A 232920-nucleotide genomic window follows, 5' to 3' on the forward strand; every position below is an offset into this window, starting at 1 on the left:
ACTCACACTCACCTAGAGCCGGACATCCTGGAATGTGAAGTCAGGTGGGCCTTAGGAAGCATCACTATGAACAAAGCTAGTGGAGGTGACGGAATTCCAGTTGAGCTATTTCAAATCCTAAAAGATGGTGCTGTGTAAGTGCTGAACTCAATATGCCAGCAAATTTGGAAAACTCAGCAGTGGCCACAGGACTGGAAAAGGTCAGTTTTCATTCCTAGTCCCAAAGAAAGGCAATGCCAAAGAATGCTCAAACTACCACACAATTGCACTCATCTCACACGCTAGTAAAGTAATGCTCAAAATTCTTCAAGCCAGGCTTCAGCAATTCGTGAACCGTGAGCTTCCAAATGTTCAAGTTGGTTTTAGAAAAGGCAGAGGAACCAGAGATCAAATTGCCAACATCCGCTGGATCATCAAAAAATCAAGAGTGTTCTAGAAAAACATCTATTTCTGCTTTACTGACTATGCCAAAGCCTTTGACTGTGTGGATCACAATAAAGGACTGTGGAAGATTCTGAAAGAGATGGGAATACCAGACCACCTGACCTGCCTCTTGAGAAACCTATATGCAGGTCAGGAAACAACAGTTAGAACTGGACATGGAACAATACACTGGTTCCAAATCAGGAAAGGAGTATGTCAAGGCTGTATATTGTCACACTGCTTATTTACCTTATATGCACAGTACATCATGAGAAATGCTGGGCTGGTGAAACACAAGCTGGAATCAAGATTGCTGGGAGAAATATCAATAACCTCAGATATGCAGATGACACCACCCTTATGGCAGAAAGTAAAGAACTAAAGAGCCTCTTGATGGAAGTGAAAGAGGAGAGTGAAAAAGTTGGCTTAAAACTCAACAATCAGAAAACAAAAATCATGGCATCTGGTCCCATCACTTCATGGCAAATAGATGAGGAAACAGTGTCAGACTTTATTTTTTGGGGCTCCAAAATCACTGCAGGTGGTGACTGCAGCCATGAAATTAAAAGACGCTTGCTCCTTGGAAGAAAATTTAGGACCAACCTAGACAGCATATTAAAAAGCAGAGACATTACTTTGCCAGCAAATGTCTGTCTAGTCAAGGCTGTGGTTTTTCCAGTAGTCATGTATGGATGTGAGAGTTGGACTATAAAGAAAGCTGAGCACTGAAGAATTGATGCTTTTGAACTGTGGTGTTGGAGAAGACTCTTGAGAGTCCCTTGGCCTGCAAGGAGATCCAGCCAGTCCATCCTAAAGGAGATCAGGCGTGGGTGTTCATTGAAAGGACTGATGTTGAAGCTGAAACTCCAATACTTTGGCCACCTGGTGCAAAAAGCTGACTCATTTGAAAAGACCCTGATGATGGAAAAGATTGAGGGCAGGAGGAGAAGGGGACGACCGAGGATGAGATGGTTCGATGGCATCACTGGCTCAATGGGCATGGGTCTGGGTGGACTCCAGGAGTTGGTGATGGACAGGGAGGCCTGGCGTGCTGTGGTTCATAGGGTTGCAAAGAGTCGGACATGACTGAGTGACTGAACTAAACTGATGACCACAGCTGCTCTGAGAAAAGTATGAGTCAATCGGCAGAATTAGGTCACTTCAGCAACTATATCCCATGTACCTATTTTTAATTACCATACAGGTTCCTATGTTTCTCTCATCTACTCTCTGCATTCATAGTTTTTCCCAGGAAACTTCTAGCCTGTTGCCTCTCACCTTATCCCTACTGTGCCTCTTGGAGAGGGCACCAAAGTACAATTGTTGCTTCTTAATTATGGATCTCACATGTCTTTCAGTTTTGAGCAGCTGAAGTCCTTCATAAGAGCCTTTGGAAGTACACAGTATTTAGAAGCCTGCATAGTGCATTTTAGGATCATGATTTGGCCTGAGGTTGGAAGCACAGATTAAGGGCAATCAGAGAGACTATCAATGGGTTCATTAGAAAAAGTAGTGAGAGCCATCACAGATATCAACGGAGAGTGATCAGATCAGGATGGTGGAACACAAGGACAGGGAGCCCACCTCCTCCCACAAATACATCAAAAATACATCTCCATGTAGAACAATTCTCACAGAATACTTGCTGAATGCTGGTAGATCTCATAAAGCCAAAATTATAAGCGAGATCACCATGTAACCAGGTAGTACAAAAGAGAAAAGAAATCAGGATGGGACCTGTACCCTTGGGAAGGAGCTGTAAAAGAGGAGGAGATCCACTAGAACAGAAAGGGAGCATCTAAGGCTGATGGTTGCTGGGAAAGATTGAAAGTGGGAGGAGAAGGAGATGACAGAGGATGAGATGGTTGGAGCATCACCAACTCAATGGACATGATTTTGAGTAACTCCAGGAGTTGGTGATGGACAGGGAGGCCTGGCATGCTGCAGTCCATGGGGTCACAAAGAGTCGGACACGACTGAGTGACTGAACTGAACTGAAGGCTGATGGAGAGCATAGCAGCTGGTTTGCAGCAGGCAGAACAGAGAGAGACCAGCACAGAGGGTGCTCACCACATCTCTGCACACCTCAGGCCAACGCATCTGCTGGTGCACTTTGGGACTGGGTGCTGGAACTTAGGTTTCAGAAGACAGGCTAGGGAGAGGACTGGGATTGGCTTGTGTGGAGACATCCTGAAAGGACTGGAGTGTGCTCTGGCCACAATGGGAGCTTTGTGCAGAAAGGAGCCTGGGTTTGCCATTCAAGCCCCACTGTCAACCTGTGGGCTTAAGAAGAGAGAGGTGGAGCCTGCTATGGCAGCTTCACTCTTGGTGTGCTCACAGTGGGCACAGCTCCACCTCTATGAGTTCTGATAGCACTCAAGTGCTGCAGGTTACCCACCTCAGAGGTGGGGATGAAATCCGAACTGATCCTCAGGGGCCACAGGGATTTACTCACTACAGGTGGTTTGTAAACTCAGTTCCTGAGGAACATCTGAAGGAACACTGATGCTCCTGTGACTGAGATGGGCGTTTGATAAAATTCAACATTGATTCATTATCAAAACTCTTACAAAAGTGGGAACACATCTCAACATGATAAACGCTGCTTATGACAAACCCACAGCTGACATATTCAACAGTGAAAAGCTGAAAGTCTTCTTGCTAAAATCTGGAACAGGACAAGGATTCCTACTCTCACCACTTCTAGTTAAATTGTGTTGGAAGTCCTAGCCACAGCAAGAAGACAATTAAAAAAAATAAATAAATAAAAGATAATCCAAATTGGAAGGGAAGAGGTAAAATTGTCATAATATACAGGTGACACAATACTCTATATAGACAATCCTAAAGACTCCACACAAAAACTAGAACCAATCAATGAATTCATCGGGATACAAAATTAACATTCAGAAATTGGTTGCATTTCTTTATACTAAAAATATCAAAAAGGGAAAGTTTAAAAAAAGTCCTTTTAAAATCACATCAAAAAATAAAATACTTGGGAAGAAACCCAACCAAGGAGGTGAAAGACTTATATGCTCAGAACTACAAAATGTTGATAAAGAAAACTGAAGATGATTCAAAAAAATGGGACGATATCCCATGCTCTTGGACTGGACAAATTAGTATTATTAAAATGGCCATACTACCCAAAGCAATCTTCAGATTTAATGTGATCCCTATCAAATTACCCATGATATTTTTCATGGAACTAGAAAAATAATCCTAAAATTCATATGGAACTATAAAAGACCCAGAATTGCCAAAGCAATCCTGAAGAAAAGAACCAAGCTGGAGGCATAACCCTCCCAGATTTCAGATTAATGCTACAAAGCTACAATAATCAAAACAGTGTGATATGAGCACAAAAAGAGACATATGGATCACTGGAACATAACAGAAAGCCCAGAAATAAACCCACACACTTACAATCAATTAATCTTCAAAAAAGGAAGCAAGAATATACAATGGAAAAAAGACAGTCTCTTCAGCAGGTGCTATTGGGAAAGTTGGACAGTAGTATGTAAATCAATGAAGTTAGAACAACACCCTCACACTAGACACAAAAATAAAATGGCTTAAAGACTTGATACAGGACATGACACCACAAAACTCCTAGGAGAGAATACAGGCAAAACAAACCCTGACATAAATTATATCAATGTTTTCTTAGGTCAGTTTTCCAAAGAAACAGAAATCAAAGCAAAAATAAACAGATGGAATCTAATCAAACTTATAACCTTTTGCACAGCAACCATTAATGAAACAAAAAGACCATACAGACTGGGAGAAAATATTTGCAAATAATGTGATGAACAAGAGTTTAATTTTCAAATGGCTCATACAACTCTCAATAATAAAAAACCCAATCAAAAAAAAAAAAAAAATGGGCAGAAGACCTAAATTGACATTTTTTCCAAAGAAGACATAAAGATGGCCAATAGGCAAATGAAAAAATACTAAACATTACTAATTATTAGAGAAATGCAAATCAAAACCAAAATAAAATACCATCTCTTATCAGTCAGAATAGCCGTCATTAACAAATGCTGGAGAAGGTGTGAAGACAAGGAAATGCTGTCACTGTTGGTGGGAATGTAAACTGGTGCAGCCACTACAGAAAACAGCATGGCGGTTCCGTAAAACCTAGAATTACCATATGATACTGCAGTCCTATTCCTGGGTATATATCCAGAGAAAACTGTAATTTGAAATGATACATTCACCCCAATGTTCACAGCAGCACTATTTACAATAGCCAAGACATGGAAACAACCTAAATGTTCATTGACAGATGAATGGATAAAGATCTATGCACAATGGAATACTATTTTGATACAAAAAGTAAAACAATGCCATTTGCAGCAACATAGATGGACCTAGAGGTTATCATACTAACTGAAGTAAATCAGACAGAGAAAGACAAATATCATATGATATCACTTACATGTGGAATCTAAAATATGACACAAATGAACTTATTTACAAAGCATAAATAGACTCACAGACATAGCAGATTTATGGTTACCAAAGGTGAAAGGCGTATCCTTCCTTAAGGAAAGAAAAATCAGGAGTTTGGGATTAGATACAAACTACTATATATAATGTGAACAATAAGATCCTACTATATAACACAGGGAACTATATTCCATACCCTGTAATAAAATTATAATAGAAAAGAAAAAAATAAAAAAAAATTTTTTTTTCAATTAAATAAAAGATATCACTGGAACATCTGAAGTCCAAAGGTTAAGTCTACTTGGCATCCAGGTGAGCTAGTCACATAAAGGAAGAAAGAGCAGACCCATATTTAGAGCATCAATCTAGGCTGTAATACTGAGCAATTGAGAAGTACAGATACAAACACTGGGATTCGGACCTTGGGAAATGCTAATGAATTGCTCTTGTTGCTATCTCCCTGTCATTTAAGTCCACTCTGCCTTGGAGATAATACACTAACACCATGAAACATTTGATGTTAGCCTACCTTCATCATAGAATAGCCTCTTATAAGTAGATAGAAAATGATCAAAGAACAATTTCTGCAGTCCGCTTCAAAAAAGCAATAAAACAGAGAAGAATACTATGATAGACACAAACTCTTTTGTAAAAAAGACATACATTTACTTGTTTTCTTTAACTGTAAACACAAAAAGAAAGCCATGAATGTATTTGCACATATTTATATATGGACTTGGGCTTCCCTCATGGCTCAGTCAGTAAAGAATCCGCCTACATTGGCAGGAGACATGGATTTGATCCCTGGGTTAGGAGGATCCCCTGGAGAAGGACACAGCAACCCATTCCAGCTTTCTTGTCTGGAGAATTCCACAGACAGAGGAGCCTGGCGGGCTGAAGTTCATGGTGTCACAAAAAGTCAGACACAACTGAGTATGTGCACATGCGCGCGTGCACACACACACACACACACATATATATTATATATATATATAAACTTTACAATATAGTGTCCCCACTTTCCAGACAGCTTTCCCCAAGATAGCTGCTACTCTGTTTGGTTTATATGTACATGAAATACCTGTTCATATAGAGGTGTGTAATTTTGTCTTTTTTAGGTTAACAGTGCCTTTATTTTTCTAAAAGTTGCCTTTATGCATAATAATGTATATTGGATGTAAAACGTCAACACATACAGGGTCATCTCTGGCGGTTCAGCCAGTAAAGAATCTGGCTGCAATGCGGGACACCTGGGTTCAATCCCTTGCATGGTGACCCCCTGGAGGAGGACATGGCAACCCACTCCAGTATTCTTGCCTGGAGAATCCCCATTAACAGGGGAGGCTGGCAGTCTACAGCTCATGGGGTCACAAAGAGTTGTACACAACTGAGCACCTAAGCACATATATCTATCTGACTTTTTTGAACTACTATATACATGATGTTCTATGAATTCAAGTACCACAATTTATTTAACTTATTATCAATTTATGGGCTTTGCTTTTTACTAATAATGCTATGATATACATCCTTCTACTTACTATGTCCACATCTCAATAGTTCTCTAAGATAATTAAAAGTGGAATTGCTGTCTTGAATATTATGTATATTATACGTAAGTCTTTATAAACTGTGTATATGCTCAGTCAGTCACATCCAACCCTTTGAGGCCCCATGGACTATAGCCCAACAGGTTCCTCTGCCCGTGGAATTTTCTAGGCAAGAATACTGCAGTGGATTGCCATGCCCTTCTCAGGGGATCTTCCCGACCCAGGGATCAGACCCACATTCCTTGCATCTCCTATACTGGCAGGCAGGTTCCTTATCACTAGTGCCTGGTGGGAAGCCAAGTCTTTATAAGATGCTGCCAAATTGCCATCCAAAAAGGGATATACTAATGTAATCCAGCAGCAGAGCATAAATGGGGCCTCCCACAACTTTGATTATCATGATTAAAATTTTGCCAATGTGTTGGGTGAAAAATATTTTATTGTTTTTGTTAGCATTTTCCTAATTATTGGTAAGGTTGAGCATCTTTTCATATGCTAATGGACAATTTACATTTCTTCTTCTGAGCCACTTTACTTTTTACTATAAATCCTCTGTTAGAATTGCTTTTCTCCTGCAAGAACCAGGCTTTGAGGTGAAGGATGGTACTTCAATCGGGAAATGAGAAACATTACACACAAATGTATTGCAACTGATTGTAAACCAGAACCCACTTTTTTATTGTATCCCACTTGAGGATTAAAAAATCAATACTCTCAGTGATTGAGTAGGCAACATCCTAACATAAGATAGTTAGAACACTGTTTTAACTTTCATTTAGTGGTGTTACAGGTAAGCTTTGATGAACTACTTAATTTCTCTGCAGCTCAGTTTTCTCATCTGTAAAATGGAGATAATATTACCTGGAGAAGGAAATGGCAACCCACTCCAGTATCCTTGCCTGGAAAATCCCATGGATGGGAGAGCCTGGTAGGCTACCAGTCCACAGGGTTGCAAAGAGTTGGACACAACTGAGCGACTTCACTTCACTTCACCCAACAGAGTTGTTTGAAGATTAAATGAGTTTGATGTGTATAAAGTGCTTGGAATAGTACCGGGTATACAACAACTAATAATAAACATCAGTTATAATTTCCAGAAAGATAAGTATGCAAATAACTCAGTGCATATATGTGCAGGTTAGCAGAGTTTATGTAAGAAATGACAGTGTAACAAAGCAATTCCAGAATTATATATATATATATATATATACACACATACATGTACACACACATATATATACACACATGTGAATTTATCACGTGAGTTGGGGAATGAGGTAGTGATCATTATGAAACCCCCTGAGAAGACCAGGTTTCTGAAGAAGTCTGCCTAGTGCTGCCAACCAGCTGTTTGGGATGCATTAACTTCCTAGAGTGTGAGTAGGTGAGTGAGCTGGGAGCAGGAAATCAAACTAGGACAGGGTATCCTAACAAAAGACACTCAAAGCAGTAAAGTATACAGGTCACAACCTCTGAGCGTGACATGAACGTTAGGAGGTCCTCAGACACAACGTAAAGAGTCAGAGAGACTCAGACCAGTACCAGGAATTGAACAGGAACTGAATCAGAATGAGAACAGCAACAGTGGAAGAGGAAGTGGGACAACTATGTCAGTCTTGAAACTACACAGTTAGCGGATGTGTAGGCAGGCTTAAATGCAAAGGATAAAGGATTCAAAACCCAAGCCAAGTGGCGAAATCACTGTAATCCAGACTGACTAGACTACAATCAACATGGCTTTGAATTTGTACATTGCTCCCTTATGCCACGGACATGATATGCAGCAGGCACCTAATGCCTCTGAATATAATGCTAGGGACCTGCTCCTCATACTAGAGTCCAGGGTTCAAAGACATGGATCAGTTTTATTAGGTATTGAACCAGTGGACATCCAACATTAACTTGTTTCTTCTACTGAGTGTTTTCATTCCACTCCCAGTTGATAAATGTAAAGACTAAAATGGATTCCAAAGATGTAAATATAAAGAGGCTTCTGTAACTAGTAAAAAAAAAAAAAAAAAGGGTTGGGGGATGGGGGGACTTTAATGAGGCAATAAGAGATTGTATTTGATTTTCTAATCCACAAAGTGCAATTATCATGAATCCTTCCTAAACTGAAGCAGCCATGATGAAAAATTTACTTCCATGCTCTTCTGCCACTTCTGGTCTCTGCCTTGTATTTACAGAAAGTTATCCTTATTTTTCTTTTTAAAATTCTGTCTGAACATTTAAGCTTGACATATCCTCTGAATTGTTTCTGGAGATTCACTCAGGTATTATGGGCTTCCACAGATTGACACAGTTGTATGCTATTGAACCTTGCTTGGATAGTCCCCGAGTTTAATTTTAGCTTCAGGATTCATTTGCATATCAGGTCTGTGAAATTATACAATTACATCAGAAGTATAAACTGTAACAGGATCTTACCCATGTTTTATTGGGGAGGGTAGGACAAGGGGTGGGGTAAGGGGAAAAGAGTATGAGGAGATTGTAGAAAAGGCCCTGAACTTGGAGTCAAAGGCTCCATTATTGATACAAATATCACCCTTACCAGCTAGAGAAATCATTGAACTTCTCTTCTTGTATTTGTAAAAAGTTAAAAAGGCATTTTGCATGAAATTTTCCTATAATAATAGCTAACACCTTTGAGTGCATACTATGTGCCAGAACTAAGCTAAGTGCCTCACATGGATCATTTCATTTTATTCTCACAACAACCCTATGAGTTTGGAATTATAAATTGCATCATTTTACAGATGAGCAGCTTAGAGAAGTCAAATAACTTGCCCAAAGTTACAAAGCTTGTAAGTGTAGTAAGTGGGGTTTCAAGTTCAGCACTAACTCCAAAATTAATCACTGTTTTATACACTGCCTTCTTCCATGTTTATTACCTCCTAATACACATACCAGCACAAAATACCTTTTAGCTACTGTGTCAACTCTGACTCTCTAGAGTTCTATGTTTCACAAGGATTTTTTTTTTAATAGGCCACTTATTGTTCAGTAAACTGTGCTAAGTGTTTTATATATATGCTCATTTAATTCTCCTAACAATCTTATGTTTTAGGATTATCCCCATTTTACGGAGGAGGGAAATGAAAAGTGAGAAGTTAACTGAATTCCCCAGTGTCACAAATGGTATGTGGGTACCATGATCTGAACCTAAGTTTACCTGGTTGTAGGATCCATTTACTTAAAGACAATACTATATGAAGTCACATTATATTAAATGGTTAAGTTCTAAAGTTGGCATGTAAGACAAAAAAAAATTCCATATAATCAAAACTACCACTAAAAATCCCTGTAATCACAGATCAACTACCATACATGAACATATTTTATACTACATTGGAGACCAATACGTTCAACACCAGAAATTTTTCCTTCAGGATTGGAACAGATTGCTGTTTCTTCAATTCAGCACAGATGAAATAGTTAGTTTATGTTTAGAGGCTATGTTTTTGAAAAGTAAGTGTCTTTAACATAAGAATCATGCCCAGCTCAATAAAGTGCTCATATTACAGAAAATAAATGGAAACTGAAGTCAACTGACTGAATAGCAAAGTAATGTTTCCCATTTCATGCTCTCTCCAGGGCATACAGCCATTGAATGAAATGGCTCACCTGTACTGCTAAAATTTCACTTTTTTATTTTCTTTTTGAGCACACATAATGTGCTTCTACTGCATGCTGTGAGGCCCCATCAAGGGTCAGGGGGAAATAGGGTAATTATTATTGATTCATGTAGGTTATGAGTATGAGAATGGCAGTTTTAGCCATAAATGAAGTCCTTAAGTAGGAACTAAACCTGAGGCTCTCTCTTCCTCTCATATCCACATTAACTTATACTTACCTTGTATAAAATTAGCATACTTCTTATTTTATCATTAGTCTTCAAGAGGAAGAAGAATGACATTCTTGCTAACCACTTTAACCACAGAGTCCAGCAGAATAGCTGTAATACAATGGCCCAACTCAAAAAAAAAAAAAAAAAAAAAAAATCTGTTGAATAATGAATAAATAAACAAATAAAAGATTATTTTCTCTTTAAAGTTATACTCTTGCTGCAACATCACAAAAACCCATATTATTTTATGCAGTTAATCTTCACACAGTTTGACCCTCTATCCAAAAGGCATGGAAACATTTTATTTGATTTCCTGGACCTATCACATATACTTACTACTTTATTACAGAAAAATTTGCAATAAAGGTTAAGAGAATGGACTCAGTAGGTCAAGCTGCCTGAGTTCATGTGCCTTAGCAGTTATCTCACCTTTCCAAGCCTCAGTTTCCTCATCTGTAAAATGGATATTATCACTAACATTTCTTGGGTATAAAATATATGATGGTGCTATTCTAAATGTTTTATACAATTAAGTTCTTTTAATATTTCAAGGTGCTCTGGGAGATACCATCTAAAAGTTTATCTTGTTCTGGGTTGCATAGGTAAAAAAGTGGAAAGCCAAGCTGGTATTTTGCCCAAACCCTTTGACTTCAAAGCTTGTGTTTGTAACTACTGCTCTGTATTGCCCCACAGCAAGGTCATGGTTAAAGTGATCAGCCTCACAAAGCACTGGCACAGTGCCCAGCATGAAGAGGTCTCAGTAAATGCTAGTTTGGATCATTAATAATAACAGCAGTAATATAATCATTGCATGCTCTACATCCAGCAGGGCCTGGTAATCACAAAGAATGCTGTGGTCAGGTCACCATTATCCCCCTTCAGAACAGAGACCTCATGAGCCCAGCTACCAGGAGTATTGATAGCTGGTAACTCACAGCCAAGAGAGTCTTTGGCAAATGCCCAGTAATAAGGGAAGCAACCTCACCCAAGATTCGTACACTCTTGAGGCAGCCCTTTCCCAATGTCTGGATGATAACAGAAGATTGGAATAGACAGAACAAAGGCCTTGTCCCCTTGCCTCAACTTGAGACAGCTCTGAGAGGTCAGCTCTGCTCTACGCCACCCTGTGGGTCTACATCACCTTCTCTCTCTGCCCAATTCTTCACTCCTCCCTTTCTCAGGTGCTGTTGCCAAGCACATTCTCCAATAAACTTCCTACATGCAACTCTTCATGTTTCTGGAGAACCTAGCCTAAGATCTCAAGAGAAGATGCCACAATGCCTCACAGATACCTGAAGCCACAAGATGCTCTACAAGTGCTTCAGAGAACTCAATACAGTTCTCACAGTTCCACAGAGAACTGTATTCTAGATCTCTAACAGACCATGAAGTGTGGGACTTACCCATCATGGGCCCGCTCAAATTCTGACATCATTTTTCTTGACTGTTACATTCCTACTCAAACACCTTTTTTTTTTTTAATATATTCTTTTTTGTGTTGGGTTTTAGCCAATTAATAATCAATGTTGTGATAGTTTCAAGTGAACTGGAAAGATACTCAGCTATACATAGACAAGTATTCACTCTCCCTCAAACTCCCCTCTCGTCCAGGCTGCCGCATAATGCTGAACAGAGTTCCATGTGCTATACAGTAGGCCCTTGTTGGTTATCCATTTTAGATGTAACAGTCCTAACACCTTTCTTAATACATCGCTTCCTCTCTCAGAGTTTGTTTCCATATTATATTTGTCATAGCTTTTTCATTGAAAAAGTGAAAGTAAAGTCGCTCAGTCATGTCTGACTCTTTGCAACCCCATGGACTGTAGCCTACCAGGCTCCTCCATCCATGGGATTTTCCAGGCAAGACTACTGGAGTGGGTTGCCATTTCCTTCTCCAGGAGATCTTCCCAACCCAGGGATTGAACCTGGGTCTCCTGCATTGTAGGCAAACGCTTTACCCTCTGAGCCACCAGAGAAGTCATTTTTTCATTGAAAAACCAATGATAAAAAATATATAAAATTACTTAACAAGTATGGGGTTGATTCCTCAAGCACAATGCAAGTAAATAAAAACCTTAAGTAATACCAAAATTGGAGTTTCCCAGGAGACCTAAAATTGTATCCAATTTAATAGGTCCTGACATCTGTTTCTTAATTTTGGTGCCTAAACTGAAGCATCACCCTCAATGTAATCTTGATTTGACTTATGTACAAACATCAGCTGTCACATTTGTAACTTAAAAATTCAAGTCATTAACAGAAAATTGGTAATAATCTTACAACTTCCCTAAATTTTACCATAAAAACAAAATCTCCATTTCAGATTACTCCTTGATGGAACCTAAGTGAGCTGCACTTTTATATATCCTCATTGCCTGAAGTGAGCTTTTCTGACCAGAGTTTCTCCATGTTAAGAATTATGTATAGGTTAACAGAATTAATCAGGAAGCAAAAAAAAGAAAAACAGATGTTCATGAATGTTCAAAAACATCATTGATCCACACTTAATTCTAGCAGAAGAATTTTGTGGGTCACTTTCATGCTCCGGCACATGGTACCATCTCACTTGACAATTGATCAAGTCTGGTTGGAATATTAATACTTGAGTGACCATTTTATTGCCATTATTTTGAAAATAAAGTCTATGTGTTTTTATCTATATCCAAACACTTTAACATATATGGCAATAATTTTACAGTAATTGGCTAACCGAACATGAGATATAGTGAAGAGATACTAACAAAGCACAAACATCAAAGAAAGAAAAGGGCCAACACAAGCTGTCATCCCAAGACTGCAATCCTCAAAGGAAATGTGGAATTTGCCCATAAAGAAATGCCCAGGGTCTTCCATTTGGAAAGGCCTCAGCCTATTTTTGGTACTGGTATAAAGTTAAACCAAAGGAAACAAGGTTCCTTTTCCATTTTGCAAAAGGTTTGCTATGTTCTGAATGTGTCCCCACCCCAAAGTTCATATGCTGAAATCCTAAGCCCCAAAAGTCATGGTATCACTAGGAAGGACCTTGGGGAAATTATTAGGTCATGAAGGTGAAACCCCCATAAATGGGATTCATGCTTTTATGAAAGAGACCCCACAGAGCTCCCTAGCCCCTGCTGCCATGTGAGGAGACAAGGAAAAGTATGCAACCCAGAGGACCAAGCTGGCACCCTGAAATCACACGTCCAGTGTGAAACTGTGAGAAACAAATTTCTGTCACTCGTAAGCTACCGAGCCGGTGGTATTTTGTTATGAGCAACCTGAACACACTAAATGGGATTCTCACATCTAAAGGTATCTTCTCTAGGCACCCAAATCAACCCAAGTAAATGAGGAAAGCTTTTCTACTTTTCCTTTTCAGAGAAAGGGAATGTCTCAACTGTTTGCACATGACTCAAGATTTTTAGAAGGAAATATTTCCACAAAACAAAGCATCTGAAGAGGCTCACTTGATCAGGAAAGTGGATGAAGCTATGGGTAGGATGCTATCGCAACAACTAGTGGGAGCCTCTTCTCTCAACACAGCCCAGCAACCCCAGCTGTGAAGACTGTCCTCTCCTACACAGAACCAACCATAGCAGCAGTTTTATTTTTGTTGGCAGCTACTTTTATGATTCAGATGTCCCCAGTTCCTCAGTTAGATGTTCCAGGGCCCCTAAACAATCTTTCCATATTATCTGCAACTTGACAGAGTGTTGGGTGAGGTGGGATGTAGGTTACTGACTGAAACTATAATTCACTTTTCTTATCCTTTACAGATAAGGGTATGCAGGCCTCTGTGTTTGCAATTAACTCTTTACTAAGTTTTTAAAACAATACATTTTGAGCTCACGTCCAAATTTAAATAATAATGAAATAAATTGCTTTTTTTCAAGCTTAGAAAAGTTTAAAAAGGCACAAATTAGATGTTATTTTTAGATATAAGGTAACTCTTACCTACTAGCATTTAGATGAGTGTAAATAACTCAGAAACAAGTGGTTTGAATGAGACTTAGGATTTTATAAATGTGCAAATTATGAGAAAAATTAAAGGGATCAAAATACTTTCACTTTTAGTTAAAATTATTTGATATGTTGTGATATACATTATTATTGAGCAAACCTACCTTAATTTAAATGACTATTTTTTAAAAGCTTGTCACCAGATTTTTAAATGGAAGAATTGTACACCAAACTTTACAAAATTTTCAGAAAATGATGTCAGTGGGAATGCAAAATCTAAGACATTGAAGATTTTCTTAGTGACCACCAAAGTCCTTTCAGTCATAAGGGTCTAACATCTAGAAGCTCTTTGTTTGCATTTTGGTTGAATAGTTCCCTTGTCAAGTTTAATAAATTTAAATAAATGCATAATGTGTCATTTTAAAATGTGTCATTTACACACTTCTCTCTTAATTCAAACAAAATACACAAAGCTTGGTGGAACCAATCGATTTCATAGTTAAATTTTGATCTGTTATTTTTCACAAAGGATTTGAGGCAACAGATAACAAAAAAAAGAGCATGAAATGTAACAGTGGGAGGGGGGATCAGGATGGGGAATACATGTAAATCCATGGCTGATTCATGTCAATGTATGACAGGAACCACTGCAATATTGTGGAGTGGTTGGCGTCCAACTAGTAAAAATGAATGAAAAAAAAAAATTTTTTTTAAAGAAAGAAAGAAATATAACAGTAAAATATAAATGTATGAAACACAAAACATTAAAAAAGCCAAAAAATGTCAATATATTCGCTTTACCTAAATTTCTAAGTTGGTACTACAGAGGTTCCTGGTAAACACAGTGAAAAAGGTAATTAGAACATATCATATTTCTCATTTCTAGAAAGGAAGGAGTATCACAGTTCTTAGAGAGGAAACAAACTTTATCTATAGATTATTTATAAAAGAATTAGAGAATTTTATATAAACACAACTAAGTTAGGTAGTAGAGAAAATCTTCAACCTTATTTCCCAAAAACATGCTTTAGGAAATCTTATCATATAGCAATTGAAAGACAAGCACATAATATTAAATTCATTATGTGCAGTTCTTCAAAGGAATAAACTAATGCAAACCAAGTATACAGGTTTGTGATGATTCAGTCTAGTTAAAACTGCTATCTACTGCACTCTACTGAAATGCAGAGATGCTCTCAAAAACTAAGTAATACAACTTGTCCATACGCTAAAACTCTATGCTTTTCAAAGTTGTTTTTGTTAGGTTTTTTATGGTATGTCAAGTTTGGTTTCAGTCAGTAATAATTAGTTAATATTGAGTGAACATTATGTGCCAATGTGACAATTCGAAGTTTAGGAAGCTTTCTCCTTAAAAATCTGAGCCTTTTCACTAGCTATTTTACACGTGGTAATACATATTTCAGTACCCCTCTCTCAATTTGTCCCACCCTCACCTTTCCCCTCTGTGTCCACAAGTCCATTCTCTACTTCTGCATCTCTATTTCTGCCCAACAAATAGGTTCATGAGTACAATTTTTCTAGATCCCATATATATGCATTAATATACAATACAGCTAGCTAGTGGGAAGTTGTTGTATCACACAAGGAACTCAGCCTGGTGCTCCGTGATGACCTAGAGGGGTGAGTGGGAGGGAGGCTCGAGAAGGGGAAGACATAGGAATACTTACGGCCTATTCCCATTGTTGTAAGGCAGAAACCAACACAGTATTATAATGCAATTATCCTCCAATTAAAAAAAAAATCTGAGCCTTCTTTCCTATTCAGATGCTAGGTCCTCTTGTTGATATTCAATCCATTCCTTTCCCTCTAGATCCCACTTGGTTAACTTTCTCTTTATGAAAATATTCCAAAATCACCAGTAATACTCCCCATCGCTTTTCACCTAAACAAAAAGAAACATGTACTAGAACATTTCAGTCTAAGATTAGGTCCCAGCTGTGGCTTAGTCTACTTGGCCACAGTCATAAACTCCAATGTATCATAAATAGAAAAACACAGACAGGCATTTTGGAAAGATTATCTCCATCTGTAGGCCCTAATCCTAGTAGCTTCTACCAGGTGCTTCTCTGTCTTGTTTGCTTCTGAATGAAGATTTTTGTTCTGTTGTCGTTCTATTGTTGTTTTCTTTTTCAAATGTGTTCATGAATCACTTTTATATTCTTGCAGACCACAGGTGGAGGGTGGGAAGGAGGGCCAGAGCTGAAACCTCCAGCGGCCCCCTGCCGCTTAATCATTCATCAGTCCAAGTGTGTGTTATATCTATTCTTCTGATGGCTAGGAGGCAAGTATGAATAAAGTATGGTTAATTCAGCTAGTACCTGGTCTGCTGGAGTTACTGCACATCTATTTGATCCTGTAAGCAAGTTTGGAGAGGTACCAAGGAGTTAAGTGGATATATATCATCCAAGAAAGAGTGGATCCCATTATCTTTTTATACACACAATTGGGCTTGTTTCCCTGGGTCCAAAGGTTTACCTATTAAAACAAAGACATGACAGAAATTCAATGCAGTGCATTCAAGACAGTCAAGGTCAAGGATGTGTGGTGGGTGTACGCATGTGCTTGTGTGTATGTTTGAAAAAATTACCAGCACCAAAACTATTTTCAAGATTGGCCCTCTTATGGGTACAAGGTAATCTAGAAAATACCAAATAATTTGGTCAGAAGGACTTTAAAAAATATTAAGTACTTCATGAAGCCAAAAGACAGCATGAGAATGAATAACATGATGCCTCAAGCTCATTTCAAAAGAGTACCATTGGCTCAGGTTTCTATAGATCACAGAAATCTTTTCTCACTATGGAAGCTTTTGATGTTCATTTTTTCAGGATCTTGTCTTCCTTCTAAAATTCCACAATCTTAAAGCAGCATCAAGTATAATTCTACATATTTCCAGTCATTAAGAGGTTCTAGGATGAAAATTGTCACCTGCATTTAAAAAAGCACAGTGTTCCTAACTTTTCTATTTCATGATTAGAGTGAAAACCATGGAAGCTAGGAGAACTGTGAAAATTCAGAGTGACAAGGATATTCTAAAGAAAAGAAACCAACATCTACACAAACGTGGCCAATGAAGGAAGCTATTTTGACTTAAAAGAATATCAAATTCCAAAGTGAATAAACAGCAATCTGTCTTTCAAGTTTATTTCAAGTTCTGTTTTAACTTGAAGACATGTTTACAGGCATTCAAAACTTTCCATATTATTAGCAAGACTCTATGCCAAGCACTTTACATGCATATTCTCATTTAATTATGAAAACATCCCTATCAATGTTTCCCTCATTGAGGCTGAGAATTGTCACAAAGCTGAAGCCAGGAGGTGAAAACAAATCTGACTGATCTGGAACACATTATACTGAAAAGGTGAAAGACAGGTACCATGTTTCACCATCTTGAGCAAACACCCTTAATTACTTAAGTCTCAATGTCATCTTCCATAAAATGGACACATTCTAAAAATAATATCTCAAAAGTTTTGTATGAATCAAATAAAATAATGGATGCATTTTATAAACAGTGTAAGATACTGTGGATTTCATTATTCCATTATTATCATTAATTTTCTATCATTAATTTTTTGTTTCCTGGCTTCTGATTATCTCTTCAAATTTGCTACGACATGAGACTCAGGCTGTTTGAATGCTTTAACAGCTGAAATTGTTTTTCTATTAATAAAATGTGTGAACTTCAGAGCATCAGCACTCTAATTTTTTTTTTTTTTTTTGGCTCCTTAGTATATGTTTTTGCTTCTTTTCAGATTCCCAAAAACATTTCAAGTATCAGCGGTAACTGGGTAATCACTTGCTAGATTAGTTATAATTTTAATTTGCCTGTTACTTTTTCACTTTAAAATGTGTTACTGAGGCACTACTAATTTTAAAGAAATAATAACCACTATTTTATATTACCTGCCTCCTGAGAAACCTGTATGAAGGTCAAGAAGCAACAGTTAGAACTGGACATGAAACAATAGACTGGTTCCAAATCAGGAAAGGAGTACGTCAAGGCTGTATATTGTCACGCTGCTTATTTGTTATATGAAGAGTACATCATGAGAAACATCGGGCTGGATGAAGCGCAGCTGGAATCAAGATTGCTGGGAGAAATATCAATAACCTCAGACACACAGATGACACCACCCTTATGGCAGAAAGCGAAGAATTAAAGAGCCTCTTGATGAAAGTGAAAGAGGAGAGTGAAAATGTTAGCTTAAAACTCAACATTCAGAAAACTAAGATCGTGGCATCTGGTCCCATGACTTCATGGCAAATAGATGGGGAAACAGTGGAAATAGTAGCTGACTTTATTTTGGGGGGCTCCAAAATCACTGCAGCTGGTGATTGCAGCCATGAAATTAAAAGACACTTACTCCTTGGAAGGAAAGTTATGACCAACCTAGACAGCATATTAAAAAGCAGAGACATTACTTTGCCAACAAATGTCCATCTAGTCAAAGCTATGTTTTTTCCAGTGATCATGTATGGATGTCAGAGTTGGACTATAAAGAAAGCTTAATGCCAAAGAATTGATGTTTTGAATGGTGGTGTTGGAGAAGATTCTTGACAGTCCCCTGGACTGCAAGGAGATCCAACCAGTCCATCCTAAAGGAGATCAGTCCTGGGTGTTCATTGGAAGGACTGATGCTAAAGCTGATACTCCAATACTTCAGCCACCTGATGCGAAGAACTGACCCATTGGAAAAGACACTGATGCTGGGAAAGATTGAAGGCAGGAGGAGAAGGGGATGACAGGAAGAGATGGTTGGATGGCATCACTGACTCAATGGACATGAGTTTTAGTGAACTCTGAGAGCTGGTGATGGACAGGGAGGCCTGGCATGCTGTAATCCATGGGGTTGCAAAGAGTCGGACGCGACTGAACTGAACTAAACTGATATGAAATGGAACAGAACCCTGTGGTGTCCTCCCTGGCACAATTCATTTCCATGTTCCCTGTTTCTTGTTTGTAGAAAATAGTCTTCTTTCAACCTCCTTGACCTGCCCTGAGTTCCAAAGGACAGATTCAAACAGCTGCTAATCAGGGAAGGGAGGAAAGGCAGAAGCCAATGGAGAAGCAGTCAAGAAACAATAGTGAAGTAATTAGCCTCCAACTAATAAAAATAAATGAAAAAAAAAAAAAAAATAGTGTAGCTGTAGGCAGGGTCCTGGTGCCTCCTCAAGGAATATACCTAACAGTATCTTTAGTTCTTCTGCAGAACTAAGGCTCCCACCCAGGTGGAGGATTGCGACTTTCAGCTCAGCACAAAATGCCCAGGACACCACACTGTTATCTCACCACCAGCCAATCAGAAAAAAGTCACATGCCTTGCAACCACAAATTTTGCCTATAAAAACTTCTCCCTGAAAAACCATTGGGGAGTTCAGTTTTTCTAAGCATGAGCCATCTGTTCTTGCTTGGCCCGGCAATAAACATTTCTCTGCTCCAATACCAAAGATTTGGTTTGTTTGGCCTCACTGTCTATTGGGCAAAGGAACTTTTGTCTGATAGCATGTAAATATTATATATGCATATTTGTAAACAAAATATGTGCAATACATACCAGAGTTATTTTCTCATAAGTCATTTAACAAAAGTTAAAATTTTCACGTTCATAATTTTTACTGACTGAATAACACAAAATTAATAAACCATAAAAACTTCATCATTCTTCTATTGCTAAATATTTATTTTGCTTTTCATGTTTCTACAATATTTCATTGTACTGCAAATTTTCTTTCTATTTACATGATTTTAGCTTTTCTTCCTTTCTTGTTCCCTCCTTATTTTTCTTCTTTGTATTTTGCTATTAATTTCCATGTAACAGATCATTTTATCAAAAATCTGTGAGACCCTCCATATATGTTAATAGCTTGATTTTATAATAATCATAGGAATATTCCTGTTTCTTCAAAGCATTGACAACGTTGCCTTAAGTACTTTGATCTATGTACTTTAACTTTTCTATGTGATTTTGAAAGTCAAAGTGTTAATTGCTCAGTCAAGTCTGACTCTTTGCAACCCCATGAACTGTAGACCACCAGGCTCCTCTGTCCATGGAATTCTCCAGGTAAGAATATTGGAGTGGATTGCCATTTCCTTCTCTAGGGGATCTTCCCAACCCAGGGATCGATCCCAGGTCCCCTGCATTACAAGTAGATTCTTTACTGTCCAAGCTACCACTTAGTTCTTTAATCCAATTGAATTACATTAGGAAAATGTGAGGTTTTTTGGTGTTAAAATGCAAGCTTTTAAGAAGTAGTCATTTAATAACAGCATTCCCCACTGTTTTATGTCTATTGAAAAGAATTGTATTTTGAAATGTCAAAAAAATAAAAAAATTTTAAAAAAGAAATATCACCAGATCTATTTTTCCTTCTTTATAATTTTTTTTAAAATTTTGCATCTATTTCATCATTAAAGCTAGACAGGGAAAACAGGTTTACTGTATAATTTAAGGGAGAAAGAGAAAAGATAGAATCATATTTTGGCTTTACAGCTCCTGAGTAGATGCAAAATAAAACAGAGGATCATTCTTAAAGCCTACATTTTCAAGATCCAGACTTCAGAAAATTTGTCTTTGTTTTGGAATTCTAAAAACTTTAAAGCTATAGAGACCAAACTTCAGTCATAAATTTTATACACAGATTGTATACATAGATTTATACACAGATTGGTTGGAAAAGTGTACATGATGATGTAAGAGTTGAGAAAATACACATGCTACCAGCTGATAGGAAAAGAAGAAGTAGAGGAGATGTAACTAGTTTTTTGGCAGTGGGCCTCTGATGATGCCCAGTTCTCTCCTCATTTTGAGGTCTCTGATGAACAGACCTCATAGTGGCACCTGTAATCCCCACCACCTTGTGTCCATATCCTTAAACAATCTCTACCCTAGAGTAAATAAAGGACTGTGACTTGATTCTAACCAAGAGAATATGGCAAGTTAACAGGATGTTAACTTATGACTATACGGTGGAGGTGACAAATAAATTCAAGGAATTATATTTGGTAGACAGCATGCCTGGAGAATTATGGATGGAAGCTCATAACATTGTACAGGAGGTGGTGACCAAAACCATCCCCAAGAAAAAGAAATGCGAAAAGGCAAAGTGGTTGTCTGAGGGGGCCTTACAAAAAGCAGAGAAAAGAAGAGAAGTGAAAAGCAAAGGAGAAAGAGAAAGATATACCCATTTGAATGCAGAGAATGCATTCCAGAGAATGGCAAGGAGAGATAAGAAAACCTTCTTAAGTGAACAATACAAATAGTGGAAAATAGAATAGGAAAGACTAGAGATCTCTTCAAGAAAATTGGAGATACAAAGGAACATTTCACGCAGAGATGGGCACAATAAAGGACGGAAATGGTATGGATCTAACAGAAGCAGAAGATACTAAGAAAAGGTGGCAAGAATACGCAGAAGAACTGTACAAAAAAAGATCTTCATGACCCAGATAACCAAGATGGTGTGATCACTCACCTAGAGCCAGACACCCTGGAGGGAGAAGTCAAGTGGGCCTTAGGAAGCATCACTATGAACAAAGTTAGTGGAGGTGATGGAATTTCAGTTGAGCTATTTTAAATCCTAAAAGATGATGCAGTGAGAGTGCTGCCCTCAGTATGCCAGCAAATATGGAAAACTCAGCAGTTACCACAGGACTGGAAAAGACCAGTTTCACTCCAATTCCAAAAAAGGCAATGCCAAATAATGTACAAATTACCATACAATTGGACTCATTTCACATGCTAGCAAGATTATGCTCAAAATCCTTCAAGCTAGGCTTCAGTAGTATGTAAACTGAGAACTTCCAGATGTACAAGCTGGAGTTGGCAAAGGCAGAGGAATCAGAAAAACTGCCAACATTTGTAGGCTCAAAGAAAAGGCAGAGGAATTCCAAAAATAATAATAATAATAATCTATGCTTGTTGACTATACCAAAGCCTTTATTATGTGGATCACAACTGTAGAAAATTCTTAAAGAGATGGAAATACCAAACAACCTTACCTTTCTCCTGAGAAATCTGTATGCAAGACAAGAGCCAACAGTAAGAACCGGACATGTAACAACAGACTGGTTCAAAATTGGGGAAGACAAGGCTGTATGTTGTCACCCTGCTTCTTTCACTTATATACAGAGTACATTATGCGAAAAGGTGGGCTGGATGAAGCACAGCTGGAATCAAGACTGCTGGGAGAAATATCAATAACCTCAGATAAACAGATGACACCACCCTTATGGCACAAAGCGAAGAACTAAAGAGCCTCTTGATGAAAGTGAAAGACGAGAGTGAAAAAGTTAGATTAAAACTCAACATTCAGAAAGCTAAGATCATGGCATCTGATCCCATCACTTCATGGCAAATAGATGGTAAAAAATGGAAACAGTGACAGATTTTATTTTCTCGGGCTCCAAAATCACTGCAGATGATAACTGCAGCCGTGAAATGAAAAGTCGCTTGCTCCTTGGAAGAAAAGTTATGCCAAACACAGACAGCATGTTAAAAAGCACAGACATTACTTTGCCGACAAAGGTCCATATAGTCAAGCTTTGATTCTTCCAGTAGTCATGTATGAATGTGAGAACTGAACCATAAAGAAAGCTGAGCACCAAAGAATTGATGCTTTTGAACTGTGGTGTTGGAAAAGACTCTTGAGAGTCCCCTGGGCTGCAAAGAGATCCAACTAGTCAATCCTACAGGCAATAAACCCTGAATATTCATTGGAAGGACTGATGCTGAAGCTGAACTCCAATACTTTGGCCACCTGATGTGAAGAGCTGACTCATTGAAAAAGACCCTGATGCTGGGAAAGATTGAAGGCAGGAGGAGAAGAGGACAACCGATTACAAGATGGTTGGATGGCATCTCCGATTCAATGGACAGGAGTTTGAGTAAGCTCTGGGAGATGGCGAAGGACAGGGAAGCCTGGCATGCTGCCATCCAAGGTGTTGCAAAGCATCAGATATGACTGAGCAATTGAACAACAACCACCAAGAAAAGCTATGACAAGCCTAGACAGCATATTAAAAAGCAAAGACATCACTTTTCCCACAAATGACTGTATAGTTAAAGCTATGGTTTTTCTTATAGTCTGGTGTGGATGTGAGAGTTGGACCATAAAGAAGGCTGAGCGCCAAAGAATTGATGCTTTCAAACTGTGGTGCTGAAGAATACCCTTGAGAGTCCCTTGGACTGCAAGGAGAACAAATCAGTCAATCCTAAAGGCAATAACCCTGTATATTCACTGGAAGGACTGATGCTGAAATCTCCAATACTTTGGCCACCTGATGAGAAGAGCCGACTCATTGGAAAAGACCCTGATGCTTGGACAGATTGAAAACAGGAGGATAAGGGGGTAACAGAGGATGAGATGGTTGGATAGCATCACTGATTCAATGCACATGAGTTTTAGCAAATTGAACAAGATAGTGAAGGACAGGGAAGCCTGGCATGCTGCAGATCATGGGGTTGCAAAGAGTCAGACATGACTTAGCAACTGAACAACAATAGGATGTCACTCCCATGGTTAGGTTGCGTTTTATGGTAAAGGTACTGGAATGTCACTCCTTTGATTATGTTTATATAAGATTATCTTAGCAGAGTCTCTTCTTCAGGGCTTGATGAAATAAGCTGACAAGTTGGTGAAGCCCAAATAGAAAGAAACTGCAAGCAGCTTCTAGGAATTATTTTGGTCCCTAGGATGAGTGCAGCCAATAGCCAGTCAAATGCCAGGACTCTCAGTCCTACAACTCCAAGGAACTGAATTCTACCAACAAACTGAATGAATTGGAAGTAAAGTATTCCCCAGTTGAAACTTCAGATGAGAACTCAGCATGGCCAACACCTTGCTTGCAGCCTGGAGCAACCATAGGAGAACCCAGCTAAGCTGTGCCTAGATTCCTGATCCACAAAAACTGTGATATAATATGTGAGTTAAGCAGCTAAATATGTGGTGATCTGTTATTACCATCAAGAGAAAATCAATACAGGGTTTAAATCCTTAAGGGGGAAAAGATGGATTATATTAGACTCCAAATAGGTTAAGAGAATCCCACAAAGAAGGATTCTCTCTCGAGGAAGTCAGAGCATAATTTATGACGTTGGAAGCCTTGTAGAGAAGCCCTTAAGTATTTGAACAATAACTGAGAGGGAGTGCCTAGATACAGGCCTAAGGGCAGCCTTCCCACATTCCACACTCCTCAGTGTTGTATGGACAAATATGAGAAAATTCTCTAGTGGCTCAAGAGAGGTGCAAAGTGACTGGAAAGTCAATGGCTTGAAGAATCCTAGAGTTAGAACATGAGGACTCACAAGGCATGCTGCTTAAGGCTTCAAAAGAAGATGCAGTCCCCATCAGGAGATGCCAGTGGAAGCCAGCACAGAGACAGAGGTGTCCACAAAACTAACTCCCCTCATCTAACACCAGGACAATTCATAAGCCCACTTTCACCCCAGGAAAGGGAATAGGGAGAATGGAAGAGAAAGAACCCTAAGGGATTGTGTTAAATCCAAATAGACGCAATTTTCTTAAATTGGCCCATTTTGTTTTTCATCATCAGGAGAAATGGATATTTGAAAGCTATATTAAATTTTAACTATAGAAAGCAAAGTGGCATTTTTACAACCCACAATGCCACTGATTTGGAGACCATAAAATTTGGAAACCCCTATTTTTACTAAGTCAAATTTTTAAACATTATATGTATATACATATGTTAATAATATATTTAGCTTGTATTTTATCCTATTAGTCCCACAATCTGATTTCTGGAATATATTTTCTGTTGTCTAACATTTTTCTGTTCATTCCTTTATGCTTGATATCCTTAAAAAGAACTCAATTGCAATTCAGAAAGTAGTATCCATTTCAAGCTTTATTTCTCAAATCTTTTAAATGCTTTTTTGGAATAACAAAATTCTCTAACACCAAAGCAGGGAACTTTTCATCTTGTCTGCATTCTACACCAAACATCTATCATGTCCCTAACACAGAGCTGATTTCATTTCCACAAGTGATGTGTCAACAGTTATTAAATTATGAGTGTTCCCAACATTTATCCTAATTCTGGCCACTACAGAAGAGTCTGGCTTGAAATCCTCAGTCTCCTGACAGCTGGATTGGGCTCAGTTCTCTCAGGGTTTGTTACACAGAACCAGGAAGAAAGCTAGAGGCAGAGAAACACTGGGAGAGAAAAGGCTATGGCTGAGAAAAATCTTTAAACAAAGGATTTTTTTTTTTCCCCTCCTCCCGAACCTCCCTCAGAGCAGCAGATTTTAAGAACAATTTAGAATGAAAGAAATATGGAAGAGTTGCAATGAGTAAAGGAAATGAATGGGAAAGTTTAAAAAATTTTAAAATATTACTACAATGTATGTATCTCTTTTCAGGCTATTTGAAAAGCACAAATAAATTTTGTTATTTTAAGACTGTTTTGTGGCTGGATGTATTCATTTTAACCTTGATACCAGTTATTCTAGGCAATATATGAATTTATATAATTGTTTTTCATATACATGCTGAATAAGTTTAATTTCATGATGGTTTAATACCTTCATTGTGCTGGGTCCTGACAAGAGTCTGAAAACTCACTGTGTGCGATTATAGAAGTAAATGTAAGAGCTTGGACTGAATGTGGGCTAATCCCAGGATATACCATGAGATGTTTGAGAGTTTTTCCTTAACCCAAAGAAAAAATTGGCTTATCTTTGGCATGAGTGAGTGAAGTCACTCAGTCATTTCTGACTCTGCGACCCTAATGGGCTATAGTCTGCCAAGCTCCTCTGTCCATGGGATTTTCCAGGCAAGAATACTGAAGTGGGTTGCCATTTCCTTCTCCAGGGGATCTTCCAGACCCAGGGATCAAACTCAGATCTCCCGCATTGCAGGCAGACTCTTTACCACCTGAGCTACCAGGGAATCCCTATCTTTGGCATGCTTCTCCTGAAAGTGAACAAGATGCTTCTAACTAATTTTTCCCACAGATTTTTACATGTGTATCAGTCACTTTGCTGCTTAATAGATTATAAAAAAAAACCTTAGCAGTGTAAAGCATAGCATTTATTTCTCATTCACCAGCCTGTTGTTCACTGGAATTCATCTGATCCAGGCTGATGTCATTTGGACTTGACTCTAAGGGGAAGCTGGATCCAGGTTTGTTTTACATGCCTCCATGGTCATTGGACCAGCAGCTATCCAAAGAATGCTGGAGAGGGTGTGGAGAAAAGGGAACCCTCTTACACTGTTGGTGGGAATGCAAACTAGTACAGCCACTATGGAAAACAGTGTGGAGATTTCTTAAAAAACTGGAAATAGAACTGCCATATGACCCAGCAATCCCACTCTTGGGCATGCACACTGAGGAAACCAGATCTGAAAGAGACACGTGCACCCCAATGTTCATCGCAGCACTGTTTATAATAGCCAGGACATGGAAGCAACCTAGATGCCCATCAGCAGATGAATGGATAAGGAAGCTGTGGTACATATACACCATGGAATATTACTCAGCCATTAAAAAGAATTCATTTGAATCAGTTCTAATGAGATGGATGAAACTGGAGCCCATTATACAGAGTGAAGTAAGTCAGAAAGATAAAGAACATTACAGCATACTAACACATATATATGGAATTTAGAAAGATGGTAATGATAACCCTGTATGCAAAACAGAAAAAGAGACACAGATGTACAGAACAGACTTTTGGACTCTGTGGGAGAAGGCGAGGGTGGGATGTTTCGAGAGAACAGCATGTATATTATCTATGGCGAAACAGACCACCGGCCCAGGTGGGATGCATCAGACAGGTGCTTGGGCCAGGTGCACTGGGAGGACCCAGAGGGATCGGGTGGAGAGGGAGGTGGGAGGGGGGGGTCGGGATGGGGAATACATGTAACTCCATGGCTGATTCATGTCAATGTATGACAAAACCCACTGCAATGTTGCGAAGTAATTAGCCTCCAACTAATAAAAATAATTGAAAAAAAAAAAAGAATGTTCTTCTTTGGGTGAAAAGTGGGAGCTCAAGTAAATAAGTCCAATTGTGCAAGCACATGTCAAGCCTTTATTTGCATCATGTCCACTAAAATCCCACTGGTCAAAGCAATCTGTTCCCCAAGCCCCAGATCAAGGACTAGGGTCATATACTCTACCTGGCATGAAGCCAGGTTACTAACACAGGGGGATAGAGAACTGAGATTAATAACTCAACTTATACCTACTGCTAAATTTTTTATGATATACATATCAATTTTATATTAAACTACATATACATATTTGCTTCTCTGGGGGCTCAGATGGTAAAGAATCTGCCTTCAATGAGGGAAATGAGGGTTCGATCCCTGGATCAAGAAGATCTCGTGGAAAAGGGAATATTCTTGCCTGGAGAATCCCATGAACAGGGGAGACTGGCAGGCTACAGTCCACAGGGTCTCAAAGAGTCAGACACGACTGAGCAACTAACACATCCATTTTCACTTTTCATACATATGTTATTAAAGCCTTTCCTAAAATACTCATAGGATTCAGTGTAATTTCATTATCATATTTTCTGATCTTGTGAAAAATATAGTCAAAGATGGCACTGGCTTGTTTCATTTCTTTAAACCATAACCCCTATGTAGACAAAGACTTGCTGGCATAACAGACTCAGGACAAAGTAATATCCAGGCAACCAACAGACACTGTAGTTACTTGAAAATCATGGATGCAGAAGCAAAAAAGCTATAGACAATCACCCCTACCCATTCCATACTCATGCGGATGTATGTATCACTAACTGTGGACTCTGCCAGGCCACCTTCTGAAGTGAAGATGATGCATTTGGGCACTGGAGAAGATACTATTAAAAAAAATCTGTAATAGCAAATTTAAACCCCATGATGGAGAGGCTGATAAACCAGGAAAATCACAGCTTGATTTAGAAAGCAGCAGGGAGCTAGTAGGGAGTCTTAAAGAGGAAGATTGAATAGCTGGTACAATAGCAAAGGAAGATTGCTTTTGCTGAAGACCATTTTCGAAACCCCACAGAAACATGACTGTGCCGCCAACCAGATGAGGGACTTCAGGAAGAAGCCAGACTAAGGCTGGAGGAAATTGCAAATCTCTCCAGTTAAAAGACATAAATGAAGATTAAGGTAGATATGGCCATTATAAACAAATGGGCTACAAATGTTTTCATTATCAGAAAAGTCCAGCCTTCACTTTAATGGCATCAAATATCAGAACCAAATAGAGGCCTCTTTGCTTGACAGCAGATCAGAGAAGAAACACCAGCCCGCACAGCACTAGCTCCCCCATCTGTGGTCACAGGAGTAAATGCTGCCTCCCACTTTCACTACTATAAAAGAAATGGGATTTTAATTCTGCTGTGGAACCTTGGGCTATTCATTTATTGACTCTCTGCTGCAGGCATCAGCAATTTATAATTGATTTAAAGCTATATAAATATATTAATATGTCTACCCTCTTTAGGATTTTTTTTTTTTTAATTTTGCAAAAATGCATTAAGCTTTTCAAAAAAAAAAAAAAAAAGAGGTGTCATCCCATTTCGGAATACAGTAGTTATTATTTTCATCCTGCCTCACCCTAATCAGTCTTATTATACCGGCATTTTTAATGGATGAGATTTTCCCACTGAGCGCTTGGGAGAACTCCATGTGATCATAAGCTAATCACTGCTGCTACTGTCTCAGTGCTTTCCATAGTGCATACTGCAATGAGAGAACTGTTGGGAAGGGGAGTAATTGATTTTTTAACCCAATGATGACATCCCAAAATAAAAAGGTACAGTTTTTAAGGGGATTTCAAATTCATAAAGAGGTCATTGCTCTTTCACTAACAATTTATAGATGACTAACTCTCATTCTCAGAGAAGGCAATGGCACCCCACTCCTGTGTTCTTGCCTGGAAAATCCCATGGGCAGAGGAGCCTGGTAGGCTGCAGTCCATGGGGTCACTAAGAGTCGGACTCGACTGAGTGACTTCACTTTCACTTTTCACTTTCATGCATTGGAGAAGGAAATGGCAACCCACTCCAGTATTCTTACCTGGAGAATCCCAGGGACGGGGGAGATTGGTGGGCTGCCGTCTATGGGGTCGCACAGAGTCAGACACAACTGAAGTGACTTAGCAGCAGCAGCAACTGTCATTTCAAAGATAGGCTCAGTTCCCAGAAGGTTATCCTTCAGCATAATCATGAGAATTTTGTTTTCCTTTCTGCCTGCTTCAATTGTAGCACTTGGAAATGGCACAGAGGATACCTCTGCTCAGCCAAAACTCACATCACATTATAAAGTATATCCAAACTCATTTTAGAGTGAGCTAGCTTATACCATGCAAACTCTTCAATCTTTAGATCAAGATAGAAGTCTTGCCAATTACTGTATACGAAGAGAAGACTCTGGACTTCCTTAGGGAGAATAAAGGTTCCCCTTGAACTGAACTTTTTCCATCAAGAATATTCCAGAAGCATCATCCCAAAATCAGCTAAATTTTTGCATATTAAAATTGTTCTTGATATCCTGAGTATGTGATTGCTGAACAGAGATCCTAAGGAGGATAAGATATTTCCAATGATATTCCAACTGTAGCCAAGGTAGGAGTCATTTCACAACTGAAATAGATAAGATATAAGATATCTGCTGGATATCTTGTGGCTTAATATGAGAATAGGAAATTATGATTCATGCCTATTTATGTGCATTATTAAACTGTAAGAAAACCAGTCATTTATATACTCTGACAAGTGATTGCCAAATAACTGTGTTTATGTTTAACTTTGTGTTTATGTTCATCCCTGTACATTAGTTCAATAAACAGCCAGGCATGAAGTGGAAATTAAAAGAGCATGAACTTTGGAGTCAGAGAATCAACTGTGGGTTTACCTCCCAGTTCTTAACAAATGACTTAACCTCACCAAGCATCAGTTTAATCACCTATAAAATATTAGGAGATCATGTACACAAAGTGCCTGACACACAAAAGTCACTCAAGATAATAAGCTCTAGAAAAATGAGGATTTAATAATGCTTGTGCATGCTCTGAAAACCTCCCTTAAATTCTCTTTCTAAAGAAACAAAAACTTAAAAAAAAAATGCTTTTACAGATATAAGGCATGGGATCTATGATGGCCAGTAGCCTTTAGACAATTCCGAAATTCTTTTGGCTACAGTTAACAAAATTCATTCTACAAATTGGGCATGGAAAAGTTCTTTTAAAATGTTGCAGTCTGTGATGGGCCAAGCTTTATTCTATAACTCATTTGGATAAATACTAAATTGGAATGATTAGAATAAGAGAGAGATGGACAGAGACTGCCATATTGGCCTTTCCACGTCCTATTTGCATTCCCTGTGGTGCGTGGTTTAGAACAAGATTCAGGAGATCCAACCACTCAGCTAATAATCCTGGTGGATGTTGAAAAGGCCACGCACTTGTCACAACTGATAACTTACTCCCCTGACAACAACTAGTCTGAGGACACCACGGTGTTCTTTTTCATAGCTGAAAGACAAATGACTATTGGCAGATCCTAATGTATAGATCAGTAATAGCCTTGTGCTGAATTTGGTTTCCTGGGTGTAGGTGATCACGTGATACAAAAGAGAAGCCATTTCTCTTTATGTTTCCAGCATAAGGGCAAAGCTTAAGCACTGAAATAGTCAAGACAGACTAATAATTCTTTGTTTTCTTTTCATTACCCCATTTTCTTAGTTTCTAATACTCATTTTCTTCTGTTTCCAGTCCCTAGATTTCCCAAAACTTCTTTAGTGAAATCCCACTGGTTATTTTCTATATCCGAATTCCCTTATAATATAAAATGAATTCCTTCCCCCCCCAAAAAAAAAATTACCAGTAGTATATTAATTTTACAACAATCAGGGTAAAATAACTTATACTAATGTGTGATGGACAATCCCATAATCATGAAAGTTATACATATTTTTACAAGAAGATGACTATGCCAAAATTAATGCCTAATTAGTAAAACATAGGACAATGTTAGGGACTTCCCAAGCAGTGCTAGCGGTAAAGAACCCACCAGCCAAGGCAGGAGACATAAAAGACCCAGGTTCGATCCCTGGGTCTGGAAGGTCCCCTGGAGGAGGGCGCGGCAACCCATTCTAGCGTTCTTGCCTGGAGAATCCCATGGACAGAGGAGTCTGATGGGCTACAGTCCAAAGGGTCACAAAGAGTTGTACACAACTGAAGCAACTTACCATGCATCGCAGGACAATGCTACAAGTCAACATAGGACTTTTTTTTTTAATTGGGGGAACAAGAAAAGAATAATTAAGTTTTATATAGATAAACTCTCAGGGTCTGCTTCTGTAAACTGACTTGATTTTTTTCCCCAGATGTTCTAGATTTTTTTTCCCTCCACAGTTTCTCTACCAACTCCACATATTTTTTTTATTCATTTTTACCCAGAAAGCTTCTTATAACAGTAGGGTCTCCAGCAATAGAGACGAAGAAGTTGCTGTGGGAGAGGGCATAGTTGGGCTCCTGGGTGTTATTAATTAAAGGTGAGCAAACTTTTCATCTGAATATTGATTTAAAATACCTACATTGCTACTACTGCATAAAATACTGACCCAGAGATAGAAATATGCCATTTAATATTGTTGTCATCTACAAAACAAAGCTAGACTTGTATAAAACTTGAAATATCTCAGGGTATAGGCAAAAAAGGAAGATAGTTTTGTAAACCTTAATATGTATATGACAGAACTGATAACCTACGAGAAGCTTCCCATGGGACTAGAAAGGGTTCACGGGGTCCATGCCCTGCCATGCAGGCAACTGCCAAGAGCTGTCTCCATAATCCCAGTACAAAGGTTAAAGTTTGAGCTCCAGGGAGTTAAATGGCACATCACATCCAGAGGGAAACAGAGGTAAGAATAGCATCCAAGTTCCTGACTCACACAGTTATCTTCAGTCCAGTCTTTCTTGGGCTACCTCCAGAAAATCTCAACTTTCAGCCTACCCATTCCTGGTACCAGAAAACAGATGTACACAAAAGCACATTTTAAATTGTGAGAATTTGGATTTGTTTTTATTTGACTCTCCAACGTGGGTTTTTAGATTAGTAGTTCTCATTTCAAATCTGGTAATAAAGAGAGCTTCATCTTCTCTGAGTGAGCCAATTTTGAAATTTGGCTGATTCTTGCTACCAACAATGCAGCTGGGATGAACTTAAAATTTTGAATCCACTCTGCCACTCACTATGTGATGACTTTGTGCAAGTAACTTCACTTTCCTCAGATACAATTTTCTATTCTATAGAATGGGAATAATGACACTAATGTGATAAAGGTGCCTTATGATATCACAGCAATGGTATCTCTCATGGATTACTGCAACAGCATAACACCTGATCTCCTGACTTCCATCCCAGCCCACCTTTCTCCTTCCATCAGCAGAGCAGCTAGAGTGGTAAAACACAAGTTCACAAGTCATTCTTCTACTCAGCTCTCCCCTCCCCAGTGCCTTCTTATCCCTTTCGGAGTAGAAGTCAAAGTTAATGATTGGCTTACATTATCTGTACCTCCTCATTGCTGCTCTGACCTCACCAGCCACCACTCTCATACTGGATCAGTTGTGCCAGCAACGTGACCTCTTTACTACTCTTCAGACATAGTGGAAACACTCCTACCTCAGGGCCTTTGCACTTGCTGTTTCTCTGCTTGGAAATTCTTCATGTACTCATATGAATCACTCCCTCACCTCCCTTTAGATCTTTATTCAAAAGTAATCTTCTCAGAGGGTTTACCCCAGTTCCCCCATCTAAAATTACTAACCAATCTCCTCCATAATACTTCTTTTCTTGTTTTATTTTTCTCTTTAGTAGCAACTAACATATTCTACATTTACTTACTTGTATGTTTTATTGTCTGTCTCTCTCACTAAAATATAAGCTCAACGTTAGCATTTTGTTCACACATTAGCTATGTGACTTTGTTGGCGGGAAATATATTCTCAACTCCTCTGAACCAGAGTTTATTCATCTATTCCCCAGTACAGTCCTACAGCAATGCCTGCACTTAGTAAGAGTTTAATTAATGGGCACTGAACTGATGATTGACTCTTTTAAAAACTTTCAAAATTATGACCACTGAAGCATGCACAAGAAGTGATGGGAGGGGAGGAAAACGTGGGGAAAGGAACGAAGAGAAGCATGTCAGACATACTTACAGTACAGTGATACGGAAAAAGAGAACCAAGCAGCGTGAGAAAACAGAAAGGAATCAGGGTCACATAATTGAAAAACCCAGGAAAAGAAAGAAAAGGAAGCATAAGAAGGAAGGGTTGTTCTTCACCATTCAAACAATATTCACAAGATTTAGTTACAGTTTTATCATAAGCCAGGGCAGCACTTTCCTCAAAACCATTGGAATCATGGTTTATACTCTGAATAAGCAAGTTCAGCCATTTCCCCAAGCGGTCCTTGACTTGTGAGAGACAGAACGAACACACCGCTACCACCGGGAAAGCCTGTTAACAGTTCCTAGGAAGTAAATATAGAACCTGGGTAATAAAAATAAAGTCTAACCTTTTTTTCCCACGTGCTTACTTCAGTTTCACTTGTTATTAGGGGCCGCAGGCAGAGGTCTCACACCAGGCACCTCAGTCTCGAAATCCTAGTGAGAAATGGCTGACGCCTCAGCTTAGGGCCACGACCGGAAGCAGCACGCAACGCTCGATTCAAGATGGCAGCTGACGGGCGGCGTGCTGAGACGCCACGTGCAACCTGCAGTATATGCTTTCCGGTGTGAGTTGCACAGCTGTGCCTGCCTTCCCAGGGACTCTGCCCCTCCCCACCTATGAGATTCCTATAAAGCAGCCCCATCTGCGGCCTGTCGGAGAAAGCCTGTTCCCTAGGGTGCAAGCTTGCCCCTCTCCATTATCTGATGAAAGAAAAAAAAAAAAAAACAAACTTTACTTTTCTTGATAAACTGAACTTGGTCTGTTCTACTGGCTCCAAGGACACTGGGCAGTGGACCTTTGTTAGGGCACAATTGGAAAGGGTCAGTAACACAGTGGCTCTTGGATGCCATTAACAGATTAGATCCAACTGTTCTTCATCACCATTTTCTTGGGAACCTGGTTTGAACACATATGTGATGCCAAGCAGCAAGATAATCAAAGCATGGTCATAATCTGGAATGCCATACTCCTCCACACACACAAATTCACACACAGACAAGCACGCCTCCTTACTACACAATCGATTCCCAGTCTTCTTGGAATGCAAGGACCACAAAATTCTATAATTTTCTTTTTCAGATCCTAATCAGTGGAATCATCTGGAGCAAAAGGAAAGTTCCAACATCCATGCACCAGAGCCTCCCTAGGGCTCTAGGAAGAATCTTTCCTTTCTGGTTCAGACTCTAGTATGATTGCCACTTTGGCCTCATGGGAGTCTTTTCTCTAGCACCCCAGTCTTGCAAGAGCTAATTAGAATGTCAGGTAAGGTTAGCGCTGAGATGGCTTTCAAGATCTGTGCTGAGGAAAACAGCATTCACTTTGCAAGCTTCTTGAGAATTTTATTTAGCTAGAGCCTCTTCATCCCAAGGATTTAAAGCAAGATGGAAACCGTAGCTCATGAATCAAAACAACTCTCCAGAGCTAAAAGCTAGCTGTATTTGCATAACAATTTACCAGATCCAAATAGCAGGGCAAGGTTAGGTAAAATAAATGGCCAAGGTCATGGTTCTCTGGAACTGTTATTGAAATTCAGAATTTCTGATTCCAGGTGCTTGTTCTGCCCCATGGATATCTCACCTACTCTCCTCATAAATGATGAATACATGCTAAGTCGCTTCAGTTGTGTCTCTTTGCGACCCCATGGACTGTAGCCCATCAGGCTCCTCTATGAGATTCCCCAGGCAAGAATACTGAAGTGGGTTGCTATGCCCTCCTCCAGGGGATCTGCCCCACTCAGGGCCTGAACCCAGGTCTCCTGCATTGCAATAGATTCTTTACCATCTGAGCAACCTGGGACGCCCCCTCATAAATGATACAGTGGCATGAAATAAAATAAATTTACTGTGTGTGTGGAAATCAGGGTGCTACCTTTAACCTGCTCCTTCCAACTCCAGATTGGTCAGGTCATGGAGCAAAAGGTCAAATTGTAACCCACTGACCTCATTGTATTCAATACCACACAAAAATGAGAGTTCAGTTGCTCAGTCATGTCCGGCTCTTTGCGACCCCATGAACCGCAGCAATCAAGGCCTTCCTGTCCATCACCAGCTCCTGGAGTTCACCCAATCTCAGGCAATAATCTGGAGGGAGGACTGTTGGTCTAAACCAGAATCTGCTGTTGAGTGTGCTTGCAAGTATACTTTCAAAGCATTGATATTTTAAATTTCTTGGTCACATAATTGTTTCAAATTTTGTTATAAGTCTGAGAACCCCAAAACATTGGGATCCTCAAAAAAAAAGGGGGGGGGTCAAACGTCCACGTGCCAAAAAGCAGGAATGAGGATATTAAACGTATATATAGTTCTTGCTTTAATACCTTTAGCTAGAAAAACCGTTAAAAAAGACATCGAAGAGGAGCTTCTTAAAGTCACTGTTTCTTTCAGCCTATCCCAGGAAACCACTGGATTTCAGATTCCTCAGGCGCAACTCCGAATTCAGAATTCGTCTTAGGGCGCAAGGAATATCGCCAACTACGACTGCTGGCCTTGGAGGGGCGAGAACTTGCCAGGGGCGCGGGAAGCGCCACCCGCGACTCTCAACCATCAGCGGGCGTTTAGCGCAGCCAAGCGACAGGCTGGCGCCTGGCTCGGCAACAGGGAGGCGCCGGCTGAGGCGGGGAGAACTTTGCGCTCCGAGCAGAACCACCCTTTGCTGGCCAGTCGCGTCGCTCCTCTGAGGAAGCCGGCGGCGGCGGCGGCGACTGGGCGGAAAGAGGACGAAAGAAAGAAAGGGAGGAAGTAGCGAGGGAAGAAGAAAAATGAAGCCTGCGCTGGGGGAGCCCGCGAGAGGGCGGCCGACGGCGGAGCTAGGAGGATTTGGCTGCTTTCTCGCACCCCAGGTGTGAACCCCCTGCTGCGCGAGGCCACGGAAATAAGTGGGTCTCGTCTGGGCGGAAAAAGAAGAGTCAAGAATCCAAGTGAGCTCCTTGCCTCCTCGCTCACCGTTGCCCCCTAGAAATCCCCTCGGCTTCTCAGCGCAGCCTCCCCACGGGACCGGACACAGTGCCCGAGCCGCCCTGCGGATGGGGCGGGCAGGGAACGGGCGCCCAAGCCGCGGGTGACCAGCGCCGCCCGCCCCGCTCCGCGCAGGGACCGGGCGGGCAGAGGATGCGAGGCGGAGGGACTTGGGAGCGGGTTCTGAGACCGCCGAGGGCGCGCTAGCCTCCCGCTTGGATGGCCCAGAGTCCGCTCCAGCTCCCGGGACCGCTTCGCCAAGCCGAGTGAGCGGCGCGCGGGACCTGGGGGCGGAGACCTTAGGCGGCGGCGGCTGCAGCGGGGTGAGGCGGGCGCAGGAGGGGGCGCGCTTTCTCCCTGCGGGTCTCAGTAATGAGGAGACCGAGTTTGTGGTGGCTGCTGAGCAGGGTCTGTCTGCTGCTGCCGCCGCCCTGCGCTCTGGTGCTGGCCGGGGTGCCTGGCTCCTCCTCGCACCCGCAGCCCTGCCAGATTCTCAAGCGCATCGGCCACGCGGTGAGGGTGGGCGCGGTGCACCTGCAGCCCTGGACCGCGGCCCCCCGCGCGGCCAGCCGCGCCCCGGACGGCAGCCGGACAGGCGCCCAGCGAGATGAACCTGAGCCAGGGACGTGGCTGCCCCCGGCGCCCTCGCCAGGCGCACGCTGGTTGGGGAGCGCCCTGCATGGCCGGGGGCCGCCGGGCGCGCGGAAGCCGGCGGAGGGCGCCAGGGCCGAGACCCTTTGGCCTCGGGACGCCCTCCTCTTCGCCGTGGACAACCTGAACCGGGTGGAAGGACTGCTGCCCTACAACCTGTCTTTGGAAGTAGTGATGGCCATCGAGGCGGGCCTGGGCGATCTGCCGCTCCTGCCCTTCTCCTCCCCTAGCTCGCCGTGGAGCAGTGACCCTTTCTCCTTCCTGCAGAGCGTGTGCCACACCGTGGTGGTGCAAGGGGTATCGGCGCTGCTCGCCTTCCCTCAGAGCCTGGGGGAGATGATGGAGCTCGACTTGGTCAGCTCCGTCCTGCACATTCCAGTTATCAGCATCGTGCGCTACGAGTTTCCACGGGAGAGTCAGGTGAGCGGAGTCTGACGCTTGGAGTGGGGATGGACGCCGCTAGGGGCCGGGGCGGTAGCGGGGGCGGGGGTGGGGGGGATGGGTGGAGGGCGGGGAGGGAGAACCCGGGTGAAGACCTTAGGGACGTGGGGCTTTACAACTTTGATATTGTTTGAGGATCGGACCATATCTGTAGGTTATAGGTAGAAGGATCTCAGTAGAAGGAAAATAAAACATATTAAAACTCAGATGGAAATAAATGAGAGGTAGCCTGCTGGGCTACCGTCTATGGGGTCACACAGAGTCAGACACGACTGAAGTGACTTAGCAGCAGCAGAGGTAGCAAGATGGAAGGAAGAAAGTGGGAGAATAAGCAAAAAAGTCTTCACGTTTTGACCAGCTGGGAGAAACCTAGTGGTTACCCGATGGAAGTTGAAGTCCCAAGTTCAGCAGCATAGAGAGCTATCGAGGTTCTAATGACTAGCGCGGGGGATGGGCATAGAAGAGCCCAGATTGCCAGTCTTTCAGTCCCTGGAGGAACTCTGAAAGAAACTGTCATAAAGAGCACCTGCCCTCTCTGACTTTGGACGACGTCCCTGAGCTTTAGGCGATGGTGTAAAGAAAATACCTCCCTCTGAATTCCTGTGCGTAAACATGAAATCTGCAATTAGTACAGAAGCAATAGGTAGTCTGGTAATTAGTTTTGTATATTGAAAGGCATTAAAAACATAATCTGATACCGGAAAAATGGGTGGGAGGACTCATTTGGGATTGTGTCTTTGTCCCTACCCTCTCTCTATGTGATGTGGCTTCAGAAACTGGCTATATTTAGTTGTGTTCTCAGCCCATTTCTGCACCAATTGTCTAGAAATAAAGAAGACTAATGATTTCATTTCCTATGGGTTAAATGTGTGTGTGTGTGGTTTCAATAGAGGAAGCTATTTGTGAACTTAACTGTTGACAATTAATAATAAGATAAATATTTCTTTTTAAAGTCAGGGTCCTCTTAGCAGTGGGAGCTTTCTGCATTTTGTGCATTATTTTTTAGTAAGATATCAAGCATTATTAAGCATTGCACAAAGTATTTATGAAACAAATAGGTAATTGTCTTTGGTCCCATTTTAAAGACTGAGAAACTGAGGAAAGTTCAGAGGCTTGATCCACATTGGTTGGTATATTAGTAAAAGAGTCCAGACTTAGAAGAATTTCTCTCTATAACATTTTCACTCTGTCACTGTAGCTGGAAAAAATATTTCTAATCTTTCTTCTTTCACTTTGATATATATACAGAGATAAGAAATAAAATGAGTAAGAGCAAATACGTATGAAAAGTTTTATCAAATCTATGCATAATATACGAAGACAGTACTGAAGGTTTCTTTTTCTAGAAAAACAAATCTTAACATTTTTAATCTTAGGAAGGGTGGGTTCAGGCTACTGCAGTTGCCCAGAAGATTCCTATTTAATGTTGAACTGTAGAGATTTGATTTGCAGAGTGCAGACTAGTTAACTTTAATCTAAAATATTTCTGTCACCTGAATCTGAATGACTACAGGCAGCAGATGGGAAGGCTTGGAAAACACAGATGCACAATGCTGCCAATAGCCAGAGTGTTATAAATGTGAAATTGCATCCATAGGGGTGTATCATTATTAATATATATGCAGAATCAGACATAACAAATGCAAGAGTCAGCATAACTTGCTTCTCATCATTGCTTCCTTGTTACCTAATACTTCATACATGCTAACAGTGTTCACAGTCTCCAGACTTCTTTCCATTTGTAGATTGTTTGCCAAGAGTCTTAAATAGCAAGAATTTCCCCCCAAATTAGTGTTCCTTAGTTAGAAGTGAAATTGTCTCTACTCTTTGATGAATTTTTGTGGTATGCAGCACACTTCAATAAGGAGACCAGAGAAATTGTGAAGTAGCGTCTAGAATCAGTAAATTTCAAAGCTTTAGGACCATTGGAGGGCAGAGAGTCCTCCAGGGACAACCCTTACAAGCTGACAATAAAATAAATACTGTGTCAAGCACATTTGCTTCTGTACTTCAATTCAGAAGTGTATTTAAAATCACTATTGTCATTGTTACTTTCATGGCACACATCTTGAAAGGGGGGAATTATTGTTTTTAACTTAAATCTAGTTTGGCCAACTGAGGACATTTTCTTTCATTTATCTTTGTATTTTAAATTCAAACATATCTAACCTGTCTTAGTATATAATTTAAATGTCTTTCTATAATTTTCTATATTAAAAATGTCCAGCTCAATGCCAAGTCACTGTAATATGTCATTTTAGGATATGACCATCATCTGCTTTCAGCAAAAATAAAAACTGATCTTTCCCTGGCTTCTCCTGAAAAGTGGAATTTTCTCTAATACAATGATGGGATTTTTTTTAAAACTTTCTAAATATAAAAGCATGATGAAGTCATTTTACACATTAAATAAAATTGGCTTAAATTAGCCACTGTCCTTATTAGAGTCTCCTGCCCAGTGACCTAGTTTGTTGACTGTGCCAGTGCCTAAATAAAGGATTCTAGAAGAGGGTGGACTTGTCCACACAATCATACACATCAAAATTGCTTTCAGAGCAGGAGCAGCAACAGTGTTTTCTCCCACTTTCTTTTGGTCTACTGATATTTTTATATGAAACCTAATGAAATAATGGTTTGGATCACATCCTGCCACAACTCCTGAATGGAGATATCACTGACATGATCAACCCCCTGAGAAGAGCATAGTCATTTTATTTCAATATACTATTCATTCAGAACATAAACACATAGGTCCATCAGCTTGGATGGAACAAACTTCCTTCAAGCATGGAAATCCCTTAAAAATAAGATTGTTAGCTATCCCCCGCCTTGGAAATCATATGTGTATTATCAGTACATAGTAAAAGCTTAATACAATACTACACATAGGATAAGGTCAAAGCATTCTTCCATCCCCAAAATTCTGACTTTATTACACCCAAATCTCCACTTGAGGCTAACCGAATTGTGTTCCTATGACCTTCAAATAATGATGCTCCACATGGATCCAGTTACATTTAAGTTACTTGAAGTTTGTTACTGTAAGCTCCTATAGTTCTTTCTTTCTCTCACACCCCCTACTACTTTTTCTTCGGAGAGTTTTGTATAGTTTCTCCAAAGATAACACCTCAAAATTTACTTGCTGAGGTAGTGACAGATATACATTTCTTTCTAAAATGTATCTCATGTTAATTCCATATTGGTTTCATTAGGCAAAATTAATGGAGTAATGTAATTGGCTTAGATTCAAACCCATGCAATTAAGAAGAGACTACACTGCTATTTTCATCTCTCATTGAATGTACCATCCACAATGTATATCATGAACTATATATGCCAACTAATTAATATATGTTTATTCCCATGGGAATGTAAGTATTTTAGATGGTCTATTTTTATAATACAGGGATAAGTACTGAATTCTGTTTATTAGAATTTGACTAGCATGGTGCCACTTTTGTATGGTACAGGGGGAAAAGCAATGATGTCACAACATAACTTACCTGCCTCATGAAGGGACAAGTGAAGGACATTTCTTTTTAAAACATCTGCTCTCAATTGTGGTAGTTTTCCTTGACTTTCTGCACATAGGCACTGTCCTCTCTCTGGAAGAAACATATTCTTCTACAATTCATGATGAATGGCTGATAGTAGCACCTAATTATTGCTAACTTGAAGATAAATGATTTCAAATTCAACGTCAAGTGATGCAAAACTTTTCTTAGCAGTATAGGCTCCTCTTGAAAAACAAACCTAGGACTAATTTGGAAGTTTTTATTTTTAATCTGGCAAATTTTTATAGCACTTATTTTTCTAGATAAATAGAGCAGAAGACACTAGCAAACACCATTCTTTGGGCAATTAATCTGTCTCACCGCCTTTTCTTTGTGACTGCCAGAGAAGAGTCCATAGAGAATCTTGGGTCTTGATCTCCTTGGCTGTTACATCTTGGGGTTAACTTATGATTGAATCAACTGAAGACCAATTTTGGTGTCTAATTCCTTCCTGTTTTATCTTCTGCTGTGGCAGAAGTCACCTTGGATTTTGTGCCATTAGATTGTATTTCATGAATAGCAGGTAGCAAGTCTTAGTCGCTCAGTCATGTCCTACTCTTTCCAACTCCATGGACTGTAGCCCGCCAGGCTCCTCTGTCCATGGAATTCTCCAGGCAAGAATATTGGAGTGGGTAGCCATTCCCTTCTCCAGCGGATCTTTCCAATCCAGGGATCAAACCCAGGTCTTCTGCATCGCAGGCAGATTCTTTACCATCTGAGCCACCAGTCATTAACCAATCATTTTGGTTAAATGAGCACAGTCATTGGAAGGTCTATTAAATCGTACTCAGAAGACTCAGTCTACCCCTGCCTCTTACTGGCCAAGGAATTTTAGGGAGGTGCCTCTGGTCTCTGAGCATCTAGGCTTGTCAGTCAAAAGAAGGTTGATTTTACCAATCTCACAGAGTTGTTTTGTGAATCAAATAAAGAAAGTGATGCACTGTGAAAAAATTTATAGTGTTAGCTAAATAACCAGTAGAGAGGTGTTAGTTTTGATCTGATAAGAATCATCCCAGTCCTAATTCACCACTAATTCTGCATTACTTGTTATTAATCAAAATAAGATTTGATTCACACTGTAATGTGTCTTCATCTTCCATCTTACTCTCTACCCGCTCCCTCATTTTATTTCTCTTAAAAGTGGGTTTAGCACCCACCTCCTGCCAAACAACTGTGTTCCTGAATAGTTTACCCCCTTGCCTAGGATTAGAAGACATGCCAAAGGTACCGTTTCTATACCAATGGCAAATTTTTGTAAATACACATCATCAATGCAGTTTCTAGAGCCTTAGTTATTACCATAGAAGCTTCAATAAGATGCCCAATAACATTTTTCAGAAATGTTGGTCTCTCATACATCTTCTATAGGAGAACTTATAGTAGTTTGCTTGCAAGACTATGGCCACAGGTCTAACCTCTCTACCCCAACTTCTCCTGCCACACCTCTAAGTACACAATTTGGCTCATCTGAAATTATTTCCCTGGAAAGTCTTTCTTGACAAAGCAGTGTTGCTTCACAAGCTCCTTATGTCATCTTGAATAGGCAACAGTTGGCAGACTAGCTGCTTTGAGTATCATTGCCCTAAGCAGCACTGTGGAGCTCAATAGCAAGATATTGCACACTTTAGTGGCACCACACAATATAGAGATGACTTCTTTCTCTTTCTTCCTGCCTAGTCCAGCTGCTGCTACTCACATCCACAAAAGAGTAAAGAAACAGTCCAGCACTAAAAATGGGATGCAAAATCTCTAAAACTAGGCAGGAAAGAAGAAAGAACATCTCAGCATCTCTCACATTGCTTCTTGAGTAAATACATGAATAACAAACTAATGAAAATCTTTAAGCCACTATTTCTTTCTCAGATCTTTCCTATGGGGGATGGTGGGAAAAGAAAGTATTAGAAAAAAGATAAACAAGGAGTAAGCCAGCCACCTTCCCCTAACCTGTTACATCAGCTAGACTTGCAGCTCTCCTGAATATAAAAGGGGAGCCTGTGTATCTCCTCCATTGAGGGAACAGGTTGATCTTACTGACCTGGGCTGGTATTATGTCAGTTGGAGAAAACTGACCATGAAAAGCTAGTATCTGGTTGGCCAGGGATGGTCTGTCTGTAGAGATAAAACTTCAAGGATTCAAGCGGTAAAGAATTAAGCAGGATGACTTTTCTTTTAGTGAAGGTGAATTATGCCTCATTGTTATTCATTTGAGACATAGATTTAGGAAAAAGTCCCAAAAAATTTTACATTTACATAAAATTTGTGCTTTTCAAGGCTCGTTCACAAATGTACTCATAACATCCCTTTAACAGTCTTGTGAGGAAAATAACAATGTATAGACAACGTAAAAGGATAGAAAGAGCTATGCATTATAGAAAGTGAGAGGTCACTGAGAGGAAAAAATACTAAAACCTCCCTATTGATTTAGTATATTTGTCAGCCTATAATCTGAGAATCCATCACTGCTTTTGAATTATTGCAGGAAAAAAAGATAGTTAAAAACATATTTTACACTAACTATCCAATATAGTTTAATTAATTAAATCATAATATAACTTTACTATGTACCCTTTCAAAAGGAAGATATATTTATTGACACAGAATAAAAAATGTATATGTTTTGTGTAAAGTGTGACCTCTAAAATATAAAGTCTAGAACTTTGTTAAAAAAGTTAAATGTGATTGTAAGTGATTGGTGGAAGTCCAGATTTTCCCCTATGCATGCTTCTTTTTTTCTAAAACTAAGTATGTATTACCTACACAATTAAAAATAATAAGAGAGGGACATCCCCAGTGGTCCATGCTCCCAATGCAGTGGGCATGGGTTCAATCCCTGGTCAGAGAACTAAGATCCCACATGATGGTGCGGCCAAATAAATAAATAAAATTTTATTTAAAAAGTTCTTATGCCACAACTAAAGATCCCATGTACCACAACTGAGACCTGGTGCAGCCAAATTAATAAATATTTTAAAAAATAATAATAATACTAATAAGAGAAAAAAGACAAGTCATCTTCACATTTCCTCACCACTGCTTTCAATACTTCAGTATGAAAATATAGATTTCAGTAATAAATTAATCGTAGAATATGTTTAAATTTATCTTTTACATCCATATTTTCAATTTTATCCTCACAATTATTTTGAGACATGAGCAGTACAGTTAGTGTTTATTTTACAAATCAGACAATAATAACATATAAATGGAAGAAATGCAAGCTAGAGGTGAAAAGAATAGGTTTTTGAGAAGCACAGACCTATGTTTGAATCTTAGCTCTACAGCTTTCTAGACATCATACAATGAGAAACATGCCTGATGTCTCTATGCCTCAATTTTTGATCCACAAAATATGACTGTCATAAAGTTACAATGAAGATTGCATATGGTAAAGTTTTCATATCATGTATGCAAAGTTCTAAGCACACCACAGTGTATTCTAATGATCATTCTTTTAGCACATAGTGTTGGCATAACTTAATAGAAAACTAAAATAATCAGAATTAGAGCTCAAATATTCTAGCTTGCTCTCTCTGGAGTACTTCTAAATGCATTTTCAGTATGCAGGTGATATTTAAACTTAAGAGATCTGATTCCAGTGGGCCAAGCTTAAGAAACAAACAGATGCTGCTGTTTTGAAACCCCATTTAGAGTTCCAACTCACTGAGGTTCACCCTCAGGTTGCTGCTGCTAAGTCACTTCAGTCGTGTCCGACTCTGTACGACCCCATAGACGGCAGCCCACCAGGCTCCCGTCCCTGGGATTCTCCAGCCAGGAACACTGGAGTGGGTTGCCATTTCCTTCTCCAGTGCATGAAAGTGAAAAGTGAAAGTGAAGTTGATCAGTCATGTCCGACTCTTCACGACCCCATGGACTGTAGCCTACCAGGCTCCTTGGTACATGGGATTTTCCAGGCAAGAGTACTGGAGTGGGCTGCCATTGCCTTCTCTGACTATCAGGTTAGGTATGTGTAAATTTGGTCATCAATGAGGTGAATGATGACCAGTTGCTTTTTATGTGTGGGTTCTGAATGATTGGATCTTTGGAGCAGTTACAGAGGTGAAAAATAGCATTCTATTTCTATTTGTTGATATTAGTGAGAAATTCACAAGTCTTGCCTTACCGACTACCCTAATTTCTCACAGGCTCCCAGGAACTAAACCTAAGAAACAGCAGAAACAAGACACAGTTGACAGTTTTGGCTTCTTGGGGGAGATGGGGAGAAGGGGGTTTTTAGAAAGGGGAGAGTCTCAACTTGATGTGGATTTAAGGTTCACAAGTTTCCCTTTTTTCATGCAGACTCTACCCATACTAATGGATCTAACTTGTGGCATTTATTAGATCCAAGTTTAGGGACAGTAGCATTGTTACATGGGCTTTCCAGGTGGTGCTAATGATAAAAAACCCACCTACCAATGCAGAAGACATAATAGAAGAAGATATAATCCCTGATCAGGAAGATTCCCTGGAGGAGGGCATGTAAACCCATTCCAGTATTCTTATCTGCAGAATCCCATGGACAGAGGAGCCTAGTGGGCTATAGTCCATGGGGTCGCACAGAGTCAGACACGACTGAGTGACTAACACACACAAACACACACACACACAGCTGTGTTATATACTAAGGATTACAAAAGATATCCATAAAACAAACTCTGTGTTTGATTGAATCCTGGCTGTATCAAAATTGTTTGATGCATTTACAGCTTTCAGGGACTTTTAAAATGTGAGTCACTTTTCTGATTATGAAAGTAATGCATATGTGCTACTGCCCCAAGGGTGTCCTGACATATCCTTGAGTAACATTTTTTAATGTATCTTATTCTTTCAAGGATAATACTTTAGAATTTTTTAGAAACACTTGGATACAAGTAAAGAAAGCCTTATTGTCACTCCAACTGTACGTTGGAATCAAAGAACAGAAAAAAAGAATTCAGCTTTTTTAAAAAGAATTTCTGAAAAGTCAGAGTTGACATGGCTTTTGAAGCATGGACATTCTGAGTTGGTGGTTTTTCTGTATTAAAGGCTGGTATTTTCCTTTATATTTGAGCCTAGCTTTGTATTTTCAAGGCTCTGCAAGTGCTGAGCCTGTACAGTTCCAAACAATGGCTCTGTCTGGATCTTTCAGTAGCATTCTTAGGAATGACTTAGACATGGGTTGTCACTACTTTCCCCTCACTTAGGGGTGGTCATTAGCTGAACTTTCAGTACGGAGGCTTTGGCTGCATAGAATCTGTTGGTGTTTTTTTCCTATTGAAAGCCTCAACTCAAGCCAAACAAAAGTTGGATGAATACTCTCCAGGTAAAAAATAAAAATTTTTATTTCCATAAACGAAGTTGGATGCTCAGCATGTCTTTATCTAATAGAATTACTCTCTGGCTCAGTTGTGGAATTCTATTTGTTCAGTCCCAGCCAGAGGTACTTAAACAAGGATTCCATTTAACAAAGAATTTGCTTCTATGTGTTGTGAATTTAATAAGTTCAGATAGAGAGCTGTTATTGTTTTGATGCTATACGAGGAATTAATTTGAGTCATGTCATACAGTGTGTTATACACAGAAGGAAATGCTTCGGTGTACACCTGAAAACGACTGGTAAATCCAAGCCTAAATTAAGCCAATGTACCTTCGCCTGGTTGCAAGTACAGGGCGCCATCTAGTGGTCCTTAAAGTATAGCTTTAAGTTAAAGCAAAAGACCCCAACCTCTCAAGGCAAGAAAAGGACTCCAAGAAGCTGTTAGTCCTTTTCCTGGTCTTTTGTCCGTGGGACATCTAGGTTAGTCTATCTAAGAAAAGATCTTCTTTTGCCTTCTAAGAATTCCCAACAATCTCTGCTGTTCTGCCACCATAATTGCAGTCATATACCTTAAAGAATACACACCTCAGAGTGTGTATCTAGAGAAGTTGGGAGAAGAATGTGAATAACTTTAGAAATGTAGGATGGTTAATTATTTTTAGTAGCTGTATTTACTATCGCTTTGTTTTATAATGCAGCTTGAAAAGATGTAGCCATTTTATTGTGTTAAGCATATAATTTGTTCCTTTATTCTGATTATAAAAAATTATGTTCTTTGTGGATAATTCTGAAAGTTAATAAAATGCCAAAGAATAAAATAAAAATTGCTCATAAACCCACAGCCCAGAGTTCTAGACATATGTATGTGTTATAAAATTGGGATCATGTCATTTTATGAAATTGTTGAACATATAAACATCTTCCCATATCATTAATGTTTTTTCTATTTTTTAATGGCTTGATAGTTTGCCTTTGAATGGGCTGTTTCATGATTGGTTTAACCAGCCCCTGTTGTTTGGACTAAGTTTTTGCCATGAAAGGATAAACGACACTGCTGCTAATGGGACTTTACTTTCATCCTCCTTAACATTCTTAAAGATTTGGTGCTGTGGAACACCCTCTGCTTGAGTTCTGTGACACCATCATAGTTTTCTTTATTTCATTTTTTCTTTTTTAGCCCCTTCCTTGCCCTTCAGCGATTGTGCTTCTTGTATTTGACCCCTTGTAGTAATAACCACGACTGCAGCGACTTAGCAGCAGCAGCAGTAATAACCACAGGGCTGTGCTGTTCAGTTTTTAAAATTGTTTTAATTGGTGGAACATTGCTTTACACTTTTGTGTTGCTTTCTGCTGTAGATGAGAGGCAGCCATAATTATATACATATCCCTTCCCTCCTGAGCCGCCCTCTCCTCCCCCTGCCATCCCGCCCCTCGAGGTCATCAGAGAGTGCCAGGCTGGGCTCCCTGTGTCATTTAGCAGCTTCCCACTAACCATCTGTTTTACATGTGATACTGTATATATGTCAGTGCTACTTTCTCAATCTGTCCCACCCTCACCTTCCCATCGGAGAAGGCAATGGCACCCCACTCCAGTCCTCTTGCCTGGAAAATCCCATGGACGGAGGAGCCTGGTGGGCTGCAGTCCATGGGGTCGCTGAGAGTCGGACACGACTGGGCGACTTCACTTTCACTCTTCACTTTGATGCATCAGAGAAGGACATGGCAACCCACTCCAGTGTTCTTGCCTGGAGAATCCAGGGACGGGGGAGCCTGGTGGGCTGCCGTCTATGGCGTCGCACAGAGCCGGACACGACTGAAGCGACTTAGCAGCAGCAGCAGCAGCACCTTCCCATGCTGCGTCCACAAATCCATCTCTACTAGTTTCATCAGTACCATTTTTCTAGATTCCATTTATATGCACTAATATATGATGCTTGTTTTTCTCTTTCTGACTTACTTCACTCTGTGTAAGAGGCTCCAAGTTCATCCACCTCACTGCAACTGACTTAAATCTGTTTCTTTTTATGGCCGAGTAATAGCCCATTGTGTGTTTGTGTAACTTCTTTGTCCATTCATCTGTTGATGGACATCTAGGTTGCTTCCATGTCTTGTCTATTGTAAATACTGCTTCAATGATCATTGGGGTTTATGTGTCTTTTAGAGTTGTGGTTTTCTCAGGGTACATGCCCAGTAGTGGAATTGCTGGGTCATATGGTAGATTTATTCCTAGTTTAAGGAATCTCTATACTGTTTTCCATAATGGCTGTATCCGTTTATATTCTTATCAATAGTGCAGGAGGATTCCCTTTTCTCCACATCCTCTCCAGCATTTATTGTTTGTAGATATTTTGATGATGGCCATTCTGACCGGTGTGAGGTGACACCTCATTGTAGTTTTGAATTGCATTTCTCCAATAATGAGCGATGTTGAGCATCTTTTCATGGGTTTATTGGCCATCTGTATGTCTTGAAATGTCTGTTTAGATCTGCCCATTTTTTGACTGGGTTGTTTGTTTTTCTGATATGGAGCTGTATGAACTGCTTCTATATTTTAGAGATTAATCCTTTGTCAGTTGCTTTGTTTGCAATTATTTTCTCCTGTTCTGAAGGTTGTCTTTTCAACTTGTTTATAGATTCCTTTGCTATGCAAAAGCTTTTAAGTTAATAGATCTCATTTGTGTATTTTTGTATTTATTTCAATTAATCTAGGAGGTGGGTCAGAGAGAATCTTGCTATGATTTATGTCAAAGAAGTAACTTGCTGTGTTTTCCTCTAAGAGCTTTGTAGTTTCTGGCCTTATATTTAAGTCTTTAATCCATTTTGAGTTTATTTTTGTGTATTGTGTTAGGAATTGTTCTAATTTCATTCTTTTATATGTATCTGTCCAGTTTTCCCAGCACTGCTTACTGAAGAGGCTGTCTTTTCTGCACTGTATTATCCTTGCCTCCTCTGTCAAAGATAAGGTGCTCATATGTGTGTGGGTTTATCTCTGGGCTCTCTGTTTTGTTCCATTGGTCTATATTTCTATTTTTATTGTGCTGTCCAATTGATAGCTACTAACCCTATATTAATTTAAGTTTAGTGAAAATAATACAAAATTTAAAAGTCAGTTTCTCAGGCACTCTAAACCCAAGTTCTCAGTGGCCACATGTGGATAATGGTTCCTGTATTTGGCAGCACAGATATACAACATTTTCCATCTTCACATAAGTTCTGTTGGACAAGTTCTGTTGGGCATTTCTACTGCTCTCTGCAGATGGTGATTGCAGCAATGAAATTAAAAGATGCTTACTCCTTGGAAGGAAAGTTACGACCAACCTAGACAGCATATTAAAAAGCAGAGACATTACTTTGAAAGCAAATGTCCATCTAGTCAAGGCTATGGTTTTTCCAGTGGTCATGTATGGATGTGAGAGTTGGACTATAAAGAAAGCTGAGTGCAGAAGAATTGCTGCTTTTGAACTGTGGTGTTGGAGAAGACTCTTGAGATTCCCTTGGACAGCAAGGAGATCCAGCCAGTCCATCCTAAAGGAGATCAGCCCTGGGTGTTCATTGCAAGGACTGATGTTGAAGCTGAAACTCCAATACTTTGGCCACCTGATGCGAAGAGCTGACTCATTTGAAAAGACCCTGATGCTGGGAAAGACTGAGGGCAGGAGGAGAAGGGGATGACAGAGGATGAGATGTTTGGATGGCATCATTGACTCGACGGACATGAGTTTGGGTGGACTCCGGGAATTGGTGATGGACAGGGAGGCCTGGCATGCTGCGGTTCATGGGGTCGCAAAGAGTCGGACACGACTGAACGACTGAACTAACTGCTCTCTAGGGCTTGGAGTTTTAAGCAACAGAAAACTCATTCCATGGGCTTGAAAATAATGGGTTTATGCTGAAAAACTACAGGAAGATGACAAGGAACAGAACTGCTTGAGGGGAGCTGGGCTGCGTCACTGGGAAGGTGCTGGGCAGCTACTCTCTTCTTCACTTTCTCTAGGGCCCAGAAGCTGCTCTTCTCAGGGCTCTCCCTTCACATCTGCTCCATCCTCCTCTCTGGAGAGCAGTGTCTTTCTCTGCCCTGCTGTAACTTCTGCCTGAACATGGTTCTGATTTCCCAAGACAGGACTTAGCCTGAACTCTCTGTGACTTTATCACTCTGATCAAATCATCTGACTGTGTTCCTTATACCCCCTTAGCCCACATTCTCCAGATATCTAGTTGTCTCAAGCCATATAGAATGGTTTCCCCTCCAACTTTCCTTACTCCAAAGAGCAGTGACCAGCCTCCCAAGTGAAGTTCTCAATATAACCTTAGAATACAGCAGGAAATAGAATAGCAAAGCCACTGTTTCAAAAGAACTTATATTCTAGTGAGGGAGGCAGACAATAAGACATATGAACAAATAAATATATAGTATTATTAAGTAAAGGCAAGTACAAAGGAGAAAAATAACTCAGGGTAAAAGACTAGAGAATGACAATGGTTAGTCACAAAGGCTTGCCTGAAGAGGTAACATTGTACCGCTGATAGAAGTAAAGAGTCAGCCATGCAAATTTCTGAGGGAAAGGCATTACAAGCAAAGAGAGCAAAAGTGCAAAGGCCTTGAGGTAGGAATGAGCATGGCAAAAATTATTTGCTGAATAAATGGATCATCCTTAGTACCATCTATAACACTACTTGCTAACAAGTTCACAGTTTCAAAGAAGAAAGTATAAATAGTGAGGCAATAACCAGGTTTACATTCTCAAGATTTAGACTCCTGAATTTTCCTTTTTGCATGTGGTGACACCAAGAATTTCTAACTGGAATTTCCAGTTATCTCTCTCTTTATATTCTTACCTTAAACTCAAAATATGTAAAGATATCCTCAAATGGTACTCTCTCCCACCTGTAACAATATTTCTCATAACATCTTTAGCTTCTCCCTTTTCTTGGCATCTCATTCTTTTGCCTTCCTCAGTATGCTTTGCTTGTCCTTACCTTATTCTTCCTTCTGATTTTCACAGGATACTAGCTGCTCCCACCAATACTCTTGAATAGCCCCCTAATATTTCTATTTCCTTTCCTCCAAACCATTCTGCACACTGCTTCTAGATAAAGCTTCTTAAAGCAAAGTAACTTTCATTCATTTATTCATTCTTTCATTCATTCGGCAAACATAAGGTACACTGCACTGAGTCTAATGCCTCAACACTGCTCAAAAGACACTTTATTATGGCAATTGTATCATTCTTTTTTCACTCCTCAACACTCCTGATGGTGAAACTCACAACTTAATAACAGTTACTACAGGATTGATTCACAAAATTGGAGCAGGATCTACCAGCCTTAAAGGAATATATCAGATTCTCTAGTTTTTGTGGATATCGTTCAAAAAGCATTCCATCCCCCACTCCCAAGATTCTGACATGCCTTCCCTAAAACCAGAAAAACACAGATCAATTACCATCAGCAATCTTACAAAACCTGGTCCTCAAGGGCTTCCACAAGCAGGTGAAGATAATTCTTTCTGGTCTGTGACATTCTGTTGAGATACACATGCCCAGAAAATATAAGATCTCTAGGAATTTAAATGTATTTTTTTAAATCGATAAATGTAAATCTTCATATTAAAAAGCACTTATCTATTAAATATCTATATAGAGAGACAGATATACACCAAGTTGTTGTGATTTGCAGATGAATTAATCTCCAATTCAGAATTGATTTTTCCATTGAAGCAATGTCATCTGTGGCTGTTAAGACCTCAGGTCAGACCACAAAACCCTATTTGATCATAATTGAGCAGAATTCTGATTTTAGTAGTTCTATAGGCACCAAACACTATCTGTAACAGGCTCTTTTGTTTGAGATGAAGGGGATGTGGAGTGAGGAGGAGAACCAGAAGACCTGTCTTCAAATTATAGCTCCAGAAGCATCTGAAAACAGCTTTGTAACCTCCCTGAACCTCAGTTTCTTCCATTATAAATTATCAATAGTACTCATTAAACAGGTATTTATGGAGGGCCTCCCATACTATTCCATACTATTTTAAAGAATTGATAGGGGTTTAGTGAGTTAATATACATAAAAATACTTTGTACATTCAAATTTTAAAAACAGATGAGAAGCATTTTTATTGAAACATCTTTTTCTTTGAGAAAATGATTCTAATCTAGTTTGAAAAAGCCAAGACATATCTTTCGGGTACTCTTGGCAATAGGAACAGCCTACGTATGTTCTGTCACCCGGCATTGAACTAGCCTGGTCGTTTGTGCATGCTAATTCACCTCAGTCGCGTCTGACTCTTTGCAACCCCATGGGTTGGAGCCTGTCAGGCTCCTCTATCCATTTGGTTTCTCCAGGCAAGAATACTGGAGTGGGTTGCCATGTCCTCCTCCAGGGGATCTTCCCAGTGTGGTCGTACTGTGACTCCTAAATGGTCAGCAGCAGCTGGAGAGGGAGGAAAGAAGAGGAGGGTTTCCCATCTTCCAAACAGAGACTAAAAACATCCTAACTGCTTGCATAGTTCTGCTGCCTATCTTAGACTTGAGGGGGAAGGAGAGAGTCTGAGGACCTAACAGGATAGGAGACCCACACCCAGGACACAGATTAGAATGAGACACTTTGGAAATCAAATATTAAAGCTAAGATTGCCTGCTTATATTCGTGAAAATCCATTAGTTAAAAGTTTTGAGATCGCATAGGTTTCCCAATAATATTCCATCATGGGTTAGAAAACTAGAAGATAATTAAATCTCATTCTGACCTTCATTTGAAGTCTGCCTTTAACACTTGCTGGGCAGCAGCCACTTGAAGATCTTCATCAAGAAATAGCTGCAGCTCAGGCCAGGAAATGCTTAGGATCCCCCTCCTGTGATGATGTAACCCTAGGAAAGATCAGGAGTAAACCAACAGGCTAACCTTGGCCTATGCCACCTGTGCCCACAGTAGTTCTGTGATCCCCATTCTTGACTTCTCTGCCTGCATTCTTGGCTTCTCCATTATATTCTCCAAGGTGCCCTCAGAAGAGAGGTGGTTCACTCACTGCTTGAACCCTTTTCCTACTTCCAAAAAATATCATTATTTCCAAACTTTATGCACTCATGTACTGCCCTTGTAGTCCCTGCTGTATCTGTGATCACCTATTGCTGTTTTGAAGATTAGCTGTTTTCTTTAAATTTATATTTAAAAATCTTTTATCAACACTAATGAAAAACCAGTATCCCTTGCCATAAAGAGAAGTTAATAGTGAAAATAAGTATACAATGAAAACAAAGCAATTCCAGCTAGGTAGAATTGCCTGAGCCTTTTTGTAAAAGGGAAATTTTCCAGGTGTTAGAGAAGTGTTAAACACATACTGCGCCAAACCGAGGCTTTCTCCTTGATTTAGCAGAAGGATTAAACATTTAATTGAAAAGGGATTAACTTTCTCACTATGCAATTCAGAGTTTTTTAATGTCAAGCCCCCAAAGCAACCTAAAATCTTCTCAGTAACCACCCACACAGCCAAGCTCTAACCTATAGGATGAATTCTAAGCAGCTTTCATGTGACATTCAAGACCTGTCATCATCCAAGCCTGGCTTATTCTCCTCATTTCTTCTAGATACTAAGCACCCCCTACCCCAAGCACTTTGCCCAGTGCTGTTCCAAACCTTGACATATACTGCTCCCACTGCTTGGAATCCCTTTCCCCTTGGGTCTGCCTAAAACTCCTATTTAGCCAAAAGTGAGTGTTGGTTGCTCAGTCGTGTTTGACTCTTTGCAACTCCCTGGACTGACTGTAGCCCTCCAGGCTCCTCTGTCCATAGAATTCTCCAGGCAAGAATACTGGAGTGGGTAGCCATTCCCTTCTCCAAGGGATCTTCTGCATTGCAGGCAGATTCTTTACCGTCTGAGACACCAGGGAAGCCCCTTTAGCCTTCAAAATGTTGCTTAAATATCACCTGTGCACTCTCCTCTCCCTACTGAAGTTTGTTTCTTTCACTTTTACGTCACTTTTCTACCTTGCACATTCTTCTTTTCTAGATCTGTTGCATAGCTTAATGATTATTTGTTGATATATGTGTCTCTCTCCTCCACTAAATTGAACCCTAAGCTCCTAGCACAGTGAGTGGCTCATAATAGATGCTCAGTGACTGTTGATCAAACTGAATCAATGGTCCATTTCCATCCTTTCCAGTGTAACATAACTAAGGGAACACTGGTGAAAAATCCCCCTGTCAAAGTGTGGGTGATGCGAACTAAGAAGCATCCCACTTTATGAAAAAGAATTCTCATTCACTAAGTAGATAGAGTTCATGACCACCTAGAATTTACTATGTTATGTAGAACAAAGCTGGAAGAGTAAGACCTTGAGGAAATTGATTTCATAAGAAATAGAAAAAGTATTTCTTCACCCTATTAAGCTTTTCATGTCCTTCATTTTCCCCAAATCAGTTTTAAGTTTTCTGGAGACCACAGAGGACAGAAAAGTGATGTTGCTCCTGTGGCTTTGGGTCACTGCTTTCTCAAATTCTCACCCCTGTTCCCCAGCCAATGTCTCTATATTGTGTAGCCAAAGATTTCTGACTTATCTGTAAAATTAGAAAAATTCAGAGTTAATGAAAAATAAAGCTACTTGAAATAATCATTAGTGAAAAAGAGAGAAAGCCTGGAATTGTATTTTATTCTGTTGTCTCTTATCAAGCAAAATATCAGGGAATCAGACAAAAGTTCAGATCTGGCTAAGGTCACTGCAGATGGTGACTGCAGCCGTGAAATTAAAAGACACTTGCTCCTTGGAAGGAAACCTATGAAAACCTAGACAGCATATTAAAAAGCAGAGACATCACTTTGCTGACAAATGTCCACATAGTTTGTCCAGTAGTCATGTATAGATGTGAGAGTTGGACCATAAAGAAGGCTGAGCACCTAAGAACTGATGCTTTCAAATTGTGGTGCTGGAGAAGACTCTTGAGAATCCCTTGGACTACAAGAAGATCAAACCAGTCAATCCTAAAGGAAATCAACCCTGAATATTTATTGGAAGGACTGATGCTGAAGCTGAAACTCCAATACTTTGGCCACCTGATTCTAAGAGCTGACTCATTGGAAAAGACCCTCATGCTGGGAAAGATTGAAGGCAAAAGGAAAAAGGGATGACAGAGGATGAAATGGTGGGATGGCACCACCATCTCAATGGACATGAATCTGAGCAAACTCCAGGAGAGAGTGAAGGACAGGGGAGCCTGGCATGCTGCAGTCCATGGGGTCACAAAGAGTCAGACAGGACTTAGTGACTGAACAACAACAAAATTCCTAGCTTCCCATTGTATTCACTGTTTTTTCTGTCGTTAAGTGTAATTCCCTAGACTTTCAGCCCCCAGAGTGGTGGCCACCTGTGTGTTAGCAATACCCCAATAGCATTTCAAAATATAGATTCTCAAGATTTATCAAATCAGAATCGCTGGCTTTGATACATACAAATTTGAGCATACAAATCTATCCAGAAACCAAACAATTTCACAGGTGATTGTGTCCACAGGTGATTCTGAGTATCATATTTGGGAACCACTTATCCTAAGAGTCTCCCCTAATGTGATTTTCAAACCTTGACTGGACGCTACCTGAAACAAAATCACACGTAGGTAGTAGTTTTAAAGTCTAGATTCTAGACTCATTGAATTCCACTAAATTGTGTGTTGTGGCCTGATACCAGCTCTTTTTTTCTTTTTTTGAAGAATTTCCCCCAGGTGAATTTTATATATGCATAGCACAGTTAGAGACTCAATGACCTGGGGAAGTGGTATCAAATTCAGATGTCATATAGGAGCCTGGAAGTTAACGGAAATGTGAAAAACAGTCTCAAATAATACGGTGCATGTGTGCTAAGTCGCTTGTTGTGTCTGACTCTGTGGGACCCTATGGATGGTAGTCCACCAGGCTCCTCTGTCCATGGGAGTGGGTGGCCATGCCCTCCTCCAGGGGATCTTCTCAACCCAGGGACTGAACCTAATCTCTTATGTCTCCTACTTTGGCACGCGGGTTCTTTACTACTAGCACCACCAAGGAAGCCCCCAAATAATATGATAGGGAGTAGTAAAAATTGTAGATAACTGAATAGAGCCTAACATTTCTGAGGGAGGTAGTCAGCCACCCCCCACCTCCAACAAGCTGTTACTCATGGGATGTTGCCAAACATTCTGTGTTTTCAAAGGAAGCCAGACTGTGGATTTTTTTAATGTAAAATTGTCTTTTGTGTGTGTTTCAGTTGCTCAGTCATGTCAAACTCTTTGCAACTCAGTAGATTATAGCCAGCCAGGCTCCTCTGTCCATAGAATTCTCCAGGCAAGAATACTGGAGTGGGTTGCCATTTCCTTCTCCAGGGATCTTCCTGACCCAGGAATCGAACCTGGGTCTCCTGCATTGCATGCAGATTCTTTACCATCTGAGCCACCAGGGAAGCCCAAAATTGTCCTTAAATGTTGATAACTAACTCATTTTTGTTTAACTTTACTGAGGTATGATTGATATAACATTGTAAGATAGTTAAAGCACAGAATGTGATGATCTGATATATATCTATATATCAAGTGTATTAAGTAGCTGATTTTTTTTGTTTAAACCAGCTTATTTAAAATAATAATAATAATAATAATCTGCAGGCTTGCTAGAGCTTCAGGACCATCCTTCTGGATTAGAAATGTTAATACATTTGAGTAGGCAAGTATTAACTAGAAATGCCTCAATGACTAGATAAGCATGAGGAGGTGACATAGGCCTGTAACCATAACAGGTACAGCAGCTTAAAGGTGCAGTTTGGAAAAACTAGAATATGCTTATTATACAGAAGAGGTGGCCACCCTCATCTGAAGCAAGAGAACAAGAGGGAAAATAGATATTAAAAGATAATGAATGTAATCCATTCCAGGTGTACCCATAAATGAATCTTAGAAACCTTACTCATAAAATAGAGATAATGAGATGATAATAACTACTCCTAGTGTTAGAGGTACTGATTAAGTAGAATAATTGCTCTCAAATAGATTAGCAATATCATATGACATATAGTAGGTACTCAATTTTTTTTAATATGCTAGTTCTATTATTTTCTATCTTCCTAGACCTCTGTTCCCTTACATAAAAATTTAACAAGCACTATAGAAAAGCAAGGTTATGGCAAAAATCTGACAAACTCCCTTGATTTTATGTGGGTTTTTTTTTTAAAGAAAACTGAAAACTTTTCTATAATGAGACAATTAATGAGATAGTGATGACAAAGTGTTGTAGCCACGCGTTCCAGGAAACAAACTCACTCAGAAGGACAATGCAGATAGTGGAGTGCAGTTTATTACACCGGCGGGCCCAAGGCAGAGTCTCCCCTTAGCCAAGGACCCCGACCAGTTTTTCTGAAAACCTTATATACCCAAAGTGCACGTGCCCAAACCCACCTCCCCAAATTCCCTAAAACTAGTCTGAACAAAGGAAAAGAAAGATACAATCAAAGTTAACCCGTGATCCATATGCCTTAAGCCTAGGTAGTTAACAGTGGACAATTATCAATAGGCCTGTGGTCATACCCCAATAAGCATAATAGAATTTATGATTCTATTTGGTTACACAAATAATTAGGGTATTGTTTTAGGCAACAGAGAGTCTAGGTACGAGCCCTGGGGCTCTTCCATCCAGGGGGCCTGGTTTTCCAGTTGGTATGTCGTTTCCATAGATAGTGGGCATAGAGCTCAAAGTCCACAGTCCAGCCCAAGATGGAGTCCTGCTTTCAAGATGGAGCCTGTTCTGTCTGTTTCCTCCTTCAAAAGTGACTGAAGTACCTTATAAGAGGGGCTCGTAAGAAATGTCATTTCAAAATACAAAAATGTCCTTGTATTTAATCACTGGCATTCTTTCCTCTACTGTGGGTTCAGTGATTCTAAATACTGTGAAAAGGAAGTTGTTAAGCAAATGGTCTGCAGAGTTCTTGTAGGTGATTCTCAAAAACCTGATAGAATTCTGGGCTAGAGTGATCTAGGAAAGTCGCTTTTACTTTATTTTATTATGTATACATATTTACTTATATTTAGGAAGTATTTATATAAATTCACATATATTTACATAATATATGTATGTAATATGTACATATTACTTATGTAGTTATATAATCGTGTATATATTCATACATATATATACATTTGTACATACATATGTACACATTTATTTACTTTATTAACTGCAGTTTGTTATTCATTGACTTTTATCATGTTTATATGAGAAACAATACAATGGTAATATTTAGAGCTTAGAAAAGAAATAATCTCACCATTTTAACATACTTTTCCTTTCAGTGTTTGTCCTCTTGTATACATGTTTCTGTCTCTATAAAGTTAGTGTTTTCTGTTTTACTTGCCATTATAATCCAAGGATCTATTATAGTGCTTTGTACATAGTGGTCACTCAGATATTTTTTAAGGGATGAACAAATGAATTTCTGAAATTGTAAATGTACAGTTTTGTATTCTGCTTTACTCCCTTGCATCATGTCATGAATCTTTTACAAGTCACCACAGACTTCAAGCAAATCTTATTTCTCTGTTTTATTTACCTCTAATTATAAAATAAGAAAATATGAGTGTAGAAAAAAGGTCTTAATTTCACTATCAGAAACAATCATTCTTGCTAGTTATCTCAAATATCTTGAGGTATTTCCCCTAGTGTTTGTTATATAGAACTTTTAATGTGGAGAATTTCTATTCAGATTCTTTTACTTTATGTGATATTGCTAGTGTTTTCTGAGTCACAGTAAACTCACTGTCATCATTATTTTATTAGTTGTGTATTATCCCAAGCCTAGAATGTTGGATATGCCTAGAATGTTGACATTTAAGTTTTTCTTACAATTTTTGTCAAAAAACCCCAACAATTATTGTGGAATAAAATGCTCTGCAATGAAAATCTTTCTTCACAGAATCTTTGTCCATTTTGTAGATTATTACCTTAGCATAGATTCTTGGAAAGGGAAAATAAGTGCTAGTTAGTTGGAGTCTTTCCAGGGATCTTTTTCACATGGGGTATATGAATGGCATATTTTTATTTTCTACACCCTTATATATCCCAGTATGGCTTTGTTTGTTTTTTAACAAATACAAGACAACTGACAAGGCATAAAATTATTTCCCAAACAAATTCAGTTAGGTATCACTCTATTTTCTTTGAGCATCTAACATAGCAGTAGTGAGAAATCTATTTCTTTCTCTTTTTTTCTTTCCTTTCTTCCTAAATGTTTGACAGTTTTATTAAAACATTTTTGCCAGATATGTCTAGGCACAGTTTGCTTTTTATTGATTTTGTAAAGAATGAAGTTGGGCCATAAAATAAAATTCAAAAAACAAAAACAAAAATTTTTCTGCAGATACGTCTTTGAATAATCTTTCTGTTCCTCCGTACATGTTCCTGTTCTATACATGTTCTGTTCCTATTCCTAAGGCTTCTTCTGTCTTAGGTACACCATATTTCTGAGTTTTGTCACTCATAGTGAGGGGACCAAATAGTTTATATTCAAACGAGGGCAGTTTTAAAGGTGAAAAAGGAGGGAGTGGTTAATAATTACATAGGACAATTGGCATAAAACAGGAACTGAATTAGTACAAACTGAGATTCACAGTCCTTCCACCTCCTTTCCCATTATTTACAGTTCTTATAATAATGGAAAAGGATTTCATTTGTTCTCTATCCTGAAAGTTTTTCTAAATTTTGTCTTCCATGTCAGTAATTCAAGGAACCCCCAGGAGGCACAGTGGTAAAGAAGCTGCCTGCCTGTGCAGGAGACACAAGAGATGTAGGTTTGATCCCTGGGTTGAGAAGATCCCCTGGAGTAGGAGATGGCAACCTACTCCAGTATTCTTGCCTGAAGAATCCCTTGGACAGGGGAGCCTGGCAGGCTACAGACCCTAGGGTCGCAGAGTTGGACACAAGTGAGCGAATGAACACAGACACATCAGTAATTCAAAGCTTTGAAATAGCTCTCATGCCTTTTAGGCTTCCAAAGCATATTTGAAATTTATTGTTAGATTTTTAATTCCCTGTTTCTTTCCATTTACACTATTCTTTTTCATCCCATTTATTGTTAATCTCAGTATTTCTCCTCTTGTGAATTACTCATTTTTCATAAAGTCATGTTATCCTTCTTAATGTTTAAATGTCAGGGTTTTGTGGGCTTTCTTCTTTTTTATAATTTTACTTTGGCTTCTAAAACAAAATATTTTCAAAATATGTTTTTCTGTTGTTCTGCAGCATCTTTATAGGGCCCTTGTTTATTGGGTGGGAGGAGGTATTGTTTTTCTAGAACAATAGGAAATCTATCTGTCTGCCAACAAACAGACTGCTAGTTGCCTTACTTTGAATTCACTTTTATTCTGATTGAATCCTCTTCTAATAAATAAAGCTAGACAGGAAGTTGCTGTGCCCCTTGCCTAAACCAAAGCTCAGTCTTTTAACAATTATCAAGTGTGTGGTGTGACTCTGCTGAACCAAGTGGAATCTACTTCTCTGAATTAGCCAATCTGCTGAGTCACTTTCTGATAATATGAACCAGTGACTCTTAATTAGTTCCTCAACCTAGGCAACCTTTTCAGAATACATCAGAATTTCAAAATACATACGTGGCTCCATTCTAGACCTCTTGGCTCAAAATCTTGAGGTATAGGCTTGTGTGTGTAAAAAATTTCCCAGGTGTTTCTGATGTGCCCTCTTGGTTGAGAATCATTGATCTGAACCAATGAAGTACATGAAATAAATAAATAAATAAAATAAAACCATAGCAGTAGGTTTGGCATGCCTGCTAGAGTATTGATCCTGCTAAGTTCTGTGGTACTTTGCTTGTGGGAATTAAACTCTCCCATATTCCTCTTGGAGATGCACTATCTCTTTTATTAAATTTAGGAATTAAAAACACTAATCCAAGGAGGGATGTAACTGGATGTCATTCTGACTAACTCAAAAAGCAGAACTCATGTAATACAGAGGCCATGGTGACTCTTCTAATGGAACTAAGTGATATAAAGAAAGAGATGATAATCATGATAGGAGCTAGAAGCCAGAGGACCCAGATCACCTGAGTTTTAATCCTATCCCTGCCATTGACTAGTGAAAGGTAACTAGGTAAATCATTTAACCTCTCTATGCTTTAATTTCTTCATTTATAAGATTGAGATAATAGGATCTATCTCACTGAGTTTTAAGGAAGATTAAATGAAATAATATATTAAAAGTATTAAGAAATGCATATATTAAGTATAAAGTATTCAAGAAATGGTAGCTATTATTATGTTCAGATACAATAGCAATTTCATATTCTTTTCTTCTGGTTCCCATAGTTTACAGTTTATGCAACATCTTTCCATTCTAGCAATAAGTTGATTGTTAATAAAAGTTTTCAAAGTTGTGAGCTTTCATATTTTTATCTTATTTAATATTTTTTTAATCGGAAGTTGAGGAATGTTACATCAGACTATTTCCTGAATTTTATTTGAATTTTATGGATAAATTCTAGAATGGTGATCCATCACTGTAGTTTTGGTTTGAACAATCAATCAATCATTTCATTTCTATCCATGCCTTCATGCTATTCTGGCTGCCTTGTCTGCGTCATAACTTCCACCTTCTTCTGTTACTCTGGAGCAGTAACTTTATTTTAAGCATGTCAATACTGGATAAGCTGGTGAAAATCAGAAAGTTGTTCTGTATGGTTCAAAAGGCCCCCCTCTCAAAACCAAGATCTTTCTAAACAGTCCAAATGATTAAATAAACCATCAGATATTAAGTGTATCAGTGAGGGCTACCCAGGAAATAGAAACCATACCACTTATTTGAAGAGAGGAAATTTACTATAATGAATAATCAACTACATACAGAGTTGTCTGTCTGGTGACTAGAAGGATAATGAGAGAACTCTATGGTGTGAAGATAGCGAATCCTTAAAGGAGCTACTATCCCTGGAGCTGAGGAAACAATAGGAAGAGGCTAGATATGCCAACACTTTGAAGTTTAGAGGGAGAGCACTATGAAGCTGAAACTCAGACATCTAAGAAAAAAAGGGTGCTGCCCAGCTGGTGAGTCTAAGCTCTAAGGAAGGCCCATCAGAGTTCAGATCCAGACCTTTAACTGTCTGGTTGATGTTGGCATGATGAGTGTGCAGGATAAAGTGGTTCTGCAACTGTTGTAAAAGCTACACCAGATTTAGGTTCTACCCTGGAAAGGAACTGTTGAAAGAATGAAGCAATGCTTAATGAGTAACAGGCAGAAAACCCACAGGAAGAAGCAACTCCCTTCATTTCCTCTAACCCTGCAGTCTCCCTCTAGTGGCCTCTATTGCTTAGCCTACCCTACCTGGACCTCCCAGCAAAGCAGAAATGTGATTTGTAGTGCCCAAGCTCCAGCGTGCCAAGGCAGAGAAGAGGAAGGTCGGTTTGGGGCTGAGAGACAATAGACATAGTGAGTCACTCAAATTTCAAAGTAGTAGTAATGGTTAGTAGCATTCAATGCACCATTACTGTGTACTGGGCATCATGCATTATCATATTTAATTCTCACCAAATCTTCTCACGTAGATAATGTTTTTCTCCTTGTATTACTGGCAAAGAGATTAGAGGGTACTTACTTAAGGTCACTTACTTAAGGACTTTACTTGCTATGGTCATTCATCTAATAAAAGACACAGTCAGGAATCATATTCATTCTTTGTAGCTCCAAAACCTCTACAGTGCTCTACCTAGGCCTATAGTGGATGCCATTGCTGCTATGATTTCTTCTGACTCTGAGATGTGTTTGTGAGTAATTAGTCTTCTTGCTCAACATTGTTTGATACTGTTTTATTCTCAATAAAATTATTATTTTACAACATTTATCATAGTATGTTAGGCATGTGTATCTAAGGGCTGAGAGCAGTGGAGATGGCAATTTTCCAATTCATTTGAACTAAACAGACAGTTGAATCAGACAGTACGAAGTTTAAGAAACAATACATTAATGTGAATTATTTGTCTTGGCCATCTACTTTGTCTTTCAGATTGCCTGGAACAAAGCCTTGGTGCCAGTTGACTTTATGCCACATAACGTCACTGTAATTGTTTGGCAAAATTCCTCCCTTGGGTACCTCATCACCAGAGGTTGCCTCTCTTTAGTAGCCTCTACATTAGGAAAGCAACTTGATTAAACCGACTATACAATTTTGCCATAAATAGAAATCTCTGAGTTACAATATGGATCTATGGAGCAAGGTAAACAGTGGAAGGGCTTCCCAGGTGCCACAGTGGGGAAGAATTCACCTGCCAATGGAGGAGACACAGGAGACATGGGTTCAATCCCCAGGTCAGGAAGATCCCCTGGAGTAGGAAATGGCAATTCACCCCAGTATTTTTCTCTGAAATATTTCATGGACAGAGGAGCCTGGGGTCACAAAGGGTCAGACACAAAGTGAATGAGCATCACACATGTAGACAGTGGAAAGTATCAGCCTACTGCAGATCTCTAGATCTTTCTAGATACTTCTTTTTATGTAATAAATTATTACTGTTGAGACTAGACTTGGGACATCACTCATCCATCAAGACTTAATATATCCACTGATATCTGCAAAAGATTACAAATATTTGCACATATTTTGGCTTTCTCCATACAACAGTAAATGAATTTTTGTCTTAATTTGTATTTATACTTGATGCTCAAAAAAATAAGAATTCTCTGACATAGACAATTTGATTCAATACAAAATCACTTTTATCTGTCATTTGAGAATTTTTATAGTTGAGATTTAGATCCTAAATTATCTTATCTCTCTAGTTTCCACTCACACACCCCTACTCTGCCCAGACTCTCACTGTCACTTACCTATAAATAATTCTCAACTGTTACTTTAGCTCCTTCTTCCAGCCTTCCAAATTAGAGGTTTACTCAAGAATTCTCCAGAACAAAAGATTTCCATGTAAAAAGAATTTAGAAGCATCATAGTAAATAAAAGAGGCAGGTTATACTATATAAGGTTTGCCATATCCAAACAACACTTTTTGAAAGGCCTATTACACCATCATATTAATAGATCATAAAAATACCATTACTGCATTCTTCAACAGACTTTTATAACTGAACAAGGAGTAAGTACAGTGTGAACTTATGAGAGAGTGTCTCATTCCCTTTAGGTCTTGGGTTTCAAGGCATGAGCTTTCATTTATATCTGTATAATAAAAACAGTCACTCTCATTTGATGAGGATTTTACAATTCACAAAATAATTTTACTTCACATAACCTCACGTAACACCCTACAATTCTAAGTGGAAGGTATTAATACATCAAACTTCAAATGCATTTGTAAAGAAACTGAGGCTCAGGTGGACTATTTTGCCAAGCAAGTATTAAAATGAATTTTTCTGATCTTAAATTCAGTCCTCATTTTCTAAATCTCTACAGATTCAGAGATTCTCCTTCTGATAACTTAGATAATATATGAGCCACTCTGGCACCAACTTTACAATACAAGGGTCCTGGCTCCTCTCTTGAGAATTTAATCACCAGGTTCTGCTGCCTCAAGAAACTGAGGCTATTCTACAAAAGATCTCATAAGCAGAACTGCACTCTATTTCAACAAATGGTATATTATTTAGAACTGCCTTTAGATGACCCCTCTGGCATCTGAAAATGTAATTTATTATCATTGGAAGCTGCTGAGATGGACAAATAATGACTCTTCTTTCTTTCTGGAAAAGATTGTTTGAATTTTCTGAGACCTATCTGACCTTAAATATGTATTAACATACTTACCATTAACTTTCTTTATTCATCTCCAGCCTCTAGAAATCTTAAGGAACCCATCTTCCTAGGAAAAAACCATTTCAAAAGAGAAAAAAGATTAAAGAATCATGATAGAGGTTATGGCTGGGAACATATGAATATGCTGTTAAAAAAGTTAGTCCATTGCCAAGGGTCACTGAAGCATTTTGAAATTGCCTATATGTTATGATAATTTTGAATCCTTTCAAAGCTTTTTGAGAACATAACAGCTAAAAAAGTTGATTCTGAACTTTCTTCTAGTATGTGAAGTTCATAAACTATGTCCTATGACATATGCATATGTTAAGGAATTTAGAGTTTGCAAAGTTGCTTTGAAGACTTTTAATAAACATCTGGGAGACTTTAGTGTAGACCTTGTAACTTTGCATCTGCATGCTCACTGCTCTGATATAAAAATGTCAGGCTAGGCATAGAAATGCATAAGACAAATCATTATCCTGCTATTTCTAAAGATTTATGCCTTGAACAGATGATAAGGTAAATTCTGGATCTCTAAAGCAAAATGACTCCTTCATTGTTAATTATAATTATAGCAATAGGATCCTAGAATTCCCAGGCCACATTAATACAGTACCCCATCTCTCCTTTCATATACAGCATTCTACTCCCAGTTTAGCTTAACAATACTACCACATTGTCCTCTAGGGCTACTGGAACACTAGAATGCTTTAATTGCTTCTATGTATAAAGCCATCACAAAAATCACATTATCTTGTTTGGAAAGGTATTTAAAAGGCATATGATGCTGGTTTTCCAACCACTAGACAACCCATTGCTCATAATAAATAATGCTAAATCCCTGAAAATCATTAAATCCAATTAACTAGTCAAGTCCTAAAATGGGATTGCATTAGTCACTTAGTGATCTTTCCACTACCATTAGCACTCAATCACTGACATGACTTCAGGACCCTTTAGAATGACAAACATTTTACTCTCACCGGCTAATTCATTTTAGGCTTTTCATCCAAATGTTAGAAAGATTCTCTTCCTGTCTGCACCTATTCACATTCATTCCCTCTGAGCACCGCCTAGACCCCAATCTTTTTCACTGACGGACTCCACCTTTTCTTCACCTAACAATCAGCAAGATGCAGTTGGTTAACATTAAGGGGAAATACTTGCCAAAGAACCATCAAAATCATAGTAAGTAACCTCTGACTTCATGCTCCTTTTTACTCTCCTTTTTGCCAGAAACATTAAGCCTAAAAGCAAGCAGACCATTACCCTAGCATTCCAAAAAGGGAGTCAAAATTCGTTAACTACTAATCCCAAATTCTTAGGATGGGTTGTCTGCCACACAGGGACTTCCCTGTGGGTCCAGTAGCTAAGACTGTATTCCCAATGCAGGAAGCCCAGGTTTGATCCCTGGTCAGGAAACTAGATCCCACTTGCTGCAACTAAAGATCCCACATGCCACAACTAATACCCAGAGCAGCCAAATAAATAAATAAAAATTTTTTAAAAAAGGATAACAATTGCCTTGATATTACCTGAAAACTATAGGCTTATTATATAGTGTTAGAAATATTTCTATTAGTATTGGGAGCAATTGTAAAAAGTTAAATCAAACAAAATCAATGATTATTAAAACCAGAGAATAAGTATATTAATAGCTTGTTTACTTTTTAAGTAATATGATTCCCATCTATATCTATTTCTAATTTCCCAGGAGCTGCCCATTTGGGATATTTTAAAAGACATAAGAGGACAGCATCACCAAGACATCCAAAGGGGAGTTTCTTGACTCTGCCTAGGAGAGACAGGATCACACAATAAACCAGCCATCAATAAGAGCAGCTCAAAGGGTGTATATAGGATATGGGTTTGAATTTCCTTGTTTAATCTTACTAGACATAAACAGTTATTGGTGATAATAAATTAAGCTAGCCAATGTGTCCCTAGTTGAGTTCACTAGTAACTACCATGCACAGAAAAGTAAAGAGGTTTCTGCTGATGTAGTCACAACCCGGGGGTACTTATGGACTATTGTGCATAAGGCTACCCTTCATATGACAAAATATAGTGCTGGAAAATTTTGTACTACATTTTTAACACAGTATTTCCACAGCTGACATTTCTACATCATGATTGTTTACTCTCCTGGGAGATACTGGCATCTTTTGCAAATTTCAGTGGCTGTTGAATAATTGCTGTTGGGATGTTTCCTGCTTCTCATTTGCTGATTTAGTCTCACCACCTCATTACGCATCTGTGATTTCTTTTTGGAAATCTGTACGTTTCATCTGCAAGTGAAAAAGAGAGAGAGAGAGAAATCAATCCTCTCGGATTTAGGAGACTATAAAACTTTGTCATTTGGCAACACATTCATTTTCATTCTTCCTCTTGGTCTCCCTTGTGTGCAGTATTCAACATTTTTAGCTAAGTGCTGGGGTGAAGAATAAAATCTGTATCCAAAGAACAAATTGAAATATCCTGGCCTATGTGGGAATTAAATGAGCTGTTGCTTAAAAAGAACCTACGATGACCTCCTCTGGCAGCACATTCTAGTGCTCTGTCCCATGGACAGTGAGGAATGTTTTCCTAATGACCTGCATTAAAAGGAAAGGTGCCATTTCCCTGAGTTGATTTACTATATCATGTATCATAAATTAAATGCAGTAGTGTCAGTCCTACCAAGACCTAATTGCATAATATGATTATGATTCTCTTAAATAATTCCTCTCCGAATTACAACTTTATCTACAAGTGGCTAGAATGGGTCACAAATGAATTGGAGTTAATGTCGTTCACTTGTGAGGGTTATCATTGAAGGTTATCATGTTCATCCTGAGATAGACCATGGCCACCCAGGGAGTTTTTACATGTATCTGACCTATGTTCATTTGTTCTGACTTTGCACTATGTTAAGCAACAGCAGAGACTGATTATAGTGCAGGAAGTGGAAAGGTCGGAGAATGAATTAACTGCCAAATTGTCAGTGAGCAGCTTCCTCTATTCCTGTGAAAAGAAGGTTCTCGTGGTATTAAGTAGAGCAGAACAGGGCTGGAGGGAATGAAGTATAAATTAATTAAACCCTTCCCATCTCTTCCACCTCTTCCATCAGAAAATCTTCCCTGATTCCCCACACTAGGTTACTCTGGACTGAATTCTCTTTAGAGTCCTCACTTCAAGTTCATACCATTATAATTATGAATTTACTTGGAATGATTCTTGCCTTTCATTTTTTTCAACGTCTCACCAGGCAGTAAAACGTAGTGAATAAAAGTATGGCTTCTAACTTATAAATGGCCAACAAATACATGTAAAGATGCTCATCATCACTCATTATTAGAGAAATGCACGTCAAAACTACAATGAGGTATCCCCTCACACCGGTCAGAATGGTCGTCAGAAAAAATCTACAAACAGTAAATGCTGGAGAGGGTGTGGAGAAAAGGGGACCCTCTTGCCTGTTGGTGGGAATGTAAACTAATACAGTCACTAGAGAAAGAGAGAAAGAGAAGTTGCTCAGTCATGTCCGACTCTTTGCAACCCTATGGACTGTAGCCTACCAGGCTCCTCCATCCATGGGATTTTCCAGGCAAGAACACTGGAGTGGGTTGCCATTTCCTTCTCCAGGGGATCTTGCCGACCCAGGGGTCGAACCCAGGTCTCCCACATTTCAGGCAGACTCTTTACCGTCTGAGCCATCAGGGTTTCCCAATACAGTCACTATGGAGAACAATATGGAGATTCCTTTAAAAACTAGACATAAAACTACCATATGACCCAGCAATCCCACTACTGTGCAGACAGCCTGAGAAAACCATAATTGAAAAAGACACATATGCCCCAATGTTCATAGCAGCACTATTAACCATAGCTAGGACATGGAAGCAACCTAGATATCCATCAGCAGATGCATGGATAAAGTTGTGGTGCGTATATACATCGGAATATTACTCAGTCATAAAAAGGTATGTATTTGAGTCAGTTCTAGTGAGGTGATGAACCTAGAGCCTATTACACAGAGTGAAGTAAGTCAGAAAGAGAAAAAGAATTTTTTGTATATTAACGTATATATACAGAATCTAGAAAAATGGTACTGATTAACCTAATTGCAGGGTAGGAATAGAGAGACAGACAGAGAACAGACTTTGGACACAGTGGGGGGAAGGAGAGGATGGAAGGAATTCAGAGAGTTGCATTGACGTATACGAACTACCATGTGTTAAACAGCCAGTGGGAGCTGCTATATGGACACAGGGAGCTCAACCCCATGCTCTGTACAACCCCATGGACTGTAGCTCACCAGGCTCCTCTGTTCATGGGATTCCACAGGTAAGAATACTGGAGTAAGTTGCCATTTCCTCCTCTAGGGGATCTTCTCGACCCAGGGATTGAACCCTCATCTCCTGCAATGCAGACGGATTCTTTACCACTGAGCCACCAGGTCTTAAAAGTCCATTACTGGTTGTAAGACATGTAAAACACTACACTCATCCAACAAGTACCTACTACTATTTTTTTATTTTATTAATATCTGCCTCCCCTTTAAGACTCTAAGCTCCATAAAGACAGATGACAGAACATTCATTCCCATCACATTTCCAATATATATTACAGTGCCTTGCATATAGTAGCAATTCAACAAATATTTTCTGAATAAAATATATCTAAAGTATATTTTCTAAACATGAGTTATTCTGAAAGTGAATTTGAATTCAAACACCAAAGAATTAAATTGAGCCTCTGTAACATTACATTAAGATATTGAATGAACTAGCCCTATTCTGTTGAGAAATACTGTATGAGGATATTTTAGGAAACATTATTTGATCCACAGATAACCAATTTTGCAGTAAAGAGCTGTTCCATAATGAGGTTTTTACATAATAGCTAAAATATCTCATCTTTTAAAGACAATAGCCAAAACAGCAAGCTGTTGAATATGATGATAATGGTTTCTAATGCTCAGTAAATACAGTCACTTGCCATTATTATGTTCCTTTAAAGAAAGCCCTTTGCCTTGTGTTTAAACAAGAGAGAAAGCTAGATACAAGGCCACAAAGGAAGCGTATATTTAAAGAAATTTAGAGACCAAGATAGAGATTAAGATCAAGACGGAGACAGAGACAGAAATAGAGGCAAAGAGCTGAACTTGGAAGTGTGGATGGAAACAGGTAGCAAAGAAGACAAATTTCTACAGGTCAACCACCCCAAAATGATTCTACCAGGACAATTTCTAGGATATGTCTTATTGCTCAAAAAATGAACTTTTGAAGTTTTTGGTAGAAAGTCCAGTTTTAACATGTGATAGAGAGGTATCCTGAGTCAGTCAGCCAATAAATACCATTCAACAATATTCTAGGCCCTGAGGAGGCAGTGAGAATCCAGTGTGTGAACCCTCTAGACACTTTCATTTTATTAGTGAGAATGTATTCAACAAGTTCACCACCAAATGAAAAAGATCATTTCTGTTACTGACCAGCACTCTGAAGATTATAAAACCATATTCTATGAAGAAAATGATGGGTGGGTGATGCAGTGGGGAGGCTGTTCCTGTAGAAAGCAAGCCTAAAAATTTGAGCTGTGGCCTGAATGTTGAGAAAGAATCATCCAAGTGGATGGAGAGTGTTCCCACTTTGCATAAAGAAAAAAAGGAACACTGAATACAAGGTTTGAGCATAAGGGCTTTGAGACCAAAAAGGCAAAGTGGGGAGTTTAGAGGAGTAGGCTGAGCCAGATCATTTAGGGAATGGATAAAGAGCTTACATTTTTCTTTAGGTACAGTGGGAAACTATTAAAATGTTTTAAGCAAAGGAATGTTGTGAATTTAGATATTTTTGGTGGCTCAGTGGTAAAGAAATCACCTGCAATGCAGTAGACACAGGAGACCCGAGTTTGATCCTTGAGTCATGAAGATCCGCTGAAGAAGGAAATGGCAACCCACTTCAGAATTCTTGGTGGGACAATCCCAAGGACAGAGAAGCCTGGAGGGCTACAGTCCTTGGGGTCAAAAAGAGTCAGACATGACTGAGCACACATCCAAAAGATCTCTTCACCTGCTATGATTGCTGCTAACTGATTACTGGACCAGCACTGATAGAGGCAGGGAGACTAACTGAGGAGGCTGTCACTTTAGCCTAGGAGACAGAGGGAGGCTTGCTCTAGAAACAGCGAGATGATGAAAGTGATTGAATGTGAGATATATTTTGGAGTGAATGAGGCTTGCTGATGAATTAATGAGTGATGTGAAGATTTCTTAGTTTTTGGTCTGAGCAGTTGGTGTTCGTGATGGTGCAATCCTGGTGACTCAGGGAAGTAGGTTTGGCAGGGGTGGGGGTGTAGTGGGGGTAAGAGGAAAGAATGCAATGAACCTCTTTGGATTTGTTAGGTTTTTTCAATGCCTAACAGGAATCCAAAAAGAGCTATCAAGAAGGCAGTCAAATACACAAGGCCCAGGTTAGCGAATAAAGTGTATACATGATACTTAAGGGCTTCCCAGGTAGCGCTAGTGGTAAAGAACTGGACTGCCAATACAGGAAACCTGTAAGAGATACAGGTTCAATCCCTGGATTGGGAAGATCCCCTGGAGGGGCCTCAGCAACCCACTCCAGTATTCTTGCCTGGAGAATCCTATGGACAGAGGAGCCTGGCGGGCTACAGTCCAAAGGGTTGCAAAGAGTCAGACATGACTGAAGCAACTTAGCACGCACATAGTACTTAAATTTTGTAGGCTAGAGTGTAGATGAGAAAACAAGAGGCAAGGACAGAACCAGGGGCATCGAATTTGGAGAAGTGGTAGACTAATAAACCAGTGAAATAAGAAAACAAGGCCTATCTATGGAATTGAGAAGCCTAAAGGATGAAGTGTTTCAAGAGGGAGTGAACAACTGTGTTGAATGGTATTTAGAGGTGAGTCACCTGGAGAATGAAAATCAACCTTTCACTTCAGCAGTACTTGTTCACTGTCTGCTTCAGCAACAGTTGTGGTTGGAACTTCTGTGATGGTCCAGTGGCTAAGATTCCACACTCCCAATGTAGGGGACCTGGGTTCAATTCCTGGTCAGGGAACTAGATCCCACATGCCACAACTAAAAGTTTGGATGCCACAACTAAAAAGACCCTGTTTGCCACAACTAAAAGGTCCCACATGTCCCAATTAAAGAACCTTCACACCACAACGAAGATCAAAGATTTCGCATGCTGCAACTGAGATCTGGTGCAGCCAAATAAATATATAAATACTTTTTTTAAAAAGTGTGGTGGTGAATTCAAAAGCCTTATTGGGTGAGAAAAATGGAAAATGAGGAAAGAGATATGAAACATTGATATGCCTTTACACTTGTGCTGCAGAAAAGGAGTAGAAGCTGAAATGGTAGCTGGAGGAGGAAAGTGGATGATACTAAGGACATTTGTAAGTTTATAGGAGACCCCAAGGGAGTGAGAAACTGCTGAAGCAAATTCCAAAGCAAGGTCATTAGGGAGGTGAGAGAGAGGAAAGAAGAAACTCCCTCATCTGTTCTCTAACTGGAAATTGCCAGACACTTCAGGTACAATTGCCAGGTACCAATTCTGAATCAACCTTACTTCAATTCATCGCAATCTGCACTTTATTTCCTTGAGGAAGGGTAAGCATTTTCATGCTCCCACCATCTACATTAAGAGGCAAACTAGACTAATGCAGGGCAAGGAGAGGGGAGAGTGTCCCTTGTTCAGAGTGTCAGATGTCAGTGTTCAGGGAGAGTGTCAGATGTCCTTGTTCCCCTCAAGCATCCTCCAAGCCAAGTTTTGTCTCTATACTAAAGTAAACAGAAACTTAGTTACTTTCTCTTTCATGCAAAATGCCAAGATACTTTCTGTTATGTGTAGTAATAATAGGTGTATTATTTTAAGGTTTAAAATCCTAGTGAGACTTCTGTCATCTTCCAATGTCCTCTTCTTTACCTTAACATAGTCTTTATTTATTGTCATTTCCAGTTACTTTGTTAGAATCCCATTTTAGGTTGGTCATGGCGATTTCAAAGTCATTTCTCCAGTTCTGTAATGGCACCACACTCTAGATAACGGAAAGGTTGCCTCAGTATTGATACTTTTGTATGTTGAGTCATGTTTTAAATGCATCACTGTTGAACATTTAAACAAATTCAATTATAAATAATTTATAAGGCACAATAAATATTTCCCCACAACCATCTTTAGTGTAAGGAAGTTGACTGACACACACCGAGTTTGCGCATATACAAATTCACTTGTATTTCTAAACATTGCCCGGGGCATATATGCACTTGAGCAATTCTGTCAATCCTCTTGGCATTCAGGTGCCACTTTTCTGATTGACATCAGGGAAGATTTGTGTCATCTGGAAGGATAAGATTTTATGGGAAAGCAGATAATAATCATTCTTGGCTTTAGAGAGACACCATATTAGTCAAACAGGAAGGAAAATGACTCATAAAAAATAGACACACATCTCAGGTAAAGGTCAGACCTCTCTGTCTAAATCTAAACCACACATCACCATTTATTCACTCAACCAACAGTTCTTCTCTGTGAGTCTCTTATTTTCTGGGCAACATTACTCAGGATTTCACTATAAAAGGGGACATCTCTAGCCCCCAAATAGTCCAGGGAAAGAGAGAGATGAGTAAATTAATGATTATGCCTTGTAATAAAGAGAGGCAGATGTACAGAGTATGGTGGGGCACAGATAAAAGAGGCAAGTACTGCAGCTTGAAGGTGAGGCAAATAAGAATGTTTAACTGGGTAAAAGAAACGTGAGCACAGTCTTGGAAGCTGATGGGGCGTTAGTGATGCAAAAAGAGAGGTAAAGGTTCTGGGCAAAGAAAATGACCCACGGATGTAGTGGCAAGAGAGGTGGAGCACTTAGGAAATTCCAAGGTTTTTGAGTTAGCTTCCAAGATCAAAGGAAACTGAGATATATTTAGACAATTGAATATACAGCACAAGATGACACCACTGTTGTGCCTCAAGGGAGATGAGGATGATGGCTAGAAAACAAAGAGGTAGCAGTCAGCTCTGATGGATCTTGCATAATTTGGAAAGGATGGCAAGAGACAGGATATCAGGACTTTCCAGGATCACCCAGGACACAGGCAGAGGGAGAGAGAAAATCATCAACATTGTGAATTTAGCACTTTGAGATGCTGGACTAGGTTATAAAGGCTGAGCTATCAATTCTCTTTTATTCTGGAAAAAATAAAGACCTCTCAAGGTCCCTGACCTCTTTCTGGGTCTATGCTTCCAGGACTGACTTAGAAAACAATGATGATCTTTGGTGGTTCTTCTCATTTTAAAGACTAAAGGCTTTTCGGGTGATATGCAAAAGTTTAAAAGAAAATAATGCCAACAGAGACTAACTAATGCTAACAGAATAAATATATGTGGACAGTAATTCCAGAAAGATATTCCTATACTATATAGTTAGTTGGATGGAAAACCAGAAAATCCATTTCATTTAATTCTGTTTAGCACTAGATGTGTTAGTAATTAATGTTTCTGTTTCAAGACATGATATGCTTGTATATGTTTGTCACAGTGGAGAAGAAAAATTAGTGAATTCATAAATCAGTGTACTCTTTACTCTCTCATAGAGGGCAATTATTTGTGACAGAGAGATATTAGAGTGTGCAAGTTTGGACTGACCCTGAATCATTCCTTTAAAATAAAATTAAACACAAGTAGATATTCATGAATATTAAAATCTAGTCATATTCACAAAAGACTCTAAGGAAGACAGACCACCTCAATTAAACAAATGATTAGCTTTACAAATAGAAAGAAAAGGACCTTTAACTCACTCTAGCCCCTTAATACATGGCATTCTGTAAACTGTACAGGAGTTTGAATTAAGTTAGCTTTAAGGTCCCTTACTAACCAAATGATAATATCATAAGTGCAATAATTGACTTTTGGTGGACATTCAAACTTAATGTTTCTGCCTTATTTGCTTATTACTGACTTTGAGTGGATGCAGGCAATGATGTGACAAGTGAGTTCACAACAGGACCAGATACTATCCAAATCTTAAATTTGAAAATTAACCAAATAGATCATTTTGCAATAAGTGACAATGCTCACACAGACCATCCTGAGTCAACATAGGCCTGTTCATTCAGAATTCATCATTTTGGACCTGAAATCACCAGAACTGCTTGTAAGAGTATGATTATTATTTATTCACGAGAAAGTACTCCCTCTGTGACCAGAGACTTTGAAACTAAATTCAATATTTCTAATGCCTTCTTACTTTGAAACAGGATTTGAAAGGTAAAAAGAATTAATTATGCTAATGTGTGCTTATTAATGCAAGTGAAATAAAATGTATTGCAACAAATCTTAGTTATAATGAATAAATCACAAGTTTTGAAATAATGTGCTAAAATGGAAATTTAATTAGATACTATTTAAGGCCTTGCTAATACTATTTCTGAGTTTCCCTGGTGGCTCAGTGGTACAGAATCTGCCTCCCAATGCAGGAGAGGGAGGTTCAATCCCTGTGTTGGGAAGATCCCCTAGAGAAGGAAATGGCAACCCACTCCAGTATTCTTACCTGGAGAATCCCATGGACAGAGGAGGCTGGCAGGGTACAGTCCTTGAGGTCAAAAAAGAGTCAGACATGACTTAGTGACTAAACAAGAATAATACTATTTCTAGTATTAAACTGGTCAGTGTCAGGTAGCAAGCAATAAATGTGAATCTATCTAATTTTTCAAAATTTTCAAATGAAATAAGAAGCCATTATGCCACTGAATTGATTTTATAAGTTTTATGATATTATGAAAATTAATCTGAAATATTAAACCAGAATATATGAAAGCTATGTTATATCACAATTATTTGAACCATAGTTTAAATGTACAAAACATGTACTTGTATCCATTTTAAAATGGCTTATGGAATTGAGAAAAAACGTTATGTCAACTGTAGTGTCAGTTCTGGAGGGTATTTTAAAATAGAAATAATCAACATTTAGCTGACTTTTCATTCTTAGGACAATAAGGCAAATTAGCATGTGACATAAGCCATCTCTTAATAATAGTTTCAAGCTACACTGACATAAAATAATCAAATTTCCATAGAAAATTTAACTTGCTTGCTAGACAGTTTAATTATGTGGCTCACATTTCAATAGTTCCCATTATAAGAAAATATGCTATAGTTTGTCACCAGAAGAGAGTGTCTATAACAGTAGCTTGAATACATTGATAAATTTTAACTATCATAAATTATCTGCCTCTGATATATATAAATGTGCAGGTTCATTCAAATACTGCTTAATTTGACTAAAACTTGAGTGTGGAAAACAAATCACTCTTAAACCAACATCTTTATTCCAAAAGTTCTTTAAATGTGACAAATAGCCTTATCCTCTGTAATATGAAGATGAAAAAGTTGGCATAAAATTTGAAAATGTTATTTCACTTGAATATTCCACTCCAGAAATGCCTCCTTTATTTCCATCCAGTTTATGGATCCTACCTGCTCCCTACTGTCTAGAAAACAGATATGCAAATACATCAAGTTCCCTATTGTTATAATACTTTCTACTTCATACATCACTTTCACATGCATATCATCATGTGATCTCCATGTTGTTCAGAGGTAGCTGGTTGACTATTAATTATTATCCTCTTATCACAGCTAAAGAAATGGAAGTCAAGTTCCCAAGAACAGTCCTCATAACAAATCCAGTTCACAGCCTCCTCAATATTTACTTATAAGATGGTCTTGGTAGTATTTTATTCTCATTTTAGACAAAATTGTGACATGAGAGTTATGTTGTCTTTCTAGCTCAAAAGTATATTTTAAAAAAGCTGCAAGGAGATCATGAAAGTAGGCACACTGACAGAACAAAAAGGGATAGTAGGTAACCTGACTCAGTGGCAGAGAAGAGAAAAAATACACTTTCTAGAGAAGCTCAAGAACTCCAGCCTATATGGTTCGGTCAACATGGAAGTCAGCTGGCTCTATGGCCCCTGATCACATCATGGTCCCCCAGTCAGGCACAGTCACTGGTGTTGCTACCAGAATGCTCAGAGTCATGAGAGAAGGATCAATTATGCCAGTAAAAGTAAGGGGGATAATTTTGCTAACAATACCAATGATAATAGGCTAACTTTTAACAAATAGTTACTACATGTTGAGTATGTAAGGAAGCCCCCCTAATTGTCAGATTCTGCCTTCTTCTAGCCTCCCCTCCCTTCTAAGTCATGCATAATCGTCACCTGTAAACTTGGTCTTGTCCCAATACCTCAAGCTGGTCTGAAATGCAGGAAAGAAGGATATGAAGATATTTGCCTCATGATCTAAAACTTCCCTCATAGCTCAGTTGATAAAAAAAATTTGCCTTCAATGCAGGAGATCTCAGTTTGATTCCTGGGTCAGGAAGATCTGCTGGAGAAGGCATAGGCTACTCACTAAAGAATCTGCCTGCAATATGGGAGACCTGGTTTCCACCCCTGGGTTGGGAAGATCCCCTGGAGAAGGGAACAGCTACCCATTCCAGTATTCTGGCCTGGAAAATTCCAGGACTGTATAGTCCTTAGGGTCACAAAGAGTCAGACACAACTGAGCGACTTTCATTTTCATTTTCACTAAAACTGAAAACCAAATCACCATTCCTTTTAGCCTGACTCAAACTTTGGGCCCTATTTCTTGTCACTGGTCTGCTGCTTTCTGTCTAAATTACTCCTCGACTTGTGTCTTGGTGCTGATAATAGTACCCTCTAGACTTTAAAGTCCATAAAAGAAAAGGTAACATTAGTCTTATTCACTTCTGTAGTTCCACTAGTCAGTACTCAATGACTGGCACAAAACATACTCAACTGTTCATTAAATAAACTGAATGTAACATCAGTCTAGCCCTTATACTTCATCTCTCTTAGTATAGTATTCCTAATCTCAGCAGCAGCAGCATTATAAGCTACCACTTACCATTTACTGCGTGCTGATGCTTTATGTATATTATGTTATTTTATACTCACAAACCTTGAAAGGTAGGTGGTGTCATTTTCATTGCACAGAAAAGTAAAATGAAGCTCCACAAAGATAAATCATTTTCAGAGTCTATCTCACAGAACAAGTAAATGGCAGAGCCTCACTTCAAACAAAGATCAGAGTTACTCCAGAGAGAGCCACTGTGTCCTCTCCTCTGGGCTCCCCAAGTAGTTGCAGTGACCTAAATCCCAGACCAAGGATCTTGTTGCCTGCTACTAGTCTTTCCCGATGTTAAATGCCCACATTTCTGATGACTATCTGTCCCTGGTCCACCTGGGCCAATATTCCTACACTGGGCTATTTTGCTGGAGCTGATTGCTCTCTCAAAGACCATATGACTACACATCTTCTGTAGCCACATTCTTTTATCCAAAGTCCTTCCTCCCCCAGGTATACCAGTGACAGTTTTAAGCCCCAAAAATTGCAGCTAGTTAGAGTACATCTGGAATGCACAGGCTGGGAGGACAGAGCGCAGAGAATGAGTGACACCCAAAGGCTTTTAAAATTACCAGGGGGTCAGGTGAAAGAAGCAAAGTATAACTATCCACAACGAAAGGTAGAAGTGGGTGGAACATAGATGGAAGAGTTGAGTATCAATGATTAGATGGACCTGAAATGGGAAAATGATCAAAAACCCAACAAGGGAAGCTTGAGTGATTGCCACAAGTTGACCTGCTATGCCGCAACATCTCTTTTTGGAAACTGGCCTAGGGTGAAGAGGATTGAGTTGATTCAACGAGTACCCACTGCATACATGTGTCCGCATTTTCCTCTGCCTAAAGACATGCATTTCTGTAACCCTGGCCTGACATATAATAACCTTTCAACACTTGCTTTGTTGGATGAATAAATCAGCCAGTTGTTTTTGAGGACAGTGTATTTGCGCCAACATTTCTTCCTAAAACTACCAGTGTCTTCTCTATTTCCAGGAGAGAAGACCAGCTTTCCTCAGACTGCTGCAGTGAAATAGACCACACCAAGCGTAACTGGCAGTATTATGCCACCTGAGTCATATATTGCCTTCTGAAGCATTTATTGTATTCTACTACTCTCTTACATATGGTTTCATATATCACCCCAAAATCCTGAGGGATATATCCTAAGATCTTTGTTGACACTCTCATACATAATAGTTGAACACCATTGTAGATTACGGGGCTTCACAGGTGGCACTATGGGTAAAGAATCCATCTGCCAATGCAGGAGATGCAAGAGACATGGGTTCAATCCCAGGGTCAGGAAGATCCTCTGGAGAAGGAAATGGCAACCCGCTCCAGTATCCTTGCCTGGGAAATCCCCTGGACAGAGGAGCTTGGTGGGCTATAGTCTGTGGGGTTGCAGAGTCAGACACGACTGAGTGACTGAGTACACACATTTTAGGTTATAGTTTTGTCCATGAAATTCAGTAGAATCTAAAAGAAAAATTTAAGCGACCTTTTTCCAAAATTTATTTTACTAAACACAAAACTGATGGCATTAATTATACCACTGGCTTTCATTGTTAAATTGTTGTTAATGAAGAAACACGAGTCTGGGGACTTCCCCAGTGGTCCAGTGGGGAAGACTCCACCTTCCAACGCGAGGGAAGTGAGTTTGACCCCTGGTTGGGAACATCCCACATGCCGTGGGGTGAGGCCAAAAATTTAAAAAATAAATAAATAAAAGTTTTATTTTACAAGAGTTGCTACAAAATGGGAGGATGAGTGAAGAAAATGTCTAAGTTGTGTGTACACTGGGCAACAGACTGGACACCCTTGCTGGCTTCCATGTGCCAGGTGCACAAGGTAGGTCATTCTAACTTGCACCGTGACACATCTTAAAAATACCTTCATTCCATGAGCCTTTAGGATTGCTTGCAAGTAAGTGAAGCTATAAAGTTTAAATATACAAACATTAGGGCTCTACTGCACAATTTGTTCTTACCAAGTGGAGGAAGCAGTAAGGCATCCTGGCCAAAAGCATGGGCTTTCAAGTCTTACAAACTTGTATTTTGTACCCAGGCTCTATTTTGTAGTAGCAGTGTACCCTGGGGAAAATTACTCACTCTTTTCTGAGCCTCAGTTTTGTCATCTGTTAAAGAAGGCTCATCATCATAATCACCTCATGAGGTCATTGTGAGGATAAAATAATATGCAAAAAGTACGAGGGCCACTGGTAGGTGTTTGCTTTTTATTTGTATTGTTATTATTAGATTACAATTTCTGGGCAGGGACTATGCCATTTGTTTGCCCAAATCCCTAAGGAAACCATAAAAAAACAATTTATTTAAAAGCCTGGGCTTCTAAAGGACTAAGATTTAATTTCCAGAAAGGAAAAGACTTCTATAAAATATAGGTCAAATGAGGTGTGAAGTAATGAGACACAGCAAGCCTCCTGCGACCTCTTTGAGGAGAAGCGATAGCAGTGAAGAAAGTGGTTCTGGGCCCCCTTGAACATCTTTAGCAATCAGCAGACTTAGGGATTGAAGGGCATTTCATCTCTCTTAAAAGTAGTGGGAATATTATGCTCATTTGAGCTTTCTCAGCTTTGTCCTAGAAGTCAAAATTGAATGGATTTGCTTACCCAGGAAAGAGTTGGGAGAATTTCTATCTTTTCTCCATTCTTAAGGCAAACCCAGCTTCATTACCTCTTCTGTCAGAGAATATCTCAAAGCGTCTGGCAAGCTCTTTGCTGCAGACAATCCTGCTTTTGAAACTTTTACTGATCTGCAAAATAGGTGAATCTGTGCTCTTGGGAAGAACAAAGATTGATAGAGGATCTGCAGCAACTGTTGCCACAGATTCCTTAACAGGTGAAGTGACACAGGAGCTAGTTACCAAAGAAAGATGTTTTTTGTTTTGGGTTGTTGTTTTGTTTTTTTTTTTCCCCTTGGCGGTGTGAGGAGTGTGCTCTGCTGTGAATATGTTGTCTTCCAAATAAATACCACTCCCATCCTGGAGTGGAGTTGCTCTTTTTCTACTGAGGAGTTGGTATAATTGGTATTTGTAAAAACCATCTAATGCAGGGGCTATTGGGTGAAAGTAGAAAAGTGAAAGGAAAAAGAGCAATAGCAAAGGAAAAAATTGTATTGCAGTCACTTTAGCAAGCATGTCCAACACAATGACTTAACTCTAAGAAAACTGTAATAACTGTCACTTACTGGGCCCTCACTCTGGGCCAGTTATCAGAATCCATGCATTATCAGATTCTCACATTTGATTCCCAAAATGAACCCACAAGGTAGGAGGTAATGTTTTCTTTGTTTTAGAGATGAGAAATTTATGACTCAGAGATACTAAGTGACTTGTAGAAGGACACACAAGCTGGTAAACAGTGAAGCCAGGTGTTAAGGGTAGGTTGTAGGGACTACTAAGCCCTAACCACTAGATTTACTGCCCCAGAGGAGAGAAAAGCTCAGCTGACTGAGGAAGACCTAGCAAGGATAGTTTCTATACAAGGATAGTTGAGGATCTGAGAAACAACACTGTAGATACTACAAATGAGGTGAGTGAAGAGTCAAGGGAATATAGAAGTAGGTAGTAGCTCCATCCATTTATCTGGGACTACATAGTACCTAGTAAAAGAAGAATGGATGGTCAAAATTGGACCACATTTTTCATTAAATGTGTATTTTTTTAAATCATTATATATGTTTACCTGTATATAGTGATAAATCATTTTTATATACATCCCTCATTTTTTCCTAAAGTCCCAGGTAGAGAGTGTGCATACAGTATGAACTTGGGGTACAAAGTGAAGCAGAACAAAGACTAACAGACTTTTGTCAAGCGAACACACTGGTCATAGCAAATACCCTCTTCCAAGAGCACATGGACAGAGATGACTGTCCACAAGGAGATGACTCTACACATGGACATAGCTAAATGGTCAATACCAAAATCAGATTGATTATGTTCTTTGCAACCAAAGATGGTGAACTGGCTGTGGCTCAGACCATCAGCTCCTTATTGCAAAATTCAGGCTTACATTGAATAAAGTGGGGAAAACCACTAGACATTTCAGTTATCACTTAAATCCCTATGATTATACATAAGGGATATACAGTGGAGGTGATGAATAGATTCAAGTAATTAGATCTGGTAGAGAGAGTGCCTGAAGAACTATGGACAGAGATCCCTAGCACTGTATAGGAATCTTTGACCAAAACCATCCCAAAGAAAAATTCAAGAAGGCAAAGTGGTTTTCTGAGAAGGCTTAACAAATTGAGGAAAGAAGAGAAGTGAAAAACAAGGGAGAAAGGGAAAGATATGCCCAACTGAATGCTGAGTTCCAGAGAACAGCAAGGAGAGATAAGAAGGCCTTCTTAAGTGAACAATGCAAAGAAATAAAGGAAAACAATATAATGGGAAAGACTAGAGATGTCTTCAAGAAAATTGGAGATATCAAGGGCAAATTTCATGTAAGGCTGGAACGATAAAGGACAGAAACGGTAAGGACCTATCAGAAGCAGAATAGGTGGCAAGAATATACAGAAGAACTATACAAAAAAAGGTCTTAATGACCCTTTTGGAATAACCACGATGGTGTGGTCACTCATCTAGAGCCAGCCATCCTGGAATGTGAAGTCAAGTGGGCCTTAGGAAGCATTACAACAAACAAAGTTAGTGGAAGACATGGAATTCCGGCTGAGCTATTTCAAATCCTAAAATACGATGCTGTGAAAGTGCTGCACTCAATAAGATCAGCAAATTTGAAAAACTCAGCAGTGGCCACAGGACTGGAAAAAGTCGGTTTTCATTCCAATCCCAAAGAAGGGAGGTGTCAAAGAATGTTCAAACTATCATACAATTGCACTCATTTCACATGCTAGTAAGGTTGTGCTCAAAATCCTTCAAGCTGGGCTCTGGCAATATGTGAACTGAGAACTTCCAGGTGGACAAGCTAGATTTAGAAAAGGCAGAGGAACCAGAAATCAAATTGCCAACATTCGTTGGCTCATAGAGAAAGCAAAGGAATTCCAGAAAAACATTTACTTCTGCTTCATGGTCTATGCTAAAGCCGTTGACTGTGTGGATCACAACAAACTGAAAAAATCTTGGAAAGTGATAGTGAAAGTTGTTCAGTCATGTCTGACTCTTTGTGACCCCATGGACTATATAGTCCATGGAATTCTCCAGGCCAGAATACTGGAGTGGGTAGCCTTTCCCTTCTCCAGGGGATCTTCCCAACCCAGGGATCAAACCCAGGTCTCTCACATTGCAGGTGATTCTTTACCAGCTGAGCCAAAGGGAAGCCCTTAAGAGATGCAAATAGCAGATCATCTTTCCTGTCTCCTGAGAAACCTGTATCCACGTCAAGAAGCAACAGAACTGGACATGGAACAACTGACTGGTTCGAAATTGGGAAACATGTATGACAAGGCTGTATATTGTCACCCTGCTTATTTAACTTATATGCAGAGTACATCATGGGAAATGCCTGGCTGAGTGAATCACAAGCTGGAATCAAGATTGTCAATATCAACAACCTCAGATATGCATATGATATCTCTTTAATGGCAGAAAGTAAAGAATAACTAAAGAGCCTCTTGATGAGGGTGAAAGTGTAGAGTGAAAAAGCTGGCTTAACACACAACATTAAAAAACTAAAATCATGGCATCCAGTCCCATTGCTTCATGGCAAATAGATGGGGGAAAAGTGGAAGCAGTGACCAATTTTATTTTCTTGGGCTCCAAAATTGCTGTGGATGGTGACTGTAATCATGAAAATAAAAGACACTTGCTCCTTAGAAGGAACGCTATTACAAACCTAGACAGCATACTAAAAAGCAAAGACACCATTTTGCCAACAAAGGTATGGTTTTTCCAGTAGTCATGTATGAATGTGAGAGTTAGACCATAAAGGAGGCTGAGCACAGGAGAACTGGTGCTTTTAAATTGTGGTGTTAGAGAAGACACTTGAGAGTCCCTTGGACTACAAGGCGATCAAGCTCATCAATCCTAATGGAAATCAACTCTGAATATTCATTGGAAGGACTGATGCTGAAGCTGAAGCTCCAGTACTTTGACCACCAGATGGAAAGAGACCACTCATTGTGAAAGCCCCTGATGCAGCAAAGAGTCTTCCCCAATGGCTCAAGTGGGTAAAGAATCTGCCTGCAATGCAGGAGACATGGGTTCGATCCCTGGGTCAGGAGAATCCCCTGAAAAGGAAATGGCAACCCCCACCAGTATTCTTGCCTGGAAAATCCCATGCATAGAGGAGCCTGGAAGGCTACAGTCCATAGGTAAGCAAAGAGTCAGACATGACTGAGCACATAAACTCATTACTCATACTCGATGCTGGGAAAAATTGAAGGCAAAAAGCAAAGAGGACGACAGAGGATGAGATGGTTAGACAGCATTACCAGCTCAGTGGACATAAATTTGAGCAAACTCTGAGAGATAGTGAAGGACAGAGAAGCCTGGCATGCTGAAATCCATGGGGTCACAAAGAGTTGGACATAACTGAAGAACAACAAATCTTTTACTAGTTGTAAATCCACTGAGACCCACAGCAGTTGAACCAATCTTCCCTTACACCACTGAATAAATCTCTGACATTTTTGCAATTCTCTGACACTGGCAACTGCATTACCATCTTGGCAACTCCTCTCTCCCTCCCGCTCTGCACTTGTCTTGGTGAGATTTCATTCCGTGAGTACATTTCAACATGGCCATTCCCCATCCACACTTCTTGTCCTATAATTTTAGGGATTTCAGCTTCCAAAATCATGTAGAAGCAGATTATGATGGGAATAAAAATCTAAAAATCAGTGGGGAAGAGTGGCATGTCATTTTCTTTAGTAATAAAGATTCAATCCAAAAAATAACAAAATCACATTTGAAAATGTCTTAAATTAGCCAAGATACAGAAACAATCTAAGGGCTTCCCAAGTGGCACATATGATAAAGAATCTGCCTGCCAATGCAGGAGACTAAGAGACACAGTTTCCATCATTGGGTTGGGAAGATCCCCTGAAGGATGGCATGGCAAACCATTCCAGTATTCTTGCCCAGAGAATCCCATGGACGGAGGAGCCTGGTGGGCTATGATCCATAGGGTTGAAGAAGTTGGACATGCCTGAAGCAACTTAGCGCACACACACGCAGAAACAACCTAAATGTCCATTGAAAGATGAATGGATATGTGTATATATACATACCATATCTTCTCTATCCATTTCTCTATCAATGAACATCTAGGTTGCTTCCATGTCTTGGCTATTGTAAATAGTACTGCAGTGAACTTTGAGATGTGTCTATCTTTTCGAAGTATGGCTTCACAAAGCCAACACAACATCAACTATACTCTGATATAAAATAAATTTTTTAAAAAATAAGTGGATAAAGCAGATATGTAATAAACACATATGCACACACACAATGAAATATTACCCAGCCACACACAAAAAAATGAAATCTTGCCATGTGTGACAACATAGATGGATCTAGAAGGTATTATGTTAAGTGAAATAAGTCAGACAGTGAAAAACAAATACCATATGATTTCACTTATATGTGGAATCCGAGAAACAAAACAAATCAACAAATAAAGCAGAAGCATACTTATAAAGAGAAAAAACTGGTGGTTACCAGAAGTGAAGAGTTTTGGATGAAAGATACAAACTACCAGTTATAAAATAAATAAGTTATGATAGCTTGAGAAATAAAGTAGTCAATAACATTGTAATAACTTTGAATGGTGATAGATGGTTGTTGGACTTATCATGGTGATCATTTCATAATAAATTTGCATATCTGAAATTAATATAACATACATAAACCATACTTCAGTTTTTTAAATTACCTATTAAATTTGAGATGTGTGATTTTATATATACAACTATGTATAATAAATTTATTACAGTATATAATAATACATGTATATAGTAGTCATATATAATAATGACTATACTCGCTTAGGATAATTAGAATTATCAATACTATTTAATTTCATTTTTTCTCTCCCCCTAACATTCTACTGAGCCTGTATATTTTAATTTATATAAATTTAATGTACTTACAAGGCAGTTTTCTATAACTATCAACATGGTTGGGAGAGGCTTCCTGATTCTTGGGTTGTTTTGTTATTGGATCTCTGATTTAGGAAATAAACAATGTGGACTTTTTTTTATTTAATTTTTTTTTATTATACCTTCTTTCATGCCATGGGTTATTCTTTTGCAAAATAGCAAACTATATGTAAGACATAGATTTTGAGTCTCAGTTTCATTTGATAGGTCTTGTTTAATTTTTGTCCCAGAGTTTGCTAAAAGTTTTCCTGTTAGGTTTGAATTTTTTGTTATAAGTTTTCATATTTGTGTCATGTGTGTACTCACACACACATATGCCTTTCTCTTTATTATTCTATGGAAAGAAGTTAGGAGATGATGCATCTGAGGCTGCTGAATAAATACAATATTACTAGATGTTTCTATATTATTTAATAAGTCTTTATTTGAAGAGTTGTGTTCCTGAAGTTTGTGTAAGGATTAACTTCCACATCTGTACTTTCTTAATAGAATTCTTAGTAGGGATAACTGTGACTATATGGATTAATCATTATCCATGGGGGAGGGTGTCTTCATTTTATTCCTCTGTCACTCTCTCCTGCCAAATGCATATTTTCCCTGGCACATTGAATGCTCAATGTGATTAGCTAATGTTACTTTCCTATTTAGCAAGAGGAGAACATTTTCAATTTTGCCTCCATTAGAACCTGATCCTCATATACCAATTTAATGAATCCTTCTGTAGGAAGTGTATGGATGGGCCTTTGTTCCAGCCGGGGGCAAAATACTGGGTTTTGAAGCTCTGCTGGAAATGGTCTTCTTCTCAGTCTTCCAGTGACAAAATTATGATCATAGCTCAGTACTTGAGATGAACAAAAGAAAATTCCAATTGATAAATAGTGTCACTGGTTATCTAAGAACTGTGCTAGAAGAGATGGTTGAGATATGGTCCTCATCCTAAAGAAGCTTCCATTCTAGTGTGAGAGTGAAAGTGAAAGTGAAAGTCGCTGTATCCTGTCGGACTCTTTGCGACCCCATGGACTGTATAGGCCATGGAATTCTCCAGGCCAGAATACTGGAGTGAGTAGCCTTTCCCTTCTCCAGGGGATCTTCCCAACCCAGGGATAGAACCCTGGTCTCCCACATTGCAGGCGGATTCTTTACCAGCTGAGCCACAAGAGAAGCCCAAGAACACTGGCGTGGGTAGCCCATCCCTTCTCCAGCGGACCTTCCTGCGCCAGGAATTGAACCTGGGGGTCTCACACTTAACCAAATAGCTGACATATGTGTGAAGAGAACTGTAATAGATGAACAAAATGACAACCTGACACACACATGAGATGATTAATTCTGCTTGGGCAGCAGTCAGAGGAACAATCAAATAAACAAAAATCCAGTTCACCATTGCAGGAAATAAAAGGGCAAAAATATTGTGAGAAAGAAAAAAAAAAAAAGATCAGCAGCAGAAACAGTAGTAAATGGAACATAAACTAGTTTCTGGAAATCTGATGGAAGAGCTGAGTTCTGAAAGATGAATATGAATACAGGCAAATACATTCCCAGGTGGAGAATTCAGCATATCAAATTTGTTTAGATGTGAAAATGCTCACTCTGACCCAAGAAAAATAAATTTTCCACTATGACTTGTCTTGGGGTGCATGCTTGGAGTGCTGGAGGTGAAGTTAAAGACTAAGAATGGCCTCCTAAGTCATACTGTTGATTTTAGTATTTGTCTTATGGGTGATTAAGAGGTGCAGAAGAATGGTATGGTCATATTTATGTTTTAGAAAGAAAACTGGCAACAGAATAGGGAACTGAGGCCAAGAAAACAGTTGGGTATAATTTGTTCCTGCCAGCTAAATGTAAAGCTTGCCTTCCATTGTTCGTTGATTCTGGAATAAGGTTAAGGCAGAGGAGGAAATAAAAAGAAAGAAGGAAAAGAAGAAAGTTAAAAGAGGAGGACAGAGAGAACTCTCTGGAGTAGTTTATATTCATCAATAGTAGGAGTGAGGAAGTGAAGCTTCTGTTCCTTTATCTTATACGGCTCTACGGCATCCCAAGCCCGGAAACAGGAACTACTTACTGGATACTGTCTCCTGGTTTTCTGACACCTTTCTCTATCTGTCCCTTATATCTGATCTTGTCAATAAATTTTGACTTTTTTTTTTCTACTTACGTGACTGTGCTGGGTCTTAGTTTCAGCACGCAGGATCTTTAGTCACAGCATGCAAACTCTTAGATGCAGCATGTGGGATCTAGTTCCTTGCCCAGGGATTGAACCTGGTCCTCCTGCATTGGAAGTGGGAGTCTTAGCCACCACACCACCAGGGAAGTCCCTAAATTTTAATTTGAAAAGAAACCTTTTTTATCATTCTTGCTGTCATTACCAACACTGGTTTCCAGTTAAAACCGTTAGCACCTAAATGAAATCCTGGAGGTCTTATTTTCCCTCTTCTTTTCGAATGCAGCCCATAGACAATCCTCCAAAAGCTCTGCTTTTATCATTACAAGTCCCGCTCACAAGCTTAATTTGGAAGTGTGTGTGTGTGTTAGTTGCTCAGTTGTGTCAGACTCTTTGCAACTCCATCGACTGCAGCCCACCAGGCCCCTCTGTCCATGGGATTCTCCAGGCAAGAACACTGGAGTGAATTGCCATTTCCTTCTTCAAAAGAACTACAGAAAGAAAGTGAAGTCGCTCAGTCATGTCTGACCCTTTGCAACCCCATGGACTGTAGCCCACCAGGGTCCTCCATCCATGGAATTTCCTAGGCAAGAGTACTGGAGTGGGTTGCCAGTAAGAATGAAAGTCAAATTCTCAAAATAAACTTTAAGACTCCTTCCTACTTACCATATGATTACTCTTCATTTCCTGCCTTTGGTCATAGTTTTTCTCCCATAAATTCCTTTGGAATCTTCACTCCTTCCTCTATACGTATCAGAATCCTTTTAACCCTTCAAATTATTCAAAGTTCAGCTCAAACTATTTTTTTTACACTCTTTTTGGTGGGTAAGGAAAAGCTACACTTTTGTTTTGTACCAAGGTATGAAACTTCACTGTGAAAGTCCTCATTTCTTTACATATGTTATTAACCTGAATGTTTGGCAAGTTCTCAAAAATAGTTCAACAGTCTGATAACCCAAAAATGTGAATGTTATTTAGTTCAATTTGACCCATATCTACTGTATACCTACTTTGTATAAAGGATTTAGTTAACCATTCTCAGAATGTCAGTGCTACAGGATAAATATGTCAAATGGCTGCTCTCGAGGAGAACAGATTTACTCATTAGAGGATTATTTCCACTTCATCTATATGATTAGTAATTTGTAATTTTTCAAATAAGATTCTCTCCTTTCATTGAGTTCGTGAGTACTATAAGTAGATGAAATTGTGATGGAAGTTAGTGTGTTTAAATGGCACACATTTCACCTTTCACAGCAAGAATTCAGTCTCAGTAGACATAGAAATGCAATCTAATCTTCAATGTTAGACTATGTATTTAATTTTGATTGATTATATTGTTAATTATTCCATATGTCTTAGTGTACTTGGGGTGCTTCCCCCGTGGCTTAGTGGTAAAGAATCTGCCTGCAGTGCAGAAGACATAGGAGATGTAGGTTTGATCCCTGGGTCAGGAAGATCCCCTGGAGGAGGAAATGGCAACCCACTCCAGTATTCTTGCCTGGAGAATCCCATGGATGGAGGCGCCTGGCAGGCTACAGTCCTTGAAGTTACAAAGAGTCAGACACGGCTGAGCAACTACACATTAGTATATTTAGACTGCTATACCACAGAATGGGTAGATGGTAAACAATAGAATTTTATTTCTCACAGTCCTGGAGGGTGGAAGTCCAAGATCAGGGTCCCAGCATTGTTGGGATCCTCTTCCAGGTTCAGGCTGCCAGCTTCTCACTGTGTTTTCACAAGATAGGAGTAAGGGAATTCTCTTGAACCTCTTGGGCATGAATCACATAATCTCATTTGTGAGGGGTTCTGTGCTCATTACATCCCAAAGGTCCCACCTCCTAATACCATCACATTGGGGATTAGGATGTCAACATAAATACTGGAGGGAAACATAAACATTCAGGCCATGGTACCACATATATTAGAACAACTGCCTTCCTCAGCAGCTAGAAGTTTGGGAAACTATAGTGCATCCTTTTTCCACACCATCCTTATACAAGTATCTGTACTGTTTTAAGATTTTTCTGCTAGTAGTTTTAAAGGAAAGCAAAAGTAATCTCTTTCAATTATTTCACCTGACAGGAAAATTTAACAAATGAATTACGAACAGGGATAGTTAGACATGGGGTGCCTAAAGGGGACTGTCTGTAAGGAGGCAGGCAAGCCTGATAAAAATTTAAGACTAAATGTATAGTCATGTTACCCCTGACATTTACACCAAGAACCATTGGCCTCTAGTACTTTAAGCATAAATTATAAGGAAACCGGTTGAAAGAAATCAATTCCATTAGACAGGAAACACAGCTTTCCAAATTATGTGAATTTTATCCCAGAGGCACTTGAATATCACAGGGAAAAATAAAAGATTAAGCCTCACAAGAAAGTAAAAGTACCCTATGTTATAATCTTTGGCCAATACGTTCTAATTCTTCTTTTTCATATCTTTAAATACAGAATCCCCTTCACCTCCAACTGAGTTTAGAAAATTCATTAAGTTCTGATGCTGATGTCACTGTCTCAATCCTGACCATGAACAACTGGTACAATTTTAGCTTGTTGCTGTGCCAGGAAGACTGGAACATCACCGACTTCCTCCTCCTTACCCAGAATAATTCCAAGTTCCACCTGGGCTCTATCATCAACATCACCATCAACCTCTCCTCCACTGAGGACCTCTTGAGTTTCCTGCAGGTCCAGCTGGAGAGCATTAAGAACAGTACACCCACAATGGTGATGTTTGGCTGCGACATGGCAAGTATCCGGCGGATTTTCGAAATTACCACCCAGTTTGGGGTAATGCTCCCTGAACTTCATTGGGTACTGGGGGATTCCCAGAATGTTGAGAAACTGAGGACAGAAGGTCTGCCCTTAGGGCTGATTGCTCATGGAAAAACAACACAGTCTGTCTTTGAGTACTATGTACAAGATGCCATGGAATTGGTCGCAAGAGCTGTAGCCACAGCCACCATGATCCAGCCAGAACTTGCTCTCATTCCCAGCACAATGAACTGCATGGATGTGGAAACTGCAAATCTCACGTCAGGACAATATTTATCAAGGTAGGATGCAAGGCCTGGGTTATATCCCCATTCATAGGACTGTGATAGGAAGTAAAATATTCCTGTAGTGGGGAACACTCAATCCTGTTTTTAAGTCCGTGGCTTAGTGCCATACTAGTTGTGTGTTCTTGGCAAGTTTTTTTTAAAAAACTCTGAGTCTCCGTTTTCTAATTAGTAAACTAAGATAATATTGAATGTAGCTTAATATGATAAAGAGACCACAAAATTATATACAAGAAGTTCCTAACACTGTGCTCAGCTCGTAGTAAATGCACAACAAATGTTTCCATCCCTACTCAATCTTTCCTGTATCAACAGACTTGGACAAATCTCTCTAAATCTTTTCAGAGAAAAAAAATTTAGTCAAGGAGGAGATAGACTTTTCTCTCTACTCCCAGGTTATGATGCATTAGAGAGAATAGAGAAGTGGTTAAAGACATAGACCCTGGAGCCAGACTCTCTGAGATTGAATTTTAGCTCTGTGACCTACTATTTGCATGACTTGGTCAAGTGATTTAACTTCTCTGAGCCTTAGTTTCCTATGTCCTATACCCACTGATGTAAAAAGGATTTAATAATAGATCCTACTAGCCATGGAGGGGAGAAGGCAATGGCAACCCACTCCAGTACTCTTGCCTGGAAAATCCAACGGATGGAGGAGCCTGGTAGGCTACAGTCCATGGGGTCGCTAGGAGTCAGACACAACTGAGCGACTTCACTTTTGCTTTTCACTTTCATGCATTGGAGAAGGAAATGGCAACCCACTCCAGTGTTCTTGCCTGGAGAATCCCAGGGACAGGGGAGCCTGGTGGGCTGCAGTCTATGGGGTCACACAGAGTTAGACACGACTGAAGCGACTTAGCAGCAGCAGCAGCAGCCATGAAGGAGTTGTGGTGGATAGACAGTTGATGATAAATAAAAAGATAGATAGATAGACAGAACTAAGTTCTATAAGAGTAAAGTATGTGCATATATAATTTTATGTTATATATATGTGTATATATTTATATATGTGTGTGTGTATATATATATGTGTGTGTGTATATATATATATACACTTTTTTAAATTAGCCACCTTTCTTTGCAGTTCCTCAATTTGATTCAGAAGCTAGAATGAAAAAGCCTGTTTAAGTTAAAGAATAATCCATCCTATAGACATGGTTTTCGTGATCCCCAGAAAAAGAAGTCCTTAAAGGGTATTTTACAAGGACCTAGAATTTTTTCAGAAAAAGACCACCTATAGTCAGACAGGTCAAATGAGAGGATTATTGCTGTTTCAGAAGTGAAGGTTTAGCTATAGTCTGATCCCATTTTCAGGAAGTCTTCTTGAAACAGGATCATCTGACTATGTTGAAGAGCCCAAGGCAATCTCACAGTGTCTTGCCTTTTAAAAGACATGAACACTTGAGGAAAGGTCAGAAGGTCACAAGCATTTTACATTTAATTTCACATTAAGCATCTCCTATGTGCAAAGCAACATGCTAAATGTCATATATGTGGCAAAGTTTAAGCACAGTCTAGCTTTCCTGGTTGCTCAGTCAGCAAAGAGTCTGCCTGCAATTCGGGAGACTTGGGTTCAATCCCTGGGTTTGGAAGATCCCCTGGAGAAGGAAATGGCAACCCAATCCAGTATTCTGGCTTGGAGAATCCCATGGACAGAGGAGCCTGGTGGGCTACAGTCCACAGGGTCACAAAGAGTCAGACATTACTGAGTGACTAACACTTTCACTTTCACCCTAAAGAAGGTTGTTAATAAAATAATTTAAAATTAACTTATTAGGAATCTATTAATGATAAAACTAAATGTTCTATCATCATCTGAACTCTCCACTTTTCCTATAATATATTTGAATTGCCTCAATATTAAAGTCTATGCGTGTTTTATTTTATAACCACTATCCAGATTTAATCTACTGTTTTGGAACTAGCATGTAATTGAGACTCAAGATTTTATCTCAGATAAGAAACATCCTCCTTCATAACAAAAACACAAGCAAGTCTTTAGCTATAATTTCAAATAATCATTATTTTGGAAGGACAATCTTAAACAGTAGATAGAAAATCCACTTGTGAAAACTATATTATTATTTAATGTCTTTCTGTCTCATATAAAATGGAGAGCACAAGAAAAGTAATTCTGTTGGGAGCCTAAAAATGTTTAGAAGCTACAGAGAGAAATATTTGTTAACTTCAGTTGTATACATATCAGGGGTTCATTTTATCAAGATAAAATTGATCTTTCTGGCTCCTCAAATTTTAGTTTATCCAATGGCACTTTGTACATGAAATTATGTGATGGTACTTAGCCCATTCCATCAGCATTATTTGTCTATGTGTCTGATTTCTGAACTAAAATATAAATTCTATTAAATGGAGACACTATTATTCAATCTAGTTTAATGCCTAGTGTATAGAAGCTACCTAATAGACATTTACTGAAACAAACATAGAAGAAGAAATGGAGATTTTATATTTACACCCTACATAATCTGTTGCTCTAGAAGAATAATGAGTGGTTAATAGATAAATAGAATTTTGTCTAAACTAAAAGCAGAGTTTTTAAACTTACCTAGATACCATCTGGTTTTTTTCTTTTCTTTTCTTTCTTTTCTTTTTTTTAATAGAATGTTTAGGTTAGTGAATAACCTCTGACCTTGTGGCTATTTCCACATGTTTATTCCACAGACTTTGAAAATTGTAAAAGAAGACTGTGAGGTTAGGGAGCCTGGTAGCAATTCACAGTGTATATGGGTCAGCAACAATATTTTCATCTCCATGGATGTGTTTGAGAATGAACTCAAAGAACTTCAGGAAATATCCTTAGAACCTCTTAAACTCCATAAGGAACAGAGTCAAAGAAAAAGTTTCAAAATGCTCAGGAAAGGGTCAAGGGAAGTGGGCAAAGCCCTGGAAGGAGTCTTTATAATGAATAACTGAAAAGCTGCCTTAAGCTGTAAAACATCTGTGGATTTTTCATCATCCTTATTTATTTTGTTGAATATAGTCTTTTGGAAAGTTCGTTATTCTCAGTCCATAAGTCACATCTGCATACAGTAATTTTCTTAATTGTTCCTAAATTTTGTGAGGCTGACCCTACTTCCTCACTGCATAATGAAAGTCACGAACATAATGAGCCATGAATAGCAAGTGCCAGAGTTATGCAAGCTTTCATTTCTCACACAGTCATTTTCAGTTTAGGCTGACAGAATTGTTAACATTTTAAAATGTTAATGAAATCACCAAAAACATGACTTTTTCAGCATAGGCCTTTAGACTAGGAAAAAATCATTTCTCATGGCAGACTATATAGACATAATTACAGGTAAAAGGGATTTGATCCTTCCCAGGTCCCCACATGCCAGAGCAAACATCCATCATCACTAAATGTAGACAAAAACCACTTGGGGACCAAGTTCATAGTGTTATCTTTAGCAATTTATTTGCAAGTTGTTTTTATTAAATGTAAATCACTTTGAAGCAATAGTATCTGATGTATTGTTTGGCAATAACTTCATCAACACATATGCAATACATGTGTGAAAGTGAAGTCACTCAGTCGTGTCTGACTCTTTGCGACCCCAATGACTGTAGCCTACCAGGTTCCTCTGTCCATGGAATTATCCAGGCAAGAATAATGGAGTGGGTTGCCATTTCCTTCTCCAGGAGATCTTCCCAACCCAGGGATTGAACCCCGGTCTCCCGCATTGTAGGCAGACGCTTCACCATCTGAGCCACCAGGGAAGTCAGTGATTATTTGTTGAGCTAGGGTGAGGCAGACAAAATAAAGGGCTGCATCCTGCCATTTTGGAGTATACAGCCTAGTGCATGAGGTTATAAAGTAAGTAAATGTATAAAACAAAGGGATCTGTGATTGTTAAAAATAGAAACATATTCAGATACACAGGGAGGAAATAATGAACTCTTCTCAGAGAGTTAATGATGAGGAAGAAATACTGGAATTGGATCTTGATAAAAGAATAGAAGTATTCTGGTTTGCAGCAGACTCACAGGCACAGAAAATGGCATTGCAAATTCATGGAGATCTGAAGAAATTTAGTACAGTTGGCACATCCATTGCCTATGAAAAGAATCTGACATGATTCTGGAAAAGTTGTTAAATTGATAGCATGCCACATGGGACTTTTATGCTAAGGAGTCTGCATTTTATATGCATACTGGATGTCACTTGAAAGCCAGAACATTAGCCATGACATATTTATAAAATCATCATTTTGTAACAAATTAACCAAAGTATCATAGCATAAAAGCCTTACAAGTAATTCTTAAAAAACCATAAAGATATAAAAATTGTTTTTATTTCTCAAAATTGGTTTTAGCTTTGCCCACATTTACTCTCTTATCTCATTCTAAACACCAGTCTCATGAAAATGAAGAGGAATTGAAGGACTTGCCTGCTGTTCCTAGAATTAGGATTTGCTCATGCTTATCTGAAGGCCCTGGGTGGTAATGAATCTATCTTCCCAGAGAAAGATCCCCTTGAGTCACTCATAACCTGGTCAAAGGGAGTTAGCCTTCCTTTAATAATTCCAAGAGCCTAGACATGGATTGATACCTTGTTCCCCTTGGCATAAGAAGTCCCTGACTCTTTAGTTAATTAATCATCCTGATAGCTATTCTAACTTCTCAGCAGGCTATGGAATCTTATCTTTCTTCTTTGAATAGCTTCTGCAGTTCAGTTCTGTATCAAGTGATTAATTCATTTGTTCATCCACAAGCATATATTGAAGCTTACTAATATTAGGCTAGGACCTTGGCTAATGCTGGAGACACAAAGAATAGAAAATAGTGGCCCTGCTTCCAGGAAGCTTACAACCCCCTTCTATCATTCTTTTACCAAGAGACAATGTGCTCCTCCACTTATCCATGTTTTTTATCCATTTTCTTTGACTTAGCTGTTTGGTGGTTGTTATTGTTGTCTAGTCACTAAGTCATGTCCAACTCTTTTGCAACTCTGTGTACTATAGCCTGCCAGGCTCCTCTGTCCATGGGATTTCCCAGGCAAGAATACTGGAGTGGTTTGCCATTTCCGTCTCCAGGGAATCTTCCTGACCCAAGGATTGAACCCACATCTCCTGATTGGCATCACTGACTGAATGGATATGAGTTTGAGCACACTCCAGGAGATAGTGAAGGACAGGGAAGGCTGGCATGCTGCAGTCTATGCGGTTGCAAAGAGTTGGACATGACTTCATGACTGAACAATTCTTTACCACAAAGCCGCCAGGAAATTCTTTACCACAGAGCCACCAGGAAAGCCAGCTATTTGGTTATCATTCCTCACTGAGACCACACTCATTCTACTAGTGATTATCTTCCTATACTAGCTGGCATTGTTATGCACCTCCTCAGTTGTCCTTGAAAAATGGTTCTGTGTGCTAAAGAGACTTTCCCTCCCAGGCTATGCTCATCTTTATTCTTATATGTTCAAGTAGTACCAAGATTCGTTGGCCTTTCACTAATTGTAAATGTTGATTTATTTAGTGATTCTGCATGTATTAATCAGATTGTATTATGTGTTAAGTATTACAAGGCACTAGGAAGCTTCAGAAAAGAAGACTAAAACAAAATACCCATTCAAAAGTCCCAAAGTATAAACTGATGATGGTCTCCATCTCATTACTGGATAGTAGAAGGGTTCCAGAAAAACTTGAGCTGGCATGATATAATTCTAATTTAGGGTATTCCTCTTCACCTTTATAATAGTTTACTGGCATTATGACCCTGGCAAAGCTATTTAATCTCTGGAAATCCTGACTTCCTTAATTATAAGGAATTCTTACATTGAAAAGTTAAGTGGTATGCCTAAGGTCATTCAGTTAGTACTTTATAGGGGAAGATTTAAACTGTCTAAATCTAAGTTCCAGCCTTTTTCATAATTAATATTAACTTTCCTTAATTGTGATCCCATTACCTTATAATTCATATTCTTTCAGACAAAAGCTATATAAATCAGGATGTGTGGTTACTCATGTATAAATGTTCCTTTACTGAGGACCTCTATAGACTCAAACTAGTTAGCCTGTGTGTTTGAACATGTCCTCAAAAGAAATGCAGTTGCATTGAACCGGGAAGCCAGGGGCTGGATGATGTTAACACTGATTCCTTGGGTCCCCAGGGAGAACCCATTGCTGTGGGTGACCTGCTGTGTCCAGCTGGTACTCCCAACTTGACTTCCTCTGCAAGACTAACAGGGAGTCAGTACTTCCTGAAAACATGTGCTTTGGTGAATCCTGAGGACCAACAGTTAAGGTCTGTTTCCAGTAGGAACTCCTGTCACTGAACTAATTTGGCTAAATCCATTGAATTTGCCCCTCCCTCTGTGTCACTTAAGTCATGGCAAGAGCTGAGTCTAAAATTTTCTCTAAGTCATGAGGGCCTCAAATATAAGGAACAGTGAAAGATATATATTCCCTCAAGGCCCTGTTTTGAAGAATACAGCTTAAATTTGCTTAATCTAGCTTCCTGCAGGTTTTAAACTGGAAATTTCCCAAATTAGGAGAGCTTCCAGTGGAAATTGTGATCATATTCTTTGTTGAGTTTTTACTTTGTATGCATCTACTATAAAATTTGGAAATATGTCAAAAAAAAAAAAAAAAAGAGGGCAGTGTTGCAGGGCTTCCCAGGTATCTCAGTGGTAAAGAATCCGCCTGCCATTGCAGAAAATGCAGGAGAAACAGGTTCAATCCCTGGGTCAGAAAGATCTTCTGGAGTAAGAAATGGCAACCCACTCCAGTATTCTTGCCTGGAAAATTCCATGGACAGAGGAGCCTGGCGGGCTGCAGTCAACGGGGTCACAAAGAGTCGGACCCAAAAGCAACTGAGCACACTCACATTGAAGTTGTACTCTGAATTCCAGATCTTTACCAGGGCAACTTCCAACTCTAGTCCCTGTGAACTTCAGATGGGTTCTCAACTGATAAATACTATGCAGTGTCACAGGGCTATGCTAAGGGAAGAGATATTAGCACAGGGACTAGTGCTGGAACCAGATCTAGAAAACTGGAAGGAATTAAGATGGGATATTACACAAAGCAATGAGGAGTCATCTAAGGGTTGGGCATAGGCCATAATTATGGAGAAGAGTCAAGGTTTATATCAAAAAATGAAGGGAAAGGAAAACAACCTAAGAGTATGGAATAGATCCAACTACCACGTAGGAGAAAAACACAGAAAGAGAAAAGTACCAGCTTGCCAGTTGTGCCACATGAAAGCAGGAAAACAGAGCACTATGTCTATGTGTCTAATTCTTTTGACATAGTGATACCATCACATCACACACGCATAGCCCAAGAGGTATACTAAAACATGACTCAAGCATAGATTCGCATTTTTCTCCTCTTGGGAAAAAAGTCAAGAAGGATAAAGGCTCTACTTCTCCTCTAAGGTTTTGCTTTTTGGAAAAACAGACCCCAGGGGTTTATGTATACTTATGTGTATGTAGATTTAGCAGGTTATTAAATTGCTATTTTTATTAGCTGATGGAAATCTATTTTAAAAGATGAGTTTTGTAAGCTATTTTAAATAAGAATGTAATCAATGATTATAGTATGTAGGGCCCTCTGCTTTAAAGATTGAAATTTAGTAATTTCCAATTTTTATTAAATTCCTTATCATCAGAGAGGTTTCTCATAGAATTTATTTCTATTTTTGATCCTCTCTATTGTTCAGGGGGAAATGTGTTGGAATTTCAATGTTCTGAATAATCTATAAACTACAAATATAAATACTTCCTGGCTGATTGAGCCCCATTCTTCTGGCAAGTGAAGAAGTGCTCTTGAAGAGACACATGTCTGACTTGAGCAGAAGACATGTGTTTAATTGCATTTGCCCCACAAGCATCTCTGAGCACTTACTCTGGCCAGGCAATGTGTTGTGCCCAAGATCCAAGGTGACTCAGTGTCATAGACTGTTAGATGAACACGGAAGTCTCTTTCAGCTGGACAGCGTGCAATGTTACAATGCAGAGCAGTGGGAAAGGGAGGATGTCTCCATTTCCCTCAGCAACTGTATGGAAGAGACTGCTCTCAGAATGTGGAGAATGTCAAAATCCATGCCTTCAAGGATCTTACAGTCTAAAACCTCAATGACTGAATTAATCAGCTGCTAAATATTTACACATTAGGGTATTAAGGAGGATTCCAGAGGACAGTTAAGGAGTCATTTTACAAGTAGCTCAGAAAAATCATCTACATTTAATGTTTAATGCCCCACATATAGAGAACAAAAGCAAAGCGATATGCTCTGACAGAATTGGACCAAGGGTAAGCTCCGTGGCTAAGATGGCAAATTCATGTTATTGTAACATAGAGGCAGAGACAGATAGCACAGGGGTCTCATTAAGTGAGAGAGGCCACAAAGTAAAAGCTGAACTTAGTAGCTGGCCTTACAAATTGACAAAGATTCTCAAGGGCAATTAAAAATAAGGAAGAGATGGTGAAAGTGATGTTGAAAAATAAAGGGAAGTAAATAGATAGGTTTCAGAGGTGGGAGGGAGCCTAGCATGGCAACAATAACAACAAAAACAGTTAAATTAACTAATGGTGGTCAAGAGCTGATTTAAGACATGATTTCTTTCCTAACAGGATGGAATAGTGATATTTCCTTCATACAAAGCCCACCAAAAGGGAGAGGTGAAGAAGATAAAGAGGGGGGAAGACAAAGTTCAGAAAAATTAAGTAGAGAAAGAACATTAAAGGAAAAGGAGAGAATCATAGATAAACCCACATACTGGAAACTATAAGAATACTGGGGGAAAGGGAAATAGTCTAGAACCTGCAGAAGAGAGTCACAATGAGAGTAATTTAGGGAATAAAAGGCATTATGAAAAAGTCTAAGAATTAAGAAAAACTACACACATGGATTAAAGTACAAATATAGACTATGCATGGCTAATAATTCATACAACATGAGGTCTACAGAGGTTGTAAAAAAAATCAGTTTTTTAAAAGACATAAGACTATCCAAAGAGCATATACTTCAGGGGCTCTTCAGTGATAAAGAGCAGGGAGAAAACTATATTAATTGTGAACCTGTGACAAGTGCAAAATGTAGAATTTAGGATGATTTTTTGATTGGAAGATTCATTGCATGAGTGTAGATAAGAATAACATGAAGAAAAGATGGGATTTCTGAACATCAATGGATCTCTTCCCAACTCTTCTCCACTCCTTCCAGAAAAAGAAGAAAGGGAAATTTTAAAAATACTCCTTTGACTTGTTCTAAAAGAGCTTTATTGAGTTTTTTTCTGCTATGCTCAATAGATCTGGAACTAAATTTAAAATAATCAAAAAATATATATTTAGAGTCAGTGCATAAGAGCAAGGAAACCTGATAAAAATTAGGTGATGCTGATGCAAAGGGAGCTAGGGAGAATATCACTAGCATTAATGTAGCCAAATACTTCTAATCAGGCAAAGCAAAATATCAAAATTATGTTCTTACAGGCTAAAAAAATGATAGAGTTTTATGGAGGAAAAACAAATCTCTCATTCCTCTGGGAGAAAATATTAAACATGATGAGATGATCATGAGAAAGGAAATTTAGCTCATTTTTCAAGATATAAGAAAATAAGAGGATACAGAGATTTTAATGATACAAAGAAAGTTCCCAAAGGGAAAAATAAATTTTAAGGCTTTACAGAGCAAAACAGATATTCCTAGATACAGACATGATTAATGGAAGGCAACTCTAATGGGAGGATAAAGATAAGAGGACAATTTTAAAGGAAATGAAAAACAAATGAGACACAGACATGCAAAGAGACAAGTTGATGTGTGAAAAAAAAGAACAAATAGAAATAAACATATGACTTATATTCAACTGGGTTTGGAAGGAGACACATAAGGATGATGATACATTCGGGCAACACGAAGTTATTTTCATACGTCTTCAAAATGAAGGCTGCAAACAGCAGGATAGTTGATAGAACTAGTTCAAGACAAGAAAAGTTACAAATTTACAATGAATATAAAAAATAAGATTAAGGAAATTTTCAGTTCAGTTCAGTTGCTCAGTCATGTCCAACTCTTTGTGACCCCATGGACTGCAGCACACGAGGCTTCCCTGTCCATCACAACTCCTGGAGTTTACTCAAACACATGTCCATTGAGTCAGTGATGCCATCCAACCATCTCATCCTCTGTCGTCCCCTTCTCCTCCAGCCTTCAATCTTTCCCAGCATCAGGGTCTTTTCAAATGAGTCAGTTCTTCACATCAGGTGGCCAAGGAAATGCTGCAGGGGGCAACAAGTCCTAAAATCTTTAAGAACATGGCAGCATTATTTGTAGTGAGAGATTTTTATTTATCTTTAGTAAGTTTTAGAGCAAGTTTTTAAAAAGTAAAAATAATACATGAATAGTTAATCCAATAAATTGATAAATATTGCAGTTAATATTCTATTATTAAAGAATATATGAACATAAATATTTCCTCATCCAAAAAAGTAGAAAAGAGAGAGGTGGGAGGAGATCTAGAAAGAAGGAATTAACAAAACAAAAACCCAAACTAATTGAGGAAAAATCTTAAGATTAGTATAATGATGTTCTATGCAGTTCTGTAGCAACAAATTCCTAGCAAAATATCATTTGCCAAAATGAACCCAGAGAAATGGAAAGTTTAATAGAAGAGATTGAAAAAATGATTGAAAAATTGCAGTTTTTTAGAAAGCGCCAGGTCCAGATAGTTTCACAACTTACTCTTGCAAACTCAAGTGGGAAAACAAAACACTAAACATTTTAGTTGAAATTGATCTAATACATTTCTCTTGAAAGTTATTTGCTTTCTGCATTTTTTAAGAGTACCTCTGGTCTCATTTTGAAAGTAATACAATAAAACTTCTCTCAAATGAATTATAAGGGGGAGAGTATAATGAGTTCTATAATTTACTTTTTAAATGCCCTAAATGAGTTAAAGCAATCAAGGGAGAACTTCCACAAACTCTCTTGTCCTCATCCACCCACCTATTTGCCTCAGGGTTCTGTATTTTCTCTGCCTTCTCCCATGTCCATGCACCTTATCACAGCAAAGAGCATCACCCCCTCTTGCACCTTAGAGTACATCCTTTTTGCCCCTCAAGGGAACTGTCCCAGGAATTCTCTCTCTTCTATCCTACATCAACAATCTTTCTATTTTTTTAATTAGCTTTATTTACTTGTTCATTTTTGGCTGTGCTGGGTCTTTGTTGCTGTGCAAACTCAGTAGTTGTGGCTCCTGGGCTCCAGAGCACATGCTCAGCTATTGGGGCGCAGGGGTTTAGTTGCTCTGTGGCATGTGGGGTCTTCCTAGATCAGGAATCAAACTCTTTACCAATATTTATCAAAGATTCTTTACCATTGAGCCACCAGTGGTAAAAATTGGGAAGCCCCAATTTTTCTATTTTTACTAGATCATTGTTATCAGCTTAAAATCCTGCACACACACACACACACACACACACACACACACACACACATATATATACACACACACACACACATATATAATATTTATGCATGTATGCTTGCTAGGTCGCTTCAGTCATGTCCGACTCTGTGACCCTCCAGACTGTAGCCCACCAAGCTCCTCTGTCCCTGGGATTCTCCAGGCAAGAATACTGGAGTTCGTTGCCATGCCCTCCTCCAGGGGATCTTCCCTACCCAGGGATCAAACCTGCTTCTCCTGTGGCTCCTGCATTGCAGGCAGATTCTTTACCGCTGAGCCATGGGGGAAGCTCATAATATTTAGATATTTGCTTAATTTTTCCTCTCCACCACTATTCTATTTTTCTCCTCTTTATAGCGTAACTCTCTAAAGATTTATCTCCAGTTTCTCCTTTTCCATTTTCCCTTGAAGCAGTAGGCTCCAACACTCCACTGAAATTACTCTCATGAAGTCACTGGTGACCTACATGTTTCTAAAGCCAATGGTCAGTTCTCAGTCCTCACTGCATTTGAGCTGTTAGAAGCATTTGACACAGATGATCAGTGTCCCCTGATTAAAATATCTCTTTTACTTGACTTCTAGAACACCACACAGCCTGCTTTACGTCTCTGGTTACTTCTTGGTTTCCTTTGCTAGTTCTTTCTAACCTGCACCACCTCCAAAAGCCCTGGACTTATTCCTTGGGCTTCTCATCTACAATTACTGTTGTGATCTCAAATACTGTTTATAGAGTTTTGGCTCGCACATTGTATATCCAGTTCAGACCTCCTTCCTAAACTCCAGAATTCTCCACCTACTTACTTAGCAACTCCGTTTGGATGTCTATAAACTATCTCAAACTTAACATTAGCGCACGAATTCCTGGTGGTTCTCACCCACCTCACAACCTGATTCTTCTACAGTTTTCTTTATTACAATTAATGGCAACTCAACATTCCAATTTCTCAGGGCAAAAACCTTGGTGTCATCCTTACGCTTCCTTTTCCTAGCAACTATGTCTGAGCCTTCAGCAAATCCTATCAGTTGTAGCTTCACAATTTATCAAGATCCAACTAATTTTTCTCACCTCTATTGCTACTACCTCAGCTTAAACCATCATCAACTTTTGTCTGATATTTGAAACAGCTCCCTAACTGCTCTTTCTGCTTCTGCCTTGGTCTCTCGGTAGTCCATTCTCAACACGACACTGCAACAAGCCTGTTAAAATGTAGGTCATATCACTTCTCTGCTCAAAACCCACCAGTGGCTTTCCATCTCACATAGAGAAGAAACAAAGGTCCTTGCAGTGACCTTCAAGATCCTATTTCCCCACCCCCCACTCCCCATAAGTTTCCTCTGAGCTCATCTTTAACTCCTCTGTTCCTCGGTCCCTTAGCTCTTCCTCAAACATACCAGACGCAGTCCCTCTCAAGGACATTGGACTCCTTGCTCCCTATATAGGAATGGTCTTTACCCGGAGAGCCTCTTGGTCAGCTTATTCCCTTTACACAAATATCACCTTCTCCTGGACTCCCTAACCTGCAATTCCACACTACCACCAGCCCTGACACATCTTACATCCTTACTCTGCTCTTTTTGCTTCTGCACATAGCACTAATATCCCACTCATATTCCCCATTTATAATATTTATCCTGTCCCCTCAATAGAATAGAAGCTACACAGATCATTATTCCTTTGTTCACTACTATATCTCTTAGAACCTAAAGCAGTGCCTGGCAAAATGAGTGAATAAATGATTGATTTGCTATGTGTTATTTTGTTAGCATCTTTGTTCATTTGTTTTAATAAGAAAATCTTTTAATTAGTAGGTCAAGTTTTGTATGCAAATGTGGCTTCTAAAAGCTCTTAAATACATTAAACACTGATCTTGCTTATATTTGTGAACTGTCTCAAAAACATTTTTTACACACTTTGAAGAGTTCAGATTTTATCTCAACGCCTACTCAAATAAACACATGTTCTTAATTAGTGACATAGTTGGGAACTTTTACCGAAGTAACAAGTTACCTCCATGCAGATTAACCAGTGAGCTTTATTCTTTCAAGCAGAATGATACCTTGAGAGATCTGCTGATGAAAAATATATATATATGTATACCTGAAATGCTTTGTTAAATACTCACTATGCACCAGATTCTCACTCATGGAGTGAGATCAAGACTCTTATTATACCATGGCAAAGATATTGTATTAATCTTCTAAGTGGTCTCCTGATCACTATCTCTTCCTTCCTGTGTACACATTGTGCCTACTTCCCGAGGAGTATTATCAGTGCAGACTTATGGTTATATCATTGCTCTACTTCAATACCTTCATGGCTCCCCTTTTCCTGTTAAATAAAATCCAGTCTCGTAAAATGGACATGCAAAATGTCTACAGTCCAGTTGCAACCTGAATATGTTTCTATTCTGCTCTCCAATAAGATTGTTGTAGTTACCATTCTTGTTAAATTTCCCACCTCCTTACCTTCCCTCATAATACTTGAACTGGAAGATCTATTGAGAATTAATAGCTAGACTGGAGGGGTAGTATGATCAGCACAGAATGTAGCAGTATTATTGGTACCTGTGATCCAGGTTCTAAATTATTATTAGAGGAATTTGATATTACATTTCTAGGAGTATTATTTGTACCTCTGATCCAGGTTCTAAATTACTATTAGAGGAATTTGATATTACATCTCTCTTTTTCCCCCACAGTGCTCTATGGGCTTACATTTACCTGATACACAACCAAATACTCCAGGTCTTATTTGTATGACCTTCCAACAAGCCAAGTTTTATATATCCTTAGTATAGTTTGTGAATTAAATGCAACCTTGTACATTTGACCCTCTTAAAATCACTACTTTTCTCTTGGAAACTATAATACCTCCTGATTATGCCATTTTCTCCACTTCTGTTATAACTTAGCCCTTGTCACCTTAAGCCCCTTGTGAAATAAGCAGAGAGAGAGGAAGAGAGGAAGTCAGGGGAGGAAAGAAGAAGCATTATTCCTCACATCTGAAACTGTTCTCAGCCCGCTTCTCCTTCCAAACTGTTTCCCACTTAGCTAGCAAGAAAACAAGATCTTTCTAAAATCAAATCTGATGGTCCTATCCCTCCCCAGAAAAATTCTCTCAATGGCTGTTACATTCATCATAATCTAAGTCCTTTTGTACTTCATTTCCCACCCTCATCTCCAGCCTTATTTCTCACCACTCATCATCAGGCAGCTTGCTCTCTCTGTCTCTGGCTTTTGCACACACATCTCCCTGGGCTGACAGCATCGGTCCCTAGCTTCTCTTCCTGCTTAACTATAATTCCTTCTTCAAGATTCAGCTCTCTAAGATTTCTTTCATGTTATCTCATATTTGCCTTTGAAATCTCTCATTATTACTTCAGTTAAATTGATAATTAAGTATTGTTTCACAATGACCACATCCTATTTAGTTAAATATTCAAATCTTTTAACATTTTTGACAACTTTCCCACATCAAATTCTAAATACAATCTCCTTACACATGAAAAAATACATACAATGTCAAAATCATATGATTGTTCCAATGATTGCTCCTATTTTTCTTTTAAAATATCATTTAACATGCATTTACATTTGATATTTCATGCAAAGGAGTGCCTGGAGCAGAAGAAGGGCAAATCATTGTTAATGTGCTCTGCAGCTTAGTGATGATGAGCTAAAAAGCATATCCTTTCTATACTTACATCTTTGCTTGTCTCTCTGCATATGTTGTTATTTGGTTATGTGGCTTTTCAAGATAAAGTATTTGTTTAAGTTTGGTTTCCTATATGCTATGAAATTGCACTGAACTCCAAAGTAGTGATTATTGGTGAGAATTATATAGCAAATGGCAGAACTGCCCTGAATCAATATTGTTGATTAGACAAAGTTTGTCTTCAGTGTATTTAGTATGCATATGAGATTCCTAGGGCTTCCCTGGTGACTTGGTGGTAGACGAATCTGCCTGCAATGTGGAAGACTCAGGTTCAATCCCTGGGTTGGGCAGATCCGCTAGAGAAGAAAGTGGCAACCCACACCAGTATTCTTGCCTGGAGAATCCCATGAACAGAGGAGCCTGGTGGGCTACAGTCCGTGGGGGTCACAAAGAGTTAGATATGACTGAGCAACTTAACACTTCACTTCACATGAGATTCCTAGCTTCATGGACTTCTGCCTCAGGAAGTAAAATTTCTTAAAATCCCCCACCCCCACGAAAAAAGACTCAGCTCTCATACCTCCTCCTCCGAGAAGTCTTTCTTGTCACCCCTACAGTGGAATTTTCAGGTGCCCTTGCTTTCTGTTCCAGTCAGTTCAGTCGCTCAATCATGTCCAACTCTTTGCGACCCCATGGACTGCAGCACACCAGGCCTCCCTGTCCATCACCAACTCCCAGAGCTTACTCAAACTCATGTCCATAGAGTCAGTGATGTCACCTAACGACCTCATCCTCTGTCTTCCCCTTCTCCTCCTGCCTTCAATCTTTCCCAGCATCAGGGTCTTTTCCAGTAAGTCAGTTCTTCCCATCAGGTGGCCAAAGTATTGGAGTTTCAGCTTCAGTCTGAAACTTCAGTCTTCAACTTCAGTCTGAAGCTTCAGTTCCGGCTTCAGTCCTTCCAATGAATATTCAGGACTGATTTTCCTTTAGGATTGACTGGTTTGATCTCCTTGCAGTCCAAGGGACTCTCAAGAGTCTTCTCCAAATGCCCCCCAATTCTGCCTCCATCAGGGTGCTCATTACACTGGTTTAGAATTGCCTGCTTGTTTTTCTCTCTCCCCATCATGAGACTTGGAGCTCCTTAAGAACAATGAGAGTGTCTTTCATCTTTACAACTCATACTAAGAACAGTACCTGGTGTATATTTGTATCAGTTTACCTTGCCAATAAAGTTATTCCTGATTTTCCTTTTTCTTGTTCATCCAAGAAGAGTCCAGGGAAAGATAAAAAGGAACATGGTAGAAATCAGTTTATGCAAAAGCAAGATTTCAACATTGTAATCTTTTAACTAATATATGAGTATTCAAATTTTGTTGCACATTGTCATTCCATTATAAAGAATACATGGTGAAGGTGATAATAACTAAAGCTATTAATGAGATTATTTTACTTTTTCTGTAAAACTGAAAATAAAATAGAAATAATCCATCATAAATGGGGATTCCCTGAGACCCAATTTCTTGGTGCCAATTCCATACTGAAACAAACACTGGAATTTTCCGGTCTGGGGAATGGAAGACATTTAGATCCTGATTGACATGTCTGTCTCAGTGACAGATGAATGCCTTAGAGACAATTAAGCCCTGTTCTTTAGTCATGGCCATGCCGAATCTTATTTAACATCGACAAAGAGGAATACATTTTACTGGAATGATGGAGTTAATCTCTGAAAGATTCCTGAAACCCTCTTTTCTGAGATAATTTAAGTATATATTTACTCAGTGATAGCTCTTTGTAGGTCCATCCAATTAAAAGTCTATAATCCTTAAGCCCCATATATTCTTAAAATAATGAAGAGTTTCTTTTTCTACAACTTTGCTTTCCTGATCACTAAATTGACCAAGTAAAATTAACCTATTTACTAATAACTATTTTATTCCCTAGGCTATCTCCGTGTGTGTGTGTGTATGTGTGTGTTAACAAATCTAATAGTAGATTGCTCATCAGAAACACAATTATAGTCATTCTTCTGTTCTACTACCTAGGTAATTATCGATTGATTAATCTGTATATTTTAATGATTTGGTTCTCTACTTCCCTAAAGAGGCAGAAAACTGTTTTAAAATGTAAGATAATGGAGACTTTTACTTGTTGCAAAATAGAATTCATTTTAAGTGGTAGAGTCCCACAAGGGAGTGCTAATGTGAATAATTACTATTATACACAATCTACCAAAATGAGCAGTTATATTGCTTTTAGTGATGGAAGGATCTTCAAAATGTGATTTACATTTATATCTTTAATGAAAATTAGTACATTCTTCACACTTTCTGATTCCTCTATGTTTCTTCTGTGGCAGTGTAACTTCCTACTACTGGTATTTGCATTTGTAAATTACAGAGTAATTTGTGGTAAACAATGGATTAATGTATTTTGCTAAGGACCTAGACTTGTATCATCCAGCTCTTCACAAAAATCTGCTATGTTACAGTCCACATTTCAATTTAATTTCTTTTAATTTGAAATGTGTCTTGAGTACCCTCTATGAGTTTATCATAATGCAATACTTTGTGTCTCCAACTGCAAAACTTCTATTAAAAGACTAGGAAAATGACTGGGGATGGCCTTGATTGAAAAAATTTAAAAGACATTAAATAATAGTTACCATATCTGGAACAATTGTTCTATGTCAAAAGGTATAGTATATACCACACGTGAATTATTTCTAACGCTTACAGTGGAAGTAATTTACAAATAAAAATGTAATTATTCCCCCTATTTTGCTGATGACAAAACTGAAGTTTAGAGTTCAGTAAATCGGTGTCCAAGGACAATGCTAGAAGGTGGGTGGACCAATATTCTAACACAGGTGTTTCTGATGTCAGACTGTGGGCTTTCCTTCTGACACAAGGCCATAATTAAGGGTACAAAGATGCCACAAGCATGTATGTGACCTTTTTTGTCTCTTCTTCCAAAACTCAAGAAAGACAGAGACTTTGACCAAGCATTTTTTTGCCTTTTCCATAGCAGAACATGTACTGACAATGCTTGGTTCACAGGGTTAGGAATCAGTATATCACTCAGCTGGTAATTTTCCTTTCTTTGACTTCTGGCAGAAGCTTTCTCTGGAGCCAGAGCCAATTGTTTTTCTCTAATGACTTAGAGGGAGGTTAGCCTGAGGCTGTCCTGGGAACTGCAAGTCTATTTATCATCTTTTTCTTTGTTCCATGGATCGTATCCAACATGCAGCTTTGACTGGCCTCATGGGGACAGACATGTTGATTATTTCCACTCTGAAAGGAGAAACACTGATAACAAGATTTGGCTATTTTCTAGAATTATGAATATAATGTTAAGCAATTATTAAAGTATATGCATACTTATTAAAACTTATTCCTTGCACCAAAGATATTTATTGAGCTGATTTATTTGCAGTTGAATGTGGTGGACAGTAGAAATGAGATATGTTAAAGGTGCTGAGAACTTCCATAGCTTGGAAAGTTGTGAGAATATAAAATTAACCATTTATAACAAATTAATTAACACACCCCTTAACTGGGAATAAAGATTTGGAGTAAGGCCATGAGTCAAACACCCAGTCCAGGTGTTAGAACATGAGGATGAGATTTCATTTGCTCAATGACATAGGACTCTTCTCCTAGGAAGATTCTAGTTTATTAATTCCTAAAGTAATTTAGGCAATGCCTTTTTTTAAAATAGTTTTTTTATTAAGACAGAGAAGCAAAGATGGGCACTGCTTCCTGACTTTGCCCTCACCCCTCTTCCTTACTTTCTGCCTTTACTCCTCTTTGCCAGGTTTCTAGCCAACACCACTTTCAGAGGCCTCAGTGGTTCCATCAAAGTGAAAGGTTCCACTATCATCAGCTCAGAAAACAACTTTTTCATCTGGAATCTGCAAAATGACCCCATGGGAAAGCCAATGTGGACACGCTTGGGCAGCTGGCAGAGGGGGAAGATTGTCATGGACTATGGAATATGGCCAGAGCAAGCCCAGAGGCACAAAACCCACTTTCAGCACCCAAGTAAGCTACACTTGCGAGTGGTTACACTGATAGAGCATCCATTTGTCTTCACAAGGGAGGTCGATGATGAAGGCTTGTGCCCTGCTGGCCAGCTCTGTCTAGACCCCATGACTAATGATTCTTCCATACTGGACAGCCTTTTTAGCAGCCTCCACAGCAGTAATGATACAGTGCCCATAACATTGAAGAAGTGCTGCTATGGATATTGCATTGATCTACTGGAAAAACTGGCAGAAGACATGAACTTTGACTTTGATCTCTATATTGTTGGGGATGGCAAATATGGAGCCTGGAAAAATGGGCACTGGACTGGGCTGGTGGGTGATCTCCTGAGTGGGTCAGCCCACTTGGCGGTCACTTCCTTCAGCATCAATACTGCACGAAGCCAGGTGATAGATTTCACCAGCCCTTTCTTCTCCACCAGCTTGGGCATCTTAGTGAGGACGCGAGACACAGCAGCTCCCATTGGAGCCTTCATGTGGCCACTCCACTGGACAATGTGGCTGGGGATTTTTGTGGCTCTGCACATCACTGCCATTTTCCTCACTCTCTATGAATGGAAGAGCCCCTTTGGCATGACTCCCAAGGGGCGGAATAGAAGTAAAGTTTTCTCCTTCTCTTCAGCCTTGAATGTCTGTTATGCTCTCTTGTTCGGTAGAACAGCAGCTATCAAACCCCCAAAATGCTGGACTGGAAGGTTTCTGATGAACCTTTGGGCCATTTTCTGTATGTTTTGCCTTTCAACATACACGGCGAATTTGGCTGCTGTCATGGTAGGTGAGAAGATCTATGAAGAGCTTTCTGGAATACATGACCCTAAGGTAATACTTCTTTTTACTCTAGATTTCCTTATTGTCCATTTTAACTCTGTATATTTTGTCTTATGCTGTAGTAGTTTATATGCTTTCATCTAACACAGAATATTCTCTGAACCATCTGTAGAGACTAATCCAAAAAGTCTGTTGCCGAATTGCACTAAATATTTCATTGCTTTATTAAATGAAACAAAAAGAGTGAGGGATGTTTTTAGGAGATTTTGTTCCAAAGAAAGTCTCATAGAAACATCTATTTGTGCAGTTTTTTACTTGTGTTAGTTAACCATCTGGCAGAATGGCTATCAGGGAATAGACTTACAAAGTATTTTCACCCAAAGTAAAACTTCAAAAACCGATTAATTACTTCTCTTGGGAATTATTGGAAATAAATAATAAGGTCCAAATTTAAATAGTAAAGAATCCTTTTTCACCATGAAAAACTGCAAAATGGAAAGAACTAACATTTTATCATAAGCACTCAAAGTCAGAAAGCTAAAATACTCAATACATATAGCCAAGGAGTACTAAGCTAACTGATCTGGCAAGATTAACTGGGAAGAGAGCATCCTTTTGGGTAAGAAAGGCTGATCACCTTAGGGTTGGAGGAGGATGTCAACAATCACATTATAATTTCCAAGAATATTCAAGAAAATCGTCTCTATTCTAGGCTACCTTTGATATTCTAGACATCTGACCCTATGAAGAAAGGAGGAGGGTAAGGGTTCAGGTAAGCAGGTAAAGCAGTGGTGATACTTGAGTAAAGATAGTCATGTCTGTTTGGTGACAAGACCTCTTTCAGTGACTACAAGTATGGCGAGCTTGGCCAACCCAGTGGGAGTGGAGAGGAGGGGGTTGTAAGGGCTCAAAACAATAAGTCAAGGGAGTACTACAGTCCCAGTGGGGAACAGAATGCAGATCCAGAGCAGACATGTATTCCAATCTGTAGAACCCATCTACCAGAGACTGGAGAAAGCTGTAATTCAGTGAATATATCCAGGACACACTGTGTTAAAGTATCTTGAACTAAGCTGAGCATTTCAAACTGTGAAACACCATCATGACTTTTCAAATATACCTTTTCACATCAAATATCATAATATTGAACCCTTTACCATATATTTTTATCAAACATTTAAAATTAATTGCACAGAGAATGAACAAATAGGACATTTACTATTTTTGTTAAATGATAAGGTGGTCCAGAGGGCTAGCGGCAGCTTTAGAGAATTCTCATAGTTTGGATTAGGATATATGGTCTGTTCTGCAAACAAATGAATGTGAGAAATTTGACCCATATGCTGAAAACCTCCTTAATACATGTGAACCTCATGAAAAGACTCAGCAAACAATGGATCATTGACTGGGCAATGAATTGCATTTGCTTCTTAATGTGCAGTCAGGACTTTAGGTTATCATCTGGAATTTAATGAACACAAATAAGTTCCATAGTATAAATACATGTGTTACCCTAAAGAGAGATTTGGTGATGCTTCAGCATTCATATTTTACTGGTATTAGCAGCCTCTCTTTCTTCTTTGCCCCAAGAGGTCTGTGGATCTCCCAAAAGTTTGCCATCTTAATAGAGACTTACTCAATTTTTTTTTTTTTGGCAGTAATCTTGCAGTATGATTCTTAAATTGCACACTCAACTTGGAAACTATTCGATCCAATCTAGTATAAGAGACAATATATGTGCCATTTTTTGTGAAGATTCCAGACCATTATCATATGTAAAAAGGTGAAGTTATACTAACTAGAGTTTTATTAATCAGCACCAAAGATTATCAAAATTTTCATGGATGTTATGCATGAGAAACCTGAGGCAATTATCATTTTAAGTATTAAAACGAAAAGCATAACAATAAACCATACACAGCAGTAAAATGTTTTTTTTTTTTTTAAGCAAAAAAAAGCAACCATTCCATTCCCAATTCCATTCTCAATAAAAAGGTCACATTTTTATAATCCTAACCCAGCCCTCCAGACAAAGTAAGAGGAAATCAGTTCATTTTAATCACTCAGTCATGTCTGACTGTTTGGGACTCCATGGAGTGTAGCACACTAGGCTTCCCTGTCCATCACCAACTCCCAGAGCCTGCTCAAACTCATGTCCATCAAGTCAGTGATGCCATCCAACCATCTTATCCTCTGTCGTCCCCTTCTCCTCCTGCCTTCAATCTTTCCCAGCATCACGGTCTTTTCAAATGAGTCAGTTCTTTGCATCAGGTGGCCAAAGTATTGGAGTTTCAGCTTCAGCATCAGTCCTTCCAGTGAACACCCAGGACTGATTTCCTTTAGGATTGACTGGTTGGATCTCCTTGCAGCACAAGGGACTCTCAACAGTCTTCTCCAAAACCGCAGTTCAAAAGCATCAATTCCTCAGTGCTCAGCCTTCTTTATGGTCCAACTCTCACATACATCCATGACTACTGGAAAAAAACATAACTTTGACTGGACAGACCTTTGTCAGCAAAGGTCTCCTTTTTAATACATTGTCTAGGTTTAATATGCTGTGAGAGGAAATGGACCATGTCAACTTTATGTTACATTTACTAAGGTCTTAATGAAGTGGACAAACCTAAATCTAAAACATTTTCAATTTTTAGATAATAAATGAATTTTCACTAAGTTTCCCAAAAATGTATGTCTCTTCCCTAATGTTGTTTAAAGTCTCTCACTTCTTTTCCATATAAAAACACCTAGATTATTTGATTAAGAAATACCCAACATCTGAACTTTTGGCGAATAAAGTTGGTGACAGAATTGTTCCATTTTCATCCAAATGTGTGGTATTATGCAGATGATATAATGACCTCATCTTCCCAATGACAGGCATAATCAAAACAATTTCCATACATTTCAGTCACTCAGCATTCATTCTTAAGTATATTCTACTCACTCACATGAGCTCTTTTCTCTCCTAACAATGCTCAATTCTTTGAGTGATTCTTTTTTCTTTTTTACAGTAAATGATGTGGAAAATGCAGAAGTAGAAAAGTAGAGGAGAAAAGATTTAAAAATATATAAAAAACAAAGGAAAACAACTTAGAAAGTTATAAGTGTGGGTAGGATTGAAAATTGGTATAGCCACTATTGAAAACAGTCAGAAGGTCCTCAAAAAACTAAAAGTTGAACTACAGAAGAAAAAGCTATAAGCATGCCAAAGTTTAGAAACAAATGAAACACATCAAATTTCAAAGAAAGGGTAATTGCCTTCAACTGAAGGCTTAATTAATAAGATCATAGCATCTGCTCCCATCACTTCATGGCAAATAGATGGAGAAACAGTGGAAACAGTAACAGACTTTATTTGGGGGTGCTCCAAAATCACTGCAGATGGTGGCTGCAGCTATGAAATTAAAAGACACTTGCCCCTTGGAAGAAAAGTTATGACCTACCTAGACAACATATTAAAAAGCAGAGACATTACTTTGCCACCAAAGGTCCATCTAGTCAAAGCTATGGTTTTTCCAGTAGTTATGTATGGATGTGAAAGTTGAACCATAAAGAAAGTTGAGAGCCAAAGAATTGATGCTTCTGAACTGTGGTATTGGAGAAGACTCTTGAGAGTCCCTTGGACAGCAAGGAGATCCAACCAGTCCATCCTAAAGAAGATCAGTCCTGAATATTCATTGGAAGGACTGTTGCTGAAGTTGAAACTCCAATACTTTGGTCACCCAATGAGAAGAACTAACTCATTTGAAAAGACCCTGATGCTGGGAAAGATTGAAGGCAGGAGGAGAAGGGGACAACAGAGGATGAGATGGTTGGATGGCATCACCAACTCAATGGACATGAATTTGAGTAAACTCTGGGAGTTGGCGATAGACAGGGAGGCCTGGCGTGCTACAGTCATTGGGGTCGCAAAGAGTCGGACACGACTGAGCGACTGAACTGACTGACTAATTAATAATATAAACTGTGTTCTTATTCTTGGAGAAGACTTGAAAGTTGAATATCTGCATCAAGGAAGAAAGAATGGACATTCCAAGGAAAAGAACAGAACAAACTATTTGGAGGTAGAACATATAAGGCACAGTCAGGATATCTTGAAGCCACAGCATGAAAGGAAGGAGAAGAGCTAAGTCTGAAGAGTAACTTGATTGAGATATCAGAGGATCTTTGACATTGGGCTAGAGATCCATTGACATTTTTGAACAGTGCAATAGCACAGAGAAGCAGAATCCACTTAGAATGGTTGTTTCCGCAGTAGCAATTAAACACAATTAGAAGAGAAAGACAGTGTTGGAGCTGGAGAAAGAGTTGGAGTTATAGATATTGTCACTGATAGAAAGAAAAGTCAGGAAACATTGTGGTGACCAGATCCGTTGTTGTTGAGTCGCTAAGTCGTGTCTAACTCTTTTGCGACCCCATGGATGTAGCCCACCAGGCTCCTCTGTCCACGGGATTTTCCAGGCAAGAATACTGAAGTAGGTTGCCACATCCTTCTCCAGGGGATCTTTCTGACTCAGGGGTCAAACCCGTGTCTCCTGCATTGGCAGGCAGAGTCTTTACACCTGAGCCACCTGGGAAGCCCAACTAGATCAGTAGTTATCTCTTCAGTTATCCATTCAGGACGTGGCAATTAACTGGATGTGAGCGTCAACAGAGAGCCACACGTGCCAAGTTGCAGGCCTGAGTGTATAAAATGATGGTGCCATTCAGGAAAGCAGAAAAGGCAGTTCATGAACTAGAAATTATGCTGATCAGTTCAGTTTCATACTTTGCACTTTAATATGTGTTGGGCATCCAGGTGAAATCCAGCAGGTACTGGGAAATATGGAACCAGATTTCAGGAGTGACATTGACACTGGTGGGAATCTGAGGCTGAGAGGTGACACTGTGGGGAGCCTGAGATCCCCAAGGGAGAAGGCAGTAGGGAGAAAAATTGCTGTTCTAGGAGAAGCAGCAGGCATAAAGTTGGCATATGGTTTTGCGGAGAGATGAGGTGGAAGTTGAGGAGATAGAAGTACCTTGAAGCAAAATCATGCAGGCTCTTGAATGCCTCTCTGTAGACCGAATTTTAACTTCTTGAGATGAAGATTGATATTATCCCATCTACTAAGGTGGTTATAGAGAGGACAAAGATCAGTGTCCAGCCCAAACCATGAGAATTAGCAGGTAGGTGTGTATTTTAATGTTTGATGAAACTGGGTTTATGTGGTTTGCTTTTTTCTAATACTTTTCAAACTTCCATTTTCATAGCATTTTGTTCTGAGGAGTGAAAATGTACCATTTACATGGAAGCCACAAATCTGCTGTAGTCCTGGGATGTTTGTTTTTCCATTGTAATGTGAAACTCTCCTAATACTGAAAGAGAGGTGATTTATATGGAGTGTTGTTCACACTCTGAGGTTTCTTCCACCCCCCTTACTCATGATCTGTCTCATTTCTTTTCATATATTTTCATCTCTGTCACCTACTGGGTATCAGAACAATTCTCATTGTACTATGTTGCCATTTTTATCCCGTTTTCCCACAGCTCATTTAATTCACCTCAGGCAAATTTCCTGGTGCTTCCACATTAATGCTCTTAAACACCTGCCTCCTTCCATTCTCTAACTCTTCTTTAGTTATCTTGGGATAACCTCCCCATGTCTCCTCTATAATTGTACGCCTGAAAACTTTGAGAATAACAACTCCCAGACTTCCCTAGAAGCATTTTATTAAGAAATATGTTCCTAGGAAATGATGTCCTCAGCTCTTAGAGGCCGTCTAAGCAATCTCAGTCTAAAAAACCAATTCCTAAGAGTTCCATCTACCGTTTCCTTAAAACTACTTTTCTGTTACATAAAATATTTTAAAGTATAGAAATAGCATTTTCTTATTTTTGTGTAAATAGTATCTATTTCTAGTCCCCAAAATTGGCTATGGTGTTTTTTTTTAATGTATCAGTCTTGGATTCTAAACAATAACTTATAAAATATTCCTATGGGAAATGTGTTTGGATGAAAATCTGTTGACTTAAAAAGTAAGATTTATGATCTATATTTATACTCAATCCATCAGTAAATTGAGTCCTGGCTGCACAAGCGTCTGTAACCATGGTATTAGATAACTTACAATGACTGAAATAGCCCATTTTTCTCCTTGGTCATAACTGTTTAGCATGCTGGCTATACATTTAACACCGTTAATAAACTGTTAAGCATTAAGAGTGTGAACATTTTATCACCATTTCAGAGCTGAGATTCACTGGCTTCAACCAACCACTTTGAATCAGAAGTAAAATTAAATGCAAAGTGCTGCACAGGACAGGCCAATTTATGATTCACTACGAGTCGCAGCGGCCAAGGCAGGTCGGAATGCTTTTTTTTTTTTCCTGACAGGGGGTCATAGGGAAGAAATAATCTTGTTGCTGGCTGCTCCTACAGATAACCCCAAGGGAGAGGGACTGGCCTGCTGTGCAAATGAAATTCAAGAGAATAGTTCTATCCTCCCTTAGCGAAACTAGTTTTGCCAGAATAATTTGCTTTACACTAAAAGTAATATATGTGGCTTCTCACTCTCTCCCACCAACTCTTTTGGGAAGCAAGCTCCATGCTTCAAAGCAGGTGGGCTCTTGAAGCATGAGACCATGAAAGCAAGAATTTATGAGTAATACATTTAATAGAACTTATATAGGTATTTCTCCATCATAAAACTAGCACCATCCATTATAGGCAGTGCAGAAAATAGTGTAGACAGATGGAAGCAAGTGCTCATTGCCTCATCATCAAAAGTCATTTCCTCTTAGCCTTTTGAGATGATTGACAGGTGAAAAAAATGCAGTATTATTTTTATCCAGTGAGGTCTTCATCTGGATCTATGGTCAAAGGAATAGACCTGGGCATTCTTAGAACATTCTAGCCATTGACATTCAGTCTGCTGAGGTATAAGAGATGAGAAGATCACTTCATAAATCATAAGGTACACTGGAAAATAAAGCCCTGCCTCCTCTCATAGAGTTGAATTAACATAGTTGAAAGGATACGTGAGCAGTCAAAATGAACTATTTGCTGATTTTAATGTACTTTCTAGTTCTTCTTTTCCAGCTTCTCTTATAAAATGCCCCCTTTAGCCCTGTGTCTCTAACATATATTTAAAAAGTCGCCTCCTTAGAGGGATTAGGAGACTCGTGTCATTTTTTTTGTACAGACAAATGATGGTCCTGCTTTAGAAACTAAACAGTCCTGGTGAACATTCAAGTAAATATTAAAAATTAAAAAGTCCTGCCTGTGAAGACAAAAGCAAACTTTAATCAGAAATATTAAAGTAAAGTACACTCACATAGCCTTAGTAGGAAATGATAAGCATCTCCCAAGATGATAAAAACCACCTTCACTGATCTTCATATAACACCATGTGGCTGCCCAGTAAAACATAAGAATTCATATAATAAAAGCTGGCCTTGAAGAAGGGGGCAGTGCCAGAACTCTAGGGCAAACAAGACGTTGAAAGTGGAGTTTGATGTGAGAGGAAAGAAAACTGAACTACACCAAACCATTTATTTGTTTTTCCTTTAATTCATCCCATAACAGCAACTTTTGTTCTAGGTACCATGCTAGGTGGCTAGGAATTTAGTAGTCAGCAAAACAGACAGTGTCCTTGCAGCATGGGGTTTAGTAGGGAAGATAGATATTAATCAAGGGAACACATAAATCAGGTAATGATTTAAACTGTGACTGGGTGCTGTGAAAGCAAATACAACAGAATCTGAGAGCCTGGCAGGAGACCTGATCTGAGTGGAGAATCCGAGAAACCCCTCCCTCGCCTCACCCTCAGGAGGGGAATTCTGGCTGCGATCTGAAGGATGAGACCTGAAGGAGGCAACTGAGCAAAAGAGAAGTTGGGTGAGGTGACAGCATCTCGGGGTGCCATGCGGCATGAGCAGAAGCCCCAAGACTGGAGGGAGAGGGTGCAGTCCTGATGCTCGATCATGAGCTACAAGATCGGAAAGCCAGGAAAGGGGGAACAAGAAGAGGACAAGTCATAAACTAGAGAGGTTTTGTTACCAGACATTCCAGAGAGAGAATTTCTTAAAAGAAGAAAAATCTAAGTAATGCTGTAGTTTCAGTGGAGTGGCTCTTCCCCTGGGCTCCATGTACTTTTAGATAGAAAACATAAGAGGAGAAACATCCCAGTCATTTTGGCAACAAAAATTCACGATAGATCAGGGAAGTGTCCTCTATAAGAAGTGCGTTAAAAGAAAACAATTTTTAATGTACTAAATGTAAAAGATTACTTGGATGAAAAATTGAATGTGCTAATGTTGCACATATCTTATGAATATACTCAACCTAATGAATCATAAATGAGTGGATTGTATGGCATGTGAATTATATCTTAATAAAGCTATTTTAGTAAATCCCAAGCAAGCAAACAAACTGCCATATTACCAAACTGGAAGGCTAATTATTTAAAGATGTCAGAATTGTCCTTGATTAGTTTACACATGTAAAGCAATTCCAGTGAAACTCCAAAAGGATTTTTTTATTGGTTTGTTTGGCTGTTGCTGAATCTTCTAAAAAAAATTTATTTATATATATTATTTAAAAAATATTCAAGTGACTTGTTCTAAATATTAAAATACTTAATATTAGTAATAATAACAGAAAAAGCTAATACTCATTAACTACTCCCATATGCCAAGCACTGTTGTAAATGGCAGAAATAAGGTAACTGCCCCCCACTGAGTAGTCACGGAAATTAAAATAATCCAAGTAAAGCAACTAGCATAGTGTATGACAACAAGGGGTCACACACAAAAAAATAGAACTTATTAGACTGTCAGATTTTAATATCATCATTAATTATGTCTTGAACAATTAGTGTCCTCTCTCACACACGCACTGTCACTGTGAATTGGATAAATGGCAAGATTTTCTTTTTGAGCTCAGTTCTAGAGAGCTTGGAGGCAGAATTCTTTTGCACTAATAGCAGATTTATTGTCTTGTGGTATGCATTTTAAGCATCATTTCTGGCTTGATGTAGTTTTTCTACTTTCAAACCATTTTAATTTATGCTATCTTGTATTTTATGTGACCTTTAAGCTGCCTTAAGTCTTTTCAGGAAGAGAGCAAGGTATACATGAAATAATGTTAAAATCAAATAATAGATAAAGGATATTAACAGCAATTCAGAAAAGAAAGAAAATTGACCAATAATTTTTTAAATGTTAACTCTTACTTGTAATCAAAGAAAGTCTAATTGAAACAGTAATGAAATGATATACTTACCTTACAAAATAGGACTATTTTATTGATAGTTCTCAATCTTGATGGAAGCACTTTAAGAGTAACACCAGCATACCCTGCTATTTTAAGTTGTTACAATATGTTCATAAATTAAATTGGCCATTTATATCAAGAGCTTTAAAAGGGTTCATGCTCTTTCATCCTTGACTTCACTCCTAGGAATCTATCCAAAGAAAATAACTTAATATATAAACATCAATTTATTGCAAAGATCCAATGCAGCCTTTCTCAAAACATCAAAAACCTGGAAATCACATAAATGTCCAGCAACAGCACAATTAATGCATTACAATGTTACTATGTACTATAAAAATGCATCCAGTAGAGATAATTTTAAAGAGCTTTTAAAGTGTCAAAAAATCAAAACATAATGCTTAGTAAGAAGTTGGGAAACAAAGCAATATATTTCCAATTTTATAATATGCATTTGTACAGGCTATAAAGAGAAGTGACTAGAAGAAAACATAACACATTGTTAACAGCACTGGTATCTGAGCAGTGTAATTACAGAAAATATTTGTTTTATTATTTCTACTTCATATTTTCTACAGTTCAGTTCAATTCAGTTGCTCAGTGGTGTCCAACTCTTTGTGACCCCATGGACTGCTGCACACCAGGCTTCCCTGTCTATCCCCAACTCCCAGAGTTTACTCAAATTCATGTCCATTGAGTCGGTGATGCCATCCAACCATCTCATCCTCTGTTGTCCCCTTTTCCTCCCGCCTTCAATCTTTCCCAGCATCAGGGTCTTTTCCAATGAGCCAGTTCTTCGCATCAGGTGGCTAAAGTATTGGAGTTTCAGCTTCAGCATCAGTCCTTCCAATGAATATTCAGGGTTGATCTCCTTTAGGATTGACTGGTTTGATCTTGCAGTCCAAGGGACTCTCAAGAGTCTTCTCCAACACCACCATTCAAAAGCATCAATTCTTCAGTACTCAGTTTTCTTTATGGTCCAACTATCACATCCATACATGACTACTGGAAAAACCATAGCTTTGACAAGATGAACCTTTGTCAGCAAAGTAATGTCTCTGCTTTTTAATATGTTGTCCAGGCTGGTCATAGCTTTTCTTCATATTTTCTACAATGTTCATATATTATTTATGTTACTATAAAGCATGTAATAAGCCAAGTAAAAATGAGAATAATTCAGACACAAGACAATAGTCACAGTAGCACTATTTGCTACACATGCACTCCTTCTGTCTGCAGCCTTTCAAGTCCAAATAGAGTGAGTTCCTCATTGAGTAGCACTTCCATAGACAAATCTTTACATCTTTAAGATGCTGTGCTTTCCAAAGAGACTTTTAGAAGCATATTTTCATCCCCATCCTGTTTATTCCCTTCATAGGACTTAATGCAATCTGAAATTATCATGTTATCTATTTTAGCTAATTGTCCCACTGTGTCTTGTTCATCACTGAATCCTCAGAGTGTTGGAGGAACAATAAATAGTTTACAAATGTTATTCAATTAATGAGTGAATGAAAAATGGCAGCGTCATTGGAATAGGGCTATAGCATTATGCAGGGATTATTTGAAATTGATCAATCAATCAAATGCTTTAGATAAGACCATACAAACATTCTCATACTAGATTCTGTAAAATGAATTGAAGAAAAACCTCCCAGTAAGGGACAATGGACTGTGAAACAAAGAGCAAAGTCCTCATGTTGGACAGATCTAAAGTTTGACGTATGTTTGTGTGGAGTTTGACATGCTACTTGCCATGACCTCTGTGCCCTCATTTGAGAGGATTACAGGAGATAATGGATATAAAATATCTATCCAAAGTTCTGATTCCATCCACCACTAGATTATAAACTCCATGAGAGGAGAGTTTATAAATTAGATCTATCTTATGCATCTGTATTCCTAGAGCCTAAGCATATGTCAACCATTCATTCAGATAAGTATTGAGTAAATAATGCACTTGGCCATGAGGCCAAGCAGAAGTGACCAGTATGTGTCCAGTAGGAAAGAGGCAGAGGGCAGAAGCACCTGTGACTTGCAACTGAAGAGTACATCCAAGCAAATTTCAAATTATATCCAAGAGTGACCCATAGCATTTGAGTCATGAGTTGATATAAGTAGATGATCAAAGCAAGGAAAATCTAAGACCGTGATGCCCATAGTGGAGGCAAGGGTAAGAGATATATGATCCTTGAATGGGAACGTGAGATAGATAATGCTACCACAGCCTAGGTGGTTTTAGGTCCTCAGCAGCAGATGATGGAGGGAGGTCAGAAACATTTAGAAATCTAGTAAGGAGAGTCGGGCATTTGGTCCCATCACGTCACAGAAAATAGATGAGGAAACAGTGGAAACAGTGACAGACTTTATTTATTTACTTTGGCTCCAAAATCACTGCAGATGGTGACTGCAGCCATGAACTTAAAAGACGCTTGCTCTTTGGAAGAAAAGTTAGGACCAACCTAGACAGCATATTAAAAAGCAGAAACATTACTTTGCCAACAAAGGTCCAGCTAATCAAAGCTATGGTTTTAGTAGTAGTCGTGTATGGATGTGAGAGTTGTACCATAAAAAAAGCTGAGCACCGAAGAATTGATGCTTTTGAACTGTGGTGCTGGAGAAGACTCTTGAGAGTCCCTTGGACTGCAAGGAGATCCAAGCAGTCCATCCTAACAGGGAGTCAACTCTGAATATCCATTGGAAGGACTGATGCTGAAGCTGAAGCTCCAATACTTTGGATACCTGATGCGAAGAGCCAACTCACTGGAATAGACCCTTATGCTGGGAAAGATGGAAGGCAAAAGGAGAAGAGGGTGGCAGAGGATAAAATGGTTAGATAGCATCACAACTCAATGGACATGAATTTGAGCAAACTTTGGGACATAGTGAAGGACAGAGAAGCCTGGCATGCAGCAGTCCATGGGGTCACAGAGTCAGACATGACTTGGCGACTGAACAACAATAAGGATCAGGTACACATGACACTTAGTAGAAGTTTTAAAAAAATGGGTATTTCCCTTCCTTTCCTGAATGTACTTTAATTCAAGGAACTTAAAAAAAAAACAAAAAGACTTGCTGTTTCAGGCTGATAAATGGAAAACTGAACAAATGAGCATGCAACCTGTTTATTTTGTCACCTACTTCCAAAATAATTTTGAGGAGACATCTTTATAGAATTTTTTAAATAACTGAAGCGTGATTACTTTCAAATAGATATAGTAATTCATACTAACTGCAGCAAAATGTTTTCAATTAGACATCCTGCTGGGTTTCCTTTAATGACTATCTAAGATCACTTCTTTCATTTGAATACAGACAGAAAATGTGCCAAATTTTTGCAAACACTTCCCTTAAATTAGGGGAAAATTGGCCTATAGTATTGTTTACATTATTAATCTCCTTACAAAGCACATTCTTTATACATAGCTACTTTCATTTCAAAGAGTATGTCATAGGACATCTGTAAATATTCACATATATGTTGTTTTAGTCACTAAGTCATGTCTGACTCTTTTGTGACCCCATGGACTGTAGCCCACCAGGCTCCTCTGTCCATGGGATTTTCCAGGAAAGAATACTGGAATGGGTTGCCATTTCCTTCTCCAGGGGATTTTCCTGATCCAGAGATTGAACATTCACATATGTATTATGTAGTTATAAACAATTATCCATATACATTTCTATGGACTGTATGTCCACACACACATACTTATATTATGTAAAAATTAAAACAGGTTAAATGGACACACACATTGTAATTAGGAAGAACTATTACTCCAGGTCACTCCTGGACATAATACGGAAATCACCTGGCTACAACTTGCAACTGCAGGTAAGAGATGCTCCCAACCCTCTGTCTGTCCTACTGGACTCAACTTGGCCATACCTCACTGCTTGGTCTCATAATCATTCAAAGTATTCAGATCATTCCATACTCAATGTTATGGGATGGATAGGTGGAGAGCCCTGGTAGGCAGTGAGGTACTGTGATACAGAAGGCAAAGTCCTGATAATAGATATATAGATGTTTGAAGCTGACTTTGACAGTTTGCCCTGGGAAGAGTCTCATTTTCACGCTCAGTAAATATCTATATGTGTCTGATGACTTCATAAGCAATCCCCAAAAAGTTTTATGTCTAAAATATATTTGTTAGCTCCATTAACAGTGTGAGTTAAGGTGAGTGTTGGATTTTTATAATTTAGTGTCAACTTGACATTTTGGCCCTTAATCAGAGCAGAAGCTATGTGATCTAACCACTAGTGTATCCAGTGGCAAGTCTGGAGGCTTAGCTGTGAGTTCTCTTCCATTATGAACTCAGTCTGGAAAATTCACCCAGTTGGGGCTCAGTTTTCCAAATTGCAACTGCATACAAGCTTGCTCCAGCCAATTCACCTGCACTGTGCATGCATGCATGCTAAGTCGCTTCAGTTATGTCTGACTCTTTGCGACCCTATGGACCATAGCCCACCAGGCTCCTCTGTCCATGGGACTCTCCAGGCAAGAATACCGGAGTGGATTGCTATGCCCTCCTCCAGGGGATCTTACCAACCCAGGGATCCAAACCACATCTCTTATATCTCCTGCATTGGCAGGCAGGTTCTTTACCACTTACACCACCTGGGAAACCCCTAAGCTGCACTATATATACATATATATTCAACTGCATTATATATATTATATATATAGATGATATTGTGCATAACTGAAGTTTAGAAAAGATGCTTTGTCAGAATTTATTAATACTTTTCAAACCTGAACATGCCCTTACCATAGCATTTTATCAGAAAACTGTTGCCTAAAAAATGCCAAATAACAATACATTTTTAACCCCAACCCAAACACCCTGTCAACCTTTATTGAAGTTATATTTGATCTAGACTTTTTCTCATGCATGACCTGAAGACATAGAATTAATGGAAGTGAATCTTACTGCAAATAAGTATGTAAACAAAGGTAGATATATAAGTATGTACATTTCGTGTGGTTTACATGTTCAGTGTGATGATCAGTGAGCATCCTGAGGGTCATACATGAACTAACTTGCATACTTAGCTCTGTAATAAGACCATGGATGTAACTTCAGGAATAGGTACTGACTCTATCATCAACAAATAATTAATAATGTTTATCAGACACCTGTTTTGTTCTGGGGACTATGCTAATTGCTTCACATGGGTTTTTCTCATTTAAACTTTACTGCATGCATAAAGGTGAGGAAACAAGGCTGAAAGAAATTAGGTGAGTTATTCAAGGCTGAAAGTGAAAATGTTAGCTGCTCAATCATGTCCGACCCTTTGCAACCCCATAGACTGTAGTAGCCTGCCAGGCTCCTCGTCCATGGACTTCTCCAGGCAAGGGTACTGGAGTGGATTTCCATTCCCTTCTCCAGGGTATCTTCCTGACCCAGGGATCAAACCCAGGTCTCCTGCATTGCAGGCAAATTCTTTACTGTCTGAGGCACCAGGGAAGCCCCAAGTGACTATATTCAAGGCTCCATAGCTTATAAATAGTAGAGGCAGGATTCATTTCCAACAAATCTGACCGTGAATCATTCCCATCCAGTGTCATTTATACATGCAGTAAGAATGTCCTCCCTGACCTGATTTATTCCATACAGCCTTATCCCCACCCCTGGACTTAGTCTGGGAAAGCTGTTCACATGCAAAGATGATTCAAGGGCACAGACAGCTCCAGAGACTGTGACATTTGAGTCTGTCCCCACACAGTATAGTATATGTTTCAGTATGTGATGACTAAGTAAGAGAGACACAGATGCAAGAAGGATTAATTCCATCCCACCCTCACCATCAGCATCATCACTACGCTACCCAGGGAAGTGTTGCAGCAAGACTGTACACTCCTGGGTACCTCATACACTAAGGAGGAGTTATGTATATGCAGAGTGTCTTCCATCCACCACCACAGTGGCACACAGTCACTGTCTCAGATGCTGCCCTGCGCCACCGCTTCTGCTCCCTGTGAAATACTTGCTTAACTTCTCCTCTTAGCCTGAGGTTGGAAAGCCTGAGGTTGAATCTGTAGTGTCTGCGTATGAATTCTGGTGCTAATTAATCTTCCCCCATTAAGTCCCTCAAACTGGTACTCCACTCGGCTTTCAGCACTGCTCAGCTCACATAAATTTTGTTCAAAGAGGACCAAGACTAAGTCAGTGTCCGTTCATCAGGTTATTGTTTATGCCATTGAAAGGCTAGAAATAATCCATAGTCATTAAGGGGAGGTTGATTAAAGTAATGCACATCCCTTCACTGGTACACAGTGTTTCTGTTAAGGAAAAAATGAGCTACATATTGTCAAAAAAGTAAATTACATGAAGTATGTTTATAAAATAACACTTTACCTCCATCTTATAAGTGGTATCATGCCCTATTAACAACCTTAATCCAGCCATCCTGCTTGGCTCTGGTCATCTCCCAGCACTGGGCAGTGCTTTGACTCAGAGCCCCAGACTCCCAACCTTAGTTTTATCCCAGCTGGCAGACATCTTGGATAATGGACCTATGACAGTTTTGTTTTTCACGGTCCATCCAGGATCCTCCCTTCCCCACTATCAAACTGACCTATGCCACTTCTGCAGCTTTTGGCTAAACCAGCAGCACACCAGTCCATCTTATAAAGAGTTTCAGAAAAGAACTCCTAGTCTTTGTCAGTGGTCAACCCTCACTGCAAAGAAATTCTTCATTGTGTTGCTTTGTGAGCCTTTTTACTCTCATCCTTTCCTCTGTGGAGAAAACAACCATCTTCTCAGCTTCTTCTTTGAACCATTATTAACCCATTTCTCACCCTGCTCCTCACATCTTGTAAATCACTTGACAAATCATTGTTTCCAGCTAGTCTGGAAGAATGTAAGGTAATGTCCCTGCACTCACCATAATGTCGCCATCGTTACTATCCTGTCTATAATTCTTGTTCTTGTCTATAACTGAGTGCTGAAAGAAGAGAAAGTGTTACATATAGGAAATACAAGCTTTTAGCCTAATCCATCAATTTTCTCTTCATTTTTACATGCTTTTAGAAGATGACTATTTTGCTTCACTACTATGACAAATAATAATGGCACAAATTATTTATAAAGCTCTTCATTGCTTCCCAAATACTTTCTCCCCAGCACCTCGGTTTATCCCTTGTCTTTGTGAGGCAGAAAAGACATTTAATAGCAAAGAAGACTTGGACTCAGAGACTTAAGTGATTTTTCAAAAGTTCAAGCTGTTATTTGAACTCATTTCCTCATTTCAAATCCACCACAATTTTCAACAAAATGTGCTCCCTCATATTAAACTATGTTCAAAAATGTTTTAAGCATACAAGGGTAGGAATGCTCACAGCTCCCAAAGCTCAGCATTTCAGAAATGTAATTTGAGAAAAATAATTATCAGAACAAATAAGAAATTCATAATATGTTCACAATTACTACTTAAGGTCCATCTAGTACTTATGAATTACCTTAGATTTTTAGATGGATTATGCTTTCAGGGAGCTGAATATTTTGCAGATCAAATAGAAAAATCAAGCAGCTTATATACTAAGAGCCAAACTAAAGTCCAAGAATGCAGAATATATTTTGCTTTATGTCATGTACCAAATGACTAATAGGCAGCAAGGGCTTTCAGGGTTATAATTTTAGCCCAAGGTTCTGGTAACTACATGAAATCCTTGAGTGGTTTATGATATCATAAGGTGGAATTATAGCTCCCCATGGGCAAAAGTTGTTGAAATGCTTTCAGCAATTGAGTACCATAACTAGCCTGTGCTCTATAGTAATTATAGGAAAAATTATATTAAATACGTAGTCACGTTGACTAATGACTTCAAATATAGAAATTATTTTTTAAAATGAGAAAGGCAGGCTGGTAATTCATTCATCCATCCATTCCATAAATATGTATAAGTCCACCCTAGGTCTGCCACTAAGATAAGGGCTGGGGTTACAACAACAGACAAGTCAAATCCCAAAGTCTCCACCTGGAGAACTTTCATTCTAGCATGGGAATCAGACATTAAAGGACTATGATTATACAGTAAGTATTCTGATGATGGACAAAGTGCTATGCCAGTATATTAACAAGAAGCTCACTAACTTGGGGGCGATGGGGGGACAGGGTGAGACACAATCAAAGAAGGCCTCTTTGAGGAAGTAAACATAGACTGAATGAAATCTGAATGATTTCAGAACTAGGAAGGATAAGAGGAGAGGAGAGCTCATTCTTAAGCAGATAATAAAAGTGAGAGAGAAAAAAGAGACCTTGAATGGAGAACGCAGAAATTTAACCTCTCTCCAGATGATGAAAACAGCTGTATGGATATGTTTCAGGAAAAAGGGGGAAAGAGCCAGAAAATAATGTAGCCTAGATATTAGCAAGAAATATGCATGTATATTATATACATAATATGGCATGTATCATAAATGTGTATACATATTTCTTATATATGTATATTTCATATGTTAATATATGGTATGTATATAATTGTTATAAAATACATTTATAAAATGTATTATATCTTATATGTATATATGTCATAATACAGTGAATATAATATTTGCATGTAATATACCTGTGTATATAATGAGAAACATAATAGCTATATAGTACAGTCTATAATATATGTATATTTTATATACGTGTGTGTTTGGATGTATATATGTGCATGTGTATGTACCAGAACAGAATTTGCCTTGGGAGAACTAGCCATTTTCTATAAAATGCCCGATCTCCAATCACAAAAGAGATAAGATATTAAAGACTATGGAGATAATATTCAAAGGGTAACTAATTAGAATGATAAGCTCATAAAATATTGTGTTGAATAGAATGAAGGGTACAGGATTCTAAAAGAGACCAAGAGTTTATTCAATGTGAAACATTTACCTAATGAAGATGTCATTCATCTTGGAGAATATAAAGATCGCCACCAAGTGGAAAAGCCAAGAAAGAGTTACTGACCACACAAGTCATTTCTCAATAGTATTTCAGTATCATTTCAATTAATTATATTATTATTTTAAATGATAATACAATTTTCATTTGTATCAAACTTTACAATATACATAACATTTTCTCAACTTAGTGACTAGGTACATTGACAATATTCTAGCATAATTTAAGTATAAACAGATTATCTAAAGTCATACACATAGAATAATACATAGCCACAAAAAAGATTATGATTCAGAATATCAAACTATATCAGTAATAGGCAGAAGGGAAAAACAAATTAAAGACACAAACCAATAGAACAAAACACTTTCTACATATGTGCCCCAAGTTCTAAATAAAGAACCTCAGATATGGGAAAAACTGGTTTTGCTTTTATGATAATTATTAGTAATTCTATCCCTGAAACTTGGTTTCATTTTTTCTCAATTATGTGTAATTTATGAGACACACTTGAAACAGACCTGTAAAGAATTAAAACCACAACTAATATAGTTCAAAAAGTATAAACATTATTTTTAATGTATCTCATCACTTTAGAGTTTATAAATTTGTAAGTAATAAAAGTAACCTAAATATTTATTTCCACTGTGAAAAGCTATGTACTAACCAAGCATTACAATGAAACTCTGAAAAAAATGAAATATTTTAACTATTTTTGCACTAAATGCTGCAATATAGTTATATAGAGAATCTAGCCTTTGGGAACTATAATTCTTTTACAGTCTTATTCAGATGTCATTCCTGAAGCAAGTGGCATGTGATGACTGAGGTTTTAATAGCCATTTATATTTGGAATATTTTATGCATTAATACTTCGAGTAAAAATGAGCAGCATTTTCCAAATACAATAACTCAAAAAATAAATGGAGACATTTGTGCAAATGTTTCATTTTTGAAAATCACCTTGGGCTGAGTCAAACCATGGAAAGTTTTAGCTCAAAGGAAATTCTACCTCCCCTTCATCCCCCTAAAAAATCATAAGGATGTGAAAACAGGATTATAATGGAAGCTGTCTTGCAACATTAACTGCAATGTTCATTTCCCTAAAAGCCATAATTCATAGCTGTTCTACAGCCTTTTTCTTTCAGCAATTATGCATATTAGAGGAAAGTGTGAATACATAAAAACTAAATGCTGATAGAAAACTAAGTCTCATAAAAGAAAAGTGTACTCGACCAGTTTGCTTTGAAGAAAAATATGAAAGCCAGCTTGTCCCAGGTGTCCCTAGTCCAAGAAGGTTATGAAAAGCATGTAAACCACAGTTGCAGGGCATAGCACAGGGCTTATTGCCTGGGACCCCTGATCAACCCACGGCGGTCAATTCCATCCCTAGGGGACAGCGTCTTCAGTGGAAACAGAATATTGGGGACTACTGGCTCTCTAGGGAATTCAGTGCAAAAGTTGCCCTTCTAGTAGTTGACAAACTACTACAAAGTTTTCTCAAACACACTCTTTCCTTTTCTTCTTCTCTTATTCAAAGGCTTATTCAGTTCAGTTCAGTTCATTTCAGTCGCTCAGTCATGTCCAGCTCTTTGCGACCCCATGGACTGCAGCACACCAGGCCTCCCTGTCCATCACCAACTCCTGGAGTCTACCCAAACTCAGGTCCATTGAGTCGGTGATGCCATCCAACCATCTCATCCTCTGTCGTCCCCTTCTCCTCCTGCCCTCAATCTTTCCCAGCATCAGGGTCTTTTCCAGTAAGTCAGTTCTTCCCATCAGCTGGCCAAAGTATTGGAGTTTCAGCTTCAACATCAGTCCTTCCAATGAACACCCAGGACTGATCTCCTTTAGGATGGACTGGTTGGATCTCCTTGCAGTCCAAGGGACTCTCAAGAGTCTTGAGACTTGGTTCAAGACTTGCTTCAAGACTCTCAAGAGTCTTGAACCACAGTTCAAAAGCATCAATTCTTCGGCACTCAGCTTTCTTTGTAGTCCAACTCTCACATCCATACATGACTACTAGAAAAACCATAGCCTTGACTAGATGGACCTTTGTTGGCAAAGTAATGTCAAAGGTTTATAGGGTAACATGAAAGCATCTCATGAAAATTGCCCCATACCATTTTGAAAATGTCTATATTTCCAGAACCCAGTACAGAGCCTCATACTTGATAAACATTTGCTGTCAAAAAAGGAAAGATCTATAAATCCTGTTTCAGGACAGAAAACTTGTATTTAAATCTTGTCTCTGGGACATAATTGGGCTTTGTGATCCTGGGCAAGTTACTTAAACTCCAAGCTTCAGATTTTATCCCTAAGAAATAGACTTGAAAATAATACTTACTCAAAGCATTGTCTTTATACAATTATGAGATAATGTGTATAAGCTATCTGAACACAGTGGCCAGCCAGTGTCAATGCTCTGTAATTACTTGTTAAATCTGAATTCTCCAGAATTGTAGATAGCCACAATCCCAGATAACTAGATGAATGAAGAAGAGCAGATTATATGTAATTATATATATAAGGACTGAAGATCCACTCTAGTTATTTTTCTAATACTTCTAACATTAGGCCAAGAACAACTGCATCCTTGACTTCCCCAGGAAGAATTACAATCAACAGTCACTGGCTTTCAGGATTTATGCTTTGACATACATCTTCAAAATAAAGCCTATGACCATTTCCAAATGGGAAATCTCAGAAGCAGCCCAGAAGTATTACCAAAGAATATGAATTTTATTTGTAGAATTTACAGGCTTATAATAACCCTCCAAACAAGTAGCATAAATTTCAAAATCTGAAGGGAAGCCACCACGCGCGCGCACACACACACACACACACAATGAATTTAGTAAAATCAACTAGCAAGCTATTCTCTGTCCCTAGAGTCTATGTAAGATGTAAAGAACAATACATCTAATCTTTTGTTCTCAGAAAATATATAACAAGATTAAACCCTGTAGTACAACTAGGAAAGGAAGTACATTCACCAATAAGTACCCAGTGAGAAGTCAATATCCTTGACCACCTCACCTGAATTTCTATCTCATCATGCCATTTTTTTTTCTTTCTCTCTTTAATGTATCACTATCTAGTTTGCCTTTTATTCATCATTCTTCTCCATTGGAGTAGAGACCTTTTCTATGTTATTTATGGTGATGGTGCACAGTGTATAGTACATTTGTGCTGCAATAATACAAAAATATTTCCCCAGATGGTAAAGAGTCTGCCTGCAATGCAGCAGACCTGGGTTCCATCCCTGGATTGGGACGATACCTTGGAGAAGGCAATGGCAACCCATTTCAGTATTTTCACCTGGAGAATCCCATGGACAGAGTAGCCTGGCAGGCTATGGACCACTGGGTCACATAGAGTCAGACACAACTGAGCAACTAATACACACATATACAATGCATTAATGGATTCTTTATTCTTAAACTTTCACCTAACCTAGGGATCCTAACTTAGATGGCAGGCAAAACCACATCAAAAATATTATTGAAATCATTCAGCAGGAAATTATTCCCTTGTTCTTTCATGGTTTTCTTTCCATCAATTAATATAATTTCAAATATATTAAGAAGTACTGTGATGATTTCTAGAAGAGTTCAAAGAAACTCAAATTCCCTTCAGAAACACATTCAGGTAAACAAATAATTGCACTACAGAGTGATTAATAAAGTCTTCCCCAGAGGCTCAGTGGTAAAGAATCTGCCTGCAATGCAGATGCAGGTTCAGTTCCTGGGTAGGGAAGATCCCCTGGAGAAGGGCATGGCAACCCACTCCAGTATTCTTGCCTGGAGAATCCCATGGACAGAGAAGCCTGGCAGGCTGCAGTCCATAGTGTTACAAGGAGTCAGACATGACTGAAGCAACTAAGATGGCAAGGACATGATTAATGAAATAATAAAAATATTCAAAAGGGAAAGTTGGCACCCACAAGGATAGTTAACTCTTTCTTGGGAAGATCAAAGAAGACTTCTTAAAGGAGGTGCTACCTAATATGGATTTGAAAGGATGAATAAGAGGAATGGAAATAAGAATTCCAGGTTAAGTACAGTGGCATATGCGAATGTGAAAAGGCAATACTGAGCCAAATGACATGAAAAGTGAAAGTGTTAGTCACTTAGTCATGTCTGACTCATTGCGATCCCATGGACTGTAGCCTGCCAGGCATTGCAGACAGGTTCTTTATCATCTAAGCCAGTTCTGCTTTATGCCTCTAAATGACATGAAAGTGAAAGTCACTCAGTTGTGTCCGACTCTTTGCGACCCCATGGACTATACAGCCCATGGAATTCTCCAGGCCAGAATACTGAAGTGGGTAGCCTTTCCCTTCTCCAGGGGATCTTCCCAACCCAGGGATCGAATCCAGGTTTCCTGCATTGCAGGCATATTCTTTACCAGCTTAGACACTGACGTGGGTCTTAGTTAAATTTCTGAATCCTCATTTATAGTTATTATCACTGTATCAGTTACCTGTTACTACAGTAATACCACATAACAAATAGCCACAAAACATCAGTGGCATAACAACAGCAAAAAATTTATATAGCTCACAAGGTTGCCAGGTTTAGCTGACCTGGTATGGGCTCACTTATGTATTTAGGAAGCAGCTGGCTGTTGGCTGATCTGGATGGCTTTAATATTTGCTAGGGTGACCTGGTTCTACCCCACATGCCTCATTGTCCAGCAGGCATGCCCTTCTCCTGCAGAGCATGAGCAAAACTGTACAAGCACCTTTCCAAGACTGTTCTAACATCATGTCTGCTAACATTCTAATGACCAAAGTAAGTCACCTGCCTGAATCAGAGTCAAAGAGAGAGGCTCGCTCAGGGTCACATGGCAAAGGAAGTGAATCCTAGAAGGGAGAAGAATTGGAGTCATTAATATAATCAATAGACTGCATCCACTTAATCTCTCCAGAATTTGGCTTCCTAGTCTGTAAATGGAGAACACAACAGTTCCTTTGTCCTGACACCCCGGGTTGATAGGAGGAAATGTATGAAAGGCTTTTTTAAGTTCTTTAGCTGGAAATGAATAGACAAAAAAAAAAAAAAAAAAACAGAAAACTTACTATGGAAATCTAAGGAATTAGTGTCACTTTGTGGTTTGCACACCAGCTAATTACATATTTAAGCTTAAACTCCTAGTTCATGTTCATTAAAACAGTAGTCTCAAACAAGGTTAGAGCATCTTCCAGGTTATAATCAAAAAAGGACATCTGAATACCAAATTCAGCCCCCTGGAGGAGAGAGGTAAGCTCAAGAATACTCATGATGACAACTAAAATATCAGCAATGGCTACTTCTGGAGGAGACAGTAAAATCAGGAAGGGAAAAGAGCTACTTTAATGTTTTATACCATAAAACTTTTGTTTGTATTTTACAGTGAAAATGGATTCATGTACTATTCTGGCATTAAGTAAATGAATTTTTTTTTTTTTTTCATAAAATGAAACTAGTTAAGTTTTTCTGTAATTTCAATTTCAATAGCTTAAAAATTGATCTGGCTATTCAAGGTTGTTTCTACCCAGTTTTCATCCTTAAATATTACCTATATAGTCATGCTTTCCCAGGTGATGCAGTGGTAAAGAATTCACCTGTCAGTGCAGGAGACACAAGGGACGCAGGTTCAATCCCTGGGATGGGACGATCCCCTGAAGTAGGAAATGACAACATACTCCAGTATTCATGCCTGGAAAATTCCATGGGCAGAGGAGCCTGGTGGGCTACAGGCCGTAGGGTCACAAAGGGTTGGCCACGACTGAGCACACGCACACATTGCAATCACACTTTATTTTATTTGTATGACTCATGTAATCTCAAAAGTCCAAGAAACTAGCTTTTGGTCCCAACTTTGTCATAATTAAGTCTTAGGTCTTGGGCAAGTCATTTAACGCTGGTCTTCATCTGCAAATTAAGGATTATGAATTAAACAGTTCACTAGTGGTAAAGAACCCACCTGCCAATGCAAGAGACTAAGAGACGCGAGTTCGATTCCTGGGTCGGGAAAATCCCCTGGAGGAGGACATGGAAGCCCATTCCAGTATCCTTGCCTGGAGAATCCCAAGGACAGAGGAGCCTGGAGAGCTAAAGTTCATAGGGTGGCAAAGAGTCTGACACCACTGAAACAACTTAGCACATAAGCTCAGCATAGTTCTAATATTCTATAGTTCTCAGAAGAAACTGTCTATTTGCAGATGAGCCCACTTATCTGAAAATTGTCCTTCAGAATATGAACTCAAAAGAGGAACGGTTAACTCAGAGTTTATAAGTGACCAAAATTTTTAATCAATATTTTTGTTAAAAATATTTTACTACTTTTTAATGTATACCAATGTAAATGATGATCTTAAAACAATCAAGTAGCTTCCACTTATTAATACTTTTCTAAACTGGTGAGATACATTTAACTTATCTTCTTAAACTCAGTATAGATTAATTAACACCATGAGTTTTTAGGTTCTGAGCAAACTTTTGTTTTTTATTTACATTCTGGGTATATTCAGTCATCACACACTTTCAAAGCATTTACCGCTACTATCTAGACACTAGAGAAAGTTCCTAGACTTGTTTTCCAGTTTTCATAAAGCTGATTTCTGAATATAAATTGCAAATTCCTCAATTCATGCTCCTAGTTTGTTTGTGAGAATTACTTGAGATAACAGAATTAGAACTACATTCAGGTTAAATCCCAGTGGCAGCACACAAGTTCAATCTGTTGAATGTGTATTTGACATAGTTCCACTTAGCTGTCTAATCTTGGTCACATTGCTTAATCTTGCTGATCCTCATTTTTCTCAACTGCAAACTTTGTGAATCATTGCATGTCTTTTTATCGTGCATGAAAAATTTCTGAAATTTTCAAAAAAAGGAGAGAGGGACTGCCTCTTTAACTCAGCTGACTGCTACTTTCTGATGCTTGGCTCACAAAGCAAAAATGCTACGTTAGTTGTGCTGCTCTTGTGATTCACTTAACAAGAGCAAATGTGCTGAACAGAAGAGAAAGATAAGCAAACACCAGCTCAGTCATAAACTGGAAGATGGTCTCAAATGGAAAAGCTGGCAGCAAGGTACCGGCAGGCTGCCCTGGCGGAGGCGGGGAGAGGAGGCATCTTCTTCTCTCAGATGCATTTATTCAGACTAGATGCTTGAATCTTTGAGGGCCCCTCCAGTATAATGACTCAACCACTGATTCCCTGAGTCCTCTAGAGCAAAGACAGATTGACTATCCAACCATGGCAAACAAAATTACTAGAAGCAGCTCAAGTATCAAGGGCTAGCCTAAGGGAAAAGTAAAGCAAGAGGAAAGTATCTCTCTTTCTGTTATTCTGTAGTTTGTCTGTCTTTTTGCTTGTGATGCTTTACTTTAGCGGATCTCTAAGAGGTGGGTTTCCTGGGGTCAGTGCTGTGGAATTACTGACCTTTAGGCTAAACCTCCTACTGTACTTTTGCATCCAGCCTACCCTGAATGAAGGCAAAATTGGGCTTACTTTAATATTTAATTCTACTGTTATATAATTAAATAAAAATTGGCATTAAAACAAATCTCTGTGCCTTAAGGATTTGGGTAGAGCTGTGCCAAAAAGCTTACATCACTAGGCTGCAGGTAAATTTATAGCTGTTTTCATTCATTTGCATTTAATCAACCCAGAATTGCTGAGTCTAGGCTCAGCAAAGACCTTATTGCCTGTTCAGTCTGCAGGGTCCAGGACTGCTGGTGATGTGCAGTGACTCAAGTGAGAAGTTTGAGTTCCACAATCTGCAGGTCGTTTTTCACTTTGAAGTTTGGCTGGATAGCAAGTCAATTATATAAACAAAAAGACAATGTTGTTCTGATGTCATGAGGTAAAAGGAGTCCTCCCATTGCCATAAAAGGTGTTGGTTCTGGCCTCAGCTGACCTGGTTCAAACTTCGGTTCTGTCACTTACAGTGAAATTACATCTTTAGAGGAATTATGGTTGTAAAGTCACTGTATTGCGATCACAGTTATCTTTGAAAATCCCATTAAGACAATATTTTACCTGCAGTTGGGTTCTAGAGTCAACTGATGTGGGTGTAGCAACAGCATGGGCTGAAGAGCCTGGAGGAAGTTATCTCAAGTCTCTGAGCTCCATTTCCCCCAGGCATGAACTAGAGCTATTAACAGAACCTACCTCATAAGGATATGGGAAGGCTAAAATGAGATGAGTGTGGAGGGCCATGCATGTAATCAACACAATAGATAGCCACTAGTATTAAGAAATTGTTAGGGACTAGTTAAGCTCTCCCAGTTAGCTGTTGGGCTACATGTACAATGGCTGAACTTTCAGTTAGAAGTTTTGCATATAAGGGAACTGAGTCTCACAGCAGTTAAGGGAATAGCTGATAAAGCCCAAAACTTTTGTATTATGTATAATGATAGTCAAGAGCATAAATAATGGAGCTACACAGGCTGCCCAATTCTGTCATTTATTGGCTCTGTAAGCTCAAACAAGTTAGTTACTCTGTGCCTCAGATTGCTTACCTGTAAAATTGATATGATGATAGAATCAACCTCGTAGGATTGTCGTAATGATTATAAAAGTTACTCTGTCCAAAGCACTGAAACAGTGGCACATAGTGAGTTACATCATCATCACCACTACCATGATTGTTATTATTCCATGCCTCTGTGCTTGGAAATACCAGTAGTATTATAGTATTGAACATCTAAGGGAGAAATGGCCCTAACTCCACAAGATCACCCAACTTAAAATGGGATTCAAAGGAGATTTTGAATAAGACAATTGGAATGGTTTCAGTGAACTGAAAAGGACAGCCTGCTCCAGATGAACAGAATAAAGCATTAGACAAGGGTCAGAGAAGAAGCAAAATAAAATGACTTGCATCAAAGAAAGGGAACAGTGAACAGAGAAGATAGAACATTTGTAGCAGAATAGTAATAATCCCCCTCTAGAAATCCTATAGCATCTAGCCTTTAGACTACAAAGACCCATCATAATAGCCCCTACCTTTGTTTGAATATACATGAGACAGAGGGACCCCAAGGACTTCTAGAGGCCTAGTCAATGAGTACCATAGTGCCATTTCATGGATGTTGCTGAGCAAGTTAAATTCAGGAAGTTAATTTTTAGAGAAGAACGTAAAGACTATCAACTCATGGTTTCATAAATAGGAGATGGGAAAGTGTTGTTGAGCATAGCTTACTATAAAGTAGAAATAAAGAACAATTATATTTTTGTCAGCCAATCGTTTGGGGAGGGAATTTTACATTCAACAGGATTGTATTTGAGCCTGAGTTTGGGGTTTTTAAGCTCACTTTTGCTTTATTTTTTGTGACCTGCAGCAAGACTTTTCTTCAGCTATTTCATTAGAGCATAACTCTCCTTATCATATAGATCAGAATGTTTACACACAAAGTCTCTGTAGTCTGACTAAGTTCAGAGCCTTCCTATATTGGCTGATTCACCTCAGGCAAGTTATTTAAACATAAACCTTATTTCTTGTGTGAAAGTTGGAGATGAAAATAAATGCCTTGTAGGATTGCTATGAGGCTTAAAATATACAATACACTTAAGGTTCTAGCAGGTGCTTGGCACATGGCGAGTTCTTAATAAATGCAAGCTACATATATACATACATATGAATGGACCAAATGATCTCTGGCGTCTCCTCCAGATGCTCTTTCCTGTAGCCTGGACTCATTTTTAAAATATTTATTTATTCATTTGGCTGCATCAGGTCTTCATTATGACACTTGGGATCTTTCGTTGCAGTGCACAGGCTTACTTGCCCCCAATATGTGGGCAACTAAGTTCCCTGAACAAGGACTGAACCCACATCCCCTGCACTGGAAGACAAATTTTTAACCACTGGATCATCAGGGAAGTCCTCTTGGACTCATTTTTGTAGCCTCCCTGACTTTGACATGTCTCTTCAGTGTCAGTCCCTCGTCCCCACTTGTAACCTAAGTAGAGTGGAGAAAAGAAGCAAATCGCTGGCGAGTGTGACAGCAAAGATGTGTATGAAGTTGTAGTGATGCTGGCCCGGGAGAACCAAGCAGGGGGGGCTCAGTTCTCCTACAGCCGAGACTGCTAGGATTGAAACATGTGGGTTTGACCCCCAGGGGTTCAAGGATGAATGTGCTTGTTTCAGGGACTCTGTTATCCATCTAGCTTCTTCTAACCTTTTGTGAATAGAACACAGAAACCATCAGACTGCTTGTGCCTTGTGAATGGAATAATGTGCATGAATGAGTTTTTTAAATAGCACAGTTCAAATGTTGCTGTTTTTGCTGCTTTGCTACAACTGTGATAAACACATTGTTTAAAAACCCAGAGGGAATGGGCTTTTTGTCTTCTTTTTTAAACCAGCACTAGCTGTTTGGATTAAATTGACCATTAGGCATGAGAAATGTCTATGTTAGCTATAGTTTACAGAAGAAGAATCTTTCCTGAAGGCAGGATAAACAAAAGATTAATAGTACAGGTTCTCAGGTTTCTGGATCCACCTCCTTGATTTGCCACTTTTTGGTTATGCAGCCTTGGGCAAGTTGCATAACCACTTCCAGACTCAATCCCTACCCCTCACCCCATCTTTGAAATGGGGATAATGATTATATGTACCACAAAAGGATGCTATGAGAATTAATTTAAGATCTTGGCACAGTGCCTGGAATAAAGGAGACATCCAGTAAGGGTTAGCTATTATCATTATTAAAACAATGGAAGAAATAATATAGAAATAATGATTAACTTCAGCTTTGATAAGATGGCAGATATACAAATCTGCATCAAAAAGATGAGAAGTGGAAGAAATGGCAAATAAGAGGATGAAATGAAGAAATAACTTAGCTAAAGTGAATATGTGTGTCACTGGCCAGTTGTCATAACTTTGGGTGTGTGGAGGCTGCTCCAAAAGCAACTGCCACTAGGATTTAAGATTAAATTCAAAATTAGTCCAACATCATACAAATGCTTCTATTTGAAATTGTGTGACCAGAGCCTTCCTGCCACTGGTCCTAGAAAGAAACAAAGGGCTTTAGTAGTCTGGACCTCCTGCTGGGTGTTGATATTCCATGCAGCTAGAAATGAGATGTATCATCATTGCTAAAGCCTAAATTTAGGCAGCGCCAGGAAGCAGTAATCCAAGTCTATGCCCTGACCAGTAATGCTGAAGAAGCTGAAGTTGAATGGTTCTATGAAGACCTACAAGATAGTTTAGAACTAACACCCCAAAAAGATGTCCTTTTCATTATAGGGGACTGGAATGCAAAAGTAGGAAGTCAAGGAACACCTGGAGTAACAGGCAAATTTGGCCTTGGAGTACAGAATGAAGAAGGGCAAAGGCTAATAGAGTTTTGCAAGAGAATGCACTGATCATAGCAAACACCCTTTTCCAGCAACACAAGAGAAGACTCTACACATGGACATCACCAGATAACCAACACAGAAATCAAATTGATTATATTCTTTACAGCCAAAGATGGAGAAGCTCTATACAGTCAGCAAAAACAAGACTGGGAGCCGACTGTGGATCAGATCATGAACTCCTTATTGCCAAGTTCAGACTTAAATTGAAGAAAGTAGGGAAAACCACTAGACCATTCAGATATGACCTAAATCATATGCCTTAAGGTTATACAGTAGAAGTGAGAAATAGATTTAAGGTACTAGATCTGATAGACAGAGTACCTGATGAACTAGGGATGGAGGTTCATGACACTGTACAGGAGACAGGGATAAAGACCACCCCCATGAAAAAGAAATGCAGAGAAGCAAAATGGCTGTCTGAGGAGGCCTTACAAATAGCTGTGAAAAAAAGAGAAGCGAAAAGCAAAGGAGAAAAGGAAAGATATACCCATTTGAATGCAGAGTGGCAAAGAATAGCAAGGAGAGATAAGAAAGCCTTCCTCAGTGATCAGTGCAAAGAAACAGAGGAAAACAATTGAATGGGAAAGACTAGAGATCTCTTCAAGAAAATTAGAGATACCAAGGGAACATTTCATGCAAAGATGGACTCAATAAAGGACAGAAATGGTATGGACCTAACAGAAGCAGAAGATATTAAGAAGAGGTGGCAAGAATGCACAGAAGAACTTAACAAAAAAGATCTTCATGACCCAGATAATCATGATGGTGTGATCACTCACCTAGAGCCAGATATCCTGGGATGTGAAGTCAAGCGGGCCTTAAGAAGCATCACTACGAACAAAGCTAGTGGAGGTGACAGAATTCTAGTTGAACTATTTCAAATGCTAAAAGATGATGCTGTGAAAGTGCTACACTCAATATGCCAGCAAATTTGGAAAACTCAGCAGTGGCCACAGGACTGGAAAAGGTCAGTTTTCATTTCAATTCCTAAGGAAGGCAGTGCCAAAGAATGCATAAACTACTGCACAATTGAACTCATCTCACATACTAGTAAAGTAATGCTCAAAATTCTCCAAGCCAGGCTTCAGCAATACATGAACTGTGAACTTCCAGATGTTCAAGCAGTTTTAGAAAAGGCAGAGGGACCAGAGATCAAATTGCCAACATCTGCTGGATCATTGAAAAAGCAAGAGAGTTCCAGAAAAACATCTATTTCTGCTTTAATGCCTACCAAAGCCTTTGACTGTGTGGATCACCACAAACTGTAGGAAATTCTGAAAGAGATGGGAGTACCAGACCATCTGACCTGCCTCTTGAGAAATCTGTATGCACGTCAGGAAGCAACAGTTAGAACTGGACATGGAACAACAGACAGTTTCCAAATAGGAAAAGGAGTACGTCAAGGCTATGTATTGTCACCCTGCTTATTTAACTTATATGCAGAGTACATCATGAGAAACTCTGGGCTGGAGGAAGCACAAGCTGGAATCAAGATTGTCGGGAGAAATATCAATAACCTCAGATATGCAGATGACACCACCCTTATGGCAAAAAGTGAAGAAGAACTAGAGAGCCTCTTTATGAAAGTGAAAGAGGAGAGTGAAAAAATTGGCTTAAAACTCAACATTCAGAAAACTAAAACCATGGCATCTGGTCCCATCACTTCATGGCAAATAGATGGAGAAACAATGGAAACAGTGGCTCACTTTATTTTGGGGGGCTCCAAAGTCGCTGCAGATGGTCACAGCAGCCATGAAATTAAAAGACGCTTACTCTTTGGAAGGAAAGTTATGACCAACCTAGACAGCATATTAAAAAGCAGAGACATTACTTTGCCAACAAAGGTCCATCTAGTCAAGGCTGTGGTTTTTCCAGTAGTCATGTATGGATGTGAGAGTTGGACTATAAAGAAAGCTGAGCACTGAAGAACTGATGCTTCTGAACTGTGGTGTTGGAGAAGACTCTTGAGAGTCCCTTGGACAGCAAGGAGATGCAACCAGTCCATCCTAAAGGAAATCAGTCCTGAATATTCATAGGAAGGACTGATTTTGAAGCTGAAACTCCAATACTCTGGCCACCTGATGTGAAGAGCTGACTCATTTGAAAAGACCCTGATGCTGGGAAAGATTGAAGGTGGGAGAAGGGGACAACAGAGTTTGAGATGGTTGGATGGCATCACTGACTCAATGGACATGAGTTTGTGTAAACTCGAGGAGTTGGTGATGGACAGGGAGGCCTGGTGTGCTGCAGTCCATGGGGTCACAAAGAATTGGACATGACTGAGCAACTGGACTGAACTGAACTGAAGAAATCTACTGAGATTTACCAAATCTAGCTGTCTATTTGGGGTTCCCAGATAGTACTCGTGGTAAAGAAAAGAATCCACCTGCCAATGTAGGAGACAAGAGATACAGGTTTGATCCCTGGGTTGGGAAGATCCTCTAGAGGAGGTCACAGCAACCTACTCCAGTATTCTTAAGTAAAGAATCCCATGTTCAGAGGAACCTGGTGGGCTCTAGTCAATGGGGTCACAATGAGTTGGGCATGACTGAAACAACTGAACATGCATGTACCTCTGTTTATTCACCTCCAAAGGTGGCACCTCTTAAGCAACTGTTTGGATTTTAAAATAGAGGAGTCAAAGTGATAGTCAGATCAATTATTGTCCATACCAGGGACCAGCAAGCATTTTCTATTTGAGCCAAATAGTAAATATTTTAGGCTTTGTGAAACCATATAGTCCCAGCTCTTACCTTTGTAGTTCAAAAGCAGTAGACAATACAAATGATGGGGCCTGGCTGGGTTTCAATAAAACTTGATTTACAAAGCAAGTGGCAGGCTGGCTTTGGCCCACGGGGCATAGTTTGCTAACCCCTAGTCTGTACAAGGGATTTGATGCAATGACTCAGGTTGTCAGACGAACCTGGGCTACAGCTCACATAAATGAAACATGATGTCAAAGAATGTTGTTGACTAGAGATTACAGACTGAAAAGAAAAAAGGCAGTAAAAATTGTGAATCACTATATTTTATGCATATAATTTACATAATATTATACATCAACTATACTTCAATAAAGAAATTTAAATGCAAAAAAAGGAGAACCTTGCTTCTGTAATATTCTGTAATATTACTCAGCCATAAAAAGGAATGCATTTGAGTCAGTTCTAATGATGTGGATGAACCTAGAACCTATCATATGGAGTGAAGTGAGTCAGAAAGGGAAAGATAAATACCATATTCTAATGCATATATACAGAATCTAGAAAAATGGTACTGAAGAATTTATTTACAGGGCAACAATGGAGAAACAGACATAGAGAATAGACTTATGGACACGGGGAGAGGGAAGGAGAGGGTAAGATGTATGGAAAGAGTAACATGGACACTTACATTACCATGTGTAAAATAGATCACCAATGGGAATTTGCTGTGTGGCTCAGGAAACTCAAACAGGGGCTCTGTACCAACCTAGAGGGGTGGGGTGGGGAGGGAGATGGGAGGGAGGTTCAGAAGGGAGGGGATGTATGTATACCTATGGCTGATTCATGTTGAGGTTTGACAGGAAACAGCAAAATTCTGTAAAGCAATTATCCTTCAATGTAAAAATAAATAAATTTTTAAAAAATTTGAAAAAGAAAATGGGAATAATATGGAAAAAATGCTGTGATATAAAATTTACTCAGTAATTCACATTACAGAAACACTGGGTAACATTATTTTCAGCCTCATTTTTCTGTTTCCTAATGTTCATGCAGTCCATGGGGTAGCAAAGAGTCAGACACGACTGAGCGACTGAACAAAAACAACAATGTTCAGAAAGTGAGTAATAACTCAGTGAACACACATCCCTGTTTGTTGGGGATAATTCCAGTGTGTCTGCTGTCTCTGTAATAATCAATAGTGTCCCCTTTTAAAGAAATGTCCTAGTTTGCAATATGAATCATACAGGCACATCTATAACAACCAAAATAATTTTGAATTTGTAGCACAGACAGGTTTGTTTTACTTAAAGACATCACCAAAACTTGGACAATAACACGTCTATAAAGGCAGAATGTAGTGCTAGAAAAGGCTAAGGGCTTCAAGTCAGACAGTGTCAGATTCAGATCTTAATTTATCTCTTTCTGCTGGCCTAAGACAATGTGCTAAAATCTCCCTGAATCTCAATTCTCATATGTAGTAAAAAATAATAAAAGCAGCAATATCACTAGATTTAACTGTGTTAGCATATGGTAAATATTTGTAAATATTAGCTGTTATTTTATTATTATTACATATTCAAATAGATTTGTTGGGTGGGACACAAAGACATCCTCCTTATACAGAAGTTATGCTTCAAGAAAAGTGATTTCCTTGTCACTGGAGACATCCAAGCAGAAACTTAACAGAAATATAGTAGTGATGTTATAAATGGTTTTGCTACTTCAAGTTTGATCCATGAACCAAGGTATCAACGTCAATAGGAAGCCTGTTAAACTGCAGATTCACAGACTCTAACCTAGACCTAACGAGTCAGTGTCTACATTTGAAGAAACTCCAAGTCATAGATTTAGCTTTGCCATCAAGGACTCAGCCATCAGTGGATAGAGCAGATGACTTTTAAAGCTCCTCTGAACTCTGAGACCACCCCATTTATAGAGTCCACAAGTTTTAAATGGGTAATACACTGGCATGAGGAGGAACTAAAGTCCCAATACCTAGTATATCCCATTCCATTGGTAAAGTTAAAAATGGCCTTTTCCACCCACCTCCACAGGACATTTTACCAGGCCTAGTGACTACATTCCCCTCATTTAAGTAAAATCTCAGATAAGTACAAATATAGACCCCAAGTGGAAATCCCAAACATTAAGATTGCTTTTTAATCTAAATCATCACATCTACAGGGCTTCCCTGGTGGCTCAGATGGTAAATAATCTGACCCAAGTTCAATCCTTGGGTCATGAAGATCCTCTGGAGAAGGGATTGGCTACCCACTGCAGTATTCTTGCCTGGAGAATTCCATGGACAGAGGAGCCTGGTGGGCTACAGTCCATGGGGTCGCAAAGAGTCGGACATGGCTAAGTGCCTAACACTTTCACATTCATTACATCTACCACAGACAGAGAAGCTTGTCTCTTGAGTTTGCTTCCATTTTGTTTTGAGCCACTTTGCTTTCTTCAAAATATCTGATTATTCTCCGCACAGGTGCCCTGGGTAGAGTTCAGTATTCCATTAATGCTGAACAATCCACATACAAATGGGTAGGTTAACCTTAGATATTTTCCCAAGGCCTGAAGAGGCTGACACAAATATAAACAGAATTGGAAGAGCTGGTAAAATATTTAGCTGAAACTTTAAAGAAATTTTTCTCTCTCTGGGGCTTCCTGGTGATGGTTGTAATGCAGCTCAACTACTTTAGCTCTTTGTATGCTTTTATCCTCCCTCCTGGATGCAGGCTTTCTGATATCCCTGGATGTTTGAATTACACACCACATGGACACAAAGGGCGGGCTATGCTAGTCTATCCAGTTGCATCAATAGCTTCTTAGATCCCTTTTCTGATTCTATTATTCTGTGACTGCCGAGTAGCTCATCCTTTTTTTTTTTTTTTTTCATTAGAATCTCACACATAGAGATAAAAAAGAACATACTGTTTCAAAAGAATTAAGATAAGAATTAAAGGAAAACATTTAATGTTTAAAAGGAAGACAACATGAAGTGTGACACAAGTGTCTATTTTTAATGTCTCTAACCTAAGAGAATTTTGCTTTAATAATGATGACTTATTACACCAATACTTATCAGGGATCTGCTCTGTATACCAAGCACTGTATTTGCTTCATGATGATAATGATGATGAGAATAATAGCAGCTAACATTTGTTGAGGACTTATGACTTCACAAATAAGACAGGCATAGGCCCAAGACTCACGGAAATGTAAACGCTGGCAGGAAAAGTAGACATTGAACAAATAATCCCAGGTGTCATTAATGTGATATGAAATTGCAGGGTACAATTGGAGGATGTTGCAGGTGGCCTAATCTAGTCTAGGGGTCAGCAAAGGCTTCTCTGAGGATGTGACATTTTAGAATTAGCTACACAGAGGGAAGCATCCCAGGTAGAGTGATGGCTATGGGCAAGAGACCTGATCAAGCAAAAGGTATATGTTGGAAGAACTGAGAAAACTGGCTAAAGTTTCAGGGCCCAGGGGAGAGTGGGAAGATGTGAGTGGAAAGAAGGTGGTGGGAGTTGGATCATGCTGAGGCCAGAGTTTCAGCTTCATCCCAGAGCAATGAGGAGCCACTGATAGATGTGAAACAAGTGGGTGACATGACCAGTTTGGGGCTCTAGGAAGATTACTTTGACTGGATTGGAGGGGAAGAGAGGGAATGTGCAGAGGGCAGGAATGATGGTGGCTTAGACTGGAGAAACGGCAGTGTTTGTAATACCTCTCCAGGTTAGAGTGGGGTCCCGGTCAGGCTAACAGAATGCTTCCTCCCATAGAACCTGGTTATTTATGGTAATGTTGAAGGAACTTTCCATTCTCAAAACTGCTCCCTTCACAGGCATGAGAGCCATGCTACGAAGAGACATGAATGAAAGGCAGCAGGAAAACATGGAAAGGAGACAACACAAGGGCTTACTCATCCTCCTCTGAAATCCCAAGCCTGGATCTGCTGGTTCCCAACTCCCTTTGGTGTCTTGGGAAGCAGTGCTGTATTGATGCACTCAACAAAGAAAAGAAGTGCAGAGTTTGCCTAGAAATAGTTCATAGGCCATAAAAATATTGCACAGTATAATGTGAGAAAATGGACTTCTAAAAAGGATTATTTTAAGATTATTATTTAAATTATTTCTAAAAAGGACTATATAAGACAAAGGTATTCTAATTACTGACCTGAGATCCTTTTACCTTAAAAGGAGGGTTCACTTCAAAAGCCTGAGGTGTAAGCTCTATTGTTAGCCCAATCTGTGCTAAGTGGGATGGCAAAGTTCTCATCTCCCTCCGGGTTCAAAGAATCCATCAGTCATTCATCAAGCATATTATTGAGCAACTACATGATGAAAGGCATTGGACTACAACAATTAATTAAATGTTTTACATAGAGCTTCCAGTCCAGTGAGAAGATGAAAGGCTAGACATTAAACTATTACACAGTTAAATTTTAAAAGTGCAATTGTGATAAGTTCTACAAAAGAAAAGTATGTGTACTATGAGAGCTTAGGAAAGTAGCCTCTGACCTAGTCAGCTACTTAAGGAAGTGATGGCTGAGAGTAGAAGGATGAATACAAGTTAAATGGGTGAAGAAAGAAGAATAGTGGTAAAATTAATTGATTTGACACACATGTACAGAGCCCTCTTCAGGTACAAGTGTCATAATAGGTAACTGGTCCTCAAATGAATGAAACCTGGTCTGCATGTTAGGGAAAAGAATGAGGGCTGATCTTACTAATGACTAGCTATGAGAATTTGATTATTAGTGTACCCAAACCTCAGCATCTTAATCTGTAAAATATGAAAATGACATCTATTTTCCAGAATTTGAAATGTTCAAAGCCCTTAGCTCACTACCTGGCTAAGTAGCAAGTTTTGTAATGACCAGGTCCAAAGTCAGCATGACATAGTGTCAGAAGATCTGTTCATAGTGTTCAGAGCTCACTATTGTCCATCAAACTCAGTTCAATTCAGTTCAGTCACTCAGCCGTGTCCAACTCTTTGTGACGCTATGGACTGCAGCACCCTAGGCCTCCCTGTCCATCACCAACTACAGGAGTTTATTCAAATTCATGTCCATTGAGTTGGTGATGCCATCCAACCATCTCATCCTCTATCATCCCCTTCTCCTCCCACCTTCAACATTTCCCAGCATCAGGGTCTTTTCCAATGAGTCAGGTCCTCCCATCAGGTGGCCAGAGCATCAGAGTTTCAGCTTCAGCATCAGTCCTTCCAATGAATATTCAGGACTGATTTCCTTTAGGATGGACTGGTTGCATCTCCTTGCTGTTCAAGGGACTCTCAAGAGTCTTCTCCAACACCACAGTTCAAAAGTCTCAATTATTTGGTGCTCAGCTTTCTTTATAGTCCAACTCTCACATCCATACATGACTACTGGAAAAACCACAGCCTTGACTAGATGGAGGTTTGTTGGCAAAGTAATATCTCTGCTTTTTAATATGCTGTCTAGGTTGGTCATAGCATTCCTTCCAGGAGCAAGTGTCTTTTAATTTCATGGCTGCAGTCACATCAGCAGTGATTTTGGAGCCGCAAAAAATAACCTCTGCCGCTGTTTCCACTGTTTCTCCATCTATTTAACATGAAGTGATGGGACCAGATGCTGTGATCTTAGTTTTCTGAATGTTGAGTTTTAAGCCAATTTTTTCACTCTCCTCTTTCACTTTCATAAAGAGGCTCTTTAGTTTTTCTTCACTGTCTGCCATAAGGCTGGTGTTATCTGCATATCTGAGGTTATTGATATTTCTCCCAGCAATCTTGATTCCAGCTTGTGCTTCCTCCAGCCCAGTGTTTCTCATGATATACTCTGCATATAAGTTAAATAAGCAGGGTGACAATATACAGCCTTGACGTACTCCTTTTCCTATTTGGAAGAAGTCTGTTGTTCCACGTCCAGTTCTAACTGTTGCTTCCTGACGTGCATACAGATTTCTCAAGAGGCAGGTCAGATGGTCTGGTACTCCAATCTCTTTCAGAATTTCCCACAGTTTGTGGTGATCCACAAAGTCAAAGGCTTTGGTAGGCATTAAAGCAAAAATAGATGTTTTTCTGGAACTCTCTTGCTTTTTTGATGATCCAGCAGATGTTGGCAATTTGAACTCTGATTCCTCTGCCTTTTCTAAAACTGCTTGAACATCTGGAAGTTCATGGCTCACATATTGCTGAAACCTGGCTTGGAGAATTTTAAGCATTACTTTGCTAGTGTGTGAGATGAGTGCAATTACGCAGTAGTTTGTGCCTTCTTTGGCACTATCTTTCTTAGGGATTGGAATGAAAACTGACCTTTTCCAGTCCTGTGGCCATTGCTGAGTTTTCCAAATTTGCTGGCATATTGAGTGCAGTACTTTCACAGCATCATCTTTTAGCATTTGAAATAGTTCAACTAGAATTCTGTCACCTCCACTAGCTTTGTTCGTAGTGATGCTTTCTAAGGCCTACTTGACTTCACATTCCAGGATGTCTGGCTGTAAGTGAATGATAACACCATCATGATTATCTGGGTCGTGAAGATCCTTTTTGTACAGTTCTTCTGTGCATTCTTGCCACCTCTTCTTAATATCTTCTGCTTCTGTTAGGTCCATACCATTTCTGTCCTTTATTGAGTCCATCTTTGCATGAAATGTTCCCTTGGTATCTCTAATTTTCTTGAAGCCATCTCTAGTCTTTCCCATTCAATTGTTTTCCTCTGTTTCTTTGCACTGATCACTGAGGAAGGCTTTCTTATCTCTCCTTGCTATTCTTTGCAACTCTGCATTCAAATGGGTATATCTTTCCTTTTCTCCTTTGCTTTTCACTTCTCTTCTTTTCACAGTTATTTTTAAGGCCTCCTCAGACAGCCATTTTGCTTTTTTGCACTTATTTTTCTTGGGGATGGTCTTGATCCCTGTCTCCTGTACAATGTCATGAACCTCTGTCCATAGTTCATCAGGCACTCTGTCTATCAGATCTAATCCCTTGAATCTATTTCTCACTTCTACTGTATAACCTTAAGGGATTTGATTTAGATCATATCTGAATGGTCTAGTGGTTTTCCCTACTTTCTTCAATTTAAGTCTGAACTTGGCAATAAGGAGTTTATGATCTGATTCACAGTCAGCTCCCGGTCTTGTTTTTGCTGACTGTATAGAGCTTCTCCAACTTTGGCTGCAAAGAATATAATCCATCTGATTTCAGTATTGACCATCAGGTAATATCCATGTGTAGAGTCTTCTCTTGTGTTGCTGGAAGAGGGTGTTTGCTATGACCAGTGTGTTCTTATGGCAAAACTCTATTAGCCATTGCCCTGCTTCATTCTGTACTCCAAGGCTAAATTTTCCTGTTACTCCAGGTATCTCTTGACTTCCTACTTTTGCATTCCAGTCCCCCAGGATGAAAAGGACATGGTTTTTTTTGGTGTTAGTTCTAGAAGGTCTTGTAGGTCTTCATAGAACTGTTCAACTTCAGGTTCTTCAGCATTACAGGTTGGGGCATAGAGTTGGATTACTGTGATATTGAAAGAGGTGATACCCCACGCCCAAGGTCAGGAGCTGTGACTGCAGTTTGCTGGAGCAGCTGTGAGGAGATACCCCACACCCAAGGTCAGAGAAACCCCAGCAAGACAGTAGGCCCTGGATGGGCTGTGAAGAGATACCCCACGCCCAAGGGCAACACAGAAGTCCCAGCAACATGGTAGGAGAGGCGAATTCACATTTAGAATCAAACCCCATTCCCACCAGAGATGCTCAGAAGGCTCAAACAAACCTTTTGCACACCATAATCCAGGGACCCCACAGAGACTGAGACAGAACTGTGTTTGAGCATCTCCTGTGGAGGTACGGGTCAGCAGTGGACTTCCACAGGAACAGGACTCTGGGTGCAGCAGACTTGGGTATGGCATAAGCCCTCTTGGAGGAGGTCGCCATTAATCCCACCATAGAGCTGCCAGAACTTACACAGGACTTGGAAATAGACTCTTTGAGGGCACGAACAGAACTTTGTGCACACCAGGATCCAGGAGAAATGAGCAGTGACCCCACAGGAGACTGACCCAGACTTGCCCATTGAGTGTCCAGGAGTCTCCAGCGGACACGTGGGTCGGTGGTGACCTGCTGCAGGGTTGAGGGCAGTGAGTGTAGCAGTACATGTGTGGGATCTTTTGAAGAAGGTTGCCATTATCTTCATTACCTCCACCATAGTTTGGCCCCAGTAAATAGCAGGGAGGGAACACAGCTCCACCCATCAACAGAAAATTGAATTAAAGATTTATTGAGCACCGCCCTGCCCATCAGAACAAGACCCAGTTTCCCCCTCAGTAAGTCTCTCCCATCAGGAAGCTTCCATAGCCTCTTATCCTTCTTCATCAGAGGGCAGACAGACTGAAAACCACAATCACAGAAAACTAACCAATGTGATCACATGGACCACAGCCTTGTCTAACTCAATGAAACTATGAGCCATGCCATCTAGAGCCATCCAAGACAGACGGGTCATGGGGGAGAGTTCAGACAAAATGTGGTCCACTGGAGAAGGGAATGGCAAACCACTTCGGTATTCTTGCCTTGAGAACCCCATGAACAGTATGAAAAGGCAAAAGATAGGACTCTGAAAGATGAACTCCGCAGGTCAATAGGTGCCCAATATGCTACTGGAGATCAATGGAGGAATAACTCCAGAAAGAATGAAGAAATGCAGCCAAAGCAAAAACAACACCCAGTTGTGGATGTGACTGGTGATGGAAGTAAAGTCCAATGCTGAAAAGAGCAATACTGCATAGGAACCTGGAATGTTAGGTCCATAAATCAAGGCAAATTAGAAGCGGTCAAACAGGAGATGGCAAGAGTGACCATCGACATTTTAGGAATGAGTGAACTAAAATAGACTAGAATGGGTGAATTGAACTCAGACGACCATTACATCTACTACTGTTGGCAAGAATCCCTTAGAAGAAATGGAGTAGCCATCATAATCATAATCAACAGAAGAGTCTAAAATGCAGTACTTGGATGCAATCTCAAAAACGACAGAACGATCTCTGTTCGTTTCCATCAGACTATCTGGGTTCATATTCCACATTCAACGTTTACTAGCTCTGTGGTCTTGGGCAAATAACAAACTTTCTAATCTTCAGTTCCTGTATTTATAAAAGGATGATAATAGAAATACCTCATAAGTTTATTGGGAGAGTCAAAGGAGAAATGTATGAAAAGTGTGAAAAATGGCTAAGTAAGTACCTAGCCTACATGTTATGTATGTACAAGGTGCTGTCTCAGCACAGATAAAGAGGCAGTAAATTATTTTTATTTTTGTTCTTCCTGGATAGGAGGGTGAAATTCGATAAGGCCAAAGACTTCAGATAGAGTCTTGATCTAGGCTTTAAAAAATGAATAGCTGTTGGATAAACAGAATGTTGATAAGTTTGCCTTGATCAAGCCACAGGGTTGCAATCTGCTACTGTAAAGAACAGCCTAGGCCTAAGCCTTAAGGAGAATATTTTAAAAGACTAGTGAGTTTGTTCTAATAAACATCTTCTCTCCATTTGCTGCCATGACCTGAAAGGCAGGGTGATGTGGTCGGTAATAGTGCAGACTTTGAAGTCAAACAGACATAGGTTCTAATCCAATCCCTACTACTTCTAGCTGTGTGATCTTACTACTTTTATTACTTACTATTACTTGCTACATTTCGCTGAGCTTCTAGTTGATTAATCCTTAAAAAATAAGTATTACTAGAGTCCTTTTTATGAGGTTTTTATAAGGATTAATCAGGTTTTTATGAGGATTAATCAAGATAATGCAGATAAACATCAGTTAGCACATAAAAATCAATAAATGTTAGCCATTATTATTATTGATGCCTCATTAAGGTTATGCTGGCATAAAACATTAGAATTTATCCAGTGTGTGAACAATTGAACACAGGTTTATGCCATACAGTCTGTTCAACAGTGAGATAGCCAAAGAAATATCACAAAGCAGGTGGTAAGTCACTTTGTGGCAATGATTGTAGGTACTTACCTTTGTGGGCCCAGTAACTCTTAAAATTATGCAAAGCTGCCCCCCCAAAAAATATTGACATAAGTTAATGACTTACTTCACTGAATGTAGTTTTTTAACTTACAAACACGAGGCATGTTTCTGTAGCCAATCTATAAATAAATATGTGGAACAACCATTGTTAATATCTTGATATATTTTCTTCCCAGGGGTGTGTGTGTGTGTGTACATGTGTATATATGATATATATGAGGGAGCCACAGTATTTAAAATAACTATGAATGCATGCATGCTCAGTTGTGTCCAACTCTTTGCAACCCCATGGACTGTAACCCACCAGTTACAGTGGGTTAGCTCTGTATCTGGGATACATTCCCTATTCCATGGGATAGCTCCTCTATCCATGGAATTCTCCAGGCAAGAATACTGGAGTGGGTTGCCATTTCCTCCTCCAGGGGATCTTCCTGACCCAGGAATCAAACCCACATCTCCTGCATTGGCAGGCAGATTCTTTACCACTACACCACCTGGGAAGCCCTTAAAATAACTATATACATATTTAACTTTGATCAGACCATACAAGAGCCTTTTCTTCATTTGTCATATGAGCATTTGCTTTGTTTTATTAAATATGCTTTACAAACATGATTTATACATTAGATAACATTCTATAAGGACGTGGCAAATAATTTAACTATTGCCATATTGTTAGACCCTTTACTGTGTGTCAAAACTAATTAATCTTCAAATATAAATTGTTTATTACCAAATTCAGTGATTTCTTAATCTGTAGGCATGTAAACAACTTTAAAAAAAAGAAAAAAACCCGAGTTGATTCTTTTATTTGAAATAACTCTAGATCCTGTATTAATACTTCTGTGCAACTTCCATGAATTATACTGTCTCATGTACTATATCTTAATACCTCTCCTCACTGTGAGGCCTTGCATCCTGGAGAACCATGACATTACTGGATCTACTCCTGCTAGCCGCCTCCTCTGTTGCTCCTAATTGTCTTACATACCATTCCATTTGAGAAAATATGCAATATGACTCAGCACTGTGTAACAGAGTTATCTAAGGGAAATAGATCACTTCATGATTACACCAAAAATAAATTCAATGAACTTAAAATATACTATAGCATAAAGACTAATAAACATAAAAGAGGTGAATTCATGGTTTGGGGTCATGTATATTTTGATCTCAGGTTGCAGGATTTTAACTTGGCCTTTGTGTAGTTCTAACCAAGGAAGGGCACAATCTTTAACTTATTATTTTAACTTTATGCTTTCCCTAATAAGCAATTTATAATATGATTACCAAGGTTGATTTCATATGTCACTTTATAATTTCTAAAGAATTCTGACAGGCTCTCAATATAAAGAAGAAAGCTGTTTTATATTTTCTACTTGTTGTTTTCATCTGTTTGCTTCTGAAGAGAGACTAGTTACTTATGTGAAGATAGAACATTTATTTATGTGAAAGCTGGTATGAAAGAGCATGTACCTATGTTGGCACAAGGAAATTTATGTTTATGACTGTGTGTTTGAAAAATAAAAGGTCATTATCAGACTCGAAAGAATGATAGAAAAAGAAAAATTTGAAAACAACTCTAGGAATAATTTATATTCAAGACATTTCTTTTTCTGCCTCATAGCTACATCATCCCTCTCAAGGCTTCCGTTTTGGAACTGTCCGGGAGAGCAGTGCTGAAGACTATGTGAGGCAAAGCTTCCCAGAGATGCATGAGTATATGAGAAGGTACAATGTACCAGCCACCCTGGATGGAGTGGCGTATCTAAAGTGAGTGTCAACCTCCTCAGTCCAAAAAGTTCTCAATGAAAAAGAAGCCTTGTTACTGATGTAATGTTCATTGGGTTTTTTTTTTTTTATGTTATCTAAATATACCCATTTTGTGTTCCATGATACCTCACACCATGTGAGATACAGGAGACAGTATGGAATAAATGTGCATTTAATTATGTGACCTAGTTTTCTAGTTACCTCCACAGTCCCAAGCTGGCAGTAGCTTTGATCAAAATGCCAGTAGGGTCAGTAGTGTAGCAGATGGTAGAGGAAGTAAACGTTGGCTTCACATCACTTGGGAAAATAATGGTGCTGAAACGATCAAACACTCAGGGAATGTGGCCAGAGGATAAAGTGTCCCAAAGCAACCCTTTCCTCACAGTGAATCTCTAAACCTGTGAACTGTCTCCTCTTGCCACAAGGAAGCGGGATTTATCTTAGAGATTTCCTGTAGAAAAGAAATAAGATAAAAGGCAATGATTCCCATGCCTGCATCCTTCTCATCAGAATTTATGAGAAGCAATCAAGAGCAATCACATTGCCATGGCAGATTATCAGAGCTATAATTCAGGGAAGCTGAATGCAAAGGAGGATGGTGCATCTCTGGGTCTGCTCAACTGGTCTGCCTGGGAGAAGGGGATGAATGGCTCCTGATAAGCGCCACAGCATGTGAGCAAGCAGTCCTCCCCCTCCTGCCTGATGGTCTCAGGACAATAACGTACACTCAAACTCCAATCCCTACAATCGCGCAGTACCAGAAAACTGGTTTCTCTATCATCAAACACAATTATCTCCCCAATGACAGCAGGACTTGGCACCTCAAATTCTTTTTTAAGAAAGAAGGGAAGTAAATAATTTTATGGGACATAAGGGCTCTGTATTTCTCAAAAACTCTAGTAATCAGCCCTGAAAACAATTTTATGGACTAAACTAGAGTCTAGAAAGAAAACTTTGTGTTCTCAGATTTTCACAGGTATATATGGTGTGAAACACTATGAAATGGCACTTTCAATTTTGTAAGAACTTTAAAACATTAGAGTCCCTCTCTGACACAGAGTTTAGTGCTCCTTTGCCCCCCAACACCTCCTCTTTATCCTCTCCATCAGGGAAATCCATGGCTGGGAAAAAGAATAAGATGTCAGGAAGATAGTGATGGCTCCCCACTAAATAGTAATGGGTGACAAATTGGGCCCTTCTGGCAGTGTGAAAGCTGAGAAAAGCCCCTGCTGCCATGGAGCAGTTTCACTCCACTCTGGGTATTCATTTATTCCGGAGGATTCACCTCCAAGGCCCGAGAGCTGAGTTAGCCGCACTCTAGCTGGAGAGAAGAAATTGTTAGGAAAACAGGCACAGGTGAAGGAGTTGAGGCCCGAAAGAATCAACTTGTCCATGGAAATACAGCTAGCAAGTGGCAGTCAGGACCAAAACCATGTCTTTGGACTGCAGCACTGCTGCAGGCTAGCCTGAGAACTGTAACTGGAAAGCAGGTCCTTGATGTTCAAGGTACAGTCCACATTCCAGCAACATTCATGTAGCAGGTAGCACCTGGGAGCGTGTGAGAAATGAAGACTCTCAGGTCCCATCACAGAATCTGCATTTTAACAAGCTCCCCAGGTGAATTACAGATTGAGGTAACTTTGGAACAAAGGTTATCATTAATGCTCTCTGCCTTCTTCCCTCTAAGCTTCTCTCTCCACTTTTGGCCCAGATACAGCCTATGCTCCTATTCACTTCTCCAAAAAACCAAGGTCCCCAAGCTACTCCCTGACATATCAGTGCCATACCTACAGGGTATGGTATGACTCCATACCCCGGAGTCATCTATAAAGAGAAGTTCCTGTGTTAACGCTGTCCCTCCCCTCTCCCGTCAGATTCCCTGAGCTTCATCCTAACTCACTTAGGACCCTGCTTTTTGAAGTAACAGTATTCCAATAAATGAATCCCTATTATAGTAATAATTACTTTATTTTTATATGTTTATATATAACTAGTTTTGTGGTATATGTGTTATGAAATGAATGTTCAAAAAGACAGCATGATTTTATAATGGGAGAAACAACTGTAGGCCCTGCCAACTGTAAGGATGATTCAGCCAGTCTAGAAGCTCATTACACCTGGATCAAACCTTGCCACTTCCTCACCAGTGACTCAGGGCCCCATGGGAGTCTGTTAGCTAATTGCTTCTTGCCTTCCTATGCAACAGAGACCTGCCATAGATAACTTCACTTTGCAATTCAAAATCATGAGGAGTTATTTAGGGATACCCCTCAGATGGACCACAGGAAGTACTGGTTAGAAAAGCTGAGCCCTAACTTTTTGTACTCCTATTGCTGCCACAAATATTTACAGAGCATTAGTAAATGGTAACTCGGTCCTGTGTAGCTCCCAAGGTACATTTTGGTACTGTGAGAATAAAGCTTTCATTAGAGAAATACCTTTCAGCTTGATTTTTATTTTACTGCCAGGATTCCATTAAGGTTTCTGATCCTCAGCTTCCAGGATACGGTTCATATACTAAGCCCTTTCTGAAGCTTCCCACAGCTCTGGAGCTGAAAGATGTTTTTCATTTTGGTTGAGGTTAAACATAGTAAAAAAGATTTATAAGCATGGCCCTGCCCATCAGAACAAGACCCCTTAAGTCAGTCTCTCCCATCAGGAAGCTTCTATAAGCCTCTTATCCTACTCCATCAGAGGGCAGACGGACTGAAAATCACAATCACAGAAAACTAACCAATCTGATCACATGGACCACGGCCTTGTCTAACTCAATGAAACTATGAGTCATGCCATCTAGGGCCATCCAAGACAGATGTTCATGGGGAAGAATTCTGACAAAATGTGGTCCACTGGAGAAGGGAATGGCAAACCACTTCGGTATTCTTGCCTTGAGAACCCCATGAACAGTATGAAAAGGCAAAAGATAGGACTCTGAAAGATGAACTCCGCAGGTCAATACGTGCCCAATATGCTACTGGAGATCAGTGGAGAAATAACTCCAGAAAGAATGAAGAAATGCAGCCAAAGCAAAAACAACACCCAGTTGTGGATGTGACTGGTGATGGAAGTAAAGTCCAATGCTGAAAAGAGGAATATTAAATAGGAAACAGGAATGTTAGGTCCATAAATCAAGGCAAATTGGAAGTGATCAAACAGGAGATGGCAAGAGTGACCATCGACATTTTAGGAATGAGTGAACTAAAATGGACTAGAATGGGTGAATTGAACTGAGATGACCATTATATCTACTACTGTTGGCAAGAATCCCTTAGAAGAAATGGAGTAGCCACCATAGTCAACAAAAGAGTCTGAAATGCAGTACTGGGATGCAATCTCAAAATGACAGAATGATCTCTGTTCATTTCCAAGGCAAACATTCAATATCGCAGTAATCCAAATCTAATCCCTGACCAGTAATGCTGAAGAAGCTAAAGTTGAACAGTTCTATGAAGACCTACAAGACCTTCTAGAACTAACACCAAAAAAAAAAAAAATGTTCTTTTTGTTATGGGGACTGGAATGCAAAAGTAGAAAGTCAAAAGATACCTGGAGTAACAGGAAAATTTGGCCTTGGAATACAGAATAAAGCACGGCAAAGGCTAATAGAGTTTTGTCATAAGAACACACTGGTCATAGCAAACACCCTCTTCCAGCAACACAAGGGAAGACTCTACACATGGTTATCACCAGATGGTCAATACTGAAATCAGATGGATTACATTCTTTGTAGCCAAAGATGGAGAAGCTCTATAGGGTTAGCAAAAATAAGACTGGGAGCTAACTGTGGATCAGATCATGAACTCGTTATTGCCAAATTCAGACTTAAATTGAAAAAAGTAGGGAAAACCACTAGACCATTCAGGTATGATCTAAATCAAATCCCTTAAGATTATATAGTGGAAGTGAGAAATAGATTCAAGGGATTAGATCTGACAGACAGAGTGCCTGAAGAACTATGGATGAAGGTTCGTGACATTGTACAGGAAGCAGTGATCAAGACCATCCCCAAGAAAAAGAAATGCAAAAAGGCAAAATGGTTATCTGAGGAGACCTTACAAATAGCTGTGAGAAAAAGAGAAGTGAAAAGCAAAGGAGAAAAGGAAAGATATACCCATTTGAATGCAGAGTTCCAAAGAAATAGCAAGGAGAGAAAAGAAAGCCTTCCTCGGTGATCAACGCAAAGAAACAGAGGAAAACAGTAGAATGGGAGAGACTAGAGATCTCTTCAAGAAAATTAGAGATACCAAGGGAACATTTCATGCAAAGATGGGCACAATAAAGGACAGAAATGGTATGGACCTAACAGAAGCAGAAGATATTAAGAAGAGGTGGCAAGAATGCACAGAAGAACTATACAAAAAAGATCTTCATGACCCAGATAATCATGATGGTGTGATCACTCACCTAAAGCCAGACATCCTGGAATGTGAAGTCAAGTAGGCCTTAAGAAGCATCACTATGAACAAAGCTAGTGGAGGTGATGGAATTCCAGTCGAGTTATTTCAAATGCTAAAAGATGATGCTGTGAAAGTGCTGCACTCAATATACCAGCAAATTTGGAAAACTCAGCAATGGCCACAGGACTGGAAAAGGTCAGTTTTCATTCCAATCTCAAAGAAAGGCAATGCCAAAGAATGCTCAAACTGCTGCACAGTTGCCCTCATCTCACACGCGAGTAAAGTAATGCTCAAAATTCTCCAAGCCAGGCTTCAACAGTACATAAACCATGAACTTCCAGATGTTCAAGCTGGATTTAGAAAAGGCAGAGGAACCAGATATCAAATTGCCAACATCCACTGAATTATTGGAAAAGCAAGAGAGTTCCAGGAAAATATCTATTTCTGCTTTATTGCCTAGGCCAAAGCCTTTGACTGTGTGGATCACAACAAGCTGTGGAAAATTCTTCAAGAAATGGGAGTACCAGACCATCTGACCTGCCTCTTGAGAAATCTGTATGCAGGTCAGGAAGCAACAGTTAGAACTGGACGTGGAACAACAGACTTCTTCCAAATAGGAGTACGTCAAGGCTGTATATTCTCACCTTGCTTATTTAACTTATATGCAGAGTACATCATGAGAAATGCTGGACTGCATGAAGCATAAGCTGGAATCAAGATTGCCGGGAGAAATATCAATAACCTCAGATATGCAGATGACACCACCCTTATGGCAAAAAGTGAAGAACTAAAAAGCCTCTTGATGAAAGTGAAAAAGGAGAGTGAAAATTTGGCTTAAAACTCAACATTCAGAAAACTAAGATCATGGCATCTGGTCCCATCACTTCATGGCCAGTAGATGGGGAAACAATGGAAACAGTGACAGACTATTTTGGGGGGCTCCAAAGTTGCTGCAGATGGTCACTGCAGCCATGAAATTAAAAGACGCTTACTCCTTGGAAGAAAAGTTATGACCAATCTAGATAGCATATTAAAAAGCAGAGACTTGACTTTACCAACAAAGATCCATCTAGTCAAAGCTATGGTTTTTCCAGTAGTCATGTGTGAATGTGAGAGTTGGACTATAAAGAAAGCTGAGTGCCAAAGAATCGATGCTTTTGAACTGTGGTGTTGGACAAGACTCTTGAGAGTCCCTTGGACAGAAGGAGATCCAACCAGTCCATCCTAAAGGAAATCAGTCCTGAATATTCATTGGAAGGACTGATGCTGAAGCTGAAACCCCAAATCTTTGGCCACCTGATACAAAGAACCAACTCATTGGAAAAGACCCTGATGCTGGGAAAAATTGAAGGCAGGAGGAGAAGGGGCCAACAGAGGATGAGATGGTTGGATGGCATCACCGACTCAGTGGACATGAGTTTGAGTAAACTTATGGACAGGGAAGCCTGGCTTGCTGCAGTCCATGGGGTCGCAAAGAGTCAGACACGACTGAACTGAAACATAGGCTTCATTGTAACTCAAATCCAATGCCCCTGGAAAGATTTTATTTTTTTTTAGATTTTTTTCTTTAGATTATTCATTTTGAAGTGGCTATTTCGCTTTCTGAAAGAGTATAAAGAGGAAGTGATGGTCATTGGCACCAAGAAGGGAAGCTGACCTACTCAATATATGTCAGTGTGTGTCAGACAAACCCATGATGAATCTTAGAGGTGTTTAGTGGTGTCCTTCTCTTTTAGATTTTTGATGGCCCAATATTCTCCTCTGAGTTTAGAATCTACCCCTCTGTACTGAATTCCAATAGCCTCATTTTTGGTTCTAAGAGAGGAAGGACTGGACCCAGATGGAACAGAGAAGAGTTGTTCTCTTTACCAAGCTCATTGGACAACCCTGAGGGTCAAAAAGGCTTTATTAAATGTTTTATTACCTTTCCAAAAATGTTTGAGATAGCTGAAAACAAAGAGCCATTTGCATATACCTTAAATAGTTACCTGTGAAACTCATTCTCCCTTGCCTCCTTTGTAAGTGGAGCTCAACTGGTGCTGACCACCTTCCTGGGGACCATTTCTGCACCTATGTTAAAAAATGGGGGAGAATACAAAAAGGATGCACAAAGTGTCTGTTGCTATCTTGAGCCCAGCCCACAGCCAGTTCGCTGCTACAGTCCAGAATACTTGCCTTTAAATGATTTTTGCCTGAACTGTCTCCTGGGATGGGAGTGAAACATGAATCTCTGGAATTATATTAATAAATCAGACCACAAAGACCTGATTTACATATGCTTCCTCTTCCATTTATTAAACACCAGCTATGGACTTTAAAGAGCTTGAACTCTTTTTTCCCCAAGAGTGCTGGATCTCTTACTTGCACTTCTTTATTATGTACTCCCAAGTGTGAGATAATGCCTGACCTCTGGAGAATATGACAGTGATCATGACAGAAAGAATGAAGAATTTTCACATATTGATTAATGAGATCACCTAGCTCCAACACTGACTGGCTTGTGAACTGGATCAACTTATTTCAACTCTCTGAACCTCAATTCCTTCATTTGTTAAAATAGGATACTACCACCCCCTTCAAGTGAAAATGAAAGTGATAGTCGTTCAGTCATGTCCGACTCTTTGCAACCCCATGAACACGGGATTTCCCAGGCAAGAATACTGGAGTGGGTTGTCATTTCCTTCTCCAGGGGACCTTCCCAACTCAGGGATTGAACCTGGGTCTCATGCATTACAGGCAGATTCTTTACCATCTGAGCTACCAGGGAAGCCCACCTCCCTCTTCAGGGTCATTATAAAGGGTTTGGAGAACAATAAATATAATGCCTACACTAAGAAGTCACTTGGAGGACTTCATTTGGTGGTTCAGTGGTTAAGACTCTGCACTTCTGCACTTCTGGTTGGGGAACTGAGATCCTACATGTAGCACGACAAAAAAAAAAAAAAAAGATCATTCAGTTAATGTACGAGAAATGAACCTTGACTGTTTACCTTTGCACTCAATTCAGGGTTGCTCTGGTTTTGTTGTTCAATTTAGAACCCCTGGAAAGATGTCATGCTCTCTGTTAAGAGCGTCTGTTTCCCCTGGTCTGTTCTCTGCAGGTCAGTGAGATGTCACCAAGGCAGAGCCAGCAGCTGCCCAGCTTGGACTGCCCTTACTGTCCAGATTTCTGCTCCCTAATCAAAAGCTAGCTGTCAGACCTGGTGTTTCCTGTCTATTAATGAATCATTTTCCACTTTTCTTCTTTTGGTTTTAAACATAGGAATGATCCAGAGAAACTAGATGCCTTCATCATGGACAAAGCCCTTCTGGATTACGAAGTGTCAGTAGATGCTGACTGCAGACTTCTAACTGTGGGGAAGCCGTTTGCCATAGAAGGTATTAGTCAATCATTCTTGATGCACTTTTACTCTAGATCTGTTCAGTTTGCCAACCTAGCAAGTCACAAATGCCAGTGTCTGAGGCAAAGAGCTATTTATCTTCCTTTGTTTTCATTTTCAGCTCTTAAGCACTCAGCTATTAAGTTGCTAAAGTTAGGTATTTATTTTCTACCCACTCCACCAACATATTTTTATCCAATTGTTAGAAAAACAACAACCAAAATATCATTGTTATCCAAATGGTGGTGCTTCAGAGAGCTGGGAGTGTTGACACAGTGTAGTAAACAGGGAGTCTGGTTTTAATTTAATCTGTATTTTCTAATGGCCAAATCCTATAATGAATCTGATACTAAAACTAGAATGATTGTGTTACAACTAGAAGGACTCCAGTGTTGATTTAATCCAAGCTGCTCAGTTTTATCCACAAGAAAGTTCAGAGACAATATATTACTTTCTCATAATCACATAATTAGATGGTAATGCTGAAATTAGAATATAAATCTCATAGTCCTTAAATAAATGTTTCTACTAGTTGAAAAATAAGTAGAAAAAAAATCAACCTCTGTAATTGAGTAACCTCTAAGTGTCCTAAACAAAACTGTTTGGGACCTCAGGTTTGTCGTCCTCCCCACTGGCAGCAAATTTTTGCTTTCAACTTGGTCAGCCAATCAATCAAACTTCAGGACCAAAGAAAGATTGCGTTGTCAGTAGCTCCTTTCATTCTGGACAACAGCTAATATATGGAGCCAATAGTTTGAACCAGCAAATTTCGCATCTCCAATTCCCAGCTTCCCTCCTATGACAGTACACACTGGCTCCCAGAACAGCCATACTCACTTGTCAGAAAGCATTTTGACTAGAAATAATCCCATGGGGATGCTCAAGTCTTATTTCCAGAAAACTATACTTTCCTGTATGTTAACTAGTATATCAAGGCTTTCAGATTCCAGTTCCCCAACCACAGTTGGTCTCTGTCTTTCCTAAACACATCAGCAGTTTTTTTTTTCCTATCTTCATTTTTGTGATGAATGAGAATGTTAACAGCTGATGCTGTTTCTTTGAGCCTTCTCCTAAGAGAAATCAATCCCCTCTCCAGGCAAAGTGATCTCCGCCTTAGCCTGGAATAGAATGCAGGAAGAGAGACATTTAGTGGTAGGGGTCTTCTGTTGAGACAACAGTGACAAAGACACAATTGTGTTGCAGGGCGCAAAAAGAGAAACCAAAGAAAAACTAGAAAACCAAAAGAATGTTGATTATATAACCACATTTCGATGTAAGAGTGGAAAATTTCCCATTTGTGTGGCATCTGGGTAAATGGAAAGGATGTTATTTCCTTTTTCTCTCCTAGATACACAGGGTAATTGAAGTCCCTTTTGCCATTAGCAGCTGTTAACAATGAATCATTTGTAGTGGGTAAAAGAATGAGGGACTCTTGTTTTCCACCTTTGTTTTCAGGGGGCAACTCTATCTTGTCAAAAGGCAGTGGTGAAATGGCTTGTTTGCCTCTGCTAGACCCCAGTGCCAGATGCCACACAATTAATTCCCCACTGGTTTCCTGTTCACATTTCCATCTGTGCTCATGAGACTTGGTGTCTCACAGTCTCCATCATCTCCAGACACCACATTGTTTTCCAAGGGAATAAATACAAAATGGCGCAGGGAAACACTCTCTCTGCAAGACAGCAGAAAGACTATAGACTTGAATACAGAGAATATTCTCATCATTGTTGGTCTATTCTTAAAAAGCCACTGCTGGTTTATTCTGGGTGATGTGCAAATCAGAAATTTTAATTCAATACAGCCTCTGTGAACAAGTTTACAACCTAAAGGCAGAACTTGGTAAAACACAAAGTAAGCATACTTATAAGTTACAAAAAACAATGTGATAGAGATACTAATAAAACTCTTGACTATAGCTTTAAAGAAAAAATTAATAGATTTTAATGGAATATTTCTCTCTTCATGAAATTTTTAAAAAATATTATATGCTTTTCATTAACAACATTTAGGTTTTTTTAATTTATGAAAATGTGTACTTTATTATTAATTAATTAGACTTTATAGGCATAAAATATCACAAAAGCAGTTTATGAACAATTTTTACCTATTTAGCTTACAGGAATGTTCCGTATGTCTGTATTCTCTCACAGGATCTAGTACAATGCAAGGCATTTAACAGTTATGTAATAAATGATTTATTACCCTATTATATAACTCATTAGGTTGTATTTGACTAAATACCTAATCACTTCCTTATGTAGGTAATCAAAAGTACCCTGAAAAGTCTGCATATACTTTCCAAAGTGTTTAAAAGATTTTGGGAACTTAGGAGGGAAAATGGAATCCATTGATTCCCTCATGCTGAAGGTACATTCACTCTCTGTTCAGTTCAGTCACTCAGTCGTGTCTGACTCTGCGACCCCATGGACTGCAGCACGCCAGGCCTCCCTGTCCATCACCAACCCCCGGAGTTTACTCAAACTCATGTCCATTGAGTCGGTGATGCCATCACTCTCTGTAGTAATGACATTATATCAACTCAGTGTGACTACTAAACACCCTTCCCAACTTCACCATTCTGCTTTTATTTAACACCTAAAGGTCAATGGGGGACAAATGAGAGACAACAGTCCACACTGACTTTGAAACCATTCCGTGAGTCTTCAGTGCAGCAAACCAAAATTATTAAAAATTCAAGAACATGTAGAAAGTCTCTGGTCTTATTAAAAACTATATACCAGGGACACAAAGATATATTGTCTGCTCTGAAAAAAGAAAGTGTTGAGATAATTGAATACATGTCCCAAATTTATGCATTGGAGTAAAATGACAGTAAAGGTCAAATGAGAAGAAAAAGTAATGGAACTGCACAGTAATGATTTGTGAACTTTCTGCCAAAGACCTTTGCCTGCTTTTGAGTTTGTTCTTTTACTTGCTTTCCACTAATTATTTAGTACAGTGCTTGAAGCACTAGCTCTGGAGTCTTGAGTGCTTAGGTTACAATAGAGTTGCTGTTCCCAAATAACTGTGTTAGTTGGGCAGGTCACAATCTGTTCTTCAGCTTCCTCATCTGCATAATGGGTTTGTGAATAGTACATCTAGGACAGAGTTGCTGTGATGATTAAGTAAAATAATACATGTAAAGCATGTTCAAGCACATAGTAAAAGTGACAGTGAGAGTGTTAATGGCTCAGTAGTTTCCAACTCCTTGTGACCCCTTGGACTGTAGCCCACCGGGCTTCTCGTCCATGGAATTTTCAAGGCAAGAATACTAGAGTGGGTTGCAATTTCCTTCTCCAAAGGATTTTCCTGACCCAGGGATCAAACCCAGTTCTCCTATATTGCAGGTATATTCTTTTCCACCTGAGTCACCAGGCTATTATTCAATATATTCTATATAATATTATTCAATATATTAAAGGATTGAGACCAATTTACTATAAAATTATCCCGAGATAGATCACCTTCGTATATCTCAGCTTCTTCCACACACTCTGTCTCCACTTTAATGTGCTGAAGATAAAGGAAACCCATTTTTAAAGTCTCCTTTAAGGTTAGAACTATTCCGAAATATGCTCAACCATTGCTCTGGAATAGCTGACTGACTGTAAAACTGAATTGATCTTTCTTCTGGAGGTGTTTTTAACACATAAGATCTTATTTTCAAAATATCTATTTTCCAACCACATTTCAGGAAGATTTTTGTAGTCTATGAATTTTTAACTATACACTTGCTAGCCAAAATACATTTCTACCACTCTTAGCTTAGTAAAGCTGATTTATCCATGGGGAAAATATTAGAATTCTATTCTGAAAATTGTTCTCTTGGGCTATTAAGCTGTATCCAATTTCCAGGGTGCCTGAAGTCTTCATCTCTAGGGTTCAAGGATTCCATTTCACTTCATCCATCAACCACAAAATAGTCAGCCTCATCTTTATTGCAAAGCCAAATTTCTAATGATAATGAAAGCAACTCAGGCTGCTAAGTTGAGTCAGCAATTTAAAGATAAGAAGTCTTTGACCAATGAACACAATCAAATTTGAAAAGCAGCTGACAAAGAAGACAGAAATGAAATCTTCAAGGCTTTACTATTTTATTTTATGTTTCTGAATTGATTTTTATGTCTTTTAACACATACCTCTTCTAATTACCACATAACTATTTTGCCTGTCTTTCCCTATGTTCCATATGCATAGTTGTTTTAATTAGCTAATAATAATTTTATTAATGCCAATAATTATTAAAATATTAACACTTAATATATGTGTTAAAATTGAAAATTTTAAAGAATGGTCATCTATTTTTAGTAGTCAATTACATATTAACCTTAACATGATGAAGTAGAGTGATTTCATATTAATTATTTCCTACATAGCAATTTTCTAAATGTCTCTGCAATTTCAACACAACTTTTTCCCTTAGAGTAATTTTTATACTTCTGTTGTAATGCCAAAATTCTATTCTTAAAATATGTAAATGTATATCATAACTATTAATCTTAGATTTTTAAACTTTCATAAAGATTCTTCTTAAAGATTTCTTAAAGTTAAAAATTTTTTAAACTTTCTTTGCATCCATGGGGTTGCAAAGAGTTGGACACAGCTGAGCGACCAACACTGCAAACTCTATGGCACTTGGCTGAGTGTCTGAGACAGAACAGCTTTCAACCTTTATTTGTGAAAGTGATGCATAGCTGTCCAATAAATAGTTGTCAAGTGAAAAACAAAAACAATCCTGCAATGATTACATTAACTTGGACTAGAATTACTGACTTTAGGAGGATTTTTAGGAGAAGCAATACAGTCAGGAAGGATCCTTGCTAGTTAATTTCCTCATTTATGTTCAATCATACCAGTTGGGGCTGGACATATGCTGTATTTACACAATTTACTGAAAAGTTTATGACAGAATCTGCCCATGAATAATATATATATTTGTATCTGCTGAATTCAAGCCACCAATTCACACTGAAGAAATCAAAGAGGAAATTAAAAAAAATGAAAACAAAGCAAAAGCAGAATGGTTCAAAACCTATGGGATACAGAAAAAGGAGTTCTAAGACAAAAGTTTATAGCAATACACTCTTACCTCAAGAAAAATCTCAAGTAAACAATCTAACCTTATGTCTAAAACAACTAGAGGAAGAAGAATAAACAAACCACCAGTTTAGATGATTGTAGGTTTTTACTGTATTGCCTGGCTTGGGGATATTATGTCAATATGATTGTAGTGACAGGGGCTGTTTGAAGGGGAGGAATATGTCAAATATTCCTTTGCCTTGGTCTCATGCTATAATGGATACATTGGAAGAAGCACTGGTTTTTAGACTCAAGCAGACCCAATTTCAAATGCTAGCTTTGCCAACTGTGATCTGTGTGACATTAGGCCATTTATTTGCTCAGTCTTTAAGTCTCTACTCCTTGGAAGAGAAGCTATGACCAACCTAGATAGCATATTAAAAAGCAGAGACATTACTTTGCCAACAAAGGTCCATCTAGTCAAAGCTATGGTTTTCCAGTAGTCATGTATGGATGAGTGAGTTGGACTATAAAGAAAGCTGAGCACCAAAGAATTGATGCTTTGAACTGTGGTGTTGCAGAAGACTCTTAAGAGTCCCTTGGACTCTTAAGGGGATCCAACCAGTCAATCTTAAAGGAAAATCAGCCCTGAATATTCATTGGAAGGACTGATGCTGAAGCTGAAACTCCAATACTTTGGCCACCTGATGTGAAGAACTGACTCATTGGAAAAGACCCTGATGCTGGGAAAGATTGAAGGCAGGAGGAGAAGGGGATGACAGAGGATAACGTGGTTGGATGGCATCACCGACTCAATGGACATGAGTTTGAGCAATCTCAAGAAGTTGGTGATGGACAAGGAAGTCTGGATTGCTGCAAGCCATGGGGTTGCAGAGTCAGATGTGACTGAGCGACTGCCTAAACTAAGTAATACATATCCTGCATGGGTGGTATCTGGCACACCATAGGGCTCAGTATGTTCAGGTTCTCATTATTAGAACCCCAGAGAGATTTAACTGACCTGTATGCCACAATCTAATATGCAATCTTAGACTAGTGCATGATCTATAAACTGGAGTAAGGCATATAAAAAGTCCATTACTGAACAGTACTTGGCAAATAGTAAGCCCTCTATAGTATTAGAAATTGTTGTTGTTGTTGTTGAAAGTTATTGCCTCAGGAGGAAAAAATACAAATTATTCAGCAAACCTGGCCTAATTCTGACCACACTCACCAGATAGTTCCAAGTCCTTACTTGTCTGTATAAGTCTCTGTCCTCCTCCCACAAGCTGGTACAACCTTAGATGTCTCAGTTGTAATGAAATAATCATTATGCAGTACATTGTTTAGTATCTGCCTCCCTAAGAGGATACATGCCATGACAGCAGGGACTATATTTACCTTACTTACTGCTAAATCCCAACCACTTAACACAGTGCCTATTCACTCAGTAAATATGCATTGAATGGATGAATGAGTGAATGAATAAATGTGTGAATTAGTCAGTGAATATTATTATACACATGACTAGTATTGTGCCTGACATGTAAATAGGTACTGAATGAATGTCTGTGCAGCTGAATTGTCAATAGCATTCATTATAATAAACATTTCTAAAGAAACTTTGTTACTTCCTTATAGTTACCCATTACTTTTTTAAAAAATGTTATTTAATGATAACATCAGCTGAAGAACAGACTGCCCGGGTAAAGTCTTTTACTGTCAGCCTTGCCTTTCAAACCAAAACTACTAGGCACAAAATAGGCACTCAAAATAGCTCTTTGAATGGAAAATTCTAATCATGCTCTTGACATTGTCATCATTTCCTTGACTCTCCTTTGTTAAGGAACAAACAAAATTACCAAGGGGAAAAAACATACAGCTCTTTAAAATGCAAAATTTTTTCTGTATTATTTATTTCTTCTCTTTTATTAGTTATACACAAATCTCAAGCCTCATATACTTTTTAAAAAGAACTTGTGTAATCAGAGGAGGAGACAGACTAGTGAACACATGGCCTTGACTTTCCTGCAGTGAATTACATGACCAGAGCCCAGAAAGAGAAGCTCAGTTCACCTACTCCTGGACTCTCCTGTGCTAAGATCACAAAACCTGAGCCATGACCAGAAAAGCTGCACCAAAGGTTTCCCGAATGAAGTGACACAACGTGCCCAGAGGCTTGAGTCACTGCCCTGTCCTGGGCTGGAGGTGGACTCCTAGCCCCAGGAAGACCAGCCCTGTTTGACGGCTGCCTTCCTAGGTGGTCCCTGAAAAGCTTACCGGGAGCAACAGAGATCAAGCCCTGAGCCTTTGGAGTGGGAGCACTGATTCCAAGACCCTAGACTACCAGAGAACTAAGCCTAGGGAGTATCAAATAGTGAGAGCTCACACAAAGGAAACCATTTGAATACAAAATCCAACATCACCCAACCAGCAGTAACACCCTGTGCAGGACTCCTCATCTAAACAACAAAGAAAACAAAAATACAAAGCCAATCATCATCAGACAGGATTATCACCTCACTCAGCTTGCCCATCAGAGGAAAAACAAACAAACAAAAACCCAGCACAAATCTCACCCTAGATGAAGCTTACATAAAACACTGGACCAACCTTATGAGGGCAGAAACCAAAAGGAAGAAAGAATTCAATCTTCTTCATGGAAAGAATTCAACTTTTCTTGAATCTGGGAAAAGGAGACCTCAGACACAATAAGTTAAAAAAAAAAAATAATGAAAAGGCAGAGAAATACTACACAAATGAAGAAACAAACTAGAAACACAGAAGTTCAAATAAATGCAGAGGAAATAGGCAAACCACCTGAAAAAGAGTTCAGAAAAATGACAGTAAAGATTATCAAAAACCTTGAAAAAAAATGGAGAAAATATAAGAATCAATTAACAAAGACTTAGAAGAATTAAAGAATAAACATACGGAGACAAACAACACAATTACTGAAATTAAAAATACTCTAGAAGGAATCAATAGCAAAATATCTGAAGCAGAACGAATCAGTGAGCTGGAAGATAAAATGGTGGAAATAACTTCTGAAGAGCAGAATAAAGTAAAAGAATGAAAAGAACTGAGGACAGTCCCAGAGACCTCTGGGACAATATCAAAAGCATCAACATTTGAATTATAGAGGTCCCAGAAAAAGAAGAGAAAAGGAAAGGGTATGAGAAAATTTTTGAAGAGATTATAGTTGAAAATTTCCCCAATATGGAAAAGGAAATAGTCAATCAACTCCAAGAGGCACAAAGAGTCCCATACAGGATAAACCCAAGGAGAAACAGGCCAAGACACATACTAATCAAACTCACAAAGACTAAACACAAAGAAAGAATACTAAAGGCAGCAAGGGAGAAGCAGCAAGTAACATACAAGGGGAACCCCATATGCTTAACAGCTGATCTTTCAGCAGAAACTCTGCAGGCCAGAAGGGATTGGCAGGATATATTTAAAATACTGAAAGGGAAAAGTCTACAACCAAGATTACTGTAACCAGCAAGGATCTCACTCAAAACTGATGGAGAAAGAAAAAGCTTTTCAGAAAAGCAAAAGTTAAGAGAATTCAGTACTATCAAACCAACTTTACAGAAAATGTTAAAGGGACTTATAATATAGTCAAGAAATATAAGAGAAGAAAAAAAGATCTACAAAATCAACCCCAAACAATTAGGAAAATGGCAATAGGAACATATATATCAATAATTACTTTAAATGTAAATGGATTAAATGCTCCAATGAAAAGACACAGACTGGCTGAATGGATACAAAAACAAGACCCATATATATGCTGTCTACAAGAAACCCACTTCAGACCTCAAGACACACGGGAACTGAAAGTGAGAGGATGGAAAAATATATTCCATGCAAATGGGAAGCAAAAGAAAGCTGGAGTAGCAATCCTCATATCAGACAAAATAGACCTTAAAATTAGGAAAATTACAAGAAATAAGGAAGGACACTACATAATGATCAAGGGATCAATCCAAGAGGAAGACATAACAACTGGAAATATCTATGCACCCAACATAGGAGCACTTCAACACATAAGACAAACACTAACAGACATAAAAGGAGAAATTGACAGTAACACAATAATAGTTGGAGACTTAAACACCTCACTCACACCAATGGACAGATCATCAAAACAGAAAATTAATAAGGAAATCAAGTCTTAAATGATACATTAGATGAGTTGGATCTCATTGATATCTTCAGGACATTCCATCCAAAAGCAGAGGAATATACCTTCTTCTCAAGTGCACATGGAACATTCTCCAGGATAGATCACATCTTGGATCACAAATGAAACCTCAATAAATTTAAGAAAATTGAAATCGTATCAAGCATCATCTTCTCCAACCACAATTCTATGAGACTAGATATCAATTACAAGAAAAAAAACTATAAGAAACACAAACACATGGAGATTAAGCAATCCATTTCTAAATAACCAATAGGTTACTGAAGAAATCAAAAGGGAAATAAAAAAATTTCTAGAAACAAATGACAATGAAAGCACCACAACTCAAAACCTATGGGAAGCAGCAAAACCAGTTCTAAGAGGGAAGTTTATAGCAATACAATTCTACCTCAAGATACAAGAAAAACATTGAATAGACAACCTAACTTTACACCTAAAACAATTGGAAAAATAACAACAACAACAAAAAAAAAATTAGTAGAAGGAAAGAAATCATAAAGATCCAAGCAGAAATAAATGAAAAAGAAAGAAACAATAGTAAAGATTAATAAAACTAGAAGCTGGTTCTTTGAGAAGATTAACAAAACTGACAAACCTTTAGCCAGACTCATTAAGAAGAAAAGAGAGAAAAATCAAATCAACAAAATGAGAAATGAAAAAGGAGAGGTTCCAACAGACAATGCACAAATACAAAGGATTGTAAGAGACTATTATGAACAACTATATGGAAAGAAAATAGATAACCTGAAAGAAATGGACAGATTCTTAGAAAAGTTCAATCTTCCAAGACTGAACCAGGAAGAAATAGAAATTATGAACAACCCAATTACAAGCACTGAAATGGAAGATTTCAGTGATCAAAAATACCCCAAAAACCAAAAGCCCAGGACCAGATGGCTTCACAGGAGAAGTCTATCAAATGTTTAGAGAAGAGCTAATGCCTATCCTTCTAAAACTCTTTCAAAAACTTGCTATCAGGAAGCACTGGGCAATACAGTATTTGAGTTGGAAAATGGAGAGGTAGAGGCATACACTGGTCTTTCACCAACAGTTCCCTCTTTCAACTGTGAATTAAGAGATGAGTTTGAAGAGGTAGATTCAGCACCTTTAGTGAAAAGTTCTACTGATAATACTGAGTTTGTCAATGAGAACAATCAGGAGTTTCAGAGGTCCTCTTCTGAAGATGAAGTGGTTAGAAAGAAACAACAAAATAATACTAGCCAGGAGAGACAAAGAGAAAATTCAACTGAAGATTCAGCCTGTGCTCCCAGGCATATTTTCAGTGAACAAAACACCAATGTTAGGGGCAAAAACCAGGGAAGTTCTCTTGAGCAGGTGGTGAGGCCCAAAGTTAGGAAAGTGATAAGTTCAAGCCAGGTGGACCAAGAAACAGGTTTTAATAGGCATGAGGCCAAACAAAGAAGTGTTCAGAGGTGGAGAGAGGCTTTGGAAGTTGAAGAAAATGTCTCAGATGACCTCTTAATAAAATGTGATGAGTATGATGGAGAACATGATTGTATGTTCTTGGATCTGCCTTTCACAAGAGTTACACAGAGGGAAACAGAAGATAACCAACTAACAACAGAAAGTGGAGCCACAGTAAGGCCAGAGGTTGTGGATAACACATTTTGGAATGGCTGTGGAGACTATTACCAACTGTATGATAAAGATGAAGATAGTTCAGAATGCAGTGATGGAGAATGGTCTGCTTCTTTGCCGCATCAATTTTCTGGTACAGAGAAAGATCAGTCCTCGAGCGACGAGAGTTGGGAGACTCTGCCCGGAAAAGAGGAGAACGAGCCTGAGCTCCGCAGTGACAGCAGCGGCCCGGAAGAGGAGAACCCGGAGCTGTCTCTTCAGGAAGGGGAACAAACATCCTTGGAAGAGGGAGAAATTCCTTGGTTACAGTACAATGAAGTCAATGAAAGCAGCAGTGATGAAGGGAATGAGCCCGCTAACGAATTTGCACAGCCAGAAGCTTTCATGTTGGATGGTAACAATAACCTTGAGGATGACTCCAGTGTGAGTGAAGACTTGGATGTGGACTGGAGCTTGTTTGATGGCTTTGCAGATGGACTCGGAGTTGCTGAAGCTATTTCTTACATGGATCCTCAGTTCCTCACTTACATGGCGCTGGAAGAGTGCCTAGCCCAGGCTATGGAGACTGCCCTGGCACACTTAGAGTCTCTTGCAGTGGATGTTGAAGTGGCCAATCCACCAGCCAGTAAGGAGAGCATTGATGGTCTTCCAGAGACGCTTGTTCTTGAAGATCACACTGCTATTGGTCAGGAGCAGTGCTGTCCAATCTGTTGCAGTGAGTATATTAAGGATGATATAGCAACAGAGTTACCCTGTCACCATTTCTTTCACAAACCTTGTGTCTCAATTTGGCTACAAAAGTCCGGGACCTGCCCTGTGTGCCGCCAGCACTTCCCGCCTGCTGTGATGGAAACGCCGGCAGCCGCTTCCTCTGAGCCTGATCGTGACGCCCCCCCTGCAAATGACAGTGCTGCAGAAGCCCCCTAAACCTTTCCACTTGAATGAGATCGGTCTATCTCATCTGCAGATTCCTTCTAAATCTGATGTGCAAATAATTATATATAAATATATTAAAAATGCTATATATAGTCTATGCCATAGTTTAGAAAGAGAATATTAACCTTTCTAAACTTAAGTTAGATTTGCAGAAAGTACTAAATGTTTTCAAGCTGAATGTTGAAGTAGTGCATCCATTTTCTTTAGTTTAACATGTTACTAATTGTAAAGTCAAGCTTATCAGTTCTCTCCAGAAGAATCATCTATGTGGCACACATTATTGGTTTTGTCTGGAGTACTGCCACTAAGTGATTATAATTAAGCTTTCCTATTTGCATCAAATGTGAAGATTGTGATCACAACAGTAGTAAAATTTGGTTTCGTTGGAAATAAAAAGGAATTCTAAAGCAAAAAAAAAAAAAAACTTGCAGAGGAAAAAAAAAAAAACTTGCAGAGGAAGGAACACTTCAAAATTCATTCTATGAGGCCACAGTCACCCTGATACCAAAACCAGACAAAAACAGCTGGAAATATCTATGCACCCAACATAAAAAAGGGAACTACAGGCCAATAGATGCCAAAATACTCAAAAAAATTTTAGCAAACAGAATTCAGCAACACATCAAAAAGCTCATACACCATGATCAAGTTTGGTTTATTCCAGGAATGCAAGGATTCTTCAATATACACAAATCAATCAATGTGATTCACCATATTAACAAATTGAAAGATAAAAACCATTTGATCATCTCAAGAGATGCAGAAAAAGTCTTTGACAAAATTCAATACCCATTTATTATTAAAACTCTTCAAAAACTGGGCCTAGAAGGAACCTAACTCAACATAGTAAAGGCCATATATGATAACCTACAGCAAACTTTATTCTCAATGGTGACAAACTGAAAGCATTCCCCCTAAGATCAGGAACAAGACAAGGCTATCCCCTTTCGCCACTATCATTCAACATCGTTCTGGAAGTCAGCTTCAGCAATCAGAGAAGAAAAAGAAATAAAAGGAATCCAGATCAGAAAAGAAGGAGAGCTCTCACTGTTTGCAGATGACATGCAAATGTACATGCAGATGTACATCAGTTCAGTTCAGTTGCCAGTCGTGTCCGACTCTTTGTGACCCCATGAACCACAGCATGCCAAGCCTCCCTGTCCATCACGAACTGCTGGAGTCTACCCAAACCCATGTCCATTGAGTCAGTGATTCCATCCAATCATCTCATCCTCTGTCGTCCCCTTCTCCTCCTGCCCTCAGTCTTTCCCAGCATCAGGGCCTTTTCAAATGAGTCAGCTCTTCGCATCAGGTGGCCAAAGTATTGGAGTTTCAGCTTCAACATCAGTCCTTCCAATGAACACCCAGGACTGATCTCCTTTAGGATGGACTGGTTGGATCTCCTTGCAGTCCAAGGACTCTCAAGAGTCTTCTCCAACACCACAGTTCAAAAGCATCAATTCTTCAGTGCTCAGCTTTCTTTATGGTCCAACTCTCACATCCATACATGACTACTGGAAAAACCATAGCTTTGACTAGATGGACCTTTGTTGGCAAAGTAATGTCTCTGCTTTTTAATATGCTGTCTAGGTTGGTCATAACTTTCCTTCCAAGGAGTAGGCATCTTTCAATTTCATGGCTGCGATCACCATCTGCAGTGATTTTGAAGCCCCCAAAAATAAAGTCAGCCACTGTTTCCACTGTTTCCCCATCTATTTGCCATGAAGTGATGGGACCGGATGCCATGATCTTAGTTTTCTGAATGTTAAGTTTTAAGCCAACTTTTTCACTCTCCTCTTTCACTTTCACCAAGAGGATTTTTAGTTCTTCTTCACTTTCTGCCATAAGGGTGGTGTCATCTGCATATCTGAGGTTATTGATATTTCTCCCAGCAATCTTGATTCCAGCTTGTGCTTCCTTCAGCCCAGTGTTTCTCATGATGTACTCTGCATATAAGTTAAATAAGCAGGGTGACAATATACAGCCTTGACATACTCCTTTTCCTATTTGGAACCAGTTTGTTGTTCCATGTCCAGTTCTAGCTGTTGCTTCCTGACCTGCATACAGGTTTCTCAAGAGACAGGTCAGGTGGTCTGGTATTCATAGAAAACCCCAAAGATACTGTCAGAAAATTACTAGAGCTAATCAGTGAATTTGGCAAAGTTGCAGGATACAAAATCAATACACAGAAATCACTTGCATTTCTATATACTAACAATGAAAAATCAGAAAGAGAAATTAAGGAATCAATCCCATTCACCGTTGAAACAAAAAGAATTAAATATCTAGGATTTATTCCTAAGGAGACAAAAGAACTGTACACAGAAAATTATAAGACACTGATGAAAGAAATCAAAGACAACATAAACAGATGAAGAGATGTTCCATGTTCCTGGGTAGGAAGACTCAATATTGTGAAAATCACTGTAGTACCAAAAGCAATCTACAGATTCAACGTGATCCCTATCAGATTACCAAGGCATTTTTCACAGAACTAAAACAAAAAATTTCACAATTCATATGGAAACACAAAAGACCCCAAATAGCCAAAACAGCCTTGAGAAAGAAGAATGGAGCTGGAGGAATCAACCTTCCTGACTTCAGATTATACTACAAAGCTACAGTCATTAAGACAGTATGGTACTGGCACAAAAACAGAAATATAGACCAATGGAACAAGATCAAAAGCCTGGAAATAAACCTATGCACCTATGGGTACCTTAATTTTGACAAAGGAGGCAAGAATATACAATGGGGCAAAGACAGCCTCTTCCATAAATGGTGGTGGGAAAACTGGACAGATACATGTAAAACAATGAAATTAGAACACTTCCTAACACAATACTCAAAGATAAACTCAAAATGGATTAAAGACCTAAATGTAAGACCAAAACCTATCAAACTCTTAGAGGAAAACATAGGCAGAACACTCGATGACACAAATCAAAGCAAGATCCTCTATGATTCTCCTCCTAGGATAATGGAAATAAAAACAAAAGTAAACAAGTGGGATCTGATTAAACTTAAAACTTTTTTCACAGCAAAGGAAACTATAAGCAAGGTGAAAAGACAACCCTCAGAATGGGGGGAAATAATAGCAAGTGAAACAACTGACAAAGGATTAATTTCCAAAATATACAAGCAGCTCATACAACTCAATACCAGAAAAACAAACCACCCAATCAAAAAGTGGGAAAAAGACCTAAACAGACATTGCTCCAAACAAGACTTACAGTTGGCTAACAAACACATGAAAAGATGTTCAACATCGCTCATTATTAGAGAAATGCAAATCAAAACTACAATGAGATATCACCTCACACCAGTTGGAATGGCCCTCATCAAAAAGTCTACAAACAATAAATGCTGGAGAAGGTGTGGAGAAAAGGGAACACTCTTTCACTGTTGGTGGGAATGTAAACTGATACAGCCACTATGGAAGATGGTATGAAAATTCCTCAAAAAACGAAGACGGTGAGGAGATTCCTCAAAACCACCACATGACCCAGCAATCCCACTCCTAAGCATATACCCTGAGGACATCAAAATTGAAAGAGACACAAGTATCTCATTGTTCATTGCAGCACTATTTACAATAGCTAGAACATGGAAGCAATCTAAATGTCCACGGACAGATGAATGGATAAAGAAGTAGTGGTACATATACACAGTGGAATATTACTTGGCCATAAAAAAGAATGCATTTGAGTCAGTTCTGATGAGATGGATGAACCTAGAACCTATTATAGAGAGTTAAGTAAGTCAGAAAGAGAAAGATAAACATTGTATTCAAATGCATATATACAGAATCTAGAAAAATGGTACTGAAGAATTTATTTACAGGGCAATGATGGAGAAACAGACATAGAGAATAGACTTATGGACATGGGGAGAGGGGAGGAGAGGGTGAGATGTATGGAAAGAGTAACATGGAAGTTTACATTACCATATCTAAAATAGATAGCCAACAGGAATTTTTCGTATGGCTCAGGAAACTCAAACAGGGGCTCTGTATCAGCATAGAGGGGTGGGATGGGAGGGAGTTTCAAAAGGAAGAGGATGTATGTATACCTATGGCTGGTTCATGTTGAGTTTTGACAGAAAACAAAATTCTGTAAAGCAATTATGCTTCAATGAAAAATAAATCAATTTTTTAAAAAGGGCTTGTGTATCTATAATTTCAAAAAAGAACAAAAGCTAATGTCTTTGGAAATAAATTGTAAGATGGAAATATGATAGCAAGCATTTGTTTCCATGAAGTGTCTTTGGATGTTTTTAACATTTAAAAAATTTTCTTTTATATTATAGTTGATTTACAATGTTGTATTAATTTCAAGTATATAGCAAAGCAATTTAGTTATATGGATAATTATATCTATTATTTTTCAGATTCTTTTCCCATGTAGGTTATTACAGAGTATTGAGTAGAGTTCCCCATGCTAAACAGTAGGTCCTTGCTGACTATCTATTTATATAAAATTATGTGCATATGTTTTTTGTTTCTTGGTTTCTTTGCCTTCATTTTTAAATTATTTTATTAATTTTTATTGGAGCATCACTGCTTTACAATGTGTTAGTTTCTGCTCTACATCTCTATATTCTTTTTTTTTTTGTTTTTATTTATTTAACTTATTTAGCTGCACAGGGTCTTAGTTGCGGCACATGAAATCTTTTAGCTGTGGCATGTGGGATCTAGTTCCCCGACCAGGGAACGAACCTGGGCCCCCTGCATTGAGAGCTCATAGTCTTAGCCACTGGACCAGCAGGGAAGTCCCAACATCTCTATATTCTTGACAGCCTTTTGTCTTTGCATGTGAAAAAAAGAGCTAGCTATATTTTCAGTTTTCCTTCCTCAATCATCTTGACAGCAATACATCGTTTTTTGACTATACAATCCAATAGTTAAAGACAAAATGTAGGTAATTAGCTCTTCCACATGGCTTGTCAAAGAGATTAACAGTGAAGTAACAGTTTGGAAACCAAGTAAAGCCCCAGACCAAGTGAAGATACAGAGTCAAAGCTAATTAATTAAAACTCTGACAACAAATCACATCTTCTTCAAGCTCCTCCTTCATCCTTTCCCCTGCCTCTCTTGCCTTGAATAACTGTTGTCCCAGATATTTGGTTTATCATTTTCTTGATTTTTTTCTAAATATACTTCTATCACATATATATGAATTCCTAAAAATATACTGGTTTGTTTTTAATGTTTTTGCATTTACACAAGGGATTCATGCTGCAGTCTTCTGAGACTGATCTTTTTACTTAGTGTTGCTAAGAGTCATCCATATTATTCCATATCATTCATATGTTTCACACTATAAAACATTCCATTGTGTAAATATTTCACATTTATTTACCTATTTTCTTTCTTTTTTTTTTTTTTTTTTATTTACCCATTTTCTTGTTAACATTTCGGTTGTTTCCAATTTTTGCTGTTATAAAAAATGCCTCTAAGAACATTCTTAAACATATCTCCTGGTCTAGTTGTGGAGGAGTTCTTTAGGAATGTACTTAAAGTTGTTTGTCTCAGAGCATATAAATGTTCAGCTATATAAAGTAATAGCAAACAGTTTTCCAAAGTGGGTACATCAATTTGCATTCCCACAAGCAATGAATAAGTGATCCTACTCATCTACATTTGCTTCAACACTTGGTTTTACTAGACTCCTTTTTTTTTTTGACAAGTTTTTGTTGATGTTTTAGTATTTACACTATACTGTACATTCACAAGGCCTCATTCTATTATTAAAAATAAAAGTAAAAGAGGGTTATGCATGACCAATGATGAGAGTATTTCATAGACCAGGGATTGTAATTTAAGAAATTTTGTGTTTTCAAGGTCCAGATGAGGGTTTCTGGGAGAAGTAGATAGGGAATCCTAGCCCTAGTAAAGACCTGAAAGATGGCTTCTGAAAAATACCTTGAAGGGAAGGACAGAAAGCCTTGGAATACAATGTGTTCCTACTACACAGTACACAAATCATTTCTCTCCTTTCTGGACTCATCTCTTACTCAGAGAAGTAGCAGATCCATAGTAATCATACCTAGGACATTTCTGAGTCCTTTGAGGGAAAGATGGTGAAAACTTACTATGTCCTTGTTACCAGGTCTGACAGCAGTATCAGGTGTGGTGGCAACATCTCAGGAAACTCTTAAATGAAACACTCATCTGAGACTGTATTTTCTTCTAGGGTACGGCATTGGTCTCCCTCCCAACTCTCCTTTTACCTCCAATATATCTGAACTAATCAGTCAATACAAGTCACACGGGTTTATGGATGTGCTACATGACAAGTGGTATAAGGTGGTTCCCTGTGGCAAGAGAAGTTTTGCTGTCACTGAGGTAAGGGGAAAACTGCTGATAATGTTGATGCTTTGTATAGCTTTACCTTGAAGAATATTAGGAAATGCTGTCATATGTGTCAGTGGCCAGTAATCCAAGCTATTACATCTCCTAGGATTCACCATGATATTTGCAGCTGTTGTTTAGTTGCTAAGTCGTGTACAACTCTTTGCGACTCCATGGACCATAGCCTACCAGGCTCCTGTGTCCATGGGATTTCCCAGGCAAGAATACTAGGTGGGTTGTCATTTTCTTCTCCAGGGACCATGATATTTAGATTACTCCTAATTCCACTTGAAGGATGACTATCCAATAGGAATTTTCAGTAAAACAAGTTTGTCTTGGATTTAACTGTGATGCTACTTTGATGAGTAAATGTCTGAATTTCTGTCTTTTCCCTACATGTGATATCCACAAATGCAGGAGAAATGCTATTCTGAATTACAATAATAGTATCTGAGACTGACATTAACAGTGGTTGGCTTAACTGTTAATTGCTGGTCATGATGTGGATTACAAAATATCCTCAAGATCTAATTTCCCAGGGGTCCAGTGATGGATCCTGCTTAGAGAAACAGTCATAACCAGGTAATTCTTAGATAATCTTAGATATTTTTTAACTGAAAACAATCAACTCACTTCTTTTATGTATAGGAAGCTAATATCCAGAGATCCTAAGTGATTTGCCCAAGGCACACAAATAACCAGAAAATACATCTTTCTATCATAACACTCTGCCTTTATGATATAATTAGAAAGAAAACTGCAAAGTGAGTCAGAGATTGGATAATTAAGATAGGAGACTAAAAGGTATAATAAGAGCCAGACTCCAGTATTTAAAAGAGAAGGCAAATAGAACAGTACAAGGTCAGCCTGACATTTAAAAAAATTCTACAGCTGATAATAATGACTCCCAAGAGCCTCTCTTCACCAACTGTCAAATTTGTATTTCAACAACGACTCTTCTTCTGAGCTCTAGAACCATGTATCTACCTTCCTGTTTGATACCTCCACTTGAATACCTTACACGCATCTCACATTTAATTTGTCAAAACAGAACCCTGACCTTCTGTCCTAAGTCCACTTCTCTTCCTGTGCTTCACATCTTGGGTAATGGGCATCTCTGTCCATCGAGTTTCTCATTCCAAAAACTGGCAGGGATCCTTAATGCCTCCCACATCTTACGTTCTGCATCCATCAACAAGCCGTATCTTTTACTTCTATAAAATATGTCTCAAATATGCCCATTTATTGCCATCTCCACTGTTATCACTCAAGTCCAAGCCATCATTCCTCACCTGGACCACTGCAAAAGTCTCCTCACTAGTCTCTCTGTTTTCATGCCTGCTTTCTCCAATTTGTTTTCCACAAGGCAGATCCCGTTCCTCCTTAAGCCTGCAGTGGCTTCCATGTTAATTAAGGAACAATCTGAAATGCTGAACATGCCCTGCAATGCCCTGAGGGACTTGACACTGCCTATTTCCTCAGCCTCATTCCTGCCACTTTCCTCCTGGCTCATTACAGCCCCACCAAGATGGTCATTTCAGATGGAGATACATCAGTGGCTTTCCTGCCTTAAGGTCTTGGCACATGTTGTTGCAACCTTCTTCCTAATTACTCTTCCTCCCCTCACCCTCTCAACATCAACCCAGCTAATGCCTTCTCATTATAAACTATCAGCTGAAACCCCCCTTCATCAGAGCCTTCCCACAATCCCTGATGCAATCCGAATCATTGTTGTTGTTCGGCCGCTAAGTTGTATCCGACTCTTTGTAACTCCATGGACTGCAGCACACTAGGCTTTTCTGTCCTTTATTATCTCCCAGAGTTTGCTCAAATTCATGTCCATTGAAACGGTGATGCTATCTATCTCATCCTCTACTGCCCTCTTCTATCTCTCTTTATAATCTCATAGCTTATTGAGAAGACAATCATTGAGTAAAGATTTAAAGGAAGAAAGCAGGAAACTAAGGAATTAGAAAACTAGCATGCTCTGTTTCTTATCATGTAACAAAAACTGTATTTGGGACATTAACTCATTGGTTCTCACTACAACCCTGTAAGGCAAGAATTTTTATATTTATTTGGAGATATTTTCATTTTAGAAAAAGCTAAAAGAAATAAAACTTGGCTTGGTCAGCTGAATTAATTCAACCAAGAAAATAAACAAGCTAATCACTTAAATTGTACAAAGCAACAATCATTTGACATTTCCTACCACTTGTTGTGACCACGGTTAATTCAAGCCAAAATCTCCAAGTGATCAAAGCTAACACCAAGACATTAGATAAGATAAAGGGAGCCTCCCTGTCATGTCCCCAAAGCCAGCAATATGGAATGATTTGCACCTCTCTGATCACAAACACATCTCTAGGCTGTGCCATTTCAGAGGACCATGAGACCAAGACATCAGCTGGATGGACCATCTGGCTCTCAAGACAAGCCTCTCAGGGTACAGGGCTCTTCAGAAGCAGAACCTAACTCTACCCGGACACATAGAGGAAAACATACATAGACATATAAGCACTAACATAAATCTAATTCCAGTGTGAAATACCTAACACAAAACATAACAGATTTGAAGCCATACACTTCAGGACTTGCCTACTGGCTCTACCAATTAATAACTGAGTGACTTAACTATTCCTAGGTCTGAATTTCTTCATTCATGAATGGATATAATAAAACATAACTTGTCATTTTGTTCTGAGAATAAGAGAACATTTATGGAAAGACCTAGTAAAAAAAAAAAAAACATGGCATAGTAAATAGAAGTATTAATACTTCCTCTCCTTCCATCAGGAGAATTTCCTGGGGTTCATAGATATCTTTAGATATCTTCCTACAGCTCTTTCTAGAAGTGGGGAAACATTCCCAGAAACTCTCCAGTAGATTTCCTCATATTCATTGGCCAAAAATTGTGTCATCTGTCCATGTTTAAGCTAATCAATGGTGAGGAGAAAGAGATTACCATGATAGCTTAGCCAGCCATGACTCATCCCCTAGGACTAATAAGGGGGCAGCTTCACTGGCAACACATGATCCCATAGAGAAGACCTAAATGAAAGCAGGGTTCCCTTAAGAAGAATGATTCAGGAGAATGGATGCTAAGTAGACAATCAACCACCTGTTTTACACCTTCTCCCATCCTACCTGCTTCTAGTCATCAGTACAATGAGGTATTTGGATATAATCATCTGTAAGCACCCTCCCAGCTTTGATATAGTGATCATGGTCTTTCTTTATGTCATCCTGAGATGAGAATGCTTAATATATTTACTATAAAACATAATGGTTGAAAGCATGGGCTTCGGAGACAGTTCTAGGTTTGAACACTACCATCTAAGTGATATTAACCATGTTACTTGTCCATTCCGAGCCTCAGCTTTTGCAAATTGGGGTGAAAATGTCTACTTCATAGGACTGTGGTGAAAATTAAGGCAGACAATGCATGTAAAATAGTGAGGCTATACCCAAATGTGATAACCACAAAGTAACTTACATCCTTAAGGATGATGAGATTTCATCATAACTCTTCCAGGGCTATATGGATTTATCAGAAATTTCAAACAAAACCAAATTAAGTGTGGACAAAAAAGAAGACAGGTTTTGAAAAACAAATCAGAAAAGCCATGAACCGTTCAGATGATGCATGCAAAATATACCACATCATTTTTCAACCATGGTTTTTTAATGGAACAAATTCAGGGGAGAGGCATTTGGGAAACTCTGGATGTAGTGAGCTGGAAGCAACTGGATAAGAGGCTGATGTCAGGATCAAGTTATGGTTATTAAGACAACCCTGGGCTGGCTTTCCAGGTCAGCTGAATTTGAAGGGGGTGAGGGGTAGGAATGAGGAGAATGGAAGAGAAATGTACTCTTAATTGGAACTTCGGAGACAGAAATAAAGGAAGATTCTGATAACATCCATGTGGGTGTAGAGTTAGGGGGGCCACCTCCAGCCTCGGGGAATGTTAAGGACACACAGCGAGCACTTCTTTCTCATGATGGTGGTCTGAAGTAAGGCCTATTCTGGTCTGTTCAGTAACAAGCTGCTTTGCAGGGATGCTCACCTGTGTGCATTTAAACAGCAGAGCATATCCTTGGGCACTGACTGGCGTGTTTGTTTTGAAGAATCTAGGACAGAATTTCAGGATGTCACCCTCACAGAACCTAAAGGTACAATGTAATTCAATGAAATCCATGTTCAGCTCATTGGCTGAGCTTGGTCTCCTCTGTGAAGGCCCTCTGCCTGCTGTATTTTCTTTCACTCCATCCTTGGGTCTCCACCTGCTGTTTTGAAGGGGGAGGAGGTTAGCTTTCTCTAAGAAAAGGTCAGAAGAAGGAAGCATACTTGTTAGCACTTTCCTTGCCATCCCTTTTGCCTCAAACATCATACACTCTGGACTATTAGTGTGAAGAAAGTAGGACTCGATTTGAAATCAGACAAACCATATTTGAAGCCGCCTGTACCATCTACCTGCCTTGGAAAAATCATGAACCCACCTCAGTATCAGCTTCTTAATCTCTTCAGTAACTTTTTGTAAGGATTTAGTAAAGTAGTAGTTTAATGCAGTGCTTCCCAACCTTTTTGGCACCGGGGACCAATTTCATGGGAGATAATTTTTCCATGGACCCGGGTAGGGGGATGGTTTGGGGATGATTCAGGAGCATTAGATTTATTGTGCACTTTATTCCTATTATTATTACATCAGTTCCACCTCAGATCGTCAGGCACTAAATCCCGGATGTTGGGGGCTCCTGGTTTAATGGACACATCCCTCTTCCTTCACGCCCCCGAGGGAGGGGTGCAGAGTTCAGCACAGCAGAAGCAAGAATGTTCTGGAGGTACCTCTCCCAACAGGTGCTCTTGAGAAAGACATTCCTCTGACCTCCCATTTTCCAGGTACAGTCCTAGTCCACGTCTGTTACCACAAAGTCATTAAACAATTTCACTCTGAAAAAAAAATCCTCACTTGGCAGATGAATAATAGCAATATATTGTCACCTAGCATGCTTTCTTCCACCTATTTCTCACAGTTGGACATTAATACTTGATTCCCTGTGAGAACCTTGATCTATTCACCCTTCATCTCTTGGCAACCCTAGAGCTGTCTAGCTGCAATCTCTCTGGAGAATAAACTCTTTTTTTTTTTAATTCTAGGGCTTTATCTGCTCCCCAGAGTCACCTAGAAAATTGCAGGTCGAATTCTGCAGACCAGACTCCAGCAATTTTCGGAGAGGAATTTTAAATTGACCTCAGATGTTTCTTCATGATCCTTCTAGCACAGCTGTGCCTCTGCCCACAGTAGACTCATTGTCAATCAATTCCACAGGAAAAAACTATGGCAGACTTGAAATTTCCTTCATTTTATTCTGACTCATCCCCCCAAAAAATGTAATTCTTTTTGAGTCACTGAATTTAAGAGTCCCAGGTTTTATGAAATCTGTTATTTACAAACGAGGAAAAGGAAGGTAGCAGGTCACAGCTTAGCAAACTCCTAAAACTTTTCAAGGAATTATTAAGATTTATGATGATAACCTCTTTTTACAAGTCTCCTTTAAATATTGGGTGGAATAATATGCCTTTTAACCAACTGGAAATAGTTAGGAAGGAAGAGGAAACAGTTTGAGCAGAGAATGGATAGCACACTCAAACAGCCTGAGGAGAATTTTTAAGAAACTCTTTACAGAGGTGTGATCTAAGGAAACAACAGAAATACTGCAATATCTCAGGGCAGGTAAAGTGAAGGAGACATTACCTAAGCTAAGGAAGCACACCTTAGCTCAGAGGGAAACATGGAGTGAGCCACTCCCAGAACCCAGGGAGGCACAGAAAAAGGCATTCAAATAGCAGCTGGAGCCTTTGGTTAGGGATGTAAATGTGCCGCAGTGACCTGGTTGAGAGAGGGCAAGGAAGTAAACACCTGACCCGAGTCTCCTCCTGCCCTGGCATCTTCCACCACTGCCTTTGTTGTTCAGTCACCCAGTTATATCTGACTCTTTGCAACCCCATGGACTGTAGCAGGCTAGGTTTCCCTGTCCTTCACCATCTCCAGGAGTTTGCTCAAACTCATGTCCATTGAGTCAGTGATGCCATCCAACTATCTCATCCTCTGTCCTCCCCTTCTCCTCCAGTCTTCAATCTTTCCCAGCAACAGGGTCTTCTCCAGTGAGTCAGTTCTTTGCATCAGGTGGCCAAAGTATTTGTGCTTCAGCTTCAGCATCAGTCCTTCCAATGAATATTCAGGACTGGTCTCCTTTAGGATGGGCTGGTTTGATCTCCTTGCAGTCCAAGGGACTCTCAAGAGTCTTCTCCAATAGCACAGTTCAAAAGCACAAGTTCTTCAGTGCTCAATCTTCTTTACATCCATACATGGCTATTGGACAAACCATAGCTTTGACTCTATGGACCTTTGTCAGAAAAGTAATGTCTCTGCTTTTTAATATGATGTCTAGGTTTGTCATAGCTTCTCTTCCAAAGAGTAAGCATCTTTTAATTTCATGCCTATAGTCACTGTCCACAGTGATTTTGGAGCTCAAGAAAAAAAGTCTATCACTGTTTCCATTGTTTCCCTATCTATTTGCCATGAAGTGATGGGACTGGATGCCATGATCTTCATTTTTTGGGTGTTGAGTTTTAAGCCAGCTTTTTAACTCTCCTCTTTCACCCTCATCAAGAGGATCTTTACTTCCTCTTTGATTTCTGCCATAAGGGTGGTGTCAGCTGCATAGCCGAGGTTATTGATATTTCTCCTGACAATCTTGATTCCAGCTTGTGATTCATCCAGCCCAGCATTTCACATGATGTACTCTTCATATAAGGTAAGTAATCAGGGTGAAAATATATAGCTTTGACATATTCCTTTCCCAATTTGGAACCAGTCTGTTGTTCCATGTCTGGTTCTAACTGTTGCTTTTTGACCTGCATACAGGTTTCTCAGAAGGCAGGTAAGATGGTCTGGTATTCCCATCTCTTTAAAAATTTTCCACAGTTTGTTGTGATCTACACAAAGTCTTTAGCATAGTCAATGAAGCAGAAGTAGATGTTTTTCTGGAAATCTCTTGCTTTTTCAATGATCCAGTAGATGTTGGCAATTTGATCTTTGGTTCCTCTGCCTTTTCTACATCTAGCTTGTACATCTGGAAGTTCTTAGCTCATGTACTGCTCAAGCCTAGTTTGAAGGATTTTGAGCATGACCTTGTTAGCACGTGAAATGAGTGCAACTGTGCGGTAGTTTGAACATTCTTTGGCATTGCCTTTCTTTGGGACTGGAATGAAAACTGACCTTTTCCAGTCCTGTGGCCACTGCTGAGTTTTCCAGATTTGCTGGCATGTTGAGTGCAGCACTTTCACAGCATCGTCTTTTAGGATTTGAAATAGTTGTTAGAATTCCATCACCTCCACCAGCTTTGTTTTTAGTGATGCTTCCTAAGGTCTACTTGACTTCACACTCCAGACTTCCAGGATGTCTGCCTCTAGGTGAGTGATCACACCATCATGGATATCCGGGTCACTAAGATCTTTTTTGTACAGTTCTTCTGTGTATTCTTGCCACCTCTTCTTAATATCTTCTGCTTCTGTTAGGTCCATACCATTTCTCTCCTTTATTGTGCCCATCTTTGTATGAAATGTTCCTCTGGTATCTCTGATTTTCTTGAAGAGATCTCTAGTCTTTCCCATTCTATTGTTTTCAACTAAATTTTTGCATTATTCACTTAGGAAGGCTTTCTTATCTCTCCTTTTTATTCTTTGGAATTCTGCATTCAGATGTGTATATTTTCCCCTTTTTCCTTTGCCTTTCACTTCAGGAGAGTATATTAAAATAGGAGCTGGAGCCTTTGGTTAGGGGCATAGACATGGCACAGTGACCTGGCTGAGAGAGGGCCAGGAAGTAAATACCTGACCTTAGTCTCCTCCCCGCTCCCCCCACCCCAGCCTCTTCTATGACTGCCTTAAGCCAAGGAAACCAGTCATTGTGGTCCATAAGCCTCCCCATGGCACAAATTGGGATGGGGAGAGGTGGAGAGTGGGTCTGGGAGGTAAAAACCGTCTAGAACAGCCCCTCATGGCAAGTGAAGGTGGGGAAGGGGCCAGCTAAAAGAAAGCTCCCGCAGCCTGACCACCAGAATGTGCAGCTTCTACACCTACAGACCAAGGTCTAGCCTGCAGGAAAGGAGATTGTTCCTTGCATGGATTACAGAGGAGTAGGTAGGACAACCAGGACTGGAATGACCTTGATCTTGGGAGGCAGACCACCCTTGCTCTATCATTACTCTAATGAGACAATTTCACATCCTTGGGGAAGTTACTGAATCTGTGAGCCTCAGTTGAAGGCATAGCTTGCTGGGTTTTTACAAGGTTCTCTGCCTCTGAATCTATGGGTATCCTTTTGTTATTGTTGGATGTTTAGGGAAACAAATAACATACTAAGCATGAGGTGGAACATTGCAGTGAAGGGAGCTCTACTTCAAAATCCAGAAACCTCAATTATGGAAAGTAGGGAAAAGGAAAAATAAATTTTGAGACAGTCTAAAAGTAAATCATTACACGTTTCAGTGTTTTTTTTTTTAATTAATATTAAAGAAAGTGCACATTAGGAAACTTTGCCCAATTCCATCCTTGACCTCACCTTCAATTTGACCCTCACCCCATCCCTGAATTTACTCAATCCTTGACCTCACCCCATTCCTGGCCCCTAACTCCAACCCAACCTTTAATTCATTCTTGATCTTACCCATCCTTGGCAACCACCAGTCCTGAACCTCATCCAGTAAGGATGAGCAGGGGTGGAGTGAGGATGTTTGTGAAGCTCATTATTAGGTATTTTAGGCTGAAGTGTAAATGGTTTAAGAGCACTGTAGAGGTGCAAATATAAAAACAACCTCTGTGTCAAAATATCCCCACGTAAGATGTACATCAAGACCTCATGAATACCAATTACTTAACCTCTCTGAGTTTCTGCCTCTGCTAACTGGAGAGAAGAATATTTGATGATTTGGCTTGGTGTAAGGAACAGAGATAATGTTCATAAAATTGTCTGACATGTGGTACGTACTGAATGGATGGTAGTTATCATATTTGTCCTGACTCTCCCATGAACCAACTGAGTGACTTTCAGCAAATCACTTAATTTCTCTGAAGCCTGTTTATTGCCCTTAAGACTGAGCCATGCAGCACGTCCTGCTTCGAGAATGCTGTGGTTCTCAGGCAGGCACATTTAGAGGAATCCCGACCTAACTAGCTGAAGATCTGGCTCCTGGGACCCTGAGGAGGACAATGAACTGACTGGCCTCCAGTGTGGGCTCTCCATCCCTGCCCACCAAAACGAGCATCTAGTGTGAAACCTAGTAATATCTGTTCACTGAGAAAGTGGAGCTTTCTCATAGCAGGCACACTCTTCCCTCTTAATTTTTTGGGGGGATGAGGAATGGGTTAGTCATCTATACGTTGAAAGCCATAGAGATCACACAAGTCACATCAAGGAGCTTCAGTGCCTGTCAATTTTCTTTGCAGTTTATCTTTAAAGACCCAAACGGAATAGTACAGGAGCGGGGGAGGGGTGAGTTTTAACTCAGTCTCTTTTGCTGTTAACAACTAGGTCACATCGCAACTGCCTCCTGCACCTCTCTCATCCCTGCTCCTTCCTTTTTCAATTTAGAATGTCACTGTCTGCTTTTCAACCTGATGAAAGTTATGGTGAGGCAGGGAGAGTTAATGACTGTAGATTGCTTTAAATTGAAAACCTGTGTAAGTCAAGAACCACCTTGACAGCTGAGTGCTTCCCTTGAAACAGCCTAAGTAATTAAGCTTAATATTTAAGCCAAGCATAAGGTCAGATGGAACCTATCCAGGTGGCACTTTCTGAAAACCTAAAGAAACACAAAGCTGTACGTGTGTCCTTTTATAATGTGGTGGAATTGTGCATGAAGAAAGGAAGGCCAGCTTCAGAAAGGCCTCACCTTCTCTTACCAGAACAAATTCACCTAGCTGAACAAATGTTTCCTCTTCCTTGCCTGAGTACAGACTATGCATATAGAAGAAAAAATACTTGATAAATAAAAAGTATAAGCTTATTTTTTGGACCCATCTCCAAAAAAGCAGAAGCATCTTATAATTCCAACATAAATGTTCTTTTATATAATACTTACATGTTATAGAACTGAAGACTTTGGGGGGAAAACTTGAGAAATATAAGATTCTTGAATTTTCTGACATGCAGTGTGCCTTATTAACCAGCACCTACAATTTTATGTTATTCCTTTTGTCCAACTCAGCTTCTAGATTTCAATGAGAAAACATGAAGATGGCTTACACAAACCATTAGCCTGAACTTAAAACAGATCTTTAAAGAAACAACAATAACTATTTTCTTTAAACAGCATTCCAAGTCGAGCTGCTAGGTGCACAGGCTGGAGATCTACAATTCTCTAATCTTTTCCTCCCCTCTCCATATCATCTCAAAGCTAAAGCTGCCTCTCTATGGCTCTCTGGTTAATATAAACGACAGAAGCGTGAATTCTGATACAGTGAAAACATTCCAGCAAGTTCCCACCCCCCACCCGACCCTTGCTAGTGAACAAGTAACCAGATAACACAGAATAAGAGTCTCCTTTTTGATATACCAGAGATGCTTGGGCATCAGTTATATGACCGTCTGCTGTTAATAGTCCTTGTTTTCCCCCTGGTTGAATGCAACAAGTCTATGAATATTTATAAATGTTATTTACTATGCGACTAAAAGGTATGAACAGTGCTCAATCTGATTAGGACTATTGTGAGACAGTCTTCCTTCCACTTTTTTAGATTTCCATACACTTAAATCTGTGAGGGAATCACGTGAAACAGGACTCCTCCCTAAACATTCCAAGGGCTAAACAGTTACCTCTGTTTCCTGCTTCTGGGGGAAAAAAAGAAAAAAACGTGAAAATGTGTGAAGATTGCCATCTAGTGGTTATAGTGTGAAGTGTTACAAAATATCACAAAACCAGGCTTTTTATCTCTCAGACAGTACTAGACTTGGAAAGTCTAATAAGGTGAAAACTTGCCCCGACGTTTCCTCTGAAAACACTTCCTCCCATAGCTGTGGGAGCTGGATGAGAAGCCAGCACCGTCAGGGGCGCGGGGCAAGGAGCCCTGGAGCCCTTACAGGGTTCCCGTCTCATCACACAGTAAAGGTAGCTTCCTGCAACACCCAAGCACAGGGCAGGTCAGCCAGGGAAGCCAGCGCAGTCACATTTGGAGCTTTATCTTCGCCTGCTCCCTCTGTCTTTCTATCCAGTAAGACTTCAAGCTTAGTTTTATGAGTTGCATTGTGCACCCCCCACCCCCTAGCAAAGATAGGTTGAAGTCCTCCCCCTGATACCTCAGAAGAGGGCCTGGTTTGGAAATATGGTCATTGAAGAGGAGATTAAACATACTGTAGTAGAGAGAGTCCCTAATCCAACATGATTGCCATCCCCTGTATGGAGACAGCTAGCTTGCAGAGACTGAGACACGGGGAGACCACGGGAAGAAGGCAGAGGGTGGATTTATGGCGGCTTGAGGCCAGAGCACGCCAGAGTTGGCCAGAAAACTATCAGAAGCTAGGAATAAACAAGGAAGGATCTTACAGGCTTGAAGGAATGTGGCCCTGCTGACACCCTAATTTCAAATGTCTGGTTTTCAGAACCGGGAGACAATAAATTTCTGTTGAAAGCACCACCCAGTTTGTGGCACTTGTCACGGAAGCCCAGCAAATGAATACACTTCACCTTTCTCCTCCTGTGCCTCTTTCATCCTTGCTCAGCTCTCATACTGCAGACAAACAGGCATAGTTGTCATTGTTTGCTGGCTGCTCTCCCAAGTGTCAGGCTCTCCCCCTGTTCAGCTCACCCTTCACAATGCCAGGTTGATCTTTTTAGACTATGATTCTGATTAGGTCACTCATCTGGCTTTCCCTGTCATATAAAAACCACGTCTTCAGCCAAACATTCAAAACTCCTCTTGATCTGGTTCCTTCCAGCTCACCTTCCATTATTTTGCTCAAGTATTTCAGCCACATTAAACTAATCACTGGTATCTGTGACTGCTCCTTTTCCCACTTCTGTGATCGTGGATTTTGTCCCCCTTGTTTTCATCAGAATCAAACAGTACTTCTTGGGGCAGGTGGGGGTATCTTCATTTGTTTCCAGCAAGAATTCTAGGGAGGTCTCAACAATTTCTCAGTTCTTTGAATTCTTACAGCTCTTTGCCCTTACTTCTCAGATGATATCTTTTTCCATCTTGTGCTGTAAGTAATCACAGTCTTTAATGCTTCAATTCACTCAGTAATCAGTAAATTTTCTGAGTAGGGACCATCTCTACATGCTCCCAATGTTGTATATGTCAAAAGATAACTGGATAAATGATGCCCTGTAAAGGAATGATTGAATAAATGTTGCCCTTTCTTCAACGTCTAGGGCATGGTCAGACCATCTGTTCACTTCATCTAATATCATGCTCTGCCTTGACCTCCCTGTTCTGGCCACAGTGGCCTTTAAGTTTGTCTTGCCTGATGTGCTCCTCTGCCCCAGTCTGCACCCAGAGGTCTTTCTTCCTGGAACACATATCCCTGCTCAAATATCCAGCTAACTTCTCCCTGAGATTTCAGCTCAATCATCACTTCTACAACAGGGGTTTTGTTCATCTTTCTGACTAAATCAAGTTCCTATTGTGTGACCTCTCATCTCTGATGCTCACCACGGGTTCACCTGTGCATTTATGGGCATGATAATTTGGTTAATACGCATCTTCCCTATAAACAGTAATCTCTGTAAGGACAGAGATAGGTGGGAAAGCATTTGCCTTAGGTCACTACTGTATGCCTTGCATATTGGAGAAGCTCAATAAATATTTGTGTAGAAAACAAAGGAGTAGTTGAATGTATCTGCATGTGTATATATGCAAATAGTCTATTAGAATTAGAATTTTCTAAGTTAGTATCCAGTAGGCAATAATTATAATATCTACCATATTTGTATCTACTATATGCTAAGCACAGAGTCTAATACTTTATGCATTCTATCTCATTTAATCCTGAAAATGATGCTATAAGTTAGCAACTGTATCCTTGTTTTACAGATGAGCAAACAGTGGTTCAGACAACTCCACCCAAGATCACACAGTTGTTAAATAGCAAAATTATGATTAAAAAGTCTTATATTCCAAAGCTCATTTTAAACACCATCCCAGAATTACAGAAGAAAATCAACATAGTATTCTTGATCCTTTTGACTATGCATGATGAACATAAAAGACTGAGCAAATAGTGCTATATCCTCAAAGCCAAAACACTTACTTAAAGAGTAGATTTCTCAGGGGATTGTTTCTTGTTCACAGAAAACTCCATCTCCTGGCACATAGTAGGTGCTCAGCATATATGTATTAAATGGATTTTTTTATTTTTGAAGTAGAGTTGGTAACTCAGCTGGTAAAGAATCCGCCTGCAATGCAGGAGACCCTGTTCGATTCCTGGGTTGGGAAGATCTCCTGGAGAAGGGACAGGCTACCCACTCCAGTATTCTTGGGCTTCCCTGGTGGCTCAGATGGTAAAGAATCTGCCTTCAGTGTGGGAGACCTGAATTTGATCCCAGGTTGGGAAGATCCCCTGGAGGAGGGCATGGCAACCCACTCCAGTATTCTTTCCTGGAGAATCCCCACGGATGGAGTAGCCTGGTGGGCTGCAGTCCACGGGGTCGCAAAGAGTCAGACACAACTGAATGACTAAGCAAGCACAGAGTTGACTTATGATATTAGTTTCAGATTTACAACATAGGGATTCACTATGTTTATAGTTTATACTCTGTATAAAGATATTATAAAATCTTGGTCATATTTTTCCTGTGTTGTACATCCTTATATCTTACTAATTTTATACCCAGTACTTCATACCTCTTAATTTCCCTCCCCCTCTCTTGTGCCTCCCCCTACCATTTTCCTCAATCAGAACCACTAGTTTGTTCTCTGTGAGTTGGTGTCTGTATTATAATATTCGTTTATCTTATTTGTTAGATTCCACATATACGTGAAACATACAGTATTTGTCTTTCTCTGACTTATTTCACTTAGCAAAACACACCCTCCAGGTCCATCCATGTTACTGCAACATTTGTTAAATGGATTTAAACTTCAAACAAGGTTTGTCACATCAAAGAATGATAAAACTGATAAATCCAGAGTCAAAATTCTTCTGAGAAAGCCAACAAAGGAGTAGGAAAGGGAAGAGCAAGGAGACAGGGTACAAAATTAGGGGCTCAGGGTCCTTTTGAGTCCCTAATGTGTGCTGACTGCTATTTTGGGTGCTTTAAAAAAAAGTAGAAGTTATCCCACTTAGACCTATAATAACACTATGACATCATTATATTATTTCTAAGTCACAGGTGAGAACTCTGATGCACATGAAAGGTTTTAACATTTTTTAAAAGGTTTCTATTTTTTTAATGGGGACCATTTTTAAAGTCTTTGTTGAATTTGTTACAACATTATTTTTGTTGTCTATAATCTGTTTTTGTTTTGTTTTTTGGTCATGAGGAATCTAGTTCCCCAACCAGGGATTGAACCCACACTCCCTGCATTGGAAGACAAAGTCTCAACCGCTTAACCACCATGGAAGTCCTTCATGAAAGGTTTTAAACTTAGAGCTATATTGTTCCACATTCTACATGGTGGCCACCTCAATACAAACAGATGTTAAAGATTTTGACAAGTGAAATCACAGAAACAGGAGGGCTTCCACCTGTAAAGTTTGCAGAGTAACTACATGAATTACTCAGAAACCTGTTCTCCTGGCTAACTTGGAAGATGAAATTTTACCTGATTCTCAATTCTCATTACTTCTGTTTCTATTTTCCAATGTCAATTATATTTGCACATAACCCTTCACAGTCCTTTTTTCTTTTTTTGATATCTCTTGAGGAAAAGAAAATGGCTTATTGAAAATGGAAATGGTGTCAGGATCCTAATTTCTTCCAGAACAACCAGTCAGTCCTTTTAACATGCTTACTGTAGTGAATGTCCAGCAATCCACATCCCTTCTTAGTGATAAAGAGAGTGACAAATAGCATTTTTCATGGAAATGACTAAGAATAATGGCTGGAGAATATTGAAACAATAACACTAAGTCCCATAATAATGCTGAACTACAAAGTTTATGAAATGTAGAACAATGGGAAACACAACTTTACATTGACTAAAATTTCAGATCCAGCATTACATTACCTCCTCTACAAGGCAGTAAAGCAGTTCCAACTGCTCACTGAATTATTTCAAGGAAGTGGTACCATCTTCCTGGTATTGTCTGTTTGACCATTAAATTAGTTAACTCTTGGGACAATATTTCCCCTTCTACATAACATTTCTATATGCAGTCCCTCTTCTCACTCTTAGAATAGATAAGTGACTGTGAATGTGAAAGTTGTTCAGTCATGTCCGACTCTTTGTGACCCCACGAACTACACAGTCCATGGAATTCTCCAGCCCAGAATACTGAAGTGAGTAGCCTTTCCCTTCTCCAGGGGATCTTCCCAACCCAGGGATTGAACCCAGGTCTCCAGCATTGCGAGCAGATTCTTTACCACCTGAGCCACAAGGAAATAGATAAAGCAGATGATGATTATCACCACTTTACAGATGAGGACACTGAGGCTAGGACAGTAACAGCTCCTCTAATAGCTCACAGCTAATGGGGCAGAGCAGGGACTGGAACCTGGTCTACTTAATTCCTATACTCTCACCACTGCACCTCGCTACCTCCTAATAACACACCACATCGAGGAAGATACTTACTTAAGAGTTTCCACACTAATGACTCCTTCCTAAAGAATGACCTTCAGAACATTACTCAGGACAAAGTCGTGAGGACTCCATAGGAGTACGAGTGAGGTTCATCACTGCTTGCCTGCAATGGAAAAGTCTGCCATCAGCCACCAAAGAACACTACCTGGGAGGAGCTGAAGTTAATGCTGGCAAAGTACTGAGAGTAGCAAGTGGCATAGTGTACACGGTATACAAGGAGTGTTCATCAAATGGACATACATACACTTAAGTGCTCAGCCTTCCAAGTATTCTTTCTTTAAGCCTTCATCTCCACCAGAAGGGTAAACAATAACAAAATTAGTAATAATAATGATAATGATTGTTTATCTTACTGGCTAGTAACAGCTTTAATACTTATACAACTGTATGAAATACATTATTAGCCTCATTTTACGATCGGGAAAACTGACATTAAGCAACTCATCCAAGCTACTTACAGCTATTAGGTGGACAGTTAAGATTCAATTGTCCTATTTTACCAAACACAAATCTGTGTGCCTCATGCAGAGTGAGGCCAAACAATACCAAAAGGTCAGAGTTTGGAGCAGAGAAAGGTTAACTGCAAGGCCAAGCAAGAAGACGGGTGACTCATGCCTTAAAAACTCCGAAACTCCCGGAAAGTTTTCAGCAAAGCCCTCTCATAGGAAAAGTGAAGGAGGGACGTGATTAGTTGTTGCAAACTTCTTGGGGTCAGATCCTTTGTTCTTCAGGTCAAGCTGTTCCTGTAAACTTCTACCAAAGCACATGTTACTCTCTGTTCTGACTAGATAGGGAAGGGGAGGCATTTAATTCTGTCTGCTTGCCTGCTTGTGGCTTTGAACACTTAAATGCTGCAGGCAAAGCAACACTGTTGCCCCTCATTTTACTTGTTCAAGGTCCCAAGGCTTGACTTTCATCCTTCAGGGTCCAGCCCTGGCTAAGTCCATTTTCAGGCCAGTACCCTGCCCAGCCTGGAGTGCTGCAGTCCATGGGGTCACAAAGAGCGGAGCACAATTTGGTGACTTAACAAGAAGAGCCCTGCCCAGGAGCATTCGATCCACGCAGTCCGGGTCCTCCCTGCAGTGCTGAGGCCCCGCTGATGAGGCAGGTCTCAGCTGGTGGTGCTCTCAGGGCCAGGGCCCCACACCCTGCCCAGCTGTCATCACTGAGGGAGCCAGGCGCTCAGGACCCAGCCAGACCTCAGGCTCCTCAGTCTCCCCAAACGAGGACACGTCCCAAGCACTGTGACCCAGGATGACTGCTTGCCGCCATTAGGTCGCAGAGGATGGGGCAGAGGTTCCCCACCACTTCAAGGCCTGGACCCACCCAGTGGGCGGCCATAGCGAGAGCTCTGCAGGACAGCGCTCAGCCTGTCCCCGGGCCCCCAACTCACCTGGCGGCCTGAGACCAGAAGGCCTGGAGTGCCCTTGGGAGAAGGCCGCAATCCGCCTCTCACCACACTCACAGACACAAGGACCTTGGTCCAGCTGACTGTTGGCCAGGCTGGATCTCTCACCACCACCAATGAGGCGCTAATGGTCTCTGGCTAACACCCGGCTGTGCGCCTGCCTGCCCCGCCCCTAACACACTGCTCTAAATTCTTTCCACTCAACCATGCTTCTTTCAGATCTAGTTAATTCAGTCCAGATAATAATTCAGTCATCAAACATTTTAGCCTCTAAACCTTTACTTTTCTTTTTTATTACTATTATTTTATTTATCTGGCTGCACTGGGTCTTAGTTGTGGCAGGCAGGATCTTCAGTCTTCCTTGCATCATGCAGGATCTTTAGTTGCAGCAGGTAGGATCTAGCTCCCTCAGTGAGGACAGCTGGGCAGGGTCTGGGGCCCTGGCCCTGTGCGCACCGCCAGCTGAGACCTGCCTCTTCAGCCAGGCCTGGGCACTGCAGGGAGGACCCAGACTGAGAGCTAGATGAACGCTCGTGGGCAGAGTTGTTATTGTTGTTCAGTCACTAAGTCATGTCTGATTGTTTGCATTCATTGACTGCAGCAAGCCAGGTTGGGATCCAACCTTGGCCCCCTGCTTTGGGAGCGTGGAGTCTTAGCCACTGGACCACCAGAGAAGTCTCTCCTTTTCTTTTAAACTGCGTAGGCCTAATAGTAAGGTATTCAATGGCTTTGTTGTGCCGGTTTCAGCATGACTACCTTCAGGCTGATATTTTGGCTGAACTAAAGCACAGAAAAGGCTAATTACTTTACAATATTGTAGTGGTTTTTGCCTCCAACTAATAAAAATTAAAAAAAAAAAAAAAACAGAAAGAAATGGGCAAAAATAAATAAATAAAGCACAGAAAAGGTGCCAACTTTTTTAAAATGAGGGAGTGTTTGCCTCTTCCAGTTTGATTTAGGGTCCTAGGAGTCCCCCAAGCCCCTTTAAAATGAATATTCTTGAACCAAATGTGTTAATACTTTGTATGCTCTTGGAGGAACTGATGTATTCCTAAAGGAAGAAGGAATCTGGGGAATGGCGGTCAGATTCATCATCAATAGGAACAAACCCAGCCAAAGCAAGGTGGGAGAGAGTGAGACAGCCTAACGGCCATTTATAATCTCAAAACACAGCAAAAGCTTCTCAGGGCACATTACGGCCATTCCCCAAAGTGATCTGCAGGACAGTCATCAGGCACTAGCCCAACAAAAATAAGGAATGGGTTTGAGATGATGTATTTGAAATAATAAGCTGACAGAGGTTCTTGGGACCCAAGGTCTTGGGACCTGTATCTTCCCCAAAAGTGCCCTGAATTCAGCATTGTGTATATTCCTCAGGAATATGTTACTGCCTGTAGATGATCCACATGAGAAATTTTGTGCGATATCTGGACAGTCTCTTACAAAGACCCTGAACCCAATGTTCTAAAAAAGGTCAGTGGCCACTGCATCAGAAGGATGTCAATCCTGGCTTTCCCTCCCAGAGAATTAAAAAAAAAACACTTGACCCTAGAACAGTGCCAGGGGGTTTAGGGGTGCCAACCATCTGCTCAATGGAAAAATCCTCAACTTTATAGTCAGCCCTGGGTATCCTTTCTTAGTATCCATGGTTCTGCATCAGAGGATTCAACCAATGCCAACCCTGCAGTACTGTAGTATTTACTATCAAAAAATATCTGCATATAAGTGGACCCACACGGTTGAAACCCATGTTGTTCAAGGATCAACTGTTGGTGTATATATGACACCAACACTTTGATGTATTATCTCGTTTAGTCCTTAGAGGAGGTCTGCAAATAAGCATTAGGAGCCCCTGCTTGCAGTTCACGCAGTCATTCAACATATGTTAAACACGTACTGCATTTCAGGCTCTGTGCTGGGGATACTGAAGTGATTAATACAGAGGCAGCCCCACACCCTTGGAGTTCACTTTCCAAGAGAAGAAGGAAAAGTGAGGACGTGAGAAGATTTTGAAAATAGCAGGAGAGATAAGGGTTAAGGTGCAGAGAGAAGGATTCAGAAAGGGGACTTCTCCCCCAGCTCCCCTCTCTCCTACTTATCTTCCTGTCTTACCCCTGCAAGCTTCCCCCTCCCACCCCTTCTCCCCTGCTCCCCCCCTCACCCACTCATCCACCTGGCTCCCAGCACCTCCTATTTTCTCGTCTGGTTGCCCGAAGCGGAGGGAGGGGGAGGGGGTGAGGGCGGGCGGGGGTCGGGGGAGGAGATGTCCCCGCGAGCCTGCCCCAGCTGGCCCTCCACCTGCGGGCACAACGGTCTCTCTTTAGCCCCGTGGGCGCCCACCGCCCCTGCTCCCGCCCTCGACCTTAGGAGCAACAGACGATCCAGAATGGGAAACGAGGCCAGTTACCCGGCGGAGATATGCTCGCACTTTGACGAAGACGAAATTAAAAGGTTGGGCAAGCGGTTTAAGAAGCTGGACTTGGACAGTTCCGGCGCTCTGAGCGTCAAAGAGTTCACGTCCATGCCGGAGCTGCGGGAGAACCCGCTGGTGCAGCGGGTGATCGACGTCTTCGACACCGACGGCGATGGACAGGTGGACTTCCGGGAATTCATCCTGGGGACCTCCCAGTTCAGCGTCCGGGGAGATGAGCAGCAGAAGCTGAGGTTTGCTTTCAGCATCTACGACCTGGACAAAGACGGCTACATTTCCAACGGGGAGCTCTTCCAGGTGCTGAAGATGATGGTCGGGGACAGCCTGAAAGACTGGCAGTTACAGCAGCTGGTGGACAAAACCATCATCCTCCTGGACAAGGATGGGGACGGGAAAATCTCCTTCCAGGAATTCAGTGCTGTGGTCAGAAGCCTGGAGGTCCACAAGCACTTGGTGACAGTTGTGTGAGTTTTAGAAGGTCGCCACTCAACAACAACTTTTTCTTTCTTCTCTCTCTCTTTAAAGATCTGCCCAAGAGGCCCGTAACTGCCATCTCTGACCTACTGGAAAGTGTCTCTCTTACTGAAGCAAGATCTTTCAGTCTCTTGACCACCTACCTCAGTGTTACTAACTCTTCTGCTCTCAGTGATTCAGGATAATGCCCTGAGTTGGGGAGAACATGATGAAGGAGCATGGAGGGAAAAGAAAAGGAAACAGCTTTTATGAATGTATTTTTTTTCTTTGTTTTGATTCAGAAACCAAACTCCAAAGAGTGAAGAGAACTTTTAAAGTCCAAAAATAAGAAAATATACATCTTTTCCTTTACTTCTCATGGTTTTCTATATGGGGAAAAAAATTCCCAAAAGGTGAACTGTTTTCATTTACTTGCAGTGTTCAAGCATCTTTTAACAGATAATTAATTACTTATTGTAGCAATAGGGATGAATCTATTTCTCTTGGCTGAGCATCTTTTAATCACCTCTCTCTGGGCAACAAAAGCCCATCTTTCCCTTTTGAAAGCCACAGACCACTCCCCACAGTACATCCAGAAATCCTGGAGCAAGTCCTATGGGCTAGGAATTCAGCTGGGTTCCACCTGTCTCATTGCTCCAGCTCTTTACAATTTCTGTTCAGGCAGAAACTCAGAGGCCTTGTAAGGAAAGCTAAGACAAAATCCCCAGTTTATCAGTGTCAGTGGAGGTGGCTTTTCAGTCTTGACTGTCCACCCCAGTATTAAGTTCAGTTAATGGAGCTTCCACACAAACAGGACAGAGGAAGCTCACTCATGCATGCCTGCTCAGTTGCTTCAGTCATGTCCGTCTCTTTGACACTCTGTAGACTGTAGCCCACCAGGCTCCTTCATCCATGGGATTCTCCAGGCAAGAATACTGGAGTGGGTTGCCATGTCCTCCTCCAGGGGATCTTCCTCAGGGAAGAACCCACATCTCCTGGGTCTCTTGCATTGCAGGCAGATTCTTTATCTGCTGAGCCACCAGGGAAACCCTTTCTGGGAAGCTCTCTCACCTCTAATACCCAGTGGGAAAGAATGGGCCACACTCAGAGTCCTTCTTCCCACAGGCAGAAGTATTGATGATTCCAGCTGCAGTGGACTCTCCCCAGGGTGTGGAAGTAGTATTGCTCCTGGCATTCAAAAGATGCAGAGATGAACACATATACCTCTGCAGCAGGAGTGGATGCTGTCCACACTAACAAAACTTTTTTTTTTTTTTAAGTTTGACCTGGACCTGGCAGGGAAGTTGAGAGCTCTCTCACTGGGGGAAGCCTTGACTCTAATGTAACAGTCAGCCCAGAGTCCCCCACACCCTAATAAACCTGCAGCCAAGGGGTGTGCTGGAGCTGTTCTTACTGGGTGAGAGCGAAAGTGTGCACTTCCCTCCCCAGTTCCATGTTCAGTGATGTCATGTCAATAGCTTCAGATCAGCCATGGTGGGAGTGCTAAGAACTCATGGAAGAGCAGAAAGTTGTAGTTGTTTTTATTCTGCTTATTTTGGAGAACCAGTGTACCAGTAAGTACACTCTTCCTTGTACCCTAGATTTTACCAGCTCTCTGTGTCCCACTTAATACTATCAGTTCGCAGGACAATGAGACATACTCTCCCTACATGTTCTTAGCCACGGTAAAAACCCCAGGTGATTTTTTTTTTCCAGGACAAGGAAGATCTTCTTCTAGATTTATTATCCTTATATTTTGAAAAGGCTTGTAGCTAGTCTTGCTCCCCCCAAAAGTAGGACAATTAAACCCCCAAATTTCATTACTGTCAGAGCATCCAACCAAGGCACTATGCCATTCTTTTTATTTTATAAATTATTTATGAGCCACAAAGAATAGATGTGCCTGCCCCTTAATTTCCTCTGCAGTCCTAAAAATAAATGAATGTATTAATAATCAGTAAATGTTCCCAATCCTGTAGTTATATGAGTCTTACCCCCATTTCAGGGTGACATAGTGCAAAGACTCAGACACACCTGAGTTTGGATTCAGTTACAACTGGGTTTTTATCACAGTCACTTGTTAGCTGTGTGCGCCCAAGCACTTACTTAACCTCTGTCTGTCATTTCTCCTGGTTAAAATGAGGTTCCATCCCCAGGTTATTCTGAGAATTCCAAAAGATAAAACATGTTAACTGCTAGTGCATGGCACGTTCACTCTCCATGTCCTTTCGTCCTCTTTTACTCAATCAGAATATAAGGGAAAAGGAGGCCTCTGGGTTCCTTTTGAACCCTTACTTGGTACTTAGCCACACCTACTCTCAGATTAGCAGGACATTTGTGTATTCCTAATCCAGAAAGGAAACAATGTCAAGGTCCTCTCTACCCTACAGGCTGCGTCATCTTCTTCTTCTTTAATTTTTATTTATTTAGTTGCCTGCATCAGGTCTTAGTTGGGGCACAACAGCTTAGATGCTCCGTGGTATGTGGGATCTTAGTTCCCTGACCAGGGATCAAACCTGTGTCCCTTACACTGCAAGGCAGATTCTTAACCACTGGACCACGAGGGAAGTCCCCAGCAACAGACTTCTTGACTGAGAATTTAAGAGAGAGAGAGGGACTCATTCTAGCCCAACCTATTTTACTTTGTGGAAGAAACCTTTCATGAGAAAAGTGAGCCTGTGTAATGCCAGCCAAGAGGACTTCTAAAAGAGACATTATTTGGATGTTCTGCAATGTGCACACTGAAGTTCGGTTTAAAATTAGGACCTAGGGTTTGAAACATGCTGGATTACATGTTCAAATTTAACCAGAAGAGGAAAAAAACTTCAGCTTCTGGAGTGGCTGGAATTCACAAGCTAATTGCTCAATCAGTCTACCTAATGTATTGGGTTGGCCAAAATGTTTGTTTGGGTTTTTCCCACTAATGTCTTAGGAAAAACCCAAAGGAACTTTTTGGACAACCCAATAGTTACCCAAGGCTTTGTGGCAGTGAACTTAAACTGTGCGCCTGTTTTAGCCTCAGCAACTGGAAAGATCTGATTGTATGAATATTTGGGAAGAAAGATCACATTTACTTCCATATTAGAATGCTTTGATTCTTCTCTGTTAATTGCCAAGTTGCCAACAAATCTCATTCTGTACAGTTCCTTGGAGTGATAATAATAGTTGATGCTTATTGAACAAGCTGTTCTATGCCCTGTTACATTTGTTATACCATTTAATCATTGTAACAACACTGTGGGGTGGGTGCCTTTATCTCAGTTTTACAGATGATGCTATAGAGCGATCTAGAAGCTACCCCAAGGTATCCAGCTGGTAAGTGGCAAAGCAAGGACTTGAACCATGCTCTCTGACCACAAATGGTGAGCTCCCTGCACTCTCTCCTATTTTTATGGTTTCTATATTTGCCTGCCTCAAATTATTCCTAATAGCCTTACTAAGGTAATCAAACCAAGCTTCAATTTTTACAAAAAGATAATTGTCAAGGAGAAAGAAGCTCCTACCTCCTTGGTTCTATGCAATGCAAAAAATTAAAAATATTAGGCAAGGCAATCTTAGATCATCTTCCACCTTCATCTCATCTTGAGAAATAAGTGACAGCATTTAGATTAAACTAGTAACAGCAACCAATATGCTTTGATGCTGCAGACATCAGTAACAATATGTTGTTGTGAATCCTATATTAATGGATTGTGTCTGCTCTCTACCATATGTTGCAATCCCCAAATCAACTAGACAATTTTTTTTGAAATGTAGGGGGGAAAATATGGCCTAAACATAGTTGATTTATTCTCTATATTGCTGTAAAGGAATCTTCAAGGAAAAATCTTCAGGAATTTTTTTTGTTACAAATCCCATTCTTCACTTATGCTATTGATTTTCTCTGTTAGGATTTAAAGTGTGTCGTGAATCTGGCTATTGTGTTTTTCTATTTCCCATGCTTTGAAAAGGGAGAGGCTTGGGTGTTTGTAAGCCAAGGTGGCATGGTGAAAAAGGAGTCAGGTTGGGACTTTCCTGGCAGTCCAGTGGTTAAGACTCCACACTTCCAGTGCAGGGAGCGTTTCTAGCCCTGGTCGGTGAACTAAGATCCTGCATGCCACAGCACAGCCAAAAAATTGTTTTAAAAAGAGGTTGCTAGACTTAGAATCAAAACTGGATGCCTCTCCTTTTGTATTGGCTGCTGTAGCTGTCCCACTGGCTAGTGATTGTGTGAAGAGCAACAAACCATGTATCAGCTTTCAAGCATCAGCTGATTCATAGTGAAAACCCGTAGCATTGAAAGGACACCAGAGTAATAAAAGCTGTGTAGATTAAAGATACAGCCTGACAGTTCCTAGACTAAAGCTGACCCACAAGTAAATTTTGTTATTTTACATGGTGTTTGTTCTCATGTTTTGTGTATATGTGTGTGCACGTGTATGTTACCAATATTTTTTTTTAATAGGATTTTAAGTAGAAATCAAAATCAGCAAAAAGGAATGCAGCCCACCCCAGGATGACTGTGGCCTTTTACTGGCTAAGGTACTTCTGCAGCATGGAGCTGAAATTGTCTCAGTAAAGAGAAAGTCCACTCTTAGTTAAAAAAGAACGAACAAACAAGATGGATGAAGTGTTCATTATTTTTCAAAAACAAAGCAAATGGGGACTTGCCTGGTGGTTCAGTGGTTAAGAATCCACCTGCCAATGTAGGAAACACAGGTTTGATTTCTGGTCCAGGGAGGTTCCACATGCTGTGGGGTGACTGAGCCAATGCACCTCAACTACTGAGCCTGTGCCCTAGAGTCGGAGAGCTGCAACTACTGAAGCCCGCACTCCTAGAGCCTATGCTCCGTAACAAGAAATCACTTCAGTGAGAATCTGGAGCACCACAACGGAGAATAGCCCCCGCTCACTGCAACTAGAGAAAGCCCTCACCCAGCAACGGAGACCTAGCACAACCAAAAAGAAATAATTTTTTAAAAATAAAGCAATTGGTCATAAAACATCCCAATGACTATTTTCTAACAATTTTTTCTAACTGAACAATAGAGTTTCCAATAATCAAAACAAATGGCGTCATATAGAGTTCAAACATCTGTATAATAAAATCTAACAAAACAAAGCTAACAGGAAAATTTTAAATGAAGAAACATATATAATGTATTAGGAAAGGGCTAATTAGTTTTCTTCAGTAAAAATCCTCACTTTTTCTGAAATGCGTAAGTGGGCAAATGATATAAATATATAATGTATACACAGGGAGATAGGAAAAACAAACTTCAAAAAATAACCTCAAAAATTGAATACATACAAATCAGAATAACCAAAATAGAAAAAAAATGATCAGTTGTAAAACAGAGTTGGCAAGGATGTTATCCTGTGCACCGGGGCATCTTGGGAATCACTGGGAATGGTTCTCACACTCTTCAGAACCATTTCACACAACACAAGGCATCAGAACAGTTACATCATCTAACCTGGTAATCCCATCCATTTCAATATATATCTCAAAGAAAGAATCAAAAATGATTTTTAAAGTGCTCTATGCAAAAGATGTTTTTATTGCAGCAATATTTGTTATATATATGTATACATACTAAGCAATATTAAATATTTGACAGTTTGGGAATAAAGTGAATTATGATAAAATAATAGTTGCTAATATAAAGCCATTAAAGTTAATAAATAACTATAAATCAATACATTTTCAGATTAAGCTTTTTAAAAAGCATAATTATTAACATATAACAGTTTAGAGCTCTAGAATATATATTTGCATATAGTCATAGTTTAGAAGAGACAATGAAGAACTGAAGATAATTGTTTATATAGGAAAATGATAATGTTGATTGCCTCAAATCCAATTTCTGGAAATATTTTTCTGAGTTGTTTTATTAATACATTAAGACTTTTCAAAAGACTGCACAGTGGGGCTAATTTAGCACACTGGGCACCAGGTCCAAGGGTAAAAGACGGTTGCCCAAACCTAAAAGGGGCCAGAGCCGTGGGGGTACCAGGGACAGCAAGGGGACGTGTCCTCAGCAACCTGGGCAGTGCCAAGTTGAGGAGTCATTAAGCAGATTCCAGGTCAGAGGAGATAAGAGGTGCCACATGCCCCAGGACGAGGGATGAGAAGTTCCTGCAGACCCTGATTTCACTGTCCGTCTATATTATTTTCTCATCCATATGTATGAGCACTGCTAATAACTTCACTCATGCAGTGTCTCCCTGGATTTTGCAAATCATCTCCTGTTTTGTTTCGTGTTAAATGATCTTTCAGTCTGTCTTCACTGATGAGAAAGTTGCAGGTTCTATGAGTGAATACCTTCTTTCTACCTTTTTGTGATTGTTGTTACAAGTTTTTTAGAAATCCCCAATTATTACATCGCAGGGTCTTGCCCCATTGTCTTCACCCAGGGAAACTCTCTCCTCTGGTGGCTTTCCTTGGTGCCACTGGAGCCCTCACCTCATGCAGATGCAGGCCTCTGTCTTCTGTCCCCCTCCTTCTGCCCGGATAAAGGGCTATATGTAGAGACACAATTAGTCTGCCAAATTTTATTGAGCTACTGCTCTTCTGGGCAAAATATTTGGGTGGCAAAAAAAAAAAAAAAAAACTAAAAGGAAATCAGGTCTTCAAAATTAGAAACAGCATTTGCTTCCTCCCCATCCTGCTTCCAAGTATCTAGGAGTTAGCCATATTTCATAGGCTCCACAACCTGCCTTTTTTTTCCTTTGTTGTTGTTATTCAGTCGTTAAGTCGTGTCCAGCTCTTTGCAACCCCATGGACTGCAGCACGCCAGGCTTCCCTGTCCCTCACCATCTTCTGGAGATTGCTCAAACTCATGTCCATTGAGTCAGGGATGCCATCCAACCATTTCAACCTCTGTCGCCCCCTTCTTTTGCTCCCAATCTTTCCCAGCATCAGGGTCTTTTCCAATGAGTCAGCTCTTTGCATGAGGTAGCCAAAGTAGTGGAGCTTTACCTCTCACTAAAACTGTTGTTCTTTCCCTATTTCAGCTCTCTAATTAAAGAAAAAAAAATATTTTCAAACCAGGATTTGACTTTACAGACTGAGGGAGTAAATTTGTATATACAAAGTTTAACACACCAGATCACTGAAAAAGAAAATGATTTCTCCTGGTTCTTTTAGCCCTAGTGTTCTGGGGGAAAGTACTTAATAGGTACTGGAATCCTTGGGAGTAACTGTAACTAAGTTATTTTTCAGTATGTACTTCCTTTAATAAACATTTATTAGCACTTACTGTATACCGAGCCTCTAGAGACATGCAAAGAAAGGTAGAGCTGTACCCTGTCAGAGAAATTTTCCTAGAATGGGCTCACCCATTCATTTCAGTGTTCTGCAAGAGAAATAAAGTCTCTCTCAAAAGAGGTTATATTGACACCGCAGAGCTAGAGGAGCTTTATGATTTAAGCAGTCTATAAAGTCAGATTCTTTGATTACAAGCAACAGAATAATATAAGCAAGAAAAGGGGGATTATCAAAAGAGTGGGTAAGCTCAATGTTTTGAAGTAAGAAGGAGAGTAACTGATACCTCGGGAACCACAGGATTCTGTGATGTGATGGCAGGAAGCAGGGGATTGTGACTGTGAGGCAAGGATACTGAAAACCCTGGAAATGATGGCTTCAACTACTTTCCAAGCCGAGTGCCTCTGCTTCAGATGTAAACTGGCTTGCCCTGGGTCCTGTGCTTGGCCTCCTGTGACCAAGGAGTGGGGAGTCTGTGATTGGTAGACACACCAAAACCATGTGAAGTAGGGGAGGGCCATTCCCCAAGGAAAGGACCCTAAGCAAATAAAGCCAACACATTTCCAGCAGAAGCCAGTTGAAATTTTACTGTGTAAAAAATCTCCAGTTTTTTACTTTATTAATTGTTAATATGCTTTTCCTCCCAATTCCCACATTAGGTCCCCAGACTGATGAACACTGGCATTAGAAAGTCAGGATGGCAAGTGTTCCAAGTTTGCTGAGCCTCTTTCTCATCTATCAATTGAGAATATCAATCTCTTTCTCCATCACAGAATTATTCTAAAAATCCCTTGAGATATATAAGAGTTTTGGGGGTGGAAATATATATATCAATTTATATTATACAAAGTTCTAGTTTTCATATGCTTTCATCCACTCATTCCAAAAAATTCTTTTTGAGAACCTAATAAGTGTTAGGCAGTGTTCTAGGCAATCAGGATATGCACTGGACAAATGAGCAAAATGCCTGGTTTCTTGGAGCTTACATTCTCCTTGAGGAGGGAAATAGATAGTAAATATGTGTTATGTCAGGGGAAAAATAAAACAAGGTAAGGGGAAGAGATTGAGTCCAGGAGAAGAGGCTTCCCTGATAGCTCATCCGGTAAAGAATCCACCTGTAATGCAGGAGACCCCAGTTCGATTCCTGGGTTGGGAAGATCTGCTGGAGAGGTATAGTCTACCCACCCCAGTATTCTGCCCTGGAGAATTCCAGAGAAGGCAATGGCAACCCACTCCAGTACTCTTGTCTGGAAAATCCCATGGACGGAGGAGCCTGGTAGCCTGCAGTCCATGGGGTCGCTGGGAGTCGGACACTACTGAGCGACTTCACTTTCACTTTTCACTTTAATGCATTGGAGAAGGAAATGGCAGCCCACTCCAGTGTTCTTGCCTGGAGAATCCCAGGGACAGAGAGCCTGGTGAGCTGCCGTCTATGGGGTCGCACAGAGTCAGACACCACTGAAGCGACTTAGCAGCAACAGCGGCATTCAGTCCATGGGGCCACAAAGCATCAGACACAAATGAACGACTTTCACAGGAGAAGAGGGGGAGGGTAGGATTTGCCTTTTTTTTAACTTTTTAATTGTTTAAATCATAGTAAAAACAATTTGCCATTTTAACCAATTTTTTTTTCCATTTTAACCATTTTTAAGTGTACAGTTCAATGGTATTAATTAAATTTATGGTGTTGTGCAATCATCACCACTACATGTTTCCAAAATTTCTTTCATCATCCCAAAGAGAAACTCTGTAACTACGGAGCATAACTCCCCAGTTTCCTCTAGCCCCAGACCCTGGTCAACTCTGATCTACTGATTATAAGCGGGTGAATGGATAAGCTAAATGTGGTATGTACATACAATGGAATGTTTTTCAGCCATAGAAAGATTTGCCTTTTTAACCACAGTAGTTAAAGTAGATTTCACTGATAAGTAATGTTTGAGTAGAGACCCGCAGAGAGTAAGTGAAGGAGTGTTGCCGATTCCTGGTGGAAGAATTTACAAGGCAGAGAAAATAGAAAATGAAGAGCCTCAAGCAGGAACAGCTGGATGGATTTAAGGGAAGTGAGGAAGCCCAAGCTGCTGAGCAGAGTGAACAAGTGTGAGAAGAAGAATATGAAGCTAGAGGTTTGGGACTCAGTCATGTAAGGTCCTGTGGGCCTTTGTAAGGGCTCTGATAGTTACTCTGGTTGAGGCCAAACATCATCACTGGGCACTGAGCCCGGGAGTAACATATTTTGAGTTATCCTGGCTGCCTTGCTGAAGACAGACTGAAGGGGTCAGGGAACAATTCGGAGGCTATTTCTCTAGTCTAGGTGAGAGACGATGGTGACTTGGACCAGGGTGGTTGGTGGAGGTGGTAAGAAGTCATCAGATTCTGGACATACTTTGCAGACAGCATCCACCATATTTGCAGACATGCTAAGTACAGGATGCTAGAGAAAGGGAGGAATCTAAGCTATTTGGCCTGAGAAATTGCAAGGATGGAGATTTATTAAGATGGGAAAGACTGTGTGAAGAGCAGGTTTCAGAAGGAAAATTAGGAGTTTATTTTGATGTGTCATTTTGAGATTCTATTAGATATCCAAGTAGACAGGCTGAGTCAGGAGTTGGGAATGATATAAATTTGGAAGTCACTGGTAAATAGATGGTATTTAAAGACATGGTCTGGATAAGAAAGTGAATGTAACTAAAGAACTGAAACTATGCTAATGTTTAATATCAGAAGGATGGGGAGGAACCAGCAGACAAGACTGATATAGAACAAGGAGAGAGGATTCCCCAAAACAGTGAAGAAAATATATCAAAGAGGATGAAATAAGTTTCCAAGCTGATACATCAGTAAGTTGAAAACTGACTCTTGGATGTGATGGCCTTTGTTGGTTTTGACAGGATCCTAAGCCAGCGATTGAAAACTTGATTGGAGTGGGTCCAGAAGAGAATGGGAGGAGAGGAATTGAAAACAATGAGTACCGACTCTTTAAAGGACCAGAGAAATTGGGTAGCTGCTGTATGCTGGAAGACGTGGACTGGGGGCTAGGGAGGCTTAGGTTATAGTATTTAACCGGTAACATCTGAGGCAAATGATGACTCAAATAGTTTAGCTGCATTTCTTGCTGGAGTTTTCAGAACGTAGTCAGTCATCTAACCATCTGTCAGATGTTTCAAGGACCCGCAACCGAGCAAGAGGCAGAAGAGGGCTTAGCAGCAACAGAATTGGTGGTCTTGGCCTCTTTATGTCACCGGAAGCACTAATGATCTAAACAAAGACCACTCAGAATCTTCGATAGTATAGGCATCACCCTTTATCTGAATCTAGTCTGTACCTAGAAATATGTTGGCTGGTAGATTTCCAGATGGTGAGAGTCTTTTCCATTATCTTGTATGAGACAAGATAAATAAATAAAACATTCCCACTTTATCCGAAAAGCCCAACTAGTTTCCCTAAATTTCATTAAAACATACTTAGAAATTTTTTAGTGTTTAATATCTAATGTACAATGCATGGATTGCTATATATGACAATCCACCAATGATTTCTACTTAATATGAACCATTTAAAGCACCAGTTCTTTAATGCTTAATCAGTGAGTATTCATGCGTGCATAATACAGAGTATGCTTGCCCTCCACAATGCAATGAATATGTTCATGTAAATGAACAATAAAATAAAATGTTAAAAAAATATAATGAGTATAAATAACATTTAGCAAAATAAAATAAGCAAGCAAGGCAATTTTTTGAGTGGTTACTTATTGATTAAAGAGGTAACTCAGAGAGACTGGATGGGCTAGAATGAGCCTGTGAAGGACTGAGCGAAGCCATAAATGCCTGATATTTGCCCATGGCTAAATCCTGAGACAGTCTTCTCTCCTTGGCTCTTGAGACTCCAGAAGTGTGTGGCTGTGAGCTATCAAATGAAGCTGCAGATGAAGCAATGGGATAAAGAAAAAAAAAATTCCACTCACATTTCATTGCTTTCACTTATACAGCTCTCAACAACGTGAGACCAGGCTGTGATTGCATTCCTGAATATGATGCTTCTATCCATGTCACTTGCAACAGTAATCATTATTTTGTCTGCATCACTTAAATTTATTTTAAAGATTTGACATTGAATATTCATTGCTACTCTTCTTCTTCCTCTGACCGATGATAAATGTCAAGTTGAGCAAGTTCCACTCTATCAGACAAAAAGATTTCACTTGATAATGTGGGACAAATGCATATATTTAATGCATAGCACATTGAAGCAGTGTGGTCCTAGGAGAAGAACAGCTGAATTACAACTGCAGCAGTACATCTTATCAGTCAGACTCAGACACAGTATAAGCGTTTTTCACTGGTGCCCAAAGGCAGATTATAGGGGATTTGCAATCCAGAGGGTGAGTTTTGAATAAAATTTTTTGCAAGTTGTAACAGGGAATAGACAGTACGAGTTCAGACCGCAAGAGATGCCTCTGAAGGGTATTTGCTTCAAGGTAGCTCAGGCTTTAGCATCAGACAATCCTGGATCTATAGCCTGGCCTCCTATTTTTTAACTTGTATGACATTGGGTATAGTAGTTAATGGACCTCAGTTTCCTTGAATGTGAAATGGGGATAATGATACTTAACTTACAATACTATTATCAGATCCTAATATGCATGTATGGTGTCTGGCACACAGATGTCTAATTTAAAAAAAAAACAAAAAAACAGCAACTGCTTCTATTAGTCTATTAGTATGTGGGTGTAAACAATGGAAATTTAAAGAAAGAAGTGTGTCAAATAAACTGAATATAGCCTGTTTGTTATTGGGATAATAAGAGGAAAATGAGACTAATTATTGTTATGCACAAGATAACAGAGGGGAACACCAGGGTTTAAAAGCAGGATGATTCACTGTATGTCACGTTTTTCTTCTTTATCTTGGCAGCACTTTATAAGAAGCAGCGCCAGTCTGTTTAGTCTTTTGCTGAGTGTTCGATGCTGTTAAAGTCCCAAATGAATTTGCCCAGCGTGTTCTTCATCCACAGCAGTAGTAACTCATTGTTTCCTTCTGTAATAGCTGTATCCTCTACACATTACTACAGGTCCAGGCCGAGGGCTATTTTCAGACATATTTGTATATACATTCTGGAGGTCAGGTTGGTCATCACATGTACAGAGATGTCCCCGGAAAAGCCCTAGTAACTGAGCACCCCTCAGGGCCTGATAAATTGCTCACCTTTCCTACACCAGCATCCTTGTTCCTGAAGGCTGGGCTTCTTTCACTCTCAGATGCCCCAGTCTCATGGGCCTGGGGCATGGTCTCTGCCCCTGCTCACCCCTAGTCTTTCCTTCTCCAGGGATCCTAACACACATGTTTGGTCCAGAGCCATTGCCAAAAGTAGTCTCATGGAGGAGAAGAGATTCCATGGCCCAGCCTCCCCCAAAGCTTGAAATCTCCAAGTGCTGCCTCTGAGCCTGGTCCCCCACATAGACTTCCTGGCATATCGGGAGGTCTAGCCATGCCTGAGCCATCCTGACTGCCTGCTTCTCCAGGACTGGGGGCAGAGGAGAGGAGAATGAAAGAAAGGAAAACTCCTTCAAAAGGATGGGTGGATCACTCATGTCAGTGAAATGATGTGGTTAAGAGTGTAGGCTCTGGAGTCAGCCTGCCTGCCTGGGTGTGAACCCCCCTGACCTTTACCAGCTATGTGACTTTGGATGAGTCATTTAACTCTTGTTCCTAAGATTCCTCACCTGTAAAATGGAGATAGTACCTCCCTCATAGGTGGTTGGGAAAAGTAAGCAAGTTGCTACATTGATAAAGTGCTCAGAACTGCACCTTCCACATGTTAAATGCTAAATAATTATCAATGATGATAATGACCAAAAGCCTCCAGCAAAGGGATGACACTTGGGGTCCTTAGCATTGGCTTGTATGATCTTGGGTAAGGTGCTTAATCTAGCCTTGCCTAGGGCTGGTCTGTTCCTCCCTCAGGATGCAGGGCCTCTGCACCCCACCCCTGAGCGCAGCCATCTGTTTCACCAGCCCGCAGATCAGTGTGCTGGAAGTTCGTGTCTTTGTCACATTCTTTGTTTCTGCTGCCCTCAGCTTAGAGTGCTACTTTCCCACCCAGCCTCCACATTCTACCTATCTCACTTTAAGTCTTATCTCATGAGCCAGCTTCTCTGCAAAACCTGGGAAGCATGAATCAGTGTATCATGGGATATAAATGTTTGTTTTCTCCCTAGACTTGAGCTGATTGAAGGCAGGGACATAACCCTCCTATCTCCACCCCTGGTACTTGGGCGACTACCTGTGCCCACATAGTAGGCACTCAATGAATCAAATGTCTTTCTTCTGGATTGATTGGTCATCGATGTCAGTGACTGAATACGTATTTTGTAGAGACTACCTGTAAATCCTTTAGCTTGTCACAGGTGTTAAAGTGATTTTTAAAAAAATTTTTTTATTGTTTTTATAGTTGCTATTTCTCTCTTGTTGTAGAGTAGAAAGAACCTGAACTTTGGAGCTAAACAAACATTGACTTATAGGCCAGCTTTGTCACTTAAAAGCTGCAAGGACTTCAGTTTCCTCAACTGTAAACTGTAGTTATAATACCTATCTATGCACAAAAAAAATAGTAAGCAATCAACAAGTAGGTCCCTTCTTTTTCTCCTCTGTGGCTGTCTAATTTTGTGACCTGGCTCAACTTCCTTCACTTTTCTGGTCCCAAGTTCCTCATCTTTAAAATGAGGACATTGAACTAGATGATATCCTATCCATGTTCCCTGTCAGATCTAAATGAAAATTTTTATTGCGCTCATCATCTTTTCCCTTTAAATCTAACTCACTCTCTGTCCCTGGGAGAGATTCTTTCCTTGATAACTTTTCGATGTTTTAATATACTAGATGGTTTCAATTTTCAGTCTCTACGTCTATCTCTCAGTGTCTCTTTTGACACTATAGCATGGTCTAGACCCAGAGCCTCTTCACGACTCCAGGAACCATTCAAACAATAGCAGTGTATGTGAGTAACACCCCCAGGAATTGTGCCCTGCAGCAGCCCTCAGTCCTGGCTGGATCCCCTTCACAGTGTAGTATAGTGACATCCGCGGAACCGTCTCCAGCTTTCCTTGGGTCCAGCAAAAAAGGATGTGCAGCTAAGAGTGAACAAGCATGGGCCCAGGTGGAGCCTCCCATTCATGACCTTTCCTTTCTGTTCTGCCCCCAGACTTTGCAGATGGGCATCAAACACTTCTCTGGACTCTTCATGCTGCTGTGCATTGGATTTGGTCTGTCCATCTTGACCACCATTGGTGAGCACATAGTATACAGGCTGCTGCTGCCACGCATCAAGAACAAATCTAGGCTGCAATACTGGCTCCACACCAGTCAGGTGAGTGCCCCCAGGCATCTCCCTTCAATATTCTTAAGCGTCAGAATTCCCAATAATGGGAGAATCCAGGGCCTCAAGTCAGAGTGACAAATGACACATTATTAAGAGAACCAGGTGGTGTGGACACTCTTAATATACAAGACGGAATTCCCTCTATCCCATTAATGCCCCTTAAATTAAGGGGCATTGCCCTTAATTTGCTTGCCCCTTAAATTAAGCTGTTCCATAATGCCCTTTCCTTCCACATAACCCACTATTGTTGCTCAGAGTGGAAGCAATAGCCTTGTTGTTGTTGTTTAAATGTTTTGTTGTAAGTAGTTAGTTGCAAGAAGTATAATTTCCAGCATTTTGGAAATATTGACTTTTTAAAATAAAACTGATTTTTAAATCCGTTTTCAAATTGTGTCCAGTAGGCTCTAATAGAGTAGGCTAAATAGACTGTAATTGCCTTCGGAACAATATCCATTATTTCTCTTAGCTTATCACAGGGAAACATAGGAAGTGTTTAGATGCACGTGGTTTTGAGATTGCAATGGCACTGTTTTTAACGTGATTTCACTTAGTGACAGTCTGAAGAGATGATGTGAAAGATTTGTTTCCTTTAGAGTCTTTCTTGCCAAAATTGAAACCCAAAGAACTAAACAGACATTTCTCCAAAGAAGACATACAGATGGCTAACAAACACATGAAAAGATGCTCAACATCACTCATTATTAGAGAAATGCAAATCAAAACCACAATGAGGTACCATTACACGCCAGTCAGGATGGCTGCTATCCAAAAGTCTACAAGCAATAAATGCTGGAGAGGGTGTGGAGAAAAGGGAACCCTCTTACACTGTTGGTGGGAATGCAAACTAGTACAGCCGCTATGGAAAACAGTGTGGAGATTTCTTAAAAAACTGGAAATAGAACTGCCATATGACCCAGCAATCCCACTTCTGGGCATACACACTGAGGAAACCAGATCTGAAAGAGACACGTGCACCCCAATGTTCATCGCAGCACTGTTTATAATAGCCAGGACATGGAAGCAACCTAGATGCCCATCAGCAGATGAATGGATAAGGAAGCTGTGGTACATATACACCATGGAATATTACTCAGCCATTAAAAAGAATTCATTTGAACCAGTCCTAATGAGATGGATGAAGCTGGAGCCCCTTATACAGAGTGAAGTAAGCCAGAAAGATAAAGAGCATTACAGCATACTAACACATATATATGAAATTTAGAAAGATGGTAACAATAACCCTATATGCAAAACAGTAAAAGAGACACAGAAATACAGAACAGACTTTTGAACTCTCTGGGAGAAGGTGAGGGTGGGATGTTTCGAGAGGAATCGGGTGGAGAGGGAGGTGGGAGCGGGGATTGGGATGGGGAAGACGTGTAAATCCATGGCTGATTCATGTCAATGTATGACAAAACCCACTGAAATGTTGTGAAGTAATTAGCCTCCAACTAATAAAAAAATTTTTAAAAAAATAAATTAATTAATTAATTAAAAATAAAAATAAAAAAAAATAAAAGCAATTTCATAACCATCAAAAAAAAAATTGAAACCCATTAAGTGATCTTGAAGTCCCTGTTTCCCTTCAGATGAGCTCTTGGGTCCCTGCTGTTGCTGCATTTCAATGGTCCAGAGCTTAGAAGTCCACTGATGTCATGGCCAAGCTCTAGATCAAAGTTCCTTCGTGTTGTCCAGACATCTATGCACTCACCGACAGGGAGAACTAAAACTGTCAGGCAGACAGTCATTCAAGCTCACTCCTTTGTACATCTCGCCTGATGGAAACAGGCATTGAGAGCTGAAATATACTCAGAAGGCTTCTTACTGATGAAGTGAAAGCGAAAGTCACTCAGTCGTGTCCAACTCTTTGTGACCCCATAGACTATACAGTCCATGGAATTCTACAGGCCAGAATACTGGAATGGGTAGCCTTTGCCTTCTCTAGGGGATCTTCCCAACCCAGGGATCGAACCCAGGTCTCCGAATTGCAGGTGAATTTCTTACCAGCTGAGCCACCAGGGAAGCCCAAGAATACTAGAGTGGGCAGCCTATCCCTTCTCCAGGGGATCTTCCTGACCCAGGAATCAAACCAGGGTCTCCTGTATTGCAGGCGGATTCTTTACCAGCTGAGCTACCCGGCAAGTACTGATGAAGGGGCTCTAGCAAAGACAGCAGTTTCCCCCTGAGTGCAGGGAGGGGCAAGGCCGGAGGAGCTAACCTGACCTCCCGGACAGGCTCCCCACTGCCTCCCAGCACACCATCACTGCTTCTCAGCAGTGAGGCTGCCAGTTCTGCCACCTCTGCCCCCTGCATCTGTTATGCTGCTCTCTTCTTTAACACAGTGCTTTTTTTCTATAGAGGTCACTGTCATTGGATTGGTTACATGTGAGCCCTGTTCTTCCTACTTTCATCCTAGGATGTGTTTGGTCTCCTAAGGAAGACTCTGCAGACAATTGATCCTCTCCATTATAAATCAGCGTGATTAGTTTAATTCTAAGGAGTTCTTACCTTCTTTGTTTTGACTCACCTTTAGCAATTGTACTAATCCTGTGCCACATGTTAGTTATGATAGTGTGTTAGTCACTTAGTCATGTCCAACTCTTTGCAATCCCACCAGGCTCCTCTGTCCTTGGGACTCTCCAGGCAAGAATACAGGAGTGGGTAGCCATTCCCTTCTACAGACCCAGGGATTGAACCTAGGTCTCCCTCATTGCAGGCAGATTCTTTACCGTCTGAGTCACCAGGGAAGCCCAGTTATGATAACTCTTATTTATTTATTTGGCTGCGCTGAATCTTAAGTGGCAGTGTGTGATCTCTTAGTTGCAGCATGTGGGATCTAGTTCCCTGACCAGGAATCGAACTCAGATCCCCTGCATTGGAAACGAGGAGTCATAGGCACTGAAACACCAGGGAAGTCCCAACTCTTTTTTATATCACAGACCTTTTTACAACTCAGAGTATTTCTAAGTTTCCCATCAAATTATTTTCTTCCAGGTAGAATACTATCTTAGAATTTGTTTTCTCTTGAGATTTGGTACTGAATATTGATCTTTTTTTTCTGCCATTACTGGTAATTTGTTTAAAGAGGCCAAAGTTTGTAGCAAAGAGATTAAATCTCAGGGGGTGCTTTCTGCCCTGGTTCTGTGTTTCTAACCATCTCTATGTGTGAATCTGTTCTTTCCATCAGAGATTACACAGAGCACTGAACACATCATTTGTAGAGGAAAAGCAACAGCGTTTCAAGACTAAACGTGTGGAAAAGAGGTAAGAAGAGGCCAGTTCCAGGTGTCCTGTATGCTTGTGAAAAGCTTAAACATGCAACTAAGACCCCATGCTCAAGAGGGAAATTATGCACAATAATTCAAATCAAATCAGGACTAAGTTGTTGAGAAACAATTTATATGTTGTTTCTAAAAAATTGTTGTTTCAAGTAAAAAATATGTTGTTTCAAATAGAAATCAGTTCAGTTCAGGCACTCAGTCCTGTCCAACTCTGTGCAACCCCATGGACTGCAGCACGCCAGGCCTCCCTGTCCATCACCAACTCCCAGAGTTTACTCAGACTCATGTCCATTAAGTCGGTGATGCCATCCAACCACCTCATACTCTGTCGTCCCCTTCTCCTGCCTTCAACCTTTCTCAGCATCAGGGTCTTTTCCAATGAGTCAGTTCTTCCCATGAAATGACCAAAGATTGGAGTTTCAGCTTCAAAATCAGTCCTTCCAATGAATATTTGGGACTGATTTCCTTTAGGATTGACTGGTTGCATCTCCTTGCTGTCCAAGGGACTCTCAAGCTTCTTCTCCAACACTACAGTTCAAAAGCACCAATTCTTCAGCGTTCAGTTTTCTTTATAGTCCAACTCTCACATCCATACATGACTACTGAAAAAGCCATAGCTTTGACTAGATGGACCTTTGTTGGCAAAGTAATGTCTCTACTTTTTAATATGCTGTCTAGGTTGGTTATAACTTTTCTTCCAAGGAGCAAACATCTTTTAATTTCATGGCTGCAGTCACCATTGGCAGCAATTTTGGAGCCAAAAAAAATAGTCTGTCACTCTTTCCATTGTTTCCCCATCTATTTTTCATGAAGTGATGGGACCAGATGCCATATATTCATGTTTTCTGAATGTTGAGTTTTAAGCCACCTTTTCACTCTCCTCTTTCACTTTCATCAAGAGGCTCTTTAATTCTTCTTAGCTTTCTGCCATAAGGGTGGTGTCATCTGCATATCTGAGGTTATTGATATTTCTGCTGGCAATCTTGATTCCAGCTTGTGCTTCATCCAGCCCAGCATTTCTCATGATGTACTCTGCATATAAGTTAAATAAGCAGGGTGACAGTGTACAGCCTTGACCTACTCCTTTCCCGATTTGGAACCAGTTTGTTGTTCCATATCCAGTTCTAACTGTTGTTTCTTGACCTGCATACAGATATCTCAAGAGGCAGGTCAGATGGTCTGGTATTCCCATCTCTTTCAGAATTTTCCACAGTTTGTTGTGATCCACACAGTGAAAGGCTTTGGCCTAGCCAATAAAGCAGAAGTAGATGTTTTTCTGGAACTCTCTTGCTTTTTCAATGATCCAGTGGATGTTGGCAATTTGATCTCTGGTTCCTCTGCCTTTTCTAAATCCAGCTTGAACATCTGGAAGTTCACGGTTCATGTACTGTTGAAGCCTGGCTTGGAGAATTTTGAGCATTACTTTGCTAGCATGTGAGATGAGCGCAATTGTGTGGTAGCTTGAGCATTCTTTGGCATTGCCTTTCTTTGGGATTGGAATGAAAACTAACCTTTTCCAGTCCTGTGGCCACTGCTGAGTTTTCCAAATTTGCTGGCATATTGAGTTCAGTACTTTCACAGCATCATCTTTTAGGATTTGAAATAGCTTAACTGGAATTCCATCACCTCCACTAGCTTTGTTCATAGTGATGCTTCTTAAGGCCCACTTGACTTCACATTCCAGGATGTCTGGCTCTAGGTGAGTGAGCACACTATTGTGATTATCTAGGTCATAAAGATCTTTTTTGTACAGTTCTTCTGTGCATTCTTGCCACCTCTTCTCAATATCTTCTGCTTCTGTTCTGTCCATACCATTTCTGTCATTTATTGAGCCCATTTTTGCATTAAATGTTCCCTTGGTATCTCTAATTTTCTTGAAGAGATCTCTAGTCTTTCACATTCTATTATTTTCCTCTAGAAATAGAACAGACAAAAAAAAAAAAAAGTCTGTACATAGACAGACACCAAAATGCAGTAGAGGCAATAGATGTTGTGAGAAAAGTGCCCGTGTAATCCCTAGGCCCAAGTGTGCATGCATGCTAAGTCTCCCAGTCATGTCTGACTCCGTGTGACCCTAGAACTCTAGGCTACCAGGTTTCTCTGTCCATAGCATTCTCCAGGCAAAAATACTGGAGTGGGTTGCCATGCCCTCCTCCAGGGGACCTTCCCAATCCAGGGATTGAACCTGAGTCTCTTGGTCTCCTGCATTGGCAGGTGAGTTCTTTACCACTAGTGCCACCTGGGAAGCCCCCTAGGGTCAAGTATCTGGCTCCAAATCCTGACTCCTACACTTAAAATATGTGTGGTCCTAGGCAAATCATTTATTTAACCTCTCTGTACCCCAATTTCCTCATTTGTGAAAATGAGATGGAGTACCTACTTTCTAGAGACTCTAAGAATTAAATAATACATCTAAAGCCCCCCAAACAACGCTATTTTAGCTATTTTATTATGTACCAAATACACAGAAGACTAAATTCATAAATACCACAGGCAATTAATTTCATGCAATATTGCCCTTTTGGCATGTTTCCATTCGCGACTCCTTTCCAGCACTCCCAGGAATACTTGAAATATGCAACAGACGTGTTCTGCTTAATCCATTTCCTGGCACTGTTACTGCAAGCTCCCCAGAAAAGAACATCTCATTAATAGGAAGTAACAGGCATTAAATGCATAATTGACATGTGGAAATTGAAACTCTGCACCTTCCCCACATCTAGCCTGTGGAAAACTGTTGCCTCATTCATGGTGGCTAGAGATGTCAGAAGCATTTGGGTCTGGTACCTGGCTGGCCTGTTTCTTGCTGCCTAAGGCAGCCTCTTGGTCTTTTCTTATGTCCACAGGCTCTGTTCATAGCATTACCTCCAAGCAACTCTGTCATCTACAGCAGATCCTTAGCTCCAAGCTTAGCTTTCTGGGTAATTTTGAAATCTGACACTCACACCTCTCATTTGCAATGGAGGACAAGAAAAAGGGAGTGGAAAACATGATTCTTTTTCATTATCTGTATCTCCTCAGGGACCGCTGGAGTCTCCTTCTCTGCAATTTGCATCCAGCTTGTCAGAATCATTTCAGCTATCTCTCACAGCCCCTCTCTCCAGGCAGTGAGCACACCCTCCCCCCAACATGGTCTATGATCTTCCTGTGTCACATTGTGGCCCTGTCAGCAACAAGCTGAAGGCTAATCGGGTCATAGCTGTTCTGTGTTGTGTTATGTATTTTTTTTTTTTCTACATGTTGCGTATATTTTTTTCTATAATTATTTTTAACATAAATGTTTAACCAGAGAGGAGCACAAGAAGGCATAGCAGCAAAGACAGCATCTCACAATAACAAAGCATTTGTTCTCTGGCCGTAATAGAAACAGGAAGCTGCCAGTGATCCCATTTCCAACTGTGATATGCCTCCTATTCACATCTGTCTTGCCTAAATTCACAACCAAATGTGTCTTTCACTCGACATATCCTTTTTTTTTTTTTTTTTGGGCAGATTCCCTTCTGAAATCCCTTATTTTGAGAAGGAGCTAAGACAACATGTCCTCATGGCTTATTGGGCCCATATTTCCTATGCCACCTCCCTACAACCCAAAACCCACTTGTAACCTTTCAAATGCAGTGAGTGTTGGGGGCCCACTGATGTCACTTCTCTTCTGAATGGTCTAGTGGAGTACTGAACCTCAAAGGTATAAAATTGCCCTGTGAAAACTTTTTAGTGTTAAATTCACTCAACTCACTAGTCACTTTACACTCTAACGCTCAGGAAAGCTTACAAACTACAACTGAAACGCTGTAGAGGCTAACAATATAACACATTCATTTCTTCTAGTTAGACACCCCATCTGACATTCAGTGTCTACCACCTTGCATTCATAAATGGCTCAGAGCCACATCAGTAATCAGAGCACTAATGATACTTCCACCTATTACCTATCATGGAGTCCAATTTCTGCTTATTATTCTATATTATGTTCCCAGATATATACACAAAGCTCTGGAGAAAGCTAGATTGGCTATTTCTATTTGTTTGATTTCTGAGGTTGCCTGACATTCTAGGAAAATGTGTTGATGCGTAACTCCCAGGTTTTCCCCACTATGAATCATCCCATGATCTTAGAGTTAGGTCTCTTGGCTCTAAAACTTTCTCTCCCTCTTTTTTTTCTGCAAGAGTATCTGTGCAAATATCTTTATCTGGTACAACTTTACATTCCTCCTCTATGTTCCATATTGATTGAGTAAATACAATAATAGATAAATGAATGAATTACTAACACATGGGTTTGAGGAAAGGCCTGGAGAAAGTTGGGGGCCATGGCATGAATAGATATTGCTCCTTTTTTACTTAAAGCAGAAGAAAAAAGTAGATATTGCAAAAGACTATATATATATATATATATATATATATATATATATATATATATATACAAACACAGTCCTTAGTTTATTCAGCACGTGATTTCGTGTAAATTTTGGTCTGTCCTTCACTCCACTGGATTTCCAATATACCTCCTCTTTTCTCTTTTCCTCTCATCTCAAGTTATACAAAGAGTAAACCATATATACAATAACACATACCAATAACAAGATTGTTTTGAAATTATTCAAATTCAATAGGAAAAAAATTGAAGAAAGAAAGGAAAACGTAAGGCTAGGAGGAAAATTATAACCATACCTCTGACCTGGTATAAAGTCAATGGAGCTGTAAGTGGGCTCAATATAAAAATTGTACCCAGCCCAGGACACAGGAAACCTGTGTTACAGTGCCCCCTGTTCATTTATATGAGACTTAAAACATAAGGAATGTCAAAGAACTGCAGATTGGCTTAGAAGGTGTTGTGTGTTTTAATGGCTGGGGGCATGTATTGCCAATTTTTGCTGTGAGAGAAATTGTCTCAACTCATAATGTTTTAAACAACAGTGAGTTGCTTATGAATCTATGGGTCAGCTGTGCAGTCTGTGTCAAACTTGGCTGATCATGGCCACATTTGCTCCTTTGCCTACAGCCAGCTTAGGAGGAAGGAGGGAGAAACAGAGAGCTGGCTGGTCTAGGATGGCCTCAGCTGGTCAACCAGGGAGTCTGGGGACTCTCTCTGATGGTCTGTTATCACCCAGCAGGCCAGTCTGGACTGGTTCCACTGGAGTAGCAGGGTTCTGAGAGAGGCAGTGGAAGGCTTTTGCGAGGCTTAGAACTGCCACCTGCCACTTCTGCCACTTTCTATTGGCCAGGACAAGTCATGAGACCAGGCCAAATTCAAGGGGAAGAGAAAACAGACTTTCCCCTTGAACCCTCCTTGATAAGGATGAGCTGTGAAGTCACATCACAGAGGGATATGGATGAAAGGAAGAACAAAGGATTATGACTACTTTCGCAATCTTCCACAGGGCAAAATGAAACAGGCTCACCCTATTAAGTCCTTGTGTTTTTGTTCTTGTCCACATAACTGAATCAACATTTATCTCTCCCTTTTCCCCTTCCACTGCAGGTCCTCCCCTTCTCCTTCTTGTTAGTAAGAGTCCAGGAATAAAGCCTTGATTCAGTTACATGGATGAGAACAAGGACACAAGGACTTAATACAATGTTTCTGTTTTATTTTGCCCTGTGGCAGACTGCAAAAGTGATCATAATCCTCCTCCTTCGCCTCCTTCAACAAGGCTGGAAGAAATCAGCAGTCATGTGCTTAAGGCTTTAATCTTCTTGTAACAAGAAACTCTTCTCACTGCATCTGGCTGTCAGTGTATTTCAAAAACCAGACCGCTTCCTCCTGAACCTAGCCATCAGTAGCTCTTTTGCTGTCTACAGCCATCTCAGGGATGGTGGTAGCAGGTTTAAGAGGAGCCTGAAAGAGGACTGCAAATGTATTTCTCTTTGACTTTCATTATCCCAGCAAGAATTTGAGGCTTTCTTGGGTATTTTTTTTAATTAAGCTTCAAAGCTCAGCTGTCATTCTCAACTCACAAAGTCATCTCTATAATGGGACACTTTTTGCTGAAACCTGCAGCTCGTATGCTTTTATTCTCCTCAAACTCAACTAGTAAACATCAGGGTTGTCCTAGGGGACTAAGGATGAGTCATATTAGAGTGTCTGCCAGCAGGACCATGCTTAGAGTCCAACAGCTGAATAAACAGAATTTCACATCTACCAAAGCCTCATCTTTATAGCCATAGACTGTTTCAATGCAATGTGGCTTTCTGAGCCTCACTGGCAGGAAGAGAATAGAAAAGCATCTAAGGTGCTTCGTAAAAGAACATGCCATACCCTGGTTCGTCAGCCCCCCAGGTGATAAACCCATTCCAGCGTCAGGGCAACATGAGACTAATTGAGAAGCTGAACTTCAGTTGAAAAGAACTCCTTTTGTCCCCCTGATGCCCCAGCAGGTAGTCTATCCATGGCTTTGTGACTCCAGCTCTATCTGCATATCCAGCTCTGTATTATTCACAAGGAAGTGGCTGAAAGATGGGTAGAACTGAACTGAACCTAAAGAAGTCCAATCTAAAGTGTCTCTTGGTTTCCTAGGTCCAGTGTGGGGCCCCGTCACCTCACCGTGTGGAATACTTCCAATCTGAGTCATGACAATCGAGGAAAGTACATCTTTAATGAGGAGGGAGGACCACACCAGCTGGGCATCCGGACCCACCAGGACATTCCTCTCCCGCCAAGGAGAAGAGAGCTCCCTGCCTCGCTGAGCACCAATGGGAAAGCAGACTCCCACAGCGGGGCTCGGAACTCAGTGATGCAAGAGCTGTCGGAGCTGGAGAGGCAGATTCAGGTGATCCGCCAGGAGCTGCAGCTGGCCGTGAGCCGGAAAACGGAGCTGGAAGAGTATCAAAGGACAAATCGAACTTGTGAGCCCTGAGTGGCCACGCTGCTCCGCGCGCTCACTTCCTGGCCTTCCTCTGAGCCCCTGAGACACTTTGTAATGCTCTTTTGTAACTACTGACCAAGGTGGGGGGAAGCTGAGGTTTGGGTCTTCTTAAGAGGTCAAGTGTGCTCTCCCTCACCTGCAAAGCAGTGGCCAGTCTTCTCAAGCTCATTCCTAGGTCTCCTGGGTAGGTGTTTTTTTCAGAGCAGGAATCTTAGTCAGGAGTAAACGCCATGTGAGGGATCTGTGAAAAACCAGACAACCCCAGCTCCTGTTAACCTTTTCACCAGGTGCCACATTACTAATTCTGGTTTTTAGCCCATTCTGTGCACTATCAACTATAAGAGATAAAAGTGTTAACCATATCTGTGTCTTCTTGGGTTGTTGGTTTTAATCTTAGTATATGAAAGTGAAAGCCGTTCAGTCATGTCCGACTCTTTGCGACCCGGTGGACTATACAGTCCATGGAATTCTCTAGGCCAGAATACTGGAGTGGGTAGATTTTCCCTTTCCAAATCTTAATATAGAGCAGGGTTATTCGGGGCTGTGACTTTTGCTACAGCTCCCCAGTCTAGATGTGTCCCCACAGTCTGCGTGGGGAGCCAGGGAAGAGCTAGAGACACTTGGGATGGGGAGGTGGGTACTTAGAAAAGTCGGCTGAACTCATTCATATTACAGGCTGATGACTGATTGGATCAGGCAAGAGCCCTGGTTTTAAAAGGGTCCTGGATCTCTGACACCATCCTAACATTGGGTAGGAACATGTTTACGTGTTCCACTATGAAAGGGGACAGAGATGCAGTGAGCAGGAAGAGGACGAGCAGATGAGGCATTAAAATGTACACCATGCTTTTTGAACAAAATAAAAGTTTGCTAAGGAATGAATAGGGCTCTACTTCTAGTTAAGCATCTACACTATAGTGTGTGCCTTTTATAAAGCAAAAGAGAGAGAGAAACAAGGCAAGGCTGTGACCTTAAGATGAGACTGGGATATTCCTGCTAACTGCCTGCATAGGACATGTGAGCTGGTACTGTGGGTTAATGGAGATGTTCTGCAAGCCATGTTACTAGGCTGTTCTCAGATCAGCAGTCACCTATGTCTTAGCTGTAGGACTCCCAGAGATGAACCTCAAGCCTGTGTACATCACAAGCTTAAGCTTTCAGGAATGTGCCCTGTACTTTTCATATCTGTATGGATCCCTACCAAGTCAGTCTTGCAGCCTCATACCCCCTCATCTGTAAGAAACTGTGAACAGGTATTGGTCCCTCTGATTCTCCCCCAAACCCTATCTAATGGTTGATAGGAGTAAGCAGTTTCCCCTTTCCCAGTGTACAAAGGCTTGGACATGCAGAATGGGAAAGGAGTATGGACACTATAGAACAATTCTCAATCCCCGAGGGTTTGAGCACCCAATCTCATTAGGGTGCTGACTGCCAGGGCCCATCCCCAAAGGATGGGGTGGGAAAGGGGGTGGATGTGGGCTCAGAAACCTCCTGTTACTGACACCACCACGTGACTGACATGTGGTCTAAAAATGACTCTTTGAGAAACACTGTTCTAGAAGTTTGGCTGTTCCAAGGTATGGGGAGAATTGAGAAGAAAGTTTTATGATCTTTTCTCAGAAATCTTCAGCACACACCTGCTGATTCACTGTCCATACAGCCATCCTCACCCCAGGGCACCGTGTCAGACTAGACTTCCTTGTCTATCAATTACTTGCTTTATTTTCTCAGCTGCTTATCGTCTTTGCTCCATCCCAATCAATTTGAAACCTACAATGACTGAGCACTGTGCCAAGCACTATGTTCTGTAAGTTGCAGATCATTGCAAAAGCTCCTTAAATGCAAAATTTCTTCCCCTACTTTTGGACGCAATCCCTGAATTCCCACCAAGAGCTGCCCAGTGCCCCCAGGGAAAGATAACACTTCAAGCTGCAAGTAAGATAACACTTGAGCAATTAGTTAGTTGTCTGAGAAACCCCTGGGGGTGGATATAGGCTTAGAGATTCTGATGAGGTAGGGTTCTTCTAATGTTAGACTTCATCAACGTCACAGATGAAACCATTCAGCAATGAGGGGACAGTGAGCCCTGGAAACAGAAAGGACAACTCTGTTTTGAAATGCCCATCCTCCCACGTTCTCACCCCAGACCCAGAAGCAGGTTTGCAGCCGCCTTTGGAAGATTATGCCCCTTAGCGATCCAATCCCACCTGCAACAGCTAAGGATGCTCTCGAGACTCTGCCACCACGCTCTGCACTGCTAACCTCTGCACAGCCTGGAAGGCTGACGTACAGGTGTACCTCAACTCACGTAACAGCCATGCTCCTAATGATATACGTGGACACTTTTATAACTCAGCTCAGATTCTGACTACTTGAGAAGCTGGCTACTTAAAGGAACCCAGAGGTGAATTCTTTTGTAAAGAATCCTTTTGTAATGCAATTAATTATCCCTTAATGTATCTGTTTTGTAAGTTTGGATTTTTGTATATCAGGTTTACCTTAAGCTTCTCTCCTGAGGCATTCTGAGCAGTGGTGATAACATGCCAGACCACCCTGCCCATCCACAAAGTAGATGACCAGGGCATGGCTTCTCAAATATCTCCTGATGAACTATGTGGCCGAAACTGCAGCCAGGATGCAGCCAGAAGCTGCAGGGGCTGAAAGCAGGCTTATTGTTGTCAGCATTGCTTGAATTGCCTCCATGTTCTGGACAAAGAAAAACAAAGAATAGTTGCTTGTGGTGAAATGAAGCAATCTTCATGTTAAGTAGCAATGATTATTTTTATCAGTAGTAATTGACCAGTGTTTTGCAATTTGTGAAAGTGTGTTGTATTTTGTAAAAAGATTTCATGAAATGGTGGGTCCTCTGAAAACCTTCCTTCCTTGTTCTGCTCCACCTCTCTTCTCTCAGCTCCCCACAGGCTCAAGAAACACAAAGATCAAAAGTTTTCAGGTGCAGGGTAGTTTTCTGGTGAAAAGGAAAGAGACAGGGGATTCTAACTTGCCTCCTACTGTGGATCCTATTTCATGAGGTCAGATCTATTTTTCCCAAGGTCTGATGTTGGGAAACCAGGAACACGACAGGCCCACTGTCACATACCCGACCCTGTTTACAAGGGGGAATTCCTGGCCCGGGAAGCATATAATGAATAGGACTGGGTGAGTTGGGACAGATGGGGCTACTGGTTCATGTAAATAATGAAAATAAGGGCTCTAGAGTTTCGATGCCCAAGGTGGAGGAGCAGGGGGATGCCTCCAACAATTGAAGACATGTTGGAAGAAATGTCTGGGCCAGACAAGTGAGGCAGCCACAGGGACCCAATCGGGTGAAGTCTTTTTAACATGCCTGGGGGCGACTCTCCATTATCCACGGATCTTGTTGCACAAACCTTATTCGGGAGTCGCTGCTTCCATGCCCACCAGATAAGTGGTAAGTGGAGCAGCTGCCAAGCAGGACAGAGCTATGCCATCTGGGCAACAGACTTCTCAGGGCTGATGCTGGGTCTGGTAGAGCCTCGGGGCTAGTGAACCCTTCCTTGGTGTGGATAAAGACGGAAGGAAAAAAAACACAGAGCCTCTCTTCCTCCCCACTCATATTTTTGATAGGCAAACCAGAAAATTCATCCAGTCCTCAGAAGGGACTGATTTCTAGTCATCAAAACCACTTCACTCTGCCACATTTAGTTATTCTTCACCCACCCATGTCCATCTAATCCTATTCTTTTAGTTCCTGTTTTCTGAAAATAACGTACCTATAAGTATTTTCTTAAGGTTTGTAAAGAGTGTTTGCATCGTGTCTTTCACTTTAATGTGTTTGCAATCGCTCCGCTCCAGGAAGGACTGAACTGCTGTCTTGTGAGCATGAAGTGAACAGGCTGTTTTGCTCCAGCCACTTTTCTTGTACAATCACGTGGATGGACTAGATGTCCTCAGGTCTTTTCCATCTTCAGTTTCTATGACTGTGGAATAAATGTTCAGATAGAAACATCACTTCCAGATGTACTGCTGGCATTGTCTTTGGGGACTCAAATGTTGACGTGGCCCCAGCCCCTTTCCCAGCAGGAGACCCAGTGATGCTGTGACTCCTGCTTGTCTCTGGTGTAGTTCCAAGTGGCACAAAACATGCTGTGCAAACTCAGAGCCCTGGTACCATGAAGTTAAACTGAAACAGCTTTGTCGGAGAGTCACATCCTAGAGAAAGCCACCATACTAAGAGAGCTCTGAAAAACTGACCACTCTCATTTACTAATTCAACAAACATTTGCTAAACAATGTGTATTTATGTGCCAGGTGCTAGAGACACAATTGTGAGTAAGATGGGCATGGTCTCTAATCTCAGAGACCTTCTCATTTGCTCTTTTCACAACCTGTAAATTGACATTATAATAGCTGACATTTATTGAGCACCTATTTTAGAAACTGTGATCTCATTTAATCTTCATTAAAACCTCAAGAGATTGGTACTCTAGAGTAGGTATACTAGACTTCTAGTCTATAAATAGAAAGACGAAGAGGGAATTATATGAGTTGCCACAGCTAATAAAATTAGGGCGAGATTCATATGCAGGCAGTGCAATTCTAGGGCAACCATACTATAGTGTCAGATATTGACTATCACCTGCAACTTCCTTGTCTTCTAACACCTCTCTCCAGTCTTTCCTCCATACAGCCACCTGCCCATGCATCAGCCTGGCTCCCAGCTCCACAGAAAGCTACTGTGGTAACTGCACCTGCCATGGTCCAATGAACTCAACACAATAGCCCTTGAATCTCAGAGAAATACTGTTTCAGGGGTTTCTTTTTGTTTTTCTAGTCCAACCAAGAACTGGTGCAAATACAGTTCCAGATCACTCAGCAATCCTGCAGTTTCAGATATTTTGCAATTTGCTGCTGGCAAACTTGCCATCATGTGTCTGCTAACTAGGTAGATGCATTCTTCACACACTATCTTTTGTGTTTTAATCACTAAGTCGTGTCCAACTCTTTGCAACCCCACCAACTATAGCCTGCCAGGTTCCTGTCCGTGAGGTTTCTCAGACAAGAATACTGGAGTGGGTTGCCATTTCCTTCTCCAGGGGATCCTCCCAACCCAGGGATCGAACCTGGGTCTCCGCATTGCAGGTGAATTTTTTTTTTTTTTACCAACTGAGCTACCTAAATCAAATCTTAGAAAAAATATAGACCTACAACCTAGTTCAACCACCAACTTACCCAAGTCTGTTTTATATCATTTAGTCGTTCATATTTTGGGTGCTTGTTCTGAGCCAGGCATTGGGCTGGCTGTTGGAGACAGAAAGATAGAAAGCAGATTCAGATGCCAAGGAGCTCAGTCTGGTGGGGAGACACAAAGTGGGAAAACAACGTGGTGTGTACTGATAAATGCATATTGGGGGACTTCCCTGGTGGTCCAGTGATTAGGGCTCTGTGCTCTCTCTGCTGATGGCCCAGGTTCGATCTCTGGTCGGGGAACTAAGATCCCACAAGTCAAGCAGCATGGCCAAAAAAATGAAATGCACATCAGGTACTATGGGAACAAAGAAAACACCTTTCCATGTGTGTCTACATGTCATGTGTGCAGTGGAAAAATTGAGTGGAGAGTAATAGTCATCCCAGGTTAAAAAATAAAAACAGCATGTGCAGTTGTGGAGCTGGGAAACTATGACAATCAGGGTATTTAAGAACATCAAATAGTTGAATATGACAGAAACATAAAGCACAATGTAAGTGGCAAGCTACAGGCCCAGAAAGAGAAAAGCAGAGGTAAGATCACTGTGCTAAGTTGAATTTGTATCCCAAAGACCATAGGAACCATTAAAGGATTTTAAGCTGAAAGGGATCTGGGGCTAGATCAGGCTCCTCACCTCTAGGTGGAACTGGCTGTCATTCACATGCATTTAATCTGTCTGTACGGCAGTGAGCAGATGAAGTTAACTTTCTGATGTTCCAGAGTGACTGGGCCATGACCATCAGTTAACCTCAACAAGTAGACTTCGAGACAGACACAGATAAATACACATGGCCTAGATTCCAAAGAAAATGTCACTTTTGTTTTTCCTAGAAATAAAACATGTAGAAGAAAGAAAAATTGACCTCTCAATTACTTTATCTGCAAAATGCTGTTTTGAGGACTTACCAGGTGCCAGGTGCTGTGCTAAATGTTTTGTATGTATCATCTCATTTTATCCTCAAAAACAATCCTTTAAAGTAATTATTGTTTTATAGATGAAGAATCTGAAGCAGAGAGACCTAAAGTAACTTGCTAAGCAGCAGGTTCGTACTCACCCAAGTCATATTAGGTATAGTGCCTGGAATCACAATAAGCACTTCACAAATACATAAATGGGTTAGGTGAGCAAGGAGAAATCTAAGATCCTCTGGTTCAATTCTACTCCAGAACAAATTGCTATGGGAACTCACTGAACCAGGGAATAGGGTGTGGCAAAGAGACCCTATTCAAATTAGAACTATCAAGGATAAATACACTGGCTTTATATGTCTTCAGAAAGACTTCCAAAAAGACACAGAAAGTATTTTCACTTATTATCTCCTTGATCACAAACACTCTAGTAGTACAGGTTTCCACTTAGGGTGAAAGCAAAGCAGTGGATGGAAGTCTGATTGTCACATTTTGATTAGTAGCAGAATGGGACCTGTTTCATCTCTAAACTAAGAACATGGTTTGAAGTCCCCTTTCAGCTCCCACACCCGAGCTTTCAGATCATTACACGGCATAGATTTCAGCATTCTAGAACCCTCAGAGCAAATCACTGTTACATGAATATGAATATGCTATGGTTCCAATTTTGTCTAAAACGTCCCTCAAAAAGGGCTAATCTACAGTTAGAGAAGCCCTTGCTATCATGGGTTGCCTCCAACAGAGGTATCAGTTTCAGAATTCACTAT

At 39.8% G+C, this 232920-nt stretch overlaps 3 protein-coding genes and 1 long non-coding RNA gene across 4 annotated transcripts; 3 read left to right on the forward strand and 1 right to left on the reverse strand.

The window, feature by feature from the left end:
* Positions 1-36768: 36768 nt before the first annotated feature.
* On the forward strand, positions 36769-226099 carry GRIN3A (glutamate ionotropic receptor NMDA type subunit 3A). Its single transcript, XM_061164001.1, has 9 exons — positions 36769-37467; positions 90734-91338; positions 110250-111297; positions 155109-155254; positions 162914-163029; positions 180990-181141; positions 215697-215861; positions 219061-219137; positions 225669-226099. Exons 1-9 carry the CDS (start codon positions 36769-36771, stop codon positions 226006-226008), a joined length of 3348 nt encoding a protein of 1115 aa, XP_061019984.1. The 3' UTR covers positions 226009-226099.
* LOC133071001 (E3 ubiquitin-protein ligase Praja-2-like) lies at positions 165369-174806 on the forward strand. Its single transcript, XM_061163221.1, has 2 exons — positions 165369-165398; positions 173239-174806. Exons 1-2 carry the CDS (start codon positions 165369-165371, stop codon positions 174784-174786), a joined length of 1578 nt encoding a protein of 525 aa, XP_061019204.1. The 3' UTR covers positions 174787-174806.
* On the forward strand, positions 200750-201262 carry PPP3R2 (protein phosphatase 3 regulatory subunit B, beta). The gene has a single exon (XM_061164000.1). It carries the CDS (start codon positions 200750-200752, stop codon positions 201260-201262), a length of 513 nt encoding a protein of 170 aa, XP_061019983.1.
* On the reverse strand, positions 225835-230227 carry LOC133071409 (uncharacterized). Its single transcript, XR_009696418.1, has 4 exons — positions 229770-230227; positions 228516-228723; positions 226154-226258; positions 225835-225966 (listed from the first exon to the last, which is right to left on the reverse strand). It is a non-coding gene; the product is annotated as an uncharacterized LOC133071409 (long non-coding RNA).
* Between the last annotated feature and the right edge of the window lie 2693 nt (positions 230228-232920).

This window comes from Dama dama, chromosome 16, assembly GCF_033118175.1.
Source record: "Dama dama isolate Ldn47 chromosome 16, ASM3311817v1, whole genome shotgun sequence".
Taxonomy (NCBI): Eukaryota; Metazoa; Chordata; class Mammalia; order Artiodactyla; family Cervidae; genus Dama; species Dama dama.

Coding starts and splice junctions, on each gene's coding strand:
- GRIN3A (XM_061164001.1), top strand. CDS start 36,769: ATGAGGAGACCGAGTTTGTGGTGGCTGCTGAGCAGGGTCTGTCTGCTG. Junction 91,339..110,249: donor TCAGGACAATATTTATCAAG/GTAGGATGCAAG, acceptor CCTCTTTGCCAG/GTTTCTAGCCAACACCACTT. Junction 155,255..162,913: donor GATGGAGTGGCGTATCTAAA/GTGAGTGTCAAC, acceptor TTTTAAACATAG/GAATGATCCAGAGAAACTAG.
- LOC133071001 (XM_061163221.1), top strand. CDS start 165,369: ATGGAATCCATTGATTCCCTCATGCTGAAG. Junction 165,399..173,238: donor TTGATTCCCTCATGCTGAAG/GTACATTCACTC, acceptor ACTTGCTATCAG/GAAGCACTGGGCAATACAGT.
- PPP3R2 (XM_061164000.1), top strand. CDS start 200,750: ATGGGAAACGAGGCCAGTTACCCGGCGGAGATATGCTCGCACTTTGAC.